We start from the raw sequence: 235610 nt of genomic DNA, 5'->3' as shown, positions 1-235610 counted from the left end.
ATTACAGCTGCAAGTCTCTTGGGATATGTCTCCATAAGCTTGGCACATCTAGCCACTGGGACTTTTGCCCATTCTTCAAGACAAAACTGCTCCAGCTCCTTCAAGTTGGATGGGTTCCTGCTGGTGTACAGCAATCTTTAAGTCATACCACAGATTCTCAATTGGATTGAGGTCTGGGCTTTGACTAGGCCATTCCAAGACTTTTAAATGTTTCCCCTTAAACCATACAAGTGTTGCTTTAGCAGTATGCTTAGGGTCATTGTCCTGCTGGAAGGTGAACCTCCGCCCCAGTCTAAAATCTCTGGAAGACTGAAACAGGTTTCCCTCAAGAATTTCCCTGTATTTAGCGCCATACATCATTCCTTCAATTCTGACCAGTTTCCCAGTCCCTACCGATGAAAAACATCCCCATAGCATGATGCTGCCACCACCATGCTTCACTGTGGGGATGGTGTTCTCGGGTGTGATGAGAGGTGTAGGGCTTGTGCCAGACATAACGTTTTCCTTGATCGCCAAAAAGCTCAATTTTAGTTTCAACTGACCAGAGTACCTTCTTCCATTTGTTTGGAGAGTCTCCCACATTACTTTTTGTGAACACCAAATGTGTTTGCTTATTTTTTTTCTTTAAGCAATGGCTTTTTTTCTGGCCACTCTTCCGTAAAGCCCAGCTCTGTGGAGTGTATGGCTTAAAGTGGTCCTATGGACAGATACTCCAATCTTCGTTCTGGAGCTTTGCATCTCCTTCAGGGTTATCTATGGTCTCTGTTGCCTCTGATTAATGCCCTCCTTGCCTGGTCCGTGAGTTTTGGTGGGTGGCCCTCTCTTGGCAGGTTTGTTGTGGTGCCATATTCTTTCCATTTTTTAATAATTGATTTAATGGTGCTCTGTGGGATGTTCAAAGTTTCTGATATTTTTTATAACCCAACCCTGATCTGTACTTCTCCACAACCTTGTCCCTGACCTGTTTGGAGAGCTCCTTGGTCTTCATGGTGCCGCTTGCTTGGTGGTGCATCTTGCTTAGTGGTGTTGCAGAATCCGGGGCCTTTCAGAACAGGTGTATATACAGTTGAAGTCGGAAGTTTACATACACCTTAGCCAAATACATTTAAACTCAGTTTTTCACAATTCCTAACATTTAATCCTAGTAAAAATTCCCTGTCATAGGTCAGTTAGGATCACCACTTTATTTTAAGAATGTGAAATGTCAGAATAATAGTAGAGAGAATGATTTATTTCAGCTTTTATTTCTTTCATCACATTCCCAGTGGGTCAGAAGTTTATATATACTCAATTAGTATTAGGTAGCATTGCCTTTAAATTGTTTAACTTGGGTCAAACATTTCAGGTAGCCTTCCACAAGCTTCCCGCAATAAGTTGGGTAAATTTTGGCCCATTCCTCCTGAATCACCAGCTGGTGTAACTGAGTCAAGTTTATAGGCCTCTATGCTCGCACATGATTTTTCAGTTCTGCCCACACATTTTCTATGGGATTGAGGTCAGGGCTTTGTGATGGCCACTCCAATACCTTGACTTTGTTGTCCTTAAGCCATTTTGCCACAACTTTGGAAGTATGCTTGGGGTCATTGTCCATTTGGAAGACCCATTTGTAACCAAGCTTTAACTTCCTGACTGATTTCTTGAGATGTTGCTTCAATATATCCACATAATTTTCCGCCCTCATCAATTTTGTGAAGTGCACCAGTCCCTCCTGCAGCAAAGCACCCCTACAACATGATGCTGCCACCCCCTTGCTTCACGTTTGGGATGGTGTTCTTTGGCTTGCAAGCATCCCCCTTTTTCCTCCAAACATAACGATGGTCATTATGGCCAAACAGTTCTCTTTTTGTTTCATCAGACCAGAGGACATTTCTCCAAAAAGTACCATCTTTGTCCCCATGTGCAGTTGCAAACCGTAGTGTGGCTTTTAAATGGCGGTTTTGGAGCAGTGGCTTCTTCCTTGCTGAGTGGCCTTTCAGGTTATGTCGATATAGGACTCGTTTTACTGTGGATATCGATACTTTTGTACCTGTTTCCTCCAGCATCTTCACAAGGTCCTTTGCTGTTGTTCTGGGATTGATTTGCACCTTTTGCACCATAGTACTTTCATCTCTAGGAGACAAAATGCGTCTCCTTCCTGAGCGGTATGACGGCTGCGTGGTCCCATGGTGTTTATACTTGCATACTATTGTTTGTACAGATGAACGTGGTACCTTCAGGCGTTTGGAAATTGCTCCCAAGGATGAACCAGACTTGTGGAGGTCTACAATTTTTTTTCTGTGGTCTTGGCTGATTTCTTTTGATTTTTCCATGATGTCAAGCAAAGAGGCACTGAGTTTGAAAGTAAGCCTTGAAACACATCCACAGGTACACCTCCAATTGACTCGAATGATATCAATTAGCCTATCAGAAGCTTCCAAAGCCATGACATCATTTTCTGGAATTTTCCAAGCTGTTTAAAAGTAGTCAACTTAGTGTATGTAAACTTCTGACCCACTGGAATTGTGATACAGTGAATTATAAGTGAAATAATCTGTCTGTAAACAATTGTTGGAAAAATGACTTGTGTCATGCACAAAGTAGATGTCCTAACCGACTTGCCAAAACTATAGTTTGTTAACAAGAAATTTGTGTAGTGGTTGAAAAACAAGTTTTAATGACACCAACCTAAGTGTATGTAAACTTCCAACTTCAACTGTATATACTGAGATCATGTGACAGATCATGTGACACTGAGATTGCACACAGGTGGACTTTATTTAATTAATTATGTTACTTCTGAAGGTAATTGGTTGCACCAGATCTTATTTAGGGGCTTCATAGCAAATTCCGTTTAGAATTTGTAGCATTTTTTTAAACAAGTAATTTTTTTCATTTCACTTCACCAATTTGGACTATTTTGTGTATGTCCATTACATGAAATCCAAATAAAAATCAATTTAAATTCCAGGTTGTAATGCAACAAAATAGGAAAAACGCCAAGGGGGTGAATACTTTTGCAAGGCACTGTAGCTGTGAAAATATGAAAGTAAACAACATCTAATTAAAGGAATCAATGCAGCTTGGTTTGACAGAAAACCAGTGTATGTACAGTATATTATTCCTCTATGAACTGAATTTGATGTTTACGTTGAAGGCCAGATGAAGGCGAGGTTCATGCTTGATTCTTCACAACAGTGTTTTTACTGCAACAGAACTACTGTTTCAACTAGTACTAGCCAGTGGGAACGGTTGTAAACCTTACTAAGTTCCTCTGATGGAAATCAAATAGGGAGAGAAAGCCATAAGCCACTATGAAATACCACAGTAAATCAGCTTTAGAAAAACAACAAAAACTATTTTAGAAGTTTCTTCTTTTTATGTACACATTTCTATATTTATACACTGTACAGATTTCAAAAAATAAATGGTTGATATATAAGATTGTGCATCCCACAGATGTGTGACTAAAGAGAGAACAGAAGAGAGCAAGAGATGGGACAAGGGGATGTCAAGGACATACAGATATCAACATCCCCAATGAAAACTGATGAGTTTTTACATACACAATTTTCATTTATCCTTTATACAATGTCACAAAATCCTGGCATGTTTAGGCCAATCCTCCTCGTATCTCCACCAATATCTGTGTAGAGAGCCCTAATCAGACATTTAGGGTGATTTCAATCTGAGTGAACACTGATCAGTTTTCATATTTATTTAGATCTGTATTTTGAATTGCTACTGGGCTTTTCGAGGGCCAAGGAAGGACTCTACTAAGAATCCTTGCTCAATGCCTCAGATGCAAACGGACCATACCTGGCTTCTGGACCTATTTTCAGTTCAGGTAAATCAAGTCAAACAAATAATTCATTTTCACCTGTATCGTGCCATTTTATCTGTGTTTCCTATTCTGGCTGATCTTTTCAATTTAATGCTGCGTCTGCATACGTAATGATGTATCGTTTGCTTGTGTGCTCAGTATGAGGCAGGGAGGTGACTCTGTTCCCAGTTATTTTAGGAGCAGGTAGGTGCTCTGCTATGTTCTGCTCTGCCTGGAGATTGCAGTGATGCAAATGAGGTGATGATCATTGTCTGTCTCACCTTTTCTCTGTGACACTTGGGGAGTGAGAGCATATGGAGGAGAGGGGGAGGGGTGTTGTTTAAGAGCACCTTGTGCCAAAAAGCATGTGTGTCACAGTGGGGTTTTAAAGTACGTCAGCACTGACGTCTGGAGAAATTGCGCGTCTTAGTCTGAGTGTGTTGGCCCAGAACTAGAGCGGAGGGACAGTGTATTGGGTCAGAACTAGAGCGGAGGGACAGCGTGTTGGGTCAGAACTAGAGCGGAGGGACAGCGTGTTGGACCAGACCTAGAGAGGATGGACAGTGTGTTGGACCAGACCTAGAGCGGAGGGACAGTGTGTTGGACCAGACCTAGAGCGGAGGGACAGTGTGTTGGGTCAAACCTAGAGAGGAGGGACAGTGTGTTGGGTCAGACCTAGAGCGGAGGGACAGTGTGTTGGACCAGACCTAGAGCGGAGGGACAGTGTGTTGGGCCAGAACTAGAGCGGAGGGACAGCGTGTTGGACCAGACCTAGAGCGGAGGGACAGCGTGTTGGACCAGACCTAGAGAGGAGGGACAGTGTGTTGGACCAGACCTAGAGCGGAGGGACAGTGTGTTGGGCCAGAACTAGAGCGGAGGGACAGCGTGTTGGGCCAGATCTAGAGCGGAGGGACAGCGTGTTGGACCAGACCTAGAGCGGAGGGACAGCGTGTTGGACCAGACCTAGAGCGGAGGGACAGCGTGTTGGACCAGACCTAGAGTGGAGGGACAGCGTGTTGGACCAGACCTAGAGCGGAGGGACAGCGTGTTGGACCAGACCTAGAGCGGAGGGACAGCGTGTTGGACCAGACCTAGAGCGGAGGGACAGTGTGTTGGGCCAGACCTAGAGTGGAGGGACAGCGTGTTGGACCAGACCTAGAGCGGAGGGACAGTGTGTTGGACCAGACCTAGAGCGGAGGGACAGTGTGTTGGGCCAGACCTAGAGCGGAGGGACAGCGTGTTGGGTCAGACCTAGAGCGGAGGGACAGTGTGTTGGGCCAGACCTAGAGCGGAGGGACAGTGTGTTGGGTCAGACCTAGAGCGGAGGGACAGTGTGTTGGGCCAGACCTAGAGCGGAGGGACAGCGTGTTGGACCAGACCTAGAGCGGAGGAACAGCGTGTTGGGCCAGACCTAGAGCGGAGGGACAGCGTGTTGGGCCAGACCTAGAGCGGAGGGACAGCGTGTTGGGCCAGACCTAGAGCGGAGGGACAGTGTGTTGGACCAGACCTAGAGCGGAGGGACAGTGTGTTGGGCCAGACCTAGAGCGGAGGGACAGTGTGTTGGACCAGACCTAGAGCGGAGGGACAGTGTGTTGGGCCAGAACTAGAGCGGAGGGACAGCGTGTTGTGGTTCTGTAAGCCACCTATTAAATGATAAACCAGAACACAAGGCCCCTGATGCACACAGGCCTGAGTGAACAGTCCCTCTGTGCAACAGAAGAGGGCTAGAATAGAATATGCTGTATGTGGTATTGTCAGATGTAATGAGCTCCCCTCTCCCTTCTCTTTCCTTCTCTCTTCACTCAGACTCTCGAACATGTCTATGGCCCCTCCCCAACCAACCCATAAACCCCAACAAATAGAAAGTAGACACATGCCCTTAGTCACGTTCCAACATCCCAGTAATCATTAGCGTCTCCTCCTTAGCGATCAGCGGCAACATAAATAATTAACTGAACATCTAAATTACTTTATACAGAATAAAAACAGCCAAAAAAACTGATTCCATATTAAGAAAATGAAAATGGCAAAAGTGAACACCGAGCACACATACATACACGGTAAATACAAATAGTCAGATGTTGACACACTCATACACACATTGCAAACACACACACACATTCAGTAGACACAAATAAACAGTCAAATGTAAACAGAAAATAGGTTTAGTTGATATTATTACTCTTGTAGCTATCCTTCAGCCCATTGTGTGATGAGAGAGAGACTTAAGCTTGGAACAGGTCACACCAGGATGACATCAGGAGCAGTACAGAGCAGAGGGGGTCTGGCCAGTAATGGAACAGCCTGGTCCTGAAGCAGGACAGAACAGAGGAGGTTTGGTCCGTAACAGCCGTGGTCCGGAAGACCCACTAACACCCTAACTATCTAACATCTGGAGCAGGACAGAGCAGAGGGGGTTTGGTCCGTAACAGCCCTGGTCCGGAAGACCCACTAACACCCTAACTATCTAACATCTGGAGCAGGACAGAGCAGAGGGGGTTTGGTCCGTAACAGCCCTGGTCCTGAAGACCCACTAACACCCTAACTATCTAACATCTGAAGCAGGACAGAGCAGAGGGGGTTTGGTCCGTAACAGCCAAGTTCCTGAAGACCCACTAACACCCTAACTATCTAACATCTGGAGCAGGACAGAGCAGAGGGGGTTTGGTCCGTAACAGCCCTGGTCCGGAAGACCCACTAACACCCTAACTATCTAACATCAGGAGCAGGACAGAGCAGAGGGGGTTTGGTCCGTAACAGCCCTGGTCCGGAAGACCCACTAACACCCTAACTATCTAACATCAGGAGCAGGACAGAGCAGAGGGGGTTTGGTCCGTAACAGCCCTGGTCCTGAAGACCCACTAACACCCTAACTATCTAACATCAGGAGCAGGACAGAGCAGAGGGGGTTTGGTCCGTAACAGCCCTGGTCCGGAAGACCCACTAACACCCTAACTATCTAACATCAGGAGCAGGACAGAGCAGAGGGGGTTTGGTCCGTAACAGCCCTGGTCCTGAAGACCCACTAACACCCTAACTATCTAACATCAGGAGCAGGACAGAGCAGAGGGGGTATGGGCAGTAATAGAACAGCCTTCCACTAAGACCCTAAACATTTATCTACTAACATTCTTATAACAATGTGTTCTGTAACATGCACACTAATGAATAAGATGTTGACTAAATGACTAACTGACGTAACAGACACACATTCCAATAGACAGGCAGAATTACACAAAATGACTGACAGAGACAAACAGGTAACGTTAACAACCTTGATGGGGACAAGATCATTTGGCTTAGTGCTCCATTAGAAACAAAACTGACTTGGTAGGGAGAGGGGCATTTATTTATGGTTATCTGCAGTGGATGATGCAATTGAGAGAAAGCAGCTCAGATGAAGACTGGTGGTTCATGTCAAGTTCCTCCTCTGCTTACCGTTCCACACCAGGCAGCAGACACTACCCTACAGACTGTACCCCTCTCGCTCTGTCACTGCTTAGCTGCTGTGACCTCTCCAAGTCTTCAAACATATCCAGTAGAATACTGATGATTATTACTGTCATCATTATTATCAGTAATATTGTCATCATTATTATCAGTAATATTGTCATCATTATTATCAGTAATATTGTCATCATTATTATCAGTAATATTGTCATCATTATTATCAGTAATATTGTCATCATTATTATCAGTAATATTGTCGTTATTCATTTGATAGCAGTGCAAGCCCAATACTTTCACACACTTGCACTCGCATTCACACTCTAACTTTCGCTGACACGCACGCACGCACGCACGCACCCACACACACATACACAGAGAATACGACAGAGTCTTTTTGCTTCTATTTACTGTCTCTGGAAGAACATTTTGATTGGTCTCTTTAGGCTTTTTTAAAACAAAAAACAAAACACAACATTGATGACTTTACTCTTTTTCTGTCATAATTCATTTTTTTTCTCTCCAGAAAATAGGAACGTCTTTTTACATTTCCCCCATGGACCAGTGTAAATGATCAGTCATTTTCTCCTTTTATGATCTAGAACTTCATTTAGAGTTACAGCACATCACCCACAGAACGCACAGACAACAAGGGGGTCCAGCCAGGGAAGAATCACTACAGTGGTGCCAGAGAAAGAGATCAGAGATGATGAATGGGGTGGAGTGACAGTGTCACGTCTAATTCCATGATCATCCAGACAGTCCATCCCTCTTCTATTCCAATGGTTTACCTCTCTCTCTCTATCGATCCTTCCTGTTGTATTCTCTGTGTGTTTGCAGAAGGGAACGGACCAAAGGGTCAACATGGGAAGCAAAAAAACAACAAAAAAACAGATTGCTTCTGACGACAGAGAGAGCAGTGATTAGGGAGAGAAGACGCCTCCCCTCACTGCCACAGGAGAACGATGGAGAGACACAGGATGAATGGTGGAACTGGATTCCTTGTAGGTCAGTCTGTCACACAGTCACAGATATAATGTTTCCTGAAAGACTGGCCCTTCACCAGCTCCTTACGCAGGATTCTTATATGGTCTATTTGAACCTGTTTTTGTTGGTGGCTGAGGCTCACCCTAGGGCTGGCAGAGTGTACTGCTCCAAAGTAAAACAGAGTGGTGGACCAAGGAGAAAAAACAATGGTTGAGAGAAAAGTATGACTTAAAAGCAACAAGACTCAGAAAGGACCCGGCTTATCAGAGGGGAGTAGAGGAAGGAGAAGTTCATTAGGGATCTGAGAGAGGACAGGCAGGAGGAGAGGGTGGATGCGTTGGGTGGATGCGTTGGATGGCTATTTGTACCCATGTTCTGCAGCGAGTCAGCCTTGTGCATAACAGCAGGGTTGGAGGGCAGGGCAAGGGGCTGGGATGGTCTGGGTGGATGTGACTGGACCTACAGTATCAGGCCTTGAGGGCATGCCACTGCTGCACGGCATTACGAGGTTTACCCATCATGTCCTTCCAGTGCTTCACCTCCGCCGGACCACTCTTCCACGAGAGATAGATCTGAGAGAGAGGGAGAGAGGGAGGGTGGGAAGAAAGAGAGGAAGAGAAGGGGAGAGGGGAGGAGGGCAGGGTGAGAGAGCGATGGAGTGAAAAAGAGCGAGGGGGTGAGATGGATGATGTAAGCAGGATATCTGACGTCACAGAGATCGATATTACTCATACTCAAACATGGCAAAACAGAGAGAGGTAAACTAAACTCTCTGAAGTCTGGAGTGTCCCTGCTGTCACCATAAAGCTTGCCAGTCACCCTAATCTGAACTGAATTCATATCGGAAGCTGAGGAGAGTCATTAAGATGAAACAGCTGTTTTTCTCTCATCAATTTTCAGAGCAGGGGAAACAGGGGGAAAGATTTGTGTGAGAATGAGACTTATGTTTAGACACAGAGATAGAGGCTCCCAAGCAAGCCGCAGCTGTGTTTTACTGGTGGTGATTAGACTGTGGGTGAAAGGGCCAGCGCCTGTGATGAGCCGAGCTTGGTTTACTGTGGGGTCACTATCAGACAGGCTTCCATAGTAAGGAAGCCTGTATGAGGGTTACAGTGTGTCAGAAAATCAATGGGATAGTGCCTCTGTGTGCCACAAACAAACCACACAATCAATGAATATCAATCTCACTGTGTCAGTATGTAAGAGCAATCTTGAGACAGTGACTGTTAATGTGTCGTTGTGTTAGTGTGTGTAAGCAGAGGATCATTGTGTGTGTGTGTGTGTTATGTGTGCATGTATGTGTGCGTGTGCATGTGTGTGTGTCTCAGTATGTACCAGCAGGGGTCAGTGTGGACTGGTGATGTACATGGCTGGTGGTCTGGGTGTTACGAGGGGGCGGTACCTTGCCGATGACGTCGTTGCGGCTGAGCTTGTCCTTGTCCATGACGGTGATGATGATGGTGGTCTCTCGGAGCACGTGGGCGGGGACGTCGAAGGGGAAGGACTCGTTGAACACGGGGTTCAGACAGCACTTCATTGTCACCGTCTTCTTCTTCTCCACACGCTTGTCCTTGTGCATCAGCCACAGCTTCACATAGGGATCTGATGGGGGAGACACATCACTTAAACACAGAGGCAGCATCCCAAATGGCACCCTAATCCCTATACAGTACACTTATTTTGACCAGGGCTCATAGAAAGTAGTGCACTATATAGGGAATAGGGTGTCATTTTGGATGCTGTATGGATGGAGAGATACTGAAACCACATCGACACATGTTAAGGTAGACAGACTGTAGCACAGGAAATAGGTGATGACAGAGTACTGTATGTACTGTACCGGAGGTGCCTCCAATGTCCATGGCTTTGAGGTTGCGGGCTTTGATGATGGTCACAGTGATGGTGTTGGCTTGAGGGTTGTAGCACAGTGACACCAGTAGGTCTCCTCGACTCCCCTGAGAAACACAATGACATCACCACTCACCAACCCTCTCTCCCTCCATCTCCTCTACCCCCTTCTGTCTTCCCATCATCCCTCCTTCTCCTTGTTCCCTCTCTCCTACCCTCCCCCTTCATCTCCCCTCCTCCCGTCCCTTTGCAACTGTCCTAGTCTGTGTGTGTACTTTACTCACGCTGCCGTCGCTGCAGGGCTTCAGCTCCTTCCAGTAGGTCTGCTGGTTGCCCAGGTCCACCTTGTTAAGGGGGATGGACACCTCCCCGATGGGGTCGTTCCTGCTGAAGCGATCGTAATCCAGCACCTGCATATAGAGGGTCCTCTGGATCACCTTCTCATAGGGGAACCCTGGGGGAACAGACAGATACATATGTGCTGGACAGAGATTTAGGGAGTACTCTTTCAGACTTTATACAGGATAACCAATAGCCATAAGTCTAGTTATGTGCATAGTTCTAAGACCAGATGTGTGTTTTTTATAATGTGCAGTAGTTGCCATTGTGTCCCAAATGGCATCCTATTCCCTATATAGTGCACTACTTTTGACCAGGGCCATAGGGCTGTGGACAAAAGTAGTGCACTATATACGGAATAGGGCACCATTAGGTACACAACCTTATGTGCAGGGTGATTTCACAGTCTGACCTTCAAACAGGAAGGTCTCGTTCCAGCGAGGGTTGAGGTTCTTCCTCTTGACCTTGGTCTCCAGCTTGTGCTTCTTGTCAGGCAGCAGGTAGAGTTTGACGAAGGGGTCTGAGGTGCCAGAGAAGTCCTTGGCGGGGAGCTCCTGGCCCGTAAGGATCTTGACGGTCAGGGTGGAGTCCTGGAAGCTGTAGCCCACACTGAACTGAATCCGGCCCAGCTTCTCAACCACAGGCCCTTCTGTGTCCTCTTCTGAGCCCGGAGAGAGCTGGGAGAGAACACCAGCAGAGCACTTTAATATTTATCCAGTCTATACGATGGTAGAATCGCAATTGCATACTCTTTGCGTCCTCTCTCCTTGACTCCTTCTCAAAACCCATTGGAGGAGAAGGTCAGAGGGGAGGGACCTCTGGCACTCTCATCCAATGGGTTTTGAGAAGGAGGCGAGGAGAAAGGAGAGAGGACGCGAGGAGTATGCAATTGAGATTCTCCCTATGTACACTCAACAACCCTCATCCCACTACCCCCACCCTTTCCCAGCATGGAACACACAGATGAAACACTCAGGGACATGGACACCCAAGGTGAACAAGGAGCTTTATTTCTCATCCACAAGGGGGCAGCCAAACAGCACTGGAACTCACGTGCCATCATGCTAGCCTAACGTTCAGATAATGTTATGTCATATGTCTGGGCTTTACTGAGCGATAAGGGAGGGAGCGATGGGGGAGAAGGCATATCTGGAGATGAGAGGCAGGAGATATTCTGTGAGTAGAGAGACCCCCTGCCTAACTGGAGCTGGGCCCCGAGGGAGGGAAGGAAATGCAGTTAAAAGGCTGCTATCTGATAGAGAGGGACCAGAGGCTTGGCCCAAGATGCAGTTCCTGGAATTTAATCTCACATTCTGTATTCTCTCCGACACATCTCGCTGTTGCTCTGCCTCCCGTTCTAAATCTGATCATCTCTCCTCCTTCACTCTCTAGGTGTCTGATGTCTGTCTGTCTTTCAAACACACACATGCGCACACAGACATACTTACATGGACGCATGCATGCACACATCGTCTTTCAGACAGCTCTCCTGAAATCTTCCCCACCTACAGTTGTCAACATTTTTCAGGGTCAATCTGTTTTTTTCATTATTTTTATTCTCTTGTACTTGTTGCCCAATCGCTTCGCCTGAAACCCACATAGATACAGAACCTCCACAAAATACAACCACATACTGAGCCCACCTACACATCTCTCCACCCCCAGACCATGTGAGTGTCAGAACACTAGGTCAATCATATTATTAACATAATATGTTCACACACCACACCAACCAGCACAAAAACATCCTGTGGCGTACTGCATTAGCATCGAATAGCCCCCGCAATATGCAACTTTTCAGGGAAGTCAGGAACCAATATACACAGGCAGTTAGGAAAGCTAAGGCTAACTTTTTCAAACAGAAATTTGCATCCTGTAGCATTATTCCAAAAAGTTTTGGGACACTGTAAAGTCCATGGAGAATAAGAGCACCTCCTCCCAGCAGCCCAGTGCACTGAGGCTAGGAAACACTGTCACCACCGATAAATCTACGATAATCAATCATTTCAATAAGCATTTTTCTAAGGTTAGTCATGCTTTCCACCTGGCTACCTCTACCCCGGCCAACAGCTCTGCACCCCCCGCAGAAACTTGGCCAAGTCACCCCCGCTTCTCCTTCACCCAAATCCAGGCAGCTGATGTTCTGAGAGCTGCAAAATCTGGATCCCTACGAATCAGCTGGGCTAGACAATCTGTTTCTAAAATTATTTGCCAAAAGTGTAGCAACCCCTATTACTAGCCTGTTCAACCTCTCTTTTGTATCGTCTGAGATCTCCAAAGATTGGAAAGCTGCCGCGGTCATCCCCCTCTTCAAATGGGGAGACACTCTAGACCCAAACTGTTATAGACCTATATCCATCCTGCCCTGCCTTTCTAAAATCTTTGAAAGCCAAGTTAACAAACAGATCACCTCAGCCATGCTCAAGGTCCTAAACGATATCATAACCTCCATAGATAAAAGACAGTACTGTGCAGCCGTCTTCATCGACCTGGCCAAGGCTTTCGACTCCGTCAATCACCGCATTCTTATCGGCAGACTCAATAGCCTTGGCTTCTCAAATGACTGCCTCGCCTGGTTCACCAACTACTTCTCAGATAGAGTTCAGTGTGTCAAATCGGAGGGCCTGTTGTCCGGACCTCTGGCGGTCTCTATGGGGGTGCCACAGGGTTCAATTCTCCGGCCGACTCTTTTCTCTGTATATATCAACAATGTCGCTCTTGCTGCTGGTGATTCTCTGATCCACCTCTACGCAGACGACACCATTCTGTATACATCTGGCCCTTCTATGTACACTGTGTTAACAAAACTCCAAACGAGCTTCAATGCCATACAACACTCCTTCCGTTGCCTCCAACTGCTTTTAAATGCTAGTAAAACCAAATGCATGCTCTTCAACCGATTGCTGCCCGCACCCGCCCAGCCGACTAGCATCCTACTCTGGACTAGAGGTCGACCGATTATGATTTTTCAACGCCGATACCGATACCGATTATTGGAGGGCCAAAAACCGCCGATACCGATTAATCGGCCAATTTTTATGTATATATATATATATATTTCTAATAAATGACAATTACAACAATACTGAATGAACAATGAACACTTATTTGAACTTAATATAATACATCAATAAAATCAATTTAGTCTCAAATAAATAATGAAACATGTTCAATTTGGTTTAAATAATGCAAAAACACAGTGTTTGAGAAGAAAGTAAAAGTGCAATATGTGCCATGTAAAAAAGCTAACGTTTAAGTTCCTTGCTCAGAACATGAGAACATATGAAAGCTGGTGGTTCCTTTTAACATGAGTCTTCAATATTCCCAGTTAAGAAGTTTTAGGTTGTAGTTATTATAGGAATTATAGGACTATTTCTCTCTATACCATTTGTATTTCATATACTTTTGACTATTGGATGATCTTATAGGCACTTTAGTATTGCCAGCCTAATCTCGGGAGTTGATAGGCTTGAAGTCATAAACAGCGCTGTGCATCCCAGCATTGCTAAGAGCTGCTGTTTGAATGAATGCTTACAAGCCTGCTGCTGCCTACCACCACTCAGTCAGACTGCTCTATCAAATATCAAATCATATACTTAATTATAATATAATAAACACACAGAAATACGAGCCTTTGGTCATTAATATGGTCAAATCCATAAAGACTCATTTCGAAAACAAAACATTTATTCTTTCAGTGAAATACGGAACCGTTCCGTATTTTATCGAACGGGTGGCAACCCCAAGTCTAAATATTACTGTTACATTGCACAACCTTCAATGTTATGCCATAATTATGTAAAATTCTGGCAAATTAATTACAGTCTTTGTTAGGAATAAATGGCCTTTCAACAGTTGGCAACGAGTCAGGCAGCCCAAACTGCTGCATATAGCCTGACTCTGCTTGCACTGAATGCAAAAGAAGTGACACAATTTCCCTAGTTAATATTGCCTGCTAACATGAATTTCTTTTAACTACATATGGAGGTTTAAAAAATATACTTGTGTATTTATTTTAAGAAAGGCATTGATGTTTATGGTTAGGTACATTATTGCAACCATTGTGCTTTTTTCGCTAATGCGCTTTTGTTAAATCATCAAGTTGAAGTAGGCTATGATTCGATGATAAATTAACAGGCACCGCATTGATTATATGCAACGCAGAACAAGTTAGTTAACCTAGCAATATCAACAACCATGTGTAGTTAACTAGTGATTATGTGAAGATTGATTGTTTTTTATAAGATAAGTTTAATGCTAGCTAACAACTTACCTTGGCTCCTTGCAGCCACAAGGTCCTTTTGATGCTGCACTCGCGTAACAGGTGGTCAGCCTGCCACGCAGTCTCCTCGTGGATTGCAATGTAATCGGCCATAATCGGCATCAAAAAAGGCCGATCACCGATTGTTATGCAAACATGAAATCGTCCCCAATTAATCGGCCATGCCGATTAATCGGTCGACCTCCACTCTGGACGGTTCTGACTTAGAATATGTGGACAACTACAAATACCTAGGTGTCTGGCTAGACTGTAAACTCTCCTTCGAGACTCACATTAAGCATCTCCAATCCAAAATTAAATCTAGAATCGGCTTCCTATTTCGCAACAAAGCCTCCTTCATTCATGCTGCCAAACATACCCTCGTAAAACTGACTATCCTACCGATCCTTGACTTCGGCGATATCATTTACAAAATAGCCTCCAACACTCTTTTCAGCAAATTGGATGATGTCTATCACAGAGCCATCCGGTTTTGTCACCAAAGCCCCATATACTACCCACCGCTGCGACCTGTATGCTCTCGTTGGCGGCCCTCGCTACATATTCGTCGCCAAACCCACTGGCTCCAGGTCATCTATAAGTCTTTGCTAGGTAAAGCCCTGCCTTATCTCAGCTCACTGGTCACCATAGCAACACTCACACGTAGCACACGCTCCAGCAGGTATATTTCACTGGTCATCCCCAAAGCCAACACCTCTATGGCCGCCTTTCCTTCCAGTTCTCTACTGCCAATGACTGGAACGAATTGCAAAAATCACTGAAGCTGGAGACTCATATCTCCCTAACTAACTTTAAGCATCAGCTGTCAGAGCAGCTTACCGATCACTGTACCTGTACACAGCCCATCTGTAAATAGCACACCCAACTACCTCATCCTCATATTGTTATTTATTTATTTATTGAATTTTTTGCTCTTTTGCACCCCAGTATCTCTACTTGCACATCATCATCTGCACAGCTATCACTCCAGTGTTAATGCTAAATTGAAATTATTTCGGCCTATTTATTGCATTACCTCCCTAATCTTACTACATTTGCACACACTGTACATAGATTTTTCTATTGTATTATTGACTGTACGTTTGTTTATCCCATGTGTAACTGTGTTGTTGTTTTTGTCACACTGCTTTGCTTTATCTTGGCCAGGTCGCAGTTGTAAATGAGAACTTGTTCTCAACTGGCTTACCTGGTTAAATAAAGGTGAAATAAAAATACATTTAAAAAAAATCTCTTGTGACAGACGAATTGATTCTGGGTACCGGAATTATTCAAACGAACTCAGTTTTATAAACGCATATAAAACTTCTAAACTCCTGCATAGGTAGTACCCCCCCCCCCCCCCCAAAAAAAAAAACTGTACCTCAGAGATAACATTTTTTATAGATATTAACAAGGCCTAGTGAAAGTCTTTGACCCACATAGTGAGAGACCAGAGATGGAAAGAGACCATGGCCAACTGCAGGTCTGATCCAACTGACAGGTCCTGTTGGCTCCCCCTCAAAGTGAAAGTATCATCATTAAGCATCATCGGGACCTCCATAACGCAGACGTGCAACCCACATAATAACACAGGCCCATCCCCCACCCGCGCCCTGTCCACCCAGCACTCACAGCACTGTGTTCTCAGCGTAATTACCAGCTTTTGCTGAATAAAGCATATTCTACTGAGTTTCTCCTTTGTGATAGCCAAGCTGGGTTGGGAAATGTCATGTAATTAGCATGTTTTGTCATTTAAGACATCTTGCAAATCTAAATGCTGCCACAAGTGGGTGGCTGTGGACAAACCCATAGACACGCAGAGAGGAGTACAGATGAACAATCATTAACACAGACAGGGAGGAAGGGAGCAGGTTTTCTCACCATGTGAATGTCGCTGGTGGTGACAGAGTTGGCCAGGTCTGTGACAGAGGAGTTCCCGAGGCGGCCTGCCTCATCTGGGGTCTGGTTCCCAGGTTTACCCAGGCTCCTGCTGGGGGTCAGAGACACAGTCAGGAAGGACACTGAGAGAGAGGCCAACGGAGCACTAGGAGAATCCTGTTTCTGAAGACAAAGAGCCAGCCTCAGGTCTGTGATGGCTTCCCACCACAGGTGAGGCTGCAAGGTCTTGTGTCAGGGCTGAACTATCCAGAGTCCAGATCTGAATGTGACTGATAATGTTCCCAGACTTGGGAGTAACACGGGAATGTTAGTGACTTACACACACACACACACACACACACACACACACACACACACACACACACACACACACACACACACACACACACACACACACACACACACACACACACACACACACACACACACACACATATACATACATACATACATGCACACTTAGTTCCAAACCTTAGTCACTACAAGCATGTAGCAGTGTGATATTTGCGAAACAGCCACAAAAATCGACACAATTAATGAACGAAAGAGTAAAAGAGGGAGGACAGGGTGGGAGAGGAGTGGGTGTTGGAGAAAAGTGTTCCTAGACAATATGTTGTAACAGTCTGTTGAGCAGAAGACATGCTGAGCTGTAGCAGGTGACACAAGTCAAGACACATAGACAGACAACACTAATTACAGGTTAGACACTGGAAAATGACAAGAGGAAGAAAGAGGAAAAACAGAGTGCTGGTGCACTGTAGAAATGGAGGGAGAGGAAGTGGGATTAGGAATGGGTGCTGTGGGAAAGATGAGTGCAGAAGAAGAAGTAGATTTGAAGATTTATCTCTGCAGAGAAAGGGGGGATTTGTCTTTGTTAAGACTAGGATGATTAACAGAATGAACAAAGTGAGGTTACTGACTCAAATGAACGTGAGACAGAGACAGACACCACAGCATAGTTCAGTTGAAGCTAGAAGAGAAATAGAGGAGATAGGAGAGGATAAGGGGCCTGGAAACAAAAGAAACAAGACTTACTTTTAGTAAGAGAGCACAATAAGGACTAAAGAATAGAGACGAGAAACGGACTTGACATGGGATTGCAAAATAAGAGGACGAGTCAGAGAGGGAGGGAGATGGCTGGAGGCAGTACATCAGAAAGGCTGACAGGAAAAAGAAGTAGGCGAGCGAGAGAAAAAGAGGAAAGGAGGGATAAGATGTGGTGTGGGAGGGTATAAACATAACACACACACAACATGTTAACCGCCAAATAGATACAAGGAACTAATCGTTAGGCTGAGTGAGGTTAATCCCAATCCAGAGGGATGTTAGAGGATGCATGTGGGCATGTTAGCCATATGGGTTATCAAGGAGGAGGGAGGATGGTAATTGTGGTTCCTGAAGTATCAGTAATTCTGTGGTTGAGGCTACAGATGTCTGTGTTCCTGGTCGTTTGAGGGGTCAGTCACTGTTGTAGGACCGCAGACATGTCTCTGTCTGGTCGGGCTCTCTCTGTGTGAAGGGTCAGTCCACAAATGCAAATCCAGTATCTGTGGTTGGGTTGGGCTGCCTAACACAAGAGAAAGACTGTAACTCTAGTGCACTGTGTCCTTGCATGAACACTGGCTGGCTGGCTGGATTTCACTTACGTATGTATATACAGAGGCATGCAGAGTTTTACTGTGCCATTATACTACAGTTTAGTACAGCGCAAGCAACGGCATGCACATACAAAACAATCTCTCAGCTAGTTTTTGCTGCCTGCATCTGAGAATCTACCTTCCCAAGTTCTCTCACGTCACCCCGCTCCTCCGCTCTCTCCACTGGCTTCCAGTCGAAGCTCGCATCCGCTACAAGACCATGGTGCTTGCCTACGGAGCTGTTAGGGGAACGGCACCTCCGTACCTTCAGGCTCTGATCAGGCCCTACACCCAAACAAGGGCACTCCGTTCATCCACCTCTGGCCTGCTCGCCTCCCTACCTCTGAGGAAGCACAGTTCCCGCTCAGCCCAGTCAAAACTGTTCGCTGCTCTGGCACCCCAATGGTGGAACAAGCTCCCTCACGACGCCAGGACAGCGGAGTCAATCACCACCTTCCGGAGACACCTGAAACCCCACCTCTTCAAGGAATACCTGGGTTAGGATAAGGTAATCCTTCTAACCCCCCCCCCTTAAAAGATTTAGATGCACTATTGTAAAGTGGTTGTTCCACTGGATATTATAGGTGAATGCACCAATTTGTAAGTCGCTCTGGATAAGAGCGTCTGCTAAATGACTAAAATGTAAAATGTAAATCTAGGGATGACTACGTCCCATATCATGTCTGTCTGTCTGTCTGTCTGTCTGTCTGTCTGTCTGTCTGTCTGTCTGTCTGTCTGTCTGTCTGTCTGTCTGTCTGTCTGTCTGTCTGTCTGTCTGTCTGTCTGTCTGTCTGTCTGTCTGTCTGTCTGTCCAGTGATCCATTTGTTTTCGCTATAAGGAGAATGACTAAAGGAATGGGGGTAAATGGTGTAGGTAGAGTTGCAAAATTCGGGTAACTTTTCCAAAATTATCAGGTTTTCTAGAAATCCCCGTTGGAAGATTCCTGTAATAAAGAGGGAATAAGCAGGAAATCTGGTATCGTTTAACCAGGATATCTGGAAAACTTTGGAATTCTGGAAAAGTTACCAGAATTTTGCTACTCTACCTACACCACTTACCCCCATTTCTTTAGTCATTCCCCATCCTGTCTAACATCCATTTAATGCCTTGTAGAGCAAACAAATGGATCACTGAACCCTAGGTGTAGGTGATCAGTGAAGTTGAATGAGCAACAAATAAATGACAGAGTTTATCCAATTGGCGAGGATAAGACTGAGTTATCCAGATCAGACAGACAGAGACAGAACGAGACAGACACGGGTTGACACCCAGTCACAGACAGGGACACAGCAGACAGGGACACAGGCAGATAATGGAGCACGTGTAGAGTAAGGAGTGGGGCATCTACAATGAATGTAGACAGACAGACAGACAGACAGACAGACAGACAGACAGACAGACAGACAGACAGACAGACAGACAGACAGACAGACAGACAGACAGACAGACAGACAGACAGACAGACAGACAGACAGACAGACAGACAGACAGACAGACAGACAGAGACAGACAGGTAAGTGCACGTAAAACAGGTCATGTGGATGAGCCTGGTTCCAGGGGGATCTCTTGATTGGCATAGCTGTGATTGGAGGGGAAAGCTGTTAGGAGGATTCACACCGTAGACTGCAGGGGAGGGGGTTGAATGAGGGGAGACATAAGATGATGGAAGGGGGAGAGGTCAAAGTGCCAAACATCGCAACAACTGATACACCTTGCTTCGTCTTCCGTTTATCTTATCTTTACTGAATCACGTCAATTTTCTCATATCCAACATCTGCTGTTCTTCCTCTTTACGCCCTCAGTCCTAATCTATCTTTTCCATTTCTCTTTCCTTCCTTAGTCTATGATCTCCCTGTATGCTGATTCATTAAAGGTTGGATCTAACCCAAAGCCTGCTGTCGATGTCTAGAGAGTCGTGTCCCACCCACAGGGAATGACTGTCTCAGTCTGATTCAATCAACTTCCTTCCATCAAAACAAATGACTACGAATAGGCTAACAGGAGGGACTCCATACAAAGCACTCTAACTACATAGAGTTAGGTAAGGTCATCTTCTCTCTTCTTCCATATGTTACTGTTAAGGCTAACTGATGAGGCTAACATGAGGCTAACGTGATGCTAAAATGTGGCATGGTTGTGTGTGGGCATAGTGAGGGTCATGTCAGTCAGCTTGCAGTGGCATGCAGCTGCCAGAGATGGCTGATGGAGCCTGGACCAACCCATGCTGCTTCCCTTCCCAGATCACCAGCTAAAGAATATGGGCTGCTCTGTTGGCAAGGCAACGGCTGGAGAGACAGAAAGCACCTGGGATGGAGGGAGTGAAAGGAGGGTAGGCGTGCGGCGTGGGGGCTTGGCAGGGGGTCACAGAGGGCAGCAAAAAGGCAGCCACATCAACAGCAAGACACAACGGGATTGGAGGACATATGACAGGTGCAGGTGAGTGCCTCCCGGAAAACACACACACACACACACTCACACACACACACACACACACACACACACTAGCGGGGGCATGTGGAGGCAGGCGAGGCCTCTACTTCTCACCATGACCTGTGATAATATCCTTATGGATTGTTACCTGTGCCCAGAGCCTGAGACCAAAGGGAAAAGGGAAAAGGTGGGGACACTCCGCTGCAAGGCTGGAGAGAGCACAAGAAAAAACAAACTCCTGCCCGCCCGCTCCCAGTACCCTCCCCTTCCCACCTCCCCATGACACCATCCCCATGATTCACTTAAAGACCAATACAAGAGACAGACACACACAAACAGACAGACAGACAGGCACATACACACAGCCCTGGATCTACTGCCCTACACTAAAACCTGAGTCAGCATAGCATAATACCTTAGTGTCAATAGAGAATAGTGTAATAGTAACTAAATAATATTGGTAGTTATACCCTAGTATCATACTGTAGTTAGGTGTGAAGGTCACAGACACTCCCTTGAGTGTAATCACTTCTGAAGGTCAAAGATCCTTTGAAATAAACAGACAGACCCTCACTGCTCTGAAGTGAGACCTACTAGTAGGCCAGTGATGTAGTGCTGCCGGAGAGCGAGGGAGCTCCCTCACTTTTTACATTTGAGAATACACAACTCCATTAACTCTATCTAACTCCATTAACTCTATCTAACTCCATTAACTCTATCTAACTCCATTAATATTTGTGGGGAAAAAATCTGAAGATGAATCAATGTCCCGCAAGGTCACATGATAAATCATTTGCATTTTACATAACAGAACCAAATATAATAGCATAGCATAGTAAGCCTATAACGATACTGTTACACCAAAAACACTTCCTCATTTCTAATGACATTTTAGGATGGTTAGCTAAAGTTGAATAGTCACAGCGCGCACCACTAAGCAGGTTATACTGTATGCTTTGATTCAAACAAATTACAAGAAAGGCTAATAATTTGTTAAAATCATCTGCTCTAATTCTCTCACAAAAAAGTCATTGAAGAAGCTCTACATGCATATTCCCATGAAACTGATTGAGATCAAATGATCTGCATGCAGACGCAGTTTGGACATTTCCCCAGTAAAACGTGAACAATTATCATTAAGAATTGACAGTGATGATGGCCTATTTTGAAATTACATATGCCTAACATGGTGATCTCTCTGCATTTGTAGGTAGGGCCCGGCCAGTAAGAAAACATTTCACTGTTAGTCTACGCCTGTTGTATACAAAGCATGTGATGAATAAACATATAAACTATATCCTTTTCTTGAGACAATATGTGTGGGCATAGGGCAGACGTTGCAATTGGAAGATATCTGTTGGTACAAACTTTGATTGAGAAGTTATGACGTAATTTTTAACAGATTGTTGCACTCACACACCTAAACAACAGCACTACACCACTGTAGTAGGCTAATATTGAGGGAGGTTATGGGTGTAGTGGACCGCTATAAACATCATAGGAGAGCTCTGATGGGCTCTGAGTACTGATGGGAAGCCAGCGAATTATGAGCTAATGTACAGTAATGACTAGTCCATTGATATGAGCTAATGTAAAGTAAAGACTAGTCCATTGATATGAGCTACTGTAAAGTAAAGACTAGCCCATTGATACGAGCTAATGTAAAGTAAAGACTAGTCCATTGATATGAGCTAATGTAAAGTAATGACTAGTCCATTGATATGAGCTAATGTAAAGTAAAGACTAGTCCATTGATATGAGCTACTGTAAAGTAAAGACTAGCCCATTGATATGAGCTACTGTAAAGTAAAGACTAGCCCATTGATATGAGCTATTGTAAAGTAAAGACTAGCCCATTGATACGAGCTACTGTAAAGTAAAGACTAGCCCATTGATATGAGCTACTGTAAAGTAAAGACTAGCCCATTGATATGAGCTACTGTAAAGTAAAGACTAGCCCATTGATACGAGCTACTGTAAAGTAAAGACTAGCCCATTTATATGAGCTACTGTAAAGTAAAGACTAGTCCATTGATATGAGCTACTGTAAAGTAAAGACTAGCCCATTGATATGAGCTACTGTAAAGTAAAGACTAGTCCATTGATATGAGCTACTGTAAAGTAAAGACTAGCCCATTGATATGAGCTACTGTAAAGTAAAGACTACTCCATTGCTCTCCTTCCCTCACAAATTCAATGGTTATATAATTCATCCTTTTGGGGTTGGAGTAACCATGGTTACCACACTGTACACTCCCACCGAAGGTTGTATGGTATCGTGATTATATTTTCTAGGGATACGGCCGGGTAACCATTACCTCCCATAAGAAGATAATAGAATCCAAGGCAATCTAAACCTCCTGTGGAGCAGGGACAGGGACAGTAGGCCACATTGTCATCAGGCCCCTTGACCTCAGTCATGCCTACTCATCCTCTCTCCAAACCCAAATATCACAGTGCCCCTAGGGGGGTGAAGATGCCATGGTGCAAACAGCTGATTCATTGGAAAAGTCTATAGGACAACTGTAGAATCACCCCCAGCTGTACCCTGCCCTCACACAACAGGCTCTGACAGAACATGAACCTTCTCCTGGACTAACTCCTCTCCCCAATCCCCTCGCAACACCTCAGACTGTTATAGAACAATGACTCTCCCCCAAGAGATACTGTACATTTTGGTATTACTATTCCAAATTTTACTCTGGTCTTAATACAGCAATGACAAATGATTTGCACTGTCATACACATGACATAATACGACAAATACCGAAACACACACTCAATACTTTAGATAAAATACATCCCCTGAGGATCGATGCTGTGATCCCTAGCCAGATCCTGACACCCGAACCCTGACCATATGACCTTAACCCCAGGTCAGGGAGCCTAACCTATCCTCCCATTAATTAGACCAAGCAGCAGGTCCCATTCCAGGGGACAGAGAGGGGACTTTTACTCACTTGCTCGGGACACCATGACAAGCTGAGAAAGAGACGTAGAGAAAATACATAACTCCTGCACATACAATTCCTCTGTGCATACTTACTGTCAACGTTTTGGTGTACAACCTTTTCCAACCTTTTTCAAGGTCTTGAAAAACGAGGTGTACCAAAATGTTGACAATAAATATGCAGAGGTAAAATCGTGTACACTGGAGTTATTCATTTTTTTCCTACAATGTTGTTTTTGGTGCCGATATTCCCTGCTCCACAAACAAGAAAGGCGAGTAGTGTTAACACTGTTCTAAAGGTGAGAAAGAGAACCTGGACCTGATGACATACTGTGAAACAAACACATTCTGATGTGCATATCTTTGTATATTGTGTTGCAGGGGAGCATACAATGTTACGTCATCTACTAGATAAATGCCTTTAGATGCTTCCTGATTTTATGAAAGGGGCAATACCAACAAAGCAATACCAACAAATCAAAGGATGCACTGAGACTTCTTGAAGTGTAACCAACCGGAGGGAAGGAGAGTGTTGTGGGGAAAGATAATTGAACAAAGGTAGATTAAAGAAGTTTGAAATGGAAATGAAGTGTCCCTCATCTCTAACATTTTTTTAATCTCCCATTATATGGAAGTTAAATAGAAGTTACAAACAAATGACTGCGTAGCCTCATTTGTGGAAAACTGACATTTCCCGAAATATTTCATTGTGTTCTCTACTTTAATACAATAGAGTTAGATAGAGTTAATGGAGTTAGAGAGTTAATGGAGTTAGATGGAGTTAATGGAGTTAGATGGAGTTAGATAGTTCATGGAGTTAGATAGAGTTAGATAGTTAATGGAGTTAGATGGAGTTAGATAGTTAACTTTTTAGGGTATAAGGGGCAGTATTTTTGATTTCGGATGAAAAGCGTGCCCAGAGTAAACTGCCTAATACTCGGGCCCAGAGTCAAATATTTGCATATTATTAGTATATTTGGATAGAAAACACTCTGAAGTTTCTAAAACTGTTTGAATGATGTCTGTGAGTATAACAGAACTCATATGGCAGGCAAAAACCTGAGAAAGATTCAACCAGGAAGTGTGGAAATCTGAGAATTGTAGTTCTTCTTTTGAATCCCTATGGAAACTACAGTGTCTGTGGGGTCACGTTGCACTTCCTAAGGCCTCCATTGGCTGTCAACAGCCTTCAGAAAGTTTTTCCATCATTCTCCTGTTACTGGGCAGAGAATAGTAGCTCAGTCAATGAGTGGACTGCCTATGGACAAAGGGCTTGGTGATGCGCGAGCCCGACAGCACGCCCCTCCTTCTTTTTCTTCTTGAATGAATACGCTATTGTCCGGTTGGAATATTTTCAACGTTTTATGTTAAAAATACCCTAAGGATTGATTGTAAACAACGTTTGACATGTTTCTACGACCGGTAATGGAACATTTGGACTTTTCGTCTCTGGTACTGCGCTCGTGCGTTATGCCTTTGGATAGTGATCTGAACGCACAAACAAAACGGAGGTATTTGGACATAAATACGGAGTATTTCGAACAAAATGAACATTTCTTGTGGAAGAAGGAGTCCTCGGAGTGCATTCTGACGAAGATCAGCAAAGGTAAGACAATATTTATAATACTAATTCAAAGCTTTGTTGATGCCAGAACTTGGCGGGTAGCTGTATAGCTTGCTTCGATGGCTGAGCTATGTACTCAGAATATTGAACAATGTGCTTTCTCCGTAAAGTTATTTTGAAATCTGACAAAGCGGTGGCGTCAAGAAGTAGTGTATCTATAATTTTTTCAATAACTGTTGTAAATTTTATCAACGTTTATGATGAGTATTTTTGTAAATTGATGTGCACATTCACCGGAAGTTTTGGTGGGAATACATTTTCTGAACATCACGCGCCAATGTAAAATGCTGTTTTTGGATATAAATATGAACTTTATCGAGCAAAACATACATGTATTGTATAACATGAAGTCCTATGAGTGCCATCTGATGAAGATGATCAAAGGTTTGTGAATATTTTAGCTGTATTTTTGGTTTTTGTGATGCATGTCCTTGCTTGGAAAAGGCTGTGTGGATTTTCTTGTGAAGTTTATGTCCTAACATAATCTAATTTTATGCTTTCGCCGTAAAGCCTTTTGAAATCCGACAATGTGGCTAGATTAACGAGAGTCTTATCTTTAAAATGGTGTAAAATAGTTGATTGTTTGAGAAAATGAAATTATGAGATTTTTGCTGTTTTGTATTTTGCGCCATGCTATTTCACTGGCTGTTGAATAGTGTAGGACGGTCATGTCCCACCTAGCCCAGAGAAGTTAATGGAGTGGTAGATAGAGTTAATGGAGAGTGGTAGGAGTGGGAGTTACTGGAGATAGATGGAGTTAATGGAGTTAGATAGAGTTAATGGAGTTGGAGTTAGATAGAGTTAATGGAGTTAGATAGAGTTAATGGAGTTAGATAAGAGTTAATGGAGTTAGATAAGAGTTAATGGAGTTAGATGGAGTTAATGGAGTTAGATGGAGTTAGATAGAGTTAATGGAGTTAGATGGAGTTAGATAGAGTTAATGAAGTTAGATGGAGTTAGGTAGAGTTAATAGAGTTAGATGGAGTTAGATAGTTAATGGAGTTAGATGGAGTTAGATAGTTAATGGAGTTAGATAGAGTTAATGGAGTTAGATGGAGTTAGATGGAGTTAGATGGAGCTAATGAAGTTAGATAGAGTTAATGGAGTTAGATAGAGTTAATGAAGTTAGATGGAGTTAGATGGAGTTAATGAAGTTAGATGGAGTTAGATAGTTAATGGAGTTAGATGGAGTTAATTAAGTTAGATGGAGTTAGATAGTTAATGGAGTTAGATGGAGTTAATGGAGTTAGATAGAGTTAATGAAGTTAGAGGGAGTTAGATAGAGTTAATGGAGTTAGATGGAGTTAGATAGTTAATGGAGTTAGATAGAGTTAATGGAGTTAGATGGAGTTAGATGGAGCTAATGAAGTTAGATAGAGTTAATGAAGTTAGATGGAGTTAGATAGAGTTACTGGAGTTAGATGGAGTTAGATAGAGTTAATGAAGTTAGATGGAGTTAGATAGAGTTAATGGAGTTAGATGGCGTTAGATAGAGTTAATGGAGTTAGATAGAGTTAGATAGAGTTAATGGAGTTAGATGGAGTTAATGAAGTTAGAGGGAGTTAGATAGAGTTAATGGTGTTAGATGGAGTTAGATAGTTAATGGAGTTAGATGGAGTTAATGGAGTTAGATGGAGTTAATGAAGTTAGAGGGAGTTAGATAGAGTTAATGGAGTTAGATGGAGTTAGATAGTTAATGGAGTTAGATAGAGTTAATGGAGTTAGATGGAGTTAGATGGAGTTAATTAAGTTAGATGGAGTTAGATAGTTAATGGAGTTAGATGGAGTTAGATAGAGTTAATGAAGTTAGAGGGAGTTAGATAGAGTTAATGGAGTTAGATGGAGTTCGATAGTTAATGGAGTTAGATGGAGCTAATGAAGTTAGATAGAGTTAATGGAGTTAGATGGAGTTAGATAGAGTTAATGAAGTTAGATGGAGTTAATGGAGTTAGATGGAGTTAGATAGAGTTAATGAAGTTAGAGGGAGTTAGATAGAGTTAATAGAGTTAGATGGAGTTAGATAGTTAATGGAGTTAGATGGAGTTAGATAGTTAATGGAGTTAGATAGAGTTAATGGAGTTAGATGGAGTTAGATGGAGCTAATGAAGTTAGATAGAGTTAATGGAGTTAGATGGAGTTAGATAGAGTTAATGAAGTTAGATGGAGTTAATGAAGTTAGATGGAGTTAGATAGTTAATGGAGTTAGATGGAGTTAATTAAGTTAGATATAGTTAATGGAGTTAGATGGAGTTAATGGAGTTAGATAGAGTTAATGAAGTTAGAGGGAGTTAGATAGAGTTAATGGAGTTAGATGGAGTTAGATAGTTAATGGAGTTAGATAGAGTTAATGGAGTTAGATGGAGCTAATGAAGTTAGATAGAGTTAATGAAGTTAGATGGAGTTAGATAGAGTTAATGGAGTTAGATGGAGTTAGATAGAGTTAATGAAGTTAGATGGAGTTAGAGTTAATGGAGTTAGATGGAGTTAGATAGAGTTAATGGAGTTAGATAGAGTTAGATAGAGTTAATGGAGTTAGATGGAGTTAATGAAGTTAGAGGGAGTTAGATAGAGTTAATGGTGTTAGATGGAGTTAGATAGTTAATGGAGTTAGATGGAGTTAATGGAGTTAGATAGAGTTAATGGAGTTAGATGGAGTTAGATAGAGTTAATGAAGTTAGATGGAGTTAGATGGACTTAATGAAGTTAGATGGAGTTAGATAAAGTTAATGAAGTTAGATGGAATTAGATAGAGTTAATGGAGTTAGATGGAGTTAGAAAGAGTTAATGAAGTTAGATAGTTAATGGAGGTAAATGGAGTTAATGGACTTAGATAGAGCTAATGAGTTTAGATAGAGTTCATGGAGTTAGATAGAGTTAATGGAGTAGATAGAGTTAATGAAGTTAGATGGAGTTAGATAGAGTTAATGGAGTTAGATAGAGTTAGATAGAGTTAATGAAGTTAGATGGAGTTAATGGAGTTAATGGAGTTAGATAGAGTTAGATAGAGTTAGATAGAGTTAGATGGAGTTAGATGGAGTTAGATAGCGTTAATGGAGTTAGATGGAGTTAGATAGCGTTAATGGAGTTAGATGGAGTTAGATAGAGTTAGAGTTAGATAGAGTTAGATGGACTTAATGAAGTTAGATAGAGTTAATGGAGTTAGATGGAGTTAATGAAGTTAGAGGGAGTTAGATAGAGTTAATGGTGTTAGATGGAGTTAGATAGTTAATGGAGTTAGATGGAGTTAATGGAGTTAGATGGAGTTAATGAAGTTAGAGGGAGTTAGATAGAGTTAATGGAGTTAGATGGAGTTAGATAGTTAATGGAGTTAGATAGAGTTAATGGAGTTAGATGGAGTTAGATGGAGTTAATTAAGTTAGATGGAGTTAGATAGTTAATGGAGTTAGATGGAGTTAGATGGAGTTAGATAGAGTTAATGAAGTTAGAGGGAGTTAGATAGAGTTAATGGAGTTAGATGGAGTTCGATAGTTAATGGAGTTAGATGGAGCTAATGAAGTTAGATAGAGTTAATGGAGTTAGATGGAGTTAGATAGAGTTAATGAAGTTAGATGGAGTTAATGGAGTTAGATGGAGTTAGATAGAGTTAATGAAGTTAGAGGGAGTTAGATAGAGTTAATAGAGTTAGATGGAGTTAGATAGTTAATGGAGTTAGATGGAGTTAGATAGTTAATGGAGTTAGATAGAGTTAATGGAGTTAGATGGAGTTAGATAGAGTTAATGAAGTTAGATGGAGTTAATGAAGTTAGATGGAGTTAGATAGTTAATGGAGTTAGATGGAGTTAATTAAGTTAGATATAGTTAATGGAGTTAGATGGAGTTAATGGAGTTAGATAGAGTTAATGAAGTTAGAGGGAGTTAGATAGAGTTAATGGAGTTAGATGGAGTTAGATAGTTAATGGAGTTAGATAGAGTTAATGGAGTTAGATGGAGTTAGATGGAGCTAATGAAGTTAGATAGAGTTAATGAAGTTAGATGGAGTTAGATAGAGTTAATGGAGTTAGATGGAGTTAGATAGAGTTAATGAAGTTAGATGGAGTTAGATAGAGTTAATGGAGTTAGATGGAGTTAGATAGAGTTAATGGAGTTAGATAGAGTTAGATAGAGTTAATGGAGTTAGATGGAGTTAATGAAGTTAGAGGGAGTTAGATAGAGTTAATGGTGTTAGATGGAGTTAGATGGAGTTAGATAGTTAATGGAGTTAGATGGAGTTAATGGAGTTAGATGGAGTTAATGAAGTTAGAGGGAGTTAGATAGAGTTAATGGAGTTAGATGGAGTTAAATAGTTAATGGAGTTAGATAGAGTTAATGGAGTTAGATGGAGTTAGATGGAGTTAATTAAGTTAGATGGAGTTAGATGGAGTTAATTAAGTTAGATGGAGTTAGATAGTTAATGGAGTTAGATGGAGTTAATGGAGTTAGATAGAGTTAATGAAGTTAGAGGGAGTTAGATAGAGTTAATGGAGTTAGATGGAGTTAGATAGTTAATGGAGTTAGATGGAGCTAATGAAGTTAGATAGAGTTAATGGAGTTAGATGGAGTTAGATAGAGTTAATGAAGTTAGATGGAGTTAATGGAGTTAGATGGAGTTAGATAGAGTTAATGAAGTTAGAGGGAGTTAGATAGAGTTAGATAGTTAATGGAGTTAGATGGAGTTAGATAGTTAATGGAGTTAGATAGAGTTAATGGAGTTAGATGGAGTTAGATGGAGCTAATGAAGTTAGATAGAGTTAATGGAGTTAGATGGAGTTAGATAGAGTTAATGAAGTTAGATGGAGTTAGATGGACTTAATGAAGTTAGATGGAGTTAGATAAAGTTAATGAAGTTAGATGGAATTAGATAGAGTTAATGGAGTTAGATGGAGTTAGAAAGAGTTAATGAAGTTAGATAGTTAATGGAGGTAAATGGAGTTAATGGACTTAGATAGAGCTAATGAGTTTAGATAGAGTTCATGGAGTTAGATAGAGTTAATGGAGTAGATAGAGTTAATGAAGTTAGATGGAGTTAGATAGAGTTAATGGAGTTAGATAGAGTTAGATAGAGTTAATGAAGTTAGATGGAGTTAATGGAGTTAATGGAGTTAGATAGAGTTAGATAGAGTTAGATAGAGTTAGATGGAGTTAGATGGAGTTAGATAGCGTTAATGGAGTTAGATGGAGTTAGATAGCGTTAATGGAGTTAGATGGAGTTAGATAGAGTTAGAGTTAGATAGAGTTAGATGGACTTAATGAAGTTAGATAGAGTTAGTGGAGTTAGATGGAGTTAGATAGAGTTAATGAAGTTAGATGGAGTTAGATGGACTTAATGAAGTTAGATGGAGTTAGAAAGAGTTAATGAAGTTAGATAGTTAATGGAGGTAAATGGAGTTAATGGACTTAGATAGAGCTAATGAGTTTAGATAGAGTTCATGGAGTTAGATAGAGTTAATGGAGTAGATAGAGTTAATGAAGTTAGATGGAGTTAGATAGAGTTAATGGAGTTAGACAGAGTTAATGGAGTTAGATGGAATTAGATACAGTTAATGGAGTTAGATGGAGTAAGATAGAGTTAATGGAGTTAATGGAGTTAGATAGAGTTAGATAGAGTTAATGGAGTTAGATAGAGTTCATGGAGTTAGATAGAGTTCATGGAGTTAGATGGAGTTAGATAGAGTTAATGAAGTTAGATGGAGTTAATGGAGTTAGATAGAGTTAGATAGAGTTAATGGAGTTAGATGGAGTTAGATGGAGTTAATGGAGTTAGATGGAGTTAGATAGTTAATGGAGTTAGATGGAGTTAGATAGTTAATGGAGTTAGATAGTGTTAATGGAGTTAGATAGAGTTAATGGAGTTAGACAGAGTTAATGGAGTTAGATGGAGTTAGATAGAGTTAATGGAGTTAGATAGAGTTAATGAAGTTAGATGGAGTTAATGGAGTTAGATAGAGTTAGATAGAGTTAGATGGAGTTAGATGGAGTTAGATAGCGTTAATGGAGTTAGATGGAGTTAGATAGCGTTAATGGAGTTAGATGGAGTTAGAGTTAGATAGAGTTCATGGAGTTAGATAGAGTTCATGGAGTTAGATAGCGTTAATGGAGTTAGATGGAGTTAGATAGAGTTAATGGAGTTAGATAGAGTTAATGGAGTTAGATAGAGTTAATGGAGTTAGATGGAGTTAGATAGAGTTAATGGAGTTAGATTGTCACACCCTGATCTGTTTCACCTGTCCTCGTTATTGTCTCCACCCCCTCCAGGCGTCGCTCATTTTCCCCAGTGTATTTATCTCTGTGTTTCCTGTCTCTCTGTGCCAGTTCGTCTTGTATGTTTCCAAGTCAACCAGCGGTTTTCCCGTTCTCCTGCTTTTTGCATTCTCCTTTTTCTAGCCCTCCCGGTTTTGACCCTTGCCTGTTTGTGGACTTTGCACCCGCCTGCCTGACCATTCTTCCTGCCTTGACCACGAGCCTGTCTGTCTGCCACTCTGTACCTCCTGAACTCTGATCTGGTTTTGACCTTTTTGCCTGTCCACAACCATTCTCTTGCCTACCCCTTTGGATTAATAAACATTGTAAGACTCCAACCATCCGCCCCATGTGTCTGCACTTGGGTCTCGCCTTGTGTCTTGATATAGATAGAGTTAGATGGAGTTAATGTAGTTAGATGGAGTTAGATAGTTAATGGAGTTAGAAGGAGTTAGATAGTTAATGGAGTTAGAAGGAGTTAGACAGTTAATGGAGTTAGAAGGAGTTAGATAGAGTTAGATAGTTAATGGAGTTAGATGCAGTTAGTTAGAGTTAGATAGTTAATGGAGTTAGATAGTTAATGGAGTTAGTTAATGGAGTTAGATGGAGTTAGATAGTTAATGGAGTTAGATGGAGTTATATAATTAATGGAGTTAGATGGAGTTAGATAATTAATGGAGTTAGATAGTTAATGGAGTTAGATGGAGTTAAATAGAGTTAATGGAGTTAGATAGTTAATGGAGTTATATGGAGTTAGATAGTTAATGGAGTTAGATGGAGTTAAATAGAGTTAATGGAGTTAGATGGAGTTAGATAGTTAATGGAGTTAGATAGAGTTAGATAGAGTTCATGGAGTTAGATAGCGTTAATGGAGTTAGATGGAGTTAGATAGAGTTAATGGAGTTAGATAGAGTTAATGGAGTTATATGGAGTTAGATAGTTAATGGAGTTAGATAGTTAATTGAGTTAGATAGAGTTAGATAGTTAATGGAGTTAGATAGTTAATGGAGTTAGATGGAGTTAAATAGAGTTAATGGAGTTAGATGGAGTTAGATAGTTAATGGAGTTAGATGGAGTTAGATAGTTAATGGAGTTAGATGGTTAATGGAGTTAGATGGAGTTAAATAGAGTTAATGGAGTTAGATGGAGTTAGATAGAGTTAATGGAGTTATATGGAGTTAGATAGTTAATGGAGTTAGATAGAGTTAAATAGAGTTAATGGAGTTAGATGGAGTTAGATAGTTAATGGAGTTAGATGGAGTTAGATGGAGTTAATGGAGTTAGATGGAGTTAGATAGTTAATGGAGTTAGATGGAGTTAGATAGTTAATGGAGTTAGATAGTTAATGGAGTTAGATGGAGTTAGATAGTTAATGGAGTTAGATAGTTAATGGAGTTAGATGGAGTTAGATAGTTAATGGAGTTAGATAGTTAATGGAGTTAGATGGAGTTAGATAGTTAATGGAGTTAGATGGAGTTAGATAGTTAATGGAGTTAGATAGTTAATGGAGTTATATGGAGTTAGATAGTTAATGGAGTTAGATAGTTAATGGAGTTAGATGGAGTTAATGGAGTTATATGGAGTTAGATAGAGTTAATGGAGTTAGATGGAGTTAGATAGAGTTAATGGAGTTAGATGGAGTTAGATAGTTAATGGAGTTAGATGGAGTTAAATTGAGTTAATGGAGTTATATGGAGTTAGATAGTTAATGGAGTTTGTAATATTCATATGTGAATACATGCTGAGTTATGGTTGGATGCATTTTGCCGCCGTGTCATACTGTGCGGTGATTGGTTGGGACCACCCAGACGGTTGGGTCGTGGGCAGTTGATCGTGGTTGGAGATAGGCTAACATGGAGTTGTAACTAGTTAATAAAGAGTTATGTTAAGAAACATCCTGTGGTTCTGCGTTTTATTATTTTGTACAAAGTGTACAAAACAAAACATGGTGTCAGAGTAAATGGTCTTAAAAGATGGATTTTTCTGGAGTTCCTTCACCTCGAATGGACTGGGAGTCTACAAACTTACCCGATGCATGGCGTAAGTACAAACAGCATGTGGAGCTAATGTTCACGGGTCCCCTGAAGGAAAGAGGAGAAGAGGAAAATGTAGCTACCTGCTCCTCTGGATCGGTGAAAAAGGGAGAGATATTTACAACACATGGACACTTACCGAGGCTGAATCAAAGGTACTGAAAACATACTACGATCGTTTTGAAGCATATGTTGTGCCGAAGACTAATACAATTTTCGATAGGTACAAATTCCATGAGAAAGTACAGGGAGCTAGCGAGTCTTTTGAACAGTTTGTGACTGAGCTGCGTCTGCTTGTGAAAGACTGTGATTATGCAAACAAGGATGAGATGGTCAGGGACCGTATTGTATTTGGAATACACTCACCGCGAGTGAGAGAGAAACTTTTGAATGTTGGGTCTGAGCTAACGCTGGACAAAGCTATCGACATAGCCAGATCTCACGAGCTAGCACAGGCTCAGATGAAAACCATTTCGCGCCGCAGCACGAGCGCATCACGTGAACAAGCAGTGCACGCAGTCAGGCAGACATCAAAGCACACCTCCGGTGCCCAGAGAGAGCGTTTCAGAACGGAGAGAGACATAACTCCAAAACAGAGCGACACAGACTCAAAACGCCCCAAAACATGTGGATATTGTGGATACAAAGTGCATGGCGAACAAGGAAATTGCCCAGCTAAAGGCAAACAGTGTACTAAATGTGGTAAATGGAATCACTTTGCAAAAGTGTGCAGAGCTTACCGTGGAAAAACAGTACACACAGTGAGTGAAGATGAAATGTCAATCAAAGAGTCAAATGATGATGAACTGTTTATTGATTCAGTGACACAGAAAAGTCACATATCAGAGACAGAGCAAGCCTTTGCTGACATTGAGATAGGAACACAAGGCACAAAGCTAAAGTTCAAACTAGACACTGGTGCACAAGTAAACATTATTCCTCTGAATAAATACCGCAGCTTGACATCTGAGTGCGAGCTACAGCCCACCATGCGCAGACTGACTGGTTATGGTGGTGAACAGCTCCCAGTAAAAGGCACATGCACTTTCAAATGCAAATACAAAGAAAGTGACATGATGTTGGACTTTTACGTTGTTGACACTAGAGCACCTGCAGTGCTAGGTCTTAAAGCATGTTTAGACATGGACCTCATCAAGCTAGTTTTATCAGTAACAGCACCAGTAGAGACAGAAAATGTACTGGAGGAGTTTGCTGATGTCTTTACAGGAATAGGATTATTCCCAGGAGAATGTACCATTCACCTTGACCCAGACGCAACCCCTGTGGTCTACCCACCGAGAAAGATTCCCCTTGCTCTCCGTGCCCGTCTGAAGAAAGAGTTGGAGAGCATGGAGCAATCTGACATAGTCACCAAGGTTACAGAACCGACTGACTGGGTAAACGCGTTAGTGGTGGTAGAGAAACCACGCACAGGCAAGCTCCGAGTATGTCTCGACCCAAGAGACTTGAACAAGGCTATCAAACGGCCCCATTACCCTTTACCGACGCTAGATGGTATCACGCACAAGCTAGCGGGAGCACGCTACTTCAGTGTCATGGACGCTAGATCAGGCTACTGGGCTATCAAGCTCACAGAAGAGTCATCTAAGCTCACAACATTCAACACACCGTTTGGACGCTACAGGTTCCGTCGCCTGCCTTTTGAGATTATCTCAGCCCAAGACGAGTTTCAGCGAAAGATTGACGAAGTATATGAAGGCCTCGACGGAGTTGTGGCAATTGTGGACGACATCCTTGTTTATGGTCGAACCAAAGAGGAGCACGACCGAAACCTCCGCGCGATGCTGCAAAGGTCCCGCGAGAGAGGAGTCCGGCTCAACCCCGAGAAGAGCACAGTCAGCGCTACAGAGGTCAGCTACTTCGGACATCTTCTCACAGCGAATGGAATCAAGCCAGATCCACAGAAGATCTCAGCCATAAAAGAAATGGAGCCACCAAAGAACCGTGCAGAGCTGGAAACAGTGCTTGGCATGGTCAACTACTTAGCCAAGTTCGCACCCAGCCTCTCCAATGCTAATGCACCCCTGCGTCAACTGCTAAAGCAGTCCAGTGAGTTTCTTTGGGACAAGCAACACGACATTGCTTTCCAGAATGTGAAAGACTTGATCACGAGAGAACCAGGACCAATCCTTGCCTACTACGACCCAAACAAAGACCTCAGACTCCAAGTGGACGCGTCGAAGTATGGACTAGGTGCAGTGCTACTGCAAGAAGGAAAGCCCATCGGCTACGCTTCCAAATCTCTCACAGACTGTGAAATCAACTACGCCCAAATCGAAAAGGAGCTCTATGCCATTCTGTTCGGATGTAAACGTTTCCATCAGTACGTATATGGACGACAAGTCATTGTGGAATCCGACCACAAGCCCCTTGAGTCAATCATGAGGAAACCACTAGCTGCAGCCCCGCCAAGGCTACAGAGAATGATCCTTCAACTACAAAAATACGACTTCACAATCACTCACCGTCCAGGCAAAGACATCCCTGTCGCAGACACACTCTCCAGGAAGTTTCTTACCTACAAGGACAGCAGCCTCAGTGAGGGCATGGACATGCAAGTGCACACTGTGTACAGCAACTTACCAGTTAGTGACACGAAACTGAAGGAGATCCAAGCTGAAACAGACAAGGACTCACAACTCACACAGCTGAGGAAAGTCATACAGGATGGATGGCCTGAGGAGAGGAGAAAATGCCCTCAGAGCGTCTCAGAATTCTGGAACCATCGTGATGAACTATCACAGATCAACGGAATCATTTTCAAAGGAGAGAAAATCATTATTCCTACCAGTCTCAGAGAAGAGATTTTGACAAAGATCCATGCTGGACACATGGGCATGGAAAAGTGCAAACAGAGAGCACGGGACATTTTGTTTTGGCCTGGAATGTGCAAACAAATAGAGGACATTGTTGGTAGATGCACCATCTGTCTTGAAAGACGCCCCTCAAACACCAAAGAGCCAATGTTACCTCACTGTATCCCAGACCGACCCTGGCAGGTTGTGGCAACCGATCTGTTCACCTGGAACAACGAGGACTACATCGTAACAGTGGACTACTACAGCAGATACTTCGAACTCGACAAGCTTCACAGCACCACATCTGCAGCTGTGATACACAAGCTGAAAGCAGCCTTCGCCAGGCATGGCATTGTAGAGACTTTAATATCTGACAATGGGCCCTGTTACAAATCAAATGAGTTTGAATCCTTCACAAAAGCATGGGAGTTCACACATGTCACCACAAGCCCACATTACCCTCAAAGTAATGGCCTTGCTGAAAAATCTGTGCAGATTGCTAAATCACTCATGGACAAAGCAAAAGCAGACAAGAGAGACCCCTACCTCAGTCTCCTTGAATACCGCAACACTCCAGTTGACAATTTCAAATCACCAGCCCAGCTGTTGATGAGCCGCAGACTTCGCTCAACCCTTCCCAGCACCAACCAGCAGCTGCAACCTGAGGTCGTCAGCTACAAGGAAATGCATGAAAAACGTGCACAGAGACAACAACAACAAAAGCGATACTACGACAGGTCAGCTAGACCACTGCCACCACTGATCGACGGAGAGTCAGTTAGAATCCAGGAGCATGGCCTCTGGAAACCAGCAGTCGTCATCCAGCCAGCTGACACTGAACGTTCATATCACGTCCGCACAGCAGAAGGAGCAGTGTACCGCCGCAATCGTCGTCACTTACTGAACACAAAAGAACAACACACTGATGAGATGAACTGTTCCCCTGAAAGAGAACGTGATGGACTAAACACACACACAGCACAACATACACCACACTTACCTGCAACACCACAAGAGCTGTTGACTGACACAGAAGCATGCTCAACATCATATCGCACAAGGTCAGGAAGAGAGGTCAAGCCCAGAGCTGTCCTCGACCTATGAAATGTCAAAGGGTGTAGGCGGATCGCTGCCCTAAAAGAGTTCCAGACTGTAAACTTGTTATTGAAAGTTGACTTGACATGCTTTGGTATTGTATTTGTTTGAAATGTTAAGATGTAATTTCTACAGCGAAGCTGAGTTGCTGAGAATCCCTTGTTTGAAAAGTAACAGTATGTTGGATCATTGTTTCAGAGTCTATGTTGATTCAGTTGGTGTAGTATGCAATATAAATGGTTACTTACCTTGAGTTCAAACTACAGAGCATGTATCCAAAAGAAAAGCTTAGAATATGTAAAACATTTGTATTTTGTTTAAAAGAAGGGGGATGTAATATTCATATGTGAATACATGCTGAGTTATGGTTGGATGCATTTTGCCGCCGTGTCATACTGTGCGGTGATTGGTTGGGACCACCCAGACGGTTGGGTCGTGGGCAGTTGATCGTGGTTGGAGATAGGCTAATATGGAGTTGTAACTAGTTAATAAAGAGTTATGTTAAGAAACATCCTGTGGTTCTGCGTTTTATTATTTTGTACAAAGTGTACAAAACAAAACAGAGTTAGATGGAGTTAAATAGAGTTAATGGAGTTATATGGAGGTGGAAATGATGAGTTTGGTAGAGCCGAACATCTTTCTGTGTTGTCTTGATAATATCATTCATAGCATGCAAGCCTCCATGAGATATGCATGATATGAGCATCTTCATACTATTATTGGAGAGAAACAGTGGTGCTTCACTGCAAAAACAATTGACTTGCTTAAGTATCAAATACAGGTCCCCAAACAGGCTGAGACCAAGACACGTTTTGCATTTTGATTACATACAGTGTATGTGAATCTCTGGAGTGTCTATTTTCCTGTGTCTATGTGTCCCTACTCCTTTTTCGCCATCTCCATATCTGTGTGTGAGAGTGTGTGTGTGTGTGGTGTGTGTATGTGTGTATGCTGCCCACAGGGGAATCTCATTCCCCTGTTGTGATATTCAGCAGTGATGCAGATGTAACCCAGCCAGACTGCCTGGGCAGACAGTCATCCACCCTGACAGAGGACCGGAGCTCTGACATCATCCCATCAGAGTGCGAGTCAACACCCCCAGGGGAAGCACGATTAGATGAATAAAGAGATTGAGAGGTAGAGGGAGGGAAAGAAAGGGCTGACAAAGGGAGGGACGGTAAGTAAAGGGTTAATAGATCAATTAGATAAAGGGAGGAAGAGAGACTGCATGAGAGGCAGAGAGAGAGACAGTGAGAAAGAATGAGAGATGGATTGAGAGGAGGCCGGGTTGGTGTTGTGGAGGGCAGCATGATGGAGGGAGGACATGGAGGTGAGGTGGAGTGGGAGTGAGGGGTGGGTTCTAATGATGGGAGAGGGGGTGGAGTGGTGAAAACATGAGAGATGAGTTGTATCCATAAACATACAGTATATGGGCATGCTGATCATACAACACCCCAGGAGAGCAGTGCAACACAAGCACAGGTCCCCAGGCTGTGAAGGAGGAGGCCTGAGCTCTGGTGTCAGCCCACTCAGCGCAAATCAGCAGGCCACCTCCCTCCGCTCCAGCTTAATACAACTAATGGAGCCATCTACTATATGTTGTCCAGCTAACTGCTGTTTGAATACTACTGAGTTTTCCTGATTGGTTGGTACCTCTGTGAATGCTGGTAGATGCTTCAACTGATCTTTAAACTCCCTCTTATTGCACAAACACTAATAAAGTAAAGAGATGGTAGTGATGTCATTTCCTCCTCATATCTCACTTAGATATTGATTAAGGTGAATTTATGCTGCGCTTTTTTCCACACAGGACTTCCGAAGCAGATTTCTCACTGTTTTTCATCAGATTATAGAACTGTGCTTTCCTTTAATCAACTTTGTGTTCCGACTCAAACGTCTCAGCAAGGCATGGTGAATGACTTCCTGAGACAGAGCTGACATTTTATCAAAATAGCTCTTTTGTGCTGACCTATATTGCTGTTCCCAGCCAATCAAGTTTCCCTGAGCTAGCTCCAGAGGCGGCCATGGAGACCGTTGCCAAGCCAGAAGAGTAATTATAAGGCTTGACTCAGTTTGATTACAGACCAGATGAAGAAACTCTGGCTCCTAGGAGTTGGTGGTCCAGGCTCAAAGAGCATGAAGCGTTGAGCTCCTTATTTACGTGTTCTCTGTGTGTCTGCGTGTCTGGGGGCTAGCACTGTCATGCTACAACAGATTTGATTTCTGAGATGGTAATGATATCGAGCTGCCATGATAAAACTCTGTAGCTACTGCATGTTGGTGGGAGGGTCAGTCCAGCGACTCCAGTCAGCCGTGAGGCTTAAGGCCTCTGACACAATGGACCTCAGCCACCAGTGCATGACTCGATGACCACAACTTCAATAACCAGCTTTAAGGTATAGCCTACAGAATACTGTATTCACTCTTTGGACCGAGTTTTTACAATACAAACACTTTCTGGATCAGATATCATATCTGTAAGAATGGCATCGTCAGAGAACAGTACAATGCTCAATAGAAGCAGCTGCAGTAGCATGCTTTAGAGTCAGACAACATTGGGGTTAGACTACTTTGTGGAGCATCACTAATCTCTCAGTACAAATTTTTCCAGACTACTAATATATACAAATGACTTCCAGGATAATTTCATTGTTTTCCTCCCTCATCTCCTTGTGGATAGAGCTTGGTTATCACTGGCTTTAGAGTTGTGCTGTAACACTATGATTAGTTTCTAATTGAGCTGCCATAGCAAAAGAAACAGAGATTACGCTGCCTCTAGTTTATGCTTCTCACGAAGCTTTGATTACCTGTTTCTAAGCATCTGAGTGCACACTCCTGTCTCCTGAGAATGAGCCAAGGCATATCATTCTCCATCCATCTGAATAAAGATTCCCTCTCTGCCCAAAATAGATAATATTCCGTTGTACTCAGTTCTACAGGGATAAACAAGACTGGTCTCACAGATGCAGCAGAACATATTCTCCATTTGAGAGAATGATTAACCTTCCCTCTCTACCAATGACCATTTCTCTGTCTATGCAAGGACATCCTATTCTAATATACAGTAAGGTGTGTGTATGGACGGAGGGTATATGCTTTGTCTGTCAATGTCAGTTTCCACCCTTTCATCTGATCCTGTATGTGTATTTATTCATCTCATTGACCTGTATGTTTCTAGGCATCTGAATGGTTCCATTTGTCTTTGAGTGAATACTTCTGTCTTTTTAGCAGTGAGTGTACATTTCTCTAGCAACCTGAGAGCAAAGGTTTCTCTCTTTGTCTGACAGCATATGTGTGCTCTCTCTCTCTCTCACACACACACACACACACACACACACACACACACACACACACACACACACACACACACACACACACACACACACACACACACACACACACACACACACACACACACACAGACAGAGAGAGAGGGATCATCCATTTTCATCATCTTCAGTCTGCTGGGATCCATCATAAGGCCAGGGGCAGACAAGCCAGGGGCAGGCAAGGCAGGGGCAGGCAAGGCAGGGGCAGGCAAGGCAGGGGCAGGCAAGGCAAGGCAGGGGCAGACAAGGCAGGGGCAGGCAAGGCAGGGGCAGGCAAGGCAAGGCAGGCAAGGCAAGGCAGGGGCAGACAAGGCAGGGGCAGGCAAGGCAGGGGCAGGCAAGGCAAGGCAGGGGCAGACAAGGCAGGGGCAGGCAAGGCAGGGGCAGGCAAGGCAGGGGCAGGCAAGGCAGGGGCAGGCAAGGCAAGGCAGGGGCAGACAAGGCAGGGGCAGGCAAGGCAGGGGCAGGCAAGGCAGGGGCAGGCAAGGCAGGGGCAGACAAGGCAGGGGCAGACAAGGCAGGGGCAGACAAGGCAGGGGCAGGCAAGGCAGGGGCAGGCAAGGCAAGGCAGGGGCAGGCAAGGCAGGGGCAGGCAAGGCAGGGGCAGACAAGGCAGGGGCAGGGGCAGACAAGGCAGGGGCAGGCAAGGCAGGGGCAGGCAAGGCAGGGGCAGGCAAGGCAGGGGCAGACAAGGCAGGGGCAGACAAGGCAGGGGCAGGCAAGGCAGGGGCAGACAAGGCAGGGGCAGGCAAGGCAGGGGCAGGCAAGGCAGGGGCAGAGGCAGGCAAGGCAGGGGCAGGCAAGGCAGGGGCAGACAAGGCAGGGGCAGACAAGGCAGGGGCAGGCAAGGCAGGGGCAGACAAGGCAGGGGCAGGCAAGCCAGGGGCAGGCAAGGCAGGGGCAGGCAAGGCAAGGCAGGGGCAGACAAGGCAGGGGCAGGCAAGGCAGGGGCAGGCAAGGCAGGGGCAGGCAAGGCAGGGGCAGACAAGGCAGGGGCAGACAAGGCAGGGGCAGACAAGGCAGGGGCAGGCAAGGCAGGGGCAGGCAAGGCAGGGGCAGAGGCAGGCAAGGCAGGGGCAGGCAAGGCAGGGGCAGACAAGGCAGGGGCAGACAAGGCAGGGGCAGACAAGGCAGGGGCAGACAAGGCAGGGGCAGGCAAGGCAGGGGCAGGCAAGGCAAGGCAGGGGCAGGCAAGGCAGGGGCAGGCAAGGCAGGGGCAGACAAGGCAGGGGCAGGCAAGGCAGGGGCAGGCAAGGCAGGGGCAGGCAAGGCAGGGGCAGGCAGGAGCAGGCAAGGCAGGGGCAGACAAGGCAGGGGCAGGCAAGGCAGGGGCAGGCAAGGCAGGGGCAGGCAAGGCAAGGCAGGGGCAGGCAAGGCAGGGGCAGGCAAGGCAGGGGCAGACAAGGCAGGGCCACTGGGACCCACACAGGGGTAACTAGAGAGACTGAGAGATGGACAGAGATGATGATGGAAAGTGGTTATTCATTGTGGAAGGACACTAGACAAGTTGGCCCACACGACTGTGCCTCGCACCAGATCGCTGTGATTAAAGACTGGTGTTTAACAGGTATCCGGCCAGGAAGAGGGAGAAGATGAGCATGCAGGCGTGCCTCCACACCGTGACTGCAATGTAGGCATTTCAAAGGCTGAACAGGTCATAACCGTGGCATGACCGTGAAATACGATTAGCATGACCACGACAGGACAAACCCACAGGCCAATACAGCACAATAGCATTCCTTCAGAACAAAATTCGTATGTATTCTGACCGCTGCACAGAACTCCATCTACCATCGTTCATATTTTGTTACTTTTAGAACTCAGTACAAAGGAAATGTGGAAATTCCAGGAGGCATTACAAATGGTATTGAAATCATAAGATGCAGTACAAAATAGTCTACATCAGAGAAATTCAGTGAAAACGAACTATCGTCTGATGAATATAAGAGCTGTTCTATTGCTCATCTGGGACAGAAATGTACTGAACGGTACCATGAAAAAGCACTCACTACTACACCATCTTACACAGTAGGACTCCTTACCCAATAATAGGGATTTATGTACAGTCCACTACCCATGAGGGACAGGAGGCAAACAGAGCACTCAAGTCCTGAGAACGTTTTAGGTGATAACATGGCAGCCTATCTAGCTGTTAGCTCACCACAAGAGTTGCTCTGGTTCCTATTTCCTGTTAGCGTGTTTGTCTCTGACAGCTGTTGGGGAATGCATATGGAGTCGGTGGCAGAAGAAGGGTTAGCATATTTTTAGACAGGCATTTCACACGGGGGGACCACACTCCCGAATAATGAGTCCGCCCCCACCATGCTCCCTGCTGAGGAATGCAGATCAAACCCTCTTCGAGCTGGCGAGGAAGAGAGGGAGAGAGGGAGGCAAACAGGCTAACAAGGGTGAGGCAAGATGAGAGGGATCATGAAAAGAACAAGGGAGCATGAAAAAGGAAAGATGGAAAAACTGAGGAAACAAAGCCAAAGCTGACTTAGAATGGCAAAAGTAAACAAACACGTTGTGGTAAGGCTAGGACCAATGAAGTGGGACAGGATGTAGACACATAGTTAACACTTGATGAAAGGACATGCTAGTGTTATTACCTGCTAATTCCTATTTCAACCATGAGAGGGAATTGGGGAATGGTTGATTGGCTGGGATCAGAGACATGGTGAGCAGAAGCTTGTTGAATATGTAATAAAGCTCATTACTTCCTGCTACCTTCTCAGAGTGACTATATCTAATCCTGATACTAATGTACTAACTCCGGACTCTCACAGCAGCAAGACACTGAAACCAAGCAATCAGATGCTTCTGTCAGACATCCAATTACAGCGTCCCCATTGGGTCGCTATAGGCTCCCTCTCACTGTGAATCATGCCGATCACACAGCAGCTTCAAAACTGGACCACAAGGATCTGCTCTGAACCTCTGAACATCACACACACTGCTGAGAAGTCTACACCAACTATTTTCCTTCAATCTCTCTTATCTCACTTCACCAGGGCTTTATCTCTCAACTCACTCACGCTTTCTTTCTTTCTTTCTTTCTTTCTTTCTTTCTTTCTTTCTTTCTTTCTTTCTTTCTTTCTTTCTTTCTTTCTTTCTTTCTTTCTTTCTTTCACACTCTCTCTCTTTCTCTTCCTTTCACTCTTTTGTTCGTAGGCTGGTTGGTACCTTGATTTGTCTGGTGGAGTTGAGTTTTCTTGGCACGCTGGTGCTTCCTGTAGATCTGGGAGGTTGGCGAAGTCATCTTGTTCAGCCAGCCCGATCGCTAGAGACAGAACAACCATCTTCCCCTCGCTGCTCCACACAACAACACACACACACAACGAGTACAGAGACAGAGTAGAGACAGGTAGTTCAAAAAAACTGTAAAGAGGAGAGGAAGGTCAAGGTGATATTGATTGGTGAAACATTTACATATTATCACTTGGATTGATACAAAACCTCATCCTTAAAACATTTAATTGAACCCAAGCTGTTGTAGACACAGATTGTTTACTTTCTGTGAGCTTGGAAGTGTACCGTGTTACAGGCTTTAGTCATACTGAAGTATGCTGAAGTCTGAAAGGGCCAGGCACACAGTGCTCTTAACAAGCAAACATTCACACACTCCTTCTCTCTCTCACACACACACACACACACACACACACACACACACACACACACACACACACACACACACACACACACACACACACACACACACACACACACACACACACACACACACACACACACACTTAGCTTCCCCTAAGGGATCCTCTTCCCCGGATTGTGTAAAGCTGTGAGGTGAGTCACTGTTTCCCTGGACCCTGTCCTGTCTAACTCTTTCCATCATTCTCTTCCTTCCCTCACAGGGCCTTTACATAACACATTCCTGACCCCTGTTCAACAAAACCCACTCTGACCCTCACTGTTCTCTAATCATCTTCGGTCTTCCTGCACAAGAATATCACAACATATTGTCTTTGGGGGACAAACTGGTAGTGTGTAGTTAATAGTAGTAGTTATCATATTTTAGTGCAGTCTGTGAGGAGGCTGAAGATGTTTTGCTCCATGTCCAGCTACCTAAATGACACATGGAGTCTGTGCATCATACAGCTATTCATCACGATGTAAAAATGTATTGGCATTCATCCTGCTTGTGCTTTTCCTCCCTCTTATAGCAGTTTCTCTTTCCCTCCATCTTTGACCCAAATATTTTATTTTCATGTAATTTCTATTTCTGCCATTCTATAGTCTCTCTCAGTCTCTCTCAGTCTCTCTCTCTCTCTCTCTCTCTCTCTCTCTCAAAATGACATTTATCAAAAGAACACGACCGCCTGCAAAAAGATTAACGCAACCATACTGATGTCTTGAGTCGAAGCAGACAAACCAGAAATGATGTCTGTGTTTTAAAATCCAAGTAGATCAATACACGTTCTTTACAGTCACTAAATCATGATGATCAAAATAAAGTACTATCCAAGGTGGTAGTTCACCAAACCATTTCATTCACATTAAATCAAATATCCTTCCTGATGAAAAAAAAAACAGGATTCATTCATCGTTATCATCACAATCCAATTCCATGTATTCAATACAAAGGTTGGTTTGCTCATAGTTTTGCAGACTTTCCATTGGAGCACAGAAACACAATAAGGAAAGGTGACTACAATAGAGGAACACAACTCCTATGAATTTGTAGGCCTAAATCCACACCAAAGCAAAGCTCTATCATGGAAGGTCACAATGTTGGAGAAAAAAGTAACCCAAATTAATTCTCTGCATCTCTGCATATCCGCAATATAAAAAAATCATAACAATTAGACAGTCCGCATTGCCTAGATCTTTCCATTACCTAGCTCTTTCCACCTCTTCCCATCCTCCCATCCCTCAGAGCCTGGTCCCAGTCCAGAAAGATTCATGTTTACAGGGACTGTGGGCAAGGCCACCTCTCCCTCCATGTTCCACATATCTGCCCTGCCTTTATTGAGCGATGATTCAGTGAGGTAGTCACTGGTCTGGGGCCTGTGTTAATGGGCCAGAGAGACTCAAGTGGAGGGCAGGGTGTTCGGGGGTGTCCGCAGGCTGCCCTACACAGCCTCAGACATCCATCATCGTCCACACAGGAGGAGAAGGAATCAATGTTTTGTTTACCAAACAAATGGTTCATCCCCCAGCCAATCATTTCAATACCAGATTCATTGGAAAATCGGTGACACCATGAAATGTGTCAGGAGATTCTGGCCTCCAGATCGCTCCTCTACCTACAGTAGATCTACTCTCTACAATATGCTGTGAGGGGTCTGTGAAGTACTGAAGTTCTGCTGACTGCAGGGTAATACAAATAAAAGTTTTACTGTTTTGTACAGTGGTTGATGACTAATTATTCTGGGAACCTTAAAGTGTATGGTGAAAAGTATATTTACAGGTACATTTGGTGGTACATTTGTCACATTTAGCTTTATCATAGAATATTGTAAAAGTTATAGCTAAATTGAATTAGGAAGTGGTTGTTTTTCATCCATATCCACACAGTGGATTGAACTCTCTCTCCACCTCAACAACTCCTCGTCTCCTTGGGTTTAACCTTCATCCTATACCCCCTCTTTCCATCTTTCACACACTACTCCTCTCTACCTTTATCTCTCTCTCTATCTAATAGTGACAGTCCATCGTGGTAGTAATGATCCTGTAGACAGGAGATCAATGCAATGTAGAGTTTCTACATGCTGCTGCTTAACCCCTGCACCTATGTTGATGCACACAGGCTATACATTTGATATATATATATATATATATATATATATATACACACACACACACACACACACACACACACACACACACACACACACACACACACACACACACACACACACAGTAAAGACTTCAGAGTATGGTATGCAGCTGCAGCATAATTATTATCTCAAATAGTTTGTCCCCTACCCTCAGGTAGACAAGTGTGACCTATGCAAAGATAATGACAGACACTAAAGGGCATACAGACAGAGTAACCAAGAACAATGCATCAATTACACAACATATTCAAGTAATGCCAAAAGACAAGAAGTTAAAATATGTCATTACAGCTATAGTACATGGCTTAGGCTTGGCATTTTGGGAGTGAATCTTACAGTATATGAAACTCTTTAGGACAATTACCTGAGGAGAAGGGGGGAGATTTGATATAATAAGGACAACACAGTTAGGTTGAGAAAGCCCATAGAGACAGTCAGAGGACAGTGCAGACAGGTTCAGAATAGAACCAAGAGCAGAATCTAGAACATTCCCAGATCAGCAGACTCACAGGAAAGACTTGACATCCAGTCCTCTGTTGCGGATCTGTCCCATCATGTGGTCCCAGCTGCCTGGGTTGGACCTGGAGCGTCCTCCTCCTGCTCCTCTGTACCGGGAAGCACCTGTCCCCGCCGGACTCCCCCGCACCCCCCGCGGGCCTCCCCGGTGCCCCCCGCCCCCGGGCCCTGTGTGCAGCTGGCCCAGGCTCTGGGAGGTGGCTGGGGGGTCATTGGGGCCTGGAGGGGGCTGGTGGCTGAGCGGTTGCTGGAGACTCTGCTGTCGCACCAGGGGACGAGGACGGGCTGCTGCAGAGGATGGAATGTGCTCCAGGGTAGAGGCGGCTGAGAGGGAGGGGTCCCCAAAACTGACCAGACAGAGTAGCAAGGGAAGAGAGGGTAACAAGGGTTTTGCAGGGGTTGCACGTGAGAGAAAAGGGAAGGAGAGGGACAGATGAGAAGGATAGTGGTAACCAGAGAGATAGACAGAAGAGATACATAATTGGAAAATAGGAGATACAGAGGGAGAGTGATGGTGTGAGTACAATACAAGTACCAGAGGGAACAAAAATGAGGACGGGCCCAGAGAGTTCAACATAGAGAAAGGAGGGTATGGAGAGATGAAAAACAGGAAATAGAGCATTGTCAGGTTAAATCAGTTTAGCAGTAGTCATACAGTTGTAGAAGATGCTTGTATGTGAGTGTCTGACAGTCTGTGGGTAGGCTTGTGTTTTTGACAGTGCTCAGCCCAACACCAAACAGAAGCTAACAGCCTTTATCTCTATTTTCCTCCATCCACTGCTCTTACCCTTTTCATGTCACTTTTCTCCCTGATTTACCTTGACCTCTTCCTCCTCCTTTGTATCCATCTTTTTTTCATCCCATTAATCTGTCCTCCTCTACCCCATGATGACTTTACACTAGCCTCCTAGCTACCTCTCACACTATGCTGCTTCTCTTAGGTCAACAGGTCTTTGTTAGCTCTATTCATCTTGCCTGCCTTACCCATCAGTTCAACCCATTCATCTGACCAAACAACCCTCTCCCCTCCCTCAAACCCCTCTGTCTTTCTAATCATCCGTCTGCTTTTACACTAGTTTAATAGTGTTTCCCTACTCTCCCCCTTCAATTTCTGCCCTTCATGACTACTGTAAGCTCTGGCTAAACAGCCTCTGTCTTAGGCTAGTGCAGCGCTGGAGGATTTACAGCCTTTGGCTGTGTTGACTGTGCTCTTCAGTGGGCCCTGGGCTAGCTCCACAGCGCTGTAGTAATTCTACTGGAGAGCACCAGAGGCAGGCCCCCGAGGGGAGGGATTTGTGGACCAGATTAATACCAGTCATACTTCAGCATTTTGCCCCCCACTTCCCACATGGCCTTTCAGATAGCTCACATACAGCTCAGGACAATGTGTTGACTGAAGATGGGCTGTGGTTAGTGAGAATGAGTGTTACAGTCATTATATGAATGGTCAGTGGGTATGGAAGTGTCTTGGGATGGGCTTATGGAATGTGCTAATAGCGATTACAGCACATTTGATGAGTGTACGGACATTGCTTTAAACATTCCAGAAAATCTACAAGTGCCATCAGATTTGATTGGATTGTATATAATATAAGACATTAGGTTGGTTTGATCGAAGTTCATCAGTATCATGCTTTCCCACTCTCTGTGTTCACCTGTATCACCACTGCCTAAATCATCCCTCTCACTCATCTCATCCAAAGTATTATCATTGGACCTTTTATATGGAATAAAGAATCTAAAGAATGAGGTAGGGAAGAAATAATATGGATGGATGCATTAAGTATGAAAGATAGGGATAAGCTTACAAGCTATCAGTGACAAGGGAAAATATAACAATATAAATAATAAATGTGACTCAGAGATAGAAGTGTATCTATGAAAGCAGCAGGTCATAGATAGCAACATCAAATAAAAGTCTTTCAATAAAATAATTCCACTCTGCTCCTCCAACAATGATGCATTCAGTGCTAAGCTGCAGTATGCGCCACATCAGCTGCAGTATGCGCCACATCAGCTGCAGTATGCGCCACATCAGCTGCAGTATGCGCCACATCAGCTGCAGTATGCGCCTCATTTTACAGTCCAACAAATATTTTTGTCATAACTGACAGAATGATTCATCAATAAATCTGGATGGAATACGTGGCATAGGGCCAGCCAGACATCTGGGAGTCCAATTCACACAGAAATACATTTCTCCTGTGTCATAAAGTTGTCTTAGGCTTTTTACAGCTCCTACCCACATACCTGCAAGCTCAACACCTAATTCTTTCACTGTACATTTCTCTACTATTTCAATATCTCTATTGTCCAAGGTTGAATACATTCAACTGCAAATAGATATTTCATTTGTCTCTCTGCGTGTATAGTAAATGACTTACCTACCCTGTCATTCAAATGGACAGGCAGGCTATAAGCCCTTCTATCTGCTGCCTGTATCCTCCCCCTGCTGACTTAAGGAGGGCTTCTCAGATATCTCCTACCCAGAAAGTCAATTAAACTGACTAAAAACCTTGAGAGATTTGTAATTAAAGAGCCTTGAGGAGGGGAGAGGGAGACATATCTTATAGCAGAAACAGAGACACACATGGCTACCTTAAATTAGAAACCAATTACAGACCAGAAATGGGGAAAAAGTTAGATTTGATTAGGAGGAGGGGGAGGTAAAAAGTAGAGGAGTGAAGAAGGCAGGTAAAGAGGGAAATGGATTTTTACTGAAAGTGTTAAAATGGTAATACACTCTTAGAAAAAAATGAATATTTGGCTGTCCCCATAGGAGAACCCAATTAGTTCCAAGTAGAAACCTTTTTGGTTCCAGGTAGAACCATTTAGAGTTCCATGTAGAACCCTCTACGGAAAGGGTTCTACTGCATATGGAACCCAAAAGGGTTCTACCTGGAACCAAAAGGGTTCTTCAAAGGGGTTCTCCTATGGGGACAGCCAAAGAACCGTTTTAGGTTCTAGATAGTACCTTTTTTTCTAAGAGTGTACATGAGGAGTTTTTCAGGTGTCTTAAGAACGGCCCTGCTATAAGATTCCAAATCAAAAAGTAGATATTTAGTGCTCTAATACAGTGATGAAGCAGTGGCAGACGTTGTGTAACTTTTGGTATTTGTTTGTGAGAGAGGATGTTCTCTTTAGTCAACAGAGCCTTACCATGACAACATATTCCCATGCATCAGAAAATGTCAGTACAAGCACTCATATTTTCAGCTCATTATTTCCTTCAATAGTTTCTTCCCTCTTTCCATCCATTCTTCCTTTCATAAATCTCTGCACTTCCGAATGCAGCATATATGACATATAAGCCTTACTGCTTCTGACTGCAGTCCCCCAAACCATCCATTCCATGCCTCTGTGCTGCTCAGCTATACCCCCCCATGCATGACCTCATGCCCAGCCAACCCATGTCACTCATGTCACTCACTTTCTGGGCCTCAGGCCTCCGGCGTGCATATGGCTCTGGACCGTCTGCCAGCGCCCAGCCTTGCTGCCAGGGCCCAGCCCCGTCACTATGCTTCTCACGCTGTCACTGCGACTGGGACCTGCCCCGCTCCCACACCCAGCCCCGCCCCCATCCCCCTTCTCCACCCCACTGAGAGACAGGGGGCACCAGATAGACAGACAGACACAGACATAAAGTAGAGAGAGAGACAGACGGAGGAGAGAGAGAGACAGAGAAAGAGAGAGAGAGGTGGATAGTAACAGTAGCATCAGTGAGGTAGACCAACCCGGAAAGTGAACCACACAGCAGAATAACATTAGGATGGGGTAGTGTTATCAATCCAGCTACAGGTTTCCAATACAGAGGAGTAGCAGCCAGCCGCGAGGATCCAGCAGGTCAAATGCTGTGCTGCTGCTGGGTTAGCAGGAGGGAGATGGGCTGAGATTCACTGTATATATCTGTCTGTCTGTCTGAACCAGATGGGAAGAGTGACAGAGTGGTGTGTGTTTGGGTGCAGTAGGACTGAGACAGACAGATGCTGGCTGTGATTTGAGTACCTGTCAGTTAGACTGACTGGCCATTCTGCAGCTTTCCTTTATACTGCACATTAAATATATATGACCAAATGGATTATTCTATCAAGGACTTCATGGTGTTTGCAATAAAACTGAGGGGGTCATGATCATTGAATTATGTAAGCTATCTATGGCCTCTTTCCATTTGAAAAGAAACAGTTGATCTACTTTGTTATGTACAGTAGGAACTACAACGTTAAATGAAACAGGTTTGATTGAAAGATTATGGTGTGTGTAATGACATTGTTGGAGTGAGTGGCTCGAAAGCCTCTAGTAATACATTGTAGTGTATAGAAGTTAATCAGCACAGTGAATCTGTTGAGTACACACTTCATTCCTCTCCCGCGTAACCCAGAGCAGCACAAGCAGCCGTAACCTAGACAACGTCACAGAGACAACAGCAGACAGACGAGACAGTTTCACTACAGGGTCACTACACTCAGCGGAGACACACAAGACACAGTCAGAGAACACAGCTGCTGGCCGAGAGGGATAACACTTTAGACAGAGGATATGTACGTCCAGCCTGCAACAGTTCTACAGTGAGCATGGGGTAGGGGTAGGGATGGAGTTGACCATTTAGGGAGATTTAATGTAAGTTATATTTAGCTTATGCACAGGGCTTCCCATCCCTTGCTCAAGACCTCGTCACATGACAGTGAAAAGGGCAAACATTTGACTGGATCTCAAAAAGGGATCAATGGATCCTAGCAGGTTCACTGTATCACAGCCCATAAACTCTAAAGACAAAACACCCATTGAGAATAAACCCCCTCTTTATATTTTCCCTGGTAAGCTATAAAATAAAATAAAAAACGACTTTCTCAGTGCAGGAAAAACATCAATGACATTAGAGCCTTTAGTGATTCATGTACTGTACAGCTATAGAGTAACTGGTGTGTCCAGAGGGCTCAGGTGGTCTGTCTAAGGAGAGGCAGCCTTATAGCACCTGGTGGTGGAGGTGGTGGTGGTGGTGGTGGTAGTGACACAAAACCACGAGGCACAACGAGAGTGAGGAGAGGTGATTAGGGAACAACACAGGACTCCTATAGAATGTGACAAAAAAACGACAACAGAAAAAACTAGGAGCAAAAGCCCAAAACAACGGTCAACCCTCGATGACAGAGCTGAGGGGCCGGTTTAAACCGAGGGCAATGGGTTTACGGTTAATACCCTTAAGATTAGGGGATGGTTGGTTAGTTGGTTGGTTTCAGTGGAAAGGTGGGTATTGGGCTGTGTGAGTGGGATCTATAAAGGGTTTCTGCTCAGATGGTTTGAGGGTTGTCCGTCTCCATGGTAGCACTCCATGGGCTGGAGGTGAAGGGTTAGAGGTTAAGGGTTAGTGAGGCTGGCAGGGCTGTAAGGAATAGGGGGCTTTTCAAATGTTGGTTGGTTGGTTGATATATAGGTAAATGTTGGCATTTAGGTAAACGTTTCTGTATGTAAAGTTTCAGTATGTTCAGTTTCAGTATGTTCAGTTTCAGTATGTTCAGTTTCAGTATGTTCAGTTTCTGTATGTTCAGTTTCAGTATGTTCAGTTTCAGTATGTTCAGTTTCAGTATGTTCAGTTTCAGTATGTTCAGTTTCTGTATGTTCAGTTTCTGTATGTTCAGTTTCAGTATGTTCAGTTTCAGTATGTTCAGTTTCTGTATGTTCAGTTTCTGTATGTTCAGTTTCAGTATGTTCAGTTTCTGTATGTTCAGTTTCAGTATGTTCAGTTTCAGTATGTTCAGTTTCAGTATGTTCAGTTTCTGTATGTTCAGTTTCTGTATGTTCAGTTTCAGTATGTTCAGTTTCAGTATGTTCAGTTTCTGTATGTTCAGTTTCTGTATGTTCAGTTTCAGTATGTTCAGTTTCAGTATGTTCAGTTTCAGTATGTTCAGTTTCAGTATGTTCAGTTTCTGTATGTTCAGTTTCTGTATGTTCAGTTTCAGTATGTTCAGTTTCTGTATGTTCAGTTTCTGTATGTTCAGTTTCTGTATGTTCAGTTTCAGTATGTTCAGTTTCAGTATGTTCAGTTTCTGTATGTTCAGTTTCTGTATGTTCAGTTTCTGTATGTTCAGTTTCTGTATGTTCAGTTTCAGTATGTTCAGTTTCTGTATGTTCAGTTTCTGTATGTTCAGTTTCAGTATGTTCAGTTTCAGTATGTTCAGTTTCAGTATGTTCAGTTTCAGTATGTGTATATTGTGTGTATTTTAAAGATTCCTGTTACATATTCATGAGTCCAGATGGGAAAGGCTAGTATAATGAATAGTGTGTTTATAGTGTTTATGGTGGGGGGCAGTGCAGACATGATCTGCATCTATTAGTGTCTCCATCCAATTAATATTTGATCTGTCCTGGTAACACCACTAGAGACAACCCCCTGCTGCATCCCAAATGGCTCCCTATTCCCTATGTAGTGCACTACCTTTGACCAGAGGGAATAGGGTCAAATTTGCGACGCACCTGAGATGAAGATCAGAGGGCTGGAGGGAGACAAGGCTGACCTCACGCCTGGCCATCCCTATACTGATGTCAGTCACCTCTAAGGTGAGGCAAGTAGAAACATCCTAGTGGCAGCCCTGTACAACTCCATCTAGTTCTGCATGACCAACAATGCATACTAAATAGCTTTACCTTTCAGACCCTTGGGTTCAGAGCTACTGTTTGGCAAATGAGCTAATTGTGTAGAATATAAAGCGCATACTTTGCGCATCATGTAGCTCTTACGTGTATGTCCGGCAGAGAGAAATGCATGCAAGTGGACTAGGGTGGCATGTTCCTATGTAGACAATGTACTGTGTCTTTGGATGCATATTTTGTGTGCAATGTTTGTCTGTTTCTAGAATGTAGTGTTGTTCTAGTGAGTCAGTCTGAGGGGGTTGTGGAGGGTTGAGGGTACGGGGGGGCACAGAACTCAATGTGAGAGGCTTGGCTCCCCCGCTTCGTTACAGCCCTGCACAGAGAGAGGGGTCCCTTACCAGCCGCGACCGAGACTCACTTGGGCGTGAGGCGAGGGTCTCCATACGGGGCATAGGGGGACATGTTTAAGAGGAACTCCTTGGGCGGGTAGGAGCTCCATCTCTGCTGCACGTTGCTGCTGTCATTGTTATTCCAAAAGTCCCTGTCTAGATCACTGCGGCCAGAGAGAGAGACAGGTAAGAGCAGTACAGCCAATCACAGTGGAGTAGGAGGGAGGAGTTTTAGGGATAGAAAGAAAGATAGGTCAGAGCAGCAGAGCCAATCACAGTGGAGCAATGTGAAGGATGTTTCTTGGAGAGAGACAGGATATGGAAACAACCTCAGTTTAATAGGTGAATGAGAGAAATGTCAATCCAGGCAATAGAGATACACCTCTAATATTTGTAGAAAATAATTGGGAAATACATTAGGGGTAGGGGGTCTTGCACAGGGCCGGACTACCACATTAGGGGTAGGGGCCCTGGGGCACCGACCTCTGGGGGCCCCCATTTCTGAAATGAGCTAACTTACTACATTTCAACACATTTTTCCATGGTGCAGAGAGAAAACCTTTACCTTCTCCCGCAGGACCACTGTGCCCACCCACACCTCCCACCACAGGACAGTTGCACCGACCCACAGGTACCGGGAGCACCTTGAAGGCATAGAGAGCATTTCGGGGTTGGATTCATTTTCATTTGGAATAGTCTGCGCAGGGTAAGATAAGATCTGTGGACAAAATTAAAATGGATATTCTGATAATTTCTAGAAGAGAGATTTACAGATCAGTTAGTTTCAGTGAATGAAGGTAAGAGGTCTCTCTTCTATAGTAGGTCGATTGGCAGGGGCTTCTAAAATGCTTTTAAGAAATGCAAGTATAGATCAGAAAACAGTCCCCTGGGTTTAGGCCGGTTCTCAAAAATGTTGCGGAGGGGGTGAGTTGGTAGTGTTTCGCCCCAGGGGACATCATATGCTCGGCAGAGCGAAGTTGCAAATAAAAGAAGAAGGATTTGCCCGGTAAATTAAAAGTTGTTTGTCATTTCTGATAGCGGGTATGCAAAGCATGGCTCGGTGGTCGGCGAGGGCCATGGGTAATAAATCTATATCAAGAACTTTGTCGAACAGGTCCTTTGAAGTGAATATAAAGTCGACGAGAGAAAAATGTAAAATTTCCATAGGAGGGATTCATAATTCTACATTAAATCGTCAAATGCCACCTCATTTGCCCATTTTCCCACAGTGCCACCGAGGTAAGATGCTGGTCTCTGCCCCCTGTCTGCCCAGATCTGTCTAGCCTGTACTCCCAAACTGCAATTCCACACATTTTGATATCGTATTCTATCTGGAGGCCCCCCAATTTAACAACAAAAAAATTGGGTTAGGGGCCCCCTGGAGGTCAGGGGCCTAGGGGCACGTGCCCGTTCGGTAATCCGGCCCTGGCCCTGCATTTACAAAAGTAATTCCATTATAATGTTCCTAATAGAGTTTCAGAGGAAAACATGTATGTCTTTGAAAAGAAAGTAGGAAAACAAGTGAATTAAGGAAGGTAAAAAGTCTATCGGTCTGAAGGGGATGGAGTTTGGGAAAAGCATATAATCTATTCTGTGAGCTGACACAGCATCCAGACTCATGGACAAATGAATAGATTATACCTTCCTCTGTACAAGGGATTAGAAAACAGTGAAAGAGTTAAACATATATTCAACGTCAATCACAGAGTAATATACAGTATGTTATAAGTCAAAGTGAAGCAACAAAGGTTGGTTACACAGATAAAACATATTTTGGAAAAAGGGAGAGAGACAGAAAGAGAGAAGGGAGAAATAAAACAGGGAGGAGAGTGATGAAAGGGAGAATGGGAGAACAGGTGGTATGGTGATAGAGGAGGGAGAGGACTGCTGGGTTAGCTGGAGACAGAGGCCCCCGTCAGTCAGGACTGCTGGGTTAGCTGGAGACAGAGACCCCCGTCAGTCAGGACTGCAATGTTAACAACAAACAGTCATACACTAGAATATATCATCAAGACATTGCTGCAGGTAACGTGGACATCAAATACATTTTTTTTTATTGGGATTGGGCTATAGTTATAAATGTACTATGATACGCATACAATTAGAGATAGTGCTCGTTTAAGTGATTCTGACTATTTTACTTTACAAGGCATTGAGATAAAGGGTACCTTAGTGCAATCCAAGTAGAACATTGGTTTTAGGTTTAAACTCTGGATGTAGTGCAAATTCCATCTGAAACTCAGCCAAGGTAATCACATTCAGGCTGTAAAATAAAGTAGCTGCAGTTGGACAGTAAACTAGTGGCTTATCAGGGGTTGGGTTAAATGCAGAAGACACATTTCAGTAGAATACATTCAGTTGGACAACTGACTAGGTATCCCCCTTTCCCTTTATCAGTAAGACATTATTACAGTTCCATTGAGTGTTCAGGGACACATCATGTAGTTCCTAATTTTACTGGAGTTTAACATGCTCTTTATCTGAAGCCTGTCAAATGAAGTATGCTATCAATTATGCCTTTTGGTTTCACAGGAAGGACTTTGAGGAGTTATCAAGAAACGCTTATTTAACAACCACAACTGCCCTTTTCCTTGCTAAATATGTTCCTTTCCCTCCATATCTCAGCGAGATTCAGTGTTTTAGCCTTTTATTTGAGCACACCCAGGTATTTGCCTCTGATCCTCTTGACAGTCCCAGTTAGCTGTGCTGTACTGAGTAGCTCAGCCAGCTTTCCAGCCCCCATCACCTACTTGATGGCTTTGTTTTCCCCTCGGCCACGAATCTGAACTGAATCTGGGGTGCTGGCTGCTTCCACACCAGGCTTGTTCCTCTTCCCCTGGAGAGAGAGAGAGAGAGAGAGAGAGAGAGAGAGAGAGGAGGAGAGAGAGAGAGAGAGAGAGAGAGAGAGAGAGAGAGAGAGAGAGAGGAGATAAATAATTTCCTTCGTGTCCATTGCCTTGTGTCCCTCTGTACGCTGTCTTGACTGCTGTTTACATCTGAAAACGCTTTACCAGTGGAGCCTTCATTACAGAGCCTTTAGAATACCATCAGGTGCCAAAAATATGCTAAATGATCCCAGGCAGAGACAGAAGAGCAACACTTTGGATGTGAGCCAGCACATACAGTAGCATGTACAAGCCCCGCCCACCTGAGGATCTATTTCCTGTGTTTGAGGGGTGAAAAATCCACTTGTCACTTACATTTTGCTGGATTGATTGCTTTCATTTTACTCCTGTGACTCTTTCATACTCTTGCTTGTGCCTGTCGTTTTTTCCCGTTAACGTTACGACCGTGGAAATGTTTGTAATGACGTGTCAAACACACCACAGTAATGGCTGAAATGGGCTCAATGGAATACGCAGTCTTTCCATTGCACCTAAAAGAACGCTTGTTTAGTCGGGGATTTAACGCATTGTCTAGACACTTACATCACAAGAAAGAGAAGAAAGAGACCTCTATTTTGATGGGTGTTCATATTTTCTGGAATTGAAAAAAGTTTGAATTTAATACAGTTGAAATGTTTACAAATGAAATAAAAGCCTCTTCTGAAAATGAACACTCTGATTATAGTGATATTATGTTTGATGTCGCAAACAATGTAAAGTATGTAATCTGGAGCCAAGTGTGTTGATTTTTAATCCGAGGGTATCCTGCTATTGACGTACTTGGGGTGGCAGGTAGCCTAGTTGTTAGAGTGTTGGGCCATTAACTGAAAGGATGCTGGATCGAATCCCTGAATTGACAAGGTAAAAATCTGTCCTCCTCCCCTTGAACAAGTTAACCCACTGTTCCCCGGTAGGACGTCATTGTAAATAGGAATTTGTTGTTAACTGACTTGCCTAGTTAGACAAAGATGAAATAAAAATAAAAAATACTTGATGAATTATGCAACAGAACGTGACAGCAACAAGTAATTAATGAGCCAGTCTAGACAGCGCAGGTGAGTGCAGGTAGGCCTATACAGGACACATTTTTGGTGGTTGATCATTGATCATCCTTGAGATGTTTCTACAACTTGATTATAATCCACCTGTGATAAATTCAATTGATTGGAAAAGATTTGGAAAGACACACACCAGTCTATATAAGGTCACACATTTGACAGTGCATGTCAGAGCAAAAACGAAGCCACGAGGTCAAAGGAATTGTTCGTAGAGCTCCGAGACAGAATTGTGTTGAGTCACAGATCTGGGGAAAGGGTACAAAAAACTTTCTGCAGCATTATAGGTCCCCAAGAACACAGTGGCCTCCATCATTCTTAAATTGAAGAAGTTTAGAACCATCAAGACTCTTCCTCGAGCTGGACGCCTGGCCAAACTGAGCAATCGGGGGAGAAGTGCCTTGATGACCATGAACCCGATGGTCACTCTGACAGAGCTCCAGAGCTCCTCTGTGTAGATGGGAGAACCTTCCAGAAGGACAACCATCTCTGCAGCACTCCACCAATCAGGCCTTTATGGTAGAGTGGCCAGACGGAAGACACTCCTCAGGAAAAGGCACATGACAGCTGGGTTGGAGTTTGCCAAAAGGCACCTAAAGGACTCAGACCATGAGAAACAAGATTCTCTGTTCCAATGAAACCAAGATTGAACTCTTTGGCCTGAATGCCAAGCGTCACGTCTGGAGGAAACCTGGTACCATCCCTTTGGTGAAGCATGGTGGTGGCAGCATCATGCTGTGTGGATGGTTTTCAGTGGCAGGGACTGGGAGTCTAATCGGGATTGAGGGAGATATGAAAGGAGCAAAGTACAGAGAGATTCTTGATGAAAACCTGTTCCAGAGCATTCAGGACCTCAGACTGGGGTGAAGTTTCACCTTCCAATAGGACAATGACCCTAAACATACAGCCCAGACAACGCAGTAGTGGCTTTGGAACAAGTCTCTGAATGTCCTTGAGCCCAGACTTGAACCTGATCTAACATCTCTGGAGAGACCTGAAAATAGCTGTGCAGCGACGCTCCCCATCCAACGTGACAGAACTTGACAGGATCAGCAGAGAAGAATGGGAGAAACTCCCCAAATACAGGTGTTCCAAGCTTGTAGCGTCATACCGAAGAAAACTTGAGGCAGTAATCGCTGCCAAAGGTACTTATGTAAATGTGATATTTTGCTTTGTCATTATTGGGTATTGTGTGTAGAATGATGAGGGGAAAAAACTAGTTAATCAATTTTAGAATAAGATATAGAACAAAATATGGAAAAGGGAAAGGGGTCTGAATACTTTCCGAATGCACTGTATGAGTGCATAAAAAAGGGAAATTGTACAATAAATTGAATACCTGAATTCCCACCAGAATCCCTGAACTCCATTCATTATTTGTCTGTGCCAGTAATATGTTTTATGTGCTATAATTCAGTTAATATCTGAAATATTATATCTATTGTTCAACTGTTGCATTTATTAGAATTGTTTTTAAACCTTTTAACAATTTTGATGACCGTTGCTACATACAGCCAGCTCTCAGGATCTACATGTGAATCCAAACCCTCTCCACAGCAATAATCCATACATCTGTTAACCATACAGAATGAACGGATGGGAGCATCAACCATCAGACACAGTGTGGATTAGACACGTCCACACACATCCAACACTCCAAACACACATACAACCCTACACACTCAGAAACAGTACACGCCCAAACATACATAAAACATAGGTGTTAAAATAGATGCTGTTTCCACAATTCACAACAGTCAGTGGAATTATAATGAAACATTTTGAGATTCATCTGATGACTGCAACTATATGATAAACCTTGGAACTCAGGACTGCAGTTACATGATTGGCCTGGCCTTGTGTTTCAAATGAATGCAGGGTGAATGACAATTTGTACACTGAAGCCAAACACTCAGTAAACACTAAACACACACTGTCACAAAGTACAGCTACATAATCTTGTTTTTCATTTCAATGCTCATTACATTTTCAATGAATAAAGAGAGTACTACACCCTTCAAACAGACTGGAAAACAGCTAAAGCTATTCCATTTGAAATGTGTAAGAGCACATTGAGTGGACAACCCTGCACTATGAGTGATGGGTAATCAGCCTTAAATACATCATCTTATAATGACTTGTGTTTCTGATCATACATTTGATGTGGTTTGACTCAGGCCTTTATAGTTTCATATCAAAGTAATACTCAAGACTTTCTAAACTAACTTGATTAATAGGTGTTACTCACCAAACCTAATATTTACAATGTGATCCTTGTAAAATCAAATAATGATGTATTTTCCTTTCATTTCGGTTCCTTTGCAAACATATACATCGCATGTAGTAGAGGAAACCTTAACCCTGTAAAGAAAGGTTTTCAAAAGGCAGTTTGGAGCAGGAAAGGGTTTTACTATAGACTTACTGTCACATTCTCTGTCTCAAATTACATGGCCTGTTTGTTATAGACACTTATCAATAGAGGGCAGATCTCTGGAAGTTACCTAACCCCACTGTCCACCCATCCACCCACACACTCACACAGTTGTTTTAGGGACTCCGAAAAGTCTAGATTTCAAACAGTCAAGAATATGCTATCAAGTGGAGCTCATCTATCATTTAACACTATCATCAAATCTTCAGGAGGCTAGAGAGTAGGGGAAGGAAAGAGAAGATAACACTGAAGACAGGGAGTGGGACAAGAGAGGGAGAGGGAAGAGAAGGGGAAAGAAGATGGAGAGAAAGGCAGAGGCAATGTATGATTGAGTGGGAAGGGTAGGCAACACAGAGAGAGAGAGAGAGAGAGAGAGAGAGAGAGAGAGAGAGAGAGTGACAGGATGAGCGGGGTTGAAACAGAATCAAGAGAGATGGAGAGAGGAGAGACATCAGAGGATGTGGGAGAGAGTGGGGGAGGATGGGGGAGAGGGAAGGGGGAGAGAATAGAGGAGAGGATGGGGAGAGGAGAGGATGGTGAAGAGAGGGTGGGGTAGAAGAGGTGGAGTGCATCATGGATGTCTCCCCGCTAGGAACAGCGTAATGCTGCAGCCTTGTGAAGGATCTGTCCTCAGCCCTCAGTCCCGCTGTCGTTATGTCTGTCACAGCCCAACACACACCATGGCTGCCAACACCACTCCTATCTCCCTTCTCCTCCCCTCTTCCCATCCTCTATCCAACTCTTTCTTCCCCTCCTCTCCTCTATCCCCTCCTCCTGCTTCCTCCCTCTCCTCCTTCCCCTTCTCTGCTCCCCCCCTCCCCTCCATCCTCTCCTCTGTCCCGCCTCCTTCCTGCCATAATCGACCCATGAGACCTGTTTCTGACGTCTTCATCTTCCCTCACCCATATGCTGGGCTGATATACTGCACCTCTACACAGGGCTGCATCTATCAACTACCATGGGCTAAATATCACTGTATTTATCTAATTGTGTCTACGTCTGTGTACTTCCTCATAAACACAATTCTGTAGCTGTCCAATGTATTTACTTAATTGTTATTTTTATTTGCTATCAACTGCATCCCGAAGTGACCCGGCTCCCAGGTCAGGTAACTGATTAGGGGTTTTATCTTCATACAGAGGTGATGTCACTACTGTAAGTTGCCCATTTTATGCACATTGTTGCATGCAAGGTTGATTTTTATACAGTCATTCATGTCCTATGAGTTTAAGGAAATGTGCTGGGTCGTTCCACCAACTCGGTGCCATTTGAGAAGTGTAACTTGGTAAAAAACAACAACATTTGATTTCACCTTATTTTAACATTGTCAAAATGAGAACATGTTCAACTTAATAAAAAACAAGTTTTCCCATCTCAAGAGGGATGAAATAAAATAACGACTATAGTAAATGCCTATTAAGTGCCAAATAAAGTAACAGGGTTCACGATTTCTTCTTAAATCAGCAATAAATCCCCTTGTGACAGGGGGAATGGAAGTTCGTTGTGAGGAGCAGGGAGTGGCAATTAAATGCAAACTTGACAAAAAAATGTAATTGTTAAAAACATTTCTAACCTGTCTATGGGTAGCAGGACTGACATGTTATGCTCAGTTTTCCACCACAAAACACCAGAATATGACCAAAAAGAGTAGAATCTGCTCACCTGCTTTTACTCTATGATTTGACTTTTAGATGTTCAATGTCTCTTTTGAAAACAATATTTAAAACCGGAATAGTTTCACCATATTAAAACGAGAGTTCAGTTCACGTAACAGGGTTGACCTTAAAATGAGGGCCAGACGTAAATTAATCACTAAATCACTTGAAATAAATAATCATCTTCAGAAATGACTGTCAAGGCAAAGAAATACAGTGCATTCAGAAAGTATTCAGACGACTTGACTTTTTTTTTCACATTTTGTTACATTACAGCCTTTTCTAAAATGGATTTTTTTTTAAATCCCCCTCATCAATCTATACACAATACCCCATAAAGACAAAATAAATATTCAGACCCTTTACTCAGTACTTTGTTGAAGCACCTTTGACAGCAATTACAGCCTTGAATCTTCTTGGGTATTTTATTTATTTATTTATGATCGATTTTTTTAACCTTTATTTAACTAGGCAAGTCAGTTAAGAACAAATTCTTATTTTCAATGACGGCCTAGGAACAGTGGGTTAACTGCCTTGTTCAGGGGCAGAACGACAAATTTTTACCTTGTCAGCTCGGGGATTTGATCTTGCAACCTTTTGGTTAGTAGTCTGTTCATTATTCAGGTCTCCCCAGAGATGTTTGATCGGGTCTGGACTCTGTCTTGGCCACTAATGGATATTCAGAGACTTGTCCCGAAGCCACTCCTGCGTTGTCTTGGCTGTGTGCTTAGGGTTGTTGTCCTGTTGGAAGGTGAACCTTCGACCCCAGTTTGAGGTCCCGTGCGCTCTGGAGCAGGTTTTCATCAAGGATCTCTGTACTTTGCTCCGTTCATCATTCCCTTGATCCTGACTAGTCTCCCAGACCCTGCCGCTGGAAAACATCCCAATAGCATGATGCTGCCACCACCATGCTTCATTGTAGGGATGGTGCCAGGTTTCCTCCAGATGTGACGGTTGGCAATCAGGCCAAAGAGTTCAATCTTGGTTTCATCAGACCAGAGAATCTTGTTTGTCATGGTCCTTTAGGTGCTTTTTGGCAAACTCCAAGCGGGGTGTCATGTGCCTTTTACTGAGGAGTGGCTTCCATCTGGCCACTCTACCATAAAGGCCTGATTGGTGGAGTGCTGCAGAGATGGTTGTCCTTCTGGGAGGTTCTCCCATCTCCACAGAGGAACTCTGGAGCTCTGTCAGAGTGACCATCGGGTTCTTGGTCACCTCCCTGACCAAGGCCCTTCTCCCCCGATTGCTCAGTTTGGCCAGGCGGCCAGCTCTAGGAAGAGTGTTGGTGGTTCCAAACTTATACCATTTAATAATGATGGAGGCCACTGTGTTCTTGGGGACCTTCAATGCTGTTGTGGTACTCTTTCCCAGATCTGTGCCTCGACACAATCCTGTCTCGGCGCTCTACGGACAATTCCTTCGACCTCATGGCTTGGTTTTTGCTCTGACATGCACTGTCAACTATGGGACCTTATATAGACAGGTGTGTGCCTTTCCAAATCATGTCCAAGCAATTGAATTTACCACAGGTGGACTCCAATCAAGTTGTAGAAACATCTCAAGGATGATCAATGGAAACAGGATGCACCTGAGCTCAATTTCGAATCTCATAGCAAAGAGTCTGAATACTTATGTAAATGAGGTATTTCACTTTTGTTTTTTATACATTTGCAAAAATAAAAATAAAACTGTTTTGCATTATGGGGTTTTGTGTGTAGATTGATGAGGAAAATGTTTTATTTAGTTCGTTTTAGAATAAGGCTGTAACGTAACAAAATGTGGAAAAAGTCAAGCGATCTGAATACTTTCCGAATGCACTGTGACTAAGGCTTTACAATGATTCTGAAAATTGGAGACATTTTGGGATTAAGTGACAAATGACAGGATTGACGTAGGGACATGTCAAAATAAAAATATAAAAAATAAAATAAGATTTATTGAATTCTACATCATTTAATATAACCAGCTTTTAAAATGTAATATTGGTGCACAATGTCTACTTAAAATACTGTATCAAAGATAAGCAAAAGGCACTCTTTTCGTGGAATGACCCTGCTATGTATAAACAGAGTCAGACAGAGAGAGAGAAAAAGGACAGCATAGAGAGAGAGAGAAGGAAGATGATGCCGAAGATAACACAGAGACAAGCAAGGACTCGGAAGGGGAAATAGTGGAGGTATAAATAGAAAAACAAAGAGGACAGAGACGTACTGACAAGGACATAGCGATAAAGTGGCAAAGGGACAAACGCATAAAGCGCTTATCAGAGTCCAAACGTGTAAGCGTCCTTTCTAGAATATTGGACCGTTGGCTTTCATACTAGCAACCATTGGTTTTCATACTAGCAACCATTGGTTTTCATACTAGCAACCATTGGTTTTCATACTAGCAATTTCTCCAACTGTCACCACATTCAAATGAGTAAAGGACATGTACACGGAGCCGCGTTGGTTGGGAATTTGGGGGAGGTGTGCGGTTGGGCTGTGCTTCTCCCATGGATGGTGGTCTCAGAGCTGCAGAGGGAGACATATAGTATTTGCAAAGACAGACATAAAGAGTGTGAGGGTAAATAGAGAAATAGAAAGGGCGAGGACAAGAGAAATGGACGGTGAGGGTTGAGTAGCTTTACTGTGTGTGTGTCTGTGTATTTGACAGGGTATGACATGATTCATCTTTGAAGACCAGACTGAAAGTCCTCAATCTACACAGGATGTGACAGACTGGTAATATATCATAGATGTGCAGCAATACAAATGTGCGTAATACCAGTTACTAATATTACATCTTATTTACATGCTTTATGCATGCTTATTCAATCTCCATCTCACTTCAGAACCGTTCTATCACTCAGCTGAATTCAGTCCTCGGCATATTTTACCCACCTATGTGCTGTCCTCACTCCACAAATGCTCCTAGACAGAGAGAGAGAGACAGAATGAGAGAGAGGGGGATAGAGGGAGAGAAAGAGACAGAGAGAGATAGAGAGAGAGAAAGGCCAAGATAGGGACAGAGAGAGAACTAGAAAGAGACGGAGAGAGAAAAGCCAAGAGAGGGACAGACAGAGGAGGGGGACGATGGAGAGAGGGAGGGAGCAAAAGCAGGGGAGAGTATTTCCAGATGAAACGTATGGGCAGAATCACAGTTGCTCAGGCAGCAGCCAATAGCTCAGAGTGATGTGTACATTAGCATATGAATCATTAGCATGGGACCAGGAGCCGGCGACAAGCAGGCACACGCACTGCTCTAGGCACAAAGCCATGTTTACATAACCTAATGGAGAATTCTGTTCATGTTCACCATCATGGCCACACAACATCTCCCATACCATTCCCCATGCACACTACCAAGTGCCCACACACAAAGTTATGGAATCAGAAGGAAACTGAAGAAAATAGAACACAACCGGAAAGCACTGCAACTTTTATCCAAGGAGTTTTTTTATGGCAGAAAATAGTAATTTGGAGTTGTACAGTTCAGCATATAAACTAAAGCTGGCAAGAGACTGAAAATGTATGTTATTTTTTATTTACAGGCAGCAAATAGCTCATTATTAATCGCAGCTAATTACCTGGGTGTCCAACTGTACCATTTTAATGGCACGGGGTACGGAGAGGGGCACGAACACAGCCTGGATTCGTACCAGGGACTGTAGTGACACCTCTTGCACTGAGCTGCAGTGCCTTCGACCGCTGCCCAACTCGGGAGCCCGAAATATGAACTCAAAAGTGTGATTCTGCCATTGACTAACTGCTAGATACAAAATTCAATGTGCTCATGTTCTATCCCCAGTGCTTGCATTTTAGTGTCCTTGAATGTGTGTATTACTGTTTTTCTTATGTTAATGTAGTGAATGTAGCCTACAGTTTATGCACACATATTTGTTGCAATACACTGAGACCAGATTTACGGGTGGGGGAGGTGAGAGAATGAAAGAATGAGAGGAGGGGAAATCATTCTTTACTTAATAGAATATGATATACTCAATTATATAGAATATGATATACTCAATTATATAGAATGGTGAAAGGATTTAATCAAAGAGACTATCTTTTCATTCTGAATGTCTGATCCATGAACCATCTTTCTGCTTTCCTCTAATAGCCAAACGGCGGGAACAGGCGGCCAATATCTCATTATTAATCGCAGCTAATTACCTGGGTGTCCAACTGTACCATTTTAATGGCACGGGGTACGGAGAGGGGCACGGACACAGTGCATTGTCATGGAGAGAGAGAGAGAGAGAGAGAGAGATGGAGAGAGAGAGATATGGAGAGCAAAAGATGGAGAGAATAGATTAAAACTTTTATAGCTTTTCATTACAGACAGAATCTCAAAGCATGTCTTTGCATGTCTCGGTCTCTCACATGTCTCGGTCTCTCACAGTCTTCCTCTTGTGCAATATGTAACACCTACAGCCTAACACCTCTCTCTCACTATCTGCAGTTCTATTATGAGGATGTGGGGCATGTCTGTGCAAATGTGTGTGTATACAGTTCTGGGGTTCAACCCTACCAGGTAGCTAACCTTACCAGGCAGCTAACCCTACCAGGTAGCTAACCTTACCAGGCAGCTAACCCTACCAGGTAGCTAACCCTACCAGGCAGCTAACCTTACCAGGCAGCTAACCCAACCAGGTAGATAACCCTACCAGGCAGCTAACCTTACCAGGCAGCTAACCTTACCAGGCAGCTAACTCTGGATAAATTCCTACTAGCTCTGGGGAATATTGTGGGTCAATGCTGAGGTGTGTATAATGACCTTAACATGTGTGTAATGACAGGTCATAATTGCCGATGATAACTGACCAAGCTAGTCAAATTAAAGTTATACAAATAAATAAGAGTCATGGAAGAGTGGATGGAAGCCTGCTTACTGTGTTGTTCTGGGAAGGACAATGTGTCCTAAAACCAAATAATAGGATATAATGTCATCGGTAAATGTTAGTGGTCCACTCACCAGTTTGCGCTGACACCAGGTGCAGACTCCACACAGAGCTACGAGCCACACGGCACACACCGTCAGCCCCAGAGATACCAGGAACACACTGATAGATACAGACCCTGCAGAGAGATGGGGGGAGGGACAGAGAGGGGGGAGGGACAGAGAGAAAGAGGGGGAGAGGGGAAGGAGATCAAGAGAGAGATCGGGAGAGGAAGAGAGAGAGAGAGAGAGAGAGAGAGAGAGAGATTAGGAAGAGCGATAGAGGTCACTGTTACAATGCATGCCAATCATGAGAGGGGAAGAAGAAGGAGACAAAGGGCAAGACCTAGAGAAAATGTTGTTGAAAGAATATCACTACATATCCCTTTGGCAATATGTTGGTCAAATCTAATAAACAAATGCAGGAAAAATACACAAATGAGGCAGATCATGATGGGAGGAGAGGGAAGTGTGAGCCTGTAATGAGCTTTTTTAATATGCTCTCTCCCACTCCATCATCACAAACCTGCAGACAGAGCAATCTATCAAGAGAAAAAGGGAAAGAGACAGGAAAAGAGGGCAAGTGTACCGGCATAAAATATCATGTCTACTTTCCCCATCTGTGTCAGTATCTACAGCTGGTGAATGAATACAGAGTCGGTGAAACAAAGGAAAAGAAAAACAATGGTCATTAAGAGGGGTCAATTACAAGTCTTGTAATCTGCAGCTTCCTTCCTCTTTGGTGTCTCATTGTACATGATCAGTACTGCAGCTCTTCCTCTTGTCTTTTGTTCATCTTTCAATAAGTCAAGACCAAGCTTGAGAGATAAAAGCTCTTTCACTCACACATTTCTGATAAAAATAACTACATCACTGCCTTTTGAATGCTATTCATCTAGCCCACCTCCTCTGCCAATACAATTCAAAAGGCAAAGACGTATTTGGCAAACAACATTGTGCATAAACAATGGACTTCAATTCCACCTCATCCTCCCATTCTTCCTGTTACATTCTCCCCTCTGCCTACACAATTCCTCTGATTTCACATCCCTTCCTCTCTCCATCCCTCTCTCCATCCCTCTCTCCATCCCTCTCTCCATCCCTCTCTCCATCCCTCCCTATAAAACTCCAGGTATTGTAAGTTGTTCATGACAGAGAACAGAAGGAGTGGCTTGGTAAAAACATCCACATATCACTCTTCCCTCACACTTTCTTTCATTTCCTGTCATCCTTCCTCTATTTCCACATGAGGCCTCCTACCTTTCTCCATTCTTTCTTGCTCTCCTTTTGCTCAGTATGTTGTTCAATTTATTTTCCTACTATCTATTGTGATAAAAATAATACAGTGAGTAGCCTTTGTAGAACACATCCATCAAAGGAACCAATCAGTTGACATTATGTTTTCAACAGAACCTGATCAATGACAATGATACTGTAACTATCCATTACTGGTCATCTCACTCAGACAGCAATTCAACATGTCATAATGCTGCTGATAAGTGGCCATAATGGCAGGTGTTTCATGGAGGTCTTTCATCTTTTCAGTATTTTTTTAAAGGGATGAAATGGATGACCCTGAGGCCTACCATATACAGTATGCTGCTGTAATGTTTAAAAAAAAAAAAAGGTAGAAACAGCTATAAGTGGTTCACCAATAGATCTGTGTATAGAAGGCATTTTTAATTGCAGAGAATTTTTTTCTTCTTCTCTTACCTTCGTCATTGCTGTGGATTAGACTACAGTGTATACGTTTCAGTGAAAAACAGTTCCTAGCCTATTTAGTCCACTGTTAAGCTACATAATGGCTGAAGGTCATTGTTTGGTTTAAAGTAGGCTAACTTATGAACAAAGACCAATGTTGCCAGTTGGTGTGACTGAATAAACAAACAATCTATTAGCACCGAACAGCCAATGGAGGTTAAACAAACAGCGGTGATTCAGCCCAATGGACAGCAACAGAATCGGAATTCCCCCGAATAGTGTGGACAGCGACAGAATCGGAATTCACCCGAATAGTGTGGACAGCGACAGAATCGGAATTCACCCGAATAGTGTGGACAGCGACAGAATCGGAATTCCCCCGAATAGTGTGGACAGCGACAGAATCGGAATTCACCCGAATAGTGTGGACCACCCACCCCCATTATGACCATCCCTGAAGATAAATGGGGAATAGCCTATAGGCTTATACCAGGAAGAAATAACACACTAACATGATTTAACAGTAAATAGTTAATGACCTGGCCTGGCACAGGGGAGCTGTTAAGTACAGCATACATAATAACCAGGAGGAGAAATAAGCCGAGGTAGCTAGCTTCCTGACTCTGTAAGGTTGCTTGCTACACAGCGCAATTACTACTGTAGGCTGGCCCACCCTAATATTGAAACTCATCTTGATCTCCCAGAGGCACATCCATTAGATGCTTCAGATAGGGCAGAGAATTGCATCCTGGTCATTAGCTCGGTGAGTTCCTGTAATGATTAAACAGCAGCTTTAATATGTCTACCAGCCCAGCCCAGCCGTGCTGCTGTAAAAGAACCTGGGATAGAGATAAATGGATACAGCTGGGCTGCATGGAGCTGAGGAAACAGGGTGGAAAAAAGCAGCGAGCCTAACAGAAGGTGGTGATAGTGTAAACAAGGGGTTGAATCAGACTGCTGTATTACAGCTGTGGTGTGCATGGTTGTTGGGCAGGGATGGGTGCGGCAGGTAGGGATGTTTTCAAGAGGATTGGGACAGCTCCCCTAATATTTGTATGGTCCAAATAGTTTACATGGAGACTATGAATCAATAAAGACTAATGAGTTCTGCCCCAGTAAGGCGATTTATTACAGAGAACAACACAAAGACAGCTCTGGCAAAAACAATATGGTCACATGGATGGCCCTTCTCACTGACTCTCTCCCCAGGAGTGGCCCCATGCAGCGCTGTGCTGGGTGTCACACAGAGAGCCTCCTGTGGCTAATTCCAGCGCCAGACATTCACAGCACATGCAAGCACGCGCACACGCACACACGCACACACACACACACACACACACACACACACACACACACACACACACACACACACACACACACACACACACACACACACACACACACAGCACAAGATCTTACTGTCTCATATCATCACTGCCCTCTTGAATGTTCATTTTTATTGCACACATACTGGATGAGTTTGGCGTTTCCATAAAACTACAAACTACAAAAAATAAAGCGAGTGTTCCTCTCGGTTGTTATATCTCTCTCATCTTCCCTCTCTGAGCCCCTGTCAGTCCACCACTATTCTCATCTTCCCTCTCTGAGCCCCTGTCAGTCCACCACTATTCTCATCTTCCCTCTCTGAGCCCCTGTCAGTCCACCACTATTCTCATCTTCCCTCTCTGAGCCCCTGTCAGTCCACCACTATTCTCATCTTCCCTCTCTGAGCCCCTGTCAGTCCACCACTATTCTCATCTTCCCTCTCTGAGCCCCTGTCAGTCCACCACTATTCTCATCTTCCCTCTCTGAGCCCCTGTCAGTCCACCACTATTCTCATCTTCCCTCTCTGAGCCCCTGTCAGTCCACCACTATTCTCATCTTCCCTCTCTGAGCCCCTGTCAGTCCACCACTATTCTCATCTTCCCTCTCTGAGCCCCTGTCAGTCCACCACTATTCTCATCTTCCCTCTCTGAGCCCCTGTCAGTCCACCACTATTCTCATCTTCCCTCTCTGAGCCCCTGTCAGTCCACCACTATTTTCCCTCATCAAGTAATTACATGATTTTCTACTGAAATGATTAAAACTACTAATCGGAAAGAATAGCCTCCATAACAATCCCTCCCACTCTCTCTGGGTTTTAACCCCCCATTAACCCCACATGCAGCCATCCTCTCCACTGGTCTACTAGTATCTAAGGATTGTACGGAGAGATAAAAAGATGACCAAATTACACTGCAATTCACGTCTGTTTTGTGACGGGTAGTGTACCAAATGCATGCATATTCAAAATGCCATTAAGCCATGAATAACACTCAAATAATTACAATAGAGAGCTGAGGAATACTGAGAGCACTGTTAGACCGTCTACACACTGATTTCTCTCTGCACTGCTCAAAACTATTGTTTTCCTCAGTCAGACTGCCAACAGATCCAGATTACCAGTATTATGAATATAGGGAACGTCTCATACTGTCAAACAAACATTCAGTAAATACCACCATTGGCTCAAGCTCATCAATCAAAACACAAGCAAAATGGCCAACCAGTCAATAACAGTCTCTACCTGAAAGTCCCAGGTATACCTGCATCTACACCTAGCTGCTCTCATCCTTCTCACTCTGAACTAAAGGTTGCTGCTGTCTGTCTTCCCCGGGCACCTCTTTCTCCACCTCGCCAGACAGATGAAGAGGATCCATCATAATGAGGTCACTGACCCACTTCTAAAGCACACATATAACGGCATCCTTTCATCAGCATAATCACTAGTCATCTGCACAAGTCATCTGCTCTAACTACGAGTGATGGGGGGAAAAAATCCATCCAGTTACATATTGCAATATTATTTTTGGACAATGTCATATTGATATAAACGTACATTTTTTGGGGTAGCGTTAGCTAGCGCTAGTCAGCTGTACCGGCGCAAAAACACTGGTATTTTTCATCTTATAGTTGGTTCTCCATCTTTGTTTTAAACAGTGAGCCAACATTTGTTCAGCTCTTTTATTTCCCTGACTGATCAAAAGCAACACTTGTTTTCTCCTGCTCTCTCTTGCCTCTCTGCAGCAGACATATAGTGACCAATATGTTTGGAACATCAAATCGCAATAAAATCACAGTATCGAATAGAAATACATACATTGTATACTGTAGTATCTTGAGAATCGCAGTACATAGTAACTACCAACGTATTTTATCCTCCATGTCAATTGTGAGAGCATCGATTGAAGGGATAAAATACATATTTACAATTGACTCAATATGATTCACTTGATGACCTGTTTCAGTGCACCGTGGAGAAGACCCAGAGTTATTTATAGCTGCTTTAAGTGAGATTCCTGTGCGCTGTCAGAAGAGCTCCCTCCCTTCTATCCTCTCTACCTCCCTCCTGTCTTCCCTCTCTACCTCCCTCCTGTTTTCCCTCTCTACCTCCCTCCTGTCTTCCCTCTCTCTCTCCCCCCTCTCCTTCACCTGCTGTGCTAATCTGCTTGTGTTCTGCTCACTCAGCCCCTGGTGTTTGTGCCCAAGCTGACACAGAATCAGGGCTATTAGTCACAGGGGACCAGCAGAGGAGCATGTCTGTCTGGCCCAGGGGACGGGGGGTGGGGGAAGGCAGAGCAGAGTAGAGCCCCACCTGGGGAGCTGAACCCTTGACCCTGCCTCCCGCCAATAGGACCAGCCATCAGCGGAGAAAAAGAGCCGACACCTTGGCTGTTCTCGTTATACAGGACCAGCACCTGAGAGCCATTCCTGTAACAGTATATTGCCACTAGATCTCATGCTAGGTGGGTTACAGGGTGAGCCAGCATCACTGTAACTATACTGCTTTCTACACAGTCACCCTACGCCAATGCGTTCATCTATTTACTCAGTAGGCTCCGAGCAGGTGAAAAACGATCCCTCAACGACGAGGCAACATTGCCTATCATCCGGAGCCCTGGCAGTCCCAACAAAACACTCTTAAACCTAATTTATTTGATTGGCAGGTGTGTTTATCCAGCCAAAACATCCAAGCAGTTCACAGGCAGGACCCATCAAAGGCCATTTCTCATAGCCATGCCTTCACTGAGGAGGATCCAAAGGTTTGTTTTGAGTGACAAGGCCATCTATGAGTGTGTGCAGTTGAGTCATCATAACTCAGGGACAGAGGTGAAGAGACTGCAGGTGAGAGAGGGGGAGTGGAGGTCAGAGAAGCCACGGTAAGAGACCGAGGGATTCTGAGAGGAGAGGAGGAGAGAAGGAGCAGCTGCATTAAAACATGAGCTTTCTGTGGGGTTACAGGTGTTAGGGGTCAACTGAGGGAGAGGGGTGGAGGGTCAAAGACAAGAAAATATCATGAGTGTTGAAATTGCTTAAAAGAGCGACTGCCCCTAAAAAGCAACTTCTTGTTTTAAAAACAGCCTATGAGGCATTGATATGAGTCAGAAAGATGTATTATTGTGTCAAAATGTACTACAAACTGTCAATAGGATACATTTGGTCATAAAGTCAGTCTTGTCCAAAACTGAAATTTGTGAGATGATAGGAAAAAATTGTATGTTACAGAAAGAAGGGTACCGTAACAGTTTTCCTTCGGTTGGGTTTATTTCAATCCTGTCCACATACCCACAGCTGGCAGCACCAAGTAATCATCAATTTGGAGCACAGTGACCGAATCGTAATGACCATGGTCAATTTGGTTTGACATTTGATATCCCTATGAGGCTAGTTTGGGACCATCAGTAAATCACACAATTTACATGGGACAATATTTTAAAATGTCAATAGCTCCAAATGTCAATGACTTAAAAACCTCAAACCAACTATCAATTGTGGAAATTCATGTACAAATATTGAAAGCATTTAATGAGACAACTAAAAGATGTGCAACATGAAAATATTGTCCCATATACATTGGGTAATTTATTGACGGTCCCTAACTATCCGCAAAGATAGCAAAGTTGGTTTGACATTGGATAGCCTAACAGTTACTTCAAGATACAATACCTGGTTAGAGTGTTAAGTTATCTAGAAGGGTAATTGACTAACTGTTTTGACAGAAAGAATGTGCAAACGCTTGCCACGTGCAAACACACAAAAGACTCCCACATTAAACCACCCCTCCACCCCAAAACAACTCTCGTTTGGCTTCAGTCATGGCCACTGCATTTCTTAATGACCAAGCCAAAAAACAATGCTAAATCAGGAAGTTCAGCCCCCCTTTAAGAGCAAAGAAAATAACACCTAAGTAAGGAGGAAGAATATATTTAGGGGTGGTGAGGAGAGAAAGAGAGAGAGAGAGAGGTAGAGGTTGGGTTGAGAAGGGGGAGAGGGGAGGATGAAAGAAATGGAGTGTTTTCAGCCCAGTTGGCAGTTCGCCTGCAGCACTTACACATTCTGAATGTAAAGTTGAGTTTTCCCCCCAATAAAACGAAAACATTTCTGAAAGTCCACTGCTAAAGATCTCAGAGGTGCTGCTGTCTAAAGCGCAGATAGAGCCAAGGAACAGTTGGATTGCAAGTTGCGGAGGCGAAAGAAGCGCACACCTGTTTAGGCGAGGTGCTGGCTAGCAGAGTAGAACACTTGAAAAATAAAAGGAGGCCTCACTCTAGGAGCACAGATGCAATAATTTAATAACCAACGTTTCGACAGACAAGCTGTCTTCATCAGGGTATAATAACAAACGGATTGCAAGTTGCAACAAAGAGAAATGTGCATAAAAATCCACACAGAACATCCACAACACCTCCAGGAGAGTATCCTATTACCAACAGAATGTACAGCTGAGTGAGCTATACAGAGCTACACTACATTACCAAAATGATATGGACACCTGCTCTTTGAACATAGCATTCCAAAGTCATGGGCATTAATATGGAGTAGGTCCCCCCTTCGCTGCTATAACAGCATCCACTGCTTGTTGGCTTGTTGGAACACTGCTGCAGGGACTTGCTTCCAATCAGCCACAAGAGTATTAGTGAAGTCAGGCATTGATGTTGGGTGATTGGGCCTGGCTTGGAGTCGGCATTCCAATTCATTCCAAAGGTGCTCGATGGGGTTGAGGTCAGGGCTCTGTGCAGGCCAGTCATGTTCATCCACACCAATCTCGACAAAACATTTCTGTATGGACCTCGCTTTGTGCACGGGGACATTGTCATGCTGAAACAGGAAAGGGCCTTACCCAAATTGTTGCCACAAAGTTGGAAGGACAGAATCAACTAGAATGTCAATGTATGCTGTAGCGTTAAAATTTCAATTCACTGGAACTAAGGGGCCTAGCCTGAACCTAGAAAAACAGTCCCAGACCATTATTCCTCCTCCACCAAACTTTACAATTGGCACTATACATTGGGGCAGGTAGTGTTCTCTTGACATCTGCCAAACCCAGATTCGTCCGTTGGACTGCCAGATGGTGAAGCGTGATTCATCACTCCAGTGAACGCGTTTCCACTGCTCCAGAGTCCAATCGTGGTGAGCTTTACACCACTCCAGCCGACGCTTGACATTTCGCATGTTGATCTTAGGCTTGTGTGCGGCTGCTCGGCCATGGAAAACCATTTCATGAAGCTCCCGACAAACAGTTCTTGTGCTGACGTTGCCTCCAGAGGCAGTTTGGAACTTAGGAGTGAGTGGTACAACCGAGGACAGATGGTTTTAACGTGCTACGTGCTTCAGCACTCGACGCTCCCATTCTGTGAGCTTGTGTGGCCTACCACTGCGCAGCTGAGCCGTTGTTGCTCCTAGACGTTTCCACTTCACAATAACAGCACTTACAGTTGACCGAGACAGCTCTAGCATGGTAAAAATTTGACGAACTGACTTGTTGGAAAGGTGGCATCCTATGACGTTGCCACATTGAAAGTCACTGAGCTCTTCAGTCAGGCCATTCTACTGCCAACGTTTGTCTATGGAGATTGCATGGCTGTGTGCTCAATTTTATACACCTGTCAGCAACAGGTGTGGCTGAAATAGCCAAATCCACAAACTTGAAGGGATGTCCACATACACTATATATACAAAAGTATCTTCTACACATAAATTCACTTAGATCTCGCTTACTATGTCTACACAATCAGTAACCATCATGGTAACCGTGGTCCCCTTACAGTCAATGCCAAAAGAAACCAAATAAATATTATTTCAATGTTCTGCATGTGACACAATTACCCTGATATCATCACCCTCCCATCAGTTCTTCCCTTCCCTTTCCTTCTCCTGTCTAATCTAGCTGCGGTCTCTCTCTCTAACACAGATGGGGCGAGTAGGGGTGGTGAAGCGGAGTTGGAGAGGGAGATGGGGATAAACCTTAATCCCTTAACCCTTAATAAGCCACTGACAATCCTGTTTACACCGGAACAGAAAACAGACCTACACATACACAGACCCATTACATGACACATACATGCTCTGTACATCCCAACTTCCCCCAGAGCCATTATGGAGGAGCATGCTCACACATACATTATGCACACCCTCTGAACCACATCACATCATTTCACAATCAGCAGGGCTTGATTGGTCCAGGGTGTGAGGGGAAATGAGAGCATAGGGAGGAGAAGAGATGATTGGAGACGAGAGAGGGATTATGGGAATAGAGTCCTGCTACTGCTCAATAGGAGGGTCCCCAGAGGGGCAGAGGTGCCTGGGTGCTTTAGGCAGGACTCTGTGACAGGGCTGTGCTTGGGCGAAGGGTGCCAGCCAGTCTCATGGTGAATCAGTCACACTCGCACACACAGATCACGTAATCCGTGCACTTGATGTGAGTGAACACATCTTCTACTACGGGGTTTGAGTCTTTCCAGCAACGCAGCACTGTCCAACTATACATAGACACAGGACTCATTTTCTCTTGCAATGACTGTTACAGAGAAACACACACGGGGCCCTATAAAACCTATTTTATTTTTCATCTGATTTCGTTTCGTTTTTCCACACATTCCGTTTTCTCTGTTTTATTTTTCCAGGTTTCCGCTTTCCCCATTTTTTTCAGGTTTTCGAACTCAAAATCACACTTTTTTAATAGAAAAACAACTCAATTGGATGTTCTAAGTCAACAGCAACAATGCTTAAACCACAACAGGAGACCACTTTTGAGTCTGGGAAATGTTTGGGGACATTTCGATTTTGGGGTGTAGTTACCATTTATTTCCAGTGCACACCTAGGAATTTTGTAGCACACGTGATGGTAGAGTTTGCTAAACAAATACCCACTGGATTGATGCAAATAATCATTATATCATTCTGCTAGGTAAGCATAGGCTACTTTGTAGTTAACATTTAATTTAAAAGGTTTTTGGGAAAGCTTTTCCATCTACCAGAAGAGTTTTCATTAGCATCATCACTAACGGCGACACAAAGTGGTAGCTGCACGCACCATACATACACAGACGGGGAATTCTCGTTGCCTCTTCAGAAGGTGGCAGGAAATACAAATCACTGATACATTCTGTTAATGTCTCATGATAAACAAGCATTTTACAAGCATTTCGCTACACTCGCAATAACATCTGCTAACCATGTATATGTGACCAATAAAATTTGGTTTGATTTAAACTTGAGCAAATTAATTCATTTCCAATACATTTAGTTGATTCCCTACTAAGTTCAATAAATGTTTTATTGTTGGATTCTGTGATTCTGTCCGTGTTCTCCGCATCGTGGATGTTATAGGGCCCTACACACGTCTCTCTCTCAGTTTTTCAGTCCCTCAGCCAGACACACACAGACACCCTGGCCTTTGAAGCCATGTGGAAAAGCCAGTCTTTTGTGATCAGATGCATACACCTGGGTCTGATAACCTCAGTGCAAAGATAATTAGCCAGTGGCGGTGCCTCCGTCTGGCTCCGTCACTTTAAGGTCCCTGTGTGGAGTGCTTTATGACTTCATTACTGGCAGTTAGACCCGAGAACAGTGTTAACCCTGCCCCACAACACAGTGATGGACTGGAGTGCTGAGTGCTTTTGACAGGGGAGTCCATTAAACATAACCCCAAATGGACACACCTCCTCTGGCCCCTGCTTTTGCGCCCACAGCCTGTCTGGCCGTTGGGCTGGGGGCCTGTATGTGGAGCGATATGTCACTCGCGCTCTCTTTGACTCTCTCTCTGTTTTCAGGAGTCTGTCTATTTAGGTGTCTGCTGTCGGGTGTCTGCTCGATGTCTGTCCTTTCACATCCGGTCAGTTCGTCTGTCTGGTCGACTATCTCTCCACACATCTGTCTGCCTACCCATCTCATAACCCTTCTGCCAACATCTTGCATAGCCATCTCTCTCCCTCTTATCAGCATGACAATAGGTTCGTCTCTGTGTCTCTGTGGAAAGAGACAGATGTGAACAAGGGACATGGAGGGGAGAGAAGAAGGGGGTGAACCGAGACAGAGATAGAAATGCGGAAAGAGAGAACAGAAACAGCCTGGGGATCATCAGATCATCACTCTGTGTGTCTGTGGCAGAAAGAGAGAGAGTCGTGTCACAGACAGGGAACGGATGCCATACTGAACAAGCGTTACCACCCATTAACATGCACTAGCACTTTTAAAGAGTCCTTTATTAGAGGCAACATTTGTAGAATGAGCTCGGCCTCCCAAGGTCATGTTCAGAGACAGCGAGGAGGAGAGATGTGAACCTTATGTTAACGTGGGTATTCTGAACTTCACTGCAGCAATCTACAGACCTCAAGACCCCAACCATGCTTTGAAGTCTCATGTCTGGGACAAAAATAGTGCAAGATGAATTTAGGCATTAAACATTTTTTTACTGTTTGAGTACTCGCATGAAAAGAATGTGTACATTTATCATAACCACTACAGATAACAAATCATAACAGCTAAATTGCCCCATATATATAAATATTTAGTCAATGGGGTGGCAGGTAGCCTAGTGGTTAGAATGTTGGGCCTGTAACCGAAAGGTTGCTGGATCGAATCCCTGAGCTGACAAGGTGAAAATCTGTTGTTCTGCCCCCGAACAAGGCACTGTTCCCCGGTAGGCCGTCATTGTGAATAAGAATTTGTTCTTAACTGACTTGCCTAGTTAAATAAAGGTTAAAAAAGCAAGTGCCATTTAATAATAATTTATTGAAACCGTAACATCAACTGGTTATATTATATCGTGGAACACAGTCTTCAAAAAGGAAGTAACCTCAGCAGTGGCGCTTGCTAGTAGAAGCATATGGCTGTGAAATGGCATAGCATTGTTTTGTTAATTTAGCATACACAAAGCTCTTATTTCCAAAGCCCTTATCACTGTTAAGACACACCTATTTTATAGTAAAAACATGATGTAATATAACAGAATAAAATAAAACAGAATATTTTTCCAAACGAAAAAAGTTTCCAGTGTGAAGTGATGCACATCTCACTTCTGGAACAGTTATTCTCAAAAAGTGATCATTTGAAACAGGCTCAATTTGGCGAGTTGAAAGACAATTTTTTCAGGGTTGCAAACCAAAATCTGTATTTTTTTCGATATACTGTACAGAAGTTCAAATCTGTTTATTCTGCCTATTCTTTGGAATTTTCTAAATGGAGAAATAATTCCACATTGAACACTGCATGGTGATGAATTATGGCCAGGACATCTGTTTGGTAAGTAGGCTTATGCTCAATGATTGTAATGAAAATACGCTCTGCCTTTATCAAACTAATGTTTTTGCATATTTTCAGCGTGGAACCTGTGTAGCCTAGGCTAGCTAATTCTAAATGGCACTAGCAGTTCACAAAGTAGCCTAAGTGGAAAATAGACAGGATGCAATTATTCCAAAACTGCAGCTCATTGTTGTAACACATATTTTTCCTACTTCAATCAACCAGTCCATTTTGAATTTGTGATAAAACTGTCATCATTTGGCATGGAATGTAGCTTGTGTATCCCGTCAGATAGATCAATTTTTACAGGCATTTATTTATGTAGCCTTAACAGGACCTTGTGTTCACAACTGCGCACTCAGCCCGCATGTGTGGAGGGAGCGGTCAGAACTAACTCAGCCCGCATGTGTGGAGGGAACGGTCAGAACTAACTCAGGCCCCGTGTGTGGAGGGAGCGGTCAGAACTAACTCAGCCCGCATGTGTGGAGGGAGCGGTCAGAACTAACTCAGCCCGCATGTGTGGAGGGAGCGGTCAGAACTAACTCAGCCCGCATGTGTGGAGGGAGCGGTCAGAACTAACTCAGCCCGCATGTGTGGAGGGAGCGGTCAGAACTAACTCAGCCCGCATGTGTGGAGGGAGCGGTCAGAACTAACTCAGCCCCCGTGTGTGGATAGAGCGGTCAGAACTAACTCAGCCCCCGTGTGTGGAGGGAGCGGTCAGAACTAACTCAGCCCGCATGTGTGGAGGGAGCGGTCAGAACTAACTCAGCCCCCTGTGTGTGGAGGGAGCGGTCAGAACTAACTCAGCCCCCGTGTGGGGAGGGAGCGGTCAGAACTAACTCAGCACGCATGTGTGGAGGGAGCGGTCAGAACTAACTCAGCCCCCGTGTGGGGAGGGAGCGGTCAGAACTAACTCAGCCCGCGTGTGGGGAGGGAGCGGTCAGAACTAACTCAGCCCGCGTGTGGGGAGGGAGTGGTCAGAACTAACTCAGCCCGCGTGTGGGAAGGGAGCGGTCAGAACTAACTCAGCACGCATGTGTGGAGGGAGCGGTCAGAACTAACTCAGCCCCCGTGTGGGGAGGGAGCGGTCAGAACTAACTCAGCCCGCGTGTGGGGAGGGAGCGGTCAGAACTAACTCAGCCCGCGTGTGGGGAGGGAGCGGTCAGAACTAACTCAGCCCGCGTGTGGGGAGGGAGCGGTCAGAACTAACTCAGCCCGCGTGTGGGGAGGGAGCGGTCAGAACGCAATTGTCACGACTTCCGCTGAAGTCGGCCCCTCTCCTTGTTCGTTCGGCGGTCGACGTCACCGGCTTTCTAGTCACCACCGATCCATGTTTCCCTTTTCGTTTTGTTTTGTCTTGATTATACACACCTGGTTTCAATTCCCTTATTATGTTCCTTATTTAACCCTCTGGCTTACCTTTCTGTTTTGTCCGTGATTGTTCGTGTTCAGTGGTTGTTGGAGGTGTTTCTCCTAACCCTGTTGTTTTGCTGTTGGGAGATTTTGATTGTGTTTTTTGAGTAAACAAGTCTGTTTGCACTCAAACCTGTGTCCTGTGCCTGACTCCGCTACGTCTCCAAACCAAAAGCGTTACAGAATCACGGACCATTTAAATGGAGTCAGCAGGCGCAGCCAGCCCTCCTCTCCCAGTAGAGGAGCGCGTCCAGCAGCACGCAACCATGTTACAAAGTCTCGGGACAGCCATAGATCACGTGCTGCAGACCATGGAGAGATGGGAGAGAAGAGGATTTCCCGTCGACCCAGCCACACCACCTCCACCCGCACCTCTACCTACACCCATGCCTACCCATCCGTCGTCAGGATCCAGTGGGATTCGGCTCTCGCTCCCAGGAGCGTATGACGGAACAGCTGCCGGGTGCCAGGGGTTCCTACTCCAGCTGCAGCTCTACCTGGCAGCTGTTCAGCCAGCCCCTTCGGGATGCGAAAGAGTGAGCGCCCTCATCTCCTGCCTGACTGGAAAAGCCCTGGAGTGGGCCAACGCCATCTGGGAAAGGGAAGGCCCAACTCTGGATGACTACGAGGACTTCTCCCGCCGTTTACGGGCAGTATTTGATCATCCACCTGAAGAGAGAGCTGCAGGGGAGCGCTTGTTCCATTTGAGACAGGGGATGAGGAGCACTCAGGAGTTTGCGCTGGATTTTTGAACTCTGGCGGCGGACGCGGGATGGAATGAGCGGGCCCTGATCGACCACTACAGGTGTAGTTTGCGAGAGGACGTTCGTAGGGAGCTAGCCTGCAGGGACACCACCCTCAACCTGGACCAGCTGGTGGACTTATCTATCCGGCTGGATAACCTGTTGGCCTCCCGCGGACGTCCGGATCGGGGTCCGTTAGTTCCATCCCCCAGCTCCTTAGACCCAACACCCATGGAGTTGGGAGGGGCTGCAATGAGGGGGTCGGAGGGGGGACCATTCCCTGCACTAGCTGTGGCCGCAGAGGGCACACTGCTGGTCGGTGCTGGGGAGGTTCTCCAGGAAGTCGAGGTAGCAGGCGGAACACTGGTGGTTCATCCCAGGTGAGTAGGCACACGACTCACCCAGAGCCCCCTGTTGCTCACATGTGGTTATCTATAGAATTTCCGGGGTTTTCCCCGCATCCCCAGCATAAGGCGCTAGTAGATTCAGGCGCAGCTGGGAACTTTATTGACCATTCCTTGGCACATAGATTAGGGATTCCTATTGTTCCCATTGATGTTCCCTTCCCTGTACATGCCCTAGATAATCGTCCGTTGGGGTCGGGGCTAATTAGGGAGGTCACAGCTCCCATTGCTATGATAACGCAGGGGGATCATGAGGAGAGAATTAGTCTCTTTCTGATCGACTCTCCTTTGTTTCCCGTTGTGTTGGGTCTTCCCTGGTTGGCCTCTCATCATCCTACTATTTCGTGGCAACAGAGGGCTCTCAAGGGATGGTCCTGTCAGTGTTCAGGGAAGTGTGTAGGTGTTTCCTTAGGTGCCACTACGGTGGAAAGTCCAAACCAGGTTTCCACCATGCACATTCCCCCCGAATATGCCGATTTGGCAATCGCCTTCTGTAAAGGGAAGGCGACTCAATTACCACCCCATCGACCGGGGGGTTGTGCGATAAATCTCCTGGTGGGCGCTGCACTTCCCAGGAGTCACGTGTATCCTCTGTCACAGGAGGAGACGGCGGCTATGGAGACATATGTCACCGAATCTCTGGGACAAGGATACATTCGGCCCTCCACTTCACCTGTCTCCTCGAGTTTCTTTTTTGTGAAGAAGAAGGATGGAGGTTTACGCCCGTGCATTGACTATCGAGGTTTGAACCAGATTACGGTAAAATACAGTTACCCTCTGCCTCTCATCGCCAGTATGACAGAGTCATTGCATGGGGCGCGCTTCTTCACAAAATTGGACCTCAGGAGTGCTTACAACCTGGTGGGTATCCGGGGAGGGGATGAGTGGAAGACGGCATTTAGCACCACTTCTGGGCACTATGAGTACCTCGTCATGCCGTATGGGTTAATAAATGCTCCATCCGTCTTCCAATCCTTTGTGGATGAGATCTTCAGGGACCTGCACGGACGGGGTGTAGTGGTGTATATAGATGACATTCTAATATAATCCACTACCCGCGCCGAGCATGTGTCCCTTGTACGCAGGGTGCTTGGTCGACTGTTGGAGCATGACCTTTACGTCAAGGCGGAGAAATGTCTGATCTTCCAACAGTCCGTCTCCTTCCTAGGGTACGGCTCTACAAACTGCGGAGGCCCTGTTCACCCATGTATTCCGGCACTACGGGGTGCCTGAGGACATAGTGTCTGATCGGGGTCCCCAATTTACGTCTAGAGTCTGGAGGGTGTTTATGGAATACCTGGGGGTCTCGGTCAGCCTTACCTCAGGTTTCCACCCCGAGAGCAACGGGCAGGTGCAGAGAGTCAACCAAGAGGTGGGTAGGTTTCTGCGGTCCTATTGCCAGGACCGGCCGGGGGAGTGGGTGGCGTTTATCCCCTGGGCGGAGATGGCCCAAAACTCCCTCCGCCACTCTTCTACTAATCTAACCCCTTTTCAGTGTGTGCTGGGTTATCAGCCGGTCCTGGCTCCATGGCATCAGAGCCAGATCGAGGCTCCTGCGGTGGATGAATGGTTTTGGCACTCGGAGGAGACAAGGAACGCTGCCCATGTACGACTACAACGGGCCATCAGGCGGCAAAAGGCGAGTGCCGACAGCCACCGCAGTGAGGCCCCGGTTTATGCACCGGGGGATCGGGTCTGGCTCTCGACCCAAAACCTGTCCCTTCACCTGCCCTGCCGGAAGCTGGGTCCGCGGTTTGTGGGGCCATTTAAAGTCCTGAGGAGACTGAACGAGGTTTGTTATAGGTTACAACTCCCCCCTGATTATCATATTAACCCCTCGTTCCATGTGTTTCTCCTCAGGCCGGTGGTGGCTGGTCTGCTCCAGCAGTCTGAGGTGCGGGAGGCTCCTCCGTCCCCTCTGGACATCGATTGGGCACCGGCGTACACGGTACGAGCCATTATGGACTCTAGACGTCGGGCGAGGGGCCTTCAGTACCTCGTGGAGTGGGAGGGGTACGGCCCGGAGGAGCGATGCTGGGTACCGGCGGAGGACATCCTGGACCCGTCGTTAATCCAGGAGCTTCACCACTTCCGCCCGGATCGCCCTGCGCCCCGTCCTCCAGGTCGTCCCCAAGGCCGGTGTCGGCGCAATTGTCACGACTTCCGCCGAAGCGGTCAGAACTAACTCAGCACGCATGTGTGGAGGGAGCGGTCAGAACTAACTCAGCCCCCGTGTGGGGAGGGAGCGGTCAGAACTAACTCAGCCCGCGTGTGGGGAGGAAGCGGTCAGAACTAACTCAGCCCGCGTGTGGGGAGGGAGCGGTCAGAACTAACTCAGCCCGCGTGTGGGGAGGGAGCGGTCAGAACTAACTCAGCCCGCGTGTGGGGATGGAGCGGTCAGAACTAACTCAGCCCGCGTGTGGGGAGGGAGCGGTCAGAACTAACTCAGCCCGCGTGTGGGGAGGGAGCGGTCAGAACTAACTCAGCCCGCGTGTGGGGAGGGAGCGGTCAGAACTAACTCAGCCCGCGTGTGGGGAGGGAGCGGTCAGAACGCAATTGTCACGACTTCCGCCGAAGTCGGCCCCTCTCCTTGTTCGTTCGGCGGTCGACGTCACCGGCTTTCTAGTCATCACCGATCCATGTTTCCCTTTTCGTTTTGTTTTGTCTTGATTATACACACCTGGTTTCAATTCCCTTATTATGTTCCTTATTTAACCCTCTGGCTTACCTTTCTGTTTTGTCCGTGATTGTTTCGTGTCAGTGGTTGTTGGATGTGTTTCTCCTAACCCTGTTGTTTTGCTGTTGGAGATTTTGATTGTGTTTTTTGAGTAAACAAGTCTGTTTGCACTCAAACCTGTGTCCTGCGCCTGACTCCGCTACGTCTCCAAACCAAAAGCATTACAGCAATGGAGTGAGACAAGGAGGGGAAAGGTTATTTAGGGAGAAGAACTGTGTGATGCTTGGCTTGGCTTCTTTTTTGTTATGCCTAGCTAATGCACATGTACAAATGGAACACTAGAGTCAAAGCAAATTAACATCTTCAAGACAAAATTTCACTTGCCTGTTCCAGCAGCCACAAAGCACATTCCACCAAATAGTTTCACAGTATTTGATTTTTTTTTTTAAATGTATCTCTGTTTAAAGATTGAGCTTTGCGGTCCATTTGAGTACTCAAGTACTCGATTACTCATGCCCATTCCTAGTATAGAAATTATAATTATTCCCAGCTTCATCATAAATCTTACAAACCCAAGCCTAAACCTATAGCCCTTACCTTCACCCCTTTTCAAAATCCTAATCCTAATACCAGCCTAATGGCAAGACCATTTCCTCTAGGCCTATAGCTCTGGGTTTAAACAATAAGAATACTCATATTCCACCTTGCCGAGGGACCTCTCTTTGCACTCCTGAGTCCCGACTGTGTGGAGACCCAATAAATAGGTAAAGAGGTAATTCATTTATGTGCATGACTTTAATTACCCAGGTGTATCCAATTTGTCCAAGCTAGGGCTCTACAGTCTGGCTGCTCCTGTTGTGTTGGGGATGGTGGCTTTTCCCTCTTCCTGTAACACAGCGAACGTTTCTGAATAACGGAAAATTAGATAACACTTCTTCTATTACGAGAATGATATTACTGTAATTATTTTCCACCCTCCACTTGCTATTAAAATACCTTGGCACAGTGACCAAGTGATGTAAAACAACTGACAGCACATTAAAGCGGTGTGACTAACAGTGCACATGAGATATATTTATCAAAACAGACGGAGAGTTTAATTCTGTGTCCTACTGTAACACACACTTTCTGTCACAGCGGTGGAGCCTAATGGAGGGAGCCAAATTAGACCATTAGTAGCATGTCGAATAGCACCTTGCATTTTCCATAGTCAGCTGCAACATGTGCAAAACATTAAATAAACACTAAGGGCCTATGCAAAGCACTGTTGGCCACCATCATAAATAAACCCCAAGTAAAAAAATGATTGGGTCCCTCAATGAACAGCTAAGCAGCTTACAGAATCCCCAGTTCAACACCGGCTGAGAAAGAGCTCAGCAATAGGCCATGCTAATAAAATGACTTGTTCTGCTAACACAACCAGAGTGTCTGACCTTTTTAACTCGTGGTCAGGGCTGTCACACACACACACACACACACACACACACACACACACACACACACACACACACACACACACACACACACACACACCGCACACACGATGCACACATGGACGTGTGTGTGTTCAGACAGCAGTAATTTGCTGACATGGCTATGCTACTTGTCATAGTAACGACGGGTGTGTGTGTTCAGACAGCAGTAATTTGCTGACATGGCTATTCTACTTGACATAGTAACGACAGGTGTGTGTGTTCAGACAGCAGTCATTTGCTGACATGGCTATCCTACTTGACATAGTAACGACGGGTGTGTGTGTTCAGACAGCAGTCATTTGCTGACATGGCTATGCTACTTGTCATAGTAACGACGGGTGTGTGTGCAGTCGTGTAGGCTGATTGGTGGTGATGCTCGTGCTTCCTATCAGTCAGAAGTTATGTAGCAAGCTAAGGTGACAACAATGCCTGCCATGTACGTTTCACAGTTGCTTTAAATGTTCAACATCATAGTGAAAGAACACTTCTAAAGCCTCAAAGGATAAGATGTTCCAACTTTCAAAACAAGTCATTTTTGGCCACAGTAGTCAACTAGGTAGGTGTTTGGCTATCTAGCACATTCACAAATGTGTTTGTACACAATTAACAAGCTTTTTACGTAGCTACCACATGTTCTTGTCAAACTCAACAGAGTAGCTAGCAAGCAACAAGATATTACAAATAACAGTCTAAAAACCACTTATGAGCAAATCAATCAAATTTGACCGTTCAGACAAGTCACATGGCCAGGAATCCGATTTGTATCCAACTTCACACCACCTACGAAGGTGGTTTGAAATGTGGCTTGAAATATCAGATTCCATGTGCTTTTTAGATGTTCAGACCGCAGGAAAAAGAACAGATTCAAATCGGATATGGAAAATTGGCTTTGAGTCACTTCAAACTGCCAATGTGAACAAAGGACTTAGACCTTTCCTCCATACAGATTCTTTCCAGATCCTTTACAGCCTTCGTATGCGCTTATGGACTGCCCTCTTCAATTCAAACCACACATTTTCATTGGTATTCAAGACCGGAGACTGAGATGGTCATTACAAAATGTTGATTTTGTGGTCAATTAACAATTTCTTTGTGGATTTTGATGTGTGCTTGGTGTTATTGTCTTGCTGGAAGATTCCCTTGCGGCCAAGTTGCAGCCTCCTGGCAGAGGCATCCATGTTTTTGGCTAAAATGTCCTGCTATTTGGTAAAGTTCATGATTCCGTTGACCTTAACAAGAGCCCCAGGACCATTGGAAGCAAAAATAGCCCCATACCATTAAAGATCCTCCAACGTATTATACAGTAGGGATGAGGTACACTATATATACAAAACTATGTGGACACCACTTCAAATTAGTGGATTCGGCTATTTCAGCCACACCTGTTGTTGACAGGTGTATAAAATTGAGCACACAGCCATTCAAGACAAACATTGGCAGTAGAATGGCCTTACTGAAGAGCTCAGTGACTTTCAACGTGGCACCGTCTGCCCTGCTAGAGCTGTTACTGTGAAGTGGAAATGTCTAGGAGCAACGTCTCAGCCCGAGTGCTAATCGTTTGTCCTCAGTTGCAAAACTCAATGCCAAGTTCCAAACTGCCTCTGGAAGCAACGTCAGAACAAGAACTGTTCGTAGGGAGCTTCATGAAATTGGTTTCCATGGCCGAGCAGCCGCACACAAGTCTAAGATCACCATGCGCAATGCCAAGCGTCGGCTGGAGTGGTGTAAAGCTCGCCACCATTGGACTCTGGAGCAGTGGAAACACGTTCACTGGAGTGATGAATCACGCTTCACCATCTGGCAGTGCGATGGATGAATCTGGGTTTGGTGAATGCCAGGAGAACGCTATCTAACCAAATCCCTAGTGCCAACTGTAAAGTTTGGTGGAGGAGGAATAATGGTCTGGGTTGTTTTTCATTGTTTGTGCTAGGCACCTTAGTCGCAGTGAAGGGAAATCTTAATGCTACAGCATACAATGACATTGTAGACGATTCTGTGCTTTGTGGCAACAGTTTGGGGAAGGGCCTTTCCTGTTTCAGCATGACAATGCATCCCTGCACAAAGCGAGGTCCATACAGAAATGTTTTGTCGAGATCGGTGTGGAAGCACTTGACTGGCCTGCACAGAGCTTCTGACCTCAACTCCATCGAACACCTTTGGGATGAATTGGAATGCCGACTGCGAGCCATACCTAATCGCCCAACATTAGTGCCTGACCTCACTAATGCTCTTGTGGCTGAATGGAAGCAAGTGCCCAAAGCAATGTTCCAGCATCTGTCAAATCTACCATTCCAGTGTTTTAATTGCTATATTGTATTTACTTCGCCACCATGGCCTATTTATTGCCTTTACATCCCTTATCTCACCTCATTTGCTCACATTGTATATAGACTTATTTTTCTACTGTATTATTGACTGTATGTTTGTTTTACTCCATGTGTAACTCTGTGTTGTTATATGTGTCGAACTGCTTTGCTTTATCTTGGCCAGGTTGAATTTGTAAATGAGAACTTGTTCTCAACTTGCCTACCTGGTTAAATAAAGGTGAAATAAAAATAAAATAAATACATCTAGTGGAAAGCCTTCCCAGAAGAGTGGAGGCTGTTATTGCAGAAATGTTGGAATGAGATGTTCGACGAGCAGGTGTCCACATACTTCATGCACCAAATACAACAGGTGTAGACCTTACCGTGAAATGCTTACTTACAAGCCCTTAACCAACAATAGAGTTTTAAGAAAAGAGAGTTAAGAAAATATTTACAAAATAAATTTTTAAAACATTTTTATGTAACACAATAAAATAACAATAATGGAGGCTATATACAGGAGGTACCGGTACTGAGTCAATGTGCGGGGATACAGGTTAGTCAAGGTAATTTGGACTTGTAGGTAGGGGTAAAGTGACTATGCGTAGACAATAAACAGCGAGTAGCAGCAGTGTGGCTATTTGATTAATTGTTAAGCAGTCTTATGGCTTGGGGGTAGAAGCTATTAAGGAGCCTTTTGGACCTAGACTTGGCGCTCCGGTACCGCTTGCCGTGTGTAGCAGGGAGAACCGTCTATGACTTGGGTGACTGGAGTCTTTGACAATTTTTGGGGCATTCCTCTGACACGTCTATATAGGTCCTGGATGGCAGGAAGCTTGGCCCCAGTGATGTACTGGGCTGTACGCACTACCCTCAGTAGCGCCTTCGGTCGGATGCTCTCGATGGTGCAGCTGTAGCACTTTCTGAGGATCTGGGGGAACGATGCCATATCTTTGGTGGAGTAGGCATTGTCGTGCCCTCTTCACAACTTTCTTGGTGTGTTTGGACCATGATAGTTTGTTGGTGATGTGGACACCAAGGAACTTGAAACTCTCGACCCGCTCCACTACAGCCCCGTCGATGTGAATGGGGGGCGTGTTTGCCCCTACTTTTCCTGTAGTCCATGATCATCTCCTTTATCTTGCTCACGTTGTTGGAGAGGTTGTTGTCCTGGCACCACACTGCCAGGTCTCTGACCTCCTCCCTATTCGCTGTCTCATCGTTGTCGGTGATCAGGCCTACCACCGTTGTGTCGTCAGCAAACTTAATGATGGTGTTGGATTCGTCATTGGCCACTCTGTCGTGGGTGAACAGGGAGTACAGGAGGGGACTAAGTACGCACCCCATGTAGTGTATTTTCTGCATATGCATTGTTCTTTTGAAGTCCAAACCCACTGCTGGTGTGTGTGGCCAAAGACCTCTACTTTCATGTCATATGGAATGGATGGTTTAACCTCTACAGGAGCGGTGTCTCCCTCGCAAGACGGTTGAACTAACGTAGGCTAATGTGATTAGCATGAGGTTGTAAGTAACAAAAACAAATCCCAGGACATAGTCATATCGGATAGGGGCAGAAAGCTTAAATTCTTGTTCATATAACTGCACTGTCCAATTTACAGTAGTTATTACAGTGAGAGAATAACATGCATTTTTTGAGGAGAGTGCACAATAATGAACTTGAATATGTATTAATAAACCAATTAGGCACATTTTGGCAGTCTTGATACGCCATTTTGGACAGATATACAATGGTTCATTGGATCAGTCTAAAACTTTGCACATACACTGCTGCCATCTAGTGGCCAAAATCTAAATTGTGCCTGGGCTGGAATAATACATTTTGGCCTTTCTCTTGCATTTCAAAGAATATGGAAAAAAAATGGGGAAAAAACGCATGTTTATTTCTTTCTATTATCTTTTACCAGATCTAATGTGTTATATCCTCCTACATTCATTTCACATTTCCACAAACTTCAAAGTGTTTCATTTCAAATGACATCAAGAATATGCATATCCTTGCTTCAGTTCCTGAGCTACAGGTAGTAAGATTTGGGTATGTCATTTTGGGCGAAAATTGAAAAAAAGGGTTGGATCCTTAGAGATGTCTGTTATTGATAAATCAGGAAATCAGATCATACGTGTCCATTAAAATCCTTTATAAATCCAGTTCACAATGGCCTATCAACTTTAAACTTTTTAGGGTCATCAAAGTCAGATTAAGTCCAAATTTGGTCTGTGGACTCAACCAAAAAAAAAGTCCCACAAAAGAGTCACAAAAGTCCCTAAAGAGTTTGAGAAAATAACGTTGATGCATTCAAAGACGGCCACACTATACCAGTAGATGCATATCAGCATACACAAATCTTCTTCTTGTGAACCACAGGACCAAATGACACCAAATTTGGAAGAAAAGCAAAGGGATTTGTTCAGAAGATGGCTGAGTTACCGACAAATCCAAAATCAGATTTTACGTGTCAATTTAAACCACCGTAAATCCACTCCACAGTGGCATATCAACTTAGACTTGTCACCGCTGTCATGGACATCCCTAACCTCACTGAGTTTGGTATTGACATACCAGAAATCAAAGTATTAACAACTAACTCTTCAAAATCATGAATCATAAGTCAGATTCACTCCAGATGTTGTATTTGGACTCATGATTGCACATAAAGGAAGATAGCCCCTACATGATAGTGCTTGCTTCGTTATCCAACTGATCTTGTGTGCTCTCTATCATCCTGTGAACCCCGTTCATTGTGGCTCTTTTTTATAGTCTTTTTTGCTCATCTTAATCAAGGGTGCCAGTAATTATGGACCTGACTGTATATGTCATGTGTGAATTCTTAATGTATACATTTGTTTATTTCTGTGTGTGTGTGTGTGTGTGTGTGTGTGTGTGTGTGTGTGTGTGTGTGTGTGTGTGTGTGTGTGTGGGGGGGGGGGGGGGGGGCACCTCTGGATGTGTATAATTACTCAGAGAATGGAAAGTGACTCACCAGGCTGTTCTGGAAGATTCCAGCATAGGCCAAGAGGCAAAGAGAGGGGGAGAGATGGAGGGGAAAAGCAAAATAATGAGGAGAATGGGGTGATGATTATAGAAGGAATTGATGCTATGGTCAAATAGCTAGGTGATAGAAAATAGTAAGGAAAGATAGCAAGGAGATAAATTATTTCAGATTCATTTTAGAAATGTCACTTTCACAAAATGTTATGCAACAAAATGTGAGAGCTGAATACTTTGACTCAGCCTGACCACATTAAACAGATGTAGGCTTTAGAACATTCATTTGTGTACCTCCATTTAGTATATGTTACAAATGTAATAATGGTCTGGTTACTTACGACAGAAAATAAAGTAGGGAGGTTGGTTGGGGAGGATGAGTGGGTGGGTGTATAGCAATCTAAAGGTTTCATGCTTAAGTCTTGTTGGGGACAACTGTAGAATTGTAGCTAACCCTTCCCCTTTAACCAACCTTAACCTAATTCTCTTAACCTGCTACGTACATTCTCCTAACCTTTGTTGTTAGTTCTCCTAAACTGCACTGTAAATTCTCCTAATCTTTGTTGTTAATTCTCCTATTCTTTGCAACAAGCAGCCTGGTCTCAGAGCAAGACTGATAATACTATACATCATCCAAGATGTACAGACGTAGGATCTTAATTTGATTACTGTGTTGTTGCAGTAAATTTCCTACACAGTAAGAAACTCAAACTTGTTGTGTATTGGAGGTTAAAAACGATTCTAAAGTTTGGAATTTAAACTTTAAAATGTCAGGGTTGATTTTCCCTAACAAAAAATGTGTCAACCCCTAAAACAAATTCCATTCATTATAATCCACACAAATATTCTCATTTACTGTTGCTGCAGGATTATTTTCCTACTGTGAGAACTGGTCAGATTAAGATCCTGCATCTGTATGATACGCTACGTCGCCCAATTTATTGATATTGTACAACCGTGTAAGACGTATGATACTATACATTCTTCAATTTGTACTGTACGACTGCTATTCCATTCGTAACATAACGTAACATAACAGAGTGGACAGATGGAAGCCACTCCTCAGCAAAAGGCACATGACAGCCCGCTTGGAGTTTGCCAAAAGGCACCTAAAGGACTCTCAGACCACGAGAAACAAGATTCTCTGGTCTGATGAGACCAAGACTGAACTCTTTGGCTTGAATGCCAAGCGTCACGTCTGGAGGAAACCTGGCACCATCCCTACGATGAAGCATGGTGGTGGCAGCATCATGCTATGGGGATGTTTTGCAGCGGCAGGGACTGGGAGACTAGTCAGGATCGAGGGAAAGATGAACAGAGCAAAGTACAGAGAGATCCTTGATGAAAACCTGCTCCAGAGCGCTCAGGACCTCAGACTGGGGCGAAGGTTCACCTTCCAACAGAACAACGACCCTAAGCACACAGCCAAGAAAACACAGCAGTGGCTTCGGGACAAGTCACAGAATGTCCTTGAGTGGCCCAGCCAGAGCCCGGATTTGAACCTGATCGAACATCTCTGGATAGGCCTGAAAACAGCTGTGCAGTGACGCTCCCCATCCAACCTGACAGTGCTTGAGAGGATCTGCAATGAAGAATGGGAGGAACTCCCCAAATACAGGTGTGCCAAGCTTGTAGTGTCATACCCAAGAAGACTCGAGGCTGTAATCGCTGCCAAAGGTGCTAAAGTACTGAGTAAAAGGTCTGAATACTTATGTAAATGTGATATTTCTTTTTTTTTATACAGTACCAGTCAAAATGTTTGGACACACCTGCTCATTCAAAGGTTTTTCTTTATTTTCTACATTGTAGATAATAGTGAAGACATAAAAACTATGAAATAACACATATGGAATCATGTAGTCACAAAAAAAGTTTTAAACAAATCTAAATATATTTTAGATTTTAGATTCTTCAAAGTAGCCACCTTTGCCTTGATGACAGCTTTGCACACTCTTGGCATGCTCTCAACCAGCTTCACCTGGAATGCTTTTCTAACAGTCTTGAAGGAGTTCGCACATATGCTTAGCACTTGTTGGCTGCTTTTCCTTCACTCTGCGGTCCAACTCATCCCAAACCATCTCAATTGGGATGAGGTCGAGTGATTGAGTAGGCCAGGTCATCTGATGCAGCACTCCATCACTCTCTTTCTTGGTCAAATAGCCCTTACACAGCCTGGAGGTGTGTTGGTTCATTGTCCTGTTGAAAAACAAATGACAGTCCCACTAAGTGCAAACCAGATGGGATGGCGTATTGCTGCAGAATGCTGTGGTAGCCATGCTGGTTAAGTGTGCCTTGAATTCTAAATAAACCACTGACAGTGTCACCAGCAAAGCACCCCCACACCATCACACCTCCTCCCCCATGCTTCACGATGGGAACCACAAATGCAGAGATCATCCATTCACCTACTCTGCGCCTCACAAAGACACAGTGGTTGGAACCTAAAATCTCAAATTTGGACTCATCAGACCAAAGGACAGATTTCCCCCGGTCTAATGTCCATTGCTCGTGTTTCTTGGCCCAAGCAAGTCTCTTTTTCTTATTGGTGTCCTTTAGTAGTGGTTTCTTTGCAACAATTTGACCATGAAGGCCTGATTCATGCAGTCTCCTCTGAACAGTTGATGTTGAGATGTGTCTGTTACTTGAACACTGTGAAGCATTTATTTGGGCTGCAATTGTTGAAGCTGGTAAGAACAATGAACTTATCCTCTGCAACAGAGGTAACTCTGGTTCTTCCTTTCCTGTGGCGGTCCTCATGACAGCCAGTTTCATCATAGCGTTGATGGTTTTTGTGACTGCACTTAAAGTAATGATGGACTATCGTTTCTCTTTGCTTATTTGAGCTGTTCTTGCCATAATATGGACTTGGTCTTTTACCAAATAGGGCTATCTTCTGTATACCACCCTTACTGTCACGTCCTGACCAGTATAAGGGCTATTTGTTATTATAGTTTGGTCAGGACGTGGCAGAGGGTATTTTGTTTATGTGGTTCGGGGTGGTGATTTATGTAGTAGGGTGTTTGATTTATTATTTCCGGGTTTTGGTCTATGTTCTATGTTTTGTATTTCTATGTTCTTTCTGGTTTGTTGTATTTCTATATTTAGGTTGATGGGGGTTGGACTCTCAATTGGAGGCAGGTGCTTTCTCGTTGCCTCTGATTGAGAGTTCTATATATGGGTAATTGTTTGGTTTGGTGTTGTGGGAGATTGTTTCTTGTTTTGCCTGTGTGAACATGACAAGACTGTTTTGTTGTTCATGCATTCTTTGTTTTGTTATTCTCTTTATTTAAAATAAATAACAAGATGAGCATCCACATTCCTGCTGCGTTTTGGTCCTCTATTCCCGACGACAACCGTTACACTTACCTTGTCGCAACACAACTGATTGGCTGAAACGCATTAAGAAGGAAAGAAATTCCACAAATGAACTTAACAAGTCACACCTGTTAATTGAAATGCATCCCAGGTGACTACCTCATGAAGCTGGTTGAGAGAATGCCAAGTGTGCAAAGCTGTCATCAAGGCAAAGGGTGGCTAATTTGAAGAATCTCAAATATAAAATATATTTTGATTTGTTTAACACTTTTTTGCTTACTACATGATTCCATACGTGTTATTTTATAGTTTTGATGCCTTATTATTAATCTACAATGTAGAAAATAGTAAAAATTAAGAAAAACCCTGGAATGAGTAGGTGTGTCCAAACTTTGACTGGTACTGTAAATTTGCCCAAAATTCTAAAAAACATATTTTTTGTTTCGTCATTATGGGGTACTGTGTGTAGATTGACAAGGGGAAAAAACGATTAAATCTACTATAGAATAAGCTGTAACATAACAAAATGTGGAAAACGTCAAGGGACCTGAATACTTCCCGAAAGCACTCTAGTGTCAGTCGCCATTATTTGCTCAACAAGCATCCCAAACGTTGATGGTATACATGCTACATGTGCAGGGCGGATGTGGGTATGGAATCACATTTGATTTGAGATCTGCTATTTCTGACTGTCTGTCCAAAAACTATTTCTTACATGCCAGGTTCCATTCTGTTTGTCCAGACAGTGATTATATTTGTGTCTGCCAACGACCGTTTTGAAATGAATGAGAAATGAGAGATGTCAGCGGATATGTAAACAAAATGGATACTACAGAGACATCGTAATACGGAGATACTTTGGAGAAATAATAGACCCCAGCCTCTCCTAGACAGTTAGCTGTTACTCAAAAGCTAGAATTATGCCACTTCTTCAGTTCACATAGTTTGTAGTCCTCAATCATCTTGTACTCTTCACTTGTCAGACGCAACAAGACAACACACTCGGCTGAACAAGTTCGTAGTAAATTATTTTAATGAGACTGGATGACGAAACCAGCAGAAACTTGTTTATGTACAGACTGGACAGTGAAAATGCAGACTATTACTGATCTGATGTATGTAGTTCTGATCTGAACGTGTTGAATTTAACCCCAGTATAAACAGGTTTTACACTTTGCTTGAATGTAGGACACTCTTTCTCATGTTCCCTTCTTGGGTGCTTCTAAAATATCTATTTTTAATGCATCTGCCACGTTTGTTATTTTGAAGAAATTCACAAAGTAGTATGTCTTTGTAAAGTGATTTAAAATACATTTTATCTTGACTTACATTTAGTATCCATCCATTTTGGGACAGCTTTGACGCATTTGGATAAAATGTCTTCTAAGCATATAAATAACATGGAAAGCCAATAATAGTTAAAGAAAGCTAACCTGAAAGCAGAGCAGTTGAGTTGGCAGAGGCCTCAATAGTGTAGTCCTGGCAGGAGACCCCACATCACTCTCAGTGGGTAATGAGCATGTATGGCACTGAAACAACTAGACAGACAACAAGTACAGCACACCCTCACTCACCCTTTCAACTTTTACTCACTTTCAGTCTGTCTGTCCTTCAGTCTCCATCTGTCTCTTTTTTATTTATTTCTCTCTCTCTCATTCTCTTTCTTTCTTTTTTACTTTCTTTCATCTCTCTCCCTCCCATCTTTCTGACTGGTGCTCTTCTGATCCATGCAGTGTTTTATGGTCATGGGCCTTGGTGCCAAAGAGATCGGAGAGGCCATTATGAGGAGCGCCTGTGTGAGCAGGAGAGATTTAGGAAGAGAGAGACATACAGCGACCCAGTGAACAGCTGACAGCATGAAGGACTAGGGTTTCTTAACGTGATATGTGGTCTCTTCACACGTCATTAGAAAACACCTGGAGTGGATTAACGGGCCACAGAGAGGTGAAGACAGCATGGAGGAGACTGACAGGGGCTTGGGGATTCGACTACTGTGTTCTGCTGTTGTGTCAGTGTGAATTTCCTCACAGTGTTTGTCAGTTTGTGTTTGCTGAGCATATGTGTTGTGCTGTCTGGGTTTCCTTTGAAGCACCTGCTGAGCTGTGGTATTTGGGTCCGTCTCTCTGACAGTGTGTCAGTGTGTGGTTCCCTGAAAAGTGTGTCTGGGTCCATCCCCTGCCTGTCCATTAAACTTGGGCAGAGCCCACATGGCCACTTAAAAGCTCTACTAAATTATTCAAAGCATTTACTTATAAATAAACACAGGCTGCTCCCTTCTTCTCTCTGAACTGCTGCACCCTCATAGCTCTCAGTACCTCCTCTATCAGCCTCTGTTTCAGACTCACCCTCCCCACTAACTCCTCCTCCTAGTCACCGGTCCTCTCTCCCTCTTACCTCTCCCTGGCTTTTCCCTCTCTCCTCTCCCCTCTGAACCTCAAACACTCAAGTGAGATCCCTCATTGCTCTTTATCCTCTTCCTCCCCCTTTCTCTGGTTCTCTGTAATTAAGTTGACAGTTTGTGTGTGCATTGGGATGAGAGACGGGCACAAACACAGTCCCTTAAGAACAGAGGGAGATAAATAGAATGACAGAGAGAGAAAAAGGTAGTGTTATGACAGCTGGCAAACCAGTCATTGATACATGCAAACCCTCTGTCAGGCATCGAGAAGTATTACCTCACACACACACAGATAATAACAACACACACAACCAAATATATATATAAAAATGTATCCATTAGGCTACTGTGCACAACACCAAGAAAACACAGTCACGTCTCCTCATATCCGTACACATCCCATGGGACAACAGAGTGGATAGGGATAACTGATAATGATGGAATAGCAATTATGACCATAATATATCAAATCTGCGCCACTAAAAGGTCACATGTGGTGTAGGATGGAGTGTGGAGAGTAGATAGTTCTGGGCCTCAGGTGACTGCTGGGCCCGTCCACCAGATTACAGATTTGGCAGATACATGCACGACGCACGCACGCACACGCACACACACTCACGTCTGTCTGATTCCCAGCTCACCAGACCACACTCATTTACAGTACTGGCAAAACAAACAACAGACGATAAGCGTTGTCATCCAAGAGTGAGCAGACTACTGATGAAGGAGGGGAGCAGAGAATACAAATGTGTTTGTTTACTAGAAACCTAGGGAGAACACAGCCAGATAACAGAGGAAGTAGGATGGGAGATCAAAGGGAAGAGTGAGCTACAGGAAGGAAGGAAAAGGGGAAGAGGAGGAAGAGATAGACAGGCAGGGGGGAAGAGGACAGGAAGAGAGGGAATGAGGAAGGTAGAGGAAAGATCTAGAAGTAGAGGAGGGTGGAGAGTCTTGATGGGGAGGAAAGAGATGGGGGAAGTAGTTGATGAAGGGGATGGAAAATAAAAGAGAAGAGAAGAGAAGAGGAGAGGAGAGAAGAGGAGAGAAAAAGAGGGTGTTGGAGGGTGGACAAAGTCCCAGATTCTCTTTACTTACTGAGACACTCTCGGGTTTGACTGACAGTCTGTGTGTGTGTGTGTGTGTGTGTGTGTGTGTGTGTGTGTGTGTGTGTGTGTGTGTGTGTGTGTGTGTGTGTGTGTGTGTGTGTGTGTGTGTGTGTTTTACTATACTTGTGAGTACCAGAAGTGCTCACAAGAATAATAAACCAACTAAAATTCAGAGAAATTAGGACATTTTGCCGGTCCTCACTTGTGAAAAGGCTATTTTAGGCTTAGGGGTTAGTTTAAAGGTTAAGGTTAGAATTGTGGTTAGTGGTTAGGTTTAGGGTTAGGTTTAGGGGTTAAGGTTAAGGTTAGGGAAAATAAGATTTTGAATGGGAATCAAGTGTTGGTCCCCAAAAAGTCCTCACAAGTATAGTAAGACATAGCTGAGTGTGTGTGTGTGTGTGTGAAGGGGTGGGGGGCACAGTGTGTGCATGGTGTGAGTTTGTTCTGTCAGACTGGTATTGGCAGGCTGAGTCTGTCTGTGGGAAGATCTGTCCCACCATCTGTTCCTGGCAATATGAATGTCTGTGGCTGTTTTTAAAATGCTTCCTCTACCATTCCAAGTCTTAAAATATTCCCCCATCTTTTCCTCTTTTGTTAAAAACTATTTTCTCTCTTCTTTCCATTTACTGTCCATATATCCATCCATCCATCAATCTATCCATCCCTCCATTAATCTATCCATCTATCCATCTATCCATCCATCCAGTATTTCCATTACTCAAAAGGTGACAATGGTATCGCATAGAGGAGAGTGTGATAATGCTGTGTGTAATGTGACTATGATAGGTGATATAGAAATTAGGCTTGGGCGGTATACAGTATATACTGTCTACCGAGATATTTGGAAAAAAGCCACAGGAAAACTATTTCTTTGAAGTCTTTCAATAAATTTGAACATTTGTAGCTGCCTTTTTAAGTTATAATACTGTTGTTAAGTTATAATACCGTAAATCCTGGAATGACAGAAGGACAGTATGACAATATGGAGATCTGGACAAGCCTAATAAAACTGATGAAGTTTGAAATGTGAGAAGGTGCATGTGTCTGTGGTGACCTCACTCCCCCACTGCCTCATCTCTCTCTGATGTTCATTCTGCTCCCCTGAGACACACACAGTCCGCCCCTTCCTCGTCCTCTATCCTGAGTGCCACCATGACTCACTGTTACACCTGTACTCGGTGGATTGACAGAAATTTCACACCAAAAACCACAAATCCTTGTATTATTCCTTCTTATAACACCCCCCCTCTCGATCTCGCTTTCTCTCACGATGAACTTATAGTAAATGCTATAATGTCTCATGTCTTCTACAAATGAGAATGAGCTCGTCAGGAACTCTAGTCCTCCTGCTAGTAGGATGCTTTAGGGAGGATGACTTCCTCGATCTTCCCATCTCCACCCAATACTGGATTAACCTGTGTCAAACACACTTCAAAGTCTTAACAGCTAGAGTCACTGTTGTCATGCATGTTACATGCCAATCTGAATTACTGAGCATGCATGCTTTAGTCCCATGCTCTACTTGGTAGAGTTACATGCTCAATGTCTGTGTATTTGAGGGAGGATGGTTATCTTCATCAAAGTGAGCTGCTACTGGATAGTCAGTATTCTTACACCTGATTGAGCTGCGGTGTTCAGTTATGCGTTATTTTAATAGTTTTGTTCCTTTGTCCTATGTAGGCTTTCCCACATGAATAGGTTATGAGATAGATGACTTCCTTTGTCATGCATGAGATGATAGACCTAACAGGAATTTTTAGACCTGTATGTGGGTGTCTGAAGAAGGATGTTTTTGGAGTGTTATAGTCTGGTCTATAAGCGTGGCTGCAATATTGGGGATAGCTTAGTGAGATCTGACCTGCCCCCTGAGCCCACTCAGACACACTTGACACATATTCCAAATGGGAACTACAAAAGTGGCTCATGCGCACAGTGTAATACGCAGACATTGAGCATGTTACTCTACCAAGGAGAGGAGGTAACATAGAGATCCTACTACAGAGGGAGGCCTACTGGATTTCCTATCTAAAAACATTGACCCCTAGTGGTGTGAATATTGACTTTGATCTCAGGCCCTTCTTATGAACAAATCTTCTTTATTCACTCTTCTTATGAACACGTCTTATAAATGAATATATTCTTTCTACAGCTTATCAGCGTACACCCAATATGTTCCCCCGTTGATGATACTTATTATGCATTATGGTTGAATCAAAAGATTACACGTAAAAAAAAAATATGAAATTGAAAACAATTAAATATATATATGTGAAATTAAATTAAACAATAATGTATTTTGATGCGAATATTATATATGATATCTAATTATGTTTCCATATGATAACACTAGCCTAATAATTTATATATGCTGTAAACTATTGTCTTTTAAAAGTTTCACTCAATTCATTCTAATCAAACAAATAATGGCACACCCCTCACTATTGTCATTGGTTGCACTAATTGCACTGTATGACTACATAACCTGGTTGAAGCATTCATGACATTACCCTGAAGAAGGTACATGGATGCTGAAACGTTGGTGTTTATCCCAATAAATTACTGGGAGTTTATATACAGTACCAGTCAAAAGTTTGGACACACCTACTCATTCAAGGGTTTTTCTTTATTTAAAAAAATGTCTACATTGTAGAATAATAGTGATGACATCAAAACTATGAAATAACACAAGGCATCATGTAGTAACCAAAAAAGTATTAAACAAATCAAAATATAGTTGAGGTCAGAAGTTTACATACACTTTAGCCAAATACATTTAAACTCAGTTTTTCACAATTCCTGACATTTAATCCTAGTAAAAATTCCCTGTCTTAGGTCACTTAAGATCACCACTTTATTTTAAGAATGTGAAATGTCAGAATAATAGTAAAGAGAATGAATGTTTGGCTGTCGGTTTTCTTGTTTTTTGTATCGTGTTCTTACGTAATTAAATATTCATGATGAACACTAACTCCGCTGCACCTTGGTCTACTCTCTCTCACGACAGCCGTTACATGTATTTCAAGGCCTACCTTCAAACTCAGTGCCTCTTTGCTTGACATCATGGGAAAATTAAAAGAAATCAGCCAAGACCTCAGAAAAAAATGTGTAGACCTCCATAAGTCTGGTTCATTCTTGGGAGCAACTTCCAAATGCCTGAAGGTACCACATTCATCTGTACAAACAATAGGACGCAAGTATAAACACCATGGGACCACGCAGCCGTCATACCGCTCAGGACGGAGACGCCTTCTCTCTCCTAGAGATGAACGTACTTTGGTGCGAAAAGTGCAAATCAATCCCAGAACAACAGCAAAGGACCTTGTGAAGATGCTGGAGGAAACAGGTACAAAAGTATCTATATCCACAGTAAAACGAGTCCTATATCGACATAACCTGAAAGGCCGCTCAGCAAGGAAGAAGCCACTGCTCCAAAACCGCCATAAAAAAGCCAGAATACGGTTTGCAACTGCACATGGGGACAAAGATCATACTTTTTGGAGAAATGTCCTCTGGTCTGATGAAACAAAAATAGAACTGTTCGGCCATAATGACAATCGTTATGTTCGGAGTAAAAAGGGGGACGCTTGCAAGCTGAAGAACACCATCCCAAACGTGAAGCACGGGGGTGGCAGCATCATGTTGTGGGGTGCTTTGCTGCAGGAGGGACTGGTGCACTTCACAAAATAGATGGCATCATGATGAAGTAAAATTATGTGGATATATTGAAGCAACATTTTAAGACATCAGTCAGGAAGTTAAAGCTTGGTCTCAAATGGGTCTTCCAAATGGACAATGACCCCAAGCATACTTCCCTCATTAAAATGCAAATCAATTTATAACATTTTTGACATGCGTTTTTCTGGATTTTTATGTTGTTATTCTGTCTCTCACTGTTCAAATAAACCTACCAATAAAATTATAGACTGATCATTTCTTTTCAGTGGGCAAACGTACAAAATCAGCAGGGGATCAAATACTTTTTTCCCTCACTGTATGCATCTACTTGTGAATAATCATGAGACAAAAACACAGGGAGGCAGTGGTGGCAAGGGGAAGAGCAAGCAGGAGAGGCCAAACTGAGGACAAGAGGGTCACTGGGGGAAGAGAGGAGAGATGGTGACTTGAGTCGTGCACATAAGAGACACCACCGTCTCTAGTGAACCAGAGTGTTATGTAATAGTAGAGACACACGTGTGTAAGCATACGCCCATCCTAATGCACCTACTTACACGCACGCACGAACACACATGTATACCTCTCTCCTTCCCTCCTGAATCTAAATTCCCTTCAATCCAAGTCAGGCTCCGTCTTGGTTAATCAATGTGACGGTTTACTGAGGCTGTGTGGGACAATGTCTGATCCAGGCAAAACACCATTCCATGCCCTGCTTCCCATCCATGCTTTTCTCACTTTCTGTCTCTCTCAAATCATATTGCCCTAGTATCACAAGTCTCACTTCTTGATCTATTTGCCAGTCTGATTTCCCGTCTTTCTGTCTCATCTTTGTCTTTTGTGTAAAAACAAACAGAACCACATCTTATCCAATCCTGCCTTCCAGTCTCTGTACTCCCTGAGTCTGTATGATAGTGAGAGGAACTGATCTCTGTGCCTTCCCCCATTACACACCAGAGTTATACCACCGCTGGATAAAAATACATTCATTTCAGATGGCTATTATTGCCAGCACCTGACTAATAGCTGCTTTTTCCTCCCTCCATCTCTCTCTCTCTCTCTCCTCTCCCTCTTTTTAGCTCCTCCTCCCTCTCCTCATATAAAACACTGATAAGCCAGATGATTGGAGCTCATTATTTCTCCTTTTAAGAAATGTAATATTAACAAGACATTTGACAAAGGATCTGGATACTGGTATTAATAGGCAATTACCTCAGACGTTTACAAACTGCTGGGATGGAAAAAGCTCCTCAGCATGACTGACCAATGTGTGTGCATCCATCTCCCCATTTGTCCCCTCCCTCCCTACTGTCTCCCTCCCTCCTTCCCTACTGTCTCCCTCCCTCCATGCCTACTGTCTCCCTCCCTCCCTCCATGCCTACTGTCTCCCTCCCTCCCTCCATGCCTACTGTCTCCCTCCCTCCCTCCATGCCTACTGTCTCCCTCCCTCACCGTCTGTCCTCTGTGTCTGGCCCTGACAGAGTCATGGTGCTACAATCTGTCAGAACATCTCTTATCCACAGAACGGATGATAGAACTAGAGTGATGCCATGGCAAACTCCCAGATCACTAAAGACAGTAGAGTGAAACCATTTCACTGTCCTCCACTATCAACGATCCAGCCCACATGAGACAAGGGGCACTAGACAGACATTACAGACACCCTGCAGCCAAGCTATCACAGATTCCATTCACACTAGAACACATCAGGTAAAGGTCATAAAAAGGGCATGAAGTGTATCTGCAGTACAGGCGGTTATGTGAGTAGTCCATGTCCAAAAACACAGAGACTTTGTGAATATAGCTAGATCTAAGCTGATAATTCATGTATTGTATATATGCATAATGACCACAATGCTTTGAGAGGAGTGGCAGTTTGTTTTCCAGTGAAGAAGTATTACCCCTGATCTAACTTATCTAACATGGGAGACCTGAACACGTTAGATAAACGTCCTGGCATCTAACACAATACCTCTGACCTTCTTCCAGAGTTTGGATTATTGCTCTGCTATGACAGAGCCACCCTGCAGGAATACTAATAAACAGGATGGATAAAGGTGAAAAACCCTCCATCAATTACATAACATTTTAGATACAGTTGAAGTCGGAAGTTTACATACACTTAGGTTGGAGTCATTAAAACTCATTTTTCAACCACTCCACAAATTTATTGTAAACAAACTATAGTTTTGGCAAGTCGGTTAGGACATCTACTTTGTGCATGACAAGTAATTTTTAGAAACAAGTGTTTACAGACAGATTATTTCACTTATAATTCACTGTATCACAATTCCAGTGGGTCAGAAGTTTACATACACTAAGTTGACTGTACTTTTAACCTCTATGGGCTAGGTGGGACGCTTGCGTCCCACCTACTCAACAGCCAGTGTAATCCCGTGGCGCGTTATTCAAATTCCTCAAAAATGCAAAAACTTCAATTTTTCAAACATATGACTATTTTACACCATTTTAACCTGTTGGGGATAGGGGGCAGTATTTACACGGACGGATAAAAAACGTACCCGATTTAATCTGGTTACTACTCCTGCCCAGTAACTAGAAAATGCATATAATTATTGGCTTTGGATAGAAAACACCCTAAAGTTTCTAAAACTGTTTGAATGGTGTCTGTGAGTATAACAGAACTCATATGGCAGGCCAAAACCTGAGAAGATTCCACTTCAATAAAAAGAGCCAAGATGAAACACAATTTGTCAGACAGGCCACTTCCTGCATGGAATCTTCTCAGGTTTTGGCCTGCCATATGAGTTCTGTTATACTCACAGACACCATTCAAACAGTTTTAGAAACTTTAGGGTGTTTTCTATCCAAAGTCAATAATTATATGCATATTCTAGTTACTGGGCAGGAGTAGTAACCAGATTAAATCGGGTACGTTTTTTATCCGGCCGTGTCAATACTGCCCCCTAGCCCTAACAGGTTAAACAGCTTGGAAAATTCCCGAAAATGAGGTCATGGCTTTAGAAGCTTCTAGTAGGCAAATTGACATAATTTGAGGTGTACCTGTGGATCCATTTCAAGGCCTACCTTCAAACTCAGTGACTCTTTGCTTGACACCATGGGAAAATCAAAATAAATCAGCAAGACCTCAGAAAAAAATGTAGACCTCCACAAGTCTGGTTCATCCTTGGGAGCAATTTCCAAAAGCCTGAAGGTACCACGTTCATCTGTACAAAGAATAGTATAAACACCATGGGACCATGCAGCCATCATACCACTCAGGAAGGAGACGCGTTTTGTCTCCTAGAGATGAACGTATTTTGGTGCGAAAAGTGCAAATCAATCCCAGAACAACAGTAAAGGACCTTGTGAAGATGCTGGAGGAAACAGGCACAAAAATATCTATATCCACAGTAAAACGAGTCCTATATCGACATAACCTGAAAGGCCGCTCAGCAAGGAAGAAGCCACTGCTCTAAAATCGCCATAAAAAAGCCAGACTACGGTTTGCAAATGCACATGGGGGCAAAGATCATACTTTTTTGAGAAATGTCCTCTGGTCTGATGAAACAAAAATAGAACTGTTTGGCCTTAATTAATGACCATCGCTATGTTTGGAGGAAAAAGGGGGAGGCTTGCAAGCCGAAGAACACCATCCCAAACGTGAAGCACGGGGTGGCAGCATCATGTTGCGGGGTGCTTTGCTGCAGGCGGGACTGGTGCACTTAATTGATGGCATCCTGATGAAGTAAAATTATGTGGATATATTGAAGCAACATCTCAAGACATCAGTCAGGAAGTTAAAGCTTGGTTGCAAATGGGTCTTCCAAATGGACAATGACCCAAAGCATACTTCCAAAGTTGTGGCAAAATGGCTTAAGGACAACAAAGTCAAGGTATTGGAGTGGCCATCACAAATCCCTGACCTCAAACCTATAGAAAAAGTGTGGGCAGAACTGAAAAAGCGTGTGCGAGCATGGAGGCCTACAAACCTGACTCAGTTACACTAGCTCTGTCAGGAGGAATGGGCCAAAATTCACCCAACTTATTGTGGGAAGCTTGTGGAAGGCTACACGAAACATTTGGCCCAAGTTAAACAATTAAAGGCAATGCTACCAAATACTAATTGAGTGTATGTAAATTTCTGACCCACTGGGAATGTGATGAAAGAAATAAAAGCTGAAATAAATCACTCTCTACTATTATTCTGACATTTCACATTCTTAAAATAAAGTGGTGATCCTAACTAGAGGTCGGCCGATTATGATTTTTCAATGCCGATACCGATACCAATTATTGGAGGGCCAAAAACCAGCCGATACCGATTAATCGGCCGATTTTTCCCATTTATTTGTAATAATGACAATTACAACAATACTGAATGAACACTGATTTTAACTTAATATAATACATCAATAAAATCAATTTAGCCTCAAATAAATAATGAAACATGTTCAATTTGGTTTAAATAATGCAAAAACAAAGTGTTGGAGAAGAAAGTAAAAGTGCAATATGTGCCATGTAAGAACGCTAACGTTTAAGTTCCTTGCTCAGAACATGAGAACATATGAAAGCTGGTGGTTCCTTTTAACATGAGTCTTCAATATTCCCAGGTAAGAAGTTTTAGGTTGTAGTTATTATATTATTATAGGAATTATAGGACTATTTCTCTCTATACCATTTGTATTTCATATACCTTTGACTATTGGATGTTCTTATAGGCACTTTAGTATTGCCAGTGTAACAGTATAGCTTCCGTCCCTCTCCTCGCTCCTACCTGGGCTCGAACCAGGAACACATCGACAACAGCCCCCCTCGAAGCAGCGTTACCCATGCAGAGCAAGGGGAACAACTACTCCAAGTCTCAGAGCGAGTGACGTTTAAAACGCTATTAGCGCGCACCCGGCTAACTAGCTAGCCATTTCACATCAGTTATACCAGCCTAATCTTGGTATAACTAATCTTGCTGTTTGAATGAATGCTTACGAGCCTGCTGGTGCCTACCACCGCTCAGTCAGACTGCTCTATAAAATCATAGACTTAATTATAATATAACAAACACACAGAAATACGAGCCTTTGGTCATTAATATGGTCGAATCCGGAAACTAGAACCGTTCCGTATTTTATCTAACGGGTGGCATCCCTAAGTCTAAATATTCCTGTTACATTGCACAACCTTCAATGTTATGTCATAATTACGTAAAATTCTGGGAAATTAGTTCGCAACGAGCCAGGCGGCCCAAACTGTTGCATATACCCTGACTCTGCGTGCAATGAACGCAAGAGAAGTGACACAATTTCACCTGGTTAATATTGCCTGCTAACCTGGATTTCTTTTAGCTAAATATGCAGGTTTAAAAATATATACTTGTGTATTGATTTTAAGAAAGACATTGATGTTTATGGTTAGGTACACGTTGGAGCAATGACAGTCCTTTTTCACGAATGCGCACCACATCGATTATATGCAATGCAGGACAGGCTAGATAAACTAGTAATATCATCAACCATGTGTAGTTAACTAGTGATTATGATTGATTGATTGTTTTTTATAAGATAAGTTTAATGCTAGCTAGCAACTTACCTTGGCTTCTTACTGCATTTGCGTAACAGGCAGGCTCCTCGTGGAGTGCAATGTAAAGCAGGTGGTTAGAGTGTTGAACTAGTTAACCGTAAGGTTGCAAGATTGAATCCCCAAGCTGACAAGGTAAAAATCTGTCGTTCTGCCCCTGAACAACCCACTGTTCCTAGGCCGTCATTGAAAATAAGAATGTGTTCTTAACTGACTTGCCTAGTTAAATAAAGGTGTAAAAATATCGGCGTCCAAAAATACCGATTACCGATTGTTATGAAAACTTGAAATCGGCCCTAATTAATCGGCCATTCCGATTAATCAGTCGACCTCTAATCCTAACTGACCTAAGACAGGGAATTTTTACTAGGATTAAATGTCAGGAATTGTGAAAAACTGAGTTTAAATGTATTTGGCTAAGGTGTATGTAAACTTCGAACTTCAACTGTATACCATAAATATGACATTTATCATAGCATTATTAATGTTATGTTTGGATTTTGGCTGCCAGCAGGCTCAAGATTCTGAAATCACTGAGAAACCTTCTATACTTTTTTCCTTGGCTTTGTGACCTCTCTAAATAGTGGTAGGAATTTCATCAGACAATATTTATCACTGTGTTGAGCTTCCACCTAACCCCACTGATCAAAACCTACAACCCCCTAAAACAGATTTTCCAGGGAAAGGCCATTGGTTGTGGCGGTTGAAGAATTCCAGACGACATGTAGTTATTGCTGTTGTCTGATAAGCGAGTTAGGACTCAGATGTGGTCTAATCTTTACCTAGGGCTGAGATTAACCAGAGTCAATAGCTCCAGTGTGTGCCGATGTCAGATCACCTGCCACTGCAGGGATCCCCCACAGCACAGCACAGGCTGCCTGTCAGGGAACCATTCCTGATGGGAAATAGATTCCCTGCTGGGAGATGGATTGGTAGAAACCATTCCAGAGTGGAATTAAGACATGCTGGACATTCTGGATTCCATAGCCTTGTAGTCTTCTGTGAAGGCCAACATTTTGGATGTACTGTATGTGATTTACTAATAACAGAGGGACAGACATCTGTATTGGAAAGGATTGCTGTGCAATAAACACACCATCATCTAACTGTCATATTGGCCATCCAGTGTGTGGTGCAATTTGTCAGCATTGTGCTACATTTAATCAACTTTCAAAAAAGATTATTTGACTGTTCATGATATTCAGGCCTACCTGTGTCCTGTTGTTCTTTCCCCCACTTGTTATAGATAGAATTATACGATTAGAAAATATATTATAATACATCTATAGGCAAACATGAATTATGCCAACAACCATCTATGAAACCTGCCAGTAAAACACTTGTCTTATATAGACCTTTCGCCCCACCCGAGAAAGGGAAAGGGAGACAGAACATTCCCTGACTATGTGTATTTTCACACATCCACTGCAGTGCCAGTGGCCTTGTGAGGAGAGGAAAAGCTGCCTACACTTATCGCTGTAATAAAATAGTGAGATTCTGCCAAAACTGCTAGGGGCACGAAGTATTTCAAACACCTGACAAAGCTTTTTCACACAATCTGAGTCTTAGTCTGGCTTTTTTATGGCGGTTTTGGAGCAGTGGCTTCTTCCTTGCTGAGCGGCCTTTCAGGGTATGTCGATATAGGACTCGTTTTCCTATGGCTATAGATACTTTTGTACCTGTTTCCTCCAGCATCTTCACAAGGTCCTTTTACTGTTGTTCTGGGATTGATTTGCACTTGTCGCACCAAAGTATGTTAATCTCTACGAGACAGAACGCGTCTCCTTCCTGAGCAGTATGACAGCTGCGCGGTCTCATGGTGTTTATACTTGCGTACTATTGTTTGTACAGATGAACGTGGTACCTTCAGGAATTTGGAAATTGCTCCCAAGGATGAACCAGACTTGTGGAGGTCTACAATTTGTTTTCTGAGGTCTTGGCTGATTTCTTTTGATTTTCCCAAGATGTCAAGCAAAGAGGCACCGAGTTTGAAGGTAGGCCTTGAAATACATCCACAGGTACACCTCCAATTGACTCAAATGATGTCAATTAGCCTATCAGAAGCTTCTAAAGCCATGACATCATTTTCTGGAATTTTCCAAGCTGTTTAAAGGCTCAGTCAACTTAGTGTATGTAATCTTCTGACCCACTGGAACTTCTGACCCACAGTGAAATAATCTGTCTTTAAACAGTTGTTGGAAAAATTACTTGTGTCATGCACAAAGTAGATGTCCTAACCGACTTGCCAAAACTATTGTTTGTTAACAAGAAATTTGTAGAGTGGTTGAAAAACTAGTTTTAATGACTCCAACCTAAGCGTATGTAAACTTCCGACTTCAACTGTATATACTGTATGCTATAATATGTATTGCATCTTATCCTATGCCGCTCTGTCATTGTTTATACATATATTTACATATTCTTATTCCATTCCTTACTTTGATTTGTGTGCAATAGGTATTTGTTTTGGAATTGTTAGATATTACTTGATAGATATTGCTGCACTGTCGGAACCAGAAGCACAAGCATTTCGCTACACTCGCAATAACATCTGCTAACCATGTGTGTGACCAATAACATTTGATTTTATTTTATTTGAAATCACCATTTTTGTCAACAATTTTTCAGTGAGAATCGCTATTGGCTCATTGACTTGTTGCTAGAAGTGGCTAGATTACGTTTTGCCATTGCCGTGACAACGTCTCAGCACCAATTTGCTTTGCTGGAGCACAACTGAGGTCCCTGACATAGCATTTTTGCCCACTCTCCTGCCGCTCACCCCCTCTGCTTGTGCTTCTCCGCCTGTATGTTGCGGTGACTTCTGTTGCACAGACAGCTTCTCCCACTTTAGTTTTTTAGTAGGAAAAGTTGGTAAATGCAACGAAACCGTAGAAATCCTTGATGTCAAAACTCCCCAAAGGCAGTCTGAAAAGTAGCTGAATTTCACACTAGCCTTTTTACCAATAAAAGTCGCTGGAGAGTTCTGAAAACTTGCTAAATATAGCGTCAAAGTGGGGGGGTGGTACTCTTTCCCTGGTCCAGTCAGTGTGCCCCCTCCGCAAAATCCTGCTGACATAGGGCCTCCCGAGTGGCGTAGTGGTCTAAGGCAATGTGCCACTAGAGATCCTGGTTCGAGTCCAGGCTCTGTTGCAGCCAGCCGCGACCAGGAGACCCATGGGGCGGCGCACAATTGGCTCAGCTTCGTCCGGGTTAGGGGAGGGTTTGGCCGGCAGGGATGTCCTTGTCCCATTGCACTCTAGCGACTTCTGTGGCGGGCTGGGCGCAATGCACGCTGACATGGTCACCAGGTGTATGGTGTTTCTTCCAACACATTGGTGCGGCTGGCTTCCGGGTTAAGCGAACAGTTCGGCTTGACTGGTTTGTGTTTTGGAGGACGCACGGCTCTCGTCCTTTTTCCTCTCCTGAGTCCATACGGGAGTTGCAGCGGATGGGACAAGACTGTAACTACCAATTGGATGGATACCACGAAAAATTGGTTAAAAAAATTATAATCTAAATCCCGCTGACATCCTTTTATAAATAATTATGATAACACATGGGTTTAAAAATGAAGTGTAGTAATTAATTTAACATCTGAAACATTTAAAAACAGGACAAATCTGAGGGGGCACATGCCCGTTTGCCCCCTATGGGCATGATGCCTCTGAAAGCTAACATTCTTGTTTCACAGAGCAACTATAATACACTACATGGCCAAAAGTATGGGGACACCCCTTCAAATTAGTGGATTCAGCTATATCAGCCACACCCGTTGCTGACAGGTGTATAAAATCAAGCACACACCATGCAATCTCCTTAGACAAACATTGGCAGTAGAATGGCCCGTAATAAAGAGCAAGGTGACTTTCAACGTGGCACCGTCATAGGATGACACCTTTCCAACAAGTCAGTTTGTCAAATTTCTGCCATGCTAGAGCTGCCCCGGTCAACTGTAAGTGCTGTTATTGTGAAAGTCTAGGAGCAACAACGGCTCAGCCCCGAAGTGGTAGGCCACACAAGCTCACAGAACAGGACCGCCGAGTGCTGAAGCGCGTAGCGCATAAAAATGGTCTGTCCTCGGTTACAACACTCACTACCGAGTTCCAAACTGCCTCTGGAAGCAACGTCAGCACAAGGCTGTTTATCAGGAGCTTCATGAATGGGTTTCCATGGCCGAGCAGCTGCACACAAGTCTAAGATTACCATGCGCAATGCCAAGCTTCGGCTGGAGTGGTGTGAAGCTCTCCGCCATTGGACTCGGGAGCAGTGGAAATGCGTTCTCTGAAGTAATGAATCACGCTTCACCATCTGGCACTCCGACGGACAAATCTGGGTTTGGCGGATGCCAGGAGAATGCTACCTGCCCCAATGCATAGTGCCAACTGTAAAGTTTGGTGGAGGAGGTATAATGGTCTGGGACTGTTTTTCATGGTTCGGGCTAGGCAACTTAGTTCCAGTGAAGGGAAATCTTAACGCTACAACATACAATGACATTCTAGACAATTCTGTGCTTCCAACTTTGTGGCAACAGTTTGGGGAAGGACCTTTCCTGTTTCAGAATGAAAATGCCCCCGTCACAAAGCGAGGTCCATACAGAAATGGTTTGTCGAGATCGGTGTGGAAGAACTTGACTGGCCTGCCCAGAGCCCTGATCTCATCCCCATCGAACACCTTCGGGATGAATTGGAACGCAGACTGCGAGCCAGGCCTAATCGCCCAACATCAGTGCCAACCTCACTAATGCTCTTGTGTCTGAATAGAAGCAAGTTCCTACAGCAATGTTCCAACATCTAGTGGAAAGCCTTCCCAGAAGAATGAAGGCTGTTATGGCAGCAAAGGGGGGGACCAAATCCAGATTAATTCCCATGACTTTGGAATGAGATGTTTGACAAACAGGTGCCCACATACTTTTGGCCATGTAGTGTAGGAACTTTTTGGAAGGCTTGATGAAAAAGTAAATAAGCCAGTAATTCTAGAATGGATGATGGAAAATGAACAGATCTCACATTTTCTGTGTTCATGAAAGTTTGCAATTTGCTTTTGCTATATTATGTGGATAGATTTAGGTCATTTTATAGAGTACAGTCTTCAGAAACCCACTTGTTCCAGACACCATCCTCTCTGCAAATGACCCTCAATATAAAGGCCTATTTTGCAAGTGATCTGTCACAAAAGGGATGTTCAAAGGGACACAGTGTTTATAGAACTAGGCCTTCTTATTTATCCAGACTACAGCCAAAAATATTTATTGGAACTGGGTGATTTATTGGAAGTGCATTTTTCACTGCCATAATGAGGCCATGAATGAATAAAGCTGAAAGCATTTCACGTTTCACTGACAGTCTTCACAGAGGATCATTCAGTTCACACATTTCTCTCCCTGAGCAGCAGGTGTTTGCTGTGAAGATGTGTAGCCTACTGCTGGCCACCAGGGGTGACACTTGGGGGCGGGAAGAGGGCCACTACTTCTCCATGTCACCTGTCACGCCCCCGATGCACGTGGGATACATTTCTTAAATAGGTGCCGCCTCTCAACCCCCCCCCCCCCCCACACACACACACACACACACACACAATATGCTGTTCTCTCTCTCTTTCTCTCAGACAGGGACACAAACACCCGTGGACATGATAGGAGATGAGATGACCTTGTGTGATTTGCCGCTCAGTTTACCTGACGTGAAAACCGGTGACACTCAGGCATGTAGGCTAACGTTAACAATACTGAGAGAACAACAAGTGCACAAGCATCTTTATCTTGCACCCGAGTCTTCATGCTGCCAGCCTAATTGTAGTCATTCCATCTACACAATTGCCTTTGGTGCGGTCTATGAACGATGATGTAGCCGTTGAATGTCATCCAGGCACATGACAAGGAATGTTACGAGTAAACAAAATCATGGGCTATGCATGCTGATAGAGATGACACTAATAAAATCAGCAATAACATGCTGCTTGTGTTGTGGCGATGACTCCCAGCATCATTACTTGAGACCAACAAATCATACTCAAGGGCGTTTTTGAACCAACACAAGAGCCTCAAACAAACTAGCCTAAAAGGGAGACAGACAGTCTGGCATGGAATATATAAATTGAGGTCTTTATCTCACCTTTGCTGTTCCCTTCTTCTCTGTTTAGATGCATGGCTGTTGCTTTTTTCAGTAAAGCTGTATTCTTCTATTTTAATTTTTAAGGAATAGCCTTCGTGTTGAAAACTCCAATTCCAATTTTGCTTTTTATTTCTTGCCATATATTGTCTTGCTACTCAGCGAGTGCGCGTGGACGCGCGCGTATTTGAGCGTCCTCCCAGTATTTCGCTCGAGCAGGTAGGTAATGTTGGTGCCTGAATCTATTTAGTATCTCTCTCGCTCTGCTTTTTTCTCTCTCTCTCTCCAGTTCAGAGGCGCTCAAAAGGGATGGTCGCAATAAGATTGCAGGGAGGAGACAGACGGGCGGGGTGACGTGAAAGCAGTCCGTGCAAAGTACTCGAGCTGGAGTCAAAATCCGTGTTCGGGCTATGGTTCCCGCCAGCTGATGGAACTTTAATGTTGCCTATTTTTTTAAGGGACTTAATCGTCACCAAATTGTACGCTCCTCGTTCGACCAAGTTAGATGTTAGTCTACAGTCACCATTATATCACCATCCTTATCCTCACCTCAATCACTATTATCATTATAATCCCTTCATTTCATAAGCATGTCCTTTGAGAATTCCAGAAACCGACTCAGATGGCTAAAACATATAGAGGGGGCGAGAGAGGGATTGATTCACCACAAAAAGAGACCTGGAAATGTGTGTGCCTTTGTGGCCTCACAATTAACCAAACTGGAAATGTGCGAATAGATGTCTGTAGATGTGTAGTCTCAGCCTGGTTTGGTTGGTAGTCTATTGGCGACAGGTTGTCAGTGACTCCCAACTGCATGTGGAAAATTAATTGGGGGTCGTGGGTGAGAAACGGTTGCCTTTTCTTGCGCGCACATGCTGTAGCCTACCACCTTCACATTTTTTGTGCGATAAACGTTGGTTCATCCTCGATTATTTGAGCCTGTTAATTTTAACACTCAATCTGTATTCGCCATAGGACTGTTATAGCCAATACGAAAAGTTGATTTACTCACCGCTCACGTCCACCCGTAGCAACATGACTGACATGGCTCACCAGCGGTCCCTAGTGTTGTAGAATATCGAATGGCCAACAGTCCATTCAATAATTGTTATTTTATGAAGGCATATTAAAGTTTGGTGTAGCCTAATCTTATTTACGCATTTTCATTTGACCACATGCCAAATATTTAATGACGTGGGCTATCAATTACGCGTTTAATTGATATTGATAAGTAGGCTAGCCCGTGTAAAATTGAGAAACATTTTTACTCAAATTTTACATTGAAAATGTTTTAAACTAAATCTGCTAAAGCTACTGGCTTGTATGCATACAAGATGGTCTATGCATAAGCATCTACTTTTGTCTCACCCATCTTCCATTCCTTAACCTTGAGTGCTCAATAATAATGGAGGCCAATGACACCTCCATGAGATTGGAGTTGATATGCTGGCCCTTGGAGGATGCTGGCCATGTGCCTCTTCCTGTCTCATTGTGAGCCTTTTGGCTGCAAGATAATGCTTTCTCTGTCCCAGAACTCAGTTGTCTGTCTGGCATCTCTCTCTCACTGACACTGAGTGTACAAAACATTAACATTATTGAGTTGCACTGCACTGCATTGATTTTGCAAGGTGTAAAAATCGTTCCACTGTGATGCTGGCCCATGTTGACTCCAACGCATCCCACAGTTGTGTCAAGTTGACTGGATGCCCTTTGGGTGGTGGACCATTCTTGAGACACACGAGAAACTGTTGAGCATGAAAAACCTAGCAATGTTGCAGTTCTTGAGACACTGAACACACTGGCTTTTAGATTTTTTTTTTAAGCCACCCATCAGAGTAAATGTCATTCTGGTTCATTTGCTCTGTTGTATTGTGAGCAAATGTTAAGGTTGAACACCGACACATTTGTTGCTTTAATGAGGCTTACACATGTGTATGAGTACCTCAAGAGCCTATGCATATCCCAATGTTGGGATAGTTACCACTTTAGGGAAAGGGGATACCTAGTCAGTTGCACAACGGAATACATTCAACTGAAATGTGAATCAGAGAGGTGCGGGGGGCTGCCTTAATCTACATCCATGTCATCAGTGCCCAGGGAGCAATTGTTGTTGGGGATTAACTGCCTTGCTCAAGGGCAGAACACCACATTTTTCCACCTCGCCAACTCTGGGATACGAACCAGTAACCTTTCGGATATTGGCCCATCACTCTTAACCGCTAGGCTACCTGCTGCCATTATAATGTTTTTAACTTTAGATTAAAATGTGTAATTTGCAACAATATTCAAGAAACATTTTATTTTGCAATATACAAACTTAAAATGATGAACAGGAGTGACATTTACTCTCATGGATGGCCAAAAATAACTATATTAAAGCCACACCCCTAATAGGCCAAGCCTCCTTAAAATAACATAGAATTACATTAAAAAAGACCCAGCATGAAAGTTAATAAAATACCAATTGATGGTTGAATTAACCCATGTTTGGTAATCCAAACAACCCAACATGTTGGGTTATTAATGCAACCCAACTGGCTTGGTCAAAATAACCCAGTGTGTGGTCTGTCCAATATTTACCCAGCGCAGGGTTACCAAATAACCCAAATTGGGTTGCTTTTAACCCAGCATTTTTTTGAGTGTAGGTTACAGCCCACTCAGAGCTACACGCTGGATCTCAAACAAAGACTCCAATAGCCCTCTCTGCATCTCTCATAGCACTTGCTCCCCCCCCCCTCTCTCTCTCTCTCTCTCTCTCTCTCTCTCTCATCATCATCATCATCTCTGGCATGAATATGAATTCACCTGTCACACTGTTGCCTCTGAACTCAAGGCAACTCTTTCATTAACGCAACTTCAGCAATGCTGAAGGGTTTTCATTGACATTATGTAATTTTGTAGCCGCCAGCTTGCCCCAATACCAATCTGCATGGGGGAAAAAGCTAATGTAGACCTATGAAGTGCAGTTTTCTAAAATGTTAGGTACATTTTACAGTAAATTCATTGTTGGTGAACCAGTGCCATTTACTGTACTGTAGATTGCAAATAATGACTACAGAACCGTAACAGAGTTAGATCGCTTACAGTAGATATTCCTATACATTTCAGCCATACTTGCTGGTAAAATTTCTTCCACTTTCATAGCCCTGAGACACAATTCCTGCCTGTTATACACCATCAAAGGAGGTAGAGGTCATTTCACGAGCCATTTACACACCATGCTCTCCCATTCCCCTGGAACAGAGTGAATAATATAGCTATTGCAATGCCCCTTGAGAATGTAATTTCTCAACATATGAAATGTCATAGTAAATAAGCTAATTGATCACTAGGAAGGCAATTTAAGTCTTATGAAAGTGAAATGTATGGCACTGCCTGTGACAGTAGGCCTACGATAAATTGGATCTAGATTGATATGATGAAATTGATCTAAATGATGGTGGGGCATCTACATCCCCTCTGGTCTGTGTGTGTTTGACAGTCCTTGGCAGTAGATTCTCACCCTCCAGGCACTCACTTCTTTTGTAATCAATGCCCTGATTTGGTTGAGTGCCTCGATCTCCCCATCTCTCATCTCTCCCCCTTCCCCTCCCTTCCCTTCTTCCAATTTCTAATTGGTTTACCCTATTCCTTGACTCCACCCTGTATTAGCCATATTCCCCTGTGCAGCATACAAAGTACATAATAATAACATATTTGAATGATTATTAATAATTAATAATATCAATAACAATCATAGTACAAACATAACATCTCCTTGTAATTGTATTACATTCTATGAAATGTAGTATACATTAAATGCATGCCAGCTTGCAGCTGCTCCATCTACTGGACAGATGCTAACACTGTAATAACCACATAACAACGGAAGGTGTAAATAATGTGTCCTCTATACACAGTGTCTCTGCTTGCTTGTTTTCAAATGGGATCTGAGTGGTATCCATGGGAGTGGAGAAAGACAAACACTGCAGGTGGGAAATGGATCTCCTCCAAAGGAGATATTGCCAAGAAAGCAACAGGACACAAGGATAGCCATGCCCATGTGAACTAGAGAATCTGGCTATTGGATGGACACATGACAATGGTTCCTTAGGAATGAGACAGACCGACAGAGACAGCGAGATACTGAGATAGATTAATTTGGTGAAGCAAATGCATCAAACAATCCCTCCATTGTTTCCTTGGTTACCACAGTCTAGGGGAACTCTTCAGATTTCCTTGAGACTTGTTACGGTAGAAGGAGGACAAACCACACACCAAAGGCTGTCACACAAATAGAGAGAAAGAATCATAAGACAACACGGGTAGCACAATCCCATTCATTATTTTCAGACAGCAATATATACGAGAGGAATACATTTTTTCTGTTCTTATTTTACCTCAAATGAATAATACAATAGCTGTCAGTCTGTTTTACACCTTCAGTGCACATCCATATTCACAACTCCAAACGAATAACCCAACACCCACCATATCTACAGGGGAGGGAAGAGGGGTGGCGACATAAAAGTGCTTCGACGTGCATGTGTCCTCCTGAAAAGAGGGAATATCGGTCCAGTGAAGAACCAGCACAATATAGAATCTAGGTTACTATGATACAGGGGTCATACAGGGTCTACAAATGTACCTTTCAGTAATGTTAATGGCGATGGGCTTGCACAAATGTCAAGGGTGTTTTTATCTTTTTAATTTGATGACTTGACTCTGGCTGAGTGCTGTGAGTGAAGGGCCACGCTCAGAACCCTGGGGTGTATTCATTACACATATTCTGTTGCAAAACATTTTGTCTGTTGCAAAACGTTTTCTAACAGAAACCGTTTACTTCAAACGGAAAACATTTTGCCCACGAATGTGAGACTTTCTATCGGACAAATTCAGGCAGGTCCCTGAACTGACATCTAGTTACAAAATGGTGCCAACATGGTGGCTGGGCAGCAAGTTGTGTTTGGTGTGTAATCACCAATGTCACCAACCAGCAACATTTTTTGCAGGCAATGTTGACTCTTTCAAGGCCCACAGCTTGAGTACATTGTTTCCAACATCTGCCAACATCTTATGTTATCTTTGGTAATCCTGAATAGTGAATACACCTCAGATCAGCTCTTAGTATCACTGTGATGAAATACTCAATGCATTCTTGTAAGAAGAATGCAATTCTAAAGCTTCTTTACGGATGAAGAGGGAAACACCATTTGGAAAAAGGTACAGAAGCTGTGCAAAACAGCCACAAAACCACAATAAAACATAGCATCAATACAGACAGAAGATATTACAGTACAGTCATGTTTGACAGATTTATATATCATGATAGCATCATCTTAGTAAAAACAATAAAGAGAATTCCATGACTAAATCTTGATAAAGCACAACTAAAAGTACACTTGAAATGATATTGAATTATTATCATATAGTTATAAATCAGACCTAAATTTAAATATTTACAGTAATTCATCTCAGGTAGGGGATATAATAAAGGATGACCTATCAGAACACCCTCAACAGGTGCAGAGGACAAACTTTGGTCTAGAACACACACACCGTTCTGTCTGACTCTGACTAACTCCTTAGGGCTTAGGCTAATGTGGGCTGTGTATGAGAGGAAGGTACCAGATTACCTGGCTCCAGTGTGGGCTGTGTATGAGAGGAAGGTACCAGATTACCTGGCTCCATTGTGGGCTGTGTGTGATAGGAAAGAATCAGATTACCTGGCTCCAATGTGGGCTGTGTATGAGAGTGCAAGACTAGTTGTTCTGTTGAGGCAGGAAGCTGAGAAGGAACTCTCCCATTCCCAGGAAGTAGACCACCTGTGCGATGCCAAAGAGGGGAGCAATGACCAGAGCACGGCAGTACGCCCCCTTCAGGAAAGCAGAGGGACCCTCTTGGCGCAGAATCTTCCTGTTAAACAAGAGGGTCGTGATATAGGGGTGTATCTACAGTACCAGTCAATAGTTTGGATACACCTACTCATTCAAGGGTTTTTCTTTATTTTTACTATTTTCTTAATTGTAGGATAATAGTGAATACATCAAAACTATGAAATAACACATGTAATCATGTAGTATCCAGAAAAGTGTTAAACAAATGAAAATATATTTTATATTTGAGATTCTTCAAAGTAGCCACCCTTTGCCTTTATGACAGCTTTGCACACACTTGGCATTCTCTCAACCAGCTTCACCTGGAATGCTTTTTTGAAGGAGTTCCCACATATGCTGTGCACTTGTTGGTTGCTTTTCCTTCACTCTGCAGTCCAACTCATCCCAAACCATCTCAGTTGAGTTGAGGTCAGGCAAAGGGTGGCTACTTTGAAGAATCTAATATATAAAATATATTTTAATTTGTTTAACACTTTTTTGTTTACTACATGATTCCATAGGTATCACGTTTCAGGTAAGACCCAGATGCAGACAACGTCAAAGTAACAACAGTTTATTAATTCGAACAGGGGCAGGCAAAAGGCAGGTCAAGGGCAGGCAAAGGTCAGTAATCCAGATAGGTGGGGTAAAGGTAAAGGATGGCAGGAAGGCTCTGGTCAGGCAAAGGTCAGTAATCCAGAAAGGTGGGGCAAAGGTACAGGATGGCAGGCAGGCTCAGGGTCAGAGCAGGCAGAATGGTCAACACCGGGAAAACTAGGAAACAGGAACAATCGAGAGACAGGCTCAGAAAGAAAAATGCTGGTTGGCTTGACAAAACAAAACGAACTGGCAACAAACACTCAGAGAACACAGGTATAAATACACAGGGGATAATGTGGAAGATGGGTGACACTTGGAGGGGGTGGAGACAATCACAAAGACAGGTGAGACAGATCAGGGTGTGAAAATAGGTGTTATTTCATAGTTTTGATGTCTTCACCATTATTCTATAATGTAGAAAATAGTAAAAATAAAGAGAAAACCTTGAATGAGTAGGTGTGTCCAAACTTTTGACTGGTACTGTATATTCTAGCCTAAAATGCCTTCTCTGTTTATTTCATAGTACCAGTAGATGTTGTAATGTTCTACCATCAGATAATATGGATATAATCGATCAGAAAAGTCCTGTCAAAACCAGGAGGGAAGCAGTGGAAGAGTTAGAGTGAGAAGGAGAGGTTACCTGATGCAGTCTGTCACTCCGCTGTAGGTGTCCTCCTGACTTCCCCGTGTCATGGTCTGAATTCTGGTCTTAATCACTATGACACACATACTGTATCAATTGGCTTACAGGGCACATGGCAGGCATAATCAAATCAAATCACATTTTATTTGTCACATGCGCTGAATACAACAGGTAGACCTTACTGTGAAATGCTTACTTACAACCCCTTAACCAACAATGCAGTTTTAAGAAAAATAAGAGTAGGGCCTTTCTCTGACACTGACTGGTATATAGGTCCTGGATGACAGGAAGCTTGGCCCAGTGATGTACTGGGCCGTACGCACTACCCTCTGTAGCCCCTTGCGATCGGAGGCCGAGTAGTTGCAATCCCAGGCGGTGATGTAACCAGTCAAGATGCTCTCGATGGTGCAGCTGTAGAACTTTTTGAGGATCTGAGGACCCATGCCAAATCTTTGGGGGAATAGGCATTGTCCTGCCCTCTTCACGACTGTCTTGGTGTGTTTGGCCCATGATAGTGTGTTGGTGATGTGGACACCACGGAACTTGAAGCTCTCAGCCTGCTCCAGAACAGCCCCGTCGATGAGAATGGGGACGTGCTCGGCCCTCCTTTTCCTGTAGTCCACAATCATCTCCTTTGTCTTAATCACATTGAGGGAGAGGTTGTTGCCCTGGCACCACACTTTCAGGTCTCTGACCTCCTCCCTATAGGCTGTCTCATCGTTGTAGGTGATCAGGCATACCACCGCTGTGTCGTCTGCAAACTTAATGATGGTGTTGGAGTCGTGCGTGGCCACACAGTCATGGGTGAGCAGGGAGTACAGGAGGGGACTAAGTATGTGCCCCGTGTTAAGGATCAGCGTGGCAGATGTGTTCTACCCTTACCACCTGGGGGCGGCCAGTGAGGAAGTCCAGGATCCAGTTTCAGAGGGAGGTGTTTAGTCCCAGGGTCCTTAGCTTAGTGATGAGCTTTGAGGGCACTATGGTGTTGAACGCTGAGCTGTAGTCAATGAACAGCATTCTCACGTAATTGCTCATTTTGTACAGGATGGAAAGGGCAGTGTTGAGTGCAGTAGAGATTGCGTCATCTGGATATGTTGGGGCGGTATGGAAATTGTAGTGGATCTAGGGTTTCTGAGCTGATGGTGTTGATGTGAGCCATGACCAGCCTTTCAAAGCACTTCATGGCTACAGACGTGAGTGCTATGGGTTGGTAGTCATTTAGGCAGGTTACCTTAGTGTTCTTTGGCACAGGGACTATGGTGGTCTTTTTGAAACATGTAGGTATTACAGACTCGGCCAGGGACAGGTTGAAAATGTCAGTGAAGGCACTTGCCAGTTGGTCAGCGCATGCTCGGAGTACACGTCCTGGTAACCATCTGGCCCTGCGGCCTTGTGAATGCTTAACTGTTTAAAGATCTTACTCATGGGCCTCCCGAGTGGCACAGTGGTCTAAGGCACTGCATCGCAGTGCTAGAGCCGTCACTACGGACCCATGCTCAATCCCGGGCTGTATCAGAACTGTCCGTGATCGGGAGTCCCGTAGGGTGGCGCACAATTGGCGATGTTTCGTCCAACACATTGGTGCGGGTGGCTTCCGGGTTAAGTGGGTGGGTTTTAAGAAGCACGGTTTGGTGGGTCATGTTTCGAAGGATGCATGACTCGACCTTCGCCTCCCGAGCCAGTTGGGGAGTTGCACTAATGAGACAAGATCGAAATGGGGGAGAAAAAGGGGGTAAACATTTTTTTTAAAAGGTCTTAGTCACATCGACTGCGGCAAGCATGATCACACTGTCGTCTGGAACAGCTGGTGCACTCATCCATGCTTCAGTGTTGCTTGCCTTGAAGCACGCATAGAAGTAATTTAGTTCATCTGGTAGGCTTGTGTCACTGGGCAGCTCGCGGCTGGACTTCCATTTGTAGTCCGTAATAGTATGCAAGCCTTGCCACATCCGACGAGTGTTGGAGCCGGTGTAATATGACTCAATCTTAGTACTGTATTAACACATTGCCTGTTTGATGGTTCGTCTGAGGGCATTGCAGGATTTCTTATTAGTGTCCGGGTTAGAGTCTCTCTCCTTGAAAGTGGCAGCTCTACCCTTTAGCTCAGTGAGGATGTTGCCTGCAATCCATGGCTTCTGGTTGGGGTATGTACGTAATATTCCTCAATGAAATCGGATGAGCGCCAGAACATATTCCAGTCTTTGCTAGCAAAATAGTCCTGTAGCTTAGCATCTGCATCACCTCTGTATTGAGCGAATCACTGGTACTTCCTGCTTTAGTTTTTGATTATAAGCAGGAATCAGGATGATATAATTATGGTCAGATTTGCCAAATGGAGGGCGAGGGAGAGCTTTGTACGCATCTTTGTGTTTGGAGTAAAGGTAGTCTAGAGTTTTTTTCCTCTCTTCTTGCACATGTAACAGGTAAAACAGATTTTAGTTTTTCTGCATTAAAGTCCTCGGCCACTAGGGGCACCGCCTCTGGATGAGCATTTTCTTGTTTGCTTATGGCTTTATAGAGCTCGTTGAGTGCGGTCTTAGTGCCAGCATCGGTTTGTGGTGGTAAATAGACAGCTACGAAAAAATATAGATGAACACTCTCTTGGTAAATAGTGTAGTCTACAGCTTATCATGAGATACTCTACCTCAGGCAAGCAAAACCTCGAGACTTCCTTAATATTTGATTTTGCGCACCAGCTGTTATTGACAAATAGACACAGACGTCCACCCCTTGTCTTACCAGAGGCAGCTGTTCTGTCTTGCCGATGCACGGAAAAACCACAACTGTATACACACTCATACCTGTATACACACACACAACTGTCCTTACCATCCACAGGATTAACTGCCACAGCAGCTGTACTGCCAGCGATGCAGCCTGATGCAAAGGACACATAAAAGGGAGCGGGGCCATCAGCCCCACGGCCACCAAGACTGTTCAGATTGGCAAACAGGGGGAAGTAGATTATGGAGAATGGCACGTCCCTAAGAGAACAGAGGAATGGTCCATCAAATGTGAATGATCTTAATTTGTGTGTTCTTGCAAGGTTTCCATTGTGTCTTCGTGCAGATGTACCTCAGGAGTGTGGCCCCCAGGCCCTTGTAGAGCCCTGCAATGCCCTGGCTCCTCAGCAGCTCCCGGGTGAGCTGCATTGCTGTATGGGACCTCAACTCCACTGGGCCCCCAGGGGCCCCAACTGCAGCCTGGGACATCAGCTTCCTCTGAGCCTCTACATGTGTCATAACACACACAACATCATCAGTATCATCAGTGTGACATAATCAACCAGGGACAGAGAAGCAGGAATGCCCCAGGAGAAGTTGACAAACAAAAATACATTTGGGGAGTCACAGGAACACAAGGAAGAGTCACAAATGGGGTCCCAATAAAATAACTATTGTACATTGATACAATAACAATGCTGGCTGTTACTGATTCTAACTGATCAGATCTCTGTGATCTGTTTGTGTTTGTTTGGCTGACAAGACATTGGTTAGTCATGAAACACTGACTGGGAACAAGGGAACATACATCCTCCTCTCTCCTTCTTCTACCCATTTCTCACCTATCCGCCCTGCATCCTGTAACTGGATCTTTAGCATCTCCATGGGAGTGGTGATGATGACCTGCACCAAGAGATGGAGAGATGAAGAGACAAAAAGATGGAGAGACAAAGAGATGGAGAGACAGAGAGACAGAGAGATGGAGAGACAGAGAGATGGAGAGACAAAGAGATGGAGAGACAGTGTGACTGTGTTTCAGAAGAGTTCAAATACCCAGGCAGACACACAACTATTGTGCATAATTACTGTTGAGCCACAAGATGGTAGTAGAAAGCTGTCTGAGGCTGATACCCCAACTGATCTTACTTGACATGTACCAGCACCACAACCTGCCAGCATCTCCCTCAGCAGGGTGAGCTTCTGACTGAGAGAGAGAACAAATGTCATCATTATTTTGGTTCAATGACTTTGCTAATTTCTCTGGATGGTCTGGTGCTATCTCAAGTGATTTCCATACATTAAACAAAATGCATACAACATAAAACTCTCTGTTTCTATACACATAGGACATAACAATAAACATGCATAAAACAATAAACATACCATTAGTGATACACATAAAGAAACATACATAAACACACACACACACACACATACATGCACACACTGACACACACAGACACACACACACACGCACTCACACAGTCTTAGAAACATGTTAATAATTCACCAGTTTACTAGCGCAGGTCACTCAATAATTTATCAGCCATGTTGTTGGTCCCCATGGAAATGTTGAGGGACGCTAAAGATATCCCATGTATGTCATGCGGATAATGCTGCAGGGGCCTGTGGGATTGCTCCTATCATCCATGCTGTATGTTTACAAAATATTTATACCTCTAGATCCCAGCACATAGTGAAGATATTATTAGAATCCTATTTGTGATATGTATATCAAATCCAAACAAGAAGTTAGTTAAAGCTGATGTAGTATACACTACATCTTTCAAGTACATCTATTCAAAGAGATCAGAGTGGGCAAGAGGTTGGTGTACCAGTCAGTTACGACTGGTGTATGATTGTATTTGACAGGCAGGTATTTGAAAGAGGCCTCTGAGCACTACTCACCCATCCTTGGACAGGTGCTGTCTAAAGAAGTCATTGGCAGCTAGTTTGATGGCCTTCTCTGGAGTGACCAGAGTCAGGTTTACAGCAGCACCTAATGGTCAAAGAAATAGAGAGACACAGAGTCATAAACAAAGAACATGCTCAAACCTGTGTGCACACACACGCACGCATGAACACACGCACACACACGCACACACTCATACACACATACACACACACACACACAATTTTGTCCTACCTCTGTACATGCCAAAGTACCCCTCTGATTTGATGGTCTTGATAAGGCAATCTGACCTGTGTAGTGAACGCAAAAGATTACTTTGCATTGACCTCAGAGAATCAACCAGAGGTATGCAGATACTACAAGCAAACTGCACGTTTTAGAATTTCTAAATGAGACTGGTTAAAAGTGTGTGTTGAACAGCATTGTACATACATGCTGGTGTAGAGACGGGAACCATTTTGCTGGTTCTGGAGACGGGTCTTGGCTAGGTCAATAGGAAATACACATGTCACACCTATCAGTCCAGCAATTCCCCCATTGATCAATTTGGCAGGTAAACTGAGAGGGAGAGAAAGAGAGAAGGGTGAGAAGGGATCAAAAAGGTGACAATGACCAATCAATAACAAAAGTTAAAAACAAGAATGAGAGAGCGGGAAAATGGTGGCGGAATTAGTTCAAGACTCAAACTAGAACATCAATTAAAACATGTGATAAAATCCTCTCAGATTCTTCTGTTTCCATCAATATCCTTATCCGCACTTACCTGATCTGCTTGTCAGCCATCTGTCTGTGTATCTGTAAACGTGATCTGCAAGGAAAACAATGGATTAGTGGAAGATAGATTGAGAATACCTCGGACAACCAGCCAAGGTTCAACCATCAGTTTTAGTCAGTCAGTCAAGTTATTGGCCAGCTGTGGAGGAGAACTGGAAAAGAACAGAGTACAAATCCATATCAGAACAGTAGTCTGACACTCAGTTAAAGCTTTGAGAAACATCTGTGCATGGAAAGTACTTGGCTTATCCCTGGGCATAGTAGCATTTACCTCAATGTTGTGTTGGCTGGTTACCTGAAATGAAGAGTGTTCATTCATTGAGCCCTGCTTTCAGAAGAATATGATCGTACAGCCACCCTCCTTCTGGACCAATCACATCAATCCTTCCCCTCCACCCCTCCACCCCTCCCTCAACCCTAATTCTAACCCCAACTCTTCTATTTCCTCTGCTCCTACTCCTCCCAAATCTCTCCTGATTTGTGTGTGTGTGCATTGTATTTGAATGGAGCAAGAGAAAGCAGAGAAAGAGAGAGGGAGATGGGACATCCAATACTGTGATTAGAAATATGGGTGTATATCTGTTTGAGGTCTAGTCTGTCAGCTCACGGCACTCCTTCTCTCTTTGCAGGCATGTAACAATATATCTTTGACCAAATATTTTGCTTTGTTGTCTTTATAAAAGGATCCACTGTGCTGTGCTGTGCTGTCTCAGTGTGTGTGTGTGTGTGTGTGGGGGGGGGGGGGGGGGGGGGGGGGGCTAATCATAGAATAGTACCTAAGAGAAGGCACAGGAGGGGTCTGTCTATTCAATGTCTGCTTTTCATTTATATATACAGTATGAGCTCATGTATTTTTCATTGCCAGGAATGGATTACATGTGGTAATGGAGAGACTTACCACATCTAGTTTGTTAATACATCATAAATAAATACTTCTACATAACACTAAACCCATTCCACCACCTATCTGCCTTGCACATTCAGATTTGAGTGTTATGATTGTCAGGTAAACCTGACTTAACATAATTCACCCTCGTTAACTACACATCATTGCTTACCCGGTGAACCTTCCACATAAATGTATACACAGATCGGATATTCAGTACATTATGCTTATGTTTTCCTTGCTGCATTTCAGGGCTCATCACATCGATGCTGAGTGCAACTGCTGAGGCTACTTATTTCCACTTGGTGAAGCTGAACCCTGTTGCTACCCATTTCACATCTCAGGTGAAGTTAATCATGATATAGCGAAATCTATGATATTTGATACTGCAAAATCTATTGCTATTGACCTCACTTTGAGCCCTAAAGTTCATATTTTCTAATTAAGAGTGACAAAAAGAGAAAATCTAGGAAAGCCATATACCTGAGTTACAATTCCTCTGTGTTACAATTTCTTAGCTCATCTCTCTGTCTCTGTCTCTGTCTCTGTCTCTGTCTCTGTCTCTGTCTCTCGCTCTCTCTCTCTCTCTCCCACTCTGTTCAAAGTCTGTTCCAAAGATGGTGGTACAGTACTTTGGACCATACTCTCATTGGTTGCTTGTGTGGAGGTGTGGTCAGGCTCATCAAAGCATTGTATGTCTGTGCATATTTTACAGTACGCCTGTAATTCTGCATTCTGTAATAATGAGAGGTTATGTTCAAAAGCCTAGCTGTTTGCTAATTTTATGCATATTATCTATCTGTGTTAACTTATACATAACCTGCTCATCTAACCTCCGGTCTCAAAAGAGTTGCATAGTATGTTGAATTGAATCCTCATTCAAACAGTCATGTTCCATTGATTAACAGCAGGGGCATCCATTCTCTCCCCTTTGCCCTCTCTCCCCATGCTTCTCTTGTGATGTCACAACAAGGATAGCCTGGCACCATTTTTGTTCAAGAGCATGTCTCTATTTTCACAACGATTTCATCAGTGACGCTCAATGATTAACAAATATACTGAAATGGACGTGGCAGATACCAATATTATAATTGTAATTTGTCATGAACTGACCTACCACTTTTTATCCTCCTGGACCAGCTGTTCAAGCCTATATAGTACCTGCAGGCCTCCTTACTTCCCCTGCACCACTAATAACAGGATTCCCTGCTATATCGTTACACTCAACAAATTGACCTGGTGGATCAGTGGTCAATTAAACCAGCATCTACTGGTTGTAAGTGAGAAGGGGAGGACACGGTGTGTGTTGTGTTGGAGAGAGGGAGGGAGCTTAGGGATGGGCAGAGGCAAAGAATTGTTGTTGCACTCTCAAAGTTCACATCACCTCGTCATCTGCATTAATCTTAGCCTCTTGTCTCCTATGTTTTTCTCAGCTTCTTCTATGTCTATCCTATGAAAAACATGTACTATGTACAGCTACCCCACTGTCCAAAAGTCCCTCTTTCTAGTTGTAAAGGGCTGACCGGTTGCCAGTTGAAAGCTGGGGAAATGTCAACACCAGATCATTTGAGTGTACATTTCAGGATTTCAAAATGTCTTTCCAACCTTCCCAGTCGTATCATACTGAATACAGAAAGACATTCGGTCTCTGGTTGTGTAATCACTTTATTTTTGCAACACTTTTGAAATACATTGTATACTAAGTTTCAGTACCATGTACCTGTCTATTAGCAGAGCATTTGGGCAAAATAATTTTTGAGAATATGACATTTTTACCAAAAGCAGTAATTAAGTGCAATATATTTGTTTGGAATGTGGTCCTTCAGTTTGGCTAGTAACCTCCTTTTTTTTAGGTTCAGTAGTTCCTTGGGAGTCCATTTGGTCTGTAGCGGTTGGGGTCCCCTCCATTACGTCCCCAGCGGTTAGCCTCCTGGTCAGCTGCTGAGTCCTCATGTCCTCGACCACTGGAACCCTGAACCATCTCCCGGCCATTACTGAGAGAGGAGAAATATTACATAAGTAACTCGCCAACCACAGTAAACCATTAATGGTAAAATTGTCTTTCTGACCAGACATTTGTTTTTTTTACAAAAAGTGACATAAAGAACTAATTAGAGAAAGGACAAAGTTTTTATGAGATAATTTGATGACCAACTGAACCACATTATAAGCATCTCACAGATATTTGAGAATCACCCACCTGATGACTGCTGCTGCCCACCTGCCCCCTGGTCCTCTCCTGGCAGCATCATAGTTGCCCCGAGCGTGGAAGTACTTGTCTGAGTTTTTCCAGTTGGCGTCCTTCATGTCGCCATATGCACGCCACATGTCTTTAGCACCTGCAGGGTCAGGAGGACACAGATGTTGAGTTTGACACTTCCAAGGAACTTTACACATTTTCAAACCACTAGCCTCAAGAAATAACAATGACTTTAAAGGAGTCCTCAAATACAGTACATGTTGCTCTTGAATGATTTGTCGCTCTTGATAGATTTGTTGCTATTGGTTTATGTATCTATTTCTGTCAACAATAAAGAAACAATGATTAAAGTGTATAAACGGACCTCGAGCAGCTTCACCAGGGAAGCGGTACCACTGAGCTTGAGCTCCTACAACGAGGGTCAGAACAAGTCCAGCTAGAAGCAGCTTCATACTTGCAGATGCAACAAACTGAAGGAAACATGAGGGTGAGAGAGAGCATAGGCTACTATATGAATTGCTGACATATTTACAGATAATGTATTCAACTTAAACTGTGACTGCCTCATATAACAGATTCATCTCTTACCTTCCAGCTCCTTAGTTAGTTAGTCAGTCAGGCAGTTTGAACTCCCTTGTGTTTTGTGTTGGTTTGTGGTCTGCAGCTTGTCCTTATATTCCACTCAGACCAGGGAGGAGTTCTGTTTTCCAAAAGCTGGAATTCCCTAACTTCGTCCTCCCAAGCTATTACGATCAGAAGTGTCTGTCTGTACACAATATGAGGAATTTCCAGGTCATTATAAGATTAGAGGACCTGCTCTGAAGCCTTTGGCAATAAGGAGGATACTCCTCAATTGTGTAACTAGGCCTATTGCTTAAAAAAATCAAGGCATCAAAATGTGATGTGCCTGCATTAATAAGACTAATGGGGGCAATGCAGTTTGTTTATCTGCTTTTAATGTCGTAATTGTCATGATGGATGAGGTTCCAAAAGTTTGCCTCTCATCTAATATGAGAGAATGATTCCTTATGATATGATTCATTATCGACTACTATAGTAGGGTAGAATTCAGGTATTTAATAGACATAGACATGAAAGGCAATTTGCATGTCCACATCTTACAGATTGCACCTTTATCTTACGGGTTACACAATTACTGCTCCCCCTCACACCTATGCTGCTGTTCATTGATTATTGATTGCCATTACCATTAGTATCTATCTTTTTATCCTACTACAGGTCACTATTACTCTTGTTTACAAATCAAATAAAAAGGTATTGGTTGCATACACATATTTAGCAGATGTTATTGCAGGTGTAGCGAAATGCTTGTGTTATTAGCTCCAGCAGTGCAGTAATATCTAACAATTTACAACAATACACACAGATCTAAAAGTAAAAGAATGGAATTAAGAAATCTATAATAATTACAACAAGCAATGTCGGATATATATATATATATATATATATATATATATATATATATATATATATATATATATATATATATACACTTCAGTCTCCGACATTGCTTGTTGTAATTATTATATATTATATATGTGTGTGATGGGATGCATAGACAGACATTATGGACGGTATGTGGATAGAATATTTAGTATATCTGTAGAATACGTAGGATAGAATGGTATATATACAGCAATAGTAGAATGAGATGGCCTTAAATAGAATGCAGTATATAGTGTACATATGAAATTAGTAAAACAGTATGTTAACATTACTAAAGTAACCAGTGTTCCATTATTAAAGTAATCAGTGATTCCATGTCTATGTGCATTGGTTAGCAGCCTCTAAGGTGTAGGGTTGAGTAACCGAGTGGTAGCCGGCAAGTGACAATGACTAAGTTCAGGGAAGGGTACTGCGTGGAGGCCGGCAAGTGATGGCTATTTAAGTCTGATGGTCTTGAGATAGAAGCTGTTTTTCAGTCTCTCGGTCCCAGCTTTGATGCACCTGTACTGACCTTGCCTTCTGGATGATAGCAAGGTGAACAGGCTGAGGCTTGGGTGGTTGATGTCCTTGATTATCTTTTTGGTCTTCTTTTGACATCGGGTGCTCTAGAGGGCAGGCATTGTGCCCCCGGTGATGCATTGGGCAGACCGCAGCACCCTCTGGAGAGCCCTGCGGTTGCGGGTGGTGCAGTTGCCGTACCAGGCAGTGATACATCCCGACAGGATGCTCTCAATGGTGCATCTGTAAAAGTTTGTGTGGGTCTTAGGGGCCAAGCCGGGGAACTTGAAGCTTTTCACCTTCTCCACTGCACCACCGTCAATGTGGATTAGGGCGTGCTCCCTCTGCTATCGACATGTACAGTACCTTCAGAAAGTATTCACATCCATTGATTTTTCCACATTTTGTTGTGTTACAGCCTGAAATTAAAATGTTTTAATTGAGATGTTATGTCACTGGCCTAGACACATTACCCCATAATGTCAAAGTGGAATTTTGGTTTTAGAAACTTTTACAAATTAATAAAAATGAAAATCAGAAATGTCTTGAGTCAATAAGTATTCAATCCCTTTGTTATGGCAAGCCTACATGTGTTCAGGAGTAAAAATGTGCTTAACAAGTCACATAAGTTCCATGGACTCACTATGTGTGCAATAGTAGTGTTTAACATGATTTTTGACTACTTAATCTCTGTACCATACACATACAATTATCTGTAAGGTCTCTTAGTCAAGCAGTGAATTTCAAACAAAGATTCAATAACAAAGACCATGGAGGTTTTCCAATGCCTCACAAAGAAGGCATTAGAAAACCTAGTTAGCTTTTAGTCCTCAATTGCAAATCATTGTATTTTGGTGTAAAACACTGTCTCAGGGACTGCTTCAGAATCTCCCATAGGTGTTCAATTGGGTTGAGATCTGGTCACTGAAATAGCCATGGCATATGGTTTACATAATTTTCATATTCAGCCAACCAGATCAGTGACCACTCCTTCCCTGTGGACGGGGGCATTGTCATCCTACAGGGCATAGCCATGATAGCCAAAGTAATGGCATGCCCATTGCTTGATTAACTCAGGAACCCCACCTGTGTGGCAGCACCTGCTTTCAAAATACTTTGTATCCCTCCTTTACTCAAGTGTTTCCTTTATATTGGCAAATACCTGTACTTAAAACACACTTAAAATAGTACCTTCGTGTAGTGTTACCAAATATTAGAATTTTGAAAGGTAACAAAAAAAGGAAAAAATAAGTTTTTAACTAGTTTTAAACTTTTATGGCCAGTGCTATCATGATGACGTCATGTTGGTAGCATAATGACATATCAGTATGGAGAAAGCACAGCAAGGTTATGTGTTTTTATATTTGTTTTTATTTCTGTTCGTTTTTACATTAGTACTAGTTTCTATTTAGTTTAAGTTGTATGAAAATATACATATTTCATTTTTATATTATTTTGTTTCAGTTTTAGTGTTAAGAAGATAAAGCATTTGTGGGAGGCTAGAAGAAATATGGGTTGTAGAGTTTTTGTGTGTTTTTTGGGATGTCACAACTGGGGGGCAGTAATATATATATAAGGTGATGGGTCAGGTCATAGGTTAGGTTAGCCCTTCTCATGACTCCAATTTTACATTGGTGTCACATATACTCCCTCTCTGGCCTCTAGGTCATCAGGCTGCTGAGTATCCCACACACCTGTCACCATCGTCTCGCGCACCTGCGCCTCATGACACTCACCTGGACTCCATCACCTCCTTGATTATCTTCCCTATATCTGTCACTTCCCTTGGTTCTTTCTTCAGGTTTTATTGACTCTGTTTTCATGTCTGTGTGGTCATTGTTCCTTTTATTTATTAAAACACTCATGCCTTGAACTTGGTTAATGACTCTCAGCACACTCGTTACAATTGGAGTCATTCAATGTTCCTTTTCATTAGCTGAAGTTATTTGGTCAAGTGTGAAAACCTCTATCTAGAAATAATTGATCGGTGATTGCAATATGGTTTTGGAAACCTTGAACACTGAACTTATCCATAAATAACTTTACAAATATAAAAGATACACTGTTTTACCACAGATTTCCACTGAGGTGTTCTGTGTAACAACTTCAAGCCAACGTTTTTTGTTGTTCCCTCCTGAGTTTCCATTAGTTCAGGAAGTGCAATGCAAAACACCTCAGTGGGAATCTGTGTATTTGTAAAATAATTTTGGGGTGATATGAAAATAGAATTTCTGAGGTTTCCGAAACTGTATTGCACACGGTGATGATTAACAGTTACACAAAACATTGACCCCGCTGTTATTGTTCAAATGAGAACCCATGGCTGGATGGCCGTGGGTTCTCAAGAGCTAAGGTTAGGTTAGGTTTAAATTATGAAGTCAATCTCAATCTGACTTGGAATTAAAAGGAATAGTGTCCAGACTGGTGTAAAAAATAATCTAGCCATTTTTTTCCCCCTGTTAGCTAGTGAAAGTGATACTTAAGCTACACATTTTTTTTTATCTCCTGGATGCATTTACCTGCCAGATTCAGCAGCTTGAAACCCTCCCAAAAGCTTGAAAACCACATGAGACATTTGCCCAAAGTTTAGAAAAAAATACTAAAACCAAACATAGTTCATATGGACATATTACCAGTAATGTTTTGTTGGCAGTGAAAGCCAGCTGAGATGCCAGTTCTCCGTTCCTGACTAATAGAAACAGTTCTGACTGGAAATGAAACTTCGGAATTTCCTCAGCATCATTACTATGGTCCTGTCCAAAACAAACCGTAGCCCCAAATAGACAGTTGACATGATGAAATATAGACAGAGATGGGTGTGTTTTTCCCCATCTAATCAGGTTATGGTTATTAAATGTATTTGTTTGAAATCTATCATTAGATGGTTTCATTTCAGAGAGACTATCATATGTTGTTGCAAAATGCCATATATCGACCTCACTCACAGAGAAAACAGTAGTACGGCAAGGTTTTACAGTCAAATGTGACAAATATATATATATAAGAACTGTACAAATGATACATTGGTGATTATAGATATCGAACCCTAGATAAGATGATGTCATACACTAAGGGTAGGGTTGGGGAGTAACGGATTACATCTAACCCGTTACATGTAAAGGATTACAAAAAAACTGTACCTGTAATTCATTTCGTTAGCAGCAAAATGTCGTTAGCAGCAAAAATATTGTAATCAGATTACAGATACTTTTGAAAAACTAGATTATTACTTCGAGGATTACCTTTAAATTCAGAAAGAATTTTTGGCGAAAAAAAATCTTTGACACTTCGCTGTTCTCAATGACATTCAAATCAACCGTGAAAAAAGGCGCAAATTTAAGGTGGTTCCACACGAGCGAGTCTGACCACAAGTCAGAGACCAGTATGACGACACACCAAATGTGTTTGATGCATCGTGGGAAAAGAGCAGGAATAGGCTTTTTAGGCTACAGTTTGAAGTGATTGTGTTAGCTGTGTTGTTGGCTAGCTCCTCTGAATACTCAGTGTCCTGACGAGAGAGCTATGTCAAGGGAAATTGCGCATCATTAGCTTGTTGTTATGGATGTATCCAAATAAATGTCACTAGAAAACAGCTTAAACAAACGCAAATGACGCCAGTTTGCTTTTATTCTGTCTGCACTGTTTGATGTGACTAAGTTAGCCGTAGTTGGCTAGCTAGAAAGCAATGGATAAGAATGTTGCCAGTCCGTACTAAAAGTTCAATTTCCATACTAACGACTAGGTCCGTCCGTAGATACAGAAAAAAAGACTTAACGACGGAGTCGTGTCACTGGCAACCGAACCGATAGAATGAACGACCAGCCGGCTTGGGGAGCGTTCTTAGATTTGTGTTGAGATATATCTCGTGAAGGATGAAATAGTAAGAATAATTTCATCAAAATGACATTTATTTTTATTAAAATATGTTGGTAACCCGTTGAATAAAATTGATAATGCCCTCAAAGCTGGTGTTTAGAGGATATATTGGCACGGTTTGCCGGCCCTCGACTTCATCTTGGGCCTATCAACACCCGTTTCGAGGGCATTATCACTTAAATGAATACCTGCTCTTTCCGTGACTGGTAAAACTGACCAGGTAAAATATATGATCCCTCATTTGATGTCAGTTGTTAAATCCACTTCAATCAATGTAGATGAATACGAGGAAACCAGTTAAACAAGTATTTTTAAGCCTTGAGACAATTGAAAGAAGACAAAAGATTTAAGTGCCATTGAACAGGGTATGGCAGAAGGTGCCAGCCACACCGTTTTGTGTCAAGAACTACAACGCTGCTGGGGGGAGGACGGCTCACAGTAATGGCTGGAATGCAGTCAATGCGAACAACATACACTGCCCAAAAAAATAAAGGGAACACTAAAATAACACATCCTAGATCTGAATGAATGAAATAATCTTGATAAATACTTTTTTCTTTACATAGTTGAATGTGCTGACAACAAAATCACACAAAAATAATCAATGGAAATCCAATTCATCAACCCATGGAGGTCTGGATTTGGAGTCACACTCAAAATTAAAGTGGAAAACCACACTACAGGCTGATCCAACTTTGATGTAATGTCCTTAAAACAAGTCAAAATGAGGCTCAGTAGTGTGTGTGGCCTCCACGTGCCTGTATGACCTCCCTACAACGCCTGGGCATGCTCCTGATGAGGTGGCAGATGGTCTCCTGAGGGATCTCCTCCCAGACCTGGACTAAAGCATCCGCCAACTCCTGGACAGTCTGTGGTGCAACGTGGCGTTGGTGGATGGAGCGAGACATGATGTCCCAGATGTGCTCAATTGGATTCAGGTCTGGGGAACGGGCGGGCCAGTCCATAGCATCAATGCCTTCCTCTTGCAGGAACTGCTGACACACTCCAGCCACATGAGGTCTAGCATTGTCTTGCATTAGGAGGAATCCCAGGGCCAACCGCACCAGCATATGGTCTCACAAGGGGTCTGAGGATCTCATCTCGGTACCTAATGGCAGTCAGGCTACCTCTGGTGAGCACATGGAGGGCTGTGCGGCCCCCCAAAGAAATGCCACCCCACACCATGACTGACCCACCGCCAAACCGGTCATGCTGGAGGATGTTGCAGGCAGCAGAACGTTCTCCACGGCGTCTCCAGACTCTGTCACGTCTGTCACATGTGCTCAGTGTGAACCTGCTTTCATCTGTGAAGAGCACAGGGCGCCAGTGGCGAATTTGCCAATCTTGGTGTTCTCTGGCAAATGCCAAACGTCCTGCACGGTGTTGGGCTGTAAGTGTAACCGATGTGAAATGGCTCGTTAGTTAGCGGTGGTGCGCGCTAATAGCATTTCAATCAGTGACGTCACTCGCTCTGAGACTTGAAGTAGGGTTTCCCCTTGCGTTGCAAGGGCCGTAGCTTTTGTGGCGCGATGGGTAACGATGCTTCGTGGGTGTCAGTTGTTGATGTGTGCAAGGGTCCCTGGTTCGAGCCCAGGTTGGGGCGAAGAGAGGGACGGAACCTACACTGTTACATTGATGCTGTTGACCCGGATCATTGGTTGCTGCGGAAAAGGAGGAGGTCAAAGGGGGGGGTGAGTGTAACCGATGTGAAATGGCTCGTTAGTTAGCGGTGGTGCGCGCTAATAGCATTTCAATCAGTGACGTCACTCGCTCTGAGACTTGAAGTAGGGTTTCCCCTTGCGTTGCAAGGGCCGCGGCTTTTGTGGCGCGATGGGTAACGATGCTTCGTGGGGTGTCAGTTGTTGATGTGTGCAAGGGTCCCTGGTTCGAGCCCGGGTTGAGGCGAAGAGAGGGACGGAACCTACACTGTTACATAAGCACAACCCCCACCTGTGGACGTCGGGCCCTCATACCATCCTCATGGAGTCTGTTTCTGACCGTTTGAGCAGACACATGCACATTTGTGGCCTGCTGGAGGTCATTTTGCAGGGCTCTGGCAGTGCTCCTCCTTGCACAAAGGCGGAGGTAGCGGTCCCGCTGCTGGGTTGTTGCCCTCCTATGGCCTCCTCCACGTCTCCTGATGTACTGGCCTGTCTCCTGGTAGCGCCTCCATGCTCTGGACACTACGCTGACAGACACAGCAAACCTTCTTGCCACAGCTCGCATTGATGTGCCATCCTGGATGAGCTGCACTACCTGAGCCACTTGTGTGGGTTGTAGACTCCGTCTCATGCTACCACTAGAGTGAAAGCACCGCCAGCATTCAAAAGTGACCAAAACATCAGCCAGGAAGCATAGGAACTGAGAAGTGGACTGTGGTCACCACCTGCAAAACCACTCCTTTATTGGGGGTGTCTTGCTAATTGCCTATAATTTCCACCTGTTGTCTATTCCATTTGCACAACAGCATGTGAAATTTATTGTCAATCAGTGTTGCTTCCTAAGTGGACAGTTTGATTTCACAGAAGTGTGATTGACTTGGAGTTACATTGTGTTGTTTAAGTGTTCCCTTTATTTTTTTGAGCAGTGTATTTGGTACCATTCCATTTACTCCATTCCAGCCATTATTATGAGCCGTCCGCCCCTCATCAGTCTCCACTGGTGTACATAAACTAGATATCATTAGAATTCCTGTCTACTGATATGTCTGTGACATCAATATAAAAAATACATATTTACAAAATTATCAATAAAGTACTATATCTATATCTCAAATCTGCAGGATACAAACATTCCATTCCAGCTAAATAATTGATATATAGCGTTTTGCCACAAAACCTTTTTAATATACATCTCAAATCTTAATCTATAGCGAGGTTTCCATCCAATTTGCACCAGATTTTCATGTGAATATTCTCAAATCTGCATGAATAAAATCTGAGAATTTTCCCACCAGATACGTGTTTCCATCAGATAAACTTTTTGCAGATAAAATTCTGTGTATGATGACGTAGTGCACATAAAAAACTTTCTCGGTTAAATGCCATTGGTTTCCATTACATTTTCAACTGATGGTTTTGTTACAAAAAATATTGAGTTAATATAGCGAATGTGCCCACTCTGGTATTGGCACATGCACTCTAGCCAACAGCTCGTAGATACAGTGCGGGTATAGCCTACATCAGGGATGGGCAACTTATTAAATGATTGTGGGGGCCACAACAAATCAGAATGAGTTTATGGACATGAGCACGAGATTATTTTTAATTGTGAAATGGCAGCCAAGCACTGGTTGTTCATTTTGTCACTAGAATAAAACCCTCAATATTTTTGGGAAAGGAGCATCAAGCTCATCACTTTGCAATTTCACCATGCTGTGAAGTTCATCATAGTTTATTTCATCTGTAGCCTAATAAACTGTATGCTTTCCAAAGTCGGAGAGGGACGACCACTCATTTCATCTTGTGACTGCAAGATTACTTTATTAAATCAATATTTGCAATTAAAAGCCTTTCCGCCACCATTTCTCACATAATTCATTTTACAGACAAAAAGATCCCACCTTGTCCAGTATGAAAAGAAAAAAAATGTATGAAATGTATGCATTCACTACTGTAAGTTGCTCTGGATAAGAGCGTCTGCTAAATGACTAAAATGTAAATGTAAAAAATGTATTTAGTTCATTCAATATTTGGAAAGTTTACGACAAATCTGGTGTTCGCATCAGGACGGTCGTAAAAATTTTAAATCCGACATGTACTGAATTTTCTAGTCTAAAATGCCTTCTCCGTTTATTTCATAGTACCAGTAGATGTTTTAATGTTCTACCATCAGATAATATGGATATAATCGATCAGAAAGGGCCTGTTAAAACCAGGAGGGAAGAGTTAGAGTGAGAAGGAGAGGTTACCTGATGCATTCTGTCACTCCGCTGTAGGTGTCCTCCTGACTTCCCTGTGTCATGGTCTGAATTCTGGTCTTAATCACTGTAATACACATACTGTATCAATTGGCTTACGGCAGGCATAATCAAATCACATTTTATTTGTCACATGCGCCGAATACAACAGGTAGACCTTACCGTGAAATGCTTACTTACAAGCTAGGGGGCAGTATTGACACGGCCGGATAAAAAACGTACCCGATTTAATCTGGTTACTACTCCTGCCCAGTAACTAGAATATGCATATAATTATTGGCTTTGGATAGAAAACACCCTAAAGTTTCTAAAACTGTTTGAATGGTGTCTGTGAGTATAACAGAACTCATATGGCAGGCAAAAACCTGAGAAGATTCTGAACAGGAAGTGGCCTGTCTGACAAGTTGTTGTTCATCTTGGCTCTTTTTATTGAAGACTGAGGATCTTTGCTGTAACGTGACACTTCCTACGGCTCCCATAGGCTCTCAGAGCCCGGGAAAAAGCTGAATGATATCGAGGCAGCCCCAGGCTGAAACACATTATCGCATTTGGATAGTGGCTGGTCAGAGTACTCTGAGACTCAGGCTCGTGCACGAGGGCACAAGATGTTTTTATTTTCTCTCTCTTTGTACGTATACACGCTTTCCCGGTCTGAATATTATCGCTTTTTTACGAGAAAAATGGCATAAAAATTGATTTTAAACAGCGGTTGACATGCTTCGAAGTACGGTAATGGAATATTTAGAATTTTTTTGTCACGAAATGCGCCATGCTCGTCACCCTTATTTACCCTTTCGGATAGTGTCTTGAACGCACGAACAAAACGCCACTATTTTGATATAACAATGGATTATTTGGGACCAAACCAACATTTGTTATTGAAGTAGAAGTCCTGGGAGTGCATTCTGACGAAGAACACCAAAGGTAATAACATTTTTCTTATAGTAAATCTGACTTTGGTGAGTGCTAAACTTGCTGGGTGTCTAAATAGCTAGTCCTGTGATGCCGGGCTATCTACTGAGAATATTGCAAAATGTGCTTTCACCGAAAAGCTATTTTAAAATCGGACATATCGAGTGCATAGAGGAGTTCTGTATCTATAATTCTTAAAATAATTGTTAATGTTTTTGTGAACGTTTATCGTGAGTAATTTAGTAAATTCACCGGCAGTGTTCGGTGGGAATGCTAGTCACATGCTAGTCACATGCTAATGTAAAAAGCTGGTTTTTGATATAAATATGAACTTGATTGAACAAAACATGCATGTATTGTATAACATAATGTCCTAGGGTTGTCATCTGATGAAGATCATCAAAGGTTAGTGCTGCATTTAGCTGTGGTTTGGGTTTATGTGACATTATATGCTAGCTTGAAAAATGGGTGTCTGATTATTTCTGGCTGGGTACTCTGCTGACATAATCTAATGTTTTGCTTTCGTTGTAAAGCCTTTTTGAAATCGGACAGTGTGGTTAGATTAACGATTGTCTTGTCTTTAAAATGGTGTAAAATAGTCATATGTTTGAAAAATTGAAGTTTTTGCATTTTTGAGGTATTTGAATATCGCGCCACGGGATTACACTGGCTGTTGAGTAGGTGGGACGTCCCACCTAGCCCATAGAGGTTAACCAACAATGTAGTTTTAAGAAAAATAAGGGCCTTTCTATGCCACTGACTGGTATATAGGTCCTGGATGGCAGGAAGCTTGGCCCCAGTGATGTACTGGGCCGTACATACTACCCTCTGTAGCCCCTTGCGATCGGAGGCCGAGCAGTTGCCATACCAGGCGGTGATGCAACCATTCAGGATGCTCTCGATGGTGCAGCTGTAGATTTTTTGAGGATCTGAGGACCCATGCCAAATCTTTGGGGGAATAGGCATTGTCCTGCCCTCCTCACGACTGTCCTGGTGTGTTTGGACCATGATAGTGTGTTGGTGATGTGGACACCATGGAACTTGAAGTTCACAACCTGCTCCAGTACAGCCCCATTGATGAGAATGGGGACGTGCTCGGCCCTCCTTTTCCTGTAGTCCACGATCATCTCCTTTGTCTTGATCACATTGAGGGAGAGGTTGTTGTCCTGGCACCACACTACCAGGTCTCTGACCTCATTCCTATAGGCTGTCTCATTGTTGTCGGTGATCAGGCCTACCACCGCTGTGTCGTCTGCAAACTTAATGATGGCGTTGGAGTCGTGCTTGGCCACGCAGTCATGGGTGAGCAGGGAGTACAGGAGGGGACTAAGCACGCACCCCTGAGGGGCCCCCGTGTTAAGGATCAACATGGAAGATGTGTTGTTGCCTACCCTTACCACCTGGGGGTGGCTGGTGAGGAAGTCTAGGATCCAGTTGCAGAGGGAGGTGTTTAGTCCCAGGGTCCTTAGCTTAGTGATGAGCTTTGAGGGCATTATGGCTTTGAACACTGATCTGTAGTCAATGAACAGCATTCTCACGTAATTGTTCATTTTGAACAGGATGGAAAGGACAGTGTTGAGTGTAGTAGAGATTGCATCATCTGTGGATATGTTGGGGCAGTATGCAAATTGTAGTGGGTCTAGGGTTTCTGGGCTGATGGTGCCTTTCAAAGCACTTCATGGCTACAGACGTGAGTGCTATGGGTCAGTAGTCATTTAGGCAGGTTACCTTAGTGTTCTTGGGCACAGGCACTACGGTGGTCTGCTTGAAACATGTAGGTATTACAGACTCGGCCAGGGACAGGTTGAAAATGTCAGTGAAGACACTTGCCAGTAGGTCAGCGCATGCACGCAGTACACGTCCTGGTAATTCCTCTGGCCCTGCGGCCTTGTGAATGTTGACCTGTTTAAAGATTTTACTCATGGGCCTCCCGAGTGGCGCAGTGGTCTAAGGCACTGCATCACAGTGCTACATTCGTCACTACAGACCCAGGTTCAATCCTGGGCTGTATCAGAACTGGCCGTGATCAGGAGTCCCATAGGGCGGTGCACAATTGGTGCTGTTTCCTTCAACACATTGGTGCGGATGACTTCCGGGTTAAGCGAGCGGGTGTTAAGAAGCACGGTTTGGTGGGTCATGTTTCGGAGGATGCATGACTCGACCTTCGCCTTCCTATCCCGTTGGGGAGTTGCAGCGATGAGACAAGATTAAAATTGGGGAGAAAAAGGTTGTTCAAATTTTTTTCTAAAGGTCTTACTCACATCGACTGAGGCGAGCGTGATCACACAGTCGTCTGGAACAGCTTAGCTCAGTGCGGATGTTGCCTGCAATCCATGGCTTCTGGTTGGGGTATGTACGTACAGTCACTGTGGGACAACGTCATTGATGCACTTATTGTTGAAGCAGGTGACTGATGTGGTATACTCCTCAATGAAATCGGAACATATTCTAGTCTTTGCTAGCAAAATAGTCCTGTAGCTTAGCATCTGTGTCATCTGACTACCTCCATATTGAGTGAGTCACTGGTACTTCATGCTTTAGTTTTTGTTTATAAGCAGGAATCAGGAGGATATAATTATGGTCAGATTTGCCAAATGGAGGGCGAGGGAGAGCTTTGTACGCATCTTTGTGTTTGGAGTAAAGGTAGTCTAGAATTTCTTTCCTCTCTTCTTGCACATGTAACAGGTAAAACAGATTTTAGTTTTTCTGCATTAAAGTCCTCGGCCACTAGGGGCACCGCCTCTGGATGAGCATTTTGTTGTTTGCTTATGGCCTTATAGAGCTCGTTGAGTGCGGTCTTAGTGCCAGCATCGGTTTGTGGTGGTAAATAGACAGCTACGAAAAGTATAGATGAACACTCTCTTGGTAATTAGTGTAGTGTACAGCTTATCATGAGATACTCTACCTCAGGCAAGCAAAACCTCGAGACTTCCTTAATATTTGATTTTGCGCACCAGCTGTTATTGACAAATAGACACAGACCTCCACCCCTTGTCTTACCAGAGGCAGCTGTTCTGTCTTGCCGATGCATGGAAAAACCTTACAACTGTATATACACTCATACATGTCTACACACACACACAACTGTCCTTACCATCCACAGGTAAGCTGCATTGCTGTACGGAGATGTCCTTACCGTCTCCCGGGGTGAGGTGCATTGCTGTATGGGACCTCAACTCCACTGGGCCCCCAGGGACCCCAACTGCAGCCTTGAACATCAGCTTCCTCTGATCCTCTACATGTGTCATAACACACACAACATCATCAGTATCATAAGTGTGACATCATTAACCAGGGACAGAGAAGCAGGAATGCCTCAGGAGAAGTTGACAAACAAATTTAAATGTGGGGAGACACAGGAACACAATGAAGAGTCACAAATGTGGTCAAGCAATAAAATAACTATTGTACACAATAACAATGCTGTTGTTACTGGTTCTAACTGATCAGATCTCTGTGATCTGTTTGTGTTTGTTTGGCTGACAAGACATTGGTTAGTCATGAAACATTGACTGGGGAACATACATCCTCCTCTCTCCTTCTTCTACCCATTTACATTTAACATTTACATTTAAGTCATTTAGCAGACGCTCTTATCCAGAGCGACTTACAAATTGGTGCATTCACCTTATAATATCCAGTGGAACAACCACTTTACAATAGTGCATCTAAATCTTTTAAGGGGGGGTTAGAAGGATTACTTTATCCTATCCCAGGTATTCCTTGAAGAGGTGGGGTTTCAGGTGTCTCCGGAAGGTGGTGATTGACTCCGCTGTCCTGGCGTCGTGAGGGAGCTTGTTCCACCATTGGGGTGCCAGAGCAGCGAACAGTTTTGACTGGGCTGAGCGGGAACTGTGCTTCCTCAGAGGTAGGGAGGCGAGCAGGCCAGAGGTGGATGAACGGAGTGCCCTTGTTTGGGTGTAGGGCCTGATCAGAGCCTGAAGGTACGGAGGTGCCGTTCCCCTCACAGCTCCGTAGGCAAGCACCATGGTCTTGTAGCGGATGCGAGCTTCGACTGGAAGCCAGTGGAGAGAGCGGAGGAGCGGTGTGACGTGAGAGAACTCGGGAAGGTTGAACACCAGACGGGCTGCGGCGTTCTGGATGAGTTGTAGGGGTTTAATGGCACAGGCAGGGAGCCCAGCCAACAGCGAGTTGCAATAATCCAGACGGGAGATGACAAGTGCCTGGATTAGGACCTGCGCCGCTTCCTGTGTGAGGCAGGGTCATACTCTGCGAATGTTGTAGAGAGCATGAACCTACAGGATCGGGTCACCGCCTTGATGTGTGTGGAGAATGACAGGGTGTTGTCCAGGGTCACGCCAAGGCTCTTAGCACTCTGGGAGGAGGACACAAGGGAGTTGTCAACCGTGATGGCGAGATCATGGAACGGGAAGTCCTTCCCCGGGAGGAAGAGCAGCTCCGTCTTGCCGAGGTTCAGCTTGAGGTGGTGATCCGTCATCCACACTGATATGTCTGCCAGACATGCAGAGATGCGATTCGCCACCTGGTTGTCAGAAGGGGGAAAGGAGAAGATTAATTGTGTGTCATCGGCATAGCAATGATATGAGAGACCATGTGAGGATATGACAGAGCCAAGTGACTTGGTGTATAGCGAGAATAGGAGTGGGCCAAGAACAGAGCCCTGGGGGACACCAGTGGTGAGACCACGTGGTGCGGAGACAGATTCTCACCACGCCACCTGGTAGGAGCGACCTGTCAGGTAGGACGCAATCCAAGCGTGGACGGCGCCGGAGATGCCCAGCTCGGAGAGGGTGGAGAGGAGGATCTGACGGTTCACGATATCAAAGGCAGCAGATAGGTCTAGAAGGATGAGAGCAGAGGAGAGAGAGTTAGCTTTAGCAGTGCGGAGAGCCTCCGTGACACAGAGAATACCCAGGCAGACACACAACTATTGTGCATAATTACTGTTGAGCCACAAGATGGTAGTAGAAAGATGTCTGCGGCTGATACCCCAACTGATCTTACCTGACATGTACCAGCACCACAACCTACCAGCATCTCCCTCAGCAGGGTGAGCTTCTGACTGAGAGAGAGAACAAATGTCATCATTATTTTGGTTCAATTACTTTGCTAATTTCTCTGGATGGTCTGGTGCTATCTCAAGTGATTTCCATACATTAAACAAAATGCATACAACATAAAACTCTCTGTTTCTATACACATAGGACATAACAATAAACATGCATAAAACAATAAACATACCATTAGTGATACACATAAAGAAACATACATGCACACACTGACGCACTCACACAGTCTTAGAAACATGTTAATAATTCACCAGTTCACTAGCGCAGGTCACTCAATAATTTATCAGCCATGTTGTTGGTCCCCATGGAAGTGTTGAGGGACGCTAAAGATATGCCAGGTATGTCATGCGGATAATGCTGCAGGAGCTTATGGGATTGCTCCTATCATCCATGCTGTATGTTTACAAAATATTTATACCTCTAATGTATTACCACTAGATCCCAGCACATAGTGAAGATATTATTAGAATCCTATTTGTGATATGTATATCAAATCCAAACAAGAAGTCAGTTAAAGCTGATGTAGTATACACTACATCTTTCAAGTACATCTATTCAAAGAGATCAGAGTGGGCAAGAGGTTGGTGTACCAGTCAGTTACGACTGGTGTATGATTGTATTTGACAGGCAGGTATTTGAAAGAGGCCTCTGAGCACTACTCACCCATCCTTGGACAGGTGCTGTCTAAAGAATTCATTGGCAGCTAGTTCGATGGCCTTCTCTGGAGTGACCAGAGTCAGGTTTACAGCAGCACCTAATGGTCAAAGAAATAGAGAGACACAGAGTCATAAACAAAGAACATGCTCAAACCTGTGTGCACACACACACACACACACACGCATGAACACACGCAAACACAAACACACACAATTTTGTCCTACCTCTGTATATGCCAAAGTATCCCTCTGACCGGATGGTCTTGATAAGGCAATCTGACCTGTGTAGTGAACACAAAGGATTACTTTGCAAAGACCTCAGAGAATCAACCAGAGGTATGCAGATACTACAAGCAAACTGCAAGTTTTAAAATTTCTAAATGAGACTGGTTAAAAGTGTGTGTTGAACAGCATTGTGGAGAGACGGGGACCATTTTGCTGGTTCTGGAGACGGGTCTTGGCTCTTGGTCAATAGGAAATACACATGTCACACCTATCAGTCCAGCAATTCCCCCATTGATCAATTTGGCAGGTAAACTGAGAGAAAGAGAAAGAGAGAAGGGTGAGAAGGGATCGAAAAGGTGACAATGACCAATCAATAACAAAAGTTAAAAACAAGAATGAGAGAGCGGGAAAATGGTGGCGGAATTAGTTCAAGACTCAAACTAGAACATCAATTAAAAAATGTGCTAAAATCCTCTCAGATTCTTCTGTTTCCATCAATATCCTTATCCGCACTTACCTGATCTGCTTGTCTGCCATCTATCTGAGACACAGTTACTCTGGCAGTTTCTCTGTCAGTGTATCTGTAAACGTGATCTGCACCTCCGTGTTTAAGGAAAACAATGGATTAGTGGAAGATGGATGGAGAATACCTCGGACAACCAGCCAATGTTCAACCATCAGTTTTAGTCAGTCAGTCAAGTTATTGGCCAGCTGTGGAGGAGAACTGGAAAAGAACAGAGTACAAATCCATATCAGAACAGTAGTCTGACACTCAGTTAAAGCTTTGAGACACACCTGTGCATGGAAAGTACTTGGCTTATCCCTGGGCATAGTAGCATTTACCTCAATGTTGTGTTGGCTGGTTACCTGAAATGAAGAGTGTTCATTCATTGAGCCCTGCTTTCAGAAGAATATGATTGTACAGCCACCCTCCTTCTGGACCAATCACATCAAACCTTCCCCTCCACCCCTCCCTCAACCCTAATTCTAACCCCAACTCTTCTATTTCCTCTGCTCCTACTCCTCCCAAATCTCTCCTGATTTGTGTGTGTGTGCATTGTATTTGAATGGAGCAAGAGAAAGCAGAGAAAGAGAGAGGGAGATGGGACATCCAATACTGTGAATAGAGATATGGGTGTATATCTGTCAGCTCACAGCACTCCTCTCTTTGCAGGCATGTAACAATATATATTTGACCGAATATTTCGCTTTGTTGTCTTTATAAAAGGATCTACTGTGCTGTGATGTGCTGTCTGTCTGTGTGTGTGTGGTGGATCAGTGGTCGATTAAACCAGCATCTATTGGTTGTAAGTGAGAAGGGGAGGACACGGTGTGTGTTGTGTTGGAGAGAGGGAGGGAGCTTAGGGATGGGCAGAGGCAAAGAATTGTTGTTGCACTCTCAAAGTTCACATCACCTCGTCATCTGCATTAATCTTAGCCTCTTGTCTCCTATGTTTTTTTCAGCTTCTTCTATGTCTATCCTATGAAAAACATGTACTATGTACAGCTACCCCACTGTCCAAAAGTCCCTCTTTCTAGTTGTAAAGGGCTGACCGGTTGCCAGTTGAAAGCTGGGAAAATGTCAACACCAGATCATTTGAGTGTACATTTCAGGATTTCAAAATGTCTTTCCAACCTTCCCAGTCGTATCATACTGAATACAGAAAGACATTCGGTCTCTGGTTGTGTAATCACTTTATTTTTGCAACACTTTTGAAATACATTGTATACTAAGTTTCAGTACCATGTACCTGTCTATTAGCAGAGCATTTGGGCAAAATAATTTTTGAGAATATGACATTTTTATCAAAAGCAGTAATTAAGTGCAATATATTTGTTTGGAATGTGGTCCTTCAGTTTGGCTAGTAACCTCCTTTTTTTAGGTTCAGTAGTTCCTTGGGAGTCCATTTGGTCTGTAGCGGTTGGGGTCCCCTCCATTACGTCCCCAGCGGTTAGCCTCCTGGTCAGCTGCTGAGTCCTCATGTCCTCGACCACTGGAACCCTGAACCATCTCCCGGCCATTACTGAGAGAGGAGAAATATTACATAAGTAACTCGCCAACCACAGTAAACCAATAATGGTAAAATTGTCTTTCTGACCAGACATTTGTTTTTTTTACAAAAAGTGGCATAAAGAACTAATTAGAGAAAGGACAAAGTTTTTATGAGATAATTTGATGACCAACTGAACCACATTATAAGCATCTCACAGATATTTGAGAATCACCCACCTGATGACTGCTGCTGCCCACCTGCCCCCTGGTCCTCTCCTGGCAGCATCATAGTTGCCCCGAGCGTGGAAGTACTTGTCTGAGTTTTTCCAGTTGGCGTCCTTCATGTCGCCATATGCACGCCACATGTCTTTAGCACCTGCAGGGTCAGGAGGACACAGATGTTGAGTTTGACACTTCCAAGGAACTTTACACATTTTCAAACCACTAGCCTCAAGAAATAACAATGACTTTAAAGGAGTCCTCAAATACAGTACATGTTGCTCTTGAATGATTTGTCGCTCTTGATAGATTTGTTGCTATTGGTTTATGTATCTATTTCTGTCAACAATAAAGAAACAATGATTAAAGTTTATAAACGGACCTCGAGCAGCTTCACCAGGGAAGCGGTACCACTGAGCTTGAGCTCCTACAACGAGGGTCAGAACAAGTCCAGCTAGAAGCAGCTTCATACTTGCAGATGCAACAAACTGAAGGAAACATGAGGGTGAGAGAGAGCATAGGCTACTATATGAATTGCTGACATATTTACAGATAATGTATTCAACTTAAACTGTGACTGCCTCATATAACAGATTCATCTCTTACCTTCCAGCTCCTTAGTTAGTTAGTCAGTCAGGCAGTTTGAACTCCCTTGTGTTTTGTGTTGGTTTGTGGTCTGCAGCTTGTCCTTATATTCCACTCAGACCAGGGAGGAGTTCTGTTTTCCAAAAGCTGGAATTCCCTAACTTCGTCCTCCCAAGCTATTACGATCAGAAGTGTCTGTCTGTACACAATATGAGGAATTTCCAGGTCATTATAAGATTAGAGGACCTGCTCTGAAGCCTTTGGCAATAAGGAGGATACTCCTCAATTGTGTAACTAGGCCTATTGCTTAAAAAAATCACGGCATCAAAATGTGATGTGTCTGCATTAATAAGACTAATGGGGGCAATGCAGTTTGTTTATCTGCTTTTAATGTCGTAATTGTCATGATGGATGAGGTTCCAAAAGTTTGCCTCTCATCTAATATGAGAGAATGATTCCTTATGATATGATTCATTATCGACTACTATAGTAGGGTAGAATACAGGTATTTGATAGACATAGACATGAAAGGCAATTTGCATGTCCACATCTTACAGATTGCACCTTTATCTTACGGGTTACACAATTACTGCTCCCCCTCACACCTATGCTGCTGTTCATTGATTATTGATTGCCATTACCATTAGTATCTATCTTTTTATCCTACTACAGGTCACTATTACTCTTGTTTACAAATCAAATAAAAAGGTATTGGTTGCATACACATATTTAGCAGATGTTATTGCAGGTGTAGCGAAATGCTTGTGTTATTACCTCCAGCAGTGCAGTAATATCTAACAATTTACAACAATACACACAGATCTAAAAGTAAAAGAATGGAATTAAGAAATCTATAATAATTACAACAAGCAATGTCGGATATATATATATATATATATATATATATATATATATATATATATATATATATATATATATATATATATATATATATATATACACTTCTGTCTCCGACATTGCTTGTTGTAATTATTATATATTATATATGTGTGTGATGGGATGCATAGACATTATGGACGGTATGTGGATAGAATATTTAGTATATCTGTAGAATACGTAGGATAGAATGGTATATATACAGCAATAGTAGAATGAGATGGCCTTAAATAGAATGCAGTATATACTGTACATATGAAATTAGTAAAACAGTATGTTAACATTACTAAAGTGACCAGTGTTCCATTATTAAAGTAATCAGTGATTCCATGTCTATGTGCATTGGTTAGCAGCCTCTAAGGTGTAGGGTTGAGTAACCGAGTGGTAGCCGGCAAGTGACAATGACTAAGTTCAGGGAAGGGTACTGCGTGGAGGCCGGCAAGTGATGGCTATTTAAGTCTGATGGTCTTGAGATAGAAGCTGTTTTTCAGTCTCTCGGTCCCAGCTTTGATGCACCTGTACTGACCTTGCCTTCTGGATGATAGCAAGGTGAACAGGCTGAGGCTTGGGTGGTTGATGTCCTTGATTATCTTTTTGGTCTTCTTTTGACATCGGGTGCTCTAGAGGGCAGGCATTGTGCCCCTGGTGATGCATTGGGCAGACCGCAGCACCCTCTGGAGAGCCCTGCGGTTGCGGGTGGTGCAGTTGCCGTACCAGGCAGTGATACATCCCGACAGGATGCTCTCAATGGTGCATCTGTAAAACTTTGTGTGGGTCTTAGGGGCCAAGCCGGGGAACTTGAAGCTTTTCACCTTCTCCACTGCACCACCGTCAATGTGGATTAGGGCGTGCTCCCTCTGCTATCGACATGTACAGTACCTTCAGAAAGTATTCACATCCATTGATTTTTCCACATTTTGTTGTGTTACAGCCTGAAATTAAAATGTTTTAATTGAGATGTTATGTCACTGGCCTAGACACATTACCCCATAATGTCAAAGTGGAATTTTGGTTTTAGAAACTTTTACAAATTAATAAAAATGAAAATCAGAAATGTCTTGAGTCAATAAGTATTCAATCCCTTTGTTATGGCAAGCCTACATGTGTTCAGGAGTAAAAATGTGCTTAACAAGTCACATAAGTTCCATGGACTCACTATGTGTGCAATAGTAGTGTTTAACATGATTTTTGACTACTTAATCTCTGTACCATACACATACAATTATCTGTAAGGTCTCTTAGTCAAGCAGTGAATTTCAAACAAAGATTCAATAACAAAGACCATGGAGGTTTTCCAATGCCTCACAAAGAAGGCATTAGAAAACCTAGTTAGCTTTTAGTCCTCAATTGCAAATCATTGTATTTTGGTGTAAAACACTGTCTCAGGGACTGCTTCAGAATCTCCCATAGGTGTTCAATTGGGTTGAGATCTGCTCACTGAAATAGCCATGGCATATGGTTTACATAATTTTCATATTCAGCCAACCAGATCAGTGACCACTCCTTCCCTGTGGACGGGGGCATTGTCATCCTACAGGGCATAGCCATGATAGCCAAAGTAATGGCATGCCCATTGCTTGATTAACTCAGGAACCCCACCTGTGTGGCAGCACCTGCTTTCAAAATACTTTGTATCCCTCCTTTACTCAAGTGTTTCCTTTATATTGGCAAATGCCTGTACTTAAAACACACTTAAAATAGTACCTTCGTGTAGTGTTACCAAATATTAGAATTTTGAAAGGTAACAAAAAAAGGAAAAAATAAGTTTTTAACTAGTTTTAAACTTTTATGGCCAGTGCTATCATGATGACGTCATGTTGGTAGCATAATGACATATCAGTATGGAGAAAGCACAGCAAGGTTATGTGTTTTTATATTTGTTTTTATTTCTGTTCGTTTTTACATTAGTACTAGTTTCTATTTAGTTTAAGTTGTATGAAAATATACATATTTCATTTTTATATTATTTTGTTTCAGTTTTAGTGTTAAGAAGATAAAGCATTTGTGGGAGGCTAGAAGAAATATGGGTTGTAGAGTTTTTGTGTGTTTTTTGGGATGTCACAACTGGGGGGCAGTAATATATATATATAAGGTGATGGGTCAGGTCATAGGTTAGGTTAGCCCTTCTCATGACTCCAATTTTACATTGGTGTCACATATACTCCCTCTCTGGCCTCTAGGTCATCAGGCTGCTGAGTATCCCACACACCTGTCACCATCGTCTCGCGCACCTGCGCCTCATGACACTCACCTGGACTCCATCACCTCCTTGATTATCTTCCCTATATCTGTCACTTCCCTTGGTTCTTTCTTCAGGTTTTATTGACTCTGTTTTCATGTCTGTGTGGTCATTGTTCCTTTTATTTATTAAAACACTCATGCCTTGAACTTGGTTAATGACTCTCAGCACACTCGTTACAATTGGAGTCATTCAATGTTCCTTTTCATTAGCTGAAGTTATTTGGTCAAGTGTGAAACCCTCTATCTAGAAATAATTGATCGGTGATTGCAATATGGTTTTGGAAACCTTGAACACTGAACTTATCCATAAATAACTTTACAAATATAAAAGATACACTGTTTTACCACAGATTTCCACTGAGGTGTTCTGTGTAACAACTTCAAGCCAACGTTTTTTGTTGTTCCCTCCTGAGTTTCCATTAGTTCAGGAAGTGCAATGCAAAACACCTCAGTGGGAATCTGTGTATTTGTAAAATAATTTTGGGGTGATATGAAAATAGAATTTCTGAGGTTTCCGAAACTGTATTGCACACGGTGATGATTAACAGTTACACAAAACATTGACCCCGCTGTTATTGTTCAAATGAGAACCCATGGCTGGATGGCCGTGGGTTCTCAAGAGCTAAGGTTAGGTTAGGTTTAAATTATGAAGTCAATCTCAATCTGACTTGGAATTAAAAGGAATAGTGTCCAGACTGGTGTAAAAAATAATCTAGCCATTTTTTTCCCCCTGTTAGCTAGTGAAAGTGATACTTAAGCTACACATTTTTTTTTATCTCCTGGATGCATTTACCTGCCAGATTCAGCAGCTTGAAACCCTCCCAAAAGCTTGAAAACCACATGAGACATTTGCCCAAAGTTTAGAAAAAAATACTAAAACCAAACATAGTTCATATGGACATATTACCAGTAATGTTTTGTTGGCAGTGAAAGCCAGCTGAGATGCCAGTTCTCCGTTCCTGACTAATAGAAACAGTTCTGACTGGAAATGAAACTTCGGAATTTCCTCAGCATCATTACTATGGTCCTGTCCAAAACAAACCGTAGCCCCAAATAGACAGTTGACATGATGAAATATAGACAGAGATGGGTGTGTTTTTCCCCATCTAATCAGGTTATGGTTATTAAATGTATTTGTTTGAAATCTATCATTAGATGGTTTCATTTCAGAGAGACTATCATATGTTGTTGCAAAATGCCATATATCGACCTCACTCACAGAGAAAACAGTAGTACGGCAAGGTTTTACAGTCAAATGTGACAAATATATATATATAAGAACTGTACAAATGATACATTGGTGATTATAGATATCGAACCCTAGATAAGATGATGTCATACACTAAGGGTAGGGTTGGGGAGTAACGGATTACATCTAACCCGTTACATGTAAAGGATTACAAAAAAACTGTACCTGTAATTCATTTCGTTAGCAGCAAAAATATTGTAATCAGATTACAGATACTTTTGAAAAACTAGATTATTACTTCGAGGATTACCTTTAAATTCAGAAAGGATTTTTGGCGAAAAAAAATCTTTGACACTTCGCTGTTCTCAATGACATTCAAATCAACCGTGAAAAAAGGCGCAAATTTAAGGTGGTTCCACACGAGCGAGTCTGACCACAAGTCAGAGACCAGTATGACGACACACCAAATGTGTTTGATGCATCGTGGGAAAAGAGCAGGAATAGGCTTTTTAGGCTACAGTTTGAAGTGATTGTGTTAGCTGTGTTGTTGGCTAGCTCCTCTGAATACTCAGTGTCCTGACGAGAGAGCTATGTCAGGGGAAATTGCGCATCATTAGCTTGTTGTTATGGATGTATCCAAATAAATGTCACTAGAAAACAGCTTAAACAAACGCAAATGACGCCAGTTTGCTTTTCTTCTGTCTGCACTGTTTGATGTGACTAAGTTAGCCGTAGTTGGCTAGCTAGAAAGCAATGGATAAGAATGTTGCCAGTCCGTACTAAAAGTTCAATTTCCATACTAACGACTAGGTCCGTCCGTAGATACAGAAAAAAAGACTTAACGACGGAGTCGTGTCACTGGCAACCGAACCGATAGAATGAACGACCAGCCGGCTTGGGGAGCGTTCTTAGATTTGTGTTGAGATATATCTCGTGAAGGATGAAATAGTAAGAATAATTTCATCTAAATGACATTTATTTTTATTAAAATATGTTGGTAACCCGTTGAATAAAATTGATAATGCCCTCAAAGCTGGTGTTTAGAGGATATATTGGCACGGTTTGCCGGCCCTCGACTTCATCTTGGGCCTATCAACACCCGTTTCGAGGGCATTATCACTTAAATGAATACCTGCTCTTTCCGTGACTGGTAAAACTGACCAGGTAAAATATATGATCCCTCATTTGATGTCAGTTGTTAAATCCACTTCAATCAATGTAGATGAATACGAGGAAACCAGTTAAACAAGTATTTTTAAGCCTTGAGACAATTGAAAGAAGACAAAAGATTTAAGTGCCATTGAACAGGGTATGGCAGAAGGTGCCAGCCACACCGTTTTGTGTCAAGAACTACAACGCTGCTGGGGGGAGGACGGCTCACAGTAATGGCTGGAATGCAGTCAATGCGAACAACATACACTGCCCAAAAAAATAAAGGGAACACTAAAATAACACATCCTAGATCTGAATGAATGAAATAATCTTGATAAATACTTTTTTCTTTACATAGTTGAATGTGCTGACAACAAAATCACACAAAAATAATCAATGGAAATCCAATTCATCAACCCATGGAGGTCTGGATTTGGAGTCACACTCAAAATTAAAGTGGAAAACCACACTACAGGCTGATCCAACTTTGATGTAATGTCCTTAAAACAAGTCAAAATGAGGCTCAGTAGTGTGTGTGGCCTCCACGTGCCTGTATGACCTCCCTACAACGCCTGGGCATGCTCCTGATGAGGTGGCAGATGGTCTCCTGAGGGATCTCCTCCCAGACCTGGACTAAAGCATCCGCCAACTCCTGGACAGTCTGTGGTGCAACGTGGCGTTGGTGGATGGAGCGAGACATGATGTCCCACATGTGCTCAATTGGATTCAGGTCTGGGGAACGGGCGGGCCAGTCCATAGCATCAATGCCTTCCTCTTGCAGGAACTGCTGACACACTCCAGCCACATGAGGTCTAGCATTGTCTTGCATTAGGAGGAATCCCAGGGCCAACCGCACCAGCATATGGTCTCACAAGGGGTCTGAGGATCTCATCTCGGTACCTAATGGCAGTCAGGCTACCTCTGGCGAGCACATGGAGGGCTGTGCGGCCCCCCAAAGAAATGCCACCCCACACCATGACTGACCCACCGCCAAACCGGTCATGCTGGAGGATGTTGCAGGCAGCAGAACGTTCTCCACGGCGTCTCCAGACTCTGTCACGTCTGTCACATGTGCTCAGTGTGAACCTGCTTTCATCTGTGAAGAGCACAGGGCGCCAGTGGCGAATTTGCCACTCTTGGTGTTCTCTGGCAAATGCCAAACGTCCTGCACGGTGTTGGGCTGTAAGTGTAACCGATGTGAAATGGCTCGTTAGTTAGCGGTGGTGCGCGCTAATAGCATTTCAATCAGTGACGTCACTCGCTCTGAGACTTGAAGTAGGGTTTCCCCTTGCGTTGCAAGGGCCGTGGCTTTTGTGGCGCGATGGGTAACGATGCTTCGTGGGTGTCAGTTGTTGATGTGTGCAAGGGTCCCTGGTTCGAGCCCAGGTTGGGGCGAAGAGAGGGACGGAACCTACACTGTTACATTGATGCTGTTGACCCGGATCATTGGTTGCTGCGGAAAAGGAGGAGGTCAAAGGGGGGGTGAGTGTAACCGATGTGAAATGGCTCGTTAGTTAGCGGTGGTGCACGCTAATAGCATTTCAATCAGTGACGTCACTCGCTCTGAGACTTGAAGTAGGGTTTCCCCTTGCGTTGCAAGGGCCGCGGCTTTTGTGGCGCGATGGGTAACGATGCTTCGTGGGGTGTCAGTTGTTGATGTGTGCAAGGGTCCCTGGTTCGAGCCCGGGTTGGGGCGAAGAGAGGGACGGAACCTACACTGTTACATAAGCACAACCCCCACCTGTGGACGTCGGGCCCTCATACCATCCTCATGGAGTCTGTTTCTGACCGTTTGAGCAGACACATGCACATTTGTGGCCTGCTGGAGGTCATTTTGCAGGGCTCTGGCAGTGCTCCTCCTGCTCCTCCTTGCACAAAGGCGGAGGTAGCGGTCCCGCTGCTGGGTTGTTGCCCTCCTATGGCCTCCTCCACGTCTCCTGATGTACTGGCCTGTCTCCTGGTAGCGCCTCCATGCTCTGGACACTACGCTGACAGACACAGCAAACCTTCTTGCCACAGCTCGCATTGATGTGCCATCCTGGATGAGCTGCACTACCTGAGCCACTTGTGTGGGTTGTAGACTCCGTCTCATGCTACCACTAGAGTGAAAGCACCGCCAGCATTCAAAAGTGACCAAAACATCAGCCAGGAAGCATAGGAACTGAGAAGTGGACTGTGGTCACCACCTGCAAAACCACTCCTTTATTGGGGGTGTCTTGCTAATTGCCTATAATTTCCACCTGTTGTCTATTCCATTTGCACAACAGCATGTGAAATTTATTGTCAATCAGTGTTGCTTCCTAAGTGGACAGTTTGATTTCACAGAAGTGTGATTGACTTGGAGTTACATTGTGTTGTTTAAGTGTTCCCTTTATTTTTTTGAGCAGTGTATTTGGTACCATTCCATTTACTCCATTCCAGCCATTATTATGAGCCGTCCGCCCCTCATCAGTCTCCACTGGTGTACATAAACTAGATATCATTAGAATTCCTGTCTACTGATATGTCTGTGACATCAATATAAAAAATACATATTTACAAAATTATCAATAAAGTAATATATCTATATCTCAAATCTGCAGGATACAAACATTCCATTCCAGCTAAATAATGGATATATAGCGTTTTGCCACAAAACCTTTTTAATGTACATCTCAAATCTTAATCTATAGCGAGGTTTCCATCCAATTTGCACCAGATTTTCATGTGAATATTCTCAAATCTGCATGAATAAAATCTGAGAATTTTCCCACCAGATACGTGTTTCCATCAGATAAACTTTTTGCAGATAAAATTCTGTGTATGATGACGTAGTGCACATAAAAAACTTTCTCGGTTAAATGCCATTGGTTTCCATTACATTTTCAACTGATGGTTTTGTTACAAAAAATATTGAGTTAATATAGCGAATGTGCCCACTCTGGTATTGGCACATGCACTCTAGCCAACAGCTCGTAGATACAGTGCGGGTATAGCCTACATCAGGGATGGGCAACTTATTAAATGATTGTGGGGGCCACAACAAATCAGAATGAGTTTATGGACATGAGCACGAGATTATTTTTAATTGTGAAATGGCAGCCAAGCACTGGTTGTTCATTTTGTCACTAGAATAAAACCCTCAATATTTTTGGGAAAGGAGCATCAAGCTCATCACTTTGCAATTTCACCATGCTGTGAAGTTCATCATAGTTTATTTCATCTGTAGCCTAATAAACTGTATGCTTTCCAAAGTCGGAGAGGGACGACCACTCATTTCATCTTGTGACTGCAAGATTACTTTATTAAATCAATATTTGCAATTAAAAGCCTTTCCGCCACCATTTCTCACATAATTCATTTTACAGACAAAAAGATCCCACCTTGTCCAGTACGAAAAGAAAAAAAATGTATGAAATGTATGCATTCACTACTGTAAGTTGCTCTGGATAAGAGCGTCTGCTAAATGACTAAAATGTAAATGTAAAAAATGTATTTAGTTCATTCAATATTTGGAAAGTTTACGACAAATCTGGTGTTCCCATCAGGACGGTCGTGACATTTTTTATCCGACATGTACTGAATTTTCTAGTCTAAAATGCCTTCTCCGTTTATTTCATAGTACCAGTAGATGTTTTAATGTTCTACCATCAGATAATATGGATATAATCGATCAGAAAGGGCCTGTTAAAACCAGGAGGGAAGAGTTAGAGTGAGAAGGAGAGGTTACCTGATGCATTCTGTCACTCCGCTGTAGGTGTCCTCCTGACTTCCCTGTGTCATGGTCTGAATTCTGGTCTTAATCACTGTAATACACATACTGTATCAATTGGCTTACGGCAGGCATAATCAAATCACATTTTATTTGTCACATGCGCCGAATACAACAGGTAGACCTTACCGTGAAATGCTTACTTACAAGCTAGGGGGCAGTATTGACACGGCCGGATAAAAAACGTACCCGATTTAATCTGGTTACTACTCCTGCCCAGTAACTAGAATATGCATATAATTATTGGCTTTGGATAGAAAACACCCTAAAGTTTCTAAAACTGTTTGAATGGTGTCTGTGAGTATAACAGAACTCATATGGCAGGCAAAAACCTGAGAAGATTCTGAACAGGAAGTGGCCTGTCTGACAAGTTGTTGTTCATCTTGGCTCTTTTTATTGAAGACTGAGGATCTTTGCTGTAACGTGACACTTCCTACGGCTCCCATAGGCTCTCAGAGCCCGGGAAAAAGCTGAATGATATCGAGGCAGCCCCAGGCTGAAACACATTATCGCATTTGGATAGTGGCTGGTCAGAGTACTCTGAGACTCAGGCTCGTGCACGAGGGCACAAGATGTTTTTATTTTCTCTCTCTTTGTACGTATACACGCTTTCCCGGTCTGAATATTATCGCTTTTTTACGAGAAAAATGGCATAAAAATTGATTTTAAACAGCGGTTGACATGCTTCGAAGTACGGTAATGGAATATTTAGAATTTTTTTGTCACGAAATGCGCCATGCTCGTCACCCTTATTTACCCTTTCGGATAGTGTCTTGAACGCACGAACAAAACGCCGCTATTTTGATATAACAATGGATTATTTGGGACCAAACCAACATTTGTTATTGAAGTAGAAGTCCTGGGAGTGCATTCTGATGAAGAACACCAAAGGTAATAACATTTTTCTTATAGTAAATCTGACTTTGGTGAGTGCTAAACTTGCTGGGTGTCTAAATAGCTAGTCCTGTGATGCCGGGCTATCTACTGAGAATATTGCAAAATGTGCTTTCACCGAAAAGCTATTTTAAAATCGGACATATCGAGTGCATAGAGGAGTTCTGTATCTATAATTCTTAAAATAATTGTTATGTTTTTTGTGAACGTTTATCGTGAGTAATTTAGTAAATTCACCGGCAGTGTTCGGTGGGAATGCTAGTCACATGCTAGTCACATGCTAATGTAAAAAGCTGGTTTTTGATATAAATATGAACTTGATTGAACAATACATGCATGTATTGTATAACATAATGTCCTAGGGTTGTCATCTGATGAAGATCATCAAAGGTTAGTGCTGCATTTAGCTGTGGTTTGGGTTTATGTGACATTATATGCTAGCTTGAAAAATGGGTGTCTGATTATTTCTGGCTGGGTACTCTGCTGACATAATGTAATGTTTTGCTTTCGTTGTAAAGCCTTTTTGAAATCGGACAGTGTGGTTAGATTAACGATTGTCTTGTCTTTAAAATGGTGTAAAATAGTCATATGTTTGAAAAATTGAAGTTTTTGCATTTTTGAGGTATTTGAATATCGCGCCACGGGATTACACTGGCTGTTGAGTAGGTGGGACGCAAGCGTCCCACCTAGCCCATAGAGGTTAACCAACAATGTAGTTTTAAGAAAAATAAGGGCCTTTCTATGCCACTGACTGGTATATAGGTCCTGGATGGCAGGAAGCTTGGTCCCAGTGATGTACTGGGCCGTACATACTACCCTCTGTAGCCCCTTGCGATCGGAGGCCGAGCAGTTGCCATACCAGGCGGTGATGCAACCATTCAGGATGCTCTCGATGGTGCAGCTGTAGATTTTTTGAGGATCTGAGGACCCATGCCAAATCTTTGGGGGAATAGGCATTGTCCTGCCCTCCTCACGACTGTCCTGGTGTGTTTGGACCATGATAGTGTGTTGGTGATGTGGACACCATGGAACTTGAAGTTCACAACCTGCTCCAGTACAGCCCCATTGATGAGAATGGGGACGTGCTCGGCCCTCCTTTTCCTGTAGTCCACGATCATCTCCTTTGTCTTGATCACATTGAGGGAGAGGTTGTTGTCCTGGCACCACACTACCAGGTCTCTGACCTCATTCCTATAGGCTGTCTCATTGTTGTCGGTGATCAGGCCTACCACCGCTGTGTCGTCTGCAAACTTAATGATGGCGTTGGAGTCGTGCTTGGCCACGCAGTCATGGGTGAGCAGGGAGTACAGGAGGGGACTAAGCACGCACCCCTGAGGGGCCCCCGTGTTAAGGATCAACATGGAAGATGTGTTGTTGCCTACCCTTACCACCTGGGGGCGGCTGGTGAGGAAGTCTAGGATCCAGTTGCAGAGGGAGGTGTTTAGTCCCAGGGTCGTTAGCTTAGTGATGAGCTTTGAGGGCATTATGGCTTTGAACACTGAGCTGTAGTCAATGAACAGCATTCTCACGTAATTGTTCATTTTGAACAGGATGGAAAGGACAGTGTTGAGTGTAGTAGAGATTGCATCATCTGTGGATATGTTGGGGCAGTATGCAAATTGTAGTGGGTCTAGGGTTTCTGGGCTGATGGTGCCTTTCAAAGCACTTCATGGCTACAGACGTGAGTGCTATGGGTCAGTAGTCATTTAGGCAGGTTACCTTAGTGTTCTTGGGCACAGGCACTATGGTGGTCTGCTTGAAACATGTAGGTATTACAGACTCGGCCAGGGACAGGTTGAAAATGTCAGTGAAGACACTTGCCAGTAGGTCAGCGCATGCACGCAGTACACGTCCTGGTAATTCCTCTGGCCCTGCGGCCTTGTGAATGTTGACCTGTTTAAAGATTTTACTCATGGGCCTCCCGAGTGGCGCAGTGGTCTAAGGCACTGCATCACAGTGCTACATTCGTCACTACAGACCCAGGTTCAATCCTGGGCTGTATCAGAACTGGCCGTGATCAGGAGTCCCATAGGGCGGCGCACAATTGGTGCTGTTTCCTTCAACACATTGGTGCGGATGACTTCCGGGTTAAGCAAGCGGGTGTTAAGAAGCATGGTTTGGTGGGTCATGTTTCGGAGGATGCATGACTCGACCTTCGCCTTCCTATCCCGTTGGGGAGTTGCAGCGATGAGACAAGATTAAAATTGGGGAGAAAAAGATTGTTCAAATTTTTTTCTAAAGGTCTTACTCACATCGACTGAGGCGAGCGTGATCACACAGTCGTCTGGAACAGCTTAGCTCAGTGCGGATGTTGCCTGCAATCCATGGCTTCTGGTTGGGGTATGTACGTACAGTCACTGTGGGACAACGTCATTGATGCACTTATTGTTGAAGCAGGTGACTGATGTGGTATACTCCTCAATGAAATCGGAACATATTCTAGTCTTTGCTAGCAAAATAGTCCTGTAGCTTAGCATCTGTGTCATCTGACTACCTCCATATTGAGTGAGTCACTGGTACTTCATGCTTTAGTTTTTGTTTATAAGCAGGAATCAGGAGGATATAATTATGGTCAGATTTGCCAAATGGAGGGCGAGGGAGAGCTTTGTACGCATCTTTGTGTTTGGAGTAAAGGTAGTCTAGAATTTCTTTCCTCTCTTCTTGCACATGTAACAGGTAAAACAGATTTTAGTTTTTCTGCATTAAAGTCCTCGGCCACTAGGGGCACCGCCTCTGGATGAGCATTTTGTTGTTTGCTTATGGCCTTATAGAGCTCGTTGAGTGCGGTCTTAGTGCCAGCATCGGTTTGTGGTGGTAAATAGACAGCTACGAAAAGTATAGATGAACACTCTTGGTAATTAGTGTAGTGTACAGCTTATCATGAGATACTCTACCTCAGGCAAGCAAAACCTCGAGACTTCCTTAATATTTGATTTTGCGCACCAGCTGTTATTGACAAATAGACACAGACCTCCACCCCTTGTCTTACCAGAGGCAGCTGTTCTGTCTTGCCGATGCATGGAAAAACCTTACAACTGTATATACACTCATACATGTCTACACACACACACAACTGTCCTTACCATCCACAGGTAAGCTGCATTGCTGTACGGAGATGTCCTTACCGTCTCCCGGGTGAGGTGCATTGCTGTATGGGACCTCAACTCCACTGGGCCCCCAGGGACCCCAACTGCAGCCTTGAACATCAGCTTCCTCTGATCCTCTACATGTGTCATAACACACACAACATCATCAGTATCATAAGTGTGACATCATTAACCAGGGACAGAGAAGCAGGAATGCCTCAGGAGAAGTTGACAAACAAATTTAAATGTGGGGAGACACAGGAACACAAGGAAGAGTCACAAATGTGGTCAAGCAATAAAATAACTATTGTACACAATAACAATGCTGTTGTTACTGGTTCTAACTGATCAGATCTCTGTGATCTGTTTGTGTTTGTTTGGCTGACAAGACATTGGTTAGTCATGAAACATTGACTGGGGAACATACATCCTCCTCTCTCCTTCTTCTACCCATTTCTCACCTATCCGCCCTGCATCCTGTAACTGGATCTTTAGCATCTCCATGGGAGTGGTGATGATGACCTGCACCAAGAGATGGAGAGATGGAGAAACAAAGAGATGGAGAGACAAAGAGATGGAGAGACAGAGAGACAGAGAGATGGAGAGACAGAGAGATGGAGAGACAAAGAGATGGAGAGACAGTGTGACTGTGTTTCAGAAGAGTTCAAATACCCAGGCAGACACACAACTATTGTGCATAATTACTGTTGAGCCACAAGATGGTAGTAGAAAGCTGTCTGAGGCTGATACCCCAACTGATCTTACCTGACATGTACCAGCACCACAACCTGCCAGCATCTCCCTCAGCAGGGTGAGCTTCTGACTGAGAGAGAGAACAAATGTCATCATTATTTTGGTTCAATGACTTTGCTAATTTCTCTGGATGGTCTGGTGCTATCTCAAGTGATTTCCATACATTAAACAAAATGCATGCAACATAAAACTCTCTGTATCTATACACATAGGACATAACAATAAACATGCATAAAACAATAAACATACCATTAGTGATACACATAAAGAAACATACATGCACACACTGACGCACTCACACAGTCTTAGAAACATGTTAATAATTCACCAGTTCACTAGCGCAGGTCACTCAATAATTTATCAGCCATGTTGTTGGTCCCCATGGAAGTGTTGAGGGACGCTAAAGATATCCCAGGTATGTCATGCGGATAATGCTGCAGGAGCTTATTGCTCCTATCATCCATGCTGTATGTTTACAAAATATTTATACCTCTAATGTATTACCACTAGATCCCAGCACATAGTGAAGATATTATTAGAATCCTATTTGTGATATGTATATCAAATCCAAACAAGAAGTCAGTTAAAGCTGATGTAGTATACACTACATCTTTCAAGTACATCTATTCAAAGAGATCAGAGTGGGCAAGAGGTTGGTGTACCAGTCAGTTACGACTGGTGTATGATTGTATTTGACAGGCAGGTATTTGAAAGAGGCCTCTGAGCACTACTCACCCATCCTTGGACAGGTGCTGTCTAAAGAATTCATTGGCAGCTAGTTCGATGGCCTTCTCTGGAGTGACCAGAGTCAGGTTTACAGCAGCACCTAATGGTCAAAGAAATAGAGAGACACAGAGTCATAAACAAAGAACATGCTCAAACCTGTGTGCACACACACACACACACACATGAACACACGCAAACACAAACACACACAATTTTGTCCTACCTCTGTATATGCCAAAGTATCCCTCTGACCGGATGGTCTTGATAAGGCAATCTGACCTGTGTAGTGAACACAAAGGATTACTTTGCAAAGACCTCAGAGAATCAACCAGAGGTATGCAGATACTACAAGCAAACTGCACGTTTTAGAATTTCTAAATGAGACTGGTTAAAAGTGTGTGTTGAACAGCATTGTGGAGAGACGGGGACCATTTTGCTGGTTCTGGAGACGGGTCTTGGCTAGGTCAATAGGAAATACACATGTCACACCTATCAGTCCAGCAATTCCCCCATTGATCAATTTGGCAGGTAAACTGAGAGAAAGAGAAAGAGAGAAGGGTGAGAAGGGATCGAAAAGGTGACAATGACCAATCAATAACAAAAGTTAAAAACAAGAATGAGAGAGCGGGAAAATGGTGGCGGAATTAGTTCAAGACTCAAACTAGAACATCAATTAAAAAATGTGATAAAATCCTCTCAGATTCTTCTGTTTCCATCAATATCCTTATCCGCACTTACCTGATCTGCTTGTCAGCCATCTATCTGAGACACAGTTACTCTGGCAGTTTCTCTGTCAGTGTATCTGTAAACGTGATCTGCACCTCCGTGTTTAAGGAAAACAATGGATTAGTGGAAGATAGATGGAGAATACCTCGGACAACCAGCCAATGTTCAACCATCAGTTTTAGTCAGTCAGTCAAGTTATTGGCCAGCTGTGGAGGAGAACTGGAAAAGAACAGAGTACAAATCCATATCAGAACAGTAGTCTGACACTCAGTTAAAGCTTTGAGACACACCTGTGCATGGAAAGTACTTGGCTTATCCCTGGGCATAGTAGCATTTACCTCAATGTTGTGTTGGCTGGTTACCTGAAATGAAGAGTGTTCATTCATTGAGCCCTGCTTTCAGAAGAATATGATTGTACAGCCACCCTCCTTCTGGACCAATCACATCAAACCTTCCCCTCCACCCCTCCCTCAACCCTAATTCTAACCCCAACTCTTCTATTTCCTCTGCTCCTACTCCTCCCAAATCTCTCCTGATTTGTGTGTGTGTGCATTGTATTTGAATGGAGCAAGAGAAAGCAGAGAAAGAGAGAGGGAGATGGGACATCCAATACTGTGAATAGAGATATGGGTGTATATCTGTCAGCTCACAGCACTCCTCTCTTTGCAGGCATGTAACAATATATATTTGACCGAATATTTCGCTTTGTTGTCTTTATAAAAGGATCTACTGTGCTGTGATGTGCTGTCTGTCTGTGTGTGTGTGGTGGATCAGTGGTCGATTAAACCAGCATCTATTGGTTGTAAGTGAGAAGGGGAGGACACGGTGTGTGTTGTGTTGGAGAGAGGGAGGGAGCTTAGGGATGGGCAGAGGCAAAGAATTGTTGTTGCACTCTCAAAGTTCACATCACCTCGTCATCTGCATTAATCTTAGCCTCTTGTCTCCTATGTTTTTTTCAGCTTCTTCTATGTCTATCCTATGAAAAACATGTACTATGTACAGCTACCCCACTGTCCAAAAGTCCCTCTTTCTAGTTGTAAAGGGCTGACCGGTTGCCAGTTGAAAGCTGGGAAAATGTCAACACCAGATCATTTGAGTGTACATTTCAGGATTTCAAAATGTCTTTCCAACCTTCCCAGTCGTATCATACTGAATACAGAAAGACATTCGGTCTCTGGTTGTGTAATCACTTTATTTTTGCAACACTTTTGAAATACATTGTATACTAAGTTTCAGTACCATGTACCTGTCTATTAGCAGAGCATTTGGGCAAAATAATTTTTGAGAATATGACATTTTTACCAAAAGCAGTAATTAAGTGCAATATATTTGTTTGGAATGTGGTCCTTCAGTTTGGCTAGTAACCTCCTTTTTTTTAGGTTCAGTAGTTCCTTGGGAGTCCATTTGGTCTGTAGCGGTTGGGGTCCCCTCCATTACGTCCCCAGCGGTTAGCCTCCTGGTCAGCTGCTGAGTCCTCATGTCCTCGACCACTGGAACCCTGAACCATCTCCCGGCCATTACTGAGAGAGGAGAAATATTACATAAGTAATTCGCCAACCACAGTAAACCATTAATGGTAAAATTGTCTTTCTGACCAGACATTATTTTTTTTTACAAAAAGTGGCATAAAGAACTAATTAGAGAAAGGACAAAGTTTTTATGAGATAATTTGATGACCAACTGAACCACATTATAAGCATCTCACAGATATTTGAGAATCACCCACCTGATGACTGCTGCTGCCCACCTGCCCCCTGGTCCTCTCCTGGCAGCATCATAGTTGCCCCGAGCGTGGAAGTACTTGTCTGAGTTTTTCCAGTTGGCGTCCTTCATGTCGCCATATGCACGCCACATGTCTTTAGCACCTGCAGGGTCAGGAGGACACAGATGTTGAGTTTGACACTTCCAAGGAACTTTACACATTTTCAAACCACTAGCCTCAAGAAATAACAATGACTTTAAAGGAGTCCTCAAATACAGTACATGTTGCTCTTGAATGATTTGTCGCTCTTGATAGATTTGTTGCTATTGGTTTATGTATCTATTTCTGTCAACAATAAAGAAACAATGATTAAAGTGTATAAACGGACCTCGAGCAGCTTCACCAGGGAAGCGGTACCACTGAGCTTGAGCTCCTACAACGAGGGTCAGAACAAGTCCAGCTAGAACCAGCTTCATACTTGCAGATGCAACAAACTGAAGGAAACATGAGGGTGAGAGAGAGCATAGGCTACTATATGAATTGCTGACATATTTACAGATAATTTATTCAACTTAAACTGTGACTGCCTCATATAACAGATTCATCTCTTACCTTCCAACTCCTTAGTTAGTTAGTCAGTCAGGCAGTTTGAACTCCCTTGTGTTTTGTGTTGGTTTGTGGTCTGCAGCTTGTCCTTATATTCCACTCAGACCAGGGAGGAGTTCTGTTTTCCAAAAGCTGGAATTCCCTAACTTCGTCCTCCCAAGCTATTACGATCAGAAGTGTCTGTCTGTACACAATATGAGGAATTTCCAGGTCATTATAAGATTAGAGGACCTGCTCTGAAGCCTTTGGCAATAAGGAGGATACTCCTCAATTGTGTAACTAGGCCTATTGCTTAAAAAAATCAAGGCATCAAAATGTGATGTGTCTGCATTAATAAGACTAATGGGGGCAATGCAGTTTGTTTATCTGCTTTTAATGTCGTAATTGTCATGATGGATGAGGTTCCAAAAGTTTGCCTCTCATCTAATATGAGAGAATGATTCCTTATGATATGATTCATTATCGACTACTATAGTAGGGTAGAATACAGGTATTTAATAGACATAGACATGAAAGGCAATTTGCATGTCCACATCTTACAGATTGCACCTTTATCTTACGGGTTACACAATTACTGCTCCCCCTCACACCTATGCTGCTGTTCATTGATTATTGATTGCCATTACCATTAGTATCTATCTTTTTATCCTACTACAGGTCACTATTACTCTTGTTTACAAATCAAATAAAAAGGTATTGGTTGCATACACATATTTAGCAGATGTTATTGCAGGTGTAGCGAAATGCTTGTGTTATTACCTCCAGCAGTGCAGTAATATCTAACAATTTACAACAATACACACAGATCTAAAAGTAAAAGAATGGAATTAAGAAATCTATAATAATTACAACAAGCAATGTCGGATATATATATATATATATATATATATATATATATATATATATATATATATATATATATATATATATATATATATATATACACTTCAGTCTCCGACATTGCTTGTTGTAATTATTATATATTATATATGTGTGTGATGGGATGCATAGACAGACATTATGGACGGTATGTGGATAGAATATTTAGTATATCTGTAGAATACGTAGGATAGAATGGTATATATACAGCAATAGTAGAATGAGATGGCCTTAAATAGAATGCAGTATATACTGTACATATGAAATTAGTAAAACAGTATGTTAACATTACTAAAGTGACCAGTGTTCCATTATTAAAGTAATCAGTGATTCCATGTCTATGTGCATTGGTTAGCAGCCTCTAAGGTGTAGGGTTGAGTAACCGAGTGGTAGCCGGCAAGTGACAATGACTAAGTTCAGGGAAGGGTACTGCGTGGAGGCCGGCAAGTGATGGCTATTTAAGTCTGATGGTCTTGAGATAGAAGCTGTTTTTCAGTCTCTCGGTCCCAGCTTTGATGCACCTGTACTGACCTTGCCTTCTGGATGATAGCAAGGTGAACAGGCTGAGGCTTGGGTGGTTGATGTCCTTGATTATCTTTTTGGTCTTCTTTTGACATCGGGTGCTCTAGAGGGCAGGCATTGTGCCCCCGGTGATGCATTGGGCAGACCGCAGCACCCTCTGGAGAGCCCTGCGGTTGCGGGTGGTGCAGTTGCCGTACCAGGCAGTGATACATCCCGACAGGATGCTCTCAATGGTGCATCTGTAAAAGTTTGTGTGGGTCTTAGGGGCCAAGCCGGGGAACTTGAAGCTTTTCACCTTCTCCACTGCACCACCGTCAATGTGGATTAGGGCGTGCTCCCTCTGCTATCGACATGTACAGTACCTTCAGAAAGTATTCACATCCATTGATTTTTCCACATTTTGTTGTGTTACAGCCTGAAATGAAAATGTTTTAATTGAGATGTTATGTCACTGGCCTAGACACATTACCCCATAATGTCAAAGTGGAATTTTGGTTTTAGAAACTTTTACAAATTAATAAAAATGAAAATCAGAAATGTCTTGAGTGAATAAGTATTCAATCCCTTTGTTATGGCAAGCCTACATGTGTTCAGGAGTAAAAATGTGCTTAACAAGTCACATAAGTTCCATGGACTCACTATGTGTGCAATAGTAGTGTTTAACATGATTTTTGACTACTTAATCTCTGTACCATACACATACAATTATCTGTAAGGTCTCTTAGTCAAGCAGTGAATTTCAAACAAAGATTCAATAACAAAGACCATGGAGGTTTTCCAATGCCTCACAAAGAAGGCATTAGAAAACCTAGTTAGCGTTTAGTCCTCAATTGCAAATCATTGTATTTTGGTGTAAAACACTGTCTCAGGGACTGCTTCAGAATCTCCCATAGGTGTTCAATTGGGTTGAGATCTGGTCACTGAAATAGCCATGGCATATGGTTTACATAATTTTCATGTTCAGCCAACCAGATCAGTGACCACTCCTTCCCTGTGGACGGGGGCATTGTCATCCTACAGGGCATAGCCATGATAGCCAAAGTAATGGCCTGCCCAGCATTTTTATTCATGACCCTAAGCATGATGGGACGTTAATTGCTTAATTAACTCAGGAACCCCACCTGTGTGGCAGCACCTGCTTTGAAAATACTTTGTATCCCTCCTTTACTCAAGTGTTTCCTTTATATTGGCAAATACCTGTACTTAAAACACACTTAAAATAGTACCTTCGTGTAGTGTTACCAAATATTAGAATTTTGAAAGGTAACAAAAAAAGGAAAAAATAAGTTTTTAACTAGTTTTAAACTTTTATGGCCAGTGCTATCATGATGACGTCATGTTGGTAGCATAATGACATATCAGTATGGAGAAAGCACAGCAAGGTTATGTGTTTTTATATTTGTTTTTATTTCTGTTCGTTTTTACATTAGTACTAGTTTCTATTTAGTTTAAGTTGTATGAAAATATACATATTTCATTTTTATATTATTTTGTTTCAGTTTTAGTGTTAAGAAGATAAAGCATTTGTGGGAGGCTAGAAGAAATATGGGTTGTAGAGTTTTTGTGTGTTTTTTGGGATGTCACAACTGGGGGGCAGTAATATATATATAAGGTGATGGGTCAGGTCATAGGTTAGGTTAGCCCTTCTCATGACTCCAATTTTACATTGGTGTCACATATACTCCCTCTCTGGCCTCTAGGTCATCAGGCTGCTGAGTATCCCACACACCTGTCACCATCGTCTCGCGCACCTGCGCCTCATGACACTCACCTGGACTCCATCACCTCCTTGATTATCTTCCCTATATCTGTCACTTCCCTTGGTTCTTTCTTCAGGTTTTATTGACTCTGTTTTCATGTCTGTGTGGTCATTGTTCCTTTTATTTATTAAAACACTCATGCCTTGAACTTGGTTAATGACTCTCAGCACACTCGTTACAATTGGAGTCATTCAATGTTCCTTTTCATTAGCTGAAGTTATTTGGTCAAGTGTGAAAACCTCTATCTAGAAATAATTGATCGGTGATTGCAATATGGTTTTGGAAACCTTGAACACTGAACTTATCCATAAATAACTTTACAAATATAAAAGATACACTGTTTTACCACAGATTTCCACTGAGGTGTTCTGTGTAACAACTTCAAGCCAACGTTTTTTGTTGTTCCCTCCTGAGTTTCCATTAGTTCAGGAAGTGCAATGCAAAACACCTCAGTGGGAATCTGTGTATTTGTAAAATAATTTTGGGGTGATATGAAAATAGAATTTCTGAGGTTTCCGAAACTGTATTGCACACGGTGATGATTAACAGTTACACAAAACATTGACCCCGCTGTTATTGTTCAAATGAGAACCCATGGCTGGATGGCCGTGGGTTCTCAAGAGCTAAGGTTAGGTTAGGTTTAAATTATGAAGTCAATCTCAATCTGACTTGGAATTAAAAGGAATAGTGTCCAGACTGGTGTAAAAAATAATCTAGCCATTTTTTTCCCCCTGTTAGCTAGTGAAAGTGATACTTAAGCTACACATTTTTTTTTATCTCCTGGATGCATTTACCTGCCAGATTCAGCAGCTTGAAACCCTCCCAAAAGCTTGAAAACCACATGAGACATTTGCCCAAAGTTTAGAAAAAAATACTAAAACCAAACATAGTTCATATGGACATATTACCAGTAATGTTTTGTTGGCAGTGAAAGCCAGCTGAGATGCCAGTTCTCCGTTCCTGACTAATAGAAACAGTTCTGACTGGAAATGAAACTTCGGAATTTCCTCAGCATCATTACTATGGTCCTGTCCAAAACAAACCGTAGCCCCAAATAGACAGTTGACATGATGAAATATAGACAGAGATGGGTGTGTTTTTCCCCATCTAATCAGGTTATGGTTATTAAATGTATTTGTTTGAAATCTATCATTAGATGGTTTCATTTCAGAGAGACTATCATATGTTGTTGCAAAATGCCATATATCGACCTCACTCACAGAGAAAACAGTAGTACGGCAAGGTTTTACAGTCAAATGTGACAAATATATATATATAAGAACTGTACAAATGATACATTGGTGATTATAGATATCGAACCCTAGATAAGATGATGTCATACACTAAGGGTAGGGTTGGGGAGTAACGGATTACATCTAACCCGTTACATGTAAAGGATTACAAAAAAACTGTACCTGTAATTCATTTCGTTAGCAGCAAAAATATTGTAATCAGATTACAGATACTTTTGAAAAACTAGATTATTACTTCGAGGATTACCTTTAAATTCAGAAAGAATTTTTGGCGAAAAAAAATCTTTGACACTTCGCTGTTCTCAATGACATTCAAATCAACCGTGAAAAAAGGCGCAAATTTAAGGTGGTTCCACACGAGCGAGTCTGACCACAAGTCAGAGACCAGTATGACGACACACCAAATGTGTTTGATGCATCGTGGGAAAAGAGCAGGAATAGGCTTTTTAGGCTACAGTTTGAAGTGATTGTGTTAGCTGTGTTGTTGGCTAGCTCCTCTGAATACTCAGTGTCCTGACGAGAGAGCTATGTCAAGGGAAATTGCGCATCATTAGCTTGTTGTTATGGATGTATCCAAATAAATGTCACTAGAAAACAGCTTAAACAAACGCAAATGACGCCAGTTTGCTTTTATTCTGTCTGCACTGTTTGATGTGACTAAGTTAGCCGTAGTTGGCTAGCTAGAAAGCAATGGATAAGAATGTTGCCAGTCCGTACTAAAAGTTCAATTTCCATACTAACGACTAGGTCCGTCCGTAGATACAGAAAAAAAGACTTAACGACGGAGTCGTGTCACTGGCAACCGAACCGATAGAATGAACGACCAGCCGGCTTGGGGAGCGTTCTTAGATTTGTGTTGAGATATATCTCGTGAAGGATGAAATAGTAAGAATAATTTCATCAAAATGACATTTATTTTTATTAAAATATGTTGGTAACCCGTTGAATAAAATTGATAATGCCCTCAAAGCTGGTGTTTAGAGGATATATTGGCACGGTTTGCCGGCCCTCGACTTCATCTTGGGCCTATCAACACCCGTTTCGAGGGCATTATCACTTAAATGAATACCTGCTCTTTCCGTGACTGGTAAAACTGACCAGGTAAAATATATGATCCCTCATTTGATGTCAGTTGTTAAATCCACTTCAATCAATGTAGATGAATACGAGGAAACCAGTTAAACAAGTATTTTTAAGCCTTGAGACAATTGAAAGAAGACAAAAGATTTAAGTGCCATTGAACAGGGTATGGCAGAAGGTGCCAGCCACACCGTTTTGTGTCAAGAACTACAACGCTGCTGGGGGGAGGACGGCTCACAGTAATGGCTGGAATGCAGTCAATGCGAACAACATACACTGCTCAAAAAAATTAAGGGAACACTAAAATAACACATCCTAGATCTGAATGAATGAAATAATCTTGATAAATACTTTTTTCTTTACATAGTTGAATGTGCTGACAACAAAATCACACAAAAATAATCAATGGAAATCCAATTCATCAACCCATGGAGGTCTGGATTTGGAGTCACACTCAAAATTAAAGTGGAAAACCACACTACAGGCTGATCCAACTTTGATGTAATGTCCTTAAAACAAGTCAAAATGAGGCTCAGTAGTGTGTGTGGCCTCCACGTGCCTGTATGACCTCCCTACAACGCCTGGGCATGCTCCTGATGAGGTGGCAGATGGTCTCCTGAGGGATCTCCTCCCAGACCTGGACTAAAGCATCCGCCAACTCCTGGACAGTCTGTGGTGCAACGTGGCGTTGGTGGATGGAGCGAGACATGATGTCCCAGATGTGCTCAATTGGATTCAGGTCTGGGGAACGGGCGGGCCAGTCCATAGCATCAATGCCTTCCTCTTGCAGGAACTGCTGACACACTCCAGCCACATGAGGTCTAGCATTGTCTTGCATTAGGAAGAACCCAGGGCCAACCGCACCAGCATATGGTCTCACAAGGGGTCTGAGGATCTCATCTCGGTACCTAATGGCAGTCAGGCTACCTCTGGCGAGCACATGGAGGGCTGTGCGGCCCCCCAAAGAAATGCCACCCCACACCATGACTGACCCACCGCCAAACCGGTCATGCTGGAGGATGTTGCAGGCAGCAGAACGTTCTCCACGGCGTCTCCAGACTCTGTCACGTCTGTCACATGTGCTCAGTGTGAACCTGCTTTCATCTGTGAAGAGCACAGGGCGCCAGTGGCGAATTTGCCAATCTTGGTGTTCTCTGGCAAATGCCAAACGTCCTGCACGGTGTTGGGCTGTAAGTGTAACCGATGTGAAATGGCTCGTTAGTTAGCGGTGGTGCGCGCTAATAGCATTTCAATCAGTGACGTCACTCGCTCTGAGACTTGAAGTAGGGTTTCCCCTTGCGTTGCAAGGGCTGTGGCTTTTGTGGCGCGATGGGTAACGATGCTTCGTGGGTGTCAGTTGTTGATGTGTGCAAGGGTCCCTGGTTCGAGCCCAGGTTGGGGCGAAGAGAGGGACGGAACCTACACTGTTACATTGATGCTGTTGACCCGGATCATTGGTTGCTGCGGAAAAGGAGGAGGTCAAAGGGGGGGTGAGTGTAACCGATGTGAAATGGCTCGTTAGTTAGCGGTGGTGCGCGCTAATAGCATTTCAATCAGTGACGTCACTCGCTCTGAGACTTGAAGTAGGGTTTCCCCTTGCGTTGCAAGGGCCGCGGCTTTTGTGGCGCGATGGGTAACGATGCTTCGTGGGGTGTCAGTTGTTGATGTGTGCAAGGGTCCCTGGTTCGAGCCCGGGTTGGGGCGAAGAGAGGGACGGAACCTACACTGTTACATAAGCACAACCCCCACCTGTGGACGTCGGGCCCTCATACCACCCTCATGGAGTCTGTTTCTGACCGTTTGAGCAGACACATGCACATTTGTGGCCTGCTGGAGGTCATTTTGCAGGGCTCTGGCAGTGCTCCTCCTGCTCCTCCTTGCACAAAGGCGGAGGTAGCGGTCCCGCTGCTGGGTTGTTGCCCTCCTATGGCCTCCTCCACGTCTCCTGATGTACTGGCCTGTCTCCTGGTAGCGCCTCCATGCTCTGGACACTACGCTGACAGACACAGCAAACCTTCTTGCCACAGCTCGCATTGATGTGCCATCCTGGATGAGCTGCACTACCTGAGCCACTTGTGTGGGTTGTAGACTCCGTCTCATGCTACCACTAGAGTGAAAGCACCGCCAGCATTCAAAAGTGACCAAAACATCAGCCAGGAAGCATAGGAACTGAGAAGTGGACTGTGGTCACCACCTGCAAAACCACTCCTTTATTGGGGGTGTCTTGCTAATTGCCTATAATTTCCACCTGTTGTCTATTCCATTTGCACAACAGCATGTGAAATTTATTGTCAATCAGTGTTGCTTCCTAAGTGGACAGTTTGATTTCACAGAAGTGTGATTGACTTGGAGTTACATTGTGTTGTTTAAGTGTTCCCTTTATTTTTTTGAGCAGTGTATTTGGTACCATTCCATTTACTCCATTCCAGCCATTATTATGAGCCGTCCGCCCCTCATCAGTCTCCACTGGTGTACATAAACTAGATATCATTAGAATTCCTGTCTACTGATATGTCTGTGACATCAATATAAAAAATACATATTTACAAAATTATCAATAAGGTAATATATCTATATCTCAAATCTGCAGGATACAAACATTCCATTCCAGCTAAATAATTGATATATAGCGTTTTGCCACAAAACCTTTTAATATACATCTCAAATCTTAATCTATAGCGAGGTTTCCATCCAATTTGCACCAGATTTTCATGTGAATATTCTCAAATCTGCATGAATAAAATCTGAGAATTTTCCCACCAGATACGTGTTTCCATCAGATAAACTTTTTGCAGATAAAATTCTGTGTATGATGACGTAGTGCACATAAAAAACTTTCTCGGTTAAATGCCATTGGTTTCCATTACATTTTCAACTGATGGTTTTGTTACAAAAAATATTGAGTTAATATAGCGAATGTGCCCACTCTGGTATTGGCACATGCACTCTAGCCAACAGCTCGTAGATACAGTGCGGGTATAGCCTACATCAGGGATGGGCAACTTATTAAATGATTGTGGGGGCCACAACAAATCAGAATGAGTTTATGGACATGAGCACGAGATTATTTTTAATTGTGAAATGGCAGCCAAGCACTGGTTGTTCATTTTGTCACTAGAATAAAACCCTCAATATTTTTGGGAAAGGAGCATCAAGCTCATCACTTTGCAATTTCACCATGCTGTGAAGTTCATCATAGTTTATTTCATCTGTAGCCTAATAAACTGTATGCTTTCCAAAGTCGGAGAGGGACGACCACTCATTTCATCTTGTGACTGCAAGATTACTTTATTAAATCAATATTTGCAATTAAAAGCCTTTCCGCCACCATTTCTCACATAATTCATTTTACAGACAAAAAGATCCCACCTTGTCCAGTACGAAAAGAAAAAAAATGTATGAAATGTATGCATTCACTACTGTAAGTTGCTCTGGATAAGAGCGTCTGCTAAATGACTAAAATGTAAATGTAAAAAATGTATTTAGTTCATTCAATATTTGGAAAGTTTACGACAAATCTGGTGTTCCCATCAGGACGGTCGTGACATTTTTTATCCGACATGTACTGAATTTTCTAGTCTAAAATGCCTTCTCCGTTTATTTCATAGTACCAGTAGATGTTTTAATGTTCTACCATCAGATAATATGGATATAATCGATCAGAAAGGGCCTGTTAAAACCAGGAGGGAAGAGTTAGAGTGAGAAGGAGAGGTTACCTGATGCATTCTGTCACTCCGCTGTAGGTGTCCTCCTGACTTCCCTGTGTCATGGTCTGAATTCTGGTCTTAATCACTGTAATACACATACTGTATCAATTGGCTTACGGCAGGCATAATCAAATCACATTTTATTTGTCACATGCGCCGAATACAACAGGTAGACCTTACCGTGAAATGCTTACTTACAAGCTAGGGGGCAGTATTGACACGGCCGGATAAAAAACGTACCCGATTTAATCTGGTTACTACTCCTGCCCAGTAACTAGAATATGCATATAATTATTGGCTTTGGATAGAAAACACCCTAAAGTTTCTAAAACTGTTTGAATGGTGTCTGTGAGTATAACAGAACTCATATGGCAGGCAAAAACCTGAGAAGATTCTGAACAGGAAGTGGCCTGTCTGACAAGTTGTTGTTCATCTTGGCTCTTTTTATTGAAGACTGAGGATCTTTGCTGTAACGTGACACTTCCTACGGCTCCCATAGGCTCTCAGAGCCCGGGAAAAAGCTGAATGATATCGAGGCAGCCCCAGGCTGAAACACATTATCGCATTTGGATAGTGGCTGGTCAGAGTACTCTGAGACTCAGGCTCGTGCACGAGGGCACAAGATGTTTTTATTTTCTCTCTCTTTGTACGTATACACGCTTTCCCGGTCTGAATATTATCGCTTTTTTACGAGAAAAATGGCATAAAAATTGATTTTAAACAGCGGTTGACATGCTTCGAAGTACGGTAATGGAATATTTAGAATTTTTTTGTCACGAAATGCGCCATGCTCGTCACCCTTATTTACCCTTTCGGATAGTGTCTTGAACGCACGAACAAAACGCCGCTATTTTGATATAACAATGGATTATTTGGGACCAAACCAACATTTGTTATTGAAGTAGAAGTCCTGGGAGTGCATTCTGATGAAGAACACCAAAGGTAATAACATTTTTCTTATAGTAAATCTGACTTTGGTGAGTGCTAAACTTGCTGGGTGTCTAAATAGCTAGTCCTGTGATGCCGGGCTATCTACTGAGAATATTGCAAAATGTGCTTTCACCGAAAAGCTATTTTAAAATCGGACATATCGAGTGCATAGAGGAGTTCTGTATCTATAATTCTTAAAATAATTGTTATGTTTTTTGTGAACGTTTATCGTGAGTAATTTAGTAAATTCACCGGCAGTGTTCGGTGGGAATGCTAGTCACATGCTAGTCACATGCTAATGTAAAAAGCTGGTTTTTGATATAAATATGAACTTGATTGAACAAAACATGCATGTATTGTATAACATAATGTCCTAGGGTTGTCATCTGATGAAGATCATCAAAGGTTAGTGCTGCATTTAGCTGTGGTTTGGGTTTATGTGACATTATATGCTAGCTTGAAAAATGGGTGTCTGATTATTTCTGGCTGGGTACTCTGCTGACATAATGTAATGTTTTGCTTTCGTTGTAAAGCCTTTTTGAAATCGGACAGTGTGGTTAGATTAACGATTGTCTTGTCTTTAAAATGGTGTAAAATAGTCATATGTTTGAAAAATTGAAGTTTTTGCATTTTTGAGGTATTTGAATATCGCGCCACGGGATTACACTGGCTGTTGAGTAGGTGGGACGCAAGCGTCCCACCTAGCCCATAGAGGTTAACCAACAATGTAGTTTTAAGAAAAATAAGGGCCTTTCTATGCCACTGACTGGTATATAGGTCCTGGATGGCAGGAAGCTTGGCCCCAGTGATGTACTGGGCCGTACATACTACCCTCTGTAGCCCCTTGCGATCGGAGGCCGAGCAGTTGCCATACCAGGCGGTGATGCAACCATTCAGGATGCTCTCGATGGTGCAGCTGTAGATTTTTTGAGGATCTGAGGACCCATGCCAAATCTTTGGGGGAATAGGCATTGTCCTGCCCTCCTCACGACTGTCCTGGTGTGTTTGGACCATGATAGTGTGTTGGTGATGTGGACACCATGGAACTTGAAGTTCACAACCTGCTCCAGTACAGCCCCATTGATGAGAATGGGGCTGTACTGTAATGGGGCCCTCCTTTTCCTGTAGTCCACGATCATCTCCTTTGTCTTGATCACATTGAGGGAGAGGTTGTTGTCCTGGCACCACACTACCAGGTCTCTGACCTCATTCCTATAGGCTGTCTCATTGTTGTTGGTGATCAGGCCTACCACCGCTGTGCCGTCTGCAAACTTAATGATGGCGTTGGAGTCGTGCTTGGCCACGCAGTCATGGGTGAGCAGGGAGTACAGGAGGGGACTAAGCACGCACCCCTGAGGGGCCCCCGTGTTAAGGATCAACATGGAAGATGTGTTGTTGCCTACCCTTACCACCTGGGGGCGGCTGGTGAGGAAGTCTAGGATCCAGTTGCAGAGGGAGGTGTTTAGTCCCAGTGTCCTTAGCTTAGTGATGAGCTTTGAGGGCATTATGGCTTTGAACACTGAGCTGTAGTCAATGAACAGGCTGTCAATCCTGGGCTGTATCAGAACTGGCCGTGATCAGGAGTCCCATAGGGCGGCGCACAATTGGTGCTGTTTCCTTCAACACATTGGTGCGGATGACTTCCGGGTTAAGCGAGCGGGTGTTAAGAAGCACGGTTTGGTGGGTCATGTTTCGGAGGATGCATGACTCGACCTTCGCCTTCCTATCCCGTTGGGGAGTTGCAGCGATGAGACAAGATTAAAATTGGGGAGAAAAAGGTTGTTCAAATTTTTTTCTAAAGGTCTTACTCACATCGACTGAGGCGAGCGTGATCACACAGTCGTCTGGAACAGCTTAGCTCAGTGCGGATGTTGCCTGCAATCCATGGCTTCTGGTTGGGGTATGTACATACAGTCACTGTGGGACAACGTCATTGATGCACTTATTGTTGAAGCAGGTGACTGATGTGGTATACTCCTCAATGAAATCGGAACATATTCTAGTCTTTGCTAGCAAAATAGTCCTGTAGCTTAGCATCTGTGTCATCTGACTACCTCCATATTGAGTGAGTCACTGGTACTTCATGCTTTAGTTTTTGTTTATAAGCAGGAATCAGGAGGATATAATTATGGTCAGATTTGCCAAATGGAGGGCGAGGGAGAGCTTTGTATGCATCTTTGTGTTTGGAGTAAAGGTAGTCTAGAATTTCTTTCCCCTCTTCTTGCACATGTAACAGGTAAAACAGATTTTAGTTTTTCTGCATTAAAGTCCTCGGCCACTAGGGGCACCGCCTCTGGATGAGCATTTTGTGGTTTGCTTATGGCCTTATAGAGCTCGTTGAGTGCGGTCTTAGTGCCAGCATCGGTTTGTGGTGGTAAATAGACAGCTACGAAAAGTATAGATGAACACTCTTGGTAATTAGTGTAGTGTACAGCTTATCATGAGATACTCTACCTCAGGCAAGCAAAACCTCGAGACTTCCTTAATATTTGATTTTGCGCACCAGCTGTTATTGACAAATAGACACAGACCTCCACCCCTTGTCTTACCAGAGGCAGCTGTTCTGTCTTGCCGATGCATGGAAAAACCTTACAACTGTATATACACTCATACATGTCTACACACACACACAACTGTCCTTACCATCCACAGGTAAGCTGCATTGCTGTACGGAGATGTCCTTACCGTCTCCCGGGTGAGGTGCATTGCTGTATGGGACCTCAACTCCACTGGGCCCCCAGGGACCCCAACTGCAGCCTTGAACATCAGCTTCCTCTGATCCTCTACATGTGTCATAACACACACAACATCATCAGTATCATAAGTGTGACATCATTAACCAGGGACAGAGAAGCAGGAATGCCTCAGGAGAAGTTGACAAACAAATTTAAATGTGGGGAGACACAGGAACACAAGGAAGAGTCACAAATGTGGTCAAGCAATAAAATAACTATTGTACACAATAACAATGCTGTTGTTACTGGTTCTAACTGATCAGATCTCTGTGATCTGTTTGTGTTTGTTTGGCTGACAAGACATTGGTTAGTCATGAAACATTGACTGGGGAACATACATCCTCCTCTCTCCTTCTTCTACCCATTTACATTTAACATTTACATTGTTTGGGTGTAGGGCCTGATCAGAGCCTGAAGGTACGGAGGTGCCGTTCCCCTCACAGCTCCGTAGGCAAGCACCATGGTCTTGTAGCGGATGCGAGCTTCGACTGGAAGCCAGTGGAGAGAGCGGAGGAGCGGGGTGACGTGAGAGAACTTGGGAAGGTTGAACACCACACGGGCTGCGGCGTTCTGGATGAGTTGTAGGGGTTTAATGGCACAGGCAGGGAGCCCAGCCAACAGCGAGTTGCAATAATCCAGACGGGAGATGACAAGTGCCTGGATTATGACCTGCGCCGCTTCCTGTGTGAGGCAGGGTCATACTCTGCGAATGTTGTAGAGCATGAACCTACAGGATCGGGTCACCACCTTGATGTTGGTGGAGAATGACAGGGTGTTGTCCAGGGTCACGCCAAGGCTCTTAGCACTCTGGGAGGAGGACACAAGGGAGTTGTCAACCGTGATGGCGAGATCATGGAACGGGCAGTCCTTCCCCGGGAGGAAGAGCAGCTCCGTCTTGCCGAAGTTCAGCTTGAGGTGGTGATCCGTCATCCACACTGATATGTCTGCCAGACATGCAGAGATGCGATTCGCCACCTGGTTGTCAGAAGGGGGAAAGGAGAAGATTAATTGTGTGTCATCGGCATAGCAATGATATGAGAGACCATGTGAGGATATGACAGAGCCAAGTGACTTGGTGTATAGCGAGAATAGGAGTGGGCCAAGAACAGAGCCCTGGGGGACACCAGTGGTGAGACCACGTGGTGCGGAGACAGATTCTCGCCACGCCACCTGGTAGGAGCGACCTGTCAGGTAGGACGCAATCCAAGCGTGGGCGGCGCCGGAGATGCCCAGCTCGGAGAGGGTGGAGAGGAGGATCTGATGGTTCACGGTATCAAAGGCAGCAGATAGGTCTAGAAGGATGAGAGCAGAGGAGAGAGAGTTAGCTTTAGCAGTGCGGAGAGCCTCCGTGACACAGAGAAGAGCAGTCTCAGTTGAATGCCCAGTCTTGAAACCTGACTGATTAGGATCAAGAAGGTCATTCTGAGAGAGATAGCAAGAGAGCTGGCCAAGGACGGCACGTTCAAGAGTTTCTCACCTATCCGCCCTGCATCCTGTAACTGGATCTTTAGCATCTCCATGGGAGTGGTGATGATGACCTGCACCAAGAGATGGAGAGATGGAGAAACAAAGAGATGGAGAGACAAAGAGATGGAGAGACAGAGAGATGGAGAGACAGAGAGATGGAGAGACAGTGTGACTGTGTTTCAGAAGAGTTCAAATACCCAGGCAGACACACAACTATTGTGCATAATTACTGTTGAGCCACAAGATGGTAGTAGAAAGCTGTCTGAGGCTGATACCCCAACTGATCTTACCTGACATGTACCAGCACCACAACCTGCCAGCATCTCGCTCAGCAGGGTGAGCTTCTGACTGAGAGAGAGAACAAATGTCATCATTATTTTGGTTCAATGACTTTGCTAATTTCTCTGGATGGTCTGGTGCTATCTCAAGTGATTTCCATACATTAAACAAAATGCATGCAACATAAAACTCTCTGTTTCTATACACATAGGACATAACAATAAACATGCATAAAACAATAAACATACCATTAGTGATACACATAAAGAAACATACATGCACACACTGACGCACTCACACAGTCTTAGAAACATGTTAATAATTCACCAGTTCACTAGCGCAGGTCACTCAATAATTTATCAGCCATGTTGTTGGTCCCCATGGAAGTGTTGAGGGACGCTAAAGATATCCCAGGTATGTCATGCGGATAATGCTGCAGGAGCTTATGGGATTGCTCCTATCATCCATGCTGTATGTTTACAAAATATTTATACCTCTAATGTATTACCACTAGATCCCAGCACATAGTGAAGATATTATTAGAATCCTATTTGTGATATGTATATCAAATCCAAACAAGAAGTCAGTTAAAGCTGATGTAGTATACACTACATCTTTCAAGTACATCTATTCAAAGAGATCAGAGTGGGCAAGAGGTTGGTGTATCATTCAGTTACGACTGGTGTATGATTGTATTTGACAGGCAGGTATTTGAAAGAGGCCTCTGAGCACTACTCACCCATCTTTGGACAGGTGCTGTCTAAAGAATTCATTGGCAGCTAGTTCGATGGCCTTCTCTGGAGTGACCAGAGTCAGGTTTACAGCAGCACCTAATGGTCAAAGAAATAGAGAGACACAGAGTCATAAACAAAGAACATGCTCAAACCTGTGTGCACACACACGCACGCATGAACACACGCACACACACGCACACACTCATACACACATACACACACACACAATTTTGTCCTACCTCTGTACATGCCAAAGTACCCCTCTGATTTGATGGTCTTGATAAGGCAATCTGACCTGTGTAGTGAACGCAAAAGATTACTTTGCATTGACCTCAGAGAATCAACCAGAGGTATGCAGATACTACAAGCAAACTGCACGTTTTAGAATTTCTAAATGAGACTGGTTAAAAGTGTGTGTTGAACAGCATTGTACATACATGCTGGTGTAGAGACGGGAACCATTTTGCTGGTTCTGGAGACGGGTCTTGGCTAGGTCAATAGGAAATACACATGTCACACCTATCAGTCCAGCAATTCCCCCATTGATCAATTTGGCAGGTAAACTGAGAGGGAGAGAAAGAGAGAAGGGTGAGAAGGGATCAAAAAGGTGACAATGACCAATCAATAACAAAAGTTAAAAACAAGAATGAGAGAGCGGGAAAATGGTGTTCTTGATTCAAATTAGTTCAAGACTCAAACTAGAACATCAATTAAAACATGTGATAAAATCCTCTCAGATTCTTCTGTTTCCATCAATATCCTTGTTTCCATCTATCTTCCACTAATCCACAATGGATTAGTGGAAGATAGATTGAGAATACCTCGGACAACCAGCCAAGGTTCAACCATCAGTTTTAGTCAGTCAGTCAAGTTATTGGCCAGCTGTGGAGGAGAACTGGAAAAGAACAGAGTACAAATCCATATCAGAACAGTAGTCTGACACTCAGTTAAAGCTTTGAGAAACATCTGTGCATGGAAAGTACTTGGCTTATCCCTGGGCATAGTAGCATTTACCTCAATGTTGTGTTGGCTGGTTACCTGAAATGAAGAGTGTTCATTCATTGAGCCCTGCTTTCAGAAGAATATGATCGTACAGCCACCCTCCTTCTGGACCAATCACATCAATCCTTCCCCTCCACCCCTCCCTCAACCCTAATTCTAACCCCAACTCTTCTATTTCCTCTGCTCCTACTCCTCCCAAATCTCTCCTGATTTGTGTGTGTGTGCATTGTATTTGAATGGAGCAAGAGAAAGCAGAGAAAGAGAGAGGGAGATGGGATATCCAATACTGTGATTAGAAATATGGGTGTATATCTGTTTGAGGTCTAGTCTGTCAGCTCACGGCACTCCTTCTCTCTTTGCAGGCATGTAACAATATATCTTTGACCAAATATTTTGCTTTGTTGTCTTTATAAAAGGACCCACTGTGCTGTGCTGTGCTGTCTCAGTGTGTGTGTGTGTGTGTGTGGGGGGGGGGGGCTGATCATAGAATAGTACCTAAGAGAAGGCACAGGAGGGGTCTGTCTATTCAATGTCTGCTTTTCATTTATATATACAGTATGAGCTCATGTATTTTTCATTGCCAGGAATGGATTACATGTGGTAATGGAGAGACTTACCACATCTAGTTTGTTAATACATCATAAATAAATACTTCTACATAACACTAAACCCATTCCACCACCTATCTGCCTTGCACATTCAGATTTGAGTGTTATGATTGTCAGGTAAACCTGACTTAACATAATTCACCCTCGTTAACTACACATCATTGCTTACCCGGTGAACCTTCCACATAAATGTATACACAGATCGGATATTCAGTACATTATGCTTATGTTTTCCTTGCTGCATTTCAGGGCTCATCACATCGATGCTGAGTGCAACTGCTGAGGCTACTTATTTCCACTTGGTGAAGCTGAACCCTGTTGCTACCCATTTCACATCTCAGGTGAAGTTAATCATGATATAGCGAAATCTATGATATTTGATACTGCAAAATCTATTGCTATTGACCTCACTTTGAGCCCTAAAGTTCATATTTTCTAATTAAGAGTGACAAAAAGAGAAAATCTAGGAAAGCCATATACCTGAGTTACAATTCCTCTGTGTTACAATTTCTTAGCTCATCTCTCTGTCTCTGTCTCTGTCTCTGTCTCTGTCTCTGTCTCTCTCTCTCTCTCTCTCTCACTCTGTTCAAAGTCTGTTCCAAAGATGGTGGTACAGTACTTTGGACCATACTCTCATTGGTTGCTTGTGTGGAGGTGTGGTCAGGCTCATCAAAGCATTGTATGTCTGTGCATATTTTACAGTACGCCTGTAATTCTGCATTCTGTAATAATGAGAGGTTATGTTCAAAAGCCTAGCTGTTTGCTAATTTTATGCATATTATCTATCTGTGTTAACTTATACATAACCTGCTCATCTAACCTCCGGTCTCAAAAGAGTTGCATAGTATGTTGAATTGAATCCTCATTCAAACAGTCATGTTCCATTGATTAACAGCAGGGGCATCCATTCTCTCCCCTTTGCCCTCTCTCCCCATGCTTCTCTTGTGATGTCACAACAAGGATAGCCTGGCACCATTTTTGTTCAAGAGCATGTCTCTATTTTCACAACGATTTCATCAGTGACGCTCAATGATTAACAAATATACTGAAATGGACGTGGCAGATACCAATATTATAATTGTAATTTGTCATGAACTGACCTACCACTTTTTATCCTCCTGGACCAGCTGTTCAAGCCTATATAGTACCTGCAGGCCTCCTTACTTCCCCTGCACCACTAATAACAGGATTCCCTGCTATATCGTTACACTCAACAAATTGACCTGGTGGATCAGTGGTCAATTAAACCAGCATCTACTGGTTGTAAGTGAGAAGGGGAGGACACGGTGTGTGTTGTGTTGGAGAGAGGGAGGGAGCTTAGGGATGGGCAGAGGCAAAGAATTGTTGTTGCACTCTCAAAGTTCACATCACCTCGTCATCTGCATTAATCTTAGCCTCTTGTCTCCTATGTTTTTCTCAGCTTCTTCTATGTCTATCCTATGAAAAACATGTACTATGTACAGCTACCCCACTGTCCAAAAGTCCCTCTTTCTAGTTGTAAAGGGCTGACCGGTTGCCAGTTGAAAGCTGGGAAAATGTCAACACCAGATCATTTGAGTGTACATTTCAGGATTTCAAAATGTCTTTCCAACCTTCCCAGTCGTATCATACTGAATACAGAAAGACATTCGGTCTCTGGTTGTGTAATCACTTTATTTTTGCAACACTTTTGAAATACATTGTATACTAAGTTTCAGTACCATGTACCTGTCTATTAGCAGAGCATTTGGGCAAAATAATTTTTGAGAATATGACATTTTTACCAAAAGCAGTAATTAAGTGCAATATATTTGTTTGGAATGTGGTCCTTCAGTTTGGCTAGTAACCTCCTTTTTTTTAGGTTCAGTAGTTCCTTGGGAGTCCATTTGGTCTGTAGCGGTTGGGGTCCCCTCCATTACGTCCCCAGCGGTTAGCCTCCTGGTCAGCTGCTGAGTCCTCATGTCCTCGACCACTGGAACCCTGAACCATCTCCCGGCCATTACTGAGAGAGGAGAAATATTACATAAGTAACTCGCCAACCACAGTAAACCATTAATGGTAAAATTGTCTTTCTGACCAGACATTATTTTTTTTTACAAAAAGTGGCATAAAGAACTAATTAGAGAAAGGACAAAGTTTTTATGAGATAATTTGATGACCAACTGAACCACATTATAAGCATCTCACAGATATTTGAGAATCACCCACCTGATGACTGCTGCTGCCCACCTGCCCCCTGGTCCTCTCCTGGCAGCATCATAGTTGCCCCGAGCGTGGAAGTACTTGTCTGAGTTTTTCCAGTTGGCGTCCTTCATGTCGCCATATGCACGCCACATGTCTTTAGCACCTGCAGGGTCAGGAGGACACAGATGTTGAGTTTGACACTTCCAAGGAACTTTACACATTTTCAAACCACTAGCCTCAAGAAATAACAATGACTTTAAAGGAGTCCTCAAATACAGTACATGTTGCTCTTGAATGATTTGTCGCTCTTGATAGATTTGTTGCTATTGGTTTATGTATCTATTTCTGTCAACAATAAAGAAACAATGATTAAAGTGTATAAACGGACCTCGAGCAGCTTCACCAGGGAAGCGGTACCACTGAGCTTGAGCTCCTACAACGAGGGTCAGAACAAGTCCAGCTAGAAGCAGCTTCATACTTGCAGATGCAACAAACTGAAGGAAACATGAGGGTGAGAGAGAGCATAGGCTACTATATGAATTGCTGACATATTTACAGATAATGTATTCAACTTAAACTGTGACTGCCTCATATAACAGATTCATCTCTTACCTTCCAGCTCCTTAGTTAGTTAGTCAGTCAGGCAGTTTGAACTCCCTTGTGTTTTGTGTTGGTTTGTGGTCTGCAGCTTGTCCTTATATTCCACTCAGACCAGGGAGGAGTTCTGTTTTCCAAAAGCTGGAATTCCCTAACTTCGTCCTCCCAAGCTATTACGATCAGAAGTGTCTGTCTGTACACAATATGAGGAATTTCCAGGTCATTATAAGATTAGAGGACCTGCTCTGAAGCCTTTGGCAATAAGGAGGATACTCCTCAATTGTGTAACTAGGCCTATTGCTTAAAAAAATCACGGCATCAAAATGTGATGTGTCTGCATTAATAAGACTAATGGGGGCAATGCAGTTTGTTTATCTGCTTTTAATGTCGTAATTGTCATGATGGATGAGGTTCCAAAAGTTTGCCTCTCATCTAATATGAGAGAATGATTCCTTATGATATGATTCATTATCGACTACTATAGTAGGGTAGAATTCAGGTATTTAATAGACATAGACATGAAAGGCAATTTGCATGTCCACATCTTACAGATTGCACCTTTATCTTACGGGTTACACAATTACTGCTCCCCCTCACACCTATGCTGCTGTTCATTGATTATTGATTGCCATTACCATTAGTATCTATCTTTTTATCCTACTACAGGTCACTATTACTCTTGTTTACAAATCAAATAAAAAGGTATTGGTTGCATACACATATTTAGCAGATGTTATTGCAGGTGTAGCGAAATGCTTGTGTTATTAGCTCCAGCAGTGCAGTAATATCTAACAATTTACAACAATAAACACAGATCTAAAAGTAAAAGAATGGAATTAAGAAATCTATAATAATTACAACAAGCAATGTCGGATATATATATATATATATATATATATATATATATATATATATATATATATATATATATATATATACACTTCAGTCTCCGACATTGCTTGTTGTAATTATTATATATTATATATGTGTGTGATGGGATGCATAGACAGACATTATGGACGGTATGTGGATAGAATATTTAGTATATCTGTAGAATACGTAGGATAGAATGGTATATATACAGCAATAGTAGAATGAGATGGCCTTAAATAGAATGCAGTATATAGTGTACATATGAAATTAGTAAAACAGTATGTTAACATTACTAAAGTAACCAGTGTTCCATTATTAAAGTAATCAGTGATTCCATGTCTATGTGCATTGGTTAGCAGCCTCTAAGGTGTAGGGTTGAGTAACCGAGTGGTAGCCGGCAAGTGACAATGACTAAGTTCAGGGAAGGGTACTGCGTGGAGGCCGGCAAGTGATGGCTATTTAAGTCTGATGGTCTTGAGATAGAAGCTGTTTTTCAGTCTCTCGGTCCCAGCTTTGATGCACCTGTACTGACCTTGCCTTCTGGATGATAGCAAGGTGAACAGGCTGAGGCTTGGGTGGTTGATGTCCTTGATTATCTTTTTGGTCTTCTTTTGACATCGGGTGCTCTAGAGGGCAGGCATTGTGCCCCCGGTGATGCATTGGGCAGACCGCAGCACCCTCTGGAGAGCCCTGCGGTTGCGGGTGGTGCAGTTGCCGTACCAGGCAGTGATACATCCCGACAGGATGCTCTCAATGGTGCATCTGTAAAAGTTTGTGTGGGTCTTAGGGGCCAAGCCGGGGAACTTGAAGCTTTTCACCTTCTCCACTGCACCACCGTCAATGTGGATTAGGGCGTGCTCCCTCTGCTATCGACATGTACAGTACCTTCAGAAAGTATTCACATCCATTGATTTTTCCACATTTTGTTGTGTTACAGCCTGAAATTAAAATGTTTTAATTGAGATGTTATGTCACTGGCCTAGACACATTACCCCATAATGTCAAAGTGGAATTTTGGTTTTAGAAACTTTTACAAATTAATAAAAATGAAAATCAGAAATGTCTTGAGTCAATAAGTATTCAATCCCTTTGTTATGGCAAGCCTACATGTGTTCAGGAGTAAAAATGTGCTTAACAAGTCACATAAGTTCCATGGACTCACTATGTGTGCAATAGTAGTGTTTAACATGATTTTTGACTACTTAATCTCTGTACCATACACATACAATTATCTGTAAGGTCTCTTAGTCAAGCAGTGAATTTCAAACAAAGATTCAATAACAAAGACCATGGAGGTTTTCCAATGCCTCACAAAGAAGGCATTAGAAAACCTAGTTAGCTTTTAGTCCTCAATTGCAAATCATTGTATTTTGGTGTAAAACACTGTCTCAGGGACTGCTTCAGAATCTCCCATAGGTGTTCAATTGGGTTGAGATCTGGTCACTGAAATAGCCATGGCATATGGTTTACATAATTTTCATATTCAGCCAACCAGATCAGTGACCACTCCTTCCCTGTGGACGGGGGCATTGTCATCCTACAGGGCATAGCCATGATAGCCAAAGTAATGGCATGCCCATTGCTTGATTAACTCAGGAACCCCACCTGTGTGGCAGCACCTGCTTTCAAAATACTTTGTATCCCTCCTTTACTCAAGTGTTTCCTTTATATTGGCAAATACCTGTACTTAAAACACACTTAAAATAGTACCTTCGTGTAGTGTTACCAAATATTAGAATTTTGAAAGGTAACAAAAAAAGGAAAAAATAAGTTTTTAACTAGTTTTAAACTTTTATGGCCAGTGCTATCATGATGACGTCATGTTGGTAGCATAATGACATATCAGTATGGAGAAAGCACAGCAAGGTTATGTGTTTTTATATTTGTTTTTATTTCTGTTCGTTTTTACATTAGTACTAGTTTCTATTTAGTTTAAGTTGTATGAAAATATACATATTTCATTTTTATATTATTTTGTTTCAGTTTTAGTGTTAAGAAGATAAAGCATTTGTGGGAGGCTAGAAGAAATATGGGTTGTAGAGTTTTTGTGTGTTTTTTGGGATGTCACAACTGGGGGGCAGTAATATATATATAAGGTGATGGGTCAGGTCATAGGTTAGGTTAGCCCTTCTCATGACTCCAATTTTACATTGGTGTCACATATACTCCCTCTCTGGCCTCTAGGTCATCAGGCTGCTGAGTATCCCACACACCTGTCACCATCGTCTCGCGCACCTGCGCCTCATGACACTCACCTGGACTCCATCACCTCCTTGATTATCTTCCCTATATCTGTCACTTCCCTTGGTTCTTTCTTCAGGTTTTATTGACTCTGTTTTCATGTCTGTGTGGTCATTGTTCCTTTTATTTATTAAAACACTCATGCCTTGAACTTGGTTAATGACTCTCAGCACACTCGTTACAATTGGAGTCATTCAATGTTCCTTTTCATTAGCTGAAGTTATTTGGTCAAGTGTGAAAACCTCTATCTAGAAATAATTGATCGGTGATTGCAATATGGTTTTGGAAACCTTGAACACTGAACTTATCCATAAATAACTTTACAAATATAAAAGATACACTGTTTTACCACAGATTTCCACTGAGGTGTTCTGTGTAACAACTTCAAGCCAACGTTTTTTGTTGTTCCCTCCTGAGTTTCCATTAGTTCAGGAAGTGCAATGCAAAACACCTCAGTGGGAATCTGTGTATTTGTAAAATAATTTTGGGGTGATATGAAAATAGAATTTCTGAGGTTTCCGAAACTGTATTGCACACGGTGATGATTAACAGTTACACAAAACATTGACCCCGCTGTTATTGTTCAAATGAGAACCCATGGCTGGATGGCCGTGGGTTCTCAAGAGCTAAGGTTAGGTTAGGTTTAAATTATGAAGTCAATCTCAATCTGACTTGGAATTAAAAGGAATAGTGTCCAGACTGGTGTAAAAAATAATCTAGCCATTTTTTTCCCCCTGTTAGCTAGTGAAAGTGATACTTAAGCTACACATTTTTTTTTATCTCCTGGATGCATTTACCTGCCAGATTCAGCAGCTTGAAACCCTCCCAAAAGCTTGAAAACCACATGAGACATTTGCCCAAAGTTTAGAAAAAAATACTAAAACCAAACATAGTTCATATGGACATATTACCAGTAATGTTTTGTTGGCAGTGAAAGCCAGCTGAGATGCCAGTTCTCCGTTCCTGACTAATAGAAACAGTTCTGACTGGAAATGAAACTTCGGAATTTCCTCAGCATCATTACTATGGTCCTGTCCAAAACAAACCGTAGCCCCAAATAGACAGTTGACATGATGAAATATAGACAGAGATGGGTGTGTTTTTCCCCATCTAATCAGGTTATGGTTATTAAATGTATTTGTTTGAAATCTATCATTAGATGGTTTCATTTCAGAGAGACTATCATATGTTGTTGCAAAATGCCATATATCGACCTCACTCACAGAGAAAACAGTAGTACGGCAAGGTTTTACAGTCAAATGTGACAAATATATATATATAAGAACTGTACAAATGATACATTGGTGATTATAGATATCGAACCCTAGATAAGATGATGTCATACACTAAGGGTAGGGTTGGGGAGTAACGGATTACATCTAACCCGTTACATGTAAAGGATTACAAAAAAACTGTACCTGTAATTCATTTCGTTAGCAGCAAAAATATTGTAATCAGATTACAGATACTTTTGAAAAACTAGATTATTACTTCGAGGATTACCTTTAAATTCAGAAAGAATTTTTGGCGAAAAAAAATCTTTGACACTTCGCTGTTCTCAATGACATTCAAATCAACCGTGAAAAAAGGCGCAAATTTAAGGTGGTTCCACACGAGCGAGTCTGACCACAAGTCAGAGACCAGTATGACGACACACCAAATGTGTTTGATGCATCGTGGGAAAAGAGCAGGAATAGGCTTTTTAGGCTACAGTTTGAAGTGATTGTGTTAGCTGTGTTTTTGGCTAGCTCCTCTGAATACTCAGTGTCCTGACGAGAGAGCTATGTCAAGGGAAATTGCGCATCATTAGCTTGTTGTTATGGATGTATCCAAATAAATGTCACTAGAAAACAGCTTAAACAAACGCAAATGACGCCAGTTTGCTTTTATTCTGTCTGCACTGTTTGATGTGACTAAGTTAGCCGTAGTTGGCTAGCTAGAAAGCAATGGATAAGAATGTTGCCAGTCCGTACTAAAAGTTCAATTTCCATACTAACGACTAGGTCCGTCCGTAGATACAGAAAAAAAGACTTAACGACGGAGTCGTGTCACTGGCAACCGAACCGATAGAATGAACGACCAGCCGGCTTGGGGAGCGTTCTTAGATTTGTGTTGAGATATATCTAATAAGTATTTTTAAGCCTTGAGACAATTGAAAGAAGACAAAAGATTTAAGTGCCATTGAACAGGGTATGGCAGAAGGTGCCAGGCACACCGTTTTGTGTCAAGAACTACAACGCTGCTAGGTTTTTCAAGCTTAACACTTTCCCGTGTGTATCAAGAATGCTCCACCACCCAAAGGACATCCAACCAACTTGAAACAACTGAGGGAAGCATTGGTGTCGACATGGGCCAGCATCCCTGTGGAACACTTTCAACACCTTGTAGTTTCCGTGCCCCGACGAATTGAGGCTGTTCTGAGGGAAAAAGGGGGGTGTTCTTAATGTTTTGTACACTCAGTGGAGGCTGCTGAGGGGGGGTGGGGGGGGGGGGGGGGGGCGCTCACATTAATGGCTGGAATGGAGTCAATGGAAACCACGTTTGTTATCATTCCAGCCATTATGAGCCGTCCGCCCCTTAGCAGTCTCCACTAGCTTACATAAAGTAGATATCATTAGAATTCCTGTCTACTGACATGTCTGTGACATCAATATATAAAAATACATATTTACAAAATTATCAATAAAGTAATGTCAAATCTGCAGGATACAAACATTCCATTCCAGCTAAATAATAGATAGCATTATGCCACAAAACCTTTTAATATACATCCCAAATCTTAATCTATAGTGAGGTTTCCATCCAATTTGCACCAGATTTATCTAAATATTCAAATCCGCAATAAAATCTTAGCATTTTCCCACCAGATGCGCGTTTCAATTGCAGATTAGTCTGTGCGTGATGACAGTGCGCATAAAAAAAACTTGAATGTTCAATTGGTTTCTATTACATTTAACTGCTGGTTGAAATTTGCCCACTCTGGTATTGGCACATGCACTCTAGCCAACAGCTCGTAGATACAGTGCGGGTATAGCCTACATCAGGGATGGGCAACTTAAATGATTGTGGGTCACAAATCAGGTTGATTTCATGGACAGAGTGAGATCATTTTTAATTGTCAAATGGCAGCCAAGCATTGGGTGTTAAGTTTGTCACCAGAATAAGGCACTTAATATTTTGGGGAAAGGAGCATCAAGCTCATCACTTTGCAATTTCACCTGTAGCCTAATAAACTGTATGCTTTTCAATGTCGGAGGGGAGGACCACAAATTTCAACTTGTGACTGCAAGATTACTTCGATATGGTTATTAAATCAATACTGTCACTTCAAAGCCTTTCCACCACCATCTCTCAGGGGGCAGAGTAGCCTAGTGGTTATAGCATTGGACTAGTAACTCAAAGGTTGCAAGATTGTAAGCTCGGGGATTCAAGGTAAAAATCTGTTCTGCCCTCTGAACAAGGTAGTTCACTGTTCCTAGGTCGTCATTGAAAAGAAAGTGTTCGTAACTGACTTGCCCAGTTAAAAAAAAATTACAGACAAGAGCCCGCCTTGTCTACTGTATTTAGTTTATTCAATATTTGGAAAGTTTGACAAATCTGGTGTTACCATCAGGACGGTCATGAAATTTTTTATCTGACATGTACTTCACATGCATAGAAAGGTTGGCTGGAAATCTGAGAACAGTAACATCTTACCTAAAAGGTATCCATAAGCATGAAAAATTGACAAAGCATTTCAGAATGAAACACGTCAATATTTTGGAATACACAACTAGTAAGGTGTTCCTAATGTTTGGTATACTCTATATATCAAATATTCTCAGGTGATGAGGTTTAAGAGCATTGAGTCACTGGAGCTCTGCACATGCATTATTGCAGTGTGATACACTAAATTAGTTAAGTAGTTTTAATATTTCATCATAGTGTGCTACTTTATAGTCAGTCTCAATTCTCTAGTTACTGTAGTTTCCACTATATATCTTCCAACTTCTTGAGTTGTCTTTATTCCATCCATTTTGATCAGTGTTTAACTATGTCTGAATGAGTCCATTTAGACTAATCTTTATATATGCACACCTCTGCAGAAATATGACAAAGAGGCCCATCAGAATCCAGAGGGTTTCCTTTATTTGGTTTGATGACAACTGCAGTCAAAACAAGCAGGCTAGATAGGCAATTGGAAGAGGGGGAAAGGGCTACTGGCTTATAGGAACAGCATAGCGCAAACTAAGGATTCAAGGATAAACTTGATTGATGCCAGTCCTATAGATATATCAAGCAAGACAGAAATACAGATATAGGATATAGCAAGAAAATGGAGGGTCTATCTATGTGCTCTCTTTCCCCAAAGTGTGTTTGTCAAACAGGTACTCGGCCATGCCGTTCTGGGGGGCACCCATGCGGCGGAGGTTGGTCACCCAGTCACCCAGCTCCTTTATGGACTTCACCTGTTCGTCCAGGTAGTGTGTCTCAATGAAGTCACACATCTGAGAGCGAAAGATAAAAGGACAAACGAGAGAGAAAGGACAAACAGGTAAGCAAAACTCAATGGAGTGATGCCTCAAACAGAACAGGGATGAATAATCTCTAGTGTTCTTCTAGACCCTGTAGGAAAAAGGTTTTTACAACCCCAGAGTAAACCCTTCATGTGACCCACTGGACTTGGCACGGATTAAAGTGTACACTGCAAGGACCTGAAGTCTGTCAGGTTTTTCATATTTGTCGCCCTGTTTATGATATCCTGAATTACATGTGAAATATGGGTGGATTAGATTCTGACTTTAAATCTTCAGACATTCTTAAAAACATCTTGCAGTTAAAAATAAGTGTTTTGCCTTTGTATAGGTCATGACGCCATATACTCACATGTGGGTCGTTGTGTTCAGAGCAGACCTTGTGCAGGTCCAGCAGGGACTGGTTCACACTCTTCTCCAGCTGCAGGGAACTCTCAAGGGCCTCCACACCACTACCCCACTCATCCTTCTCTGGTTTCTAGAACAAGCCATACATGCGCTGTTAGAAAGAGCAGCAGTAGTGTTTCTACACAAGCCACTATTCCCCCCACTTGCTTATGTCAGACAAACTGGAGTACACATTGGCTACCTAACTGCTTAATAACCTGTTGTCTGTTTTCTAACCCTTTCATTACTTTACTCTGTAAGCAAAGTCTGCCTTTCTCTAGGATTCAGTATGGCTGCTGTTTAACATTATCTCCATGCCCATTGTAACAGTCCATTTATCTTTGACTGTGTCAATGACACTCGCAGCGGTTTAAATGTCTGTGAAAGATAAGTGGTCCACACCCTCAATCTCCTCCCTCTGTCGGCCCTCCCTAGATGGGAACTATCGTATCCTCACATTAAACTCCTGCTGAAAGCATGCATTTGCACACAGGCGAAACATGGACATACACACAAGCACTTAGCACACACCTTGACGTCCTGCAGGAAGATTCTCCCTCCCCTCTGGTTCTGAACTTTCATCAGCTTCTCAGCGTGCTCACGTTCTTCGTGGGACTGGTTCTTGAAAAACTTGGCGAAGTTGTGCAGGGCCTGGTCATCACGATCAAAGTAATACGCCTGAGACAGGAGAAAGTAAAGACCATGAGTTCAAAGATACCTGGCTGGTTCCAGTTCGGTCATAAAAAGCTGATCACAAGACATTAACCGTTTGCCGAATCAAAAGCCCAATATCAAAATGATCATCTTGACATTAGTGGCTGGCTATCAGTAGAATCAATGTGTATCTACAATGACTGCGCTATCAGTAAGCAGAAAATATGAGCTCCACAAGTGTTGGGACAGTGACATTTTATTGTCGTTTTGGATCTGTATCCAGCAATTGAAATGATACAATGACTATGAGGATCAATTACAGACAACTTTAATTTGAGGGTATTTTGATCCATATCGGGTCAACCATTTAGAAAGTACCGCACTTTTATACATAGTCCAACCAAGTATTGGGACAAATTTACTCTAGCATATAAAAGTTGACATATTTGGTCCCATATTCCTAGCACGCAATGACTACATCAAGCTTTTGACTCCAAATTTGTTGGATACATTTGCATCCAATAGAAATAGTAAATAATACATTGTCATTTTTGAGTCACTAAATAAGAACATAATGTTACTAAACACATCTATATTAATATGGATGCTACCATGAATACAGATAGTGCTGAATGAATCGTGAATAAGTGAGAAAGTTCAGGCATAAACATGCTAGCCCCCCGTTTACAGCGATTACTGCAAAAAAAGAACTTTATTTTGATTAGATAATTAAATTAGTGGGTGTGGAAGGCTTACATTTGGCCTAGATATAATTTCATGAGACCTGAATTCTTTAGATTATTTCCGACTGTTTGAAATGCAGTGAATTGTACAACAAAACTCATTCAGAGTGTGATATAACTAAATAAAATAGTGCATCACTCACAAGGTTGAAAACAATGAGGATTTAGGCCCTACCACCCAGCCCTAGTATTAAATGGGATGCAAGAGGGCAGTGTTGAAAACACCCATCTGCACTGTCATGGGGTGTAACCTTCTCTTACACCGCATGACTCAGTGTTCCTGTAATCTAATCAGTCATACTAGTGTCCTTGACTACACTTGCCAAACCCTTCTTTCTCTCCATTCCCCTTCCAGTCTTACCATGGACAGGTAGACATAGGAAGCGTACAGCTCCAGGTTGATCTGCCGGTTGATGGCAGCCTCACAGTCCTGATGGAAGTTCTGTCTCACCTGAGAAGTCATGTTTCTGAAATGGAAATGCATTAAATGTCAAAAGGAAAGGATGGCACACTGAGTCAATGAATTCAAGCACTTTTAAAACAGCATGGAGCCCTGATGCCAAAGTGAAGATTATCCGACTCGTCAATAACTCATAGTATAACATTACAGAAGTTTGGTGCTATCCAGTCATTCCATTCTATAGGTAAATGGTTTGTTTGGTTATGAGAGATGCATCACTGTAGCCCTTTAGTTGGCTAGTACACCACGAGTCTCGCAAGTATTTGGACTTTATGAAGCGTGCATATCTCCCCACATGCGGTGTCAGCATGTAGGTAACAGCGAAACATGACCCAAAATACCACAGTGACGCATTTAAACACGATGGGCAGGTCGTTGTCATTGCAAATCCAGCTGCCACTAAATAGTAAAACAGACATATTCTTCTATTTAGCTAGCTACTCGGACCTTATCTATGCACATTGCACCCAGAGGTAGCAAGAGGGGTCGACGCCGCCCAAAATATGTACACACAGATTAGGAAAACGGTCTGCTTTAAGGACAACTGCACTTCCTGATATAGCCTTGTTTTAGTTATGGTTCATTAAGAAATGTTACCAGCTATGACTGAACTCAAACAATAATTGAGTTTGGGTGTAGTTTGATATAGGTGGGAAGAGTTGGCAAAAAATAATTAGGCTAATTCACTTCTGCCAAGTGGAGTGCGACCAAAGCAAATTTGGTTGGTTTTCAGATAGTCCCGAAGTAGCCCCAGAGGTTTATCAATACATTTGTAAATGGGGCCAATATTTCATTTTGCACACCTTTTAGTTCTCATGAAATGCTTTCAATATGTGTATACATTACAATTTAGTTAGTTTGAAGTTAATTCATTGAAATACACAGTACACTAATTTACCGAAAACTCAGTTTGACTGAATGACAAATGATCTTATTTACACTAGTCAATTTTGACAGAATAAAAGTTTGACATTTATGCCACATGTCAAAAAAAAGTTGTTGTGTAGCAGTCTAAGGCACTGCATGAGGCTTCACAACAAGTCCCTGGTTCGAATCCAGGCTGTATCACATCTGCCCGTGATTGGGAGTCTTCTAGGGTGGTGAACAATTGGCCCAGCGTGGTCCGGGTTTGGCCTTCACTGACTTCAGCAATACAATTAAAGGTAAAAGAAAAACTGAATTGAATTGCCATTTTGATAAGTGAAGTTATTTTGATCGAATATAATGTTTAAGTTGTTAAGAGGGAATTGCTCTATTCTACAATAGATATATCCCGCCTTTGAAGGCATGTACTACCATTGCTAATCGACCATCTTGTTAATATAATAGATCGTCGCACTTCACCGACCAAGGCCATCAGTGTTGCCAATTTATATTTAGCGAGTTCAGACTCCTCCCCAAATGAGTGTTTAGTTGATAGCATTTAGCGACTTTCCACACTTAATTCTGCCGCAAACGAGAAGCTATCTGTGCAACGAAAGTCACAGCAACGTCGCGCATACAGGCAGAGAAGAACAAAGGGCGCGGTGTGCGTAGGAGAGCGGACGAAAACGCTACGTCTGGGTCCGCAGCAAGTTAAATTGGTGCTGTGACGACGTAACGGAAAATCAAGGAGCCGATCACATAAAAAAATATAGTTCCCAAAACTGGACGTAAGACGCCATTATTTGGCAAAACAAGGACATATGAAGTAAACCACCACGATACCGAAAGAACACCGCCATTATAACATTGACGATTGCTACTAGTAGCTAGCGTAAAAACGCTGAGTTATTTTACAACGCTAACGTTACAACGCATTTGACATCGTCGCAAGCTTGTTAACGTTAACTAGCTGGCTACAGTAGGTAGCGTAGCTTGTTACATAACGTAACTAGTTAGCCACCCTCAGTAGTACGGCCTTGTGCGGTAGTGGCTAGCTAGCTACGTTAAGTTACATCATCCATCCAAATATTATGCCAAACAGCTAGTTTAGTAACTTATTTATTCTTGGCTAGATATGTTATTTTTCTTACCTTGTGTTTTTTCTGGTCCGAAGAGGTGGTGTGAGTGATTCGAATTGTTCGTTTCAACGATGTTCCGAAATTTTATGGATAGCTTGATCTAATTTGGTTTTCAAAAGGGATGAATTCAATCAAAAAGATATTGCTTCAAAAGAGTAGAAGGTTGCCGTTCAAGCACTGTTGAAGCAGGTAACCTTTACTCTCGTCTGCAAACTGATATGCGTGAGTGGTGAAGGTTGCGCAGTGGTTAAATATGGAATGACGTCGTCAAAAGCAGGAAGGGGAGGGGACTGGCGCAAGGAGGGACTGTCAAAGCACATATTTTTTGTAATTTATATAAAATATTACCTATTTGGTCAAACTTTTGAAAACTATATGGTAAAGCAAGACACTTGTTTGAAATCCTTTCTTACTCAGTGAGACATAGCAAACAGATGGAAATGGTATCACATGAGTAGAGCCTAGAGCAGGGTTCCCCAGGGGCAAATGGTGGTTTTATTTGCCCCCCCCCCAGGTTTTCTGTTGAGTTTTCATTGTTGGACATAAAAAACTCTAAAAACACCAGGAAATCAGCTCCAAGTGATTTTTATTTGAGAAATCTGGGTGGCAGGTAGCCTAGCGGTTAAGAGTGCTGGGCAATTAACCACTGGGTCAGTAACTGAAAGGTTGCTGGTTTGAATCCCCGAGCTAACTAGGTGAAAATTCTGTCTGTGCCCTTGAGCAAGGCACTTACCTCTAATTTCTCCTGTAATCGCTCTGGATAAGAGTGTCTGCTGAATGACTAAAATGACAAATGTATTTTCACGCATAATAGAGAGATCATATTCAAGCAAGGTTTGAAATTATTTTGTATTAGTCAAATATTATATCTGTTTGGGTTTCTTGCAGTCAATTTGCAGTCTATGTTCCGGCCCCCCGCTCAAGAAGAAATCGGCCCGCGGCTAAATATAGTTGATGATCTCTGGTCTAGAGTTTTTCCAGACCACCAGTCATGACCAAAAGAATACTAGGCTAAGGCTCCAAAGGATGGACCCAGAGTTTTTCCCTGGTCAGGTCACACTTTAAAAACTGCTGGCCTTACACAATAAACAGGATTATTCAAATAAGGAACTAAACAGTCATGTAGACCACATTTTCTTAGCAGAGATGCTGACAATTCATGATATTGCGTAACAGGGATATTTTGAAGGGGGAACTGAATTTCCCAAAAGTGACAACAGCAGAACAGATGTCATAGTCTGATCGACACAAAAGATCTCAGAACCCCAAGCACAATGGGTGCCACACATTAAAATCACATTAACATAAGTTCTGAGAGTCTAACTGTGGCCACATGAATGAGATACCATCAGTGAAATTACTTATTTATGGTGTAGTCCTACTTAGTTGATTGGCATTATCATGGTGGAAAAATAGGGCAAATTCAGATAAGTATACAAAACCATTATGAATTCTTTGATTACAGTTGAGTGGCTATAAGTTTCGGGCTTTATTTTAAATAATGGGAAGAACCATCACCATGTGACTAAATACTGACACTACCTGACACTGAACAGCTGTAGCAGATAAACAGTACTATCATCACCACAGTTCTCTCTGTCTGTCTGGTATGCTACACACAGTTAATAACCACTGTGTGTACCAGACAGTCAGCCACCCAGAGCAGAGGACTGCCGGGTCATTGTCATACAGTGTATCATATAATCACAACAGAAAATGCTGCAACATAATGCCATAGACACAGGTTGAAAATCCAACCCATGAATAAAACTGTCTCGTTTCCTTTGCCACTAGGTCTCACAATCTCTCATTTGCACCTTCCAAGTAATCTCATTCATCAGACACTTCCTCCCAATGCTAGGAAACATAATGTGCTATATATTAGTCTGGGGACAAGGTTACCTTAATTAGTAATAATTAAGATACGCCTTTCATCGCCACTTGTTTTTTTATACAGGATTGATGATGAATTAGGCATGGATACAATTAAAATTATGTGAAGATTTAGAAGAACTGGCTATCTGCTGCATCACCCACATCTGATATACATTGTTACAAAGAAGTGCAGTGTATTTTAGTGCAGCATATGGATGACAGTTGATGGCTCAGTAGCATGTCTCCCCATACACTGAGTGTTCAAAACATTAGGAACACCTTCCTAATATTGAGTTGCACCCCCTTTTGCCCTCTACAAGGCCTATGTTGACCCCAATGCCTCCCACAGTTGTGTCAAGTTGGCTGGATGTCCTTTGGGTGGTGGACCATTCTTGATACACACGAGAAACTGTTGTGTGTGAAAAACCCAGCAGCGTTGCAGTTCTTGACACACTCAAACCGGCGTGCCTGGCACCTAGTACCATACCCCGTACAAAGGCACTTAAATCTTTTGTCTGGCCCATTCACCCTCTGAATGGCATACATACACAATCCATGTCTCAATTATCTAAAGACTTCACAATCCTTTAACCTGTCTCCTTCCCTTCATCTACACTGATTGAAGCAGATTTAACCAGTTAAATGTAACAAAATGTAATCCCCAAAACTAATTGTTTATAATGAGAGGGCCATAAACAATAACTAATAATGCTACATACTCCAAGAAATGTTCAAATCTAAACTTTCTGGTAAAAATAATTGTAAATTGCTGAGGTGTAGTCACTTTTGAGGACACAAGCTCAAGTAAACAGTACAAATATGATAAAAATATATGATGTATTTCCTATAAAAAAAACAAAGAATAAGTTTTGACTTATATGCTTTGTGTAATGAACACGATGGGAGACAGAGCTGGTTTCAAGCACAGTGCGCAGCGGGTGTTTATTGTAAGGGACCACAGGAGGAGGCAGGTAGCTGGGTCCAGGGGCAGGCAGAAGGTCATACACAGGGGGTCCAACAGGGCAACAGTACAGGCAGGGAAAAGGCTAGTAACATAGTCCGGGAGATCAGGCAATAGGTTGATAACAGGAAATCCAATAGGCTAAGGTACAGGCAGGGAATAGGCATCGTTAGTGAGGTAGGCAAAAACTATCATACACAGAGAGGCGTACATTACAGAAACACCAGAACTCTGAATAGAAGCGTGTCACAAAACAAACAATAACTCACAGTGATGGGGTGCAAAGAACTGAACTAAATAGTGTGTGATAATGACATACGGGTGTTAGAACAGGTGATCAGAATTCAGGTGATTGGGATCTGGAGAGTGAGCTGCTTTCAGGGGCTCTATGTGTTTGAAAGTGTGAGCTGCAAAGTGGGCTGGAAAGTGAGCTGTGTTCAGGGGATCTACGTGTTTGAGAGTGTGAGTTGGAAGAAGACGTTACACTTTGCATAATCAAATAAAATGCCTAACTATAAGATTTCACCTTCTTTATAACTGTAAAATACATATTTGTATTGTTAGTGTTAGAGAAAATGTGCATATTTTCTAAAGGTCTCTCTTGATCAAAACATCTGGCCCCATCTAGCTTGGCTTCCTGAACTCGTTAAATCTTGTCCATTTATGACAAACAGAAAGTGTTTTTTGTTTAAAATCTATGAATTATTTGAGATTAATGGCTATAAATCGATCTCTGAATGTGCTACAGTGATGTAACCACTATCTCATGCTGCTCTACGATCTAGGCTCAAAGCCAATTATTGCTTGATCAGATAATGTGGTCGGAGACGTGGAATGGATGGCGTGAAGTAATTGCGGAGCCTCTGGAGGCATGCAAAGGCCAAATTGCGCATTGCCATGCGTCTCCCAAATGTTTTAATGTGAAGGGCTCTGTATAGCTCCACATTGACATTGGTTGACGGAAGGTCCTGTATAAACAACTTCCTTGACAACAGCTCTGGTCTGCTCAGCAAAGGCAAGAAGTATAAATGCAGTATGTCCACTGCAGACACTGGATGGACCATGTAAAGCCTTGTAAGATGCAGACACGTGCTTTGTCAGTGGCTGAGGTAGGGTTCAGCCAGGAGTTGCTTGACTGTCAGAAGAAGAAGTTTCAAGTGGTTTCAGATTTCACATCCTATGTCATATAGGCTCAATAAATATCCTACAGTGTCCGTGGGAACCAGGGCTATCACTCAAATGTCGATCTATGGTGTCCACAGATCGATTTCTTTGCTAAAATGTCGGTCGGAACCGGTACCAGAACCAGGGACTTTACATTTAAATGTGATATCAATAAGGGATCATAGCTTTCACCTGGATTCACCTGGTCAGTCTATGTCATGGAAAGAGCAGGTGTTGTTTTGTACACTCCGTGTATATTTGCGGGATAAAGGCTCTACATGGTCAATCCGCCATCTGAAGTGGCCGCACAGCATTTACTGCGATGCCGCAGACGTCAGGACTTTCATTCTTCCTGTGCTTAGCGGAGCAGAGCTATTGTGAAGGAAGTTGTCAAGGAACTTAGTTTGGGTTTATACTGGACCTCCCTCCCCCACCTACGGTCAACCAATCATGTCAATGCGGAGCTATGCGGAGCTTTTCACTTTATCACATCCAGCCGGAGGCGGGGGGATGGGTTATTAGCAATTGCAGCTGGGTGAACCAGCTGAGACGTGCACCACTAACGCACACATCCTTTTCAATGAGGCCACAATGTCATGCGGTGGCACTCCCAACTGTCACCAGTGGTATTGAAGCACACACTCATGACCATGTGTCAACACACATTTTTTGTACACTCAGTGTATATTGATGTCATGGGCTAACAGTAAATGAGGGCATTGTAACATAGGTTATAAAATGTAATTGGGTGTAAAGTCCATCTTATGTTTCATTCCTTCCTGTGTCCTAGATAGAAACATTGCATTGTTCATACTCAGCAAATTGTGTTTACTGGGGCTGGGGCTAGTGCAAGCACTAACAACTTCAATGATTATTTGGCACAGCCAATTTACCACCTGCCCAACAACCAGTAGCTGCTGACAAAGTACACCAATGCTGACAGCTGCATATGATATGATACTCTGTTCAGCTCTCTGACTACTCACTGGGCACACACTGGTTGAATAAACATTGTTTCCATTTCATTTTGATGAAATTATGTTGAACCAATGTTGAATAGACATTGAATTGACGTCTGTGCCCAGTGGGTGACTGATGTGAGAATCTCTCAAGATATTTAAAGAACATTGAAGTGGTGACTTCAGGATATCAGGGCCTGTCGCAGTAGAGCAAAGTATTATTGATGTATGGAATGTTCGGCATAAGTGTATATTCTTATTTTAAATCTAGTTCTGTCCATGATACCGAAGTATGTACTGATGTGTGTATGTGTGTGACTGGTGGATGCTGCTGGGTGTGAATGTGGTGTAGGGGAATGAAGGTGGAAATCATAAAGTTAACTTTAGAGGGAGGAAACTCCACATGATTCAAGGTTGCTGCTTTCATGTCTGTTAACTCTGATCACGGTGGCTGAGGTGAAAGCCTCAGCGGAGCCAAGGACCTTAGGTGAAACTCCCATCTGATTCTGGTTCATTTTATATGAGCAGAAGCGTAACAACAACTGATTCACAGGGACCGTGTTCATTTTATGAACAGGTCCAAAGCCCAGCACAATACCTCAGCAAACCCTTCATGGGTGGTAGACTGTAACACATTACACTATATCTCAGCTATCCCGTTAAAAAAAAATACTTTCGCTTGAAAAATTAGAAAAAAAGAGGCAATAGTACTGTTTGTCAACGCTGTAGCCAGTATACACTTCCTCAAAATAGTCAGAATTCATCTAAGATAACATAAGACATCTGTCATTAATTTTGCCATTTGTTGTCGAGATCTTCGTCACATAATTTTGCATCTGACCAGGATGTTTGGTGCAGTATTTCTCAAGTGAAAAAATGTGCATGAGAAGGAGTCGTCTCCCTTTGAATGACAACAGGCACTTCATTGTCGAATCCCTACTGTTGACCAATCGCAGACGAATCGGCTACCGACTTCGGCTTGCCTCGAGAAATTTTTTTGTGTGCCCGAACAACGGAAAAAACCCTTGCCGAAGTCCAAAACGAACCAAAATGTCATCATAATATATGCACAAACTGTTTTGGCTGGGAAGCATGCAGACGCCTTTAGTCAGTGTGGAGGAGGTGCCAATGTTGTATTTTACCTAATGAAACCCATAGCGGTGGTAGCTGTAACAAAAGTCCTACACATTTAAAGGCCCAGTGCAGTCCAAAACGTGATTTGTGTTTTATATATTTCCACACTATGAGGTTGGAATAATACTGTGAAATTGTAGAAGATTATAATGCCCTTTTAGTGTAAGAATTGTTTGAAATACACCTGAAATTTCTGCCTGTTTTGGTGGGATGGAGTTTTGGCTTGCCTGTTGACAAATTAGTTAATAGACCAATAAGAAAGCTTTCCAAAGCTCTCTGCCAATAACAAGTCGTTTTCTGTTTTCCCCTCCCCAGTCAGACCACTCCCAGACAGTCCTAGCAAAATTATAGAAATTTCAAATAAGATATGTTTCTTTTGGACTATTTCTATTGAAAACAATCACAGTAAGGTACTTAATTGTTAGCCAGAACAATATGATATAACGGCTGCATTGGACCTTTAAGAGATTACATTTTACCTCAGGAAACCCATTGAGGGTGGTAACTGTAAATAGTCTATACCCAGGATACCCATTAAGGGCAGTAACTATAGGAACATGGTAGAATTATTTATACCAGGGGAATTTAGCAGTGTCAGCAGCCTATTTGCAACACATCTCGTTTTTGTATTTTGATTTTCATGTGCTTCACTTGCATTCAGTAGTCTATGAATCACATGGCTATGAAGGCATAAATGCATGAAAGCGTGTATACTTATTAAATGGACAAAAGGAACACCTATGTGAGAATACTATTCATTGACTACAGCTCAGCGTTCAACACAATAGTGCCCTCAAAGCTCATCACTAAGCTAAGGACCCTGGGACTAAACACCTCCCTCTGCAACTGGATCCTGGAATTCCTGACGGGCCACCCCCAGGTGGTAAGGGTAGGTAACAACACATCTGCCACGCTGATCCTCAACACGGGGGCCCCTCAGGGGTGCGTACTCAGTCCCCTCCTGTACTCCCTGTTCACTCATGACCGCACAGCCAGGCACGACCCCAACACCATCATTAAGTTTGCTGATGACACAACAACGAGACAGCCTATAGGGAGGTCAGAGACCTGACCGTGTTGTGCAAGGACAACAACCTCTCCCTCAACATGATCAAGACAAAGGAGATGATTGTGGACTACAGGAAAAGGAGGACCGATCACACCCCCATTCTCATCGACGGGGCTGCAGTGGAGCAGGTTGAGAGCGTCAAGTTCCTTGGGGTCCACATCAAACTAACATGGTCCAAGCCCACCAAGACAGTAGTGAAGAGGGCACGACAAAACCTATTCTCCCTCGGGAAACTGAAAAGATTTGGCATGGGTCCTCAGATCCTCAAAAGGTTTTACAGCTGCACCAGAGAGCATCCAGACGGGTTGCATCAGTGCCTGGTATGGCAACTGCTCGGCCTGTGACCGCAAGGCACTACAGTGGGTAGTGCATACGGCCCAGTACATCCCCGGGGCCAAGCTTCCTTTTTGTCAGATGTTACTATGGAATACTGAAGTATAATTACAAGCATTTCATAAGTGTCAAAGGCTTTTATTGACAATTACATGAAGTTGATGCAAAGAGTCAATATTTGCAGTGTTGACCCATCTTTTTCAAGACCTCTGCAATCCGCCCTGGCATGCTGTCAATTAACTTCTGGGCCACATCCTGACTGATGGCAGCCCATTCTTGCATAATCAATGCTTGGAGTTTGTCAAAATATGTGGGTTTTGTTTGTCCACCCGACTCTTGAGCATTGACCACAAGTTCTCAATGGGATTAAGGTCTGGGGAGTTTCCTGGCCATGGACCCAAAATATCTATGTTTTGTTCCCCGAGCCACTTAGTTATCACTTTTGCCTTATGGCAAGGTGCTCCATCATGCTGGAAAAGGCATTGTTCGTCACCAAACTGTTCCTGGATGGTTGGGAGAAGTTGCTCTCGGAGGATGTGTTGGTACCATTCTTTATTCATAGCTGTGTTCTTAGGCAAAATTGTGAGTGAGCACACTCCCTTGGCTGAAAAGCAAGCCCACACATGAATGGTCTCAGGATGCTTTACTGTTGACATGACACAGGACTGATGGTAGCGCTGACCTCGTCTTCTCCGGATGCCCCAAACAATCAGAAAGGGGATTCATCAGAGAAAATGACTGTCCCTGATGTTTTTCCTAGAGAGCAGTGGCTTCTTTGCTGCCCTTCTTGACACCAGGCCCTCCTCTAAAAGTCTTTGCCTCACTGTGCGTGCAGATGCACTCACATCTGCCTGCTGCCATTCCTGAGCAAGCTCTGTACTGGTGGTGCCCCGATCCCGCAGCTGAATCAACTTTAGGAGACAGTCCTGGCGCTTGCTGGACTTTCTTGGGCGCCCTGAAGCCTTCTTCACAACAATTTAACCGCTCTCCTTGAAGTTCTTGACGATCCGATAAATGGTTGATTTAGGTGCAATCTTACTGGCAGCAATATCCTTGCCTGTGAAGCCCTTTTTGTGCAAAGCAATGATGACGGCACGTGTTTCCTTGCAGGTAACCATGTTTGACAGAGGAAGAACAATGATTCCAAGCACCACCCTCCTTTTGAGGCTTTCAGTCTGTTATTCGAACTCAATCAGCACAACAAAGTGATCTCCAGCTGTGTCCTCGTCAACACTCACACACCTGTGTTAACGAGAGAATCACTGACATGTCAGCTGGTCCTTTTGTGGCAGGGCTGAAATGCAGTGGAAATGTTTTTTGGGGGATTCAGTTAATTTGCATAGCAAAGAGGGACTTTGCAATTAATTGCAATTCATCTGATCACTCTTCATAACATTCTGGAGTATATGCAAATTGCCATCATACAAACTGAGGCAGCAGACTTTGAAAATTAATATTCTCAAAAAAAATTGCCACGACTGTACTTATTACCTCGACACCAGTACCCCCTGTATATAGCCTAGCTATTGTCATTTACTTCTGCTCTTTAATTTGTTATTCTTCTCTTTTTTCTTAACTGCATTGTTGGTTAAGGGCTTAAGTAAGCATTTCACTGTATGGTCTACACTTGTTGTATTCGGCACGTGACAAATCAAATGGGATTTGAAATGTGTGTACATAGTTCTGTCCTTGTGATGTACTTGTCTATTAATGTTATGTATTAGCCTGTCATTGTATGTGGACCTTAGGAAGAGTAGCTGCAGACTCATGAGCTCAAGATTTCTTATAGTACCCATTCAAGACTTTCAGACAAGTGTCTAGGGAGACGGGTTGTTTCTGGACAGGGCCAGTAGTAGAAGGGTAAATGGCGCTATCTGCTGTTTTATCCATGAATTTAACCTTTTCCAACTACCACACTAGTAACTAGCGAAAACATTGTCGTAGCAGTCAAATTAGTCGACAATCAATACCACCGTCACACACACCTTGACTATAATTCCCAAAATAGAATTAGACTCAAAGAAATGTACAGTAGCAAGCAAATGACTACTTGCACCTTCAACCCTACATGGCTGCACTGTAGCACCAAGTCCAAACATTGACTAAAGGTGGCTAACATTGCTCCTTGTAGTTCAAGGACCTTACATGTTGTTTAAAGGCAATGTGGCTCTGGAAGCCTAAACAGCCAAATACTCCACCTAAACCTGAATCGATTCTCAATTGTGGTACAATTCTAAACAGAAATCCCTACTTTCATATCCTAAAATAATTTCACAAATGCAAAATACACTTGCTGTACAGTTAAGTTGCAGCCAATAGTATTTTTCCATTGACAACCCGTTTGTAGCATCCATTTACACACGTTAGTAGACGCAGATGGCCAATTAGCACAGGTAGTAAGTAGACTAACTTCAATCTGTTTTTCGTAAACACGCGCTGTAACACGGAGATACTGCATGTTCGTGTGGGAACACTAATACTGTACACAGTACTAGCTATTTAGATCACATAAGAAAACATGCAATCATCCATGTAGTTATTACACTTCTTGCACATTTCTTTTCAGACAATGACGCAGACCCTCTTCTCTTGGATTATTGCCTGAGCGCAACATCGGGTCTCTCGTTTAATCCTTTTTAATTACATTTATCTGATTTGAAAGATAAGGTCCTTTTGCTTCCAAAACACTACCGCAAGTGATGCGTGTCAATGCTCAAACTGAGCATCCAGGGCTCTTAACAAAATTCCCCAGTACAGAAGACACCCTCATCCAATGACTTGTGTAAATGTAACGGAACAGTCATCATCAAGGGCTATGCAGCACCCAACTGCTCCAGTGGCTGTGTCCAGATGGAAACAAAACATTTTCATTAAGCAAAATACCCAAAGAAAATACAGAATATTTAGCCTTTTCCTTTTTTACAAGTTTATTTCAGATTTTGAACAAGTTTAGTCGAACAGGCCGAATCCCATGTCGTCATCAGATCCCTCTTCAGACTCCTCCTTCTCTTCCTTCTTCTCCTCAGCTGTAAAGAGATAAGTAATTAATTAACCATACCATATACATTGTCTGAAAACACAGCTAGCTCTAGTGAAAGTAATATAATAGTTTACCAAAAGACATGTTCATAAACAAAATAAACTACCCTTTATGTACTAGTAATGCGCTCATCAGCCATTTATCAATCCGAAACTGACCTGCTGTTTTTAAAACCGTCCCATTCTACCAGCCATGATGTAATAAAAATAATGACCCCCCACCAATTAAAAAATCCATGCATTTAGCAACGAAACTGTTTTAATGCTGTTTGCATTGAGACTGTTCTGGTCTGTACTATACATTTTCCATGTATTTAGTAAAGGCAAATAAGCTTTAGCTTGCCTGACCAAGTGCCCCATAGATATTGAGCTGACCCGCACATCAATATCTATAAATTTAACACCCCATAAGATGGCATTGAGCCCAGTTTGACATGAAAAATGATGGACATCCAAAAGGTCAACTTGACAAGGATCTAGAACACTCATGTGGGCTCTGATGTATGCTCACCTGCAGCGGGGGCAGCTGCTCCAGCAGTAGCGGCTCCACCTGAGCTGGCCACTGCCACAGCACCACCTGCTGGCATACTGGCCAGTTTACCATAGCCTGTCAGAGAAATTACAGTTAACTGATTTAATTACAACTATATTGTTGTATATACTAAACACTAAAACTTTGGCAGAAAAGCCATGCTACAGTTTCAAAGCAAATTTCTAGCAGATTAAACCACCCGTGTTCTTAGTCCAGACCGACTATTTCAGGTTCTAATTTTAAGTAGATGTGTTCTCTTCAGTGACTTTTCATTATGCATTGACAGTTCTGCAACTCACCTTGAGCAATCACCTCTTCCACATTTTTGCCACCAAGTTCAGTGACAACCTGAAGGGGAAGAGAAAAAGGGGTCAGAAATTACTGGTCCAGAGATTGCAATTATGTTGTTTCCTGTTTGTGCTCAACTTTCAGAACACACAAATCGTGCATTTATTTTACTCAACACTAAGGTAAAACGTGATATTAAACACACTTTCTCCATGCGTGTGTTGTCAGCCTCAATGCCAACACTTTCCAGGATCTTCTTGATGTCCGCAGCCTGTGGGCTGGCATTACCACCAAGGGCAGAGAGCAGGTATGCAGCAACGTAACGCATTCTGCAATACAAATCATGATGCAGTTATTACAAAAAAACAGGGCATTAAAAAAATACCCAATACAGTTAAGTTACTTTAGACAAATAAAAGTAGTACACATGCGTCTCAAAGTGAACTTCGCAGTATAACCCTATAACATACAGAAACAATTATAACTTTTCCATGTCATACCCACAGAGCATCAAGTAACTAGGCCTACAAACACCTATTAAGCATTTGTTTCAAGTGATATTTATACACCTTCTCCATAATCTAAGTGAGAAAAAAAACGTTGGTTGGGCATCTTTACCAAACACTAGGATTCACTGCCTTACTCAAAACATCTGATAGATTAGCTAACTAGGTAACTGAGGTTAACAAATTAGCTAGCTAGCCGAGTTTGCTAGCGCACTGTCCACAAAGTTCCAGTTGGTGAGGTTGTCACTGATAACTGTTATTTCTTCAATCAGAATATGAAGATGTGCCATTGAAAAACACCCTCGCAAATAATGTTACCAATCAGCTAGTTACCGTTTTGGGCCTTGTTTCTTTGAGCGACAGTGAGAGCAGGTACACATGGTGACATGTCATGGCTGTTAGGTAGCAAGCTAACTGGCTAGCATGCTCCTCATCAATAGATTATTTGCTGTCCAATTTTAGTTTAGGGGTAAAACAAATATTTGAAGGGAATGCCTACGTTATGGTGCCGTGTTGGACTTATTTTCACATGGTGTATATATACTACATTTCCTTTAGAAGACACTCACTTGACACGGAGAAGGCAGATGCGTGTTCACGACGAGATTTGCACAGGCGGAAAGGAAGTTCCAACGCAGGGGGAAACGGAAAAACGCTTGATGGGCGGGGAAATCGAATGAATTTTGATTGGAGGACAAAATTCACAACAGGGTGCACTTGATTTGCAAGGCGAAGTGAGGAGATGGTCCGGAGGACGGGCGGCGTCAACACAATGAAAAATGTCTGGAAAAAAAAACATTTAGGGAAACTGGAATCACTACATGGTGATAATGATACCCATGTAAGTGATTGGGCCACTGTTCAGTCCAGCAAAGTGCCATTGACTCTCAGTGGTCAATAACTGGACAGACGGAGCTGGGACTGTGCTGTGACCTTAGAACATACACCTAATTTGGACTACATTAGTACCAACATAGTGCCATACTCTATGAAACAGTACATAACCCTTACGAAAGTACCATTCTTGCCTCTGGCAATATGACATAATATGGCATCTTCAAAAGTTATCAAACAAAAAACGTGCGGCTCCTAAACAAAAAGGATGTTAAAACTACGTGTGTTAAAGGAATTACACAATACAATGTATGGTAATATTATTTAAGTTGAGAATACAAATAAGCATATTAAAACAATTTTCACAGTATAATTTATTTTGTGCAGTTTTTGTAACACAATATACAATACAAATGGACAGAATAAACTGAGAGCAGCACATTTTGTAAGTAGACCTAACAGTCCAAAACAAGCAAACATTCAATATATCAAATAGTTCTCATAAATGTTGCAAGTCTGGTCTTGGTACTCAAAACAAGAATATAACACAGTCAGAAAAGGAATACAAATCATTTCAGGATTTTTTTCTCTCATGAAAATCCCTTGTAAAAAATAAAATATCAAAAGAAAACACTTACAAAAATATTCTATTGACCCTTCCAAAATATAAGAGGGTAGAAACCTGAGGGGTGTTTCACAAAGCTCTAGGAATTGGCAAGGTAACTGTCCTGAACATTCTGTTGAAACCATTAATGTCAGTGACAAGGACAACATTTCAGTAATCATACTAAGGGGCAAGCTGACATGTAACCAACTTGCTATGGGGTGCCAAATTTGTTAAGCCTTTGCTTACTTTACACCTTTTTTAAATAATGAACAGAACATAGAATATTTTCTTTATGAAGTGAAGAAATCTTGAGTGAAGGAAATAAAATGTTTCATGATTTAGAATACATTTTATTCAATTCAGCAAAAAAAACATTAAATCTATTCTTATCAATATAACTGGAATTACACAGTACATTCACGAGTGACCATCACAAGATAAAATACAAACTATGCTATTCAGGTGAAAATGGACATAATATCTGGAATTGAAATCCGTGACAGCCAAATTAAGATCACATCTTAAAGGGATAGTTCACCCAAATGGGACATGTACCTAATTTTATAGCTCAACAAGTAATTATTCGAACCTGTAAGTCAGCAACCAAAAATATGGCTTTGTTAACTCAACCCCAGCTTAGCAACAGCATAGCAACGTTATTGGTCTTTATTTTGAACTGTATTAATGAATGTGGGTTTCACATACCAGTAAATTACATGCATTTTTTAATGAATGCCATTCAATAATGGGTTTACTCACGTTGAAAGATAGCAGGTAGCACCCTATTTCAAACAACCATGCTGGTGGTAGTGCAATACTGTATTTTTCCTCGTTTATACTTTTTGGAAACATCAGTTGATGTTGGACAACAATGACATGTTTTTGTCGTCGCTGCGACAATTTGGCCGACCTCCTGTAAACCCACCTTGAATGAGTTGTCCACACCGTTGAAGTGCGAATAGAGCAAAGTAACTCAAAGAAATGAAAAACAAAAATTACTATGGGAATGCAGCTTTCTTGGGGAATCTCAAAATCCACTGACCCTGTTCATGAAATACCCCTCTGGTTTCAAAAGGTTCTGAGTCTGACTTATTGCTCTTTTGAAATATTTAAAATGTCAGGTGTGACTCAGGTCTCAAAATTGTATACTGTCATAAGGGGAAAAGGTTATCTGAATTTTAAAAGACAGCACAGCATCTTAGAAAGCCTTCTCCCAGCCCACTGAAAACCTACGCATTTGAAGGCTCTAAATGATTCATGTGATGCAAAAGCTAGAAGTTGCTGAATATTTTATGAGACAGCGAAATCTTTTTTTAAAGTTTGTAAGACAGTTAAAACATCAGCACGAGGTTAAAAATAAATTCAGAGAATGTATTATTTAATTCCTTAACAATTTAGATTAGAAGACTAAACACAGATCTACCAAAACGATCACACCTGTTATTTTCAGGAGGAAAAAAACTAAAACAGAGACAATGGTAAAACATAACGGTCTCCATTTAGCCTTCATATACTGGTAAACACAAAATGTCTATATCAATTTACACACAATACCCAATTCCTTTGATAATATTTATTCTATACCCCTTATATCCCAAATGTATTATATTACTACCAGTTTCTTTTCGCTCTCAAAAATAGCAGGTGTGACGTTTGCATTCCTGCAAATGCTTGGTAAACCTGGCATTGAAGTGTTGAATCATCTGAGCTTAGTTTTGTAATTTGAATGACAGTACAAGTTCAAATACATTTGTATTGCCCTGAGGCACTTTATAAAGGCTGTTCTAAAATAAAAAAAATACCATCTCTTCAATCAATGAACCTCTGTGGTGGGTCTCACAGGTCCTCAAACAGCATCCAATATGTCAGTCCAAAATGTAATGCACATGTAAAGCGTGAATGACCAACTACTTGTAGAAATATGATACATCTAGTGTTTGCCTTGAGTTGTGGGGTGGAGGACAGTGTCAGAAGTTTAAGGGGTAGGTTGTAGAAAAGGTAGAAATATAATATATGTGGATACAAACTAAACGTAGTGTGCTAAGTTTTAGATGAAGGTTAAAACTGTGACTGGGACAGATGGCTGGAAGAGGGTGAAAGATAAGGAATTGCGTGCCAGTGATGAAAAAAACACTATTGGGGATAGCTGTTCTGTTGCCGGCGCTTTGCAGACCTCATCTTCTCAAAGCGGGATTCCATTTCCTCAAGGACTTTAGGAGTGTACCTGACCACCAGCTTCACAGTGCCCTGGGCAGCTTTGAGAAGCTCCACAGCTTTCTCATGGTGCTCCCCCTCCACACTCTGGAAAGAAAGAGATAAAAGGAGGATTAATTTAAATAAAACAAAATTAGGTGACTGAATAGGATAAATGTATATTGATAGTGGCCGTGTACGAAAATCTGGTTTGCCTGCTATTTACTTAAACTGCATACTGTGTACTAATCATACTACTTAGAACGTTGGATTTAGTAAAAACAATTGCAGTAAGCAAAATATAACAGCATACTAGGCTCATCCTACATCATCTAATGTGCAATTGCGTTGATTCCCTACATTCAATCAATTCGGTACAGCTCGTCTCCTCAGCTGTTTATCAGCTGTTGTCAGACACACGTGGGCCTCGAAATACTATTCTCTTCCTCAAGCGTGCAACGAATTCTACTAGATAAAAAGCCAAAATGAGTATGACATCCTGGAATTTTTAAAGCATACTCAATTTTAAAAATTTCACATACTACATACTTCTGCCTTCCCAAAATGCCTACTATTTAGAACGCAAGTCGGGTATTCGGACACAGCCAGAGACTGCATAAACGACACGTACCACCCCATTGACAGAAAGAAGCTGGTCGCCTCTCTTGAGGCCCCCGTGGCGGTCGGCGATTCCCCCAGGAATGATGCGTGAGATGTAAATAGGAGAGTTCTGTTCCTTCCCTCCCATTATATTGAAGCCAAGTCCTTCCTCAGTCTTAGGCAGCTCCACCACGCGAGGGTGTGAGTGCCCCTCACTGGCCGCAAACGCTGCAACAGTGGCCTACAAGGCAAGAGAGGAGAAAGTTGTTAACCCAGAGTTGCCTACAGAGTTGTTGTTTAATATTGGTTGTTGTGACATACCTTGGCTGTGGCATTGGCCCTGACTTCAGGGCTACTATTAATGTCCACTGTCTCATACACATGTTCATACACCTAAGGAGTTGTTTAGAAAAGGCAGAAAGAAGGTTAGTCAAATGCAAACTGCTAAGCTGAATTACTTCCTTCAAAAAGTCTGGCATGTTAAAAATAGTAATCCTGATAGTTCCTCCTGTCCAGGGTTCCAAGCTATTAATTAATCCTCAAACTGGATAGCTCCTTTTGTAATCACAACCCTATATTGAAAATAATGCTTTATGATACACTGACACAATGACAAATCTTACATCCGAAGTCAAATAACTAGTACATAGGCAGCAATCAAACCATTTCATGTTTTATAGGTCTGTCTGTATCAGCCCCATCTCACACAAGTACACAAATCAGAGCCTGGAGGTCCAGAGTACTGCTGATTATTTATTTCCACTCACCTGGTGCCCCAGGTCTGAATCAATCACACTGATTGGAGGGGGAGAATGAAAATCAGCAGTACTTCTGGCCTTAAGGTACAGATTTGTCCACATAAATTGAGTTGAATTTTGAAGGGTGTGATGGGCATTTAATGACAGTCTCAGCTCACCTCTCGCACAGCATTACAGAACTCGCTCTGCAAGACCCTTTGCAGTGCCTGCAGTTTCTGGGGTGGCACTTCCCCAGTCCTCTGGAGCTTGTCAAGCAATTCAATAGCCCGAGAAATGTCTGTGGGGAGAAAACATGGAGACCACACACCGTCAGAGATCTTACCAATAATTTACATTGATTTGAAGACTTTGGTTAAGGAAATAATTGCTTGAGGCAGAGGATCTAACTATACTTAAGTATAAGTATAAAAAGTAAATGGAATTGCTAAAATATACGTATCAAAAGTGAAAGTATTAATAATTTCAAATGCCTTACAGGGGCACACTACAACACTTACATTAACTTACAAAACAAAGCATGTGTGTTTAGTGAGTCCGCCAGATTAGAGGCAGTAGGGATGACCAGGGTATGTTCTCTTGATAAGCGTGTGAATTTGACCCTTTCCTGTCAAAATACAACCAGTACTTTTGGATGTCAGCGAAAATGTATGGAGTAAAAAGTACATTATTTTCTTTAGGAATGTAGTGAAGTAAAACTTTTGGCAGAAATATAAATAGTAAAGTACAGATAGCCCCAACAACTACTAAAACTACTTTTAAGTAGCACTTTAAAGTACTGGTACTTAAGTACTTTACACCACTGCAAACTACCAGCCTTGAGGATGGCTATCTTGTTAGCTAAATTAGCTAACCTTAGCTGGCTACAACATTAGCAACTCAGCCCATCTGTCTTTCTGAAAACTAAAGCGGATTATATTGGAATAATTATTTTTCTTTCGACTTTTGAGAGATGATTGTACATGGGCTAGTTATTTCAAAATTAATTGACTTGCGCTACCCTTAGTTAGCTAACTAAATTAAATTCCAGATTAGCTACCGTTAACTAGCTAGCCATCTGTTCAGCTTGTGTGTGTATTTTCATCATTTTAACTATTATTATTGATCAAGCAATCTGTGTAGTTTGACGTTTTACCTCTTTCCAGTCGAACAGGTTCCCCCAAAGAAGCCATAATAGCCTAAATCCGGCACTATTCGGGAGAAATTATCAGGCTAGCAAAATATCCACTCGGCGATAAACAGATTTGAGCTGTATTGACGGGGATTGTTGTTGCGTCAAGGACACGCAATCGGCGCAATACACGGTCGATGTGCCAAATCCAAGATGGGGGGAAAAACTGAAAGTCATATATCACTGAAGTTTTGTTTGATATTTTAGAAAATGTGGTATCCTAAATGTATAACCAGCAATATTTACAGCTTTTTAATGGTTATATAAATTATAGATATTAATGTATAGTTATTAAAATGTCTTATATGATCATTATTCATAACCCAAATTGAATTGTTTGTAAATGTCTTTGTAAACCTACAATGTTGCTTCAATATGTTTAAAACCATAATTTTGATCTCTGTCAGTGCTTGCATAATGTATGCATTTCTATTGATTAATTTCCATTTCTCACAGCAATAGGGAATTTGCTTTCTGAAAGCTGAAACAATGCATAGGCCTATTACTCATTACTATGTATTAAACTGTGTTACCTTATCATAACGGCAAAACTGAGGACATAGACTGTTGACCCATTGTTTATGTTTTTGTTGTGATAGGAAACTTGTAAACACATTTTGTAGGCTTATACTTTGGTAGGATACCTCAAATGATGTTTAGAAGATAGATTTTTCTCTCATAAAATGCAATTTCCTGAGTACTATAGACATATACAAGAATTGAAGTGCTATTTGTGTGTGAAAATCTTACAGAATATACCTTGAATGCACTTTTATTGTTATATTTTATTATCACAATTAGGCATATTTTGGTATCCTTTGTGAGAGAATGTTGACCATCCATTTCTAGGCATGGGACACCTACCTGTGTCGATGGGATAGGGTTGAGATGGCCCATCCAAGGAATTCACCAGTCAAGGATCCTGTCTTCAGGGTTGAAAACTTCGAATGTACTCATCATCAAGCTCTCAGAGGCCATCAAGGATCAGCTTGTAGCCTAGGCTATACGACGTAGACTTATGGGCCTTCTATATGTTCTATATATTGAGTATATATTGAGGCTTTTATAACCAAGCCAATGCTAATGAAAATAAAATATATCTGGTCTGTCTGTCTGTCTGTCTGTCTGTCTGTCTGTCTGTCTGTCTGTCTGTCTGTCTGTCTGTCTGTCTGTCTGTCTGTCTGTCTGTCTGCTTTAGGAGGATGGGCTCATTGTAATGACTGTAATGTTATAAATGGAACATAGTCAAACATGCGGTTTCCATATGTTTTGATACCATTCCATTTATTCCATTCCAGCCATTACAATGTGCATGTCCTCCTATAGCTCTTCCCACCAGCCTCCTCTGGTCTGCATGCAGGCAGACAGGCAGGTACGTAGGTAGGTAGGTAGGATGGTAGGTATGCATGTAGGAAGGTAGGTATTTATGTATCTGCCTGCTGATCTGTCTGGCCGTCCATCCGTCCATGTTTTCATCTAATGTTTATGCAGTGTAACTAGAAATGTAGGGTTCAAACTTTATTGACATTGGTTTTGTTTTTCAGTTGCCTATAGTCATTTTTATTTCTTCAAATATTTCAATTTAATATTGCAAACAACTTCACAACATACAAAATGAATTATATTAATCCAGAAACATATGTCAATGAATAAATTGTGTATATATATATATATATATATATATATATATATATATATATATATATTCTTATATTTTGTCCTCTGGTGGGGATAAAAAAATAAACAGCAAAGCTTTGACAACAGCACCTTGACATAGTATGTAATTCCAACATTACCTTGAGAAGTTTAGAACAGTAAACAAATAAAGTACTGAGGAGGAAAACCCTTTTACTGTTGGGTATGTAAACGGAATGTTTTGGTCGATATCATATCCTTTTTTCTTAGGTGGACAAATTCTCAATTCACAATTGAAGCAGCATGCAAGTTTTTTTTATGGAACTCGTCCTCACCCTCGCCCTCATCCTCATCGCTCTTTTCCTTCTTTCTCACATTCTTGGCAACGTAAACAAACCACAATGTCTTGAGGAATGTGATATAGTAATTTAAACTGGGCGCAAATGACTGATCAGATCTTTTTTAATTGTTTACAAGGTCATGAATATGTTCAATAAATAGACTGTAGTATCACTTTTACTGTATAAACTTCATCTTTTTTTACATGCAGTCCATAAAATTTTCATTTGACGGAATAATTTACCCTGTTATGTATATATACAAATAGATATTTTCTCTTTACTCTTTTTTTTAAACTCAATAAAATCTATACATTATATACACTATCTTCCTCTTTTAATGGTCAATGTGCATACACATGATGTGTCTATCCTTATAAACCGCCAGCCAATCTTCTTTTTGCTATCCATGGTGAGCGCTCGCACGTAGGACTGGGTTGTCCTGCATTGGGAGTTATAATGCCTCTTGTCTATTCCACGGCAGCCCTCCTTTGTGTACCCCATAGGGTTACATTTGGTCTCATAAAAGTATTGCTTCAGTTGGCCATTGGGGACAGGGACCTTTTCCAGGACGGTAACGGTCTGCCCAGACATGTCTATTGCTGTCTTTTTGTCCACAGCTGTCACCCACTGGCTAATACTATCACACACACTCAGCTCTCCACGCCGCGACGGGTCAGAATGCCGCCGCACCCTCATGGACATGTTAGCGGCGTCCAGGTAGTTTTTGTATTCCTCCAGGAGAAAAAGCAGCGGTGGCTCTAAAGGCACTTGGTTGCTGATCATCACCCGCGATGCATACAGGTCGACATCCTTGGTCTCCGTGGTGACCACAGAGGAAGGACCCCCTCCTCCCTGGCCCTTGTCAGCCCCAGGCCCCAGCTGAGATGCTTCTCCTTCCACCTCCAAGAGCTCCTCAATCACCTGCTCAAACGTGTCTGTGAGCGAGGGCAGTCCCCCATGCTGGCCCGGCCCACCCCCGCTCTGTGGAGTCCCGTGGCCCTGGCCGGCCGTCAGTGCAGCACCCAAGTAGCCTTCCGTTCGGTGGCCCCTTATACCCGGGGCGTCTCTCATGGGAGCAGCTCTCATGCAACTGAAGTACGAAATAACCATAGTAAGGAACAGGATGGTCATCACTCTTCTAACCTGGTGGAACTAGAGAGAGAGAGAAAGAGAGAGCAGAGAGAAGGATGAGAGGGGAGAGGATAAAATGAAGTGCAATTCATATGTATATAATCTTATGTAGCTATATTATGTATTATGTAATATATCAACAGTTTTCTTCCATTGAGTTATCAGAGTTGTGTGCTTATACAATATATTGTTCATAATACACTCATTATTACAGTATTCCATAATATCTCAAGGTTGGATCACAATCTAATTGTGTTCCTTTCAGTTATTACTAAGCACCATTAGATGATGCACGCCTACCATCTCCCCCCATTACTACCAAAGTATCACATTTCTCCTCCAGCTGCAAAGAACAGTCTGACACCACCATGAGTGCCCACTACTACTTGGCCAACTTGCAAATAACAGTATAAGTAACTACATTCTTGTGAATTCCATTTTTTCTGTTTCCTCATACAACGTTCCAATATTTCCCACAAAGGCCCCAGAAGCAACATTAAGGGCTGCTGACACCAGCGTTTTCAACTGAGGCCAAGTTTTTTCAGACTGGGAGTGGATGTGGCTAGGCATCATGCTTTAAATGTCAAAGCATTAGATTGCTAATTATCTCCTAATGGTCCATCCTACTATGAAGTACAACCAAATATATCATTATTTTCTCTTCTTCAACAACAACAAACAACAACAATTTTTTAAACAATTATGTTAAACTGATATTGAAACTACAGTATGTCTTCATCATAATCATCATCATCACCGTTATCATCATCATTATCTTTCTCATATTTGATGTTGTTATCCAAGGTTGGCATGTACTGTATCATAAACGCTATGTGGCCTGAAAACTTTTTTTCAGTGTAGCTATTGAACAGGCAAGTTATATAATGTTTCCAATCCAATGCTATGTATTGTAGCCTAACACGTTTCATGTGTTACCCTGACTTCACACCACATTTCCCACAGGGTTAATAGAGACTTATTGATCGATTGATTGGTTGAATACATGAGTGTTTCTGACTAGGTTCAGATAAGTGACTGTTTATTTTGTGTGATTTTGCAAAAGGCAACCAATCTTTGATGTAATATTACCATTAACATGCTAAACTTGATAGGGTCAAATTGGGAGCAGGATTTATTAAGGGACATAGAAATGTTTAAATAAAGGAATGCTGAGAGTGAGCAGTAGCGCTAGCAGAGACAGAGAGAGAGTCAGTAAAGTACTGGTTAGAAAAGTGAAGAGAGGTAATGTGCTTGCATCCTGACACACTCACGTACCCCTTCTATCAGATGCATACTCTGTACAGCTGCTCACAGAAATTTGGTTAACAGACATTGCAAGGGAAAGAACGCCACAAGGGCCCAACAGAGCCAAAATATATCATAATACACACACACACTCATCCTTATCCTTCACCCCTAGCTCACAATAGCATCTCTTACCTTTATGCCCTATGAGTCACAGCAATTCAACATATCCACGGACATCCCAGACCCAGAGTCAAACATATGAAAACAACCACAATATAAGAAACCTAGCTCTTTCTCTCCAGAGAGGTGCATTTAAAAATAGCCACGGCAGGGCTTTGAATACACTCTGCATGCCGCCCTCCTTGTATCCCGAACTGATGCAGGAATACGCTCCAAGCAGATCCGCTCCCCCACCAGGCAGTGTGGCGGACGGAAGGACCTTAGCAGAAGGGAGGGGCATACCCCACCTAAAAAGCATTTGTTTCATTCTTAATTGGCGTCTGGGGCCACGGCTGCGATTAGCCAACGCCACGGTGACTGCCATAGAGATATTGCATCTATAAATAGGCGTGCTGGGAGTCTCACAGTCTCGATTGAGAATATCACATCCTTCTCCTTAATGAGCCGCTGAGTCCCCAAGCTCAGTGACGTGTTTCTCCAGAGTGTGAGTGTGTGTTAGAGGGAAGGGAGGGGATGGAGGAGGAGAGGATGGGAGGGCTTGGTTTGTACGTGTTTGCAGGGGGATGGGAACATCTTTCCTCCTACCGACAAGACAACCTTGGAGACAAAACGCAGCCAAGCAAACATAGATGAGCAGGAAATCATTCCAACATTTTCTCAATATTGTAATTTGAAAATAATTATTCATAAGAGGTAATCCTTTATCATCCTATAAAGTGTTCCTGTAACCTGTCAAATCCCATCATTAGGCTGCCCCAATGATCAAGGAAAACAAATACATGGACTGAAATCCCATTACACTGCTTATTGATACGTGAACTGATTGGGGGTCCATCTTCATGTAGAAGATGCTGCAGCAGAGGTAGTAGTCCTTCTTCCCTGATGGATCACTGGGGCTAAATTGCAGTAACAGGGGGTGGGGAGTCAGTGCAGGCGTCATTTCGCGGCATAACAACCACAGATGACGTCTCTCCCAGGTCTCCATAGGGGACAGGATGGAGGGGAGGTGTTTTGGGGGCAGTGCCACTCATCAGTGTGCAATTGCCTGCCAGTCCTCTGGGCCTCCTCACACCGGGAACAACAAATAATTTTATTTCTAACTCGGCTATTTCCTGTTTCCATCAGGAAAATCAATATGGCTTATGTTCTCAATCAACATCCTGTTAAAATGCAATCTAGCCGATGAATCACTTTATTGCTGTGGGACTGGCTCAGAATAACAGTACTCTCTGAGACCTATCTAATTCAAACCAAAGTAAAAGTGATTCTCACCATGGCTGGTATGTTCTCATTTACTATATTAGATTTGAGAATATCTTCAGCTCTGAATTGGATTTTACGGTCCAATTTTTTTTATCTCCAGGTAATCAGTGCACTGATATTTAATTATCATGTACTGAATATGTACAGTATGGTGTGGAAGAGAACAAGCAAACTTCCACACTCTATCCAGCCATAACATATATTCCGTAAAATCAAGATTTGCATCAATAAAATCAGTCCTTTACAGTTGCATTTGGTGCATTCAGAACATACATAGATAAAAGTTGATGGATTTCCACCATAGTGGCAGGGCTTTGCGATGACACATTTAGATGAGCACCTGTTCAATTGTTGTGAGAGAGGCAGGCACGGCTATACGGTTGGGTTTAGAGATAGCTTGGTGCCTTGCAGTGTTTGCTCTTCGTGCCAGGTGGGGATTATAATGAAAAATCTCCCTTTGACAGATGCTGGAGTGAATTCACAAACACAATGGTGTTTCAACCATCTACAAAACTCAGCACATATGACTTCATATTTCACTTACACTTAACTTACACAGTCATTTATGTGGTCAAAATTTCTGTGGCAATACATACTAACTTTCTTTTTCAAAGACACATTTTCTCAACATTCTTGTCTTAACACTCCTCTCTTTTCCAGTGAAAAGTTAACAAATGTTTTCACTTTGAAAACACATTGTCAAGTAAGTAATACCCTTTCTCCAGATGATCCAAGATCCCTGTACATCAGCTTGTGCTATGGCTGCACCAATCAACATGTTTTCCTATCCAGTCCATTAAAATATGACCTTGGATGTGCTTCAAATAAACCTACCTAAAAGATAATGCTTCATTTATATATGAACTATATATTTTGGAAACATACTAGAGGACTCAGTCACAATATACAAATGTAACGCCATTATCATTTTTTCCCATAATAGCTAACAGATGCAACCAAGACACCACGTGGAAGCCTGTTTTGAGAGATCTGCTCCCCATCTGACACTTGCAAATAGCATCTTCAAATGGATAAGTATCATTTACTGTAGCTTTTCCTCCAGGCAAACTCTGATAGAAAATAAATGTAATGACCACTTAAAACAAGACATGTTAAGACTGTTGGAATATGTTCCAGTAGATCATGAAGGCCCTAATTGCATATTTTCCATTGATAGACACTGTGGGCATTGTCTTCCACCACTTCCTCTGGAAAGAACCAGTGAGTGCCATTAATGTGCCAGTTTACAAAAGACAGGTCCAATAGCCTATATATAACAATATCATAATATTCAAAGGTTACCCACTTCAATACTTAAGCCACCTCCTGATAAACGTAGTACTCTAATAAGTGCAACATTTCCTGTATGTCTATCCGCAAGTTGCACTTACTACTAATTAGTGGTGCAGCATGCTAGCCTGTCAACGTGACTGCCAAGCAGGTCACACAGGTAAAACTGCTTCAAAACCACAGCCTAACAATATTTTTTTTATGTGTAAATTGGCTGTTAAAATTACAAGTTTCCAATTGCTAGCCTGTAATTCCACTGTAGGCCATCTTAATTAATAAATAAACTTAAGGTCTGCATTACATGTCAATTAATCTATTGACACTGTCAGACAGTGTCCCCACATAGGTTGACAAGCCCAGTACTCTGTGCTCTCGTTTGGATTTTTACAACCCTTAAATAGCCCTTATAAACCCTTAGGATAATTACATTTAGCAATGTGATGAAAGGCATGTCTTGAAGATAATGACTTTCATCGATAGTGCTCAAGTTCGCTTATTAGCCTACTGCACATATTTATATCTGAATAAATCAGTAGTATCTTAAAACGATGTTGATTGCAAGTTGATTGCAAGTGGTGTATATGAACAATAATGTGATAAAGGCTCAACAGCAGCACATTAGATCTACACCAAGTCCTACCTTAAAACGGGTGTCAAGTCGTTTCCATATATTTGCGCTAGATGGCGTATTAGACCACGAAATGTTCTTAAAACCGAAATCCTCTCTCGCTCTCTCTCACGAACACACACACACACACACACACGCACACACACACGCACACACACACACACACACACACACACACACACACACACACACACACTTTAAGGCGATAACAAAGTCAAATAGGAAAACATTAACACTTGTAGACTGAAAAAGCAAGAGGTTACTAAACAAAAAGAAAATCGTGTTAACGGAATGACATTAATGCATATGTAGTTAGTTTTCCAAGTCTGTGCCAAATTGGAGCCTACTTTCAGAGCTATTTGATGCAATGTCCCGAGACAAACTAGCCTACACTAAAATACAGCAATAATCTCAGACAGAATGCAATAAAAAAATCTCTACACCAAACATTAACAAGGTTTACTTGGTAAACAGTAGTATCGCGGCGCCACTGGGTTGTTCTCGAGCTGGAGCGCATAAAACGTAATAATTGTGGTATTTTCCGCGCGCTCCTTGATAATTGCGCGACTGCTCCATGTAGGGATCCGTTTTATAATCTGTATATTCATTCTCGCCTTGTGAGGTTATCCGGTTTAAGAGAGAGCAAGAACCAACCTTGCAGGTTATAGCTGTTTCCTATAAAGTCTTAATGACTGCATCAAACTTTTTTTATAATTTGCTTACAAACCTTTCTGGTTTTTGAGAAAAGAAAGTCCATTTACAGATAGTTAAAAAAAGTGTTATCTGAATTACGATGCTATATTATTTAGCATAACATTTAGATGCATTGTATTCATGGATTATGGGTTAAAATGAATAGGCTACAATAGGCCTACAGCCTATGTGGGTAGGCAATGTAGCCTACTCGCCTATTTCTTACAGTGGCAATAGCCAACATGGCTAAATGTACAACCCTTCGCATTAATTAATCAGCTAAATACATCAGAAAACGAAATGATTACCTCCACTGACCCCTTTCGTGGTCCCTATTAGAAATTCAATCAGCATAATAACGCCGTTTTTTTTATTAATGAACAAGAGGATAGAGTTACACGTATCCTCTCTCAAACTGCGACCGAGTCGGTGCGCCTGCATGATCCCCAACTTGATTACAATACTTTTAAACATCTCCCCACTCACAAAACGAGCGAGCATCGACACAGCAGAGCGAAAATGATCAAACAATTGAAGAAAAACATACCTTTTACTGCCCAGTCGTAAAGGAGACCATTCAACAGGACCGTGTCATCTGGGATGTTCTGGACAACCCCCTGTGTAATTACTTAAGCTATATTTTCCCTGTACTGTCCGACAGCTTCAGGATATCTCTTCAGCTTTGGAGCAAATAGATTAAATTATTGATGGTGGAAATTGCATGGTTGAGGTAATGGACTCCCATGGCTGCGCGGCTCCTTTGGAGATCGCTTAAAACCGAAGGGGTTGCATGCTATAAGCTGCGCCGCGACGGCACAACGCGATGAGAGACCTCTTGAGCTTGAAATGACGCCTGTATCCCTTGCAACTACAGTAACTTACTACATAATGACGTTGCAACATGTGACTCGCCACTGGCTGACTGGTTGCTTGCCACCAAACACGGTTACCAGAGTTCTAAAGTAGGCCTAGCTCTCATACATGTTTTTTATACGCCTTTGGTCAACAGATGGGAGTGGGATAAAGAAGGGATTGGCCATGGATCTTTCTTCCGTGTTTCACTGACATCAGATGTGATATTTTTGTAGCTGTACTGTACATAAAAAAAAGAATAACGCATTTGATTCTGCGCTATGTGGCTACATTGCGTGTAATGATAAATGTGATTAGATCTGATAAGATGTCCAAGGCTTATATATATATGACTACTACTTACAACCTGGTCTTAAAAAATCCCAAATAAATCCTGAAAATAAGAAAACCAATACCCTCCCTAAAAAGAGATTCTTATTCCATGCATTTTACCAGAAATATGGCATTTCTTTAGAGAGCACTGTTACTTCAATTGTGGAATTGGACAGAAACACACATTCACTGCTACATAATTATGTAATTAACGTGTTATAACTAAGTGTATATTCTGTTTGGGATTGATTAAGTCTACAGAAGACTTACGACTAGCAGTGGATACATTGAAATGTTCCTGTATAGACCAAGAGATGTGTTATAAATGCAAAAGTTAAGCCTGCCTAGCTAGACCTCGTTTTCCTAATCCTTTGAAATGGTTGATCGTCAGATCCCATTGGTAGGCTATGCCATGTATGTTATACCAACAAAAACTATGGGTTACAAGTAGATATAACTATCTCAGGGAATGTCCAAAGTTAAGACAAAGAAGCATTCGAATAGGCTAGCTCTTGAAACTGTTGTAAGTTAAATTGAAGAAGCCGCAGATTCAATGAAAAATAGCCATATACCAGACGCTTTTATCCAAAGTGACATGCAATCATGCGTGCACATATAATTTATATGTGGTAATCCCTCGTTGTGCCATTATACCAGCGCACAAATATTCAGCAACAAGGACAGCGCCGCGATCAACGCGAGAAAAAAACAGCACCATTGTCAGTGTTGTGGTCAGCGCGCCCACGAACTAAACATTCAGCACCGTGGACAGCGCCTCTATTAATGCGCCGCACACTAAACATTTAGAACCGCAGACAGCACCACGATTTGCACGAGGTGAAGGCCTGATCGCTGATTGAGAACCAGAGCTACTGAACAGCGCCGCTTCCAGGCAGCCTATATAATGAGAAGATTCCATGTCCTAGTTGTTAGGATCTATGCACACGGAAAGCCAACTGTTAGACACTTTTTGCCATGATACCAATTGTCTCCATTCCCTTTTCCCCTAACATAAAATGTTAAACTTCTCATAACACATAACTTAATCATATGAAAGCAAAAGTAGTATCATTAAATACAAGGCTTCACAATATTAAAGGTATATACTCAAGACAATGTACACGTTATTCTGAAGATCCCAGCAGTGTTCAATAAGGCTTGAATCAATAAACTTGGAAAAGGAAAATAAATGTCTCACTTAAATTAATAAAGCTTTTGACTTAAGCATCCAGTGGGTGTTCTTTAGAGAAGTCACGTGATGAAGAGAAAAGTTTCTGAGCTCAACCTCAAATCAAATAAAGGAAACAGCTCATTATCCTTGTGGCTTGGACCTCCTCCAATTAAAGAGTTATTGTGATGTGTTTGCTATATGGCCATCGTGATTCTTCTCTGTACAAGTTAATGAGGTGGAGGGTTCTTACTTGGCATATAGCAGTATGGGATTGAATGCTCACACCTGCTTTGTGATTCACTCCACCTCCAACACACCCGGGGACATGCCAAGATGAATATAGCCCTCCCTGAAGGATCACAGTAGGCGAGGGCAAACTCTGGATGACAAAGAGTTGCATCAGCAATCGTTGAGCGACATGACTCCAACAAAAAAAAACCTTGCACGGGGGCTGTTCCAACAAGGTAATTCATAAATAAATCACTTGGCATCTCATTAGAAGAACAACAACATGGTCTCTCTCATATCTGCAAATACAGCACAATGCAAGGTGGCGTTCTAAGTAGTGGGAAATTCATGAGACTTGTTACCTAAGAGAGTTTGTTTGAGGAGATTATTTAGCATTTTGTGTAGAACTTCAAAATGAAGTTTACCGTGTCTGAAATAAAGTGCATCGCAACTGAATTAAAATGCATAGTTGGGTCACGCTTAAGCAAAGTCAGAAAGAGCTATCCAATACCGAGTACAATGCTATGCTATGCTATACAATGCTATACTATACTATACGTGTCAGTGCTAATTATCAGCCCTTGCACCTACAGTACAGTATGTGTCTGATGAAGGTTACATTAGGCACCCAATCAGAACTTACTGCCCCTGAACTGAAACTCAGACACACTCACTCATGCTAACATAAGACCATTATGTTATGTTTGGCAGTGAACTAAACTGGCTTTCAGCATGCCACTTTCAGAAAAAAATGTTAATTTCAGACAATCACCAATCCTTTTTCAGAAAATAGACATCATTCTTGAAGTTAAATGTGGGACATCTCCCACTACGGTTATCTTTGTCAAAAAGTGTAATTGCTATGCAAAAATACTTCTCAAGAGTGATGCGCGTCACGTCTTTCATAACATTACAACCCTTGGACAGACGCGGCATATTCATGCTTTATTTTACCCATTGAACAATTTTCTACTCAGAAAAGGGCAGCATGATGAATTCGATTTTTAATATAAACACGTAAAGTTACGCTACTTGAAGGGTACTATGAGGTGGTCTGAGCATGCAATTTAGAGCACGGTGATGGAGCCCTGTTCACTCCCATAGGTTCTCTTAGGGGTTGGTGGCAGTAACCAGAAATCTGAAGCATGGAATATACACGCTCTCCGGCTTTTACACCATTTTCAATGTAAGTGAACATTTAACTCCATTTTGTATTTTGGGTGAACTTAAACCTTTAAAAACTAAAACAGACATCAACTTTTAAACAGATGGTTCTGAAGTCTATAAAAAAAATATTTAGAAATATTGAATAACGTTTCGAAGTTAAAGTGTGGTTCACACAACATGATAGTCTTCACTTAGCGAACACAAGAAGCACACACTGTGGCACCCTATACCTGCTCTTCACTGACCAGATGCCCAAAACAACACTGATGACACTACACACAGGCATACATCTTTTCACATCTTCTCTTGCCAACTGTGACATCATTTTGACAAGTCAGTGATGCCAAGATCCATACTGTGACATGAACATTCAATTAAGACACCTTCAGAAGATACCTCTTGGAAGTAATCAGACGATAGAATAACAAGGCTCTGTGGCAGCATCAAAATGGGCATCATAAGCATATCTGCTGAGAATGAGCTACTCTATATCAACATTCACACTTCAGGGTACAATTAACCCTTTCTCTGCTTCCCATGAAACATAATGAATGTCCAGCTATAGTGATATTAAGAACCAGTGGTAAGTCTGAACTCTAGTCTGTCTATGTATATACTGCCCAAACCCTGTGGGAACACCTGGATGAGAAAATGCACAAGGCATAACAAGCTCAGTTCAGGGGAATTTGCAAGAAGTCTCATATACCTTTTTCTCTCTCTCTCTCTCTCTCTCTCTCTCTCTCTCTCTCTCTCTCTCTCTCTCTCACACCACAAACAAAACAAAAACACACTCTTTGTTTCATCAAATTGACTGCAGCATCAACTCACACAAATAAAACATATACGTCTGAGGGATCTAATTTGAGCACTACACCTAAGTATTTCAATAGGTACGGTAAATGAGTCGCTCAACCCTGTCCATAACACAGGCATCCAAGTTGATGTCAATATCAAAAGAGTGTGGAAAGCCAACCAGTGGTAGAGCTCAGCACCCCATTCCATATTCAGACACTCATGGCAGGTATCCTGATTCCAACTCTACCACATAAGACATCTCAAAGTTATGCTGAACACAGATATTAATTAGGCTACTGTACAGACACATATGCGCAATATGCATGCACAACAAATGCTTTTACAATTACATCTATTTTTCTGAGCACATTCAGTACAATGCACTCCCCTGTAATCAATTACATGTAAGAACAGAATTGAGTTGATTGTAAATATGACAATTCCCTTGCCTCTTTTCTGTTTTCTGAACAGACACAATTCATCGGACCTCATTGTTCCACACACACACACACACACACAGAGAGAGAGACACACAAACACATACACACACACCAAATTGTCCTGCAGTGGCGTCATGCCAGCAGCCAGTCAGACTCTTGTCTCGTTGGTTACAATTACCGGACAAGCAGCACAGCAAGGTATTGGTTTTGGAAACAACAACCTCGACATATTGTGTTGGATCAGCTTTTGTAATCGTGTATTCCCATGATTTAAACTAACCAAGATGTGTCTCGGCATCGTTGAATAGATAAATAGCTGGATTCAAACGTTTCAACCCGCCAAAACTCATTATGATGACATGATAACTAGATGGATGGAGGTGCTGATGATCAAAATGATGACACCGCCGCCGATTATAATCTGATTATTCTAATATTATTATCATTAGCATATTCATATTATGATAATCATGATCCTTTTGTTGGTTTTGTTTTTACTGTTACGGAAATGTCAAACTATCCCCTATTCAATTACGCACGAAAAGGATGTAAAAACGTTGTGTTGAGACTCAGAGTTCCAACTGGAGTGTTATCAAATATTAGCCTACTTCAGATTCTACCATGTAAAATAATAAAATACTTCCGAGAGCTATAGGCTACAGCTATACATGTTCATAGCCCTCACCATTTAAAGTTCATGAAAGGTTGACTCGGAAAACTAAACACCTTTATAGGAACGCAAACAGAAATATCTCTCATCGCCCCTGTGAGTCATCTATAAAGAATGAAACACGCATATTCTGTCAAATATGATGCCACAATAGCATTTAATGTTATTTGGAATGAAACCTACCATCCTCAGATTTGTTACTGACGCCCACCCCAACTCTGCAGCGCTAAGAATGCGGAGAGGGGGGCCGGTTGAGGGAGATTCTCAGTAAGATAACACAACCCCATTTATGGACTGATCCAATGACGTACATTGCAGAAAGTTCTAAAAAAAAACCTTCATACATACAAAGTGTGTCGTGCCACCCCACAGACCCCCCCTACCCCGCCTCCGCTCTTCCCTCCCTCCGCACGCCTACACATAAACCCACGTCTCCTCTCGCTACGACTTTCCTTAAGAAAATATGTTATTCCTGAGAAAATTATTAAAAGAAAAACCTGACCAAATTAAGAAATATAACAGATAATCTAACAAATAACAATATACATGTTGCTTTGTATGCAGCCAATTTGTCATATTGTCGCTGGTCTATTCATTCATAAACCCACTGCAACAAATAAAACGAAAACGTTTTAGGCGATCGATTCGTTAAGCATAGCCCTAGTAATTATCATCTTATTGTAATGTCTATTATATAAAACATTTTATTCATAATATTAACATGATTCCTCTTGTTCTTATTATTACAGCTGATATATGTTACAACACACAGCGTCATCCTAGCTAACGGGTCTCCTGCTTTCCTATAGGCAATAGCCTAATAAGTATACTCATTTCGTTAAATTATTAAGTAAATTATTTAATTAAATAATGAGTCACGCATGGACTATGTTTTAAAGAGCCTTATTTGGATCTCTAAAGCAAGCTAGAATTGAACTTAAACATGTAATTTAAAAACACAATGAAGCTGTAATAATTCAGACGTAGCCTATAAATGAGGATAGGCTCAATAATGCATTGAAATGTAACCCCACTGGAAGCTTCTTGATTAAAACAGGGCTGCGAGCGCTTGTGGGCGTTGATATCTTAGGGTTTTTCTTGCAGCTGTTTGCCATTCAATAGCATCGTCCTGAAATCAGAATCTTTGAACTGAAGCCGTACAAAGAGATAAATTGAATACAGACAATATCCACAGTTTCTTCGCTGGCACGCAAGACGAATTTCTAAAGTCCGTTGGCTGTTAAGTCAGCAAAAACATTGTCGCGGACTAATCAATTTGAAGATCAACGCAATCGTGCATGCCTGGTTTTCTACTGTCTTAAAAACCCACTGCTTTTGGGCAATTTCTTATCAAGCCATCTTATCTCGCACCACCTTTAGCCAGCCATAGCCTAACATCTGTCAATAGGCAGTTTGACCACGCCTATCTTTCTTGTAATATCATATCTCTGATTGCATCTTTGAAATACCTCTGATTTCTATGAGGTGATTTCTCGGTAATGTTTTTGTTCTTCATATTTCATTAAATCATTGTGTAATTTGTGGTTTTGCTATTTATTGTAAACGTGGAAGTTGTCTCCGACAGGTCGAATGTGGGCTACACAGACTTGCGCGCGGACAAAGAGGGGTAGCAGGTGATGCTAGTGCTAGAGTGAAAGCGCAGTATGAATGAAACCGAGGAGCGGCTGTAGTAAAAACACAAGTGATTTGATCGCGATGACGGAGGATGGTAAGATGTTAAACAGATAAGTGTAGGCTATTTTTTGCCGCTTAGGGTTGAGAGAGGAATACAATAGTTTGATATGCGAGACAAACAAAAATACATATAGATAGATAGATAGATAGATAGATAGATAGATAGATAGATAGATAGATAGATAGATAGATAGATAGATAGATAGATAGATAGATAGATAGATAGATAGATAGATAGATAGATAGATAGATAGATAGATAGATAGATAGATAGATAGATATGCCCTAATATGAAGCGAGTCAGTGAGAAGGAGGTAGCCTGGGTTGAGACTAATATTTTATTTAGGACATGCACCATTATTCTGCATAGTGCCGGGTAGAATGATTCATGAATTGCGCATTCAAAAGTTCCATTTCGATTGGGAGACGGGATCCCGTAGCCTTGATTGTGTTGCAGTAAATGTAAAAAAAAAATATTTGAGTGATTCTAAAGGTTTTGTTTACGAGTTGTATTAAGCTTCCCTTCATGCATAGCCTTGGTAAGTCGCTCTGAACAAGAGCGTTTGCTAAATGTCTACAGCAAAAACCTAAACGAGTGCTTTGCGTGTTTCATTTAAGGCTCCGTCATGCACTCATAGTAATGAGAAATATTGTAATCTGTATAAAAATATACATCCTTCAAACGAAACTTTCATGAGGTGAAATAGCACCTTGCATAAATCCATAAACGCTGACTGTTATCAATCAAATCAAATCAAAATAGTAAATTGGAAAATAATTAGCTGGATATAATTTCACGCAAATCAATGCACAATACCATGACGGTGCATTTGATAGGATCCACGTTCAATTTGAAACCACAAAACAATATAGGCGATAATGACAAGGATGGCGGATGAATAACAATGAATCACAATGAAGGGAACTCTTACCTTTTTAAGGGCTGACAACCACTATCAGTGGTTAGATCTCCAAGACCAAGACTTGCATTTCCCAAAGTTAACGCTGTATACCAAGACTGGAGCTTGAAAAGAACGCACGCCCTATACAGCGGCTCTAAGATTTCAACTTTCACATGCTCTAAGTGGCGAGACAAATCTCAAAGCGCAAGCCCTTCATTGACACGCGCTTTTCTCCTGTTTTCCGTTTTAGATCACAGGGCTCCCTCAGCATACTCTTACCAAAAGTTGAAAAAAATTCCCCAGCTTTGGTAAGGGAACAGCAAAAGAGAGTTGATGTCCACTTGGTGTTTTAGTCCATGCAACGACTCCGGTGCCTCTGTCCAACGTGCTGAAAGCATAACACAGCGAGGGTAACTAAGGGGGCAAAAAAAAATCTATAGTTTTGTTAAGTGCCATTTGATACTGCTTTACTCTCTCCCAACGCCTTGTCACGTGAACGTTTTTCTCCCCAAGCCCGTCCTGTTAATATTTGATCACATGTTAACCGGACCTTAAGAAAAGCAGCACCTATACCAAAAGCCTCTAGTCACCACAAAGGCTCAATCAAATAGCATCTCAAATAGCTGTACACCTAACAATGCTGATCCTACTGCGTTATTGTCGCACACTTCAAGTCATGTATAGGGCAGGACGACAGGTACACACATGTTGCTTTCATTGGCACCACACTTGAAAAAAAGATATTCAATACATACCATAAAACCCTGGTCAGCAATATACACAACCTTAAAGCTTTCAAAGACAATACAGCACACTCGCAAATTTCGCGCACAGATGATACAATATATCCCAATACATAATTTACCTGCATTTCTTGAGCTTAGAAATGACTTCCAATCTTTTTACGGAAGCTTTGTCAATATCATCCTTCTTAACAAACACATGGGTTTCTGTTGAGAGTTTCTTAAGTAGCCCACAGAGTCCATCCCATCATCCAGCTATATAGCTAGCCTAAATTCATTCCCGGATTAAATCGCAAGCATTGCTATTTCTTGGATACCATTCCTGTTTCGATTGTATTTCCATGTTACTTACCATTTTCCTCTTCGCTGTCCTGGAGATAGAAGTGTGTTAATATCCACTCACTCCAACAGATGCTGGTAGGTAATGTGTCTTGTTTGAAGTCATCATATGAGAACTTCTGCTGTGCTCAGTAGATCGCCCACCACTTCGGTGACTTATCAATCTAATAACCCTTTGCAATCTCCGCGTGCTTAAACTCTGTAACACCTTGGTGGCTCTACAGTCAGGACAAACAACAACCAGACGCGATTTTCACAAAAGCCTGTATAGATAGAAAGACAGATATACGCAATACCCTCTCCCGGACAACGCCATTAGAGGTCTTACGTGATTGAAATAAGCGAAGGCAGTCAAGTTTATGAGGGACCCCAAATGACCACTCAATTAATACAATCTCAGTTCTTTAAATTAGGCTATGTTTGCACAATAATGTTGAGCCCCCCTAATAGTTGTACAATATAAGACATATGCACGAAGTAGCCTAGGTTATAGCTTTCGCTGCCTATCTATTGTTACCACTCAGGCAATATTACGCAAAGCCGGCACAACTTTTAACATTTAGATTTTTTAGAATCAGAGGTGGGATGATACCCGATAAGACAAACAATTCTCAATCGTTTATCGTCCCTCTCGCTAGTGAGATGATGTTCTTTGAGAACTTGTTGCTGCTAAAAATCAAACTAGCGTTGAGGACGAAACAAAGCCAGACTCATATACTTACATTTGTAATATACTGTTATTTGCTTCGTTTTCAAATGCCTAGACAAATCTGAAGTGAATCCACGTCTTCAAGTAGCCTAGGCTATGCCCTAAACTTCTAGATATGTTTAGGTATTTTGCTGTAGCCCACAACTCAATGGTTTAAATCCTAAATATTTCAGTTTACAATCATTAATTCCAAGTTCAAACGCGATATCTGTTTTCAGTAAAATTCCATCAGTTGCACCGCGAACACTCAGCCATCTAATTGTTATGCAGTGACGAAGCGCTATGCTTGGCGTATTCGTCACACCTGTGACACTCGTATATGCGCTACAAATGTACTGGTAAGTAAATATGAGTAATAGGAGATATTTGCCCAACTTTGAACCAGGATTCGAACTATCTAGGGAATTGTAAAATAAGTTAAACAGAATGGTATTAATAATTCGTCGCTCATGGCAAATACTGTAGGAATGGTAGCCTATGGCTACATTCAATCTCTAGCACATGAACACACACAACAAATAGGCTACGTGGACTGTCGGACTAATTAGACAACTAGGTTTAACAATGTAACACACTACTCAATCAGAGGGCTGTACCTGAAAACACGATGCCACTGACACTTGCATGCATGGTAACCCTCACCTAAGTCTAATTCTGTACATACTGTATGTCTATTTTAACTTCCAGTCCAAGGGACCACTTCTAGGGTAAAGAGAGATAGCATTCCCCAGGTAAACATCCATAAACTCCATCAACCTGTGTATGTGTGTGTGTGTGTGTGTGTGTGTGTGTGCGTTTGTGTGCGTTTGTGTGTGTGTTTTTGGGGTGGGTTATGGAAGTCAAGAGGGCTATGCAAGACTATGAAGTCCCTGAAATCAACTCGATACCTTCAAAAACATCACTTGTGCACAAAAGATAGCCTATTCTTTTTACAGAATTATTATTTTTTTTACACCGCTCATCACATATCAACTAAAAGTGGATGTAGTTTCCATACCTGTTCTACAGCAAGGCTATCCCTAACACTGTTTTTGTTTGGCAAAAATTAACAGCACCCAAAAATAAGTCTCCCTCCATGGCAATGGATACTACATTTTCCTTTTTAATTCTCACTTATTTTAGACACTGATCAGCTCTGTGCTAAATTAAGGCAAACTGTGGATGGACCACACATTATTAGATCACTAAGTTTGATTAGTAGTAGCCCTCCCACAAGCACATAGAAGGTGGTACATTAGAATGTACTTCCCCCGTCACCTCTCCGTCTTCTACCGTCATCCTACTCTCAGTCCTCCTTAGTCCTCCTCATAACATGGCAACTTGACTTACATCTACTTGTTATGTTGTTAACGCTTCTTCTGCTCCCACAGCTTTCACACACTCTGCCACTGACTCATGCTCGCCCCTTTTCCACTATCCATGCCCTCCCCCGCACTCTGCA

The 235610-nt window shown here is 42.7% G+C and overlaps 11 protein-coding genes and 2 pseudogenes across 15 annotated transcripts; all 13 read right to left on the bottom strand.

Moving 5' to 3' along the window:
- Nucleotides 1-3313: 3313 nt before the first annotated feature.
- On the bottom strand, nt 3314-113738 carry LOC106587514 (synaptotagmin-7). 3 transcript variants are annotated; one of them, XM_045708164.2, is made up of 12 exons: nt 113392-113738; nt 67006-67109; nt 56774-56859; nt 54053-54187; nt 47040-47393; nt 43919-44044; nt 16563-16668; nt 10833-11097; nt 10366-10535; nt 10074-10188; nt 9636-9835; nt 3314-8805 (listed from the first exon to the last, which is right to left on the bottom strand). In XM_045708164.2, exons 1-12 carry the CDS (start codon nt 113423-113425, stop codon nt 8701-8703), a joined length of 1800 nt encoding a protein of 599 aa, XP_045564120.2. In that variant the 5' UTR covers nt 113426-113738; the 3' UTR covers nt 3314-8700. The 3 variants fall into 3 exon arrangements, with proteins under 3 accessions (XP_045564120.2, XP_045564119.2, XP_082825680.1); XM_045708163.2 differs by having other exon boundaries at nt 16563-16671; nt 113392-113737; XM_082969554.1 differs by lacking the exons at nt 54053-54187; nt 56774-56859; nt 67006-67109; nt 113392-113738 and adding an exon at nt 50477-54052 and having other exon boundaries at nt 16563-16671.
- Nucleotides 113739-116136: 2398 nt separating this feature from the next.
- Nucleotides 116137-126236, bottom strand: LOC106587515 (mitochondrial glutamate carrier 1). Its single transcript, XM_082969556.1, has 11 exons — nt 126167-126236; nt 125885-125929; nt 125554-125679; nt 125356-125411; nt 125118-125208; nt 124356-124413; nt 124052-124112; nt 123562-123715; nt 123316-123470; nt 120484-120559; nt 116137-119283 (listed from the first exon to the last, which is right to left on the bottom strand). The coding sequence occupies exons 2-11, from the start codon at nt 125902-125904 to the stop codon at nt 119130-119132; spliced, it is 951 nt and encodes a 316-aa protein (XP_082825682.1). The 5' UTR covers nt 125905-125929; nt 126167-126236; the 3' UTR covers nt 116137-119129.
- A 2192-nt stretch (nt 126237-128428) lies between these two features.
- Nucleotides 128429-129719, bottom strand: LOC123730763 (serum amyloid A-5 protein). Its single transcript, XM_082969553.1, has 4 exons — nt 129570-129719; nt 129346-129451; nt 128982-129120; nt 128429-128775 (listed from the first exon to the last, which is right to left on the bottom strand). The coding sequence occupies exons 2-4, from the start codon at nt 129431-129433 to the stop codon at nt 128637-128639; spliced, it is 366 nt and encodes a 121-aa protein (XP_082825679.1). The 5' UTR covers nt 129434-129451; nt 129570-129719; the 3' UTR covers nt 128429-128636.
- A 15548-nt stretch (nt 129720-145267) lies between these two features.
- On the bottom strand, nt 145268-146122 carry LOC145864239 (mitochondrial glutamate carrier 1-like; annotated as a pseudogene).
- A 1142-nt stretch (nt 146123-147264) lies between these two features.
- Nucleotides 147265-148460, bottom strand: saa5 (Serum amyloid A-5 protein). Its single transcript, NM_001146565.1, is given in 4 exon segments — nt 147265-147609; nt 147816-147954; nt 148180-148285; nt 148404-148460. Coding segments are annotated over 3 exon segments (366 nt in total). The 5' UTR covers nt 148268-148285; nt 148404-148460; the 3' UTR covers nt 147265-147470.
- A 12294-nt stretch (nt 148461-160754) lies between these two features.
- On the bottom strand, nt 160755-163982 carry LOC145864319 (mitochondrial glutamate carrier 1-like). The gene is made up of 8 exons (XM_082969941.1): nt 163810-163982; nt 163479-163604; nt 163295-163350; nt 163081-163171; nt 162358-162415; nt 162054-162114; nt 161632-161729; nt 160755-160763 (listed from the first exon to the last, which is right to left on the bottom strand). Exons 1-8 carry the CDS (start codon nt 163827-163829, stop codon nt 160755-160757), a joined length of 519 nt encoding a protein of 172 aa, XP_082826067.1. The 5' UTR covers nt 163830-163982.
- Nucleotides 163983-164970: 988 nt separating this feature from the next.
- On the bottom strand, nt 164971-166262 carry LOC145864238 (serum amyloid A-5 protein-like). Its single transcript, XM_082969552.1, has 4 exons — nt 166112-166262; nt 165888-165993; nt 165524-165662; nt 164971-165317 (listed from the first exon to the last, which is right to left on the bottom strand). Exons 2-4 carry the CDS (start codon nt 165973-165975, stop codon nt 165179-165181), a joined length of 366 nt encoding a protein of 121 aa, XP_082825678.1. The 5' UTR covers nt 165976-165993; nt 166112-166262; the 3' UTR covers nt 164971-165178.
- An 8801-nt stretch (nt 166263-175063) lies between these two features.
- Nucleotides 175064-182085, bottom strand: LOC106587448 (mitochondrial glutamate carrier 1-like; the record flags this gene model as incomplete). The annotated part of the gene is made up of 6 exons (XM_082969940.1): nt 175064-175391; nt 180449-180509; nt 180729-180786; nt 181457-181547; nt 181691-181746; nt 181889-182085. Coding segments are annotated over 6 exons (543 nt in total), but the record flags the coding sequence as incomplete, so codon positions are not given.
- Nucleotides 182086-184695: 2610 nt separating this feature from the next.
- Nucleotides 184696-185986, bottom strand: LOC123733077 (serum amyloid A-5 protein). The gene is made up of 4 exons (XM_082969551.1): nt 185837-185986; nt 185613-185718; nt 185249-185387; nt 184696-185042 (listed from the first exon to the last, which is right to left on the bottom strand). Exons 2-4 carry the CDS (start codon nt 185698-185700, stop codon nt 184904-184906), a joined length of 366 nt encoding a protein of 121 aa, XP_082825677.1. The 5' UTR covers nt 185701-185718; nt 185837-185986; the 3' UTR covers nt 184696-184903.
- Nucleotides 185987-193040: 7054 nt separating this feature from the next.
- fth1a (ferritin, heavy polypeptide 1a) lies at nt 193041-197746 on the bottom strand. Its single transcript, NM_001123657.1, is given in 5 exon segments — nt 193041-193422; nt 193802-193927; nt 194368-194514; nt 195595-195700; nt 197709-197746. Coding segments are annotated over 4 exon segments (534 nt in total). The 5' UTR covers nt 195697-195700; nt 197709-197746; the 3' UTR covers nt 193041-193263.
- Nucleotides 197747-208100: 10354 nt separating this feature from the next.
- On the bottom strand, nt 208101-210234 carry LOC106587490 (large ribosomal subunit protein P2). 2 transcript variants are annotated; one of them, XM_014175925.3, is made up of 5 exons: nt 210126-210234; nt 209256-209379; nt 209062-209110; nt 208742-208837; nt 208101-208217 (listed from the first exon to the last, which is right to left on the bottom strand). In XM_014175925.3, the coding sequence occupies exons 2-5, from the start codon at nt 209376-209378 to the stop codon at nt 208141-208143; spliced, it is 345 nt and encodes a 114-aa protein (XP_014031400.1). In that variant the 5' UTR covers nt 209379; nt 210126-210234; the 3' UTR covers nt 208101-208140. The 2 variants fall into 2 exon arrangements, with proteins under 2 accessions (XP_014031400.1, XP_014031399.1); XM_014175924.3 differs by having other exon boundaries at nt 209890-210179.
- Nucleotides 210235-210749: 515 nt separating this feature from the next.
- LOC106587489 (protein lin-7 homolog C) lies at nt 210750-215835 on the bottom strand. Its single transcript, XM_014175922.3, has 5 exons — nt 215681-215835; nt 214707-214825; nt 214112-214183; nt 213822-214031; nt 210750-213298 (listed from the first exon to the last, which is right to left on the bottom strand). The coding sequence occupies exons 1-5, from the start codon at nt 215715-215717 to the stop codon at nt 213131-213133; spliced, it is 606 nt and encodes a 201-aa protein (XP_014031397.1). The 5' UTR covers nt 215718-215835; the 3' UTR covers nt 210750-213130.
- Nucleotides 215836-217431: 1596 nt separating this feature from the next.
- Nucleotides 217432-221487, bottom strand: LOC106587487 (neurotrophic factor BDNF precursor form pseudogene; annotated as a pseudogene). The gene is made up of 2 exons (XR_014382833.1): nt 220264-221487; nt 217432-218844 (listed from the first exon to the last, which is right to left on the bottom strand). The product of XR_014382833.1 is annotated as a neurotrophic factor BDNF precursor form pseudogene (transcript).
- Between the last annotated feature and the right edge of the window lie 14123 nt (nt 221488-235610).

The sequence above is a fragment of the Salmo salar genome, chromosome 26 (assembly GCF_965601325.2).
Source record: "Salmo salar chromosome 26, fSalSal1, whole genome shotgun sequence".
Taxonomy (NCBI): domain Eukaryota; kingdom Metazoa; phylum Chordata; class Actinopteri; order Salmoniformes; family Salmonidae; genus Salmo; species Salmo salar.
The sequence above is the reverse complement of the archived record's forward strand: the minus strand, read 5'-3'. Positions and strand labels throughout refer to the sequence as shown.

Excerpts from the sequence above, each read along its gene's own strand:
- LOC123733077 (XM_082969551.1), bottom strand. The coding sequence starts at position 185,700 with ATGAAGCTGCTTCTAGCTGGACTTGTTCTGACCCTCGTTGTAGGAGCT. Across the intron at positions 185,388-185,612 it reads CCCTGGTGAAGCTGCTCGAG|GTGCTAAAGACATGTGGCGT; the intron begins GTCCGTTTATAC and ends CTGACCCTGCAG. Across the intron at positions 185,043-185,248 it reads TGGGCAGCAGCAGTCATCAG|TAATGGCCGGGAGATGGTTC; the intron begins GTGGGTGATTCT and ends CTCCTCTCTCAG.
- LOC145864238 (XM_082969552.1), bottom strand. The coding sequence starts at position 165,975 with ATGAAGCTGGTTCTAGCTGGACTTGTTCTGACCCTCGTTGTAGGAGCT. Across the intron at positions 165,663-165,887 it reads CCCTGGTGAAGCTGCTCGAG|GTGCTAAAGACATGTGGCGT; the intron begins GTCCGTTTATAC and ends CTGACCCTGCAG. Across the intron at positions 165,318-165,523 it reads TGGGCAGCAGCAGTCATCAG|TAATGGCCGGGAGATGGTTC; the intron begins GTGGGTGATTCT and ends CTCCTCTCTCAG.
- LOC106587514 (XM_045708163.2), bottom strand. The coding sequence starts at position 113,425 with ATGCATCTAAACAGAGAAGAAGGGAACAGCAAAG. Across the intron at positions 67,110-113,391 it reads AGAAGAAGGGAACAGCAAAG|GGTCTGTATCTATCAGTGTG; the intron begins GTGAGATAAAGA and ends ATCTCTCTGCAG. Across the intron at positions 11,098-16,562 it reads CCACCAGCGACATTCACATG|CTCTCTCCGGGCTCAGAAGA; the intron begins GTGAGAAAACCT and ends GTTCTCTCCCAG.
- LOC106587490 (XM_014175924.3), bottom strand. The coding sequence starts at position 209,936 with ATGTGTACCTGCTCTCACTGTCGCTCAAAGAAACAAGGCCCAAAACG. Across the intron at positions 209,111-209,255 it reads ACAACACACGCATGGAGAAA|GTTGTCACTGAACTTGGTGG; the intron begins GTGTGTTTAATA and ends CTTCCCCTTCAG. Across the intron at positions 208,838-209,061 it reads GGAAGAGGTGATTGCTCAAG|GCTATGGTAAACTGGCCAGT; the intron begins GTGAGTTGCAGA and ends TTTCTCTGACAG.
- LOC106587489 (XM_014175922.3), bottom strand. The coding sequence starts at position 215,717 with ATGGCTTCTTTGGGGGAACCTGTTCGACTGGAAAGAG. Across the intron at positions 214,184-214,706 it reads TCTGTAATGCTGTGCGAGAG|GTGTATGAACATGTGTATGA; the intron begins GTGAGCTGAGAC and ends ACAACTCCTTAG. Across the intron at positions 213,299-213,821 it reads TTCTTTCTGTCAATGGGGTG|AGTGTGGAGGGGGAGCACCA; the intron begins GTACGTGTCGTT and ends CTTTCTTTCCAG.
- LOC145864319 (XM_082969941.1), bottom strand. The coding sequence starts at position 163,829 with ATGGCTGACAAGCAGATCAG. Across the intron at positions 163,605-163,809 it reads ATGGCTGACAAGCAGATCAG|TTTACCTGCCAAATTGATCA; the intron begins GTAAGTGCGGAT and ends TCTTTCTCTCAG. Across the intron at positions 161,730-162,053 it reads ACAGGATGCAGGGCGGATAG|AGGATCAGAGGAAGCTGATG; the intron begins GTGAGAAATGGG and ends TGACACATGTAG.
- LOC106587515 (XM_082969556.1), bottom strand. The coding sequence starts at position 125,904 with ATGGCTGACAAGCAGATCAG. Across the intron at positions 125,680-125,884 it reads ATGGCTGACAAGCAGATCAG|TTTACCTGCCAAATTGATCA; the intron begins GTAAGTGCGGAT and ends TCTCCCTCTCAG. Across the intron at positions 120,560-123,315 it reads GGCAGTTAATCCTGTGGATG|TGATTAAGACCAGAATTCAG; the intron begins GTAAGGACAGTT and ends TGTGTGTCATAG.
- LOC123730763 (XM_082969553.1), bottom strand. The coding sequence starts at position 129,433 with ATGAAGCTGCTTCTAGCTGGACTTGTTCTGACCCTCGTTGTAGGAGCT. Across the intron at positions 129,121-129,345 it reads CCCTGGTGAAGCTGCTCGAG|GTGCTAAAGACATGTGGCGT; the intron begins GTCCGTTTATAC and ends CTGACCCTGCAG. Across the intron at positions 128,776-128,981 it reads TGGGCAGCAGCAGTCATCAG|TAATGGCCGGGAGATGGTTC; the intron begins GTGGGTGATTCT and ends CTCCTCTCTCAG.